The sequence below is a fragment of the Lissotriton helveticus genome, chromosome 3_1 (genome assembly GCF_964261635.1).
Source record: "Lissotriton helveticus chromosome 3_1, aLisHel1.1, whole genome shotgun sequence".
Classification (NCBI taxonomy): Eukaryota; Metazoa; Chordata; class Amphibia; order Caudata; family Salamandridae; genus Lissotriton; species Lissotriton helveticus.
The window spans coordinates 625,113,278-625,382,082 of record NC_136061.1 but is presented as its reverse complement, the minus strand read 5'-3'; the positions used below and the strand labels follow the sequence as shown (position 1 = coordinate 625,382,082).

The window sequence follows — 268,805 nt, the reverse complement described above, 5'->3', positions numbered from 1 at the left end:
CTGGAGCCGTCTAAGCCATCAAGCACCCCCAACAGCAAGCACTTCGGGTCATGGGGGACCTCCCACCCCAGGGCCCGTGTGAGCTCGAGTTCCACCCCCTGCCAGAACGGCGCCAAGGCCGGGCACTTCCACACCATATGTTAGAAGTCCGCTGGAATAGAGGCGCAGCGCGCCCATGCAGGGGAAGCTCTCATGCCGGCTCGGAAGAGACGTGCTGGAGTGAGGTAGGGGGTGTGGAGGTAGTAAAGCTGGACCAGGCGTAGCTTAGAGGATGAAGTCAGGGTTTCGGGTGCCATAGGGCGTCCCGCCAGTCCGTTTCTTCTAGAGGACCCACCCACCCCTCCCATCGCTCCCGAAGCCTGTCAAGAGATGTAGGGCTGTTGTTCACCAGAGCCCGGTATATACGGGACACTCCCCCCGCACCAGGTTCCCCATCATCACCTGGGCCTCCAGGGGGCTGAATTCCGGGAGAGATGTGGGTGTTGGAAGGTGCGTGTGGAGAGCGTGTCGAGTTGTAGGTATTATAGAACTGGGAATGGAGAAGGGTGTGTCTGTGTTGTAAGTCAGCAAAGGATCGCATGTGGTCCCCCACCCACACGTCCCCAAGCAGCGAGACCCCCACCAGGTCCCAGCGGCGGAAGCCCCCCAAGGACGAGACCTCCCTCAGCCAGGCACCTTTCCATAACGGCGTTTGTCTAGTTAGCCTCCGGTCCCATCGCACGTGACGGAGGGCAGTACTCCAGGCCGTGAGCACTGTCCTGGTGACTGGGGGCAAGGCCTGCGGCACTGGGCAGTTGTATAGGAACCCCTGGATCTGTGGAAAGTCCATGGTATTGAGCTCCACCCAGTAAGCTGGGTCGGACCAGACACCCGCAAACCAGTTGTGAATCATGATAAGTCGCGTGGCCATTTAATAGAGGTGGAGATTAGTAACTCCCATACCTCCGTTGAAGCGGGGGAATACGACAGTGAGACAGGGACATTCGCGAACGCCCGCCTCCCCACAGAAACCTGGTGAGTGTGCCGTCCAGTTCCTGGAACCAGCTACTTGAAAGGTGGACCGTGGTATTCTGTAAAATGTAAAGAAAGCGGGGAGAACCATAATTTTAAAAAGCGCGCTCCTGCCCAGCAGGTTAAGGGGGAGGAACTGCCAGTTCTTAAGGTCGGCCTTCATCCGAGCGACCAGGGGAGGAACGTTTAGGGCCCATTCAAGCTCCGGCAGGAGAGTGACCCACACACCCAGATATTTGAAGAATTGCCTCCGGAGGGGAATCACCGCCTGCCAATCAAAACACTCCCGTGAGCGGTGTAGAGGGACCAAGGTTGATTTCTCCGGGTTGAGTCGGAGCCCCGAAACCTGCTCAAACGCCGAGAGGGCCTCCAGGCATCTAGGGCCGGAGTGGTCCGGATCCGCCAGGTAGAGCAGAACGTCATCTGCATAGAGAGCAATCTTATCAACCTGGCTCAGGTCCTAGGCCCAACCCTGGATGAGAGGGTCCTGCTTGATCAGCGCCGCCAGGGGCTCCATCACCAGTGCAAATAAAAGCGGTGGGAGCGGGCAGCCCTGACGGGTGCCTCTCCGGATCGGAAATGGTTCGGAAAGCCCACTATTAATGAGGACACGGGCTCTAGGGATATTATAAAGAACCCTGATCAGGCGGCGTACGAGAAGACCAAAGCCCATCCTCTCCATAACATCCCCCAGATACCCCCAGTCCACCGTGTCAAAAGCTTTCTCAAAGTCGACGAGAAGAAGCGCCTCATACGGGGACAGCCGATGCTGGTGGGCCATTGCCAAGTGGAGGCGGCGAATACAGTGATGGGTGCCCCCGGCAGCCATAAACCTGCATTGATCAGGATGGACCAAATCCTGCAGGAGGGGCCGGAGTCGCTGAGCTATCACAGTAGCGAAGATCTTGATGTCTGTGTTGATCAGCGAGATCACCGCACCAAACCGCGACACGCTGCCCCGCTATGAGGACGGTGATGCGCCTGGGGCCGTCCACCAGACGCTCAGACCCCAGGGGGAAGGCACACTGCGGGCCAGGCGGCCGGTCCAAGCCCCGCAGCACCCCCTCCCAGCCTCAGGGTCACAAAGCAACCGAAGGCCACTCCAGACCCCTCCCTGGGATCCGCTGGTCTGTGAACTTCAGCTCCGCGTTCCCAAGATGGCAGAGGGGACGGACAGCCTCCACTTCCCAAGGGAGGAGAAAGTTCTCAGGTGCTGCTCCCCTCGGATCCACGATGGCCTACTGAGCATCTGTTGCTTCCTGCAAGATGGCCCCCCCAGAGGGCGGCTCGCCCACAAGGACAACACCGAAGCTGAGGGGCTGGAAGGCCCCCTCGCGGGGACGCGTTAGCACGATCCAGGCAGCCCAGAGCAGTCCCAGGGCAAACAGCCAAGCGTGGGCCCCCAGCCACCACTCACCCCGCCGGGGGCCCCCACACCACCGTCCCCACACAAACAGGCAGGTCCAATCTTCAGGTCGGCACTCCCGTGCTGATGCAGCCCAGCTCCCGCGCCGATGCAGCCCAGCTCCCGCACCGCTCCTTGCAGCACCCTCAGCGGGTGTCTCGCAGCGCCGGGCCGGCCGCAGGACCGACAGCCCCAGCCGCCGCTGTCCTCTGCACAGGTTGCCGCTGCACCACCGGGGGTGTGGCCACACCGCCCTCAGCTCCGAGCCAGCCCGTCAGCCTCCCACGGCCCTCCCGGGGTTGGCGCGCCACCCAGGGATCTCGGGCGCCTTCACAGTTCGCCGGTCCTTAGCCGCCGCCGGCTCAGTCCATTCACCCCCGCGGCCCCAGGACGGGAGGGCGATCGTTTGGATGTGTCGCCCCGCCCGCCGGATTCACAGGCTGCGGTGAGGAGAGCACCAGGGCGCGATCTTAAGGGCCCAGGGCCAAGCAACATGGGGGCCGCCATTTTAAGAGACCAGGCCGCAGGCAGCAAGGGACTCCATGGAGGGAAGGGAGACCCAGAGCGGCTCCCCCAAGACACCAGGGGGCAGCAGGCAGCACGGGGAGCAGCGGCAGGTAGGTGGGGGAGCTAGATGCAGGCTGGTAGCGGCGGATGCGAGGCGGATGACGGAGGGGGTCCAGAGCACTCTGAGAGCGACCGCCATCTTGACGCCTCAAGCCGCTCCTCAAAACTTAGCATGATTAAGAAGTAATTTCTAACAAAGCAAGCAAGTGGAGTCACCAGTTCTGCTTTGACTACTTACAATCAGGTCTCAAGGTTCAATGATATGTTTTTATTGAAGCAAAATAAAATGGTAGGGTATAGGGAGCAATGGTTTTTCATGTATCAACATTTACCCCCTTTTTTGACAACCTAGATTTTTCAATGGCGTTCACTTTGTAAATTAGTACAAGGCTGCTCTTCACTCACTGTAAAAACAACTATGATCTAATTGAACTGAGTGATTCCAGTATTCACTAATGTCACACTGTTGTTGATGCTAATGTATAGGAACAGTACCACTAGGTTGCTTACTAGGTTTAAGCCATACACACAGAGTACAGGAACAAAAAGCCACAACTTTGTAATCTGTAAGATCCTGCGGGCAGTATTCAGCCTTTTATTTGGAATTGGTTGTTGTGGACTAAGAAATGACAAATTCAACTAAGTGACAAAGATTGAATTGAAATTAGGGCAAGAGCTAACTTGGGCATCAGAACCATGCATGAAATAGAAACTCTGTTGAAAATCCTCTGTTTGTGGCATGTGTAGATGTAGATACACATAGTCTGCATACTTTCCAGCCATCTAGTGTTGGGCTAGAACATATATAACTTGTTTTTCTCCGAAGAAGTCTTTTGAGTCACGAGGTATAGTGACTCATATTATTGATAACATGAATGGGTTATTGGTTCCATTGTTTGTTAGATTTTTTCTGCTGTCTGGTTTAGATGTGCATCACTAAAGCTCAGAGTTGGCGCTGTTTGGTGCTCATCATTGAGGCTTTTCATTTTCATTTCTTCCACTCCCATTAGCAAGAGGCAATTACATTTTTTCCATGAATGCACAATGTTGCAGAGACAAGATAAGGATACACCCAACATCTTCGGAGAGAACGCTGAAGGGGAAGCAGCTGTTGCCCCTTCCGCTGACCAGCCATATTCTTTCAGTCTAGAGCCAAGTTCACAATCAGGCCCCAAAGTCAAGAATTCCAGCCTCCACCATGCCAACGTCAGAAGGCATCAACTGTGAGTATGGTTCCACTTCGATCCTGGTATCCGGTTGAACACCACTCCTTCATGGATTGGAAACTAAGCCCACTTTTCAGCCAGTAGCCTTCTGGTCCGCCACTGCCTCCCAGCAGGGCCGGCAATGTCATAAGTTTTTGGAGTCGACTCTGCCTCTGTCCCAGGTGCTGAAACAAACACCCAAGACCTGGTCTTCTCTGGTGCCGATGGCTTCCCTAATGCCATCAGGTTCCTCAGTGCAGACGGGCTCTTTGGAGCCGAAACACCACTTGATGGCAAGACCTGCTTTGAAGCCGAAACAGTTATTAGAATCCAGCCGACCATCTATTGCTCATTCCTCGTGGACTTTGAGGAACAGTACCTTCCAGTTCTGCAGTGCCTCCAGGAGGAGTTGGAAACCAGGCTGAAAAGACTGTTTATCCACCCACAAGTGGGCAATATTTTGGCTAAACCACTGCCAAAGGAGACTTTGCCTCACAAAAGGAAGCTTAGTTTTGAGGAGCAACTCGCTATGCAGCCACCACTACCTCCTAAGCTGGAAAAACATCAAGATAGGGACACCAGTCCTCCACTTGCCCCTATGTACCTCTTCCCCCTCTGCCTCCACCACGTAAGCCACCTTTGTCAGAGGGTTCCCCACACTCATCCTATAGGGAGGGTAGTCCTCTACATCCTCTGGACACTTATGATGCTCCATTTGATTCTAAGCTCCATCATGATCTCTTGGACAATTATGATATTGTTGCCCCCAGTGACACGGATCCAGACTTGTACCCAGCCAAACCCTCCACTACGGACGCCACCATCCCTTATCATGAGGTTATTCACAGTGCAGCCAATTTTCACAAGGTAGGTGTCCACGCTGTTACTGAGGAGGATGACTTCCTTAGCAAAGCACTTACCAACATCCAGCATTCTGTTCAATGTCTCCCCATGATTGAAGGGACACTTTTAAGAACCCTGTGAAAGTAAGAGTGGTCGCTCAAAGGGTGGATAAAAAGTACAAGCCCTCCCCCTTACATATGGAGTCAGCTCCCAAAACACTTGTTGATTGCGCATACTGCATGTAAATGAGCTAATGCTCAAGGTACTGGAAATGCCTCTCTGCCAGATAAGGAGTAAAAAGATTGACACTGCAGAGAAAAGGGTGGCCACTCAATCTGCCACCCACTGGCATATCACCAACGGGGTTAGCTTATTCTCTTATTCTCCAGGTATGACAGGGCCCAATGGGATGAGATGGGGGATTTGATCCAACACCTTCCGGATCAGAATAGACGGCGGGAACAAGAATTAGTCGCAGAGTCAGCTTATTTCCGGCATCACCATCAGGTGTGCTCTGGACGTGGCTGATACCGCTGCCAGATGTTTTAATTCAAGCATCCTCATTTGCTGTCCTGCCTGGCTCCGTGTCTATGGCTTTAAGCCATAAATCCATTAGCATCTGAGCAACCTGCCTTTTGATGGGGAACAACTCTTTGGACCTCAGGTTGATCAGATGCTAGAAAATACACACCTAATGCAGTGGGGAATCTTCAGCCCCCATTGCCACATAGGTCCTTTCATAGGAGCCAGTTCCGTGGTGGCACCAAAGCAACCTCCCCAGATGGTTCCACCTCCAATCAGAGGCAGAAGCAGCATCAGCAACCCTCCCGAGGGTACTCCTGGGGTGCTTATAGAACGAATAACACCAAAGGGTTTGGTGTTTTTGAGTAACAAGCTACTTTCTGAAAAATGTCTCAACGCGTCATCAGGAGTACATAGGGCTACTTAAATACAATTGCAACAGCAGGGTCAAAGTGAGTGCTACTTTTTCTTTTTTAAATTTGCTTGCATGGCCATCTTCTTCCACTTCTGTGCTGCATCTCCATTCTCACCCGCTGTGTGGGAAAACAATCTAACAATTGAGCTGATGCCCATGCGTGTTACCAGTCATAGGAGTCACTGTACTTATACTTTTTAGAAGAAAAACAAGTTGGACACGTCTACGCCCAACAGTAGACGGTTGGAGAGCATGCAGACCATGTCAATCCCCAGCACTACATGCCACAAACAGATGCTTACATGGTAACATTTTCCATTTATAGAACCCCACTCGTGTTAGGCTGAAAAATATTAGGAACAATTACTTGGATTCCTTTTGGAACTAATGCATTGGCAGGGGTAACCTGAGACATCTGATGCTGCCCAGCGTTTCCTGGCTATAGTCCTGTAGGTTCTGATGCCCCAAGAAAGACTGCCCATATTCTACCTCAGGACCTCCACAAGTACATCTTGTTGGAACATTTCCACGTGGTCATTCTCCAGGACATAATTCCTTTGCTGCACCAAGGTGACTTTATGACCACCCAGAAGGATGCTTATTTTCACATTTCGATCCAACTTGCGCAGATGCTACCTCAGGTTCATGATAAATGCGCAGCACTTCTAGTTCAAAGTTCTGTCTTTTGGAGGTAACTACAGCCCCTGGAGACTTAACAAAATGGTTTGCAGTGATAGCTGCACATCTCCAGAGGTGCTGCGTCCACATCTTCATGCACCTCGACTACTGACTGGTAAGCAAGCAGTCAGCAGTGCTTGACCCACACCCAGAATACCTTCTGTCTTTTACATGATCTCGGTTTGACCATCAATGTGGGCAAGCCCCACCTCCAACCCCTTCAGATACAGCCCTTCCTAGGAACAATTCTCAATACAGTCACTGAGTGGCTTATCCAATCCTCAGCACAGGTTCAAGCCTTACAGCTTCTGGATCATCAGTTTGAGAAGGTCTATGTTAAAAGTAACAAAAGGGCAGTTCCCTGGGTAGGACCACAGCCGAACGAGCTGCATTCCAACACGTTCATGCCCGGCCTGACTGCCTGAGATCTTCCAATGCGGCATGGTTGATGATGCCAACTGAAACCCGGGCTGCAGAGTGTGGCAGATTTCCTGGGAAGCCTTTAGCTGGACAACCGTCCTAGTTTAGAAACAAGGGGTGCATACTACATCATCTTCAACCATTTGTTTTTAAAGATGATGTATTGTTTTAATTCATTGGTGTGAACAGGAGGAAATGCATTAATAAGTAGGGCACAAGCATTGAAATTGTTGGTATGAAATATGGTTTCTATTCTATATGATGAACAATGAGATTCTGTCCTGCAATAACATCATCATCCTAAGAAAATAGTCATTAAATTGGAGTATTTCGTGATATAACTTAAAGAAATGACTGGTGAAAATAATTTTGGTTGTGGATAAAGACATTCTATAACTTTATCTAACAATGAATTCAAGATTTGTCCCTTCTTAGTTTGCTTAACTGAAAAGGCAGTTCTCAATGTATCCGGTCAGCTACCACTCGTGGAATAATTTGAGAAAAATCAAGATCAACCAGGACTACCATCCTTCACCTCCTCTATTAGCTAGGCTATTGTTTGACATGAAAGAGTCAAGCTTAAAACATCTTGCGTTTCAGAGGGCACACTTTGAAACAATGGAGGCATGGGTGGGATCATCAATGAAAAGAGAAGAAGGGTTTTGATTTCTACTGCATGATTTCAGAAGCAAAACAACCCCCTCTCTATACAGTCCCTCGTGCATGCTGCTGATTCTGAGCAACAGATGTTGCATAGTAGTAGTGTAAGAAGTTGCAAGATACTGGTGCAAGACCTCCTGTTTAACAAAACTTCTCTGGAAGGGTCATTTCGGATCGCAGCGTATCTCAAATCGGAGCTGGTACAGTTGAAACATTTCAGCAAATTCTGACATTTTAGGAATATGAAGATTAATTTATCCTCATTACAGATGAATCTCCAGAGGGTTACACTGCTCTCCTTCAAGAGTTAACATCAGAGAGTTAGAGAGCTAGACAACTGGGCACGACAAGTCATTACACATGAATGTCTTTCAGCTAAAATTGATCTATCTGCTGCAGTCGTCATCTTTCTCAGGATAAAACTGCAGATTGTAAAGATTCAGATGGGCTATGGCACAAAGATGTTAGACACAAAGATTCAGGTTAGTACAAGGTTGCATGTTCTTTCTCTGTAGGCAGAGTGGGAGAACCAGCATGGCGTCTCCACACCTATGGGCTATCTCCTGGTCTTTCAAATAACTAAGCAGATTAGCTCAGCAAGAAAAGTGCTGTCAGCGAGAGTTAGAAGACATCTGACTAGAGCTCGCCTTTTTACTAGAAAGAAACTCCCTCTCTGGTCCGTCAAAATGCAAATTCTTCTACTGGCAACGATCACTCAAAGAGAGGCGTTTGAATGAATTAGGAATATCTGTTTTTAAAACTTTTCCACTGATTGCTGCAATGTAGAAAGAGAGAAATGCTAAATAAGGCTTGTGCACCAGGTTAGTCTTGGGCACTTTTAGTACGCCTAAGATTTCCATGCTGTTCAACTCACCAAGATTCAGTGCATGATGTCGATTCATCAAAATGCCAGGGGTAGCAGAAGTGACATCAAATACCATGTGACCCTTGCCTAATGTCACAGGAACTGACATCACAATGGCTTGGACCTGGTGGCATCACAGGAAGTGACATCACCTGCCTTTTGATCCACCATGATTATGTCACCGGAAGTGACATCGCAATGCATTTGACCTGATCACATCACAGGAAGTGACATCACGTGACCTTTAGACTCCATGAAATCAAAGGGAGCAACTGCATGACTTTTGTCTTGGTGATATTACAGGAAGTGATGCATCTAGCTTTTGGTAACTTACGCACAGGTGGCTTTGGTTAATCACACACAGAGGCTGGAAAATCTCTACAGATACAAAATAACTACCCTATAAACAGACATTCTTCAAATCTTACTGAAAATGCAGCTACATACATTGTTTCAGGTAATATCTTCAGATATACAATTAAGATAAAGTAGCATTGATTAAGAACCTTTGAAATAGTGTACAACAATGGAAAATACACTAGTCAAGTTAATCAACCATTATCAATCCCAAATAACTTATAAAATGGGATTATTGATAGGCCTATAATGTTCAAAACAAGTTTACTTTATCATTTGTTTTAGAAACTAAGAGTAACATAATTAAATCTGAATTGTATTGTAGATAACAGTGCTTTTTATTGCAGGTGAAGTCCTCCCCGCAACTTTTCTTTCCATGATATGGTGTACATACTTCTAAACCTGTGGAGCCATTGATCCTTTCCAGGTTTACTATTATTAATTTCTTCTACAGAAAACATGCACATCACTGATACAGTACTTGTGTTGACCAACAATATCTTTGTTCTGCATTAGCAAAGGCATGAATGCTTGCTTTGCAAATGAAGATGTCCGCATTTTAAAATGACTCCATTAATCGCTGCTCCTGAAGAAAAACTTTTCACATTTTCGAAATCCATCACACACACACACACATACAGAGACAATGAAACATACGTGTGTAAATCAGTGTATAGAAAATGTTACAGAAGGCAAAGGAAACTACAAGGTGTAGGATTCACATGTCATCCATATTGGTAGGCACTTTTTAAAAGTGCTTAGTCTGGAGAGGCACAAACTCAGGATTTAGAAAATAACACAGTGGTTAACATTGATTTTAATAATAAGAATATATTTCTAGCCAAACAAACCTTTCTTAGCAACATCAGGATAGAAAGACTGTGAAAAAAACATAACTTTCTAACTTGTACCATGCATCTTTCATGCAGCTCTTTGACGGCAGTTCATAACTCACTGTGCTAGATTACAAATCTAACTTATGAACTGCACAGTAACAACAGAATCTCAGTGACAAAAGCAGTAAACCACTGAGCTAGCCACATAAAACACTGTTCTTTGATATACACAGTACACGTAATTTGCAGCAGGCATATTAACCCTCTGCGCTACCTTAGACAAGTAAAAACTGCCACTAGACATAACTTCCATCTCTCTCCAGCAGGTACATTCATAAATCACCAAAGTTATCTTGACACTTTCATTGTTGTCCGAAAACTGCTGAATATACAGGGAACTTTGCAGTGCTTTTGAAACTGCTGCACTTCTACCAAAACCGGCCCCACTAACAAAACTTGTCCCTTACCCTTCCAGCCTCCAGAGGAAACGCCCGACCATTGCCCGATGCCCGGTACGGCCATTCCGGCCTTAGTGGTGTTCAAAACAGACAATGTCTTGTTTGCCAGTCCACCAGCACTCACTGACCAGCGTGCACAAGCTGTGGCTACATGGATGTAGTGTTCGACACATAACAATGGCAATTTATGTGTTATTCTTATTACTTAAACAATGGCCAGACCACTAGAAGGATTGAACCTGAAATGAGTGTTCTTTAACAATCATTTCTGATGTTTTGCAGGAGATTTGAAAATCTTATGTCAACTCAATAAACAGATAATCCTATCTTACTTTACTTGTTGCTTCTGTTAGAGTTTTGCCCATGGCCCGTAGCTCACAGAAGTCACAAGTGGCACCACCACAAGGGGAATCAGAGAGTGAAGGCTCTAATCGAGTCAATGTGATGACTCAGTCAGTCTCTCTCTCACACAACCTCACCTGCCCCGTGACCTGCCCGAGGTCCGACCGTACAACTCAGTTAGAGAGTGACAATTAGATGAAGCAAGTCACTTATGGCCCGGTCCTGAACTTGCGTTGATTATAGTCAGCCACTCTATTGACACCCAGCATCCATGCAGCAGGCATGCTTTGACTCAACTCCAACTCGGATACCATGCCGCTACAGTGAGATTTTGCTGCCATGTGGGGCTGGCCAATAATTTTTGCCAGAGCCGATGATGATTGGTAGCGCTTTTGCGCTACCTGATTGATGGCCCTGGGGCCCGGTCGGTGGTCGCAAACATGGTGGTATACATACCACAGCAGGCACCATGTCCTCAGCTATGGTATGGTGCAGCAGGTGAATGCTTCCACTTACACACACATGTGCTGCTAGCTGCAGCACGGGTAGTTAGTCACTGTCCAATCATGCCCTGCCATGCTTGCACGCTTCGTGCTCATTCGCTCAGCTTCCTGGCCCTGGCACGCAGCTAATACATACAATGTATCAAATCAAGGACTGCCCTGGCCGGCCTGTGGTCACCACAGCACTGAGTGAGACAAGTTCTTTCCCTCACCCAGGCCCAGCTTGCAGGTAATCATGCTAGGAGATAGGGCAGTTGACGCCCGGGGTGAAACTACAGTTTGCTGCCCAGTGCTGGGGGGGAGGGGTGCTGGTGAACGAACACGACGAGTGGGGTGGTTTCAGGCAACAGATAAAGAGTGGGGGATGGTGACAAGCGAGAATACAGAAAAACAACTTACCTTGCCCTCATGGTTCGCCGCCCCTCCCCCGCAAGTGATGCCCAGGGCGGATTGCCCCCCCGCCCCTCCCCTCTCCCTTGCCATGCCACTGGTAGGCAGACCTTCAGCACAGCAGTGCAATCAAGCACTTATTACACTGCAGCTGATTTTATACCACCAGTGCTCTTGCCAGGGCTGACAAACAGCCAGGGGTCGCAAGCAAGGTGGCAGGGGTCACAACAGGTGGCTTAGGTGTCACAGTTCCGACCCCTTGTGCCCCCTAATTTACGTCCATGGTTCAGTGTACTTTCTGCTCTATTGTCAACGGAGAAAGAGCAAATGATCAAATAAGTCCCAGCCACATTGTAGCTGACAGCATGGCATTTCCTCACTGAGTGGGGTAATCTTCTAATGTTCTGCGTGGATGCTTGCATGACGCAAAGCAATGCACACTATTATCAATGTTTTTACCTACTTTAGTTCGGAATCCAGTTTCTCCTTCAGTGCAATAATGACAGTTGCCCTGCCCTATTTAGGTTGGGGGAAAAGGGATGGGGGCGGTCACTGGATTTACCTCCCATGGCATGGACATTGTCTAATAGTTATCATGTAAAGGTAGAAAACTCCTTGGGCCTCATTTATGAGAAATGAAGCACCGGGAATTTTTACTAATCCCAAAAACAAAGAAACCAGTGCAACGGATTCCCTGTGTAACTACATTCGGAACCCAGAGTAACCAAATTTCAGCAATCATTAAGCGCCATTGGCCTTTGGTCATTTCTACAGGAATTACACAAGAACAGCCCCTCTTTTCTTATAAAAGAGGCAAAAACCTTCGTGACCATTTAGTTAGGGCTGCTGTACCACGCGTTGAGACACCTAACCTTACTTCTATGTGGGGTCTCAACAAAGTGGTTGGCCACTATAAATGTGGCGGATGCCTGATGTGTACGACAAGTACGAACACTAAGCAGTTTGTTCATGAGAATATCACATATGACATACGTGACTTTTCGAATTGCAATACAACTAATGTTGTTTATGCAATTTGGTGTCCGTGTGACCGGATTTATATCGGTCAGACGACGCAAAAAATCAAAGTCAGGCTAGGACAACATAAGAGCAGAATACGTTGTCAAACAGAAAATGCCCCTCTTGTAGCTCACTATTTAGAAATGAACCATGCTCCCAGCGGGATGCGCTGGCAAGTGATAGAGGTTGTACATATCTCTGCAAGGGGAGGTAGTATTGCTAATATGTTGAATAAAAATGAATGTCGCTGGATATTGCGTTGTGATAGTGTCAACAAGGGACTTAATTCTATGGAGGAATGTCACTCTAGTTTGAAAAAATGTAAGAGTCTATAGTTTTAATCTGTGTTCTGTCCTGATAGCTCTGGATTGTATACATTTTAATATAGTCGATACTGATCTAAGATTGCAGAATAATTATTGATGGGCTTCTTGTCTAGTTGTAACAACTACTAGAGCAACTGCTAACTGTATTTTTTGCCCAGTTGCATCAACCCTCTTTAGGAACTATGTGGCACCTCTGAAGTTCTAGCTTCACTATACATTCCTATACAATCGCATAATCGCTTAATGTAATATTGCTGTTTATTGTAATAATTATCCTTAGGAAGCGTGTAATGTTTTGGACTGTTCAACCTTTGTTTATATGGCTTTTTAACATTTGTTAATCGCTATGTAGGTCAGAAATTAATGATGTAATAGAATTGTAAATTGTAAATAACTACGGACATTGTAACTGTTGATGTAACTGTTGATGTAAGTTTGCAGAATATCATTCGCTTTTGCCCGTCATATGTTGCATGTTTTTAACAAAGTATATGTTCTGGCTTTTTCCAAATAACTTTCCTCTATTTTCGGATTCTATTTAATTATTTATTATTCTTTCCAAACCGGCTTTGACTCTTTTTGGTTTAATCTCCTTGGGCTAGCGCTATGTGGACACACAATAGAGACGCCCGGATTAGTGGTTACTATTCCAATAGGGCGGTACCCTTTCCACAAGGTAGTCCCCTTTCTGTGTCAGTAGATTGCTGTATTTAGTTCCGGCTTCCGCCCATTGCGGTTGGAAGGGAAAGCACACATATCCGGAACAAGCTACGTGCCTCAAATTCTATGTCAGGACAGGAGGCTCCGATTATGCTTTCTCATTTCTTTAATGAAATGCTCAGCAGCCAATAAAACAACCAAAAACTACATTTCCCATGAACACCAGGGAATGACCATAGAGACTACAGTATAAAGGGTCCCAACATTAGTCCTTCCTCCTCTTTCTTTGCTGCTCTGCAGCCAGTTAAGTGCTTTATGACTTTTTACCTTATCTTGCTTACTGTGAATCTGTATTACTGTATTGGCTTACTGTATTGCTGGCTTCATAGCTTGTGTAGCGCGTCTGGTTGTAGCGCGTTGTATTGCCACGTCGTTGAATCGTCTCCGCGTGTGCTAATTCTTTTGCTGTCAGTGCGCAGCGGTCTTTGTGCACGGAGCGTGTGCCTCACCTCCGTTTCTTCAGTCCGGGCGCATATCTGCTGCTCGCGGAGTCTGGTGGAGCGGGAGCAGGGGTTTCCGTCTTCTTAGGAGAGCGCGAGCGCTCTCGAGACGGTCATTTCGTGGCAGGCAGAGGTCGCGCATGCGCACCGCTTTCTTTCCGGTTTGGGAGTTTCCCTCAGCGCCGGTTGAGTGACGACGGTGTTTTTCATCGTCCTGCCCACAGCCTGTCTCGAAATTGTTAACCCCGTGTGACACTGGAGTCTGGGGAAGGCTTCGGTTGTTAATTGGCATAGGCTCTGCCTAGAGTGTTTCCGAGCTGCGCAGGCTTTTGCTCCCTCCACACTTGAACTTTTTCAGCGTCAGGTTTGTGCCTGCTTCTTGCTTCAGCCTGCTGTGGGGTCTGACACTCCCCCTTGACTTGTGTTTTGCCACTCCGTATTTGCTGTAATCATCTTGTGGGCTCTAATTTTCTACGCTGGTGTAGAATGGCTGAATTTTATGACGATGAGGATGATTACTATTATGGGGATGAAGATGAAGGCTCCCTGGAGCATGATTTGGTGGAACAATTGGATAAAGGTGTCCAGAAGTCGGTTAATAAAGCACTGGTACGTGCAATTACTCCTCTGCAGCGTCATTTGAATTTGTATGCCCAGCAGCAAGGCTGGCTGCCTCCTTCTAAAAAATCCACGAAATCCCGTGCCAATCCCCATAAATCGGATTTCCAGAGACTGGCCAAGTCCTTGGCGTCTGCGCCTTCCAGTACTTCTGTTCCTCACGATACTGACTCGGACAATGTGCAGTCCTCCACATCTTCGGACCATGCTTCTCCCCCACCTAAGAAGCGTGTCCGTAAGGAACATTTTGTGGACGCGCCTGAGCGTCCTTCGGTGCTCACTTTTGAGCCGGCAGATATTTTGCATCCCAACTCGTCTTCATGGTTGCCTTCGCCTGCTGTGGCAGCCTACATTCAGGCTCATATTCGGCAGCCTTTTGAAGCCTCAGTCCGTGCGCGACTCTGCTCGGAATGTCCACGACCAGACCTCGCGGACCATTTGGCCGAAACACCGGAGGTCGACCCTATGATGGTCACGTATTTGAAAAAATATTCTAAGGACCCGAAAAAGGGTCTTGACCGTTCGTGGCGGTCTTGTCAGGACAAAATGTTAGACATGCTTGGACCGCTTACTAAGATCCTTGATTTGGGCTTTCAAGCAAAGGAGGCCTCTGCTCTTGTGAACCCAGACGTACTAATCGAATGGGCACAAAGAGCAATCTGCCAGTTGGGTAATGCCAATTGCGCAGTGTCTGCTGAACGTCGTAGGTCGATTCTTTTGAAGCTGGATCCAAAGCTGTCCGAACTTGCAACATCGGAGTCTGGTCCTGATGCGCAGGGTCTCTTATTTGGGCAACCCTTCTTAAAGGAACTTACTAAGTTTGTCTCAACTTTCAGTGGCATTGACAAAGCGCAGGCATCACTGCGCCGGGCTATGCGTCCGGTTTTTGCAAGGGCCGGACGTGGACGCTCGTTCGGCCGTGGCCACACTCAACAGTCCAACCGGGGTAACCCCTCGCACCGTGGTGGAACGCAAGACTCCGGTTACTCCACAAGAGCACATTTCTATCCTTCCCGCAAGGGGAAAGGCCAGTATGGAAAAGGTCGCTCCGGAGGACAGCAAGGACACTACCAGGATTCCAACTCAGCAGGTGAGCCTGATTCATGCTGGAGATGTGATGTTGGGGGGTCGGATACAGTTTTTCCTAGAAAACTGGCGCTTGATCTCCAACGATGCATGGGTGCTAGAAACAGTACAAGGTTTCAGGATAGAGTTCTCTCACCCGGTGCATCAGACCCGTCCTCCCCCATGTTTATGTTTTTCCCTTCAAGATCAGGTTTGTCTCTCCGAGGAGATAAATGTGCTTCTAAAAAAGGGGGCGATTGTTCCAACCGTCCGTCATCCGACGGGGTTTGCCAGCTCAGTCTTTCTGGTCGAGAAGAAGGGAGGCGGATCTCGTCTGGTTCTCAACCTGAAAGACTTCAACAGTGGGGTGGTTTACCGGCACTTCAAAATGGAGGGCATCCATCTCTTGAGGGATCTCCTGCGCGAGGGGGACTGGATGGTGCGTTTGGATCTCAAGGACACGTATCTGTCGATACCAATCTTCAAGCCTCATCGTCGGTTTCTCCAGTTTCATTGGCGAGGGATTTGGTACGAGTATCAATTCCTCCCGTTCGGCCTTTCGTCAGCACCGTGGTGCTTCACGAAACTGCTGAGGCCAGTTGTGGAACACTTGCGGGCTCGGGGGGTCAGACTGATTATTTATTTGGACGATATCCTCCTTATGGCGGATTGTCCGACTTGGCTTCTGCTGCATCTGCAGTGGTCCATCGGTCTTTTGCAGTCTCTCGGGTTTCTGATCAATATTCCGAAATCAGTTTTGACTCCCACTCAGTCTATAGATTTCCTGGGTTTCCAGATAGACTCCATCTCTTGCCAGCTCCTCTTGCCCAGACAAAAGATTCGCTACATCAAGAGGGAGTTGACGTCTATTATTTCCAGACAGAATGTGTCACTGAGATCGTTGGCACGAGTTGTCGGTCTGTTGGCCTCTTCCATTCAGGCGATCTTTCCGGGTCCCCTCCATTACAGAGCGATGCAACGTCTGAAGATTCAGCATCTCCGGAAAGGTACTCAGATCAAATTCCTCTGTCAGAGGACGTGAAGTGGGAGATGCAGTGGTGGTTGGACCACATGGAGGCCTGGAATGGTCGAGCTCTATTCGGACAGTCGCCGGAACTGATAGTGGAATCCGATGCCAGTCAATGGGGTTGGGGAGCCCGTTGCGGTCCTGTCTCGACGGGAGGTCGTTGGTCCCCTCAGGAGTTGTCTCTCCACATAAACTGTCTGGAACTCCTAGCGGGTTCGTTTGCGATCATGTGTTTTTCTCCGCGTCAAACCAGTTGCTGCATACTTCTCCGGATGGACAACGTGTCCGCAGTCCGCTATGTCAACAAACTGGGCGGGACTCGGTCCAAGGTGTTGGCGGAGATAGCCAAAGACTTTTGGCATTTTTGTCTGCAGCAGAAGATCACTGTTATTGCGGAGTATCTTCCGGGTTGCAACAATCAAGTTGCGGATTGGCACTCCAGACATCTTCGGGACTTCAGCGACTGGAGGTTGCATCCTCGAGTGTTCCTTTCCATTCTTCGGCGTTGGGGTCAGTGTCGCATAGACCTGTTTGCCTCTCGCCTCAACACACAACTACCGATGTTTTACAGTTGGAGACCGGATCCGCTAGCTCTAGCCACGGATGCTTTTCTTCAGCATTGGCCGTCGACTCTGTGCTATGCGTTTCCCCCATTCATGATGCTTCCCAGTGTTCTGGCTTACACCAAACGGTTTCGTGTGGAACTGATTCTGATATCTCCGTTCTGGAGGGCTCAAGCGTGGTTCCCGGTTCTCCTGGAGATATGTTGCGAGCCACCTCTCCTACTTCCCCAGAAGTGGAATCTTTTGTTGGATCCTCTAGAAGATCCGCATCCCCTGATTCTATCCGGATCTCTCCAGTTGCTGGCGTGCCGAATCTCGGGGATCGCTGGACAATCTCAGGCCTTTCGAGCGACGCTTCCAAATTCATTAGTGAAGCTTGGTCTCCCAATACTCACAAGCGATACAAAGGTGCTTGGAAGCGGTGGTGCGATTGGTGTGCTCAACGGGAAGCTGATCCCGTTTCAGCGGATGTCTGTTTGATCATTAATTTTTTGGCGTCTCTGGCTTCTTCAGGTCTAGCTTATCGGACGGTCAACAATTTTCGTTCCGCTATTTCAGCTGGCCACGTCCAAATTGATGGTAAACCAGCTGGGGAACACCCCTTCGTTTCTAAATTGCTTAAGGGTATTCGCCTCTCGAACCCTCCCACTTCTAGGTATGTTTCGCTATGGGATGTTTCCATTGTCCTGCGTTTCTTGGAGGCCTGGCCTTCCAATTCGTCTTTGTCCCGTAAACAACTGTCTGCAAAGTTGACCATGTTGCTGTGTCTTCTTTCTTGTAAGCGTGTTTCGGATGTCCGCGCTTTAGATCTTGCGGGTCGCAGTTTCACGCCTGAAGGTGTTTCTTTTCGCCTGTCCAGACGGACTAAGTGTAATACTTCGCTCATTACTTATCCGTCTTTTCCCGCACATCCCAATCTTTGTGTTGTGCAATGCCTGAAAGATTATGAGGTGAGTACTGCTTCTTTACGCTCTGACATGCAGGGTCAATTGTTAATTGCATTACAGAAACCATTTCGCCCTGTCGCTCCAGCTACTTTGGCGCGCTGGGTGCGGTGGCTTATGTCCGAAGCGGGCATTGATGTATCTGTGTTTGGTGCACATTCTGCTCGTGGAGCAATGGCCTCTAAAGCCTTTTCCATGGGGGTCACTCTTGTTGACATTATGAAGGCCGCAGATTGGTCTTCTGATTCAGTTTTCAAATCTTTTTATTATAAACCGATTGATAATGTTGCTTCTGTGGTGGTGAACCAGCTTTAAACAAGCATAATCGGAGCCTCCTGTCCTGACATAGAATTCAAAATTTGCGAACATACGTGACAAGAATTTTCAATTCTATTAAGGACAAGGAGGCGAGGATTATCCCACCCATTGTTTTGATGTGCATTGTTATATTCTGCAATCTATTTGATAATACTGTGACATATGTTCATTGTTCTTTCCCCCCCCCCCCCCGGATTGCTTTTGACTCTCTTGCATTATTTGGATGTTACGGCTCTGTATCTCTTTCAGGTTCAAACCCAAAGTAGAGTTTGCCGCCTTCCTTCTGCAGTTCATCTTGCTCCTACTTCGCGGACCCGGAGTTCTTCTACGGCCTGCTTCCAGATCCTTTGGATTTCTGCGGCGTGTTTGGAGTTGCTTTTATTGTTCTATATTGGATTTTATTTTGACCTTGAACTGTTTCCACAACAAAGAAAGAGGAGGAAGGACTAATGTTGGGACCCTTTATACTGTAGTCTCTATGGTCATTCCCTGGTGTTCATGGGAAATGTAGTTTTTGGTTGTTTTATTGGCTGCTGAGCATTTCATTAAAGAAATGAGAAAGCATAATCCTCGCCTCCTTGTCCTTAATAGAATTGAAAATTCTTGTCACGTATGTTCGCAAATTTTGAATTCGTGACGGCCGGTAAGATAATGTTGCATTTTGTCTGTTTGCCGTAGTATTAATTTCGGCACTAATTTTTGATGTTTTTCGTGGTAATAATCTAGGCAAATCTTTTGATGTGTAACTCCTGTTTGATACTGTATGCAAACTCACTCTCCTGAGTGGTGAGCGCAGCACTCTGTCTGTCGTATTAGTTTCGAAAAATTCCCGGCACTCTTTAAGTGTGCAACCTTTTGAAGCGATATGCAAGATGATTCTCTTGAGGTACGAGCGTAGTTCTCCTTTTTATGTTTCTCCCGATTATTCACAAACTTTATCGTTTGAAGGCTGCTAAATATTAACTATTGGCTTTCTTAGTTTAAAACTCCCCTTCCCTCTCTTTCCTTCCCCGTTTTTAAATTTTTAATTTCAGGGTTTCAATAAAATTGTTGCTGTTGTGCCAATATATTGACTACCTGTTACTAAAGGACAAGGGAACCCACTAAGTAAGCAAGGACCTGGGGTGTCAGTTAAGCAAAGGACAATGGTCCTTGACAGGGAAGAATAGTGCTTACAATGATTATAGGCCACAATATGCACTATAATGAACAGATAGTCCAGCCGGACTATAGAATTTATTCAATAGTAAAATACTTTAAATCCAACAAACAACAATAAGGCAGTAGGACACAGTCCTGTATCCACAGTGCTGCACAAACAGTACAAAATACACTTAACTAGGGTATTTCAGGCATTAACAGAAACAGGAGCAAAAAGGTGACTTAATAGTATAATTGCTTCACATATGTGGAAAACACATGATTTTTGGCACATCATAGTGAACTGGTGTTTAAACACATATTTAGTCGACGGCGTTTCGATCCAATCTTAAAGTATTTTACTATTGAATAAATTCTATAGTCCGGCTGGACTATCTGTTCATTATAGTGCATATTGTGGCCTATAATCATTGTAAGCACTATTCTTCCCTGTCAAGGACCATTGTCCTTTGCTTAATATATTGACTACGGCAGACATTAACCCCGAAAAGGAAACATAGGTTGTTCAGGGTTACCGAATGCTATGTTTAATCCGAGTGTATCAGTCATCTGTGTATGACGACCAATGCCATGAGATTAGCTGGACTTGGCACATGTAATACTATAGTAGATAGATTGAAGGAGATCATAGAATGGAAGTAATTGACTTAGTAAATTAGTCAGTTGCAATTCTTAAAGTATGGTTTTATTTTTTATTTTTTCAGCCAAAGTATTGGGTACTAAACTGGCAGAAAATTCGCTGCTATTGCTCCAAGCAAGTTTTTAAAAAAAATCCCACTGATCAAGTGTGTCTTTTCATTTTTGAAGTAAGTTCTGCTTTTTTCGAGTTATTTTGTACAGTGCTAAACCGGTTCTGTACAGATCTTTTAACTTTGTTCTCTTTCGCTTTAGCTCTTCAAAGTTATATGCGGATGACCATAAATTAATGATTGGTCCTCTTCACTTCTCTGACAGGTGACGTTGCCTGTTTTGAATTTGGCTGTGGTGGTTGTTTCTCTAGGTCACTTTAGATTTCGTCGGACGTTTTCACTGGGTGTTCTTTTCTATTTATCTAGCTTTCACTTTTTACTTTTTCCCTGGCTCACTTGCTTTCTGTCTAAACTCCTTTTGGAATAAGCCATGTTGAACGAATAACGTATATGAACTGTCACAATTCTGAAACCATGTTTTTATTGTATAGATACTCAACGCTCAAGCAAATTCTCTGTCCTGAAGATGACCGCTTAAAACAAGCAGCGGTCGAAACGCCGTCGACGCTTCTGTGTGACCCAAATTTATTAAGGACATTGTGTTTACGTCTATGTTGTTCCTTTTTTATTATGTAAAGATTTTATGTGCCACTTGTCTGGTTTTTGTTATATGTCTCTTTATGTACACCAGCATTATTTGTCTTGAGCGCCGTTGTTTTTAATGATTTTAAATCATACATTTTTTGTGATACTGATTACGTTGTTCCATAGGCTTTTCCTTTTTATCCTATTTTTCTCCTTCTATTTTTTCTGAGTTAGACCACGTACAGTTTGGAAGGTGGTTTTGCTTTCCCTGAACCTATTGTTTGATGTTATAATTGATGGTTCCGGGGTTTTGGGACAGCCCCTGTGGTTGTTAGCAATCTGGGGAGAAGCGGTAAGCATTTACTTAGGGCCTGATTTAGAACTCGGCGGACGGGTTACTCCGTCACATATCCCGCCTGCCGAAATATAAATCCCATTACAACCTATGGGATTTATATTTCAGTGGATGGGATATCCGTCAGCGTTGTGATGGAGTAACACGTCCGCCGAGTTCTAAATCAGACACGTTGGGGCAGATCTACAAGAAACTAACGCAGCGCGGTGCCGCAAGTCATTTTGCTGTGTTAGTTTCGAATCACAGGGATGCAACATATTTACAACAATTTGTCGCATCTCGGTGTTTCCCCCTGCGCTGGAGCACAAACTGCTGCGATGCGCTGGTGCAGGCACCCTTGCACCATGGTGCAAGGATGCCCGAGTCGTGGGGAGATTATTTTTGTGCAGGAAGGGGTACCTTCCTGCACAAAAACAATCAATTGAGGTGATTTCCTCTTCCAATGTGTGCTGTAGAATGCAGCTCACATTGAAAGAGGAAAAAAGAGGAGAAAGGAAAAAATTTCTCCTTGTTGCACCTCACTACACCACCCCTAGGGTGGCATAGCATTCTGACTCAGTTCCAGATTTACGATTTTTCGTAAATATGGAAATGCATCAGTGGACATGGGTGTTGCGTGGGAACACCCACAGCAACACCCATATCACGCACCTAACACGCACAGTGTTGCGTGAACAGGGGCGATATTTACAAGCACAGGTTAAGTCACGCAGGGTGACTTTACCTGTGCTTGTAAATATCACTCAGCAGGCTGCGCCACCGGTGCGTCACACAACGTGATGCCACGGTGGCACAAGGGGCTTGTAAATCTGCCCCTTAGTATTGAGAGCAGAGATGTTGTGAGAATTCTTACAGTTTTGCCTGTTTCTAATGGCATTTTCAAAGGGTTCACTCACGCCTAACTACCAGTCCCTTACTATCACTCATTGATCTTGAGGTTTACTAACTATGCTGAGTCTTGTCCTGAAAGCACCTAGTTCCCAAAGTTACAAAGCTCAGCGAGCTGTTCTGATTCCTAAGAACGACCCTTGTCATCTCCTAACATGTTTGACTGGCACCACCAACATTGAAAAGGTGGTCTCATGGAAGATAGACCAACTCCACCCTCTTTTCAATCAAACATACCCTTTGCACCCACCAAATATCTGTGTAGCTGTAGTCCCCTTTCTGCCAATGTGCCTTACAGCTGCATGCAGCACATAGCACACATTAAAAATAAATACCCCCAGCCTCTCTTACCAATCTATCTTGCATCTTCCATCCAAGTTTTGTACCGTGAATTTTAAGACATTTTATGGATATGCCATCTACCAACTAGCTGCCTTTTAGTAAGATATGTAAGTACAATATGTAAGTACAATATCAATGTTTTTAACGAAATATGAATCATACTGATATTTCGTCCTACTTTTCAGACGCAATACTTTGATATGTTCTCCAAGCCACATGCAAATTAAGCCCTTGGTCACCACTTCAACTTGTTCTTTCTAACCATTTCTTGCTTAGACTGTTTAATTCTATTTTTTCTCGAGTGATATTCTCATTTCTGATTGGATGTAATACGTTGCATTTCATTTGACATCACTTTACTATTAGAAATAAGAATACTTCATTTTAAATTATACAGTATACATTTAATTTGTTAACAGAAATTTGTGTCAAATATAGCTAATAATGTTATGCTTAAATTCTTGGCATATTTCCAATTATGATTGTTGTCTCAATACACAATATGCATCATACCATCAATAATAGTATTTCGGTTTTCCTATTAGGGGCTACGTTGGGTTCCTCCTATTTCTGAGGGAAAATCAAGACCCAAGAAACTAAAAGAAGCAAGTTATGCACCCCCATGTAATGAACTGCTTTCTTATAATGCATACCGAATGTATGGAATAAACCTAGGCATAGAGATGTACTGTACTTGCTGTGCTTGAATTTTTCATCAAATTTCTTTTTGACTTTTCGATCCGGGCACTTCACACTAGCATTGGCACTGAGATAGACGTTTCTTCCCGCTCCATGGTGGATTTTATACCCCATGCAACACCCTTCCTTAAACATACACGTGGCTCATATGAATGGAACATAATATATAGAGGATAGTGTGGATTTTCCCCCACTTCACCTAGCTGCAATGTACACCAGCGACCATTAATGGTTCGGGCTGGATGAATATCCCGTGTTTACACTTCACTCAATTACGTTGAGGACTAATTGGGCATCCATTTCTCTCTGGTCCTGGTGAGGCCTTAAAAATTTCAATGGCTGAAACGCGTTGATCATTTCCCTTCTTGTGGGAGTAAATCCACAGATGGAAATGATGAATTAACCAATTTTTGATGGGATATTTTATTAGGAGATATAAAGAAATCCCTAAGTGTCTCTAGATATAATCTTTTGATTCACACCTAAACCTCTATAATAGAACTAATCGAAACATCATTACATTTGTTAAATCCGTTGTGAAAGATATGGGTGGGAGAAGCCAAAATTGGCCTTGATTTTGTTTTGTGTTAATGATTGTTTGCGTATATTCATGACGTTTTGTTGTAATATTTTGTTAAATTAAAAATAAAGCAAAAGAAAATAAAGAGGGCCAACAATTGGGCTTGAAAATGTATGATTTTATGTTTTTTGCTTAATTTCGCCATAAGTAATTAAGTTGGCACCTTAAACACATATGTTGTGTTTGGGGTAGCAAACAATGCTAAGTCCTTGTGCAAGCTCCCCTGCAACAGCTTTCCTGTCCATCTTGCCACAGTCCGCTACCCTCTGCTGCCAGTCTACCTGCTGCCCTCTGTTTGTGCCTCCTCTGCTAATTTCTTGCTCTGTTTTCTCATCGTTTTCTGCCCTCTGGTTTGCCTTACCTGCTCATTTTCTGCCCTCTGTTTTGCCCTCTTCTGCACTGTTTTGCCTTTTCTGCTTGTTTTTATGCCCTCACGTTTGCCTTTTCTGTTTTGCCCTCCACCTCTGTTTTGCCTTTTCTGCTCATTGTTATGCCCTCTGTTTTGCCTTTTTCTACTATTTTCTTCCCTCCTACCGCCTCCCAGCACCCCTCCTTCCCCCCAGGACCTATTTAATGGAGTCCATAGTACAACCCCATTGAGCAGGTACTTGTGCCAGCTCCCCCTGTGACAGTTCTCCTGGCCAGTCCGCTACCCCCTGCTGCCTGTCTGCCTGCTGCCCTTTATTTGTGTCTCCTCTGCTCATTTCTTTCTCTGTTCTACATTTTCTGCCAATTTTTCTGCCCTGCGTTTGCCTGTTTCTGCTCGTTTTTCTGGCCTCTGTTTTGCCCTCTTCTGCTCTGTTTTGACGTTTCTGCTAAATTTTCTGCCTTCTGATTTGCCTTTTCTGTTTGTTTTATGTCCTCTGTTTTCCCTTTTATGCCCCCTGTTTGGCCTTTTCTGCTTGTTTTTCTGCCGTTTTGCGCTCTTCTGCTCTGTTTTGCATTTTCTGCTCATTCTTCTGCCCCTTGTTTTGCCTCTTTGCTAGTTTTTAAGCCCGTTTTTGCCTTTTCTGCTTGCTCATTTTTCTGCCCTCTGTTTTGCATTTTCTGCTCGTTTATTCCCTCTCCCCACCAATTCCTCAAGAGCTGGCTTTTCGGTGGAGAACTCAGACCCCAACAGCCAGATACCCTCAGGGGTGACAGTGCAGCGCTCTACAAATGCTGATTGATTGATAGATTCAAGCTCACCCACTTTCTTACGGGTATGAAATACTGAAAGGCATGCAAGTAAATGAGCTGCTTTCAACTATATTTATGATGATGCATGGAAGGGCTTGTGTAGACATGCCAAGTGTGTGGCTCCTTTGTATAAATCTGAGTCAAAGGTCTGCTCATAGAGGAGCTAGTGTGGAACCAGTGGTACAAAGTGAGGCTTTGCTGGGTAGTTGACCACAGGACCTTCAAACAGCAGGCCATGCCTTCCTATATAATGACATGCTATCTTCTAATTAGTGCCAAAAGTGTAAAAATAGTTATGTAAATAGATATCCCTCTGTGGCTGCAGTTCAACTAAGCAGGGAATTCTGAAAGAAACCTGAGTAATCAGATTGCTTTATACTACATTTAAAATGATGCATTTGGGCGGAGTAGCGCAGACCTGCAAAGTGTATGACTCCACTGTATGAAATGAAACAGAGAAAGGTGTTATAGCCTAGTGACTCTCGCCAGGCTGGGCTCATGCATTTACTTTTAATCTATTGTTGCAGGGTTTCTGTACTCACACAGAACTGTGCACAGAGGAGTGGAACCTCGGCAAATTAGGATGTCCCAAAACTTACCTTAGCAACCAACTCACCCCTTACCGAGCTAGCTACAGTGTCTCATTGGACATATCAAACACCCAATGTTTAGACAAACCAGAACATGAACTTACAGTACCTCAGGGTACGTGGGACTCATGAACACTCTTTCGTTATATTATCATTACAAACCAGATCATGGAGTAAAGAAGACACATGTGCATCTGAAATGTTTATTTACTAATGCCGTCTTCTCAGGCGCAGTATCTTTGATAATACAAGTATACTTATTATCAGTAGCAAAATTATCAGCATAGTTACTAAGACATAAAAAGCGAATGGTGACAGCATGTTAACATGCTGTAATGAATAAGAGTTAACAACACTTATATCTCACCCTCCCTAACACATATATTATATTATTATCTAAGAAGGTCTCTTTGGGTTGTTTTAGGGCGGGCCCATACCTTAGTGTCCTAGCATGAAGGAATCACATCAGCATACACCAGCTCTCTCTGCATGTGCACCGCATCAAGTGTGTTAACAATTCTCGTGCAAAGCAATATCAATCCCGCCTCAAGCCCAAGTTGGCAAAGGCTGCACTTGTGTTATGACTATGAAGGCGTGGAGATCAGACCTCATAACAATTCCATATCGTGTTGCTCCTGAAACTTCAGCACTCTCCGTGCAGACATGGTTTATTAAACAAGACTGATATCAGAGCAATAACATATTATTCTCACATACACCACGGCAAACCACTAGGTTGAAAGCTAAGTCAACAATTAAGGGTCGTGTGCAGAAGTTGCAAGAAAGGAAAAATGGCGTTTAAATCTGAAATGTACCTATGCTAACTTAACACGATATAAGGATATATAGGAGCTATACAACACCCCCCCATGATCCGAGAACGGACTAAATAAGGTAACAGAAGTGCCATCACATGAGAGCAGAATCCATTTATAAACGAGCATGAATAAAAATTCAATAATAAAAACTAATGCTAAAAAATAGCCCACAAATATAATGTGGCTCAAGCCAATAGGCAAGCAAAAATAAAATGTCTTGACCAAAAGTCAATAAAATCAAGGAAATGCTATCAATCAGCATGCCAATTTGAGGCAGTGTCTATGATAAGACTGTATATGAAAAGTAAGCTGCAACAGCCTCCAGGAGGAAGTCACTGTCCTCATCCGAAAACAGTTCAGCCATCCAATTTAAAAGATGAAAGGAACATACGTGATCTTCCAGCACCGGATCCTCTATAACCATCAGAGGACAGCTCGGTGGGTTTTCAAGAAAACTTCGTTCCAAGAAACTTTGCGCTGCCGACAACACATCCCAGGGACCCATTAGTCCATGTGCCACCGCCAAGGCCATAATCCTTTCGTCAGAACAAACCAACTCGTGAGCAATGATAGGACTCATCAGTTGATCAAAATCGACGTCAGCAGATATTGGTCCGCAGAGACACAAATCAATGGCCCAAAGGAAATCACAGGTCAGGCAGCGAAATACAGGCTGGACACAGGTGAAATAGGAGAACCGAAAAGATAATCCAAAAGCCGTGCTTAGAGTCGCCAACGGCAGTGTGCCATAATAATCAAGCATGCGGTTGCGAAACCGCGTCAGTAGTAGCTGTGCGTGGACTTGCACAGGAAGGGCATCCATATTTAAAAAGGCAGAAAACCACCAATGCGCCAGCCGCTAAAGCAAGTAAAAACGGGAACCCTCCAAATAAGGATGAAAAAATAGAATGGAAGAAAGCAGGGATGACTCCAAAAATCTTCTCAAAGGAAGTCACGAGACCACCGCTAACAACTTTAAAAAAATGTGCTAGGCCCGTTGTGGAGGATGCGTTAAAGATAGAACGGACCATGGCTCCGAAATGCAAGGGCAAATCAGTGTTTAAAAGAGCCTGAACCTCCGTGCGGGTGTTAGCAATGTGAAGCACGAAAGTTTCACGGGCCGAGCTCAAGGCCACCTCTTTCTGGGACAATAGAGCTCTTATTCTAGCCATGCCGCTGAATTCTGCTCCCAAGGTCGGTATCTGTGGCCAAATGGAAGACTCCCTATGTTCACGTGTGGGAGGATAAAGAACATTTCTGCAGCAAATAACTCGCTCACTAACTGTTACTATGAAAGCTATACCTTTAATTAAACCACAACAGTTTTCATTATTGAGCATTAAATAACTACCATTCTCTAACAATTTAAACATGGGGATGATAGCAGGAACTGGCGTGCCCTGTAAAACGCAAGCCATATTCGGGCGGTCCTTGTTACATGAACCGTGTAACTGTATGTGTCTGCACATTAAAGAATGATCTGGCGTCTCAGTACACTCATCCCCTGTTAGATAAACCTCTTGGTCATCCTTGAAACATCTGTATGTGTATGGGAGTGACCAGACCTCATGAAGAAAACCGCTACCTAAGGGTTCAAAACGACCTATTGGCACATATTTCATACAATTTGAAAACTTATATAAAGCAAAAGGCAGTGTTATTAAACCGTGGATAAGCCACGTAGCAGCAGTGGATTCTGCCACAGAAAAAGGTAAAGATTCCAACCTTTCAATATGTAGCATAGAAAAGGAAGCATCACGCATTGAAAGCAAGCGTTGTTTGTCTGTCAAATTAAACGGTGCAAATAAAGAAGAAACGTTCATGTATCCCCAGGGAACTTTACCCATTTTCAGAGTCTGAAGTGTCCATGCAAACTGCATGATCGAACGTAATTGATTTTGACCATGGTATAATACAGATACTTCATCATGTACAATATCAACAACAGACGACACAATATTATCTAATGTGTAAATTCTAGAGGAAAGCACGTTAATGCTATTGTCAACAACTGCAAGCACTTTCTCAAGATTCGCCTGATCAATAGCCCTAAGGCGTGAAGCAGCCTCAATCTGTGAGAGTTTCCAAATTTCATTGTAAACACCATATAACCACCTTTTCGACCTGCCACTAGCTGGGCCCTTAATGAAATCATTCAAATCCACGTCTGCATTCAGTTTGGAAAGGTGATACTTAACCGCAGGTAAAGTTGAATGTTTCAGCCAAGCTTGACACAACTTGCCAACAGAGTAAGAGGTGACAGTATGACTCAAATCAAAACGGGGATCAGATCTAACAGTCTTAAAACCGTCAGTTATATTTAAAAATCTTTTTTGGCAAGAATCAGCACTACGGTGCCAAAGCAGCCAACCCTTGGGATTCATACTGGAAATGTTAAAGGAGGAATTCAGAAGCAGAGCCTGTATTTCTCTAATGGACAATTTAGTAAAATTACTCCAATTCTCATATTCCTCCAACTCCGGGAAAGACGGGGTGTTCAACCTTTTAGATGTAGCCAATCCAAAGCATGTGGTCTGGGAAATGGTTTCATTTAAAAACCACATATGATTTGGGATGAGACATGCACGGTGCAAAGCCTCAGTGCCTTGTACCTGCCAGGCCCTTGAGCCCCAAACTGATTTAAGGTCTATGGTATCCTTCCATAACTCATACCCTCCAGTAACTAATTGATCCAGGAAGGCTTTTGAATATAACAATTTTGTATTTGTAAGTCGAACCTTGGACTGTGGCTGTTTGTGAAATTTAAAATAAAAGGACTCGGGATTGGACTGATTAAAGTCAGTGAAATAAGTATACTTTTTAAGAAACGTTTCTGAACTCCCTTGTGTTGGTGCTGGGCAATGTTCCCACTGAGTAAAATTAACCGCATCCCTTCGGGAAGATGTCTTGTGTAAGAAGTGATTGCCATAATGTTGGTAACAGAACAATTCACCATAATTAGCAGATTCTAAATATAAATCCTCAGCATCAAAAGCAGCATAATATTTCAAATCAGAAAACAAACTCTCCACAGCATTAACATCCCAATCATCAGAACGAATGTTTTGTTTCACCACATCCCCCATATTAACTCTTAGTACATTAGGGACATTAACGACTTCCGTTGGGCCATGAATCTGAAAACGAACTGCATCCCACGCGATTCCATCCAGAACAGGCCACGCTGTGATGTTAACCAAAGTCAAGTCTCTTTTTAATCTATGTGTAGAATGTGAAGAGGAAAGTGGGGCCAAAGTTCCATTTAAATGAGTAATGCAAGTTCTCTCCTCGACATAGTGTCCATTCATAATCCGGAAAAAATAAAACACAAAACCAATTGACATAAAAAGGTACAGTGAAAAAAGGACCAGCCAAATGTATATCCAAGGAGGTATCAAAAAATGTTTTTTAAACAGGCTAGCATATACTGCAATTTTAGAGGGTTTTTTCGAGGCAAGGGAAGCAGAGTCAAATGAAAATCTGGATTCCGTGGCTAAACGAGCTTGCAGGTCAGGCATGGACAAATCAGTGGGGTATGTATAGTCTGTCTCATCAAGGTTAGTTCCTGGTAAATTATTCAATAATGGACTGGAAACAGCAGGTAATTCGATGGCCACCTCAGGTTCATTATTAGAAGCAGTGGGCATAATTGAATTTCTCACAATGGAAGGACAGGAAACAGCCGGTGTCATGCTAAGAAGAATCGGCCACTCTGTGTATCTTGACATTGTCAATAGAAATAAACCTGTTTTCCTTACGACCTGGAAGTGGTGGTAAAATGACTGTTCTTGTGCCCTTCACTCCAAGCACTGGGACCGGAGCTCGATAGGAGGGACCAAACTCTTTCTTGTTGTCGATCTTCTCTCGAACCAGTTCTCCAACTTGGGGTAGCCAGCCAACTACCGGGATCTGCAACGCATCATCCGATGTGGAGGGCAAATGTTCCCTTGCAAGAGTGTCTCTCGTCTTTTGTAGATTCTGTAAAACATTGCAATGTTCATCTGCGTCAAAGGAAGTGGCGCGAACCACCGAGTCTAGACCGTCAAGGTCAGGGACGAACATCTTGATGCCAAAGAGCATTTCGTATGGGGTCCGCCCACCCAGAGACCTTCTAGGGAGATTATTAAGAGCACGCTGCACGCCATAGAGGTGAGCCAGCCAGTTTCTGCCAGTGCCTATAACTCGGGCTGTCAAAGATTGCTTTAAATCACGGTTCATTCGTTCAACTACACTATTACCCTCGGGTCTGTAGGGTGACGAAAACTTGACTTGGACCCCCATCGAAGTCATGGCATCCTTATACGCCTTAGAGGCGAAAGCCGGACCCTGATCCGAATGGAAGGTACCACAGGCAAAAATCCCTATAAAGATACGCAAATCTCTGATGACAGTCCGGGAATCAGCGCTGCGATGTGGCCATAACCACACAAAGCGTGTGCATGAGTCAACTGCTACTAAGATGTATTTATACGCAGTATCAGATGAAAATGGACCGCAGTGATCTAAATAAACACAGCCTAGTGGTTTATTAGAAATGTACAACTGAGTCTGAGGCGGACGCGTAGCAGTCGAAGGTTTAATCTGCTGGCATATGTCACAAAGAAGGACATAATCACGCGTCTGTTTGTACAGTCCCCGCCACCAGAAACGTTGTTGTAGTTGCGTTACAGTGGCTGAGACGCCTGCATGCGCAGACGCCACACCTTCATGAGCCGCTGTAATCAAGTCTGTTCTGCGATCCGTGTTGGGAATCAGCCGTTCCCCAACATCAGGAATTGTCACAAAAGGAACCTTTTCGGGACTTAAGTGGTATTTATACTTCGAAGGGAATCCCGAAGGATGTTTACTTCCCCTCTCAGAGGCAGCAATCGCTGCCAAGATGTCGCTATCAATCTTGGTTTTAGACCTAGTAACTGCTGCAACTAAGTATGTAGATACTGCTGATTTCGCCGCTTCATCAGCAAGCGAGTTGCCAACAGCGTGAACTCCCACGCGCTGATGACCGAGAGTATGAATCACATAAACGAGTGGCAACATAGCCTTAAGCTCTGCCACTCGAACCCAGATCATTTTATGTTTTATTGTGCTACCCTTGGAATCATGAAAATCATTTTGAATCCAAAAGAACAAGTTTTCATTGTAAGACTGGACACAGTAGTAAGAATCACTTACAATTAGAGTAGTAACACTTGGATCTGCGTACTCCAAAGCTAGTAAGAGAGCACGAAGCTCTGCCAATTGTGCGGTGCAATCGCCCAGGGGCAACGTGTGTACCTCCCTGGAAATGAACTCATCATTCAACATAGCACCGACCACAATGGCGCATGCGGAAACGTAGGCATGTTTAGAGCCATGCGCAACCTGCGCCGACCCATCAGTGTAAATGATGCAATGGAAGTCTTCCAAAGGTCGCATCGCCAGAGGAGCAGGATGAACGAATTCATACTGCAAGTACTCCTGCGACCGTAAGGAAGCGTCAAAAATAAACATGACATCTGCGGATGACAATGACGCAGCCCACTGAATCCACCGAGGGTGCAAAGCCTTTGAATTTGGTACACTGGCTTTCGTGACTGCCTCTAAATGAGGACAGGGTGTTACCACTAGCATGCGCTTCCCCTGTGACAGAGCACGTTCTTTTAGAATTGCCATCTGTACAGCAGTTAAAACCCTTTCCACTGTGGGAAACCGCATCTCAGCCGAAGTGTACAAGTGTGACTTGTAAGCAATAGGTACCGTGTCACCTTCATTAAAAGTGAGGTACGTGAAACCCACCGTCCCAGGAATTATTCTTATGACCAGGTTGGTGTGGTTATCACGAGTCAGTAAATATTTAGAAGCGAGCAGATCAGCCTGCAAGGATTGCAAAATGGCTGAATGCTCAGGCAGCCAGCATGATTTTGAGAAAGTTGGTTGTATCAAAGCATACAAAGGCTTGATACGCTGGGCATATTCCGGAATGTAAGTTCTGCCGAAATTCAAAAAGCCCAGTAAAGACTGTAATTTTTTCAGTGTCGTTGGTGCGCGCAATTGTGCGCACTTCTCTAAGAAGTGAGGAGCCAAACCTCTACCTTCATTGTTGAGCTCATAGCCCAAAAACAACACTGTGTGTTCAGCAATGTGCGATTTTGCAAAGTTGAATTTGTAACCCATGTCTGCGAAGTTGCAAACAAGAGAATTTACACGACACAGATGCTCCCAAATATCGTCGTCTGTGAGATATATGTCATCCACATACGAAAAAGCATCAGGGTCTAGTGCCTCCAGAATAGAGACAATTCGAGCGGTAAATATACCAGGACTATTCTTGTAGCCCATTGGAAGACGCCGGAATTGCTTTTGGACTCCAGCGCTTGTAAAACTGGTCCATTGGGAGCTAAAGCTGTCCAATCTGTGGGCATAAAAACCATTGGATATGTCAAGCGTTGTCTTGAAACGCTTACGCACGAGACTATCCACTAGGGCAGAGCCGTGGGTATTCTGTACTGCACAGTTACGGCAATGCGAGTTTAAATGCCGGTAATCCAAAACCAAACGATATGATCCGTCAGGTTTATTCACAGTAAAAAGGGGATTATTCATCGGTGACACACACGTTTCAATAACTCCCTGATATTCCAATTGTTCAAGGATTTCCGCGACGGAAGATTTTGCTTCACGCCGAATGGGATATTGAGGTTGAGGCTGCGGCTGAGACCGCAACGGAATTTCGTGGCAAGGCGACAATTTATCCCAACCACATTGGTTACGGTACAGAGCCGGCGCGAGAGCCCGAGCCCACTCTTCTGCAAAATGCTGCGCATGCTCTTTCGAGACAGTGTTCGCGAAACTGGGTAGGATCACCTCCTCCCCTCGCGGCGCCGCGAGCACAAAAGGTGGGGGCCAGTCAGCCTCCGAAAGCAAAATATCATATGTAGAAGACAGATTCTCCCAAAATACACCTTTAACGGTACGCTGTATGTCACCTTCAATTAACAGGACAATTTCATATAGTCTTTCAGGGGGAGCAAGTCTCGTATCCGCTGTTTCTATCACAACGTAGACATCAGTCGCTGTCACCCTCAGTAGTGGACGCAGCGCCTCTCTGACTATGGTTATCTCCGCCGCGCTGTCCAGCAAGGTCAGAGCCCACGTCAGATTCCGAAGCCGCGTTCTCACTATCTGTGGCATATCGATGCGCTGTTAAGGCTGCGACTTTCTTTTTCGCAAACTGCGGACGCCTAGGCGTAGAATCCTCCTGCTTCACTGCGCCGTCCGTCTGGCGGGACTGACCACGTCCTTGTTGGCCACCACGTCCACGTCCACCCCCTCCTCCTCCACCGGTCTTCGGGGCCGATGTGTCCTGAAAGGAACGAGGAGAGCGTTGATCAGAACCCTGAAAACGATCAGGCGATTTAATCATCGCGCGGTCGCGCAAATCATAAACTTTTTCGGGTGGCGCAGGAGATTGTATCGCAGGAAAAGTACCCTGAGTCTGCATTGTCTGCTTCCCCTGTGTCTGTTTTTTAGGCCAATTTTGTTTCTTGGACTTTGGCTGGGCATCTGTCACTGCAGATTGCCCCTGTGGTTGTTTTTTCTCCTTCACTGGAAAATATTTCAGACCTCTACTTGTGCGGCCAATCGTTTTATAAGCGGCCACCACAATCTTTGCTAACTGGCGGGGTTTGTCGGCATCGGGCAGAGCAGCCAAAGCATTCGACACCTGAAAGTTAACTGCATCTCCTTTAACATTGGAGAGAATGAGATCACTTACAATCTCAAAAGAACCACACAGGCGCATACCCAATTCAACCGCTGCCTCTGGACCGTGATCATTCTGAACACGTCTAACGATTTCAGGCAGGGCAGTCATAGACGGGGTGCCGAAGCACCGTGTATAAACTGCCGCAAATGTTTTTCCCCAGCTATCACAGTCAGCAAGTTCAGGAGTAATATCCTTCGGGAGAGTAATCGTCAACATTCTATGTTTATCAGCAGGAGTAGAATTCGGAAAAACCGCTTCCAGTTGATCAAACTTCTCTGCTAGCCAGAATGGGAAGTCATCGTTGTCAACAGGACGCGCACCAAAAACCGAATTTACCATCACTGGATTGAGACGCATTCCGCCTCGTTCCATGGGAGCGGCCGCACCCCCCTGGGGACCACCAGGAAGATGTCGACCGATGTATTGCACTAAAGCACGAATCACGGAAATGGAAACTACATGCAGCCTGCGAATTTCTGCCAGGGTACAAGCCCCGTGATTCGGGTGCGGGGTAAAGCCACCCAACGCAGGCCAATTAGTACCTGGAATTGAGAGTGGACCTAACCTCGCACGGGACAAAGAGTGGGGGAGGGCGCCATCAAACCAAACTCGATGCTGCCAATGATCAATAGGTATTTCCAATGCCCTGTATGGCGTATATTCAGCCGGGACATCCGAGGCGGTGTAGGAGTGGAACAAACCAGAATTAGCGTCCACAGCCGGAAACGTAACCCAAGAGTAAAACAACTCGTAAGGAAACGCCGGATCTGCACTTACCACGAAAATCACAGCCATCCCATCTACTGGGACCTGGTACGTCTGAAGATGGTTGCGTACCGCTACGCGACTATGCTGCGCAATAGCCACCGCTGCCGCCATTACAGAATTGGAAACAAGAAAACACAAAGAATACTTTGTAGCACAACTGGGTAGTAATTCAAAGAAACCGTTTAAGTAAGAATCAAGCTTGAATAAAGACCTATTTTAAAAAATAGGTAGGTTTCACCAACACCCCGTTTTCCGGAAACGGACGTGAAGGGGTTAAGGCATGAACGATAAACTACTCGAGTGTCATGATATAAGACCACCGAAACCGTTGGGCGCCATGTTGCAGGGTTTCTGTACTCACACAGAACTGTGCACAGAGGAGTGGAACCTCGGCAAATTAGGATGTCCCAAAACTTACCTTAGCAACCAACTCACCCCTTACCGAGCTAGCTACAGTGTCTCATTGGACATATCAAACACCCAATGTTTAGACAAACCAGAACATGAACTTACAGTACCTCAGGGTACGTGGGACTCATGAACACTCTTTCGTTATATTATCATTACAAACCAGATCATGGAGTAAAGAAGACACATGTGCATCTGAAATGTTTATTTACTAATGCCGTCTTCTCAGGCGCAGTATCTTTGATAATACAAGTATACTTATTATCAGTAGCAAAATTATCAGCATAGTTACTAAGACATAAAAAGCGAATGGTGACAGCATGTTAACATGCTGTAATGAATAAGAGTTAACAACACTTATATCTCACCCTCCCTAACACATGTATTATATTATTATCTAAGAAGGTCTCTTTGGGTTGTTTTAGGGCGGGCCCATACCTTAGTGTCCTAGCATGAAGGAATCACATCAGCATACACCAGCTCTCTCTGCATGTGCACCGCATCAAGTGTGTTAACAATTCTCGTGCAAAGCAATATCAATCCCGCCTCAAGCCCAAGTTGGCAAAGGCTGCACTTGTGTTATGACTATGAAGGCGTGGAGATCAGACCTCATAACAATTCCATATTGTGTTGCTCCTGAAACTTCAGCACTCTCCGTGCAGACATGGTTTATTAAACAAGACTGATATCAGAGCAATAACATATTATTCTCACATACACCACGGCAAACCACTAGGTTGAAAGCTAAGTCAACAATTAAGGGTCGTGTGCAGAAGTTGCAAGAAAGGAAAAATGGCGTTTAAATCTGAAATGTACCTATGCTAACTTAACACGATATAAGGATATATAGGAGCTATACAACACTATTGTCTTGGGAGAGTTAATCAACTTCATTAGGAAAGCCTTAAGTGAAGGATATTCATATCGTTCGCCGAAGGGAGCAATTCTACCTGTCAAATAATTAAGAGAGAAGCCTCTGGTAAGGAAACAAAGTGAATAACTATCTCCTGGATCTGGTCGTCAGCTCCGATCTATCTTGTTATAAATCATTTTTTTTAAATTTCCGGGTTTGCCATATTTCTCCAACATTCAGTTGGTAACAGATGTGTTTAGCATGACATCTGGGTTTTCCCTCTGCTTATGGTAAGACCTCATCGCAGTCTATTTCTACGGCAAAAGCCCGCTGTGTTCACAGGTATCAAACTAAGATCACTTCACTAATTTACGAAATGTTTGTTACCCCAACCCATTGTATTGCCTTCCTGCTTCTTAAAGCCACAATCACCCATTTTTTTTTTCAATATAACCTTAGGACTGAAAGCAATAGCCACAATCTTGTCCTTCCCCTGACGCTCATTTCCCATCTGCCCCATCTGTGCTCCCTCTTGTGCAGAGCATCTTCAGTTCGTCTGTGCAGGTCACGTTACAGATCCCGGTTTCTATCTCCACATCTCTTCTTCTTCATCAGGTGCACTGGCTGGCCAGACCTTTGACCCCACGCCCTTTCTTCGCTCTCTGCTGTGTTCACCATTCGCTTCCTCTGCACCTTCCATATATCAACCAAGCATTTGTAAAGTGCACACTGTCTGGGCGCGAGATCCTCCCCGTACAAGCTTGTGTTTGATGTAATAGGATGGATGCCATTCTTTCAACCCGCTCTGCGGCACTCTTCTTTTCTTGAAATGCTACTTGAAGCACAAATGTTCTTCATGAGATTTTTCCTTTACTGCAAAGAGTGGGTGGTGGTGGGGTTGGGACTGGTGGTGGTGGTGGTGGGGGAAGGGGGGAAGGAGGGGGGGGAGAGAGGGGTTAGTATTGCAAGGTCCAATAGTGATTTTTGGAGCAAAAAAATATACAGCTAAAATGTGGGGAGTAAATGATTGTCCTGAAATTTGCACTTGGATCGAGATACTAACGTGGGTAAAAATACCACACCTTTTCACTGCCCACATTTTGACAGGTAAAACCGGACACAGTTTAAGGAGAAATCCTGCAATGTTAGTTTTGCAGTTCCCAACAGAGGAAAGCATGTTTTATCACCCCTCCTTGTGAGTTGTATAACTCGCACTAGGTAGGTGAAAACTGCACTTCAGCTGTATTTACTGAGTGAGGTATTACCTTCTCACATACCATGGGCCTCATGAGTCGCACCTTGTTTCAGAGTTGATTATATTTTTTTAAGTACTTGAAATGTTTTGTTTGTATAGCAAGCGGATATTTTATTTACATGTGCTACAAACACCGACATACTGCAGCATTCTTTTCCCCCCACTTTCCAGTGCCCAATTAAGAGTCTCACTCTGGTCATGTTAGAATAGGCCTTCAGTTTTGAGTCCTAGAAAAAACATAAACACTTTTAAATAATTATCAGCAGCAAGTAAGAAGAAGCCCTCTGACATCTGACAGTCTATAACATTGAAAAAAATATCACTTGCCTGACAAATATCCAATCTTCTCTTTATTTTTCATTTTAAAAGGGAATTCCTTCCAAGACATCAGGTAGTGCCACAGCATCCCTTGCACCCCTAATTCCAGCTTCTTATTTCCTATGTAACCAATACTTTTACTATTTTTTCCTCTCAAACTATTGTGAGGGTGATCTGCGGCTGCCTCCCTTCCATCACATCATCTATCTGAAGGGCTTCAGAGACTCCCTTACCTTTCCCGGAGGGTAGCATCAGCAACATACTTAAGTAAATTCTTCTCCACCAGTTTTTCTAAGGTGGACTGATATCATTCTCTCAAACTTCTGAGGTAAATTCATTTGCTTCCTTTTTATCTGCTCTGCTTTCTGAGATTGATAAGACTCCATAATGTTTAATACATTTCAAGCAAATTCTCAAATAACTGCTCCCCCACCAGGGTTTCTCCAATGCCTTTCCCTTCAGTGAAAAGGCCCTCTGTTAATTTTGGTCGATCTAGAGCAACTTTCTCAATTAACTCTGTCCCTTCAAGCGTTTTATCACTGTTATTCCCCAAAATGGAAACGGTCTCTCTGCTCTCTGATACATCTGTAACCAACTTCTCAGATAAGCGCTCCTTCGCTGGGTTTTCTTCAGTGTCCTTGTGAAGACTATAAAAAGACTCTGTACCCTCCAGGGCAACTCCAACAAAATGTTCAGTTAAATCTTTCCTGTTGGAGATTTCTTGGATGTCCTTTGATGTACCAGAGGGATCTTCTTTACCTTCTGAGGAAACCCCCTTCATCTTCTTCCCACTTCTCCTCTGGCCTTGGAAAGAGGGCAGTGTCACACTGGGCTCCAGGAGATTCAGCACAGACAGTTTCTGTATGATCAGGTCAAGGAAACTACTGAGGGGCGAGGGGAATCAAAAACAAAGAACGAAAGGTGGAGAAGGAGAGTGTTAAGAGAGACGGATATGTGGGTGTGCCAGACCTAGAAGAGGAGGTTTACAAAGATGTGTGAGGTTCTTCTCACTTATACAGCAAAAAAATATGTCATACATTAAGGCACAAAGTTACTGCATTAAAAGCCCGATTTTCTTTCGTAAATAAAAAGGATCTTACCTGGTGAGGGTGAATGTGTGCTCATGATCCACTTGTCATCTCACCTTCTTGCTATTAACGTATAGGGTTCCTGAGCTATTCTTGTGGTTGCACGTTCCTCTGTTTCTCAGCTTTCTTACTTTTACATTCCTTCAACCAAAAGGGTTTTGAAGGGTCCCTTCACTTGTCATTGTGCATAGCTTGAGGACATTTCCATGCAGGAGACCTCACAGCTGTATATTTCAGGGTTTGTGGATATGTTTCCCTACTAGTCTCACTACACTGCAGACATTGGGCAGCACAACAACTCCCTATTGATGGAAACATGTGTGTCTTTGCACAATACAAGGGTGCTAAACGTCATCTGGTACAATTAGGACTCTGTCATTTTGCAACAGTCAGTGCAATTCTCTGTCAGTTCTGAGATCACAGTCTCTCTTTTAACCACCTGTTTTCTACAAGTAAAAGCTGCACACAAGTTTTGCATTGTATTGGGACATACTGTATTTATTTATTCAATTTATATTTTTCTATATAAATTCTCACCCAGGAATAGCTATCAGTTTGCTTTAGTTTTCTAATAACTTTGGAAACAGAGGTCACGTCTTAGAAGCAATATGCTTCCTTACGCGGCTCAAAAAATTGTCATGGAGTTGTCACATAACATTCATATGTACATTCATGCGTAAATCATCATAAACTTCCTTCAAGAGAAGCGTTGAGGTCTATTAAATAAAGAAATGAAGAGCTAGCACAAAAGCCGATGGTAGGACAAAAAAGTGGTAGAAACCAAAACGGTTTTTGGGGATCGAGTGAATCATGTGATTAATGTTATGATAGAGTAAACCAGAGGGATAGTTCAGGGCTGGAAGGCACATGCGATTCAGAGCATAAAGAGAAAGTTGGTTCAACGTCCTTTGCTGAAAGCCCACATTTTATTGTTATGTAAATTAAGACACCCCTAGGATCCAAGTATATGGACTAATATAAACTTGGGGGCTGGATGGAAGGGTGCGTTGATGCCACAAAAGGGCAGGGGAATTCAGAAACTTAGGTATACACATACAGCCCCTACGTCTGCCATTACCCCGAGAGGGCGCTTCACCTAAAGTGTTCTGTCATCAATATTGATATCCACAGGAGGTAAAGAAAGCCACCAATACTGGAGAACTTTGGTTACTGGTAAGCCACAGTATCTTCTCCGTCATTGGGTCTTTCATAATCGTGTGCTTCTGAATGATAATAACACGTAGTATAAACAAATTGGAACACAGGAGTGAGGCTCATCTTAATGAAATATGATTTGGAGCACCGCCTGTCCCACTCTAACCTTTCTAATCTGTCATGATTTGGCTGCAACAGCCATCAGTGGTATAAGGTAATAGTGCGGTGTAAAGAACAGTATTAGGCTAGCATGTTAGATAAATGAAGTGCATTACACTGTAATCACCTTCAGATGGTAAACCCTACTCTGTTACAACACAAGTTGCTGGGTGAGTGTGGACCCTTCTGTTACTAAAGGATGTGCAGTGAATCAGGAGACTGATCTGGGTGTGAAGGTAAAAGTATCTGCTGATTTACATTATTTATTAGAAAAAAGGACTATCAGGCATTGCATTTAAATTATGGTACCCAGGTATCTGCTCTTTTTAAGGCTCAGTTCGTTTTTTACAGATCTAGGAGAGATCCCAGAACTTCTTCATAGCACATGCATCCATTCACATAATCATACTCATCACATGTTGAGTAATTACTCTTTATCTCGAAGCACAGTACTCCCACAATATTTGTCACATGGGTAAAGAAATAAACAGGAAGTTCCTATATCATACATGTGGAGGCTGTCTTGTGTATATACCCATAAGACATCAATGTGTATGCATCGCCAAATTGGTTCATATATGATGTGCTTGCAATTCTCTTGATTTATCTAATAGAAGTAACAAGTACAAGGACCCACTGGTGAATTGTGTGTATCAGCAGAAGTTGCCACTGTTTCTGGAGTGGAATGGACTATAGCTCTGCTTAGTATCTTGCTGTAGGCATTCGCCTAGACCATGGCATACACGATGTTATCCATCTACCATCTAGAGATGCTGCCTTCAACCTTTCACCGAGGCTGAGTAACATCACACCAGTATTATAGCATCTAGGTTGTGAAAACACTTCTCCGCAATTGATGTAGAAGTGGGAAAAATAATTTGGTGAGTAACTGGATTATTTCCTATTGTGTGCAATGGTATAGTTCAGTAGACTCTTGTCTACAGGGAGGGGTGTGTAAAGAGTGCAAATAGGAACCATTAAGTCTGGATTCGGCATCAGAAATTGAATGAATATTGGGGGGTTTCACTGAAGACAAGTTAGGATAAGAACCCATGCTGAGCATTCAGGTAATATATTTGGGGCCAACAACCTCACAACTGTTGATAGTGCATCGTGGCTGCAAACAACAAAGAAGCATGCCATTCGTATGTATAGAAATGAAAATCCAGGCCATGGGATATAGTTCTATACAGCAGTCAAGCAGCCAAAACGCAGCTGACCATCAAACCACAATAGTTCACAAAGAGCCAGGGAGTGTGGTTTATCATGCACAGCCTAGTAAACACGTCATCCAGGCAGATCCGGGTCTGATGGGGATTCGCTGTCTGAGGTCTGTATGGACGCCTTCCTGTTGGACATCCATGAACCCCTGGAGGTGGAAGGTGACGTGAAAGTTTGTTGACTAAGGAGGAGACGTGGGGAGGGAGGATGCATGGGCAGAAGAATGTCCCTCTTAAGGGGAGATAGGTCGGAGTCACAGGAAGATCCTACTGCAATAACAATCGGCTTGCAAAAGGAATCCCAACAGCTACAACAGCTATCCCAGGATGCAGCAAGAGTCCTGAATACAGGGCTTTGGAATGATGCAAAATCAAACCACACATACAAAGTGCCCGGCAGATTATCAAAATTGACCCACAATTGATTGTAAGGTCAAGTAAAGGAATTTGGAAATTACAGCAAGTAAGTGAACATGAATATTGCAGGAAGGGAGCATGGATACTTGGATGAATCAGCATCTGTTAACAACATTAGGGAACAGGCATTAGGTTGGCACCCCTCTCCTAGTACTTCAGCAATTATGGAAGATTCAGAATACGAGGACCAGACAGTTCTTCAGTATGCCCATTTGGACTCACACCAAACTACCCTTCATTTCCCTACACTGACAACCTGTGGCCAGACGCATATCTTCAAAGCAATGTGCATTAAAAATCAAGAAATACATGAAATTAGAGCACTCTTCAACACAAGCTCTATACCTACCCCCGAACAAAATCACTACATTACAGAGTTATTCCTCTTTAGATCAAACCATTCTTCAAAAAGTCAGAAACAGTAGGAAGCTCCTCCTACGTCCATATGGTCAAGCCCTGTGACTGGATTCTTGCAATATTAAGAAGAAGTGACAATCACCTGGAATTCTTGAGGGGACTAAAAACTTGACTCTTCCAGTACCCACCATCCAGTGATACAGATGAGCAATTACGTCACTAAGAAGAATCAATATAAATGAAAGCATGCATGGCAAGCAGTGTGGACCTGTCACTAGCCTGAGTAGTCTTGGGCACAGGGCACAATGCAAATTCTGGGGGGCGAGGGGGGATGGACTACTGGCAGAGGCAGGAACCTTATCCCTGGTTTAATCGGTCCTGATCACCTAGTTCTGGGATAGTTATAGAAAATGTCTCAAGCTTTTGCCACTGTGTGGTTGATCATGGCGAGTGTATAATCATTCAAACTGTATGACAATGATGAGTCTCTTTTCTTTGCGAAAATCACCAACGAGATATTGGAAAAAACATAAATAAATGCATGCATTCTCGCACTCTCTGCAAACACCTCACACTTATGGGCACTAAAATTAATCATACCATGAAGCGTGTCTAGACCCCACACACCTCATTCAAGATCTTCAAAACAGGACAAACTCCATCCAGCATTCTATCAACCATGCACTCTGAAAGGGCGCCTCGAACCCAATGCAAATAAGAGCACCTTTGTGGCTTTATCTGATAGATAGATAGATAGATAGATAGATAGATAGATAGATAGATAGATAGATATTCTCTACAATACAGTTGCCAGGCTGTGATAAACCCTGCATTGGACTGTCCTGCTAATAGCAGTCGATCACCTGTATTGAGATTCAAGTAGAGCAGTGTACTGTCAGCACCGCTATGAAGGGAACTTGGGGCCATATTATCAAGCAAGGGCGCTACATTATCACCGCTTTTATCGGCAGGAAACTGCTGCTAAAGCGGCGATAGTGAGCTTGATAATAGGCCCTTGTGAATTCCCATAGAAGCCCAGGTTCTGGTGTTAACCTGGGCTTCTATGGGAATTCACAAGGGCATATTGTCAAGCCCATTATCGCCGATAAAAGCGGTGATAATGTAGCGCCCTTTCTTGATATGGCCCTTAATTTCTACACTTCTACTAAATGCAAGTCCCACACTTTCTCCTCCAGTGTTACCCACTGCATCATGTCTGCTTCCATGACTTAGACGAAAGGATACATTTTGGGCACTCAGCGGTGGCAGACTTAGCACTGATGGCGGCTGCGTGAGGCGTAAGGTGCTGCCCGATCCAGAAGGGTGAAAGTATAGGTGGGCCTTGGGGGTGAACAGATGCCCAAGCTTTGTGGGCATGTAGAGGGCGGGCAGGCAGACATCATCTGAAAAGAGAGAGACAGAGTTAGCCACCAAGGAGAGAAAAGCAGGGAGAACAAGAGTAGGCGAACAAAGAGAGGCTGTAAATGCAGGGACAGTGGAGGAGGGAGATCTACAACTCAGGAGAGGAGAGGTAAAAAGGAGGCACAGAGCATCTGTGAATGAAAGAGGAACAGCCCTGGGGAAATACCGAATATCAAGAAATGTGGAATGAAGTGAGGAAAAAAGATACAGGGGAGGCAGCAAGAGAAGGTCAAGAATGGCATTCTCTGCCGAGAAGAGAGACAGGAAGAACATATATACATTGGGTGAGAGTAGGAAGCGTGTGAACTGTAGTGAGAGAAAGAGAGCGAGAGAGAGAGATACTTAAGAGCAGGAGGAGGGCAAGGACTGGAGGCACATCAAAGGGGGCAGTGAAACCATGCGTAGAGCAGTGAGAGCAGGAACTCTGGAGTAGGCCATGAGTGCAGACAGAAGGCAGGGAGCAAGGGTTGTGAGACTGGAAAAGGAGAGCTAAGTTGTATTCTCTCAACCCCTTCCAGAGTGGTGAATGCAGGTGTGACTCTGAAGCTCAGTCATCCTGTGGATGCAGCTGTGTGACTCTGAAGCTCAGTCATCCTGTGGATGCAGCTGTGTGACTCTGTGGATGCAGCTGTGTGACTCTGAAGCTCAGTCATCCTGTGGATGCAGCTGTGTGACTCTGGATGCAGCTATGTGAGTCTCAATCTCAGTCATCCTGTGGTTGCAGCTGTGTGAGTCTGAAGCTCAGTCATCCTGTGGATGCAGCTGTGTGACTCTGGATGCAGCTATGTGAGTCTCAATCTCAGTCATCCTGTGGTTGCAGCTGTGTGAGTCTGAAGCTCAGTCATCCTGTGGGTGTAGCTGTGTGTGTGACTAAGCCCATCCACACTGGTGGGTGCACCTGCGCGTGTGTGAACAGTGCCTATTTACGCTAGTGGGACAGCTGTGATTGAACTAAACTCATTCACATAAGAGTGGTACGTCAGGGTGTATTGATAAATCAAATTCGATCTGAGGGTGCAGTTGTGTCTGACTGAAACCTTATCACAAACTGAGTGCGGATCAGGAGTGGGCACGCGTGTGTCTGACCTAACCCCACTCCCGTTGGTGAGCGCCCTTGTATGTGACTAAAGCCCATTCATACTGTTGGGGGGGAATTGTGAGAGATCAGAACCCATTAATAAGCGTATTTCCGCTCAGTACCTTGAGAGCCCATGTCCTGCTCGGGAGGCGCCTGGATCCGGCGCTGGCTGCTCAGCTGACGCTCCAGGCTCTCGCTGGAGGCCGAGCGCAGCTTCTCCAGGGCGTTCTGTTTATTCTTCTGCATGACGTCCTGCAGATACTTCATCCGCTGCCAGACCTAGGACAGAGAAGAAACACCACAGCCAGGATCAATCTTTCTGCTTATAGACTAGTTATGCTTCAATTACTTACCGGTAATTGCATTACTCTGAGTCCTACTCCCTCGCTTCCCTTACTTACGAAATTGAGGCATCCCTGCCTCACCAGACACCCGTACCCACGTGATTTGTCACGTGGGGACTATATATAGCCCCCAGCCCCCTCATACCTCCTGTAATACCACACAGATCGAAACCATACCAAAAGGTTGGCCTGGACCATCAGGGAGGGAGGGAGGGATGTAAGTAAGGGAAGCGAGGGAGTAGGACTCAGAGTAATGCAATTACCGGTAAGTAATTGAAGCATTACCTCATCGTTCCTCCCTCGCTTCCCTTCCTTACGAAATTGAGATGTACAAAGCCAAACAGGACAACCAAAGAAGGTATGCAAAAAACAGGTTTATTAAAAAACACAGAAGACCAGGGGAAAAATCACTATTCAGGAATCATAGTGGAAAGAACCCTGTGTCCAAACACATCCGCACAGTCAACCTCCTGGCCAATCCTGTAATGAGAGGCAAAGGTCAGCGGGGAAGCCCAGGTGGCAGCCCGGCAGATCTCCGAAATGGAAGCCCCTTGGACCTCCGCACAGGAAGCAGCCATGGAGCGAGTGGAACAACCCTGAACCCCCAAAGGAGAAAGGTGCCTCCCCTCTTTGTACGCCAAAGAAATCAGAGAACGAACCCAACGACTCAAGGAAGGAGTAGAAGGACGCAAACCCCTATTCACAGGACCAAAATTAACAAAAAGGGAATCTGAGAGACGGAAAGGAGCGACCCGCTCCAAATAGACCAGGAGAGCCCTCCTAACATCCAAGGAGTGAAGCCGCACCTCAGACTCCGAGGACGGGGAACCAAAAAAGGAAGGGAGAACCAACTCCTGATCCCTGTGGAATTGAGAGTCCACCTTAGGACGAAAGGAAAGAATAGGTCGCAACACGATTCTGTCATCAAAAACCCGACAAAAAGGGTGTTTGGAAGAAAGAGCACCCAGTTCACACAGGCGGCGAGCAGATGTAATGGCCACCAAAAAGAAAGTCTTGAAGGACAACAGGCGCAGATCCACAGAAACCAACGGCTCAAAGGGAGACGACATCAAAGCGTCCAAGACCAGAGAAAGATCCCAGGTTGGAAAATGCCGCCGAGGGGCAGGAAGAACGTTATTCAAACCCTTAAAAAGGCGACTGACCAACCCCTCAGAATCCGAGAGATTGCCCCAAGAGCTCCTAAAGGCCCGAATCGCCGCCCACTGCAAACGAAGGGAAGACACCTTCAAGCCCAAGGAAGCACCCTCCTGAAGAAACAGCATCACCTCAAACAAAGAAGAGGAAGAGGGGTCCAAACCCCTGACAAGACACCACCGACTGAAAGAACGCCAGTGCCGTAGGTAAGACTTGTTGGTCGAAGCGCGTCTAGCCGCCTGCAGAGTAGAGGTCAAACCAGCCGGAACCCCTCGTCGCAGAAGACCTAGGCGTTCAACCTCCAAGCCGCCAAGCGCATCCGGCCCAGAACATCCTGTTGAAACGCCGGGAAGACCAAAGGGGGAGGAGACAGAGGCAGCAACCACTCCACCTCCGACCTCAACTCCACCAGGAGAGGAAACCAGGAGGCACGAGGCCACGCCGGAGCCACCAGAATCACAGAAGCCCCCGAGGACCGGACCCTCAGCAGGAAGCGGAGAAGAAGGGGGAAAGGAGGAAACGCATACAGAAGCCCGCGGGGCCAAGGGCAAGAGAGAGCATCCACCGCCCAGGCCGACCCCTCCCGACAGCGGGAGACAAACCGGGACACCAAGGCATTTCCCACATCCGCAAAGAGGTCCACCACCGGAACACCCCAACGCAACGTCAGAGCCACAAACAACTCCCGACGAAGGCAGAAATCCACAGACGACGGAATGGCCCTGCTGAGGGCATCCGCCCGGGAATTGGACACCCCCCGAATATGGATCGCCGAGAGAGCCAACAGATGAGATTCCGCCCAAACAAACAACCGCCCCGCCACTAGGGCCAGAGAAGAGGACCTCGTCCCCCCCTGCCTGTTGACGTAAGCCATGGCCGTGACGTTGTCCGTCCTGACCAGGACCACGGAACCCTGCAGAAACTGGGAGAAGGCCAACAGAGCCAAACGGACAGCCTCCAACTCCCTCCAGTTCGATGACATCCTGCTCTGAGCGGGAGACCAGAAGCCCCTGGACTGATGAACCCCCAGCCATGCCCCCCAACCCGAGAGGCTGGCATCGGTCGTCACCACAACCGGAGCCGGAGGAGAGAGAGAGACACCCTTCAGCAAATGACCCCGAACCAGCCACCAACCCAGAGAAGATCTGATCTGAGGGGAAACCGGGATTGGAGAAGAGAGGGGAAGGCAATGGGGAGACCAATGCGCCAGAACATGAGCCAACAGCGTGTGTAAATGAAATCTGGCCCAAGGAACCAGAAACACCGTGGCAGCCATATCCCCCTGAACCTGCAGCCAACGTGCCGCCACCTGTACTGGACCTGACAGCAGAGACAGGATGTGAGACTGAATCTTGACCACCCGAGCCTTGGGCAGAGTGACCACTCCCAAATCTGTCCGAAACCTGGCCCCAATGAAGAGACGATCCTGGGAAGGAACAAGGAACGACTTGCCCAGATTGACAAGAAAGCCGTGCCCCCTCAAAACGGCCAGCACCAAGTCTGTGTGATCGACAGTCAACTGGAAAGAGGGAGCATGAACCAGCCAGTCGTCCAGATAAGGATGTAAAAATATCCCCTGACAGTGGACCAGGGCCACCAAGGGGGCCAAGAGCTTGGTGAAGACCCGAGGGGCGGACTTCAGCCCGAATGGCAAAACCGCAAACTGGAAGTGGAAGCCGCCAACCGCAAAGCGAAGAAACTGCTGATGAGTCCGAGCCACAGGAACGTGAAGGTAGGCGTCCTGCAAATCGATAGACGTCATGAAGTCCCGGACCCCCACCAACGGAATGATGGACTGCAAAGTCACCATCTTGAAGTGAACGGTCCGAACCCAACCATTCACCCTCTTCAGGTCCAGAACCGGCCGGAATCCCCCTGACACCTTCTGGACCAGAAACAAAATGGAATAACATCCCAGACCTCGCTGCGCCAGCGGGACCGGAACGATCGCCTTCTTTGACAGAAGATCCCGAACCCCTTCCAGTAGAGCCTCCCGCTTGGACGGAGACTTGGGGATAGGAGTAAGGATGGTGCCCCAGCCGGGCGGAACGGCGACAAAGTCGATAAGATAGCCTCTCCTGACAATAGTCAATGCCCAGCGATCCCTCACATCCAGCTGCCAAGTGTCCAGGAAAGACATCAGCCTCCCGCCCACAGGACCTGAGGGCGAAACACAGTCGACGTCAGGACTTCCTCTTGAAGGTATCCGCCGGAAGCTTGGGACCAGGCAAGGCCGAAGATTTCCTGGGCCTGAAATGGCGTTGACGAGCAGAAAAGTTCCTGGAGGACTGGCGGGAAGACTGAAAAGATGCAGAGGAGGAAGGAGCAGGATTCCAAAAACGGCGAGAACCAGAGGCAGACGCCTTGCCCTTGTAAGGCAGAGCATGCTTACGGTCCTTGAATGCCTTAGTGACCATACTATCCAGCTGGTCACCAAAGAGCAATTTGCCATCAAAGGGAATCTTAAGGAGTGAGGACTTCTCCGAAGAATCAGCCTTCCAGTCACGCATCCACAAGTTCCGACGAGCCAAAACCAAGGAGCCAGAGGCCATGGCCGCAGAGCGAAGAACATCCGAAGAGACGTCAGCCAAGCGCTTAGCCTGCTGCTCCATGTGGACAAGCAAGCCAGAGCAGTCCGACTCCTCCTGAACAGCCGTGGCCAGCTTGCCAAAGTCAGACACCAAAGACTGCGCCGCATACGCAGAGTAGATGCCAGCACGTAAAGACAAATTCCCAGCAGAAAAGGCCTTCTTCAGCGCACCATCCACCTTCTTATCCGTGGCATCCGAAGGCGAACAATCCTCAGGATTAATAGAAGTGCGCCCAATAAGAGTGGCCAACATGGCATCCACCTTCACAGAGTGAGGAAGAAAGACCTCCCCCTCCTCCAGGGAATAAAGCTTTTGTAAAAAGCGAGGAACAGAGGAGCGCTCAAGGTCCCGCCATTCCCCCGAAATCAAGTCTTTGATGCGGCCATGAAAGGGCATAGTGAGTTTAGGAGGCTTAACATATTGGGGAAAAATGTCCTCGGACCCCATGGGAGCAGCAAAAGGAGAAAACCCCAAGTTCTCCCTGATGTGCTGGAGAATAGCAGGCACCTCCTCCCTACGCACAAACTTCCCCGAAGATGTAGAAGGCATGGCAGAGTCCGAAGAGTCCTCAGAGGGAGAGTCCACCGGACCCCCCGCAACACGAGAAGACCTGCGCCGTGGCTTAGCACCCCTCGCCTCCAAAGCACGAGACACAGCAGCCTCAATCATGGACTGCACCTCAGAAGCAGACAGGAGGGCAGAAGAATCCACCGGACCCTGGGACCTGGTCCTACGAGCCGGGACAGGCACCTCATCATCCTCATCAGAGGAGGACAAAACCCTCAAGCGCTTCGAAGTCCGTTTAGCCATAGTGAAACTGACAGGGCAGAAAGCCGAGGCAAGCCCTTAAATAAAGTGTAACACAGCCCCAGCCGGGAGAAAACCAATAGAAACAAAGGATACACGAGGCAACCAATAAAGAAGCCTCGCAGACAATGAAACCAATCATCAAAAACATAAAAATGTATAAAAAACGACCTCAAACGAGGCCCCTACCGCAAGGGAGCATCGGAAACAGCCAGCCGAGAAGCTACAGCACATCCGCCAGCCGCCGCCTCCATTCCGGCCATCCGAACCGGAACCACAGCCCCAGCCACTCAGGGCCGGTGACTCCGTCACCCGGAACCCGACCGCCCAGCCGCCGAGAAGTGCACCGCAAAAACATCAACGCGGTGGGGAAGGCTCGCATACACCAGGACGGCGCCGCCAGACCCAGGAAGGCGATAGCAAGTGAGGGAGAAGCCCTCAAGAAAGAGAAAATGACCGCAGCTCCGCAGAACGGCCAGCGCGTGGGACGCGCGTCTCACAGTGGTGAGACAGAAAAAAACAGGAGGTATGAGGGGGCTGGGGGCTATATATAGTCCCCACGTGACAAATCACGTGGGTACGGGTGTCTGGTGAGGCAGGGATGCCTCAATTTCGTAAGTAAGGGAACCGAGGGAGGGACGATGAGGTAATGGACCTGTAATGTGGGCTTCAAAATGCCGCGGGGACGTGACACCACCCAGAGCTCAAAGGTAAGCGGGGTTTGTTCAGCCAATCCCGGTACAGGAAGCTGCTAATAGGCCTGGAACTCAAGATTCAAAACAAGGCCTGTCCTGTGAGCAAAGGGTATTTATAATTATTTCTCATCGTTTTATCCTCTTTCTTTACCTTCTGCATTCACGCATAAAAACAGGAAAATTTCATTAATGATTGTTTTTGTGCAGGAAGGTATTGCCTTCTGCACAAAAACAATCATCATCGCAGTGCAGGCACCCTTGCAAAATGATGCAAGGGTGCATGCACTGGCAGGGGAAGCACAGGGATACGTCGTATTGTTAATACAACGCATCCCTGTGCTTTGAAAATGACGCAGCATGGCGCAGCTTAATGGCTTTCAGTGCCGCGCTGTGTCATTTTCTTGTAGATGAGGCCCATAGAGTCTTCAGATCTTCAAGGATAGTTCCAGAGGAAGAACATGATATAGCAAATCATAAAACTGAAAAGGGCATTCTGCAGGACCCAAAATTAGAAGAGAAGATTTGAATACCACAAAGGGAATGCAAAGGGCAAAACAACAAACGTGCAGGAATCCTAAGTCTGGGTGCAGACCGGACAGCCTGAAGCAAACACTTACAACCCCCAATATTGCCCTTTGATGATCAAAATGTTACTCATTTATGTTGACTCAGCACTGTTGACCGAGATTTGTTCTCTGAGTGTGTCCCATCTAAGGAGCCATCTTAGAATCGGGCTTGAATGTCTGTCTTTTTATTATGGCACACCTGTTCAGGCAGGCTAACCTGAGCCATGAACTCTAAACATGGAAGTACGAGTTGCGAGACCCACAATTGCCTCTGCCACAACCACGAGCTCCCATCTGGTGAGTAAAAGACGAGGAGCAGGTTTGGGTCCTAGCACCACATCCTCCATTTTGGAGAAGGCCATTGGTTAATATATGATTATTAAAGGGAGGCAATCATTTTGGGAGACTTGTGCACGACCCCACACCACTGGAAACCTGCACACCTACCCACAATCGTGCCCATGTGGGTGAGACAGACAACGCTCGTGAAGAGAATCCGTAGTGGTGAATAGACTCTTCCCCATGACTCTTCTCCTTCTCCACCAAACCATGACAGTAACTTCTGAGGTGACATCTGCCACCAAGATCTACAGAGCCATTAGCTATCTGACAATCATGTTACTTCCTGCAACATCACACCCTTCTCTGCTGCCTAAGCTCTACACAGCCCTCTGCCCAGGTTTAGACCTAGTATATGAGGAAAGCTTGCACAGCTACTAAAAATGCTGTATGTATTGTGTGCTGTCTATGAGAGCATGCACTGTTGTTACTTCTGTTGCCCTTGTTCTGTGAGCGAAAGAACATTCAGCTGCCATCATCTGCCATGCACCTCTCCATTGCGTTATGCGGATTTGCACTGCTTCTGTTTACGCTGTAGCTGTGTTGTGTGCAACCACCAATAGCATCTTTTCACTATACAACTGAGAACTGCCATTGCCAATCCATGTTATATAACTGTCTACCATTGCCTTCATTTATGCAAATTAGCTTATGGGGGGGGAAAAGCAGACGAAATGGAATGAACAACCCATCAGACAGGGAATATAAAAACAAAAAAGGTGGGGTCTTCTTTACGGATAACCTTTGGGAAGAACCAGCAGGACCATGAACTATCCATTGTCTTCTTGTGGCGCCTGGAGAAAAGACTTGGTAATTGTTGCAGCAGAGGTTCTGGTCCAATAATAGTGCAAAGATGGAAGCAGATGTCTCCAAAGATCAGGAATGAAATACCTGTAGAATACCTTCTTTGTATATGTTCTAAATCGGCTGGGTACATTCTAAAGATAAAGATGCATGGTGCTAGCACAGCACGTGTAGGTTACTCCATAACCGTGCGTGTCTTCAAGTTTCATCATAGTAAATGAGGATGTATAAAGAGAAACTTCACCTGATATGTTTAATCTTTTATGGTCATTTGCACGTATGGCTTTTTCAAGAATAAAAGTAACAGAAAGTATATACGTCTCTATGAAGTACCAATAAACTAAAATGCGGGAAAAGCACTCTTCTGTGAAACATTACAAATTTGAAGAGCGCATTCAGCGATATGTAAGACATCTACTTTATCACAGTTACACCTACTATCTTGAGAAGCACCTGTTTATCAATAATAGTGAAAAAATGAAGAAACAATTATGCAATCGTTGTGAATTAGCTGCACTTTGGCTAGAGTTTTCTATAATAAGATATGCTCAGTATCAACAAACGCAAATGTAGGTACCTACCAGTTCAACTAGAAGTAAATGTACGTCCAGTCCATCTACAAAGAAATTTCACATGAGAACTAAGTATTGGAAGGAACGGAGGAGGCCCATTATAGTAGCAGCATTAGAGGGCACAAGTTGGAAAAGAATTACTACATTGGGATTCTCGTTTGTGAACTGTAAACACAGTAGTGTCCTTCGTGAAAATTTGTAGTGAATCTGATTACTTTCCTTGCTTTGGAATTTTTCTTGGTGTTCCGAACTTGAGTTCTGTCTTGTAGTGTATCCTTCTCCTGTGGTCAGAGACCTGGGAGTTAAATTTGATGTTGAGCTTACCTTTGAATCTCATATAAAATCTCTATCCAGTCCCTGTTTCCTGACTCTTAGATCTCTGAGAAAATGCATTTTATTCTGGTGGATGAGCAGAAGACCATTGTGCAAGCCTTGATCACTTCCAAACTGGACCATTCCAATAGCTTATATCTCGGACTCCCTTCCTTTCTTATACATCGTCTACGCATCATTCAAAACACTGCTGCCAGACTGATCCTTAAACTTCCTCTCTGCCGTCCCATTTCTAATCACCTTCGCCAACTTCAACTGGCTGCCGATTGGTAAAAGGATTCAGTTCAAGGCCGTCACTTTTGCTTTCAAGATTTTTAACTGCAGGGGTCCTCTTTATCTGAGGCATCGGTTCAAACTTCTAATAATCTTGAGCTGTTTCAAAACACTTGTATTGTTAAATCAAGTAGACGTGATCGTTCCTTAGTCTATCTGACAGCCAGTCTGTGGAATGCCTTACCTGTGGCTTTGAGAAGCTGTCCATCCAAAATGGTCTTTAGGAAAAAAATGTAACATTTCTCTTTAACTCTGTAATAATCTCCTCCTGAGCTGGTCTCTGCCCCAGAACTCAGTGGCCACTCTTACCGTTAGCTCCGTGACACCTTTTTAGGTAGCTGTGCTCTCTATAAAATGTATTGTACTGTATCCGGTGGCAAGGAATCCTCAGTGACTTTATTTAAGTCCCTTTGATCCTGAAACCTCTTGGCTGATTCTTCATCTTTCTCTTCCAATACCGTTGATTGTTCACTGTAATCTCTTTTATGCACAGCAATTCTCCTTTGCCTATGTTTTAAGTTTTTTTGGTGATAGCTCATTGCTAGCGGAACTGAGTTAACTGCTGCAGGTTTTCTGTGTAAATTAATGCTAAGGCGATGTCTTTTAAATATATATTTACTGATCTAAAAATTCCACCTGCTCTATGAATGTGTGGCATGTGAGCTGCTGGATATTGTAATCATTCTGGCTTTGCTGATATTTCCCTTAAGATGGCTTTCTGTGCCTTGCCAAATATGGAGAATGTGATCTATGCAACACCCCCATGAGGTTTATATTCAGAAGACCTGTCATTCCATAACTAGTTTCTTTTGATGTGGCCCAAAAACTAATTTGGGTACGGTATTGCATACCCGGCTCCCATTACCGCGTAAATAGACTGTATAAGTGAAGTTAAAAAACATATTTGGATACTTTCTTTAAGCCTTTCTAGAAGTATTTTATTTGTCACTGTTTAGTGTGCAGAACCCGTGGAGAAAACCTACTGGACAGCATTATTCCACTTTGATTTCTGATAGAGGTATATAAGTGGAATACATCTATAACAGTCAATATATAGTCATCCTACCAATAGAAGTTTTTTAATTTTCATAGTACAACCATTGTGTCCTTAGTATGTGAACTGAGCCCCCTGTCAAAGGGTTTATTTATTTATTTATACAATTTTATTGCAATTGGATATTAACATGTTTGGCTACACAAAAGCAAATATAATTAATAAGACATCCTACTGGTAGAAAATCTCCTTCATGTACCTTTGGCAGTAAGTAGAGGGTAGACAATGTAGGGTGTTCAGTAGGCATATGTCTTTTTTAATCCTTCCTAAATAGGTAAAGCTTTTTCCACTGGTCTAGTCTGATACCTGTTGACATTTCAGATACGAGGTTCTTGTCTAGATAGATTTCTTTAGAATGCATACGTGTTCTATAGTAGCTGATCACGTTCAAAGATCAAGACATCTGGTTTTATAGTTTCTGTAGTTTTTTGTATGAACAAAAGTCTCTTTGGAGCGCACGTTAGAAAATCAGGATGTATAAAGCGAAACTTCATCCAAAAAGTGAATCACCCTCTATGGCCAATCGCACAAAGGGTAATACAACCGAGAACAATGGTGTCACCCCCGGAGAGTAGGATGATTCTGGGAAATGAGCATGTTCCACTGTCTCAGCATGGGTTTGATCATTGTGTGTCTAGAATTCTGAGCTTTATTTGACTCCCATGTATAAAGATCAAGCAAGTAGAAGTGAGTAGGCATCTCTATTATCAGAATATAATCAACCACAATTCAACACTTCCCAAAACACACCCTATATCCAACCCACTCCCAACAGACTAGACTCACATCCATTGGAAGAGCTTTTCGAAGCAACAAAGATCGACTGACATCCTTTTCGTGTGTCCTCAGCCTGCGTGACCTGAAAATAAACACAGAGTTAAATATTACCAGAGTGTATGGCTGAAGGGAGCACCAGAGATGCAACAGAAAGAGGGAGGACATTTTAGTGGCCACAAATACTTTAGTAAGGTGGGTACTTTACTGGTGGGTAAGGATGCAACTTCTGAGAAGCCATTAGGAGAACACTAGCAGCTGAAAAATCCAAGAAAGTAAGGCAGTACTGAATGGCCCTGAAAAGGAAAGGAGGGCCAAAGGTGTCTCAGGAAGAAGACAGCATCAGAACAGACTTAAGAACGGTGAAGGATTCAGAGGTCCTGCAGAGTATCGTAACAATAGAGAGAGGCCAAAATAGAAAGGGAGAATCAGAACCTTAAGGATGAAGGGATAACTAAATAGGATTTAAGAAGGGAGGGTGCATCAGAGCAGTCCTAAGGAATTTGGGAACATTTCAGGTGAGCACTCGTAGGGTAGTCATCAGGACCAATGTCCTCACCTGGCTGTCTCTCCTGTTGGTTTGCTCTGCTCTGTTTCCACTAGTGGTACTGGAGGTTCTTCAACCCAGTCTCTCTTGCTAGCATCACCATTCGGACTAATGCCATCAGCTCGAATCTGGGATAAACTCTGCAAGAGCTCTGTAAAAACAGTTTGGTAACTTTTGGAGGATGCGCAGACTAGTGCCATAGACAGACTTTGCAAAAGAGAGATCAGAAAACACTAAACAGTAGTCATTGGTGACTTTCTTGTCTGGGTTACCACTCTGGTATTAGCTACAGGAGTTACGACTGGAACCTTACTTAAAACTATCTTAATTGTTTACCAATTCTAAATCCTAAATATAGGTCTAACACTACAGTTGATAACCACATAAGTAGGCAGATTGCTTGATTTATCAAAGAGTATAGCCTGTTTTTCCCAGTTTACAATTTATGTCTTTGTGGGATGGATGCAAGTCGAGCACAACAGTGATAGAGATTGTGCATTTACTAGCACTGTCGAGACATTATAAAAAACATAATATTCCTGTACAAAGTTGTATTATTAAAATTGATGGTGATTCCATCTGTTTCCCTATCTTGACCTAGAAAACTCGCTCACATTGGTTCTCCACCTATTCAAGCAACACTTCATTCATGTATAATCCACTGGATGATGGAGGTCAACTGGTAATCACCCTTGTCCTAGTAGCATCCCCTCCATTCTCCTCCATACTCCACCTGCCTACCCACATCTTTGTACAATGCTTTGGTGTCATCTAAATAACTTTGTGTTATATAAAACCCAAACATAGACCATTCCCTAGTGGCCCTGCATAATTTCTGCTTTTCACTCTCTTGTTTATTTATGAAAAAAGAAAAACATTCACAAAGGCAATGTAGTAGATTTAAATGTACGAAAATATAGGCAGAACTTCAGACAACTGATCCCTAAGCTATATCGTGCGGCTCAGAAGAGGGGCACTGAAAATTGCCCTCTGTTTAAAATCAGAGCAGCATTAAACATTTCCCATATCTGTTCATATTATGATCTAGAAGGGATTGAAGCATGCCACTCTATCTCTCTGCCTGCTCTGAGAACTAAGGTCCTGATTTAGAGTTCTGATAGATATCCCGTCCACCGTAATACAAGTGCCATAGGATATCATGCATTTGTAATACAGCGGGCAGGATATCTGTCACGCATGTGACCGAGTAACCCGTCCGCCCGCCGAACTCTAAATCTGGCCCTAAGTAAGAAAGATCCTTGCTTAACTTAGTACTGTAATCTCTCTAGGACTTCTTCCAAAGTTATGCAATATGGCAATGGGGGTAGATCCTCAACAAATACTTAAAAGCTAGAACATCTCAGGCCTACCTATCAATTATTTTCATACTTTGTCGTTCATGTAAGAGGTACCCACTGTCTTTCCATGCTCTGGCAAAGCATTATCAAGAAAGGACATTTTGCTTCCCCTTACTTCATTGGCAGAACTGCCACAACCTTCAGCCTCACAGCTATGGCACAAACTGCCATTTCCACAAATCTAATTTCTAAACTTTTAAGGAAAAGGAGGAAAAGCTGGAAATGGCATGATATGAGCCGGCCTACATAGAGATGGAGTGGTAAGTTGGTTCACCTGACCGTGGAAACAAATAAAGCCACAGTGGAATGTCTGAAAACAGAGCAATGATCTTCATAAACAGCTCGTGATTCTTTGTGGTGACTCCAAGCTATGTATGCTCAACCCTGATCCGAGACAAAAAAGGATAGTCTTGAGTAGAGGAAAAAGCCTACATTATACCAGACTTCCGGTCTCTTTCACCTTAGACAAATATATCAAATCCTATGTGGCTGTGTCACACATGTTCAGACCTAAGCAGGTCTGAGGACAACTACTAGGAGAAGGTCATAACATGAACTTCAACAGACTGAAAGTGATAACAGCAGAAGCCCCTATGACTTTCTGACCAATATAAGGCTCCTCGGATCTAGAACTATCCAGTGTCAATTTCAGGCCACCTATGACTAGACACTTACATCACGATTGAAGGGAAATTACAGTAAGGATGTATGCACTTACAGGAGGAACATACTTAAATTATGGCTAGGAACAGCAACCCAGGAGCGCTGCTATCCCCATCCATCCATTTTCCACCATTAGTTCATCCTTGAGATGCTATTAGGGTCTGTGGCTACCACTTAGGGAAATAAACAGGGCCTGTTGGAAGGACCATCCATCTCAAGATAATAATGCAATTTTTGCCATAGTTATTTCGAGGGCCTCCTCTACGTACAGCAACTCTAATGCCTCCTCTAGCTAAGCTCCCAAGGCACTACAGCTTCAGGACTATTACTGTTTAGTTCTGTTCGAGCTACTACAAGAGCAACCTCTACTCAACATACCCCTATGGCCTCATATACCTAAGCAACCACTTGTGCCTCCCCATTCCTAGTCTGGGCTTGCATTAGGAGCCCCGGATCCTGGAACACACTCTGATTTATTGGGTTTGGTTTCTGGCCGCTTCCTCGCTCCAACATTCTTCCAGCCCCTTAACCTCTCCTCTGTACACTAAAGGCACATTATCTTCATCAGTGTGTCACTGTTAGTTTATGAAAAAAACACTACTGACTGTATGACATCAGTGTGGATATGACTTTACATCCATGGGAATGTCTATCCCCTGTGCGACTGTTAAATTTGTCAGGGCAAGATTGTCAGATCCTGTACGTGTATGACAGCATGACAGTCAAACCTGGTCACCGCGTGACTGCCTATTCTTGTCGTTGTGTCACTTTCCATCATTGTTTGATAGTGACCATGTGACAGGCTAACCCTATCACCTTGTGATGGCGAGTCCTTGTCATGGTGCGACTGAAGGTATTCTACCAGAATATTGTGTTTAAAAATTGTAGCCAAAATATCACCTATCACAATATCTTGAAGGCAAAGATGCCCGGTTAAGTATGAGTTTACTATTCTTAATCGTTTCGCAAAAAGCAGATTCAATAGCTGTTTGTTAATATTAATCAAACAGGAGACATTTTGAGATTTCCCGGCAAATGTTTATGAATTAAGAAATGGAGTTCTCAAAGGAACAGCATACCTGCATTTCTGTATTCACATTCATGTATTTTTATATTATACTACCCATTATAGGGAGAAGTGCTGCTTTTAAAAACAGAATTCTGTCAGGGGTGCTTTCAGTGGTCTCCTGAACTACTGGCTTCTCCTCCTATGACAAGTAGTGATGACCCCCAAAGTGTTAGTATCTGATCAATTGTTTGCAAGCTTTCTCAAAGGCATATTATTGCAACTTAAAAATATATATCTTTCCGGCTCGTAAAAGGAGGTTTGTACTTAGCAAAACATTTTTTTTGTTAAATCTTTTTATTTACCAGTGCTCAGTACTTCATAACATGACTTGTACATAATTAACAATGGCAGAATGGCTACATACTCAATTACAGTTGATTGTCATTCAGATACATAGATCTCATTTCTACTCCTGAGTCACTCTGCTTGTGTTGCACTCCCTCCCCGCCCTCAGTAGCCTAATATCCCAGATATGTCTGCCAGGTGGCAAAACATTCTTATGCTGTTGCAAAGCCTATATTTTTTGCGATTCACAGGCTTTGCAACCACAAACACGTTTTGTACATATAACCCATAGTGTGCTACGTTACTATGCACAATGGGCTCGACCTGAAAACGTTATTGTGATATCACTAGCATAGATGCACAGCAATAGCTGTGTTTTTTTTGCTCCAAGCTGTCAATATGCACTTATGCAGCTGTAGCGTTTTAAAAGCGTTTTTTCATTCATTCATTGGCCTGGCAGCATTGATTGACAATATAGAGGAACACTCAAACAAATGCCTAATTTCTGTTTTTAAAAATAAATATGGATACAGAAACAGAGCATTTTCCATCCGCACTGATGCATAGAAATCAGTAAAAATGGAAAACTGGTAGCCTTTTTCTAATTACTGCTGATGGTATTTTGATATTGTATTTTGAAATATTTCTCTCAGTAGTCATACATGTTTATTTTTTGCCCTTGTGTATATCCAAACGTATTTTCAGTTTTGTGAAAAAAAGAGTCTAATGTGTTTCCAGGTTCTTTTAACGAATATGACTGCACTGCCACGTGGATTCCAGATTTTAGAATAAAAGGCAAACCTGTGTTTCACAACAATAAACTTCTCTGAAAAGGATAGCATTGTATTTTTAACACTTGTGGAAATCTCACTGGTTGCAATCTGTCTGCATTGCATTTGGCCTGTGAGTCATGGCTGGCAGCATAGAGAGATACTCAAAATAGACCTACTAAACACAGACAGGTACATACATTGGGACGGACCCATTCACAAAAGCAGTCTAGAGTATGTAAATTAGTACTCCTCGAGTGCTCCTTTGTGTGCTTTTACATGCCTTTGTGGAATGGCCCTAAAACATCAAAAATTAGACTATCCGCTGAATAGTCATTGCACTTTTACAAACAGGGAATTGGAAGTCACGGGCCGATTTACAAATGCATGTAAGAGTATGGAAAAGAGTACCACTGTATTCCTAAATTAATTTGTGAATATGCCTCATCGTTTGCTGTGTGTATAATCTTGAACATTTAAAATGGAGTCTGCATTGTAATACTTTGATGTATCATTCTGCCAGCATTCCACTAAGAGTATGCTTCAACACTTCTTTCTCCTGACTCCCAGGGGCGGCTGGTGACATTTGAAAGTGGTGAGGCGTAAACTAATTTGCAGATTGCACCGCAGCGATCGAGCGCAGCGATCGAGCGCAGCGAGCGAGCCCGAACCACCTTGCATCCATCCATACATCATTCATGCATCCACCCACCCACCCTGCATCCATACATCATTCATTCATGCACCCACCAATCCATCCATCCACCCATCCATCCATCATGCATCCACCCATCATGCATTGCATCCATGCATGCATCCATCCATACATCATTCATGCATCCATCCACCCATCCATCCATCATGCATCCACCCATCATGCATGCATCCATGCATCCATCCATCCATCCATCCATCCATCATTCATGCATCCACCCATCCATCCACCCATCCTGCATCCATACATCATTCATTCATGCATCCACCCATCCACCCACCCATCCATCCTGCATCCATCATTCATGCATTCATCCACCCAGCATGCATGCATCCATCCATGCACCCATCCACCCACCCATCCACCGAACAATCATTAATGCACCCACCCTGCATCCATCCATCATTCATGTATTTTTATGACCATATAAAAATAAATTATGGACTCTAACAAGCCTTTAGGATCGATGTTGAAGGATGTGCCAGTTTACATATTACATCACCCCTACCTTTTTATGCTGGAAACCTTCTACCGCCCATGTATTTGCCATCCTGTAAGCCCTAGGTATGTACTATACAAATTCACATACAAACATACACCAACATGCATGCAATAATAAATGCATATATCATGCTATTCCGCCTCTACCGTTTGTTAACATTTTGAAATTTTATAACCTTAGTTCAAAGAGTACATTATATTTGTGGTGACAAAGTTGTTAACTCATTTTCTGGAAAATGTTTATAAAAATCTGTTGAAGGCTGTTGTTGCAACTATCAAAATAGAAATTCTGAGAATTTTTACATTTCCAAAACCCCATGCCGTGAAATAAACGGGTGACCTGAAATAGACGCACACATTTCTGCAGCAGATGCTTTAACACACTGAACTATCTCAAGCCATTTGTGCAAGCTAGTTTACTGGAACACCGAAAAACACACACTCTTACCTTGCTGCCGGTCCGCGCCACCTCTGGGCTCTGCTCCCCACACGTCACAGGCTCACAGCGCCCCTGGCCAATCCTGGCGCCAGGGGCACAGGTACCCTCTCGCCCGCAGCACGCCCATTAGGGCTCCTGATGGGCATGTGCAACACCGCCAAAACACAAGTGCGCATGCGTGGGCACGGGTAAAAATTCACCCTCCGTCCCCACGCATGCGTACTTGTGTTGCCGCCTGTACAATCATGTCAATGAATCAACATGACGCCCGCCCGGCGGTCTGACGTCATGTTGATTCATTGACATGATTGTCATGAGGGAGCTGCGGGCGGCGTCGGGCAGGGGGGGCTACGCCCCCACGCCCCAATGGACGAACCGCGCCTGCTGACTCCTGAAACTTACCTTCAATCGAGAAATACAGCGTGACACATTCTAAACATGGATTTACCAGCCGCGGTTGGTAGTGGGATGACCTGCAGGGCGGTGACGTGGGGAGAGGGAGGGGCAGGGTGGGGGTAGTAATGTATGTATTACGGAGTTTTACAAGTAAGTAAACATAAATAAATAAAACGAATTTCGTTGCGCGCACTGCATCGCATTTGGTGATGCAGTGCACGCAACAAAATTCGTTTTATTTATTTATATGTTTACTTACCTATAAAACTCCACAATCCATACATTACCACCCCCACCCTGCCCTCCCCCTACCCCCCTACCAACGTCACCACCCTGCAGGTCATCCCACTACCGACCGCGGCTGCTTTAAGAGTCTGTGTTCACACCTTCAATCTGTTAATGGACTGTGAAACCTGGAACTCTTCGGTGTTGCCCGAATTGACACAACTTGTTTAGGGAAAAAAAAAAAAAACATGCCAAGTGAGAGGTAGAATGGTGCCTAGCATTGTGCTTAATTTGTAAAAAAAAGATAATTGCCAGGGCTGTCGTCAGGAGGCCTCTGTAGCTTGCACCACCCATTCCCTCGGCCATCGCTGCCTGTAACAGTACAAACACACCTAGGAACATCAGACTCAAGTGTGGCACTTGACACTATTCCAGCCCCCCAAAGCTATAAGAATGACTTGAGTGGCCGGTGTTAGTCATTTTAATGTATTTGAAATTAATAAGCAACTATTGTTGTGCTTATTTCTAAAAACAAAACACAAACAGCGCCACAATGTGACCAGGTGTTGGCAATAAAGTGCCGTGTGGAGCACTGGAAACCACCAGCGCAAATTAGGCACTGACTAGCAGAACCTAGGAGGGCAAGAGGTGAATACCTGGGGAAGTTCAGGAGGGCAGGGCGTACAGGCGGACGGCCCTGGGGAATTTTGAAATGCTGAGTTTAGCTGTTTCTTGTCGCAGATTCATAACTGGATCCCAAGAGAGGAAGTAGGGCTCATATGGGATGAGAGGGGCCCGACTCCCTGGGGGAGGGGAAAGCCGCTACAGTATCTGGAACAAGGGAGTGGATTCACTTCCTGTAGGATAACAGAATGTATATACAATGGGCTAACAGGAGGCAACCTAGTAACTTGTTATATAGGGGACTATGGTACCTGTGAAAAGAAACAGTGCAATACCTGCGTCTTCTGGGATACTTGTGGATGGAGTGAATGTGTCCAGCAGCATCTGAAGATCTCTCCTGTCAAAGAGAGATTAGTTTATTAACACAAAACATACTTGCACCACTTAGGAACGAATACAGGTGATAGAGAACAGAATGTGCGGGAGGTACCCCAGCACTGAGGGGCAGATCACCAAGGAAGGACCAAGGCGTGAATTAGAGATGAAGCCATGAGCGAAGAGCAGATACACCCAGGAATGAGGGGGACATGCATTCAGAGGTGTTGGGCCCAAATGTGAGAGGGGGTAGAAACACAGGTCTGGCGAGCAAACACACTCTTGCGCTGAGCAGGGTTGGAGCTGTGAGTCATCTGCGGCGTACCACAAGGATCATCACTCACCCCCAACCTCTTCAACGTCTACATGAGCCCCCTCGCAGCCATCGCACGCCAACACAACCTCAACATCATCTCCTACGCCGACGACACCCAGCTGATCCTCTCCCTCACCAACGACCCCGCCACCGCCAGAACCAACCTACACGAAGGGATGAAAGACGTAGCCGAGTGGATGAAGAACAGCCGCCTGAAACTGAACTCAGACAAGACGGAAGTCCTCATCCTGGGATCATCGCCCTCCGCCTGGGATGACTCCTGGTGGCCCCCTGCCCTGGGCACCACTCCCAAACCAATGGACCACGCACGTAACCTGGGCTTCATCCTGGACTCCTCCCTCACGATGACCAGACAAGTCAACGCCGTCTCATCATCGTGCTTCAACACCCTGCGCATGCTCCGAAAGATCTTCCGGTGGATCCCCACCGAAACCAGGAAGACGGTCACCCAGGCACTCGTCACCAGCCGACTGGACTACGGAAACACCCTCTACGCCGGAACCACAGCCAAACTTCAGAAAAGACTCCAACGCATCCAGAACGCCTCAGCACGACTCATCCTGGACATCCCCCGACACAGCAAAGAAGTACACAACCTCAAATATGGACCTATATTCCTTTTAACATTGAATAAATCTTTAAAGTGTTAGAAGCGGATGCCAAAGAGGAAAGCTTCACAATATTATGAAAACATATATATTTATTGATTTTTTAGAAAAATATTTCATTAAAAAGACTTATATGCATCTGTACAACTCATCATTTTATCGTCAGTAAGAAATACATCACTTTTACATACATATTTTTTCTCCACAAAAAACGATGAGATTTTAAAGCTGAAAGTGTGCCCTCTAATGACAGCTATTCTTACCACTCATACATGCATACTTGTAAATCAGTCATACCATTCCTATTTGTAAGAAAAACAACCTATCAACACAAACTCAAATACTAATTTAAACACAACATAAAACAAACATAAGTGACAGCTCTAAGGTGTACTAAGTGGAGAACTCAAAGAACCAGATGATAAAGTTCTGCTGGTGTAGGTGGAGTTAACCAGTATATATCCACAACAGGTAGATGTTAGGCCGACGTACGTTTCGGTGAGTGTCACCTTCCTCAGGGCCAAGGACAGTGTGTGCAAAAAACATAAATATTTATAATATTAAAAAAGGAAAGTTGGAGGGCAAAATACAATTTTCTATGATTTAGGTGCTGCAAGTAACAGTTTGGGTTGGTAATTCCTTTAGGGTATGAACTCAGTTTCAAGATTGGACATCCCTTTAAGAGTATTAATTGCGGTTCCTATCGGGTGAAAGAGTCAGGAGACTGTTGCATATACGAGGTGATTTCTGATGGTTTGTGTTTTCTGAGGTGTTATTTTCTATGGTATTACTTTTTATGACAGTTTGTTTATCTGTTTCAAATATGCCGGCGCCGAGACTGGGGGTTCCGGGATTTCGGCCCAACAACGAGGATTCGTAGGAACAACAACAGAGGCTTTACAACTAGCCTGACTCTCACAGATCTATACTCTCGACCGGGGGTTCTAGGGACGTGTCCCAACTGCAACGGCGCCGGCATATTTGAAACAGATAAACAAACTGTCATAAAAAGTAATACCATAGAAAATAACACCTCAGAAAACACAAACCATCAGAAATCACCTCGTATATGCAACAGTCTCCTGACTCTTTCACCCGATAGGAACCGCAATTAATACTCTTAAAGGGATGTCCAATCTTGAAACTGAGTTCATACCCTAAAGGAATTACCAACCCAAACTGTTACTTGCAGCACCTAAATCATAGAAAATTGTATTTTGCCCTCCAACTTTCCTTTTTTAATATTATAAATATTTATGTTTTTTGCACACACTGTCCTTGGCCCTGAGGAAGGTGACACTCACCGAAACGTACGTCGGCCTAACATCTACCTGTTGTGGATATATACTGGTTAACTCCACCTACACCAGCAGAACTTTATCATCTGGTTCTTTGAGTTCTCCACTTAGTACACCTTAGAGCTGTCACTTATGTTTGTTTTATGTTGTGTTTAAATTAGTATTTGAGTTTGTGTTGATAGGTTGTTTTTCTTACAAATAGGAATGGTATGACTGATTTACAAGTATGCATGTATGAGTGGTAAGAATAGCTGTCATTAGAGGGCACACTTTCAGCTTTAAAATCTCATCGTTTTTTGTGGAGAAAAAATATGTATGTAAAAGTGATGTATTTCTTACTGACGATAAAATGATGAGTTGTACAGATGCATATAAGTCTTTTTAATGAAATATTTTTCTAAAAAATCAATAAATATATATGTTTTCATAATATTGTGAAGCTTTCCTCTTTGGCATCCGCTTCTAACACTTTAAAGATTTATTCAATGTTAAAAGGAATATAGGTCCATATTTGAGGTTGTGTACTTCTTTGCTTGGTTTGTTTCTCCCCCCTCTGGACCTCAAATCAATTGGGAGTACTCTTTCTTACCACATCCCCCGACACAGCCACATCTCCGGACACCTGAGAGACCTGCACTGGCTCTCCGTCAGCAAGAGGATCACGTTCAGACTCCTCACCCACGCACACAAGGCTCTCTACGACCTGGGCCCCAGGTACCTCAACAACCGCCTGACCTTCTACGCTCCCACCCGCCAGCTACGATCGACCAGCCTCGCCCTCGCCGCCGTTCCACGCATCCGCAGAACCACCACCGGAGGAAGATCCTTCTCCTACCTGGCAGCCAAGACATGGAACTCCCTCCCCATCCACCTTCGGCTGACCCAGGACCATCTCTCCTTCAGGAAGCAACTCAAGACCTGGCTTTTCGAGCAGTAGCGGACTCCTCTCCCCCAGCGCCTTGAGACCCCTCCGGGTGAGTAGCGCTCTATATAAATGTTATGACTGATTGATTGAGTGTGCCACAGTGGGTGTGAGTACAATGGACATTTCTGGTGAAGCAGAGGATAGTTGTTGGTGTTACTCACTCAGGAATATTTTGCAGTGATCGTAATTCTCCAACCATCTCCTGAAGAAGATGCTGGCCCTGCCAGAAAAAAACACAGACTCAGGCAAGAAAAATGTCAGTGCTCCTTTAGGTACTGCAATGTGCATCCGCATGTATAGTCACATTGTGATGACTTTATGGCGTGAAATTAGACTCAAGATGAGGATTTGTTTAACAACCACACTGCCACCCTAGATGATTTAACAGCTCCAACATTTTGTATCCTCTACTCTGACCTTCAGAGACCTAGACAGCGATCAGGAGAAGCTTTCTTTAGGACAGCATGCATTGAGGTATCCGAGATGAGGATTCGTACCTGGAAAAATAAGTTGGCAAAGAAGTGTCGCTCATCCCTTTGGTCCTGTGTCTCATAAGTCCTTCGACCATTAAGAGGAAACATACAGAGCTTCTCCACAGGAGTAAGGCTTAGGGGAGACAATAAGATGGTTCACTTTCTGAAACTGAAGAGGAGTCCCTCTAAGGCAAGAGGTTTGGATAACTGCCACACATCACACCTTTTACTTAGATAGAGGCAATAGCTATCAAGAAGCAATCAACTGTTCAGATAGTTTCTCTCTTTACTCGCAAAAGTTACAATCCCCTTGAGTAGACTTCTCCAATCAAATTCGGGTTCAATTCTGACACATGGCAGCCTTGTAACCTGTAAAAATGAGCCATGCTACAGAGAGGTCAGTGACGATGATGGACAAACATGAACAAGTGCTGTATTCAGAGAATCACAAATTAGTCTAATCTCACTTAACACTACGTATTCTATGGGATAGGTTTTCCATTTATAGTTTTGTGGGCAATTGCTACATTTCTAGATGTATAAGTGCTTGTTATGATAGCTCTGCTATGTAGATCTCAATCATACGGGGCACAGATTCGAGGTCAAACATAGGAATGGCAAGGTCAGTGAAGGCGTACCCTCTGATAGGAGCAATGCTTCATCGTGTACTTTGTCTACCACACTCTCTAAGTTATGGATTACAATATATTAATATGTTTCAAGTGTGCAGCAATGTCAACTGGCACTTGCCAGCTAAATCAATAGAATGTTATAATGCAATAAAAAAGACATGTTCAGTAAAAAAAGCATCAATGTCGGAGAAAAATGCTCTATATTTTGGCTGAGAGAAAAGAAAAGACTTGCCCCCTTTCTTTGGCTTGGCTGTTGCTTGGACAGTCACTACGTGTTATTTCTGTTTGTAATTGTTCTTTTGTACCTTTTCCAGTTGCTTTTACCTAACGTGTTTGGTTGACATTCCTGAATGATATGATGAGCAGTATTCAACTATTTTCACATGGTGTTTTGTGATGGTCACTTATCTGACCTTAAAACTTCATTATCAGATTCCCTCTTGTAAACCTCAGGGTACCTATTGCCTAGCGAGCGTTGAGAGTATGTACTCTTGGGACTTCCGAAGGGCTAACCTATCTATAAATCCACAGAGGTCTATTAAGACAGCTGAAGGCAAAAAGAATGCACGGGAAGAGGAGGGCAGTGAGGGTGGATGAGGTATCTGACTGGAGCATGGATGGGGAGGGATGGCACTTGCTCAGAATTCCATGCCTTTGCCATGCATGCCTGCCGCCTTTGTCTCAACTTCTTGCACTTACCGGCAATGTTGGTGCTATGGGGGTAGCATGGGAATAGCTGATAAATAATGAGATTCAGAAGACAGCTCACTGTTGAAGCGGAGAGACTTAGTGGACCCTTTAAGTCCACAGTTATTAAGATAACTGCTCCCTGACGAAGAAGAACCAAGACAATCACCTCAACGAGAGACATCCAAGGTGGAATCCACTTTTGAAGAATGCTGTGAGATACGAGAAACAATAAGTGGTGGAATGCAGTAACAGAGGAAGACGACATCCCATAAAGTGATGGGATTCAGCTGGAACCAATTTTATTAACATTAATCATAGTCGGTTGACAGTTGTCTTGGAACATAAATGAAAGTGAGGTCTGTGAGTTGCTTTCCTCATGTTCAGCATTTCATAGGCAGATGAGTTGATACAATAAATGGCCCAAAGTCTAGCTCAGGTACACATAGACAATGCTCAAGTTTACTGAGGTTTTACCATATTGTATCCTTTTTGTCTGCTGAGCTGTTACTTTAGTCTGACTCAACTAGTGACATTCATTAACCCTGGGAAGCATACCCTCCAATGTAGGCAGAATTGTGACCAGAACAGTATGGTGCAGTGTGTGTAAGGGCCTGTGTGTGTGGTAGACTAAGCACACCTGCTGATGTGAGTGGATATTGATAAAGGTTTATAAATGATTACGTTCAACAGCAATTACTAGTGATTTGGCAGCTCTCCTACCCTAGGTACAGATTTGTCTCTGGATGGGTAGCAACATTTTTATTTGACATACAGTATTTAGTCGTGTTTGCAGTGGGAGGAATGCAGGCTCATATGACAAGGTCATAAATCAAGCTACGCAGAGGAATAATGTTCTATTTACAGAAGTTGTATAGCTTAGGGAGTCAAGCCTGATCCGCTGTGACAAGAGTAAGACATCAGTTCAAAAACATGACCAGTTCTGACCAGTGCAAGGGGATCTCAGAGTCTTATCACTGCTGGAATTTAGATTATAAAAGAATCAGTGGCTCCTCCTCTAGTCAAGGAATCCTCACATACAAGTGACAAATCACTTAGGCGAGTTACGCATGTTATCCAAAACATTACATCAGGAACCTTTTTGGGACCTGGTACTGGCTTTCTTGCATCAGTTCTGTTGTCCGATCCAAACTGAAATCAGAGGAAAAGGTGTGCGAAGCCTAACGAGACTGCCTGGAAGTTTTCTGCAAATGGAACTTTCTGAAAGCGTATTCCTTGACAGCATTTTTCATGGTGGAATAAAACCTAGTGCAGCTGAGAATGACTTTACTATAGATAAGGGTTGTAAAGTCATCCTGGTGCCTTGGGCACCCCCATTTTTTGCTGACTAGTACTGGTGGTAACTGACTGACCCTGGGCTCTGCCTAACCAGGGCCAGGGCCAGTTCTATGCTGAAGAAAGACTTAGAATACAGTGAAAACACCTACATACACTAGGGTTCACTATGGGTTAGGGTACCCCTATGATTAGCACGACCCCCCCTATAAGGCCCTAGTACATATTAGGACAGAGGGGTTACAATTACCTTTAAGTCCCTAGTATATATTAGGGCACGGCAGTTTAGAGGTCAGCAGCCCTTTCTGCACTTGCTGTGTACACTGCTGAAGCCTGAGGTCAGTTTAAAAGCAGCCCTGTGTTGCAGGGCTGCTTTTAAAATGCAAATTGTGCCCAAATTGGACTTTGGTATTTGGGGCACTCAAAAACTAATAAACTACAATGTTGTGGCATATACGGGACTCTCCTCCAGGTGTCGCAGGGGTGGGGGTCAGTTGTTTATAAGGAGAGTCCTTATAAAATGGTTTTTATATGCCCTAATGTTAGTGAAATTGCACATTTCACTCCCCAAATTGTGGTAAAGTGCTTCCCAAAATCGGCTTTGGTGCTAGGAGCACTGTAGAGGGAGGTCTGCAATATTTAGACATATTCAGAACCCCTAAAGTCTCTCCTAGGTGTTCCAGGGGTGGGGAACATCCTGTAGATATAGGCAGGGTCCTCATAAAATATGTTTAATAGGCCCTGGTGTTAGAGAAATTGCCCAATTCATTTTCCTCATTGCAGATCCCCAGGCACATAGGTTAACCTGGCAAGAAGTTATTAAATACTAACTAACGTCAAGGATGTCATCAAAATATAATTCAAGAACTTGAATGGTATTGATGAATCTAACATTAAGCTATTGTTGAATTTATCCTAAAATGTACAGGCAAGAAGTTATATGACCTTCTTGTCTGTAAACCAAAATTCAGCCTTCCTATGGTCTGTCCTGATTGGTCAGAGTTAAGTGGATTAGCGAGGCTGCATTGATGAGGTGATAAGTAGCCTCTGGGGTTAGAGAGCCATTCTTGGAGGTCAGGGTTCTGCTACATAGGATTGCCAGACCAGAGGGAAGGGTCGTAAACAATAATCTTCAATAGAAGGAGGAGACAGGCAGGAGAAGCTAGTTTCATTTACACCCCTACTCTTTGGCCTAACGGCTAAGGCGCTCGACCTCGGACCTGGGGATCTGGGTTCGAGTCTCGGTAACGACGCCCAAAAAAAACCCCAAAAAAACCCCTGTGATTCTGGGCAAATCACTTAATCTCCCCGTGCCTAAAAACAAAAAAAAAAAGTGTGTCCTCATGTAACGTAACTGGTGCTATGTAAAGCGCTCTGATAACTGATTCGGTTCGGTTCTAGTTCGCGCTATAAAAAAAAAAAAAAAGGAAGGAATGAGCACATGCAAGGGGGAGGGACAATATCAAGACGAACCACCCTGAAGGTTGGCTTAGCCTGGTCTCGCCTCTCTGCTGAAAAATCAGCCATGTTGAATTTTGGAGAAATGGTGCTCTCTGGGAGACTATAGTGCCACACCTGGAAGGATATGGTCATACTCTGGAGTGTTGCCCTGCACCTCATTGGCCGGGAGTGCCCTCCTGTTTGACCCAGAGAACTTGGAACAAGCATCTGAGAGGGGCAGAGCCTCTCACATCTGCTGCTTGAAACAAGCAGAAGAAGAAGAGGCCATGCTGAGAAGTTTGATTTGCACCAACCTGGCCCTGCACTCTGACTGACTGCACGATCTGGAACTACAGCCCAGTGGGCCTACCTTGCTTCAGAAGGACTAAAGGGTGGACTCCTTGCAAGCTACAGGTTAACAGAACTCACCTGGACCATCACCACCAAGAATCCCCAGCCTGGAGTACTACCAGTGGATTTGTAAGGGTTTTGTCTAAGTGGATTGTGAGAATTGAAGTCCCAAACTTTAAAGGACCATCTTGGAGCTTCCAGACGCTTGGATTAAGTTTTGGACACTTTGGAACCTTCAATGGAATTTCAGGAAGAAGTTCCAGAAGTTTGAAGAACTTTGGAGCAACTTTGGAAAAAAGCTCCATAAGTAGACCGACTGATCTGGCCAGCCAACCCGCCGACCCTCAACCGCAAGATGGCCTGCCGTCCAGTTTCATTGAGCTGAAAAGCTCTATGAGGTCTGACTTCCAGAGTTTGCCTGGGTGTTGGCTGAAACCCAAGTCGGCGAACCCTCACCGAATCTGGCTTGGTGAAGTATATCGAGGGGCCCACGAGAAAAAGCTCTGTAAAATGTTCTACTTCCGAAAGTAGAGGAGGTGACCTGGACCAATCACGAGAGTCAAGCCGCTCACCTTCAACTGCGAGCCAGCCTGGATCTCTAGTCCATCCCGCTGAAAAGCTCTGGAGGTCAGACTTTCATAAGTTTGACCGGAAGCTCATCGCAAGGCAAGCCAGTGAACCCTCACCAAATCCGTACTGGCTGAGAGCTTCGATGGACCCTGGGAAGAAAAGCACCAGAAATGTTTCAAAGCCAGAAGGTTAAAACTCTGACCAAGACTTACCGCGAGGGGTAGCGGCACAGGGCTCCAGCGCGGTTGGCCTGAAACTTTGACTTTGCCTCGGTCTAGTGCGACCAGATGTCCCAATAGTCACAATAGCTTTCTATGTGTTATATAGTGATAAATCTTTAAATTGTCATATCTCCAGATTTTTGTCATTTTGGTATCATTTTAAAGATACAAATATTTCGATGCTATAAGATGTCTACAACACTACTGAGTCAAAAGTTGAGTTATGTTTAGAAAAATACAAAAGTAAGAGAAAATATGATTTCGTGGTATATGATGTTATGGTTTTTAGTGCCGTCCTGATTAACTTGCTGCCGGACCGGAGGTTGTCGGACAGCTGTGTAACTTGCATCGGATTACAATATTTACGAAAAGCTGCCGGCCTCAGGGTTGTAGGCATAAAGCTGTGTTTTGTTGGCAACTATCAATAAAACTCTTACGAACCCAAAAAAAAAAAGATACAAATATTTCAATTTGTATAAATGTTTTGTTGGATTTTTATTGTGTACTGCATCTTAATTATATACTGAATTGGTGTTTTTAAATGCTTTACATACCTGTCTTTGAAGTTAAGGCTACCTGCTTGCAGAAAAGCTACCATGGGTTGAGCATTGGAATAATTTTCAGAGACCTATTCTGAGCCCTAGACTGTGTTAGTGGTCTTATTTCCACCACTTATAATCTATTTTCCAACAATAATAATTTATCAGGCAATAATATTAGAATAGCCTAAGGTTAATTGTGCTGAGATTATAGTTGTCTAGAGGTTTTGAGTTGTTTAGTCCCATCCAGGCAATGTTTCAGCATACATTTTATGATTAGTTGTTAAAGCATGTGTTCAGCAGAAAATCACAAATTTGAAGAGCATGTTTCAAAGGTAATAGTGCGATTAATTTTAGGGGTGGGTGAAAAATGTCGCTCCACCGGCTGAGTTTGCGGTGTTTTTTCTCTCATGTGGCTCATCAATGTTAATTTACTGAGCGCAAGCAAGAAAAATCGTGTGCTAGACCTCCTGTCGGCGAGATTTCTCAAAACTGGTGGTTGCGGCAAGTTGCAACTGCTGGCGTTGAGAAATGTGCTGCTCACGTTGGGGAAGCTGCCACTCAAGTAGAATATCTACTCGAGTGGCAGAAACAAGCAGCAACTCTCTGGCCGTTCGCGATGATTCCATAGCAGCTGAGCTTCTCTCATGAGGGCTGATGTCCTTGCTCCTCTTTGCTTCTGATATAGTGCATGCCATTAGTGTTGTACATTTGAATTTGAACTTCTTTGTCATCTGGCACTAGAGTGGAAGCCTAGAGAGCTACGTGAATCGCTCTGATCTCAAGTACATTGTTGTGATAAAGGGATTCTCTTTGGGTCCTGGGACACAACATTCTTTGTGTGGGCTCCCTAGCCAATGAGTCACAAATCCACTACAGAAATTTCTTAGTGACTAGTGTGTACTACACAGTGCTGTTTGAGAAGATTGTCACATTTTATCCACCAAAGGGCTGAGGTACAATCTTGGACAAAGTTTTCCCTAAATTTGGCTTCCCTGGTTTTAGGGGCAACATTGTAGCACTTTCATGTGCAGGTGGGCTATGCCAGAAGAAAACGACATTTGTTAAATTTTTTTAAGTGACTGAATATAAATGATCAATTTGAATATCTTTTTTGTAGAAATTTCATTAGCTGTAGTAGATCTGTGATCATGCTCATGTTTCTTCGTCTTTGCACCCTTTCTTGTTAGCCTGGAGTATGTTGCTGATCTCTGTTCTCTAAGGAGGATCTTATCTGTGCTCCTGTTTTAAGTAGAATCTTTACTTCTAAACTTCAATGTCTAGAACTGTTGTTACAGTAAGGTCTTGTTTTTGGTGGCAAATACAAGGATATTACTCGCAAAGGTACATTCATAATTCTTTTTTCACCATCTGGTGTATAAGTGCCGATGACCTGGTTGTGTCTGGCTGGTTGTGTTTGGAGTGACCCTAAGCTTCAAGTCTAATGGTGCTAAAAGCCTCGGCCCAAATGACGACTGAGCCACTATGCACCAAACTGGCAGCCAAGAGTTTCATTAACTCTCTGTGCCTTACCCGGCACTGAGAATGGTGGCAAGCTTCTTCTACCAGCAGCAAGATCAAGGTTGATGTGGTAGTAGGCGAAGATCTCAGCAGGCTGCATCGGGTGCAGCAGAATGAGGTGAGATCACCGCCCCTTCCCAAGCCTGCCCCCACTGACCTGACCTGCTGAGGTCAATGCCTGCTTTAGAAGATAAGGGACAGACAGATAGTTCAGAACTGTGCTTCTACACTAGCCTGGCATACAGACTGTGTTGATGTGCCTTGAGGACTCTGGGCCTTATCTTCACGCAGTGTTGCCATGACAAAGTCTTGTCAGTGGAGGACGGGAAGAGTAGGTAATGCGAGTGTCCACCTAAGAGACACTATTGCTATATCATTAAAAGAACCTCATTTTTAGCCGAAGCAGTCAACTAGCCTTAGTATGTGGATGAAAGAAAATCAGAATAACGGCAAGCAAATGCGATACTAACAAGGCACATACGCAAAAACACCACTCTGGAGGATAAGTAATTCTGCTGAGTATAAAAATGCATGTGGGAGAATGAGCTGCTGTCCAACTCTGACAGAGCAGAAAATAGAAAAGATGATTCTTCATTTCGCTCTAAGCATTATATAAAGGTGCAAACCAACTACAATTTTAAAAAAAACTGAAAAAGAACGAAATACTTGCCTCTGTTTTTTGGGTAAATAATAATGTTTATAATTTAAACATTTTCAAATATAATGAATTCATAATGGTGAAACTCCAATGGGCTTGCAAGATTGCCAAACTTACAGCTGGAAAAGTGGGGGAAATGCAGAAGGCTGGTCAGAGATGTTTTGGGCAAACTATGTGTGGAGAAGTACAGATCATGACTCTCTCCATCAGATTATCCTTCCAATCAGAACCCTGGTCTTTAGAAATCTGAATGGATTCTTTAAGGACCCGGTTGAACCTTTCTACCATACCGTTACTTTCTGGATGGTAAAATGAACAACGCTTGTGTTTAACCCCTTTACTAGCTAAAAAATTCTCCATCTCTTTTGAAACCAACTGTACCCCGTTATCAGTAAGGATAGTTTCAGGAAACCCCTCCCTACTGAACACCTCACGTAAAAACTTGACTACATCTTTAGTCTCAATGTTTTGAGTGATTTTAATCTCTGGCCAACGAGAGAACATGTCTACCATGACCAAGACATACCGTTGAGAATTGTTCCCTGAAGAAATAGGACCTAGGATGTCCAAAGCGACATCTTGCCAACAACGTACAGGGGCATCCCTAATAACCATTGGTTGTGTTCTTGTTTTACACACCTTATCAGAGGAGTTGCATTCCATGCAATCACGAATCATACGTTCCACAAGAAGGTCAATACCCGGCCACCAGAAATGCAAACGTATCCTTTCTTTAGTTTTGGAAATGCCCTGATGACCTTGGGGAGCCAAGAGAAGAATTTTTTCCCTGATCAAAGAAGGTGGAATGAGCCTAGTACCTCTCCACAACAATCCATCCTTTAAAGATAACTCATCTTTGACGTTCCAATATCTCTTGGCACCATCGCTCAGATTCTTGAGACCTGGCCAACCATCACTCACCAACTTACAGACCTCTTGTAACTCAGGATCCGTACATATTGCATCCCTCCAATCACACTCCTGAACAACTCCTTCTACAACTTCACACACCTTAAACTCGTCAATCTCCCATGAATCCTCAGATGATTCATCAATCTGATTATTTTGCTCCACTACCAACCTAGAGAGACAATCAGCAACTTTATTGTTAATCCCCGGTAAGTACTTTACTTCAAATTCAAATTCTTGGAGAGCAATAACCCATTTACAGATACGTGAGGAAATGGCATCTAGTCCCTTCTTATAAAAAACCTCCTTCAGTGGTTTATGATCAGTGTGAACTACGAAGGCATTACCCCACAAGAACTTCTTCAACTTCTTAATGGCCCAATATATACAAAGCGCCTCCTTTTCAATCACTGAGTATGACAATTCTGGACCAACTAAAGACCTTGATAAGAACAAAATGGTAACTTCTTTTCCACCTCTCACTTGTTTAAGCACAGCACCTAACCCACGGGAACTGGCATCTGTGACCAAAATAGAACTATTGTCAACATCAAAGCTACGTAATGAGGGAGCCAGACTTAGATCTTGTTTAACAAGTTCATACTCCTTTTGACAAACCTGAGACCAAGAAAATTTCACACCTTTCTTTAACAAAGCCCTCATGCTGGAGGTTTTATTGGCGAAGTGTGGTATGAATTTATTATAATATTCCGCCATACCTAAAAAGGTGACCAACTCCTCCCTAGACTTTGGTGTAGGCAAGCTATGTATGGTCTTCACCAACTTGTCTTTAGGTTTAACACCATCAGGAGTTAAGCAATGACCTAGATAGTCAATTTCAGTTAAATTAAATCTACACTTATTTTCTCTCAAAGTCAAACCCCTGTCTTCAAATCGTTCCAAGACAGACCTAACTCTTAAATCATGCTCATTCTGTGATGAGCCAAAGACGAGTACATCATCCTGATAAATTTTAACTCCCTTAATACCTCTCAATACATCTTCCATCACTCGTTGAAAAACAGAAGCTGCAGATATTAAACCAAAAGGCAGGCGAGTAAACTTAAATGTTCCTAAAGGTGTGATGAAAGTAGTGAATCCCATGGAAGTCTCATCAATCCTCACCTGATGGTACGCAGCCCTCAAGTCAAGAGTGGAGAACATGCAGGCGTCCCCTAACTGAGTCAACATGGTGTTGATATTAGGAAGAGGATATCTATCTGCCACGACCTCCCTATTGAGAGCCCTGAGGTCCACACAAAAACGAATTTCGCCTGAGGGTTTACGAGCTAAAACAACTGGCGAAACCCATTCACTCGCTTCAGTTTTAACAATGATCCCATCATTTAAAAGTTTATCTAATTCTAACCGCATTGGCTCTTGCATGGCCAAGGGAACATTACGTACTTTACATGCCACAGGAATAGCATTTGTCTTCAAGACAATGTTGTGAACATACCCAGTAAGACAACCAAGTTTGTCACTAAAAACTCTCTCAAACAGCTTACGCCAATCAGGAAAAGACCCAACATCCTCACGCACAACAGAGTACTTCTGAACTGACGACCCAACATTCTTGCACACCTCAGGGGATTTTTGAATTGTGACCTTATTACAGCCAGAAGTAGATGGAGTCATAACCTTTAAGGAAGAAAGATTCTCCCCACAGTGGGTGACTATATCCCTTAACACAATGCAAGGGTCCTCCCCCGGAAATAAGGCAAGACGTAAATCAGCCTGATGAAACCAACTTAAAATGCTGTCACCCCTACATGAGATGTAGATTTTACCTGTAGTGAGTCGTCCTTTGTAGTCGATATGACCAATGAAGTAACCCACAATTTTTATGGGCTTTCTACCATAGGCCAATGGCCTTATGTCGGGTTTAAAAACTTTTACTTTACCAAACAGATTTTCATCAAAGAAAGTTTCAGGAATTAAAGTAATCTTTGCCCCGGAGTCAAATAACATTTTGACTTCACACTTATTAATGTAAATTACATCAATGGCACCCTTACATTTTTTTCCATCGGATAAGGATACCTCCCCACAGTCCAAATCAGGATCATAGTCATCATCAAATATAGAAATTTCCTCACAATGTAATTCATCAGAGTCAGAGTCTTTCTCAACCAATACCTCCTTAACTTGCTTTTTCTTTTTGATTATCTGAGACCTGCAAGCTTTAGAGAAATGTCCTACTTTACCACAATTATTGCATTTAGAAGACAAGGCAGGACATGACTTATCATTAGCTAAATGATCCAAGGCATTGCATCGGAAACACTTTAACTTTGGATTGGTAGAGACTCTTGAGAAATTATGAGAAGAAGAAGGCATACTGTACCCCTTCTTAGAGTTTTTAGAAGTTGATCTCGGGTCAGATCTCTCTGTATATTTATTCTTATTAACCACAAGAACCTTTTCCTCCGAGATCTCCTTCTGTTTTTTAAAAACGTTCACACATGCATCCGAGTGTTCTAGTCTTTTGGCTATAGCAATAACTTCGTCTAAGTTAGGATCATCTTTCTGCCACAGTTCGTCCTTAACTTTTTCCAGACAACACCCTAGCATGAATTGGTCACGCAGTCTTTCCTCTAAAGAACCATCGAATTTGCAAGTGGCAGCTAACTTTCGCAAAGCCGTGACATAAGTTTCAATTGACTCTTCCTCTTTCTGCATGCGTCTGCCAAAGTGGTACCTTTCTAAAATGGTACTGACTTTTGGTAGATAGTGCTTGTCTAGTTTTTTAAGGTTAATGTCGAATTCATTTAAATTGTTAGCCTCTTCAGTATCTAACTCGGGCAAATGCTCAAATACATCTTGCCCTTCAGAGCCTAAGCAGTGCATTAGAAGCGCAGACTTTCTCTCTGCAGAAAGAGAAGTGCCACATACTCTAGCATAATTTAAAAATACCTTTTTCCATTTAGACCAGCGAATAGGTGGATCCCCTGGTTTTGAAAGGAAGAAGGGTGCGGCCGTAACGTTTTGCATAACTTCAATAACAAAATGAATCAAATAAAATTAAACGAAATTGAGGAAATCCTAGCAGATTAATAAGGAAAGTGACTTAAATATTTGTAACTTAAGTACTAACTAAAAATATAACCTGTAAACAGAAAAGGTTATAACCACAGTAACAGTTGTGCAGGTAAATCACTCAAAGTAACTGTATACATAAAAGTAGCTGAGTGTGTCAGCGCAGAAAATCAGCTGCACACCTGAAAGAAGCTGAGTGTGTCAGCGAAAAAGAGATTTCTCAGGACTTAGATTACTGCACACTGGAAAGAAGCTGAGTGTGTCAGCGCTAATAAGACTTCTCAAAACATTTGTCCAGCAGAAACCTTTAGAGTTCCAAACACAGGAAGTCAAATCAGCATAAATCCGAATGAAAGCTGTAGAAATAAATGTCTTTACCTTTGGTTCGTCCAAATGGAGATATCATGAATTATTCACCCACTTAAGCGCCAAAAGGAATAAGCACTCGATAATGTGATTATTAAGAAGCAGAGAGAGCCTGAGAAGCGTTGCGCTGCTGAGGTAAAACACTCGATGATCCTGTTGTCAAGTAGAGTAAGCGTTGTCAAGCAGGGCTCACTGTGATGTCAGTGAAGCGCAACGCTTGAAACGCAGCGTTGTCTGAAGAGCCTGTGCGTCACAGTATGGCCAGAAGAGGCGTCAGTGACGAGCAGATGCAGGCGTCACACCGAAGAAACGGCAGAGGCTGGAGATGGAGCGTGCAAAGCGAGGAGGCGCGCTGATGATGCCGGTATTTATTTTTAAACACAGCGATGATGAAGCTTGAAGGCGCGCAGATGCTGCTGTGTTTATGTTTGAAATATCAAACACGGCAGCGCACAGGATGAATTAAAAGTATTTACTGACAGTTCAGTGACGAGGCATGAAGATGTATAGATGTTTTGTGCGCGGCGCTTTGTTTGTATTTGTGACAGGTGCATGCGGTGATTGATAATAAGCCCAAGTGTTTTCACAGACTCGGCAGGAAGGCAGCAAACGCCAGAAACACATCAATCCAGCATATAACACGTCAACTCCAGCACATTAATAGTTGTCTACATCCAGCTGAATAAAAAGAATAGTACGAACAGCAGGAATCACGCTCTGGCAGGCACAAGGTTTTAACGTTATAAGAGTCCAAGACAATCAGGAAATCAGCACTTAAGAATTAAGTAAAGTATGTTGAAAGCACAAAGTCAGTTATATCCTTCTGTGTAGATAGAAGAAGACAATCGTCTTTAAGTTATGAGAAGCATAGACTACTGTCTTTAAATTATGAGAAGAGTAGACAGTTAGTATCAAGCCTCAGGAGAATGTATTGAATATATTAAATTAAGAAAATTAACGTATGATGAATCCAAGTTATGTAAAGTTGCTAAGTCTCAGAGTCACTACATGAAGTACCTTGAGTTGAGGCTTGGTGTTGAGATCCTTTTCTTATTTTCCTGTTAAGAGAAAATTTTCCTTTTTCTTTTTTTTTTTTTTTTTGAAGAAAATTTTTTGTTTGTAATAAGGAATCTTCTTTCATCCCAGTCTCGTCGCCAATGTGGAGAAGTACTTCTCAATTGGAGGTTAGTTAAACAGGTTTCTTTATTCTCATCAAAGGAAGAAAGGATCTCATCCACAGCAGAGATAGGCAGGCAGCAACTGACACAGCCTTGTTCAGATTGGAACCATAACATGACTACATCATCAGATTCTATGAATAACATTCTAGTCAGAGTAAGTGTAGAAGCAAACATAGAGAAGGATACCACACTATGGTATTCTGGGGATTGATCAGATGTGGGAAATAATTCATTCTATGGCATTTACAACTGGGAAGGATGTTAAGTGGAGAAATATTTCACAGATGAAGGATGAATAGTTGAATTACACATTTTATGTTCTACCCTGAGCAAGGGATAATCAATCATGTAAAATGAGTTGTGACAAAGCTTTACTTTGTGCCAGTTTGATAGACCTTATACACATTAGCCCTAAGACAATACCTACTGATGGCATATTGAAAATTGTGATTAAGTTTGTACACTGTAGAAAATTAACAGCGAATAAAGTCACAGAGATTAAGGAGTTTAGGTGGTCCTGGTGCAATGACAGGGTGTGCTCACTAGGATGGTGAGATTGAGCCCTATTCCTCTATTCCTCTTTTAGAGGTAGCAGCAGTCGGAAAAGGTGTAGGTAAATGCACCTTTCTTAGAAGGCCAGGAAAGCAGATCACCATTCCATACCATTAGTGATGCATGGACAAAAAGACAAGTCTAGAAGAGTAGCTGAACGACTTTTTGGACTTAGGCCTATGTGTGACGCTGCTGACCTGGTAATCCATGGTTGTATTGGGCACATCTTCCAGTGCCATGCGGTGGGAAGGGTCAGGCATAGGAGAGGTGCTACTGTCTTGGCAGGGCGGACCTGATGGAGCAGGGAAAGGAGATGTAGATGCCTCTAGTACTTCTGGTGAGGGTTGCAGGAGCCTCTGTAGCTCTTGTAGACTTGTCAGCTGCAGGTCAATCCCTGAAAAAAATCAGTACATCAGACAGCATCACCGATTTTTAGGTTAATCATTGTATTTATTAAAATAATTTCAGGCAAACCTTTCATGCCACACAGTATTAACAAAAGGTGTAAAAAGCGACATACACACTCATGCTTTTTAAAAATAATGTTCAAGAGGTTTGGATACAGTCACCCAATTTATGTTGGCATCAGGTGGACCGGTTAAAGAGTATTTAATGAGGTGGTGAAGTGAGGTGTTGCATAGAAAGAGTGCCATAATGGGGTGGATGTCACTTTGTTCTCCCACCATGCCACCTGTGTGGGCGGTTGGCAGACTTCAGGCCATTTGAGACTGGCTCAGGTGCAAGTGCTACCAGACAGCAGAGCTACACTCACATGCCGGATACAGTCCTTTAGTGCCCTTGATTCCTCATTATTGCGTAATTAATAATGCCCATTGTGGTCAATATAAGGAGGGAAAATACTGAGGTTACGTGCTTGGGGGTAAGTGCAGGATGTGGGGTTGTTGTCAAAAGCTGCTCTGGATCTTTGGTGTCTCACTGTATATAGCTGGATATATCTTTTAGGTTCAACCTCGCTCTGAATTCATGTTATTCATTTTTCTTAGCTTCTTTGATATCGCCCCGAATAGCTTCCATTCTTCATTTCTTCATTCCTTAACCTTTGTCTGGGGCATAATTCCTTTCTTTTTTAACCTCCTTTAAGAAGACTGATATCCTATTGTTGGTGTCCTGATGTACCATACCAAGGAGGGAGTTCTCTTGGTGTGCCTGACACTGCTCATCTCATTACTGGGTTTAGACGACTATTCTGATACGAGCTGGTAAAATGGTAAAAGTTATACTGAATTGGATTTTTTTTTAATGACATACATATTTTTTTTAACAATAACTAAATAAAACTTTTAAAAAAATAGTTAAACAGTTAAGTTTTACTAACATTTACAAAGTAATGATTAAATATAGAAATTGTAGTGAGGGTGAGATGTTTTAATTATTTCAAGTAATAATATTTATATAGTAAAGTAATATATTTGACTTAATTATGTATTAAGCTTTTAATTAAATGAGTTAATGTGTTGTAACTTTTCTAGTCAGAAGTTAATCATATGTTTTAAAGTTAATTAAAGGGAGATGATCTCTGCCCCAATGGTAGAGACCACCACCTATGGGTGAAAGGTTATGCATAGTAACTTTACACTCATAAATCCTGGTGCAGGAGGATCCACCGGGGGGCGGACACATGTCCGTTTGCACCTAGGAGTAACTACATTTAAAAATGGCGAACATCAAAAAAGCAGTAAAATTACCCATAGGTGCAGTAGTAAATTGACACAGGTAAATCTACACGTGTAAACATGCCTTTCTAAATAGTCTCTGTGATAGTGTTTCAAGTATAAATGTATGGTTTGGTAGATCATATTTACTGAGTACTAAACATCTCATCATGGGTCTGGATGATCTTCCACTCACCCACTGGGTCATTAGCCCACATCTGGAAGAAAAAAGCAGCTAACTTTCAGTAACAGTATTTCTAATGTCTTTCTGGGGTTGTGTGGTGTCAGGGCTGTAATTACCGAATTCCTCAGCTGAAGGGTGTCACACACCCTTGGGAGCCATATGGGTCCCTGGGTGAAAGAGTTCATCATGGCCTGACAACAAGCTCAATAAGACAGATTAGTGGATGGAGATGGACACTCTGGTTGAGGATTCTGGAGAACTGGGATTCACTCAGCGGAAGAAGCAGACGCTGTTAAAAGACAGAAACGATGCTTTAAACAATCACTGAAGCAGTACTGTGTTTCTTGGTTTTTTTGTGCTTTGGCCATTTAGAGGACCTCTCCCTGCCTGAAGGAGTGAAGAGGAAACATTTGGGAGTCATATTACTGGCCAGAGCCAAGAACAACTTTGCCTCCCATTGCCCGAAGGCCTTCAGTGTATAGAGGCATCACATATAGATTTTGCGCGGATCTGACAAGAAATCCTGTTATGAAAACGTTGACAGAATTTACAAAATCCTACTGCACCAACCCAAGATATATGACACCATTGCAGTAAGCTTTCAAGAGAGCGTACACATGATTCACATGGATAATAATACTAATAGAAATAAATAAAGGAAATCAAGCTAATGGTTCTCTTGATCCTGAACTAACATCTCCGTTCATAAATTGACACTAAGGGGCATATTTAGAAGGAGTTCACGTGACCAGAACGTCACTTTTTGAGATGTTGGGTGGCGTTAAGTCCTTTGCCTTATTTACAAGGCGGCGTTAAGCCACTTAATGTGGCTTAACACCTCCTTGTAAATAATGCCCCTACTCATGCAGCACTTAGCGTGAAAGGAGCGTGCAATGGGTATTTCGGTGGGTGTTCCACTGCAACACCTATTGCTTTTTGACACTGCCCCATATTTACATGGTTAGGAGCAGCGCAAAAAATATCACCAGGAAGTACCTGGTCTTATGCAGGTGATACGAGGAGACATGTTCTATTTCTCCTTGTATTTTGATCTTTCCATGTGTGCTGCATTCTGCAGCACACATAGAAACAGCAAATCGCCTGTAAAGATTGTTTAAGTGCAGAAAGGTATTCCTTCCTGCACATAAACAAACACCCTTGCAACATGACGTAAGAGTGCCTCATGTCGGGATGTGCCATAGTTTTGCAAATACAGAACTTCCCTGTGTTTTGAAACTAAAGTGCAGCCTTACCAATTTTAGTGTAACACTGCGCTCCGCCAGTTTCTAGTAAATATGCCCCTAAGATTTTTTTTTTTTTAAGGTTAGCACTCAATCTTCAGATTTTAGACACAATTTTAAAAGTTGCTTCCACACACCTAGCCACCTCGCAGGTTCAACACATGGAGTAACAGTGCGAGGTTCATAAAACACTGGTCTAGTAATGTACATGTCCCTCACAAACATGATAGGGACAGCACTGACAGCAGTAGCACCAGACTTCCCCACACATTGGGTCAGATTTACAAGAAACTAAGGCAGCGTGGTGCCGCAAGTCATTTTGCTACGCCCCGCTGAGTTAGCGCAGGGATGCAACACATTTACAACAACATATTATGTTGCATGTCTGTGCTTCCCCCAGTGCTGGTGCACACATTGCTGCCATGTGTCGGTGCAGGCTCCCATGCACCATGGCGCAAACATGCCTGCGTCATGGGGAGATTGTTTTTGTGCAGGAATGGGCATCTTGAGTGGTGTAGCATTCTGACACATTTCCAGATTTACGATTGCTCGTAAATCTGGAAATGCATCAGTGGACATGGGTGTTGCGTCAGAACACCCACAGCAAAACCCATGTCACGCCCCTAACATGCAAATTGTTGCATGAAAAGGGGCAATATTTACAAGCACAGGTAAAGCCACGCAGGGTGGCTTTACGTGTGCTTGTAAATATCACGCAGCAGGTTGTGCAGCTGGTGCGTCATGCAAAGTGACGCACCGGCGGTGCAAGGGGCTTGTAAATTTGCCCTATTTTGTAAAAATCCCCTTTGGTATCGCTTTGTTCGCCCTAAGTTGGCAGGGTATGCCCAGACGTGGGTCCCTTGCTCACTTTGCCACTGGATTCAAGATAAACTGGCTGATGAGGGTTATGAACCCGAAACCGGTCCCAGGGTGCTTGTTTCTGGTCCAGGGAAGACATGGCTTGGCAGTTCGGGCTGGACTGTTCCCATGGGGCACAGGGGCAGACTGATTTGCATATAGCCATGTCTGAACTGGGGTGGTGGAGTGAGCTAAAGAATGGTGATGGATTAAGCCCATGTCAATTGACTGGGGGTGAGTGTTTGATTTGCTCAAACGCTCCGTCCATCATCCCCTTTGATATCGCTTTGTTCGCCCTAAGTTGGCAGGGTATACACAGACGTGGGTCTCTTGCTCACTTTGCCACTGGATTCAAGATATCCTGGCTGATGAGGATTATGAACCCGAAACCGGTCCCAGGATGCTGGTTTCCGGTCCAGGAAAGACATGGCTTGGCAGTTCGGGCTGGACTGTTCCCATGAGGCACAGGGTCAGACTGATTTGCATATGGCCATGTCCGAACTGGGGTGGTGGAGTGAGCTAAAGAATGGTGATGGATTAAGCCCAGATCAGTTGACTGGGGGTGACTGTTTGATTTGCTCAAACACTCCGTCCATCATCCTCTTTGGTATCGGTTTGTTCGCCCTAAGTGTGGCAGGGTATGCCCAGACGTGGGTCCCTTGCTCACTTTGCCACTGGATTCAAGATAGCCTGGCTGATGAGGGTTATGAACCCAAACCGGTCCCAGGATGCTTGTTTCCGGTCCAGGGAAGACATGGCTTGGCAGTTCGGGCTGGACTGTTCCCATAAGTCACAGGGTCAGACTGATTTACATATGGCCATGTCTGAACTGGGGTGGTGGAGTGAGCTAAAGAATGGTGATGGATTAAGCCCAGATCAGTTGACTGGGGGTGAGTGTTTGATTTTCTCAAACGCTCCGTCCATCATCCCCTTTGGTACCATTTTGTAAGTAGAGCACAAACAGCATCAGTGCAAGCATAGGATGCACATTCAACAAGTCAGTAAGGATATTGGCAGCACTCGCTTCTCTCACCTAGAGGTACAGAACGTACCAGTAGTGAAGTGTTCCTTCACACATTCATCATTAATAGGACACCAATAGCAATGCATGCTCCTCCCTCCTTGTACACAGAGTATGTGTATCATGGGCATCACAAGAGCAGACTTCTCTCACACTTGTACACATTTCACTGGCTTGCACAAAGCTGATAGCATGGGTAGTAGCAGTGAAGTGCATCTCACACAAACAGACCAGGTTCAGGAAGTGTCCCCACGGTGTTCTTCTCCGTCCACTCGGTGGCTTGTCTAAGTGTGGCGCAAGATACAACGTGAAAGGTGGGTCTCTCTACATTCTCAGCTCAACCTTGCCCCGTCCTTGGAGAGATCACATGTAGAAAGTAGGAGTGGAGTTCAGAATTCATACCCATTTAGTTCATGTCCTCTATCTAGATGAAAGAGAATTTGTTTGTAGAATGTAGCCTTCTGTTCCTCTCTCCTTTTACACATTTCTTCTGATCAGAATTCCTGTTCGCTATGAATACATCATTAAAAGTGCATAGCACCCAACTTGCCACATGCCATAAGGGCGATCTCAAACTAGTGTTATTTGATCGACCAATGGTGGTAAGAATGCTGAGGCATTCAATTTACATATGGGCTTACAAGTCTCAGCATGCTTAGTTCTGCTGGCCAAACTGACAGGCCAGTAGAGGCCCATATTGTGGTTGACATTACTTTCCACCTTCCCCCACATGCTTTACCCACCTGTGGCTTCTCTCACCAACTCATGTACACTCCAGGCCTGGGTCAGCTGCTCCCTGGAGCGAGGCACTTCTTCCTCCTGGAAGCGAAGATTGAGGTCCAGTGATGCCAGGGGAGAGTGGGTCCTGACCCCAGCACCAATGAGAGGAACATTCAAAGTGAGGGCATCAGACGCATCCTACAGAGGAGTTAAAGAAGGCAAGAGAAGCAATTAGGTGCTTTCCTGGGGCTGAGCTGGAACAATAAATCAAGGGGTTTCCCCTTGAGTCTGGAGAAGGAAACTGTAACAAAAGACATTTGCCTGGGAGTGATGTATTGGAGGTTGTGAGGTGGTGGGGTGGTTAAGTCAAGCAGACAACTGTCAAAACAATGCACTATCCTAGGGAGCAACATCCACAAGGTATGTATCTTGTTATTAACAGTTTCCATGTTCTTACAGAACACAAACTCTCTACTGTCCAATATTACTTTCGCTTATTTCATTGGGTCAGCCACAATCACATACATGGTCTCCCCTAGGATCCAAGGTCTATATCCTCATTTAATGAATTTAACTCAGTAACAAAGAGCTACCTTTTGAAAAACAGTATACAGAACATGTATACTTCTGACCTTAGTCAAGGCAAAGCTACTTGGTAAATCTGTTACATAGGTAGCACAAAAGGTGATGAATGAAATGCTTGAATTAATCTCAGCCACTGGCAATCACTCCAGATTCCAGTTCATCATGGTTAGTTTGGCTGTGCTATTACAGAAAGGGATCAGTCATGTGCACATCTGGCATGGCCAAGCCCCAAAAGAGGTGGCCCATCCCGGTGCCCTTTTAACAGTAATTCAAGCAACCTCAGACCGGTTTTAGTTTCGTTAGGTCTCATTAGTGAAGTGCAAATTGAGTCCTGTGACACTAGGGATACTTGGACCCACATCTGCTTGAATTACTGTCAGCCATTGGCTAGCACTCAAGGCTGCATTCTGGGCCATCACTTTTTAGCTGGCCTGTGCCATTACAGACAGGGATCAAGCATATGCAAATTAGCTTAGGTCCACTTCTAGTGGACAATGGGACTTTAGAGCCTCATTTACAATATTTTTCCATATGGCACTACAAGCCTTCCTGCTGCACTGCTCTATGGCAAAAGAAAAAGGCAGGAATGTGCCATATCTATCAGATATACCTCTTATCTTGCAGTGGTGCTCAATTGGCTGTCATACACCAACACAGGTACCCTGCACCATGTTTCTAGGGCGTCTGCATTGTAGGGGTGATTGTTTTTGTGCAGGTAGAGACACCTTCCTGCATAAAAACAATCAATGGAGGCGATTTCCTCTTTCAATGTGTGCTCACTCGCCCAATATATTTTTTTTTATTTAATTTTTTATTTATTAGTATTTCAAAAGTAATCAACATAGGACATACAATGTCCAACATTGAGGCTTATCTGCCCCTTACAACAGAACTGCAGTTCAACACTCCATATCCAATAGGGTACTTTTCACTACATACATATTATGTCACATGGAAAACCTCAGTGTTGTTCCAACTGTTCGTCCAATCCTGATAGATAATCCACGAGATAATGCCAATAGTCCTTAGGCCTTGCTCGTAGCGGAAGCTCTTCCTCATACAGTTTGATAGAGTCCTTACAATATACCATATCACTTACCCATTGTTTTATTTGTGGCGTCTTCTTACTACCCCAACATATTGCTATGTTACGTTTGGCCAGTAGCAGTGCCAGTACACAACATTTGCGTTTTCCCGCTTTAACATGTTGTAGTAAATTTAGAAGGCACGATCGTATAGTACAATGTATCTCAGTTCCCACCATCTTACCCAGCATTTCCGTAACCGCTACCCAAAATTGAGCCACCTCTCTACAATACCATGCCATATGTACAAAATCCGTATCTTCCAGGCCGAATTTGTGTAGGCGTTGAGGCGTGTGGTATGTGTGATGCAGGTATCTAATGTGTATGAGCCTTAGGTTCCCGTTTGGTGGTAGTATTTCAGTAATCGTGCCTGCTGCATTCCATTCTTCATCAGTTAGTGGTGCTTCTAAGCACAGATTCCATTTCCGGATCGCTTTACCCGCAGTATCTCCTATTTCAGTTTGCTATGCAGCGTACAGTCTAGACATGAGGTGTCTAGGGTTGGACGAAGTGATGAGCAGTTGCAGTGTCAGTAGAATGTCAGGTTCTGCTGGGTAGGTGGGATAGTGTGCCCTTAGTGCACACTGTAGTCTATAGTACGTAAATTTAAATAGCATGGATTGATTCTGTACATATGCCAGGTCTTCCAGTTTTTTAACTGTACCTTCCTGATATAGATCCCCCAGTGTGTCAAAGCCCACCTCTCTAAGTAGTTCCATACCCACCTTCTCTTGTGTAACTGAAAGTGCCGGGTGATGGTGCAGTGGCATTTCTGGTGTGTAAAGTGGTTGTTTGTTCGCTTTTTTTGCTATGATCTGCCACGCTGCTGAGGTAGCATCCCCTGTATTAATATCTTTCTTATGCAATGGCGGCCTTACGTGCGTCAAAACTGCATCTAGAGGTATAGGGAGGGCGTCCCCTTCTTCTACCGCTGCATGTGTGAGGAATGGGATGGGGTGATACCAAAAGTGTGCATATTGTGCTTGCGCGCATAGATAGTACAGTAGATAATCTGGGACTTTAAATCCCCCTTTTGCATACGGTAGTGTCAGAGTGTGGAAGTCTATCCTAGCCGTTTTTCCCGCCCAGATCAATTTTAGGGTTGCTGATTTCATCGCCTGTAATACAGGCTTCGGTGGTTTTATCGGGATATTATTAAATAGATAAAGTAGTTTTGGTAGTAGCACCATTTTAACTATTGCCAGCAAGTTCACAAAGGCTTTATAAAACTCCCCCGTGAACCCGTCCGGGCCGGGTGCTTTGCCATTCGGTAGTGCTTTTATTATCTCTGTCACCTCCTCTACTGTGACTGGTTGGGAAAGGTATTGCCTCTGAGCATCCGATAGCCAAGCCAGTGCAACTGTGTCACAGTATTGCGCTATTTCATCCGCCGGAGCGGTCTTGTCAGCTTTATACAGCTGTCCAAATGTATGCCGGAATGCCTTCAATATGCCTTTCGTGTCCACTCGCCCAATATATTTGGTTGAGTGAGGAGTATGGATGGTTAGAGGTTTAACTAGCGAAGATACTGCCTTTAAAATATGCCTGGATAAACAGTGACAACAAATGGCAGCAAGGGGAGCTGATCTGCTATTACAAGGAGCAAGCAAGAGTATTGGTGAAATGATGGGGTTATGTCCTCATTGATGACTCTGTGAAGAGAAGCAGCAGTAACTAGGACATTTGTACAGTGGAGACCACACCAAAGGCAGAATGATGTACAAAGAAGCACTGTGTTCAGAGGAAAGAGAAGCTATGGGTCTTACCCAGGGAATGCGAAGCTGGCCGGTTGCTACTATTCCTTCAGTCTCATGGTACAAGGCCAGGTCCAGAATTGTATCACCTACAAGTCCTGGAGAGGTGGGGACCTCAAGCTTCACCTCATCTGAGCTGCAGAGGGGAATGGAGAGGACAAAAGTAAAGACAAAGCAGGGAGTGTAGACCATGGTACAGGTGATGAATAAACGAGAGAGAAAGAGAAAGGAAATGAAATCAAAAGGCCTTTAAAGTAATACATGACTCTTAAAAGCCCTGCAAACTCCAAAGGAAGATTTATACAAAAATCTTGTACTAGGAAACATTATGCACCAGAAATAAATATGTATAGAAGTAGTAATATCTAAAAAAATTGGAAGATAGTCAGTATGTGTCTTCCAGGCTTATGCAGATATCGCTGCCCACAGTCTTGGATATATGTCTTATTGGAAAATTTCTATTGCACAGCCCAAATTCTGTAGTTAATTTAGTCAAAGGTTAATATGAGACAATCACCCATGCATGTTGTGTAGAAGTTGCCAAATCCTGGCTTAAATGCCCTGGATTTCCATCACATGTTTGGGTGATACTTATTAACAGACAGATTGTGTCTTGGACAAATGCATTCGGGTAAGACCCCTGATCAGCCAGGCTAGTTTGAATCCAGTGGCAAAGTGAGCTTTCCATCCATCATCTCCTTGTGTTTGCTTTGTGCACCCTAAGTTGGCAGGGTAGGAGGCTTGTTTCCGGTCTAGGGAAGACCTGGCCTGGCAGTTCGGGCTCAACTGTTCCCAGGAGGAACAAGATCAAGGCTGATTTACTGTTACATATGGCTGGGTCTGAAGAGGGCGGACGAAGTGAGCTAAAGAACGATGATGGATTCAACCCAAGGTCTGTGACTGGGGGTGAGTGTCTGAAGCGTTTCAGTGCTCCGCCCATCATCTCCTAGTATTTACAAAAATGTTTAGACATTCTCATTAATGTCAATCCACCAAAGTGACGTATTAGTACATAGGTCGCATGGCACTCAGGACTGTAATGCAAAGTGAAGTTGCCTGCAATTGGAGGTAGTCTTGTGAAGCTTTCTGTGTTTTTTTTAACTAAAGGCTCACCTTACCTACACATTTTCTCTCTTCTCCTGCAATCTCTGTCACTTTAGGTTTCTACATTGATTGTGACTTTGAAACACTATTGATTGTGTGACCTTGATTCTGTTTGGTGTGCAGTACTAGTCAATTTGTCTATGACACTTGCTCCTGGAGCAAGTTGTCTCTGTTTGATTTCTGCCCTTTTTGGAAGGAGAACTCTTGGTGCATCTTCGCTGCCATTTAGTGGTGTGGAATGTATTGACCACTGGGGGCCTATTTTGAGAATACCCCTGCACCAAAAACTCAGGACAATCAAGAAGAATGTGGTTACCTGCAATTGAAGGTAGTTTGGCAAAGTTTTAAGTTTTTTTCTTTTACTAATGGCTCACTTTACATTTTTCTTTTTTCCTGCAATCCCTGTTCCTTTCATTTTCTACGCTGTTTGTGACTGGGTGCATATTTTAGTTTTCTGACCTTGATTCTGTTTGGAGTATTGTTGTATGATATTGTGAACCTGATTCACAAAGGCAAACTTACACATTTGTGTAAGTTTATGATTGATTGCTATTCACAAAGGAATTTTACTATTAGTATCTTTATTACTGTGGAGTCTCCGCACATAAAAAAATTGCTCCAATACCTCATAGCATGGTTATAAAGTACAGACTAACTAAGGCGGATCTCTCCACAGACATTGTTGGGAGATTTTCAATTTTATTAATGATCCTGTTGATATTTTTGCAGTCACAGCATCATGGATTGAGGACACCTCAAATCCAACAAGGGTGTGAGCTAGCTATGATTTTTAGGGCTTCTCTAGGTCTCCCATTATCATCAACCTTTATAGTGGCCATCCCTCAAACTCTAGTCTTCAAACTCCCAATTTCTCCCATCCTCAACCCTGACCATGATAATCATGGTTTTGGGAGGCTTCAGCGACCAGGCTGATGATACCTCTGATGCTAACTAGATAAGGCTTGACCAGTATTAACCAGTACATTTCTATGCTCAACTTTATTCAATGTATAACAGAAGCTACTCGTGCTACAGGTCATGCCCTTAATCTGATCTTCTCACTACCTTGTTTGAGTCGGGCAGAGGTGTCTCCGCTGTTAAAAGCTTAGACCACCACCTGATCTCTTTTTAATTTAATGATCCCGCTCCCAAATCACTGTAAACAATGAGCACTGCTTATAACAGGATATGTAGATGCTGGAGTAACCTAAATGTAGAGCATCCTTTAGCTGGCATAACTCGTTTAACTGTGCTCAGTAATGACTTTAACATTGACACTAAACAATTGAATCACTTATACAACTGGCTTGCTCGTGTAGCTTACCACCTCCTTTGGGTAACTGAACCTACTATGGGCTCAGGGTCTCACTTGTAATCGTCCGGAGGTTCTCTTTGCCTGAATTACCGATTCCCAGGGGTATCAGTAGTTCCAAGGGTGGGAAACATTTAGGCCATTTTCCGGGCCACTAGTAATGAAGGCCTTAGCGGCTGGCCCACACCCTTGATTATAAGGGTTGGTCCCAAGCTGGTTTCCAAGCTAGACACAGCAATGGAACAGTCATAGTAGTACCCCTTGACAAACTATGCACCGTAAGGGGAAAGCTGTTAGAGCTTTCTACCGCGTTTGATACAACTGACCATGTCTTTCTGATTCTTGGCTTGGCAGAGTTCCACTGAGAGACCCTAGAATGGGTTTTATGTTTCCTCCAAGTCCAGACACAAGCAATTTACCTTCCCTTTTACAGTGAGCAGACATGTCAATAGACTGTGGCATCCCTCAGGAGTCAGCGCTCTATCCAATCATGTTCAAAATCTACTCTAAGCTTCTGGGAAGCCTTGATCCAGGACTTAAGATTATCCAGCCCTTACATATTCTGAGGTCACACAAATGATACTGAGGTTTGAACTCTGCTCCCCAGATGGAATCAACCAGCTTTGTAAATCATTGCCAGAACTGCAGACTTAAACTGAGATTCTGGTGTTGAATGTGACCCATAACTAAGGACTGAGAGACTCTGGCCTGCCTCCTTTATCATGCTAATTTTAGCTCTTTTGGTTAGTGGTATTGCTCTGTATCGAGGCATACCTCAGGCACCTCTATGGAAAATCCAGCTACTGCAGAACATGTATATGTTAACCTATATATCTCTGGAAATTTGACCACGTGGCAGAGGAAAAGAGAAGACAACATTGTCTCCACATCTGTCATCACATTTAATTCAAGGCAGTTGGCCTTTGCATTGGTTGCTATTAAGTCATTTCCTACGTTACAACATGAACCATTAGATCTGGCTCCAAAACCTATTGGTGGTTCTGCTCTTTAAGAAAGTTTGGTGCTGGTGGAAGAGCATTTGGAGTAGTGAATCCCAAACTGTGAATTGCTTTCCCTGACCATCTTAGAAAAATGATTGAATAGGCCTTGTTCAAGAAACACCTTGAGGCCAGCTGTTCTGCTAACTATTTTCCTGGTTGTGCTTCGGTCTTCCTTCATTCCCTGACGTTTGATGTTTCGAGTGCCAAGATGCCTATGGAATATGATGTGGTAGGGTAAAAAATAAATAAAAAATAAATAAAGCCATAAACTTGGCACCTTAATGGAGACCCATCTCAGGAGTGGGGCCTGTTTAACATCCTGTCAGGCCTCATTTGGCTTCCGCACTCCTATGCTGCCTTCTGAGACGGGAAGACACAGCAGACACATTTCTCCAAGCATACATCATATCCACATTTAGATTTCCGGAACTGCTCCCAAAGAGGTATGCTCACCGTACGTCAAACGTTGCTTCCCTGTGAGGGGATAAAGCACCTCTTCTCAGGATTCCAGCTGGTGTACCTCTGTTGGGGGTTCCCACACCTCGTGATAGGGCTCCAGGAGAGGTCTTTCTTGCAGCCAGAACAGTGCCTGAGCGATATTAAGCAACAACATATGAGATTCGCAAAAGCTCAAAATGGACCAAGAGAGGCTAAGCATGTGAACGGACCCTAGGATAGTGAGATCCACAAGGTTCAAAAGGCAGAATCTGCTGAAGGACTGGTAAAAACTGGTGAAAAGTGATTAATGGACATTACATTATGTATCTAGTCACAAACTAGACTCTATCTGGAGAGGAAACAGATACTGATAAGAAACATTTGGAACAATCTCCTCCTGTGTTCTCGGGCCTGATCTCTTTCAACTTGAAAAAGCAGCCTACCTTTCTCCTGGATGGTGATCTGCTTAGTGAGGGGAAGAGGCTTTGGAGGCTTTGGAAGAGGCATAGTTGTAAGCTGCACATGATGTGTCTGCTTCCCAAAAGTGAGGCGACATGAGAATCCTTTGCCTGAGCCAGCCTGAATAGGAGACACTGACGCACAGAGAAACCTGGGAGAGAAGAAAGGCGGAGAAAGGGAGCATCAACACCAACAGCAACACAGGACTATTCTAAACTGCAGCCTTCATATCAGTACACTCTGCACCACCCTCAGCAGCATTCCAAGTGTATGTGACAGCAGAGGGTGGAGGCGAACAGTGGAGGTTTCTGGGGAGCAAAGACAGGGGTGTGAGGGAAATGTGTGACAAGGCAAGAAAGGTGTGTGGGGAGGTGCTGGCATTTGAGGAAAAGGAAAGGAGGTCAGTAGGAAAATGATGAACAGAGGAGGAGAGATGAGGAGGTCTGTACAAATGGAGGTGTATAAGACGCAGGTGTGTGAGATGTGTGGGAACCGGTGTAAAAAGCAAGCAGGGAAATATATATACCGAGTGCTTAGTGATATGGGGCAGGCGATGAAGCTCCTTCCTGAGATCCTTAAATCCTTCTATTTAACTTGATCCATTCATGATTAGATATACAAAGGGTTTCAAAGTCTTTTATTGAGGGGGGAAATGGAAGGGTTTCTCCACCATAGCAAATCTGAATAAAGAGCCCCACAGAGTCCACATCAGTTAGTGTTGGTGTTACATTGTTAGTGTTACTTTGGACATCTGAAAAATCTAGATCTTCCAATACCTTTTAGTGATATAAATTAAACAGCAACAGCCTTAGTTAATATTTATCAAATCCCATAAGGTAGATGTTACCTCTCAAACTGGTTCTTCCTTAATGACTTTACTTTAAAGAATAGGCCCTATGACAGGGACATCAGGTCTCTGGGTTGAAGGTGCTCAGTGTTGACATTTCTATACAGTGTGTCTGATCTATCTCGGTATCAGTATTCACTTTAACAGTATGGAAAGTACTTGTGTATAAATTCCGTGTCTGGACCGGCGGCGAAGGGTAGGCGTACCAGCCCAGACACGGGAGCTAGAACCTTAGCTACAGAGGCTAGACTCACTGATGTTCACCCTGCCAGGCGCTGTTGATACAATTAAAAATTGACCCCTAGGCATGGAACAATTTATACACAGGTACTTTCCATACTGTTAAAGTGAATACTGATACCGAGATAGATCAGACACACTGTAGACAGCGAATACATAGGTCCTGATGAATCGCGGGTGACCTTACCCAATGCGAGAAACATGTCGACCATTATCTCCACTTTATAGTATAGTCTTGAGTAAGGAACACATTGTTGTCCAGAACTCCTAGACTAACTGTTGTTTTTAGTTAACGCATGGGACCAACAGAATAAAGTTCCTTCTGGCACCTCTGCGTTATTTTACATTCACTTCCCGTCTACCGTTACTTTGGCCCCTCACCCACACTTCACCTACGGGCAGTTGGAAAAAGATCTCCGCCAAAGAGCCCCTCTTTGAGGTGTTGCCCGTTGAGTATTGCACCGCCCACCCAACGAGGAGCATTGCCCATAATGAAGCATGACACCTGCAAGGGTGTGTGAGGCCATTATATCCAACAAAATGGATACCCACTGGATGGTTACCATTTAACCACCCCTCAATATCAACTTTCTTTGACCCCCTTTTTTTGCACCCCAGGAACAACCCAGTCCTCTTTTTGCTCAATACATCACTAAGGGCACACACTGCGGTTAGGACCTTCCACTTTTTCTAAGTGGTAATTCTGCCCTTTGATCCATCTAGATCTCCTATCCCTTTTTTTGAAAACAATGTGCAATGGTGACAGTGTCTTTATTTGTGTTCCACTATACTCATTTTCACCTTGGACAACGTTAAAAACGTACCTCTTCAACCACTTGAGGACCAACATAGCTGACAAACTACGCTCCTAGGACTATCCTTTCTGACTCTGGCAGGCAATGCCAGAGTAGGAGGTATCGTTAATGAAAGGTGTGCAAGGAATGTTCATTCAGTGGGAAGGCTATGTCAGCAGAAAGGATGGTCTGTTGGAGGAGTAAGTGACAAGGTGTCTGAAGAATGTGTGCGTTTAAGAGACTATAGAGACACAGAAAGAGCCCTTGCTGGTAGTGATTTTTTTATGTTTAACTAAAGATGTGTATGAGGTGGTGTTCTGACTCTTGAAATTCTAGTTGATTCTCACCTGTTTATCAGTGACTCTCCTGTCCAGGTTTTCTTATCCTCTGTCTGTAACTCTGTCTGTGCACCCGTCTCTTGAGTCTCAATAAAAATTGGGACATTACCACCCTATGTAGGAGAATAGACAAAGTAATTAGGATGAATCGCAAGGTAAAAAGTAAAGAAAAAGACAAGGATGGATAAAAGAAAAGGAGAGAGAGAGAGTGAGGTGATGACATGCAGAAAGAGCAAAGTGCCGATCAAAGAAAAATTGGTGGGGTAAAAGAAAGAAAAGAAGGGAAATAAGAGGGAATGAAAAAAAGAGAAGGAAGGTCAGAGGCGACAGAAAGGGAAACTAGGTAGAGAGACAAACTGAAGGAAAGAAAATATATAGACAGAAGATAGACAAAAAAGAGCTAACCCAAGACTGCAGAACGGCAGGCAAAAAACGACATCTGGTTCAGATTCAGCCCTGTTCTAACGTTGAGTCAGAGATGTAAGGGACTGCATTACAATTCAGAAAGTTGGGGACATTCCTTGGTTTTCACAGGTCTTTGTGTAGACTGTTTTGCTTATAATGCACTTTTTTCTTGACTTGATTACATTTTGGGGAATTCGTGGGTCAAAGCCTGCCTCCTGGTATATGGTCGTGGACCTTGGTCAGCGGACTCGATAATTCTCGCTTCGGTGCTTACTCTAATCAGGGGTTCCACTCGGCAACTCTGGGCATTAGCTTGCCTAATCTCCACAACGGCCCCACCAATTCCAGGGATGCCTGGCTCCACCTTGGGGACTCCCAGCAAGGGACCATCCCACAGGGAAAGCCAGGACGGGTTCCCCAGAGTTATACAGCGCCGGGACGCCCCATTGCTGGGGCAGCTGTGCGCTTTACAAGTATACTACATATACTACATAGTTTTCCTAATAGACAAATTTGAGCTCCAACTATCTGTGTCTAAGGAACTCATTTAGAGAACAGAAGGCAAGCGGGCAAGCCACTGGCAGCAGTGACATTCTGCCTCTGTTAGCACAGTGGTGGTTAGCTCACCATATTTCATGATTCCAGTGTGGTGGCCTATTTTGTAATGATGGCTTTGCCCGTATGTCATGACAGTCCAATCATCATTTATTCTGTTTTGCACCAGAGCATGGAAGATATTTCTAGGTTTCTTTCAAATCTGTGGTGGGAGATCATTTGGGAGCGGGTTATAGTACTCACTTATATTGTTCATGACACATGAGTAACATAACAGGCAAGATGTGAGCAGCCAAAACAAAGCAACATACAACATGGTCCTGTATGTGAAGAACATTCTTTTTGCCATGTATGTTAAAATGATGAGTCCTGCATGTCCATGATGATGCACCACAGTCTGAAAGATAGTCCACAGTAGGCAGAATGATGGTTCTCTGTGAATCCTGTGGTTGTGATGCACCCATTTCAATGCATGCTCACTCAGAGGTCTCTACAACCTCAAGCATGGCAAACTTCACCACTTTGTCAGGCTCTGTTGCTCTACACTTGCTCAGGGGGCCCAGCAATGTTGCATATCAGTGTTGCAAGTCACTGATGTACCCCATGGTCAAAAGGGAGACTCATTTGATTGATGACAACACTGTCTTAACCACTTGGCTGCTAAGGCACCTCTGGCCCCTCAATGTAATTTCCATTGAAATCAATGGAAACTCCATGACGAGTTACCCTTGTCATTAGCACTGAAGGGGTTAATTGTTGCTCTCGTTCGGTTGAACTCACCAAAATACATAGTTGATGATAGTGAAGCACCAGTGAACATCATGCCTTCAAGACAATTTTTCAGTTTCAATAACTGGGCAAAACTGTCACCACTTGTGTCAAGATCTTTGTATTCAGTGTGGCTAGACTCTACCTCCTTGCTTGACATACTCATGGTTGCAGCCCAGTCAGTAGGCATTCACAGTGAGGTAAATGTATGTGCTTCTTTTGTTTGGACCAAGACCCTACTCATTGTTGCACCATCGAGACACCAGACAATCAGGGGCTAAACCTTAAGTCCACTTCATATATCACCCATGAGATACCACAGACTGAGTTTCAGCATTATGTCTTCTGTAGCAGTCACCCTTAGTGAAGACATTATTGTTTATTTTAAGATGGTGCCAGTGCAGTACACCCATTTGAGGCCAGTATCCCACAGGCAGAAACACCATGGCATTGCTCTTAACAAATCAAAAGGCGCCACAATGCAACTGTTGCTTCATACTTTTACCCATTTCTTTGGGGCTAATGGTGTTTTGCTGATCCCAAAATAATTTGTGACTTTTGACTGAATTTCCTCTTTTGTGCCAGTAAAATTGCAGATAATAATAGTTTTCTAAGCACGTTAAACCTTTATCATTGTGCCTTTGGGGATACAGACGCCATGATCCAAAACTGCGGTCATCCAAGTACAAACTGCCCAGCAAATGGTTGAGTCACAGTCTGCTTTCCAATGAGTGAAAGACATTTCAATTGAACATAACACATGCGATATTTTGAAGCCACCTTGCAGGCAATATTGGCACTGTATTCACCCAAGCCATGCTTGATGGTTGTATTTCAGATTACCTACACTAACAGTGAAACTCCAAGCTTAAGAGAGACCATTGCACTTGTTTGAGGCTGCAAACTTTCCTTCGCTACCTCTGGAGGCTCTGGCTCAATGTCATGACAGATCACAACCCTTTCAGGTAAATCTTCAGTGATTCTACATCACACAAACCAGCCAGAATAAAAAACGGATGTTACAACTTCAAGGCCTTGAGTTTGATGAAGGGCAACTATGTAAACTTCTTCTATTGATACCCATGACCAGCTTCACCCATTGAGATTCACAATATGGGAAGGACTGGACTTTAAGTTACATTGATCAGGCCCTTCCTTCAGGCCAGTCACTTGAGTAAATCATAACACTTGTAAGAGAGGAAAAATGCTTCTAGATAATTATTGGTGTGCCCATCATCAAGCTACCAAGTTCAGTAGCTTGTGTTTCCTTTATTGTTCCTTCTGTCCTTGTTTAACATTCAAGCTGTTCTGACAAAGGCCTGCGGCTGAAGTTATTATTGTAGTAACACAGGAGGGCTGTGGTCTAAACAGTTCTTAGAACCAAAGACCATCTGAGAGAGGAAGCCTTTTTCAATCATATCAAGAGCATGGGGGAGGATCTAGTATTAGGGCAAACATTGTGCTAGGCTGCTCGCCTGGACTGTGGCCATCCCCATATGCATAATTCCTTGCTGTTCCCATTCGTGGAAGTCGGTCTCCCCACGACAACAAATGTCTCCCTTACCGTTGCAGGTTAGGAGTGGTACACCACAAAATGTCAGCAAACAAGGTTCTTGTTGCCTGTGAGTGACAAACAGGTAGCAATGGTCGTGTTTCAGTTATCGTGCAGATACTGGACTACCTCTCAACTGGGTACTCCTCAAATAAGACGCAAAGTGTCTGTTGTCAGGAAGGGTTTTCTCATCAACCACCCTACTCAGAAGACTTGCACAACCGTTAGTCCAGAGTTTTGGTAAAGGTCAGTGCACCCAAAAATCAGCCAGTCTTGCTGCGTTCCCTTCATTGTTCTCTTGGTTGTGCGTGTATGTGTGTGGTATTTGCATAGCAACAACCTAGCTCAAAGTAGGGGATGTGTGATTGTATAGAGCACCTCTACCAGTCAGAGTGCTTGCCTTTTTGCTGTATATTCCAGTGCCTAGTGCCAACAGGAGTTCCTGAAGAGAGTAGGAGTGCACAATCTTCACAGAATTTGAGAGCACATTCCTGTCAAATAAGAAGTCAAACCTAGATGATCAACCACACATTTGTCACAGTTCAAGTTTTATGTATACATACGTTTTATCTGAGCCAAGTGTGTGTGGAGCCATTGATCATACCTTAACTAAACTAATACACTTGATACTTTCAAGTAAAAATATACTCCTTTAAATACAGTACTCTGTGTCCAGTGGTTTATTCTTGAGCTGGAAAGAGCAGCATATTGACTCCAGTTGTTGCTTAGAGGCACAACAGCTGCTTAAGTTCAACATGGCTGTGAAAAAGGCAAAGGTACTATTGGATCTGGGCAGGAGCAAGGTAACCATCAATAGTGATGGAGGACATGGAAGACAATGCGACATCCCACTCCATGTATACCTTTAATACTTCTTCCTTCCCATGACCAGCTCTCTCCAGATTTTTACTCCTCTCTTAGTCACTCCAGTCAAGTAGTCCAACTCAATATGCCCAGCCCTCACTTGATTTCATATCGCTTTTGGCCTTAAACCTTCCATGATGTATTGGCCTTAGCCAGCCCATGGTCCCAGGCTTGATCTGAGCTTGACCTTCTGTTGCTACATACCTCCTATTGCAGCACCACCTTCATAGCCTCACCCGTCCTGTTGCCTCACTCCTGCTATGGTCTAACTTTAAAACTTTGCTTGTTGATCGCATGGCTTCATCCATCGTATGTCATAACTCCTACCTTGGCTCTAACCCCTTTGTGGTGTCATCCATTCTGTTGCAATGTCTTAGTAGTGGCTTGCATTTCCCAATGCCTCAGCCTCCTATTGCACACACGTCATCCGCCTCATAACTCCTGTGGCCTCACTGCTCCCACTTCTTTCACTCAATAATGGAGGTCCCCACTAGACCTTTACGTCGCATGGTACTGTTATGATTCTGGATTGGCACTATTGTGCACTCCTCTGATGGGTAAGGGCCTCTATTCCTGTATTCTTACTAGGAACCTAAACACACACAGTTTATAGTACTTAATATAATCATATGTGGTGAAGTAGAATGGGTTTCTTTTTTTCATAGTAATAATAATATAAGGATCATTCAATTCAATCTTTTCTTTTTTTGTCATCTTCTGTCATGAAATAGGGTGAAAAAAAGCTTGAATTGTATGATTCTTATAATATTATTTCTATGAAAAAACCCAGTGTACTTCCTCCCATATGATTATATTAAGTACTATAGTACTATAGTGTCAATAATGGCATCAGCTCCATTCGGTTATCCCTTCTTCAGGCGCGGCTTCACTCACTTCACTGATGGGGCTCTGGGAAGTTGCCCTGCTGTCGGCACTCCCTTGGCGGGGCTCCTCCATGTCCTCCTCAGACTCCACTCCTTCATGGTCAGACAAAGACATCCTTGGGCTGTTCTGTGTGAAGATTAGTTTATTTATGTAATGACATTTGCATAGAACTTTAAAACAAAGCAATCAAATAAAAATGCACAGAGGAAAACACAAAAAAGTTACATTTAAAATGTAAAATTGTAGTTATCTGAATTAACGGCGGGGAAGGTCATAACCAGGAGGGGAGCCTCAATACAACTGTCTTTTCATTTCCTATATACTTTTCATTACTACATACTTAACCTGTACGTGCTGTGCTACTAAATATTGAAAACCACAATATTGAGGTACAAAAATATTGAGGACAGAATATTGAGGTACAAAATATCAAAAGGTTAGCGCTTATAGGGAAATATAGATTTACTATTCCTAACTTCACATCTGCGTACCATGGACATCTATCTATCTATCTATCTATCACCAAGGTACGTATATGTGGAGTTAGGTATAGAGGGGCTTATTTACAAGTCCCTTGCAGCACTTTTGCACCTCCATGCGTGACTTTTTGTGACGCAACGGCGGCGTAAACAATGCGCCAGGTTGGGCCCTATTTACAAAGTGATGCATCTAGGCAGATGCATCACCTTGTAAATTCCTGCGCCACATTATACCTGCGCCAGGCATAATGTATGCAGGGTGGGCGTTCCCACGCCAGAAGGTCTTTTAGAGGTGATGCAGTGAAATCTACAAGATTTTACTACGCCACTTCCAGGCCGCCACCGCGTGAAAACCTTACGCCTGAAGCAGGCGTAAGGAGTGACACAATGCAATAAGAATAGGCCTCCCCATGTATTGCTGGAGTTGCGTCAGGCTTATGACACAACTCCAGTAATGCATGGTGTTTGCACCAACAGATACGTCAGATTTTCTGAAGCATTTGTCAAACCTTGTCAATCTGTATTATAAATATGAAATATCCATGGTGGCGTAAGGGTTTCTCTCGCAGGCGCAAGGAATCTACATAAGTGTGTATATTTTATTGTTTAATATTTTGTTCAGATTAATATGTGCCATCGATATGGGAACACACCACTTGCATGGTCTTTAATTCTACCCATACTTTCTTGAACATATTTGGCAACAATGTGGTTTATTTCATTCTGAAAGGCAGGAAAGGAGCATAGTTGCTGAGGTGTGGTGGGCCATATGGGCTCCGGTATGTTATGTTTTTTGGAACCACTGGGCAAGAACAGATGGTGAATACAATTTTGAATGAAAAGAATCTGTCTCTATTATCCTATGCTCTATTTATTGAAATTGGCTTGTGACTAAAATAAAGAGAAGAACCATCGAAGAAGATCAAGCCAGAGTGAAAGGTGTAAGGGCGTGGGCACGGAACCTTGGGGACCACGAGATGACCTTCTACCAAGCTTATGGGGTTGATGGTAGATGTGGATTATTTTCTCAGAGAGAGTGCAGAAGACTTGCCTGCTGTGTGACTATATCATCCCCTTAAAGACCGGGCAACATACTTCACTGAAGGATGCTTTTGTCCAGCACTGCTTCAATGGCCTTACCCTCTCAGCAGACGCAACGCCTCCTTCACTTTCTTGGTGCTGGTCTTTGACGCCTGCCTGCCGGGGAGCCCGAGGGGTCTCGACCATGAGCTCTGGCATCTCCCTGTGAATATCAGCAGACAGTTAGTGTAGCTACTGTTAAACTTCTTGAATTGCTACACCACTCTTCCCCAAACATCTTCATGTCCCAGAAAAATCCAGAATCCCAGAGCACCACTTACGTAGCGACAGCGGTCCTCCTGAGCGCTTCCACCCTCAGCCTCCATCTTCGGCCGACACCCTGCGCGCCCTGAAGGGACAAGTCAAGGTGTCAGAGGCAGTATGAGGTGCAAGGGGCAGCAACTATTCTTCACCCGCACCTGCCCATCACTGTGCTGTCTCCAAGGCCTTTGTGACAACCCCAAGGAGAGTGGAAGCTCCCGAGCAGCAACTCTACCTTTGCCTAGCCAGTACCCATGTGGATGTGGCACTACAGGCTGACAACAGCGATCAAGACATGGGTTACAAGCAGCAAACATGTATCCACACAAGCAATAGTCTCATGAATCTTCATTGCCCATTATGAAACACATCCACACTGGAGACGAGTTAGCAAACCTTGTATTATGGAACTGAGAACTGAACCGGGAAGTGCCAGGTTTTTTGTTTGCACAAGTGAATCCACAGCGTTTCTGGAGTTCAGCTTCCCGGGGTGTGTGCTGCTCTGAACTTGGAGGCAGAGCTCGCTGTCATCTACCACGTTACCTGAGGTCAAGAACCCAGCCAACCTGCAGCTTGGGAGGACTAACTTTTTGCCATTTTCCATTGGGCGTCTATGACCATGCAGTAAAGATTCTGCACAGCTGTGAACTTCCATGCCCTCTCAAATTGAAACATAACTAACAATTCTGTTGGCACAGGACTTGGGTTAACCTTTCCTGACCAGTTTAGAAAGGTAGAATCTTCAACAACAACTAAACATTGAGGGGCTTATATATGAGCCCTTGCGTCACTTTTACGCTGCCGATGCGTCACTTTTTGTGACGCACCAGCAGCGTAAAAAATTTGCCTTGTTGCACCATATTTACAAAGTGACGCATCTAGGTAGATGTGTCACTTTGTAAACCCCTGCGCCACATTATACCTGCGCCAGGTATAATGTATGCGTGGGACGTTCAGACGCAAGAAAGGGTCGTAGAAGTGACGCAGTGAAATCTATAAGATTTCACTGCGCCACTTTTAGGACGCAAATGCGACAGTATCTTATGCCTGTCTCATGGCAGGCGTAAGATTGACGCAGGCACATTTAACATGGGACTTGCCCATGTGTAATGACCCATTGCTGGAGTTGCGTCACTTTTGTGACACACTCCAGCAATGCATCATTTTTGCGCCTACAGATACGTCAGAAATACTGACGTATCTGTAACTCTTTGCGACATGATGCGTCATACTGTAAATATGATGCATCATTGGTGTTGCAAGAAGGCGCAATAAAAAGTGACGCATCGCTTTTTTCTCGTAGCGGTGCGTCTCTTTTCATAAATGAGGCCCTGAGGGTTTGACATTGTCATTTCAGGAACAAAAACGCAGTAACATGGATCCGTACAAAAAAATGTGTAAACATAAAAGTATCCATCACTAATGAATCTACGTTACCTTGAAGATATTCTGCAGTCATTATTGTTGCAGCCCTATAGTAAAACCTCACTACTGTTGTACCGCACCCAAATAAGTAGCACTTCATGGCAGTATGTCTGTAACAATAAAGTTCCAGGAGCTAACCCTAGTTTCTAGCTTCTCTGGCAATTGTCCAATGAGAGAGTCCGAACACTTATCAACACAAGTGTCTTCAAGTGAAGCAGAAGGGTGTTATGAGAACAGTCATTTAGTCTCTCCGAGACTAGAGTGATACTGTATTGTATTATATATTTCCCATTGAGAAGGGAGTTAGGCAGGGATGCGTACTGGCCCCTACGCTATTTTCCCTTGTTTTAAATGGCCTTGTTGATGACCTAATTAGTGTACAAAACAGTGACGCCCCTAACTTAGCTGGTGGTAAATTTCCTGCACTCATGTTTGCGGATGACACCCTGCTGCTCTCAAAAACATCTATGGGGATGCAGCGGGTGTTAGACCAATTTACCAAATTCTGTAGGGACAGGAATCTGGTAATTAACATAGACAAAACAAAGTACATGGTGTTTAATGGCACTGCAACTAATTGCCCCCGCCCGACAATGGATGGACGAGCCCTGGAAAGGGTAAATAATTTCACTTATCTAGGCCTGACCTTAAACGACAAAATGAGTTGGGAAACCCAAATGACTAAGGCTAATTTAATCCTTTCTCAGTCTATGGGGGGTATCCTTAAAGTGCAGAAATCTTGTGTCCATAAGCTAGTCAGCGTACCGCTGGAAATATATAAGGTTCAAACCAGATCATCCACCCTATACGGGGCGGAACTCTGGGGCCATTGTTCAGCGAACGAGATTAGCATAACAGAGAATAAATTTATTAGACAGCTGCTCTCCTTACCAACTAACACCCCTCTAGTTCCACTAAGGTTGGATATAAATCTGAGGCCTATTGCAGAAGTAATTGCCTCACGCCCGCTTCTCTATTGGCGTAGATTGTGGAGTGTCCCGGAGCTTGAGTGCTATAGAGAAGAATTAAAGATTGTGATGGCACGCCCGGGTGTAGGGAGGATAAAGTGGTTATCTTTTATAAGGGGGCAGGCGTCTAGGATCGGCATGGAGAATCTCTGGTCCAACCCGGAGGACACATGCAAATCCATCTCAAAGAGAACCCTGGCTGAGTCTATAAAATATTATAACTTAGAAGAGGTCCTTCGATCAGCCAGGCCTTCTAGTCTCACTGACAGCTTTTTGGATTCCAAGAATGTCTATAGTTTTGAGAAAGAATTAGACATTATAGAACCTGTCTTAGCAAAAAAACTGTTTTTACAGTTCAGATATGGTACACTACCCCTTCATTCCTACACTGATAAATGGAAATTGGGTTTAGCTCATCCTTGTCCAGGTTGCAATGACCCAAATGAATCCTTAATCCATGTGATCTTGTTTTGTCCTGCTTATTCTGTTATCAGAAAAAAATGGATCATACAGCTATGTGTGAATCTAGGAGTCAGGAACTACATAGATTATTTTAGAATTTTAAAAACTGATACTAATGCACTGATAGTTACTGCTATTGCTAAATTTTTGTTTTCGATGTGGTTAATTAGACGAAGACTGATTCGTTTGTAGTAACCTACTTACTGTAGGTAGACTGCTCTGTCTCAGTAACAACTAGTTCTTTATCGTGTTTTAAATTTTTCTACCTCATGTATTTTATTGTCTTAGTGCTTTTATCGTCATATTATAAACCGCACGCTAACTGACTTATTGCAAATATCCAAAATGAGATGTAACTGTGTATTAGTTGAGTTGTAAATGTATTTTTTCTATTTTCGATGTACTTTTATGGTTCATTAACAAACCGAAATAAAGTTAAAATGAATGAATGAATTATATAACACTGTATTATAATGGCATCTACACAATACGTATTACTCCAGACGAGGCTCCGAAGCACTGCTGTGGATAGGAAATATGCTACTCTGCTGCAGTGCCATAGATGGAAGACTGAGTGTCTTTCTAGAGTGCTACATATGCAGTGTATGATATTGGGCAGGAGGACCACAGATATGTTCTTATCGTGTTTTTATCAGTGCACCTATGCGTTAATGACCTTCTTTTGCATGGTAGTACTCCAGATGTTTGCATGAACTCTTTTTTTTTAAGGTACGGGGCTCTGCGCACTTTACTCCTGCTAATTAGGAGTAAAGTGCTGGGCTCTCCCTTAAAAACACACTGCAATTGGCAGACTCCTGATTTGCCCATTTAATTTACTTATATGTCCCTATTAAATGGTAATAGATGTACCCAGGACCTGTAAAATAAATGCTACTAGTGGGCTGCCACACTCATTGTGCCAACCACTACAGTAGCACTGTAAAACATGGCTCCAGACCTGCCCCTGCAGCCTTGCTGTGCAGTTTTAAAACTGCTGAATCGACCTGCCCAAATCACTCTTTTGACAAGCCTAAAACGTCTTTTTAACATTTTTACAAGTCACCTCTAAAGTAGGCCTTTCTGCTCAATAAGGCAGGATGCACGGTATTTAAAAGTAGGGCATATAGAAATTAATGTTACACATATTGTGACAGTGAAAGGGCACTTATAACACCGTATAATGCCAATTTCGGATTGAAAGCAGCTACAAATATAATTCAAGGACTCATTGCAATAGTTATTTAAAATCCAATTTATTGGGGCAATCACATTTTGACTATGTTGGAAAAGTTAGTTTTAGAAAAGTTACCCCTGGGTGCCTTTCCGACAGTATTCAACTGTCAGCTGACTGCTGTTGCCTCCCCTGTGGTGAGATGTGGATTGCTTCCAGACTGCAGACATAGGGCATGGGTGTTGGAAGGTGTTGACCATCCGCAGGCATGGTGGCCTAGGGGCTGTGCTCAAGGACTAGATACAGTTTAAAGAGGCCTACACAGTCACAAGTAGATAAACCTGAAACCAGGCTGACCCCTTCCTTTGTCCTCCAAGTCAGCCTGACTCCAAACCCAATAGGAGGAAGAGCTGCCCCAGAACTGGTTTGGAGTGACCAAAAGGGACGGTTTGTCTATTATCTTAGCCACAACTCTGAGTGTGCCCAGGAAGCTATAGAAAGGTTCTGCTACCTTGGATTTAGGTAGGGAGGGCCACTGTGGAATTGTTTACAGTAAAACATGCAGGAAGTGCTGTAAAAGTGGGTATGATCACCACTGTTAACTCTTACCTTATTGGACATGGTGTGGCCAGTGGTTACCCCTATCCACAGGCTGACACTGGGCAATAATGTTGCATCCCCAGTACCCTCCTCAGAACCCTCCTGAACCTGAGAAGAATCAGAAGAAGGACTGTGTTGCTGTCTGAAGAACCAAAAGAAAGACTGTGCCTTCTTGTCTTAAACCCATGACCCCAGACATTACTCCCAGGGTCAGTTGTCTGAACTCATATTTGAGCTATAGGACTACAAAAAGCCTCCAGAGGTCTTTTCCTGCTTTCCAGCTGGCCAGTCCCAAATGAACCTGACCTGGCCCCTCTGTTTACCTCTGTGGGAGTGAGTACTGACCCCCAAGTACTGTCCCCAAGGTCCTGGAATCTTGGCTTTGCTCAGAGTGTACTACTCCCTGCCTAAGTGAGAACTTCATGGGATTCGACGCAGACCATCAAGATCAACCACCTTCAAAGACGGCTTCATTGGACTTGACACCGACTACCTTCGTCAATGGCCTCACCGGATTCAACACCGAGCAGCACCTGTGCAACAGCTTCCCCAGACTCAATGCTAAGAAGCCTTTGAGACTTCGTACAGAGGCTCCCCGTTGTCGTCAACCCTTCCTCAGATCCAGTCCGCTCACTAAAGACGTTCTACCTCTATAAACATTCTTAAATGAGAAGGTAACTTTGCGACCGGGACGAACCTGGTCCTTGTATCCATCCTGTGTTCTATCACCGACTGCCTTAAATATTACCCTTGTCCCAGTTCAGCTTGACCAGCTACTTACAGTGTTTTTGCATGTTTAGGTTATTGTCCAGAGTTACTCCGAGTGATTTTGCTGAATCGATTATAAGAGGTTGGCAGTTGAACGCTGTAATTTGTTTAAGCCATTCGTGTATGGTGGCTGGTTGGTTAGGTGGGGTGATTAGTAAGAATTCAGTTTTGAGGGTGTTTAGTTTGAGGTGGTTTTCAGTCAACCATGACTGAATCTTTTGTAAAGTTAGATTGAGAGATTTGATGTCATCTGGAGAATTTATCTTTAAGTATAGTTGCGTGTCGTCTGCTTACATGTGAAAGTGGATATTTGCTGAGTCGAGAATCTCAGTGAGCGGCTCCATGAATAGGTTAAACAGTATAGGAGAGCGGAAGGAGCCCTGCGGGACTCCTAATGTGACTGGGATGGTCGTGGACAGAGATTGGTTGACCTTGAACCTTTGGGATCTATTCAGAAGGAAAGAGGTAAACCAATTTAGTACTGACCTCGATAAGCCCATTCTGTATTGTAAGAGATCTAGAAGATTATCATGTTTGCCGGTGTCAAAGGCTGAAGATAAGTCGAGCAGGATAAGTAGGCAGGTTTCATTCTGGTCTAGGATTCTTAGTGCGTCATCTACTATGTGGGTCATAGCCGATTCAGTACTATGTCCTGCCCGGAACCCAGAGTGGAATTTTTGAGCAGGTGGAAACTGGTGATGTGGTTGTCTAACTGGCTGAGAACACATTTTCCTAGGAGTTTAGCCAGAGTTGGGATGTTGGAAATTGGTTGGTAATTATTTAGGTCCGTGGGGTCAGCTGTTGTTTTTCTAGGAGGGTGGAAACTTGTCCTGAATTGAGAATTTCAGGAATAATTCCTTAGACTAAGGAGGCATTGATAATCTTTGTCCAAATTGGCAGTAACGCCGGTATGCGATCTTTGAGGTAGTTTGCAGGAAGGGGGTCTGAGAAGTGGTTGGAAGGAGTCAAGTACGTGAGTGCTTTTAGAATTGCTTCTTCGCTATAGGTTGTGGGTGGCCCAGGATGCGTTATTTTTGAGGTGAGCTTAGATGAGCCGGTGATTGGGGTTGATAGAATGTGGGATGACGAGTCCTTCATAGTGTTAGACTAAGCTAATGAGGCCTAAAGTAGGTCCGTTTTCAGGAGTTCTGTTTTTTTCGTGAAGAAGGAGGAAAATTCTTCGCAGCTGGGTGGCGTACCATGTCCAGCTTAGGGAGGGTGAGCTAAGCCACTAGATTGGGTTTTGACTAGTTCAAATAGTTTTTTGGGTCGGTTCTTGGCTTGATCTAGCTGATTTTGGAAAAAGTTTGCTTTTGAGTGTCTGATCTTTCTATAGTACGAGTTTCTGGTGGATCGGAGCAGTTTGAGATGATCCGTGGAAGGCGATGACCTCCAACGCCTTTTCAGCTAATCTTAGGGCTCGTCTGTCCTTGTTGAGTCTGCCGTCATACGAAGGTTTAGAATCTTTTTGGGAGATCCTCTTCAGTTACAATAACTAAATAAAATGCCGACTGTTCCCCAGCACACCAATAGAAGCAGCAGGCTGATAATAACTCCAGCCCTCACGTACATATGACACATTTTACTACTGTACTATCCAGAGTAATTTGCCTCTCGTTGCAGTAATGGCAAGAGTTCTGTATCCTAAAGATCTGAAGCAACCTAATAAACCAGCGTGGATAGAAACCACCCACAAGGCAGGCTAATAGATGGAAGACAAGATGCTTTCCCTGGAGGAATGACTAGGTATGCAATAATCTTCCAGCTGACAGCTGTGCTATTGGGAGGCCTGAGTTCCAATCGCTGCTTTTCCTTTTGACCACATCGTATGCTCCTGTGCAATCATTTTAGCCCACTTTGCCTTAGTTCCACTGTGCAACAACATTGTTAGTGTCTGTAAATTGTAAAAAATAACATATCATGCGTCTTATTGAAAGCGGGACATTTGCATTAATGGGACAGTCCTGTATCATTTGGCATGTGTTACAGTGCAGAAACATATGCAGTCAGGCAAGAATGAAAGCACATTCCAGAAAACGGCGGCAAGTTGGGTAAAGATGTAAAGTAAATTGTCTCGTGTTATTACCACTCCCAAGGTGGTACCACAGTCAATAGGTATTTCAGCTGAACTTGTGGTCGGGTCTGCTGTGGTTTGGCTGGGTATGGGGGGATCGTAAAAAAGGAGTAGGGAATGTATAACCTTGGCAGTTCTCCATCTTGGGGGTGGATGCTTACGGGATCATAATTGCACCTGATGCTGGAGTGTGGGGCTGTTGCTGTTGCTGTTGCTGTGATGGTTCCAGTTCTTATCATCAGGATGATGCAACTTTCAAAAATCACCTAAAGTCTGAGTGTCTATGGAGCCTCCTCACACAAAAAGAGTGACTAACAGTGCTTCACTCAGCTCCCGAGGAGGAAGGGGCGGGAAAAAAATCTGCATGCATTAATTAGCTGTCATGTTGGACGGACCAGGGTTATGACAGCCCAGGTCTCTGGAGACAATACAGGAGGTGGTTCGCCTTTGAAGATTTGGCTGGAAAGTCCCTGGCAGTGATGTCAGCTAGGGGCAGAGCTAAGGCCCCCACAGGGGATGCGAGCAGAGGCCTCTTGACAGCGCCATCTTGAATTGTCCCAGCATGCTGTGCAGGAGAGTTGGGACAGGGTGGAGGGGTCATGCGGCAGCCTAGGATTGGACTGGGGTGCCTGGCTTCTAGGGTTTTCCATCACCACTTAAATGCTCTTGCACAAAGGAGAGACAGAGTTGGACACTGGAATCGGACGGCAGCAGCAGCCATGGACAGCTTGAAGGGCAAGCCCTCTGGTGCCCTTATGGACTAAAGACTCTGCCTGCAGCTGAGCCCAGAACCAGTGGGTCTCTTCAGGACCAGTGAGTCTGGTTCCTCTACACCCCATAAAGACCAGCTGGGGAAAGATCTGTACTTCTGTGCCCAAACAAGAGGAGAGGAACACCAGATACTAGGAAAGGAAGACATTCTGGTGCAGGAAGACAGTGGAACCAGCTCACTGCAAAGCGTGCCACCTTAGGGGTCAAGAGGCAGGCTCCCCACCAGGAGCAAAATGAGCCCAGAATCAAGCAATTCGGCCCAACAGGAGCTGAGATATCGAATGGGAAAAGATTTGACCTTTGACCACCCAACTTGAGCGCGGCCAAGTACCCCTGAGTGGGCCAGTGCCCAGAGGTCGACGCAATGCTTATTAATAATTCATCCTCCGGGATGGGGGATGTATTGGGCCCCCTCCCCAGAGCTCTGTGTAGCTGGAGAAATCCATTCCCCAGGCCAGTTTATGCAAAGAAGGGGCCCAGAACCACCACATCACTGGGCCCTTGATGGCAAAAAGAAGGAGGAGGAGTGCTGTCACCGCCCACCCCACGCAAGAGGAGAAAGGGAAGGCCCCATATGGAGAACCTGGCAGGTGATCGCCTTCGCGGCACCCTTTCCCAACAATGGGGGTGAACTTTCACCTGCTATTCCTACCCATGTCTTGGGGGTGCGGGCGGCCACTACTAAGACAACTCTTGGCCCACATGGAGTAGGCAGGGAGAATACAGTTGCCGGCACCCGCCTCGGTAGAGAAGGAAGCCGTCGGAGCGGTCACAAGGTAAATGCAATTCAGAGTTCGCAGGTGGGACCGGGAACCCCCAACTAAAGAGCTCAAAAAGGAAAAAAAGTTGCGGAAGGCCAGCGGAACAAAGAAAAGCCACGGCTGGAGCCGCTCATCTAATATGCATGCTCCCCCTGTGGGGCTGAAGTTGCACAAACTTCTCTTCCTTGTGGTGGCCCCAGGATGGCAGAAGCACAACTGTTTCAAAGAAGAGTTGCGGCGACTGCAGGAGTACAGAACCCAGATGACCCTACATCTTCGGGGTCAAGGAAATTATGACACCGCCCGCTTTCAGCCTTACTTTCAAGCACAGTCCTTTATTTGTAAATGTATTGCTGACAGTGATTTTTAATAAAAGGTTGTAATGTTGTATTATTACTAATTATTAGAGATGAGATATGGTTACTGATGTCAGTGATAGAGAGGTGGGATATCGCATGTGGTATTTGGTCTTTTAAAGTGGTAACGTTGAGAAAGCCAATATGCCTGCTTTATTTAAAGTGACACCCATCTGTATTGTAATGTGCTTTATGGTATAGGTGGGGGTGGGAGTTATGAGATCTTTGGGGGTCAAATGTGATTTCTTAAGTATATGTAATGCAAGCTGATTCGCCTGATATTGCTGCCAGCCATTGTTCAGAGGAGCCATCCCCTTCCCCTGTGGTGTCTGCACCAGAAACTAAATCTAAATCCAAATGAAGAATTTTTCTCGTGCTTGCCCCTCCTCCTTGAGGCCGTACCACATCCTGCCCAGACACTGCAGAAACCTTTTACCTGACCCGTAGCCTAATCACCTGATATTCTGCCGGGGAGATGTCCTTGGTGATATGCAAATCATGGAGATGTCCTACATGCCCTTTGGTCTACTTACCTCTTGACCAGGATACAGAATTGCATCTAGTGCCTAGCCAGTGCAATCACCCCTCGGGTGAAAACTGGGCCTCTTCACAAGCTGTGAACCCTGTCTCTCTTCGAAAGCTGAAAGGGATCATCTGCATTGTTCCTTGAACATTTTTCTCAGTCAAAGTAATCTTTCCAAATTTTAGTAAATTTACGTAAAGCTCCAATCCTTTTTGCATACCTAAGTTCACTGTTTCTAACTCTCTTAATTTTTTGTAAACATTCATCTGCCGTTGGAATTATTTCTGTTTTCCAATACTTAAGAATAAGAGATCTGGCAATTGCAACAATGATGTACAAAAGCTTCACTAAGGAATCTTCCAAATTAAGCTCTGGATCAACCCCAAGTATAATCAAATTATTATAGTTAACAATCGTAAAATGTAAATATTGAGACAATATAAAAAACACATTTTCCCAGAAAACCTTAATTTTAGGACAAAAGGCAATAATATGTGACCAATTAGCCACATCCGGTTGAGTACATCTGAAACAATTAGATGATGCATTACTGTACATTTTGGACATCACTGCCGGTGTATAATATAATAGCCATTTGCTAAAGAAAAGCATACGTCTCCAGTTAGCCCCTCTAAGGACCGTGAAATTTAATTTATTTAGGGTTTTCCAGTTTATTTCCTTTAAATTGAAGCTTTCATGTTTCTGCCATTTTTTTATCGCTTTGGCACTCACATCCTCCTCCCTATTTTCCACCAAACTTTTCCTCCATGCTCCCACCCTCTTGAATACTGGGGACCAAAAGATATCGTTCGTTAAATTAGAGGTCTGACTTATTTGTGTAATATCAATATTGCTCAATAGCCTATACAGCGCTACATATGAGCCCATAAGAAGAAAATTACCACGTATTAACAATACCATCTCATCGGGAGTCAACCAGACTCCAAATTTAATAAAATTTGATAAGTTAACGAACCCATATCTCGCCCAAGTACGTGTGATATCAGAATCTAATCTGGTTCCTAATCCAAAAACAGCCTCTCTTAATGGAGTTACTAGGGACAGGAGAGAGAGTGAGTACCTTTTCAGCATAACATCTCGCTTTTTAAGAAACCAACAGAAAGTCTTGTATCTGACTAATTTGGGTGATTTAACAATTGCGAGAGGAGAAGGTATTTGGGATTCTTTGCAGATTAAATCAAAAAAGAAATTAATAAACAATACATCTCTAAGTGCTGGATATTCAAATCTCGAAAGATACTGCACTAAATATGCATAGTAATAATCTTTTAAATTTGGTAGGCCCAATCCACCATGTTCCTTATCTACGTATAGGGTTTCTATAGCTATTCTTGGAGTCTTTTTTGCCCAGATGAAGGTTGAAAAAAGAGATTCAATCTTTGAAAAGAAAAACCCAGGAAGGGAACAAGAGATGGTTGAAAACAAAAAGTTGAAAAGTGGAAGTATTGACATCTTAATTAATGCTACTCGGCCTAAAATAGACAAAGGAAGCGTATCCCATCTTAGGAACATAGCACGAACTTTCCTGATTAAGGGTTCGAAATTGAGCGTATATAGATCGCGTACTGAAGATGAAAAATAAACCCCTAGGTATCTTTTGGGTTTATCGGTTATGCATCTCCGAATATCTGAATGCAGATCCGGGTTGTTATTCCCGCTGATTATGATCTCAGTTTTCCGTTTATTAATACGATACCCCCCCAATGCTTCAAATTGTGAAAAAATGGAAAAGGCTTGCTCTTGCGACTGCATATCGGATTTCAACAGAAGCATAATATCATCTGCGTACAGTTTGATCTTATCCATACCAACTATCGGCGGAGAAATATTTTTATCTTTTCTTATTGCAGATGCTAGAGGCTCGATGAAAAAAGCAAAAAGAATGGGGGAGAGAGGGCAACCTTGTCTTGTTCCTCTTTGAACAGGAATAGACCCAACCATCAGTTTATTAATTAAAATATGGGCTTTTGCTCCCTGGTACAGATTTTTTATTAAAGTAATGACTTGAGAAGGTATACCAAATCGATATAAAATGAAAAAAAGAGTGTCCCAAACTACTAAATCAAAAGCTTTTTCTGCATCTAAAAGAAGAATTAAAGCCGATACCTTACGAGTTTCAAAAAAATCTAATGCTTCAACTAAATAATGTGTGTTAGTGAGCAGTTGACGGCCAGTGATAAATCCATTCTGATCTGTATGAATTAACTGTGACGCAACCTTATTAAAACGAATAGAAAGCAATTTTGTAATAATTTTGTAATCCGAATTTAATAAAGTTATAGGCCTATAGGAGTTTGGATCTTTTGCTTCTTTTCCTTTTTTCAAAAAGCTAACCACTGTACCATCATAGAAGGATGTCGGGATTGGTCCCCCCTGAAGCATTGAATGAACTAATAAAAGAAGTACTTCAGAAAGAGAGCAAAAAAATGTAATAAAAAATTCGGCTGAAAATCCATCTGGGCCGCAAGCCTTACCATGTGGCAAATTTTTAACTACCAACTCCAATTCTTTAATAGAAAAAAAAGAAGCCATGACTTCTTGATCCATATTGGAAAGTGATGGAAGAGAATATTTATCTAGAAATACATTTAAACTAGCTTGATCCAGAATATGGGAAGAAGAATAGATATTTTCGTAATGAGTTAACATAATTGCTCCTATTTCCACCTGATCTGAAGTGTCTACTCCGGTGGTAGGGGATTTTAAGGAGCGAATCAGGTTGGCTGCGGCTTGTTCCTTTACTTGCCATGCCCAAAATTTTCCGGTAACGTTGCTATGCTCATAGGATTTCTGCACTTGCCTATAAAAGATTTCCTCGTTTCTTGAGAAATAGTGAGCGCTCAATTCACGTTTCACTGCACTTAATAGGTTTTTTAAATCGACCGAGGGATTATGATATTTTTGATGTATTAAAGCCTGTATTTTTTGCTGTAGCTGGTTTTTTGTATCACGAAATATAGCTGCCTCCCTTGCATCCCTACTTATAATGATGCCCCGAACATACGCCTTCAAAGTGTCCCATATAGTATGAATTGGCGCTGTCCCCATATTTCGTTCTAGAAAATCCTTTATCTCTGCCTGGACAGACATAACCCAAGGTTCATCATTCAAATAGGATTTGTTGAAGACCCAACGTTTCACCACATTATTCCTTACATCTAGCTCAATTTCAAGGACAAGCATTGCGTGATCGGAGAAGCCATTATGTAAAAACTTATGATCTCGACTAGTAAGTATTGAGGAAATTAGAAAGAAATCTATACGAGAAAATGACTTGTGCCTCCCCGACCAGCATGTATATTCTCTTTTATAAGGGTTTGTTAACCGCCAACACTCAGCTAGATCTAAAGTCCTAATATTATTAAGAATAGTCTGATGAGATTTAGGTTTAGACTGCTTTTTTCTGCCCAAAGTTGAATCAATTTGTGGGTTCATCAATATATTAAAATCCCCTCCAATAACTAGATCTCCGTTAACCATAAGAAGGGACTGAAACATTTCTTCATATATTAAAGGGCAATCGTTAATGGGAGCATAGAAGTTCACAAAAGTAATGGGAGAAGGTCTATTCTTGATTATACATTTAGCCCAGCACCAACGGCCCTGTCTATCTGCTTCAGTGTGAATTATTTCTGCCTCTAATTTCTTACTAAAAAAAAGTGCAACCCCCCGCTGTGACTCTGAAAAGAAAGAGAAACCTCGATAGTCGGCCCATCCTTTAAACATAGAAAATGTATCTGCTTTAGAGATTGCGATATGAGTTTCTTGTATCATAATGACTGCAGGATTCTCTGTTAAAAGCCATGCCTCTATTGCCCTCATTTTCTTCTTATTATTGAGACCGTTTACATTAAAGGAAATGATTTTCAAACCCAACTTAGACATAGTGCAGACATATGATTTAAGTGCATATAGTTCATTCCAGGCCTTATTTCCCCAGACTCCTTAGAACCGTCTGCTTCGAGCTTAAAAAATATATTAATCATCAGACATAAAACATAAATAACATAATGAAACATCTCTCCACCAAGAACATTTTTTTTTCCTTTTTCCCCGCCCTCTCCTCCCCCCTCCCCCCGCCTGGTCTGTGGCGCCCTACTAACTCTCTATCCTCTCCCCCCACGCTTGCCACAGCACCCTTCCCTTGACCTTGGGGTGTAGTGGTAAAACACCCCTTGACCCCCAGACCCGTGCTCCTCCCTCCCCTCTCAAAACCAAGAGTATAGCCATAATGGCGTGTCAGAATGTAAGAGTAAGAGTTTAAGAGTAACAAACGAAAAATAAAGAATTAGACCGTTCCATCACTATTAAACATTTTGTATTTCATGTAGCAAATCCTGTGCTTCCTCAATATCGGATAGTAGATAGAATTTACCCTTAATCAGAACTCTAAGTTTAGATTGCTGTGCTATCATCGCTTGAGCCCCTTGAGCTTTAAAAAGTTGGAGCATCTTTACAAATTCTTTCCTACGTCTGGCCGCGATAGCTGACATATCTGTAAATATTCGGCATTTCACCGTAGCATTCACAGGAAATTGTCTTTGTTTGATAGCCCTAGACAATATTTGTTCCTTTACTCTAACATCTGCGAAATTTAATACAATAGTACGCGGAAGGGTAGAATTCGGAAATGGTTGAGCAGGAACCCGGTGGGCTCTTGTTATAGTGAGGTCTCTTTATATTCCGGTATCACCCCTTGTTGAAGAAAAGAGGTTACCCATGCCAATGTGTCCGACCCCTCAATTCCTTCCGGAACTCCTACGATACGTAGGTTGGACCTCCTATTATAGTTTTCCAACTCATCAAGTTTTAGTTCAAGAGCCCTTGTGGTTTTTATAGTCCCTTTAGTGTCTTTTTTAACTTCGACCATTTGATCCTCCAGTGTTGAAATCCGTTCTTCTGCTTCCACTAAGCGGGCTGGAAAAGTAGAGACTAATTCCTCTATTTTGTCCATTTTGTCCAGTCTCTGGTGGATTGCCGAAAGTTCTGCATTTTGCGACCTTTTTATTTCTCTAACTTCCTCCAGAATCAGGTTAAGCATATCTTTCACGGACATTCGCATCTCTCCCTCTCCCTCTGTTTCCGTATTCATCTCAAGCAGAGGCCCAAGGTGGTCTGCTACTCCCCCACCTGTCCCCCCTCCTGCCCCCATATCGGTGACTTGAAGTGGCACCGTTGCTGTACTTAATGTATCTTTTGTTTTATTATCAGAAGTATCGGTAGCTTGCTTTAAATCACTTGCAGTATTGGTAGGGGATGCCAAGTTTGAAGGAGACGCAGCTATGCTCGGATCCTTTGAAGTAATTGTACCATTCGATTGATTTTGTAATGCATCCAAGCTCATTGAATTCTTTGGGGGGACCAGGTTAGGTGAGAGAGGTGAGACTTTTTTTGCGAAAAGGGGGAACTGCTTAGCCACAGAAGGAATAGGTGGAGGCAGCAAAGGTGGATGAGATGAATCATGGGTATGAGATGCATCATCAAGGTGAGTTTCGGTCGAGTTATCTCCCATTTGCGACTGAGCCAAACTATCTGTTAACAAGTCCTCGACCTCAGAGTTATCAGATGAATGTGCTGAGTCATCATCCTTCAGGGAATTTCCTTCTGTTAATTTAGCTGCTGCCTCCTTTGCCAGTTGTCGCCGTTGTCTGGCTTTGAGACGAGCATTAAGTAGTTCCCCCATTATGCTCACACTGGAGGCTGGAGGCTTTCAAATAGGCTCTCGAATAGTAATTGAGTCTTTAATTAGTCTTGAAATTATTATGGAGAGCTAGGAGCAGGAAATCAGACAAAACACCCCTTTACTTCCTTACTTGGTTCAGTCCAGCACCACAGGCTACAGCACACGACCAATTACACCCAAAAAAAAAAGAGAAAAAAAAAAGGGGGGCTTACTGTTTTATGTGTCCGAGCCAATTAGTACCATCCAATATGCAGTGTGTTTCTGATAAAAATCCCAACTCGATTTTCACCAGACGAAGAATACACTGGTCGTTTCTCTACAGCTTGTTTTGCTTCTTTACTTTCAGAATACAAAGGAAGAAAGAGTACATGAAAGTCGGAACCACACGTTGCAGCTGGCCGTTTATGGCTTCTACAGCCACCTCTTCCGGCGCTTTAATTATCAGTTTGCTCCGTTAGACAATCTCTGCAGCCTCTGCAGCCTTAGTAAATACCTGCAGCAACGCAGGGAGATATTGTCATGTTAAACACTCATGTTAAACACACGAGATTTTTTAAAAAAAATGCTTGATGGGCTTGGTCCGCTTACTATCCGATAAAGTAGTGCTCTGCCGTCCCTGCAGTCAGTATTGCATTTTTGTCATCGGCTACAAACGCCGGTGTAGATGTGCTGCTCCTGATGTCTATCTGACCGTCGATTCTTAGTCAATCAATCAAGCAGCAGAGAATCCGAACGCCGGCGGGGTAGCAGGGAAGCAGCGCTCCACCGTCCCGCCGTTTCAGCCGATTATCTGCCCGCTAAGCGTCGAACTAAACTCCAAACGCTGATGGAGGTAGCTGCCTGTTCTTCATGTCCGCCGCCATCAGAAACAACCTCGTGGAGGGGAGGAGTCACAGCACGGCTCACAGGTGCTACGTGGAGGCGTGGAGCTCCACTGTAGCGAGTCCAGAGCAACAAAAATGTTCAATGCTGGACATTTGGGATCTGGGATATCATGCTTCTGATTAAATACAAATATTTTTTGTTTGATCTGTACCTATTGTAGGCGATTTCAATGTATTTTTAGTTCAGTATGTTTAGATTTACATATTGGATATTTGGTAATCATTATGTCATTGATTCTCTGCCAAGAACTCAATAAAAATATTTTTTTTAAAAATCTGCATTGTTCCTTCTGGACAACAAGTTACAGGGTGAAGTGTCGGGGTTAGACCACGAGTATTTGAGACCACTGTATTATTTTAGTTTCTGGTCAGCCTGTGCAGGTCTATTAATAACTACTCCCACTATGTAGCCACAGTCGTCAGCACATTGTGCCTTCCTGGCAGCAGTTCGATAACTGATTAGTTTACACTAATCTCTGAAACTCAGAAGGATGAATGTTCGGGAAAAAGACAAGATGAAAACCTTCCTTGTCTAGGCCTTATTGGCTCTGATCGCATTTCAGAAACCTGGGCCTCATGTACAAGAAAATCGTACAGCGCGACAAGCCATTTAGCTGCACCATGCTGCGTAATTTTCAAAGCACAGAGATGTGTAGTATTAACAACAATATGATGCATCCCTGTGCTTTCCCAGCGCTGGCAAACAATTGGCTGCCGTGCGCCATTGCAGGCACCCTCGTGTCATTTTACAAGGGTGCCTGCGCTACTGGGATGATTGGGGAGAGGGGAGACTTTCCTGCACAAAAACAATCATTAATGACATATGCCTCTTTCTTTGCGTGCTGGAGAATGCAACACGCATAAAAAGTGGCATTATTTCTCCTCGTTGCGCTATTCCTACGCCTCCCCTGGGGAGGTGTAGGATTTTGTAAATCTGGGAATGCATCAAGTTCCATGAAAGTTGCGTGGGAACAACCACAGCAACACCCAGGAAATGCCCCTTTCATGCAGAGTAAGGTGTGAAAGGGGTCCATATTTACATGACCATGTAAAGTCACGCAGGTTCACTTTACGTGGCCTTGTAAATATGGGCCAGTCCATTGTGCCACAGGTGCGTCAAAAAAAGTGACATACCAACGGCGCAATGGGCTTGTAAATAAGGCCCCTGGTTTCTAAACACGCTGAAAGTGTTTCTTGGCTGCCAGGTTGTAGCGCTCCTGAGGTTTGTGTAGCGCCTGGGGAGTGGTGGTACTTTGAAGCAGCTTTTTTACGGGTGTTTCTATCGAAATTTACTGAAGTCAAGGGAATTCAGGCGGATATCAGGAACTAATGGGAAAGTGATAAGCTCCTGCGCCTGCGCCTGCTCCAGTTCCAACTCTTGTTATAGCCAGTATTCTAACCAGTCTACTCTGGCCCGGTGGGGTTACAGCAGTGCCAGAGATCAACTGTGGAAGAGGTGGCTGACATGGCAGAAGCGGAGGGGTCTAGCCCTGGGTATGTACCGCGCAAACATGGCATTGAGAGCGCTCTGGGCGAAATAACCACAACGGACATGCAGGGGGCTGGAAAGTGTCCTGAGGATGCCAGTATCCAGGGCTTGATAAATCCCACGAGGCGGCCGGAGACAAGGGGGGCCAAAAATAAAGACAAAGAGAAAGAAAAGGAGGAGAAATTAAAAAGCACCAACAAAGAAAGGGATAAAGTTAAACAGAAGGAGCAGAGGGATAAAGAGCGGGATAAAGAGAGGGATAAGGAAAAAGAGAGAGACCGTGTTAAAGACAAGGCTAAAGACAAAACCAAAGATAAGGAGAATGATATAGATATTGGTTCCGATAACGTACAGACAATGGCTAAGATGGAATTACTGGTGAAAAAAGCCAAGCGGCTACAGACTATAAAAAATCTAAAATCTGCCGCTAGAACTAGTGGCCAGGCAAGTGATGATCAACCTCGGATTTCAACCATATTTGCCCCAGCAGCTAAAGGACAATCAGACAGCATTGACAGCAGTCCAAGCAATATGTCTAAAATACCTGGCAATCGGAGCAAATATGCTGTAGCCGCTAGTGGAAAAGCCATGACAGGACCAACAAACGTGGTGTGCAGGTCGACCGAACCTATGAGACTTCCAGAGGGCCAAACAGCCATAACACTGGTAGAACCCGCGCAGGATACCTGCCTAATCACTCCAACCTCCTTATCATCACTGCCCTCCTTGCCCTCAAGCTCGACCGGCACAGTCGCGGAGAAAAACGAACAGTCTCCAAGTCTCGATCTAAAACTTGACACCATAGTTTCACTCCGAGATAAGCCTTTATCTGAGTCAGAACTAGAATCAGAGACAGAGTCCGGACTATATGAGACGGGGATGTCTACCTCAAGTGAACCTTATTGATTGAGACAAGAACAGATAAATTCTAATAGTCCAGAACCCTCTGATTCTAACTCCAAAAAGGCGCATGACTCTCCAAAAGAGAATAGTGCAAGGAAAAAGCAAGATAAAAAGAAAAGAAGGCAACGGAGACATCATAAGCTGATGGATGAGGATACTACCGATCAAGCTAGTAATACAGAATGGATCGATTATCGCCATAGGAATTTATCAACACAAGGACAATTAATGTCCAATCCAAAAGAGAATTCAAAATACAATTCTCAAAGAGATATAAATACGATTGTACACAAATCATCTGATGAAGGGGATGGTCACAGTGAACCTTCACTGGGCGATGTATTTAACTCAATTAAGAAATTTCAAGATATTGTGAAATCCGACAATAAAAAACTCCAAGGTTCCATCAATAAGGTGGGCCAAACTTGTCTAGAAATTTCGGAAAGAATGGCATCTGTTGAGCTCAGGACAGAGAATCTTGAAAAGGATGTTTCTGTCCTCCAGAAACAAGGGAAAGAACAAGAAGGAATTGTGCGAGATTTAATGATGAAAGTGGAGGATCATAAAAACAGAGCACAGAGGAACAATTTACGCCTCTTGGGAATCCCGGAGGGAGCAGAGGGGAACGACCCCAGGGGTTATATGATCTCTCTGTTTAAAGAATCTTTCCCGGAATTAACTGCCTGGGACTGGGATAAAGAAGTTCAGCGGGCTCATCGTTTTCCCCTTACTCTAAATAAACGATCCCAATCAACAGAGAAATTCCCAAGAGCATTCTTGGTTTATTTTGGCAACTTTCTTCTACGAGAAGCTGTATTTGATCTGGCTCGTCCTACACACAAAAGAGAAAACAAAGGGTATAAGTTCTTCAGTCGACCTGACTTTGCCCATGCAACGGTCGAGAGAAGATGGCGGTTGCGACAACTCTTTACCCCTTTTGAGCAGCTGGGAGCCACGGTTTACTTACAGAATCCTGCCAGACTGAAGGTCATTTACAACGGAAATACCAGAACCTTTATTAGAGGAAATCACAGGAATCAGTGATGGCAAAGATAAACTTAAAAAAGGGGAAAAAAACATAACACATAGTGTGTAACTAAATGCTAATCAACAATACATAGGTGGCAAGAAGCGAAAAGATAATTTTGAGAAAGAGAGAGGGTGGTGGGCAATATAGCTAGCATAAATATATGTTAATTTTTTGTGCCAAAAGATTACAAGAAAAACGCATTGCTTAAAATTTGCATTTAATCCTGAACTCACAATAGTAATGGGGATCAGGACGCGGAGAGGCCAACTGCATCAATAACACGATGCCCACAACCTGGTTCCTACGGAACCTGGTTGCCTCACAAACAGGTGGAGGGAGGGTGGGGTGTGGGGGGGGTAATTGTAGATGGGTTTTAGGGGGAGGGGGGTGGCGGCAACCTAACAGGCAACAAATCAGTTCTGAATCTATGACTGACATAGACATAGTTGCGAAGAAAAAAAAATTGAAAAAATGGCCATTGCTCACTGTTAAAAAGTATAAATATCAAACATACAAAAAGAAAAACCTTAATACCTGTAAATGGCTAAACTAAAAATTTTGACTATCAATATATGTGGGCTTAATGATCTTAGAAAGCGACAAAAAATAACAATTGGCCTTCAATCAATCAAGGCAGATATTGTTTGTCTGCAGGAGACCCATATCGAGGGGTCCCAAAGAAACTTACTAAAAAATTTGGGTTATAGACTAGTTGTTGCAACAACTCAGGCAAATAAAACACGGGGGGCGGCTATTTTAGCTCGGGGTGGTGGTGTTCGTTTTACAAGATCAGCTGCAGATTCCTGTGGCAGATGGGCAATTACTGAGGGTCTATGTGCGGAAGGTAAAAAGATCACAATCTGCTCAGTCTATGGCTGTGTTTTTGATGACCCGGAACTACTACTGTTTTTATCTAATGAACTCGCTCTCTGGCCGGTACCCATGGTTATTTGCGGTGATTTTAATCTTAACCTCCCAACAAATTGGTCTTTTGATCATAACTTTAACTATCAAGGCAGGAAACCTAAAACTTTTAAAGCCCTGCAATCACTTTGTAAGACTCATGGGTTAGTAGATTGCTGGGAGACAAAACACCCTTATAACCCAGGCTATACTTTCTTTTCTCATCCTCATCAAAAACTAGCTAGACTGGATTATTTTTTTGTTTCACACACCATTGTATGTAGCTGTTCAATAGACCGGTTACCCAGGGTTCTTTCTGACCACTGAAAGGGCATTATTGCACAATGAAAAATACTGTTTACATATGGAGAATTGGATCCCAGAATTTTTAAAGAACAATATGGGTAGTGCCCCTTTGGATGTGGTCTGGGACGCATTTAAAGCAGGTATTAGGGGCGAAACCCTTAGATTTTCCATTAACAATAACAAAGAAGAAAAACAAAAACTGCTAAACTTACAGGAAAACCTAATAAGAAAGGAAGAAGCCCTCGCTAGAGCGGTGCAATGTGGAATTAATGTAGAAAGGGCGGTACAAGAGGTAGCGATTGGAAGGAATTTAATATCTGAAATATATACAATCAAAGCAATCAGTAAAGCGGTGGTAAACAGGGAAAAAACCTACAAACTAAGTGAGCGGGTGGGCCATCAATTAGCCATTTGTACCAGACAACAGAATTCAGAAAATGTGATCAAAGCAATTAGAGATCCCGTCTATGGACTAACTCATGACCCCAAAGAAATTAGAGAAGCATTTAAGCGGTATTACTCGGATCTCTATACCGAGATAGGTAACAGCCAAGTCAATATTGATGAATATCTAGAATTAACTACACGTCCCCGTTTATCTCAATCGGATCAAGATATTCTCTTGGCTACTCCGGATTGGATAGAAATTCTACTTTCTATAAATAGTCTTCCGTCGGGCAAAGCAACAGGCCTCGATGGTATCCCTACCGAATTTTATGCCAAATTTAGCAACAAACTGAAAGATATTCTTACTAACCTAATGATTCATATCTTTCAAGGTGGACGCCCTTCGGCATCTTGGTCCAGGGCGAAAATTATTGTCTTTGCCAAAAAAAATAAGGATCCTACGGAACTTGGGGCATATCGACCAATCACTTTAATTAACAACGACTCCAAAATATACTCTAAATTATTAGCCAGTAGATTGTCACCACTAATCCATAAAATTGTATCCGTCAGACAACACGGATTTGTCCCAGGGAGATCAACCACAGACCATATTCAGAGGGTAATCACACTTTTCGACATGGCAGAGGTGGCAGGAGACCCTATGGCCTTGATATTGCTTGATGCCGAAAAAGCATTCGATAGGGTCTCCTGGCAATATCTGTGGTCGGCCATGTCGAAAAGTGGGATTGGCAACCAGTTTATCAAAGCTGTTCAGGCGATGTATACCACTCCAGAGGCAGTGATAATGGTTAATGGGGATGTATCAGACACCATCAATGTGACTAGAGGCACGAGGCAGGGCTGCCCCTGCTCCCCACTACTATTTGCCATTTTTATAGATCCATTTATTTCTAGGCTAGAAACAAATCAACTAATACAACCTAGGAAAACAGCCAATGGTGAAACAAAGACCTTGGCTTTTGCAGATGATATTGCCATAGTTACTGCCGATCCAGAGGAAACATTTAAACAAATGGAAGAAGAAGCTAAAAAGTTTGGCGTTATATCAGGGTACAAATTGAACGAAAACAAAACTCAGATTGTAATCAATAGTAAAATCAATTTCTCAGACGACAGGGTGGTAGCGAATGGACTATATCTTGGCGTCAATATCACCTCTAATTTAAATAACTTAGTAAGCCTCAACTTGGACCCACTCCTTAAAAAGACAGAGAAAAGTCTTAAAAGCCTGCATAACTTACATCTAACAATTATTGGAAGATGTAATCTTATTAAAATGTTGTTCTTCCCAAAATTTCTGTATTTTTTTCGGACCATCTGTCTAAATTTCGACCCATCGATATTCAAAGATCTGGATAATATTTTTTCTCGTTTTATCTGGGGATATGGAAGAATTCGTAGAGCTGCGAAGTTTATGATCTTACCAAGGGAAAGAGGTGGTCTGGCACTTCCTAACTTTGAAATCTATTGGTGGGCAACAACCCTTAAATACAGTAGAGCTCTCTTAACCCCGAAGCAAGAGTCCAATCTAGATATGTTAGTTCCAACCCCACAGGAACTCATTTTAGGCAAAGAGACAAGTGATCATTTATGGAGGTTAACATATGACTGTCATTTCAAAAAGGTTCGCTTTAAAACACTTAAAGGTATTTATATTGTTTGGAATCACGTACGAAAACTCTTGGGGCTCGGTAGGTTCTCCCACTATACCCCTTTAGTTAGAAATTCTAATCTCCCTGAGATCTTTACAGATTTTTCTATGTCATGATGGGTAAGATCGGGAATTACACAGATTGGCTTGCTATATGATTGTACGGGCTTTCGCACATTTGAATCCATAAAAACTAAATTTGGCCTAGAATCGCATGACTTTTAAAAATATTTGCAAGTTAGGGACTTTATTGTTAAAAAGGGGGGTGGCAGTAGGGCCATGAATAAAATTCCAGCAATTGAAACAGTGATGCGCAATAATAGGGTTAAAATTGGCGAGATATATAAATATCTAGTTGTAAGTCTCCCAGATGACTTAGACAAGCATATCCGTCACTGGCAAAATAAATTAGACTTAACAGAACCTCTTACGCGAAAAGCACTAGGAATCTCAAATAGCTAATTAATGTCAACCAAACTTCAGGCCCAATTCTACAAGACATTTTTTCAACTTTACTATACACCAGCTAGAATATCTAAATGGAGTACCGGTAAAGGTACGTTATGTCCACGATGTGCGAAACCCGAAGCAGATCTGGTACACATGTTGGCCACATGTCAAACCCTAAGTACTATCAGACGAGATATATCTACGTTTTTGTCAGGAATATTTGATAGTAATATTGAGATCACCACTACTGAAATAATAATGGGGGTAGATAGGAACGCTAGGCCAGCCAACATGCAGGGATTGCTGTTTATCTCAATGCCGGTACGTAGAATCTGTTTAACATCTGCATGGTTGGATTCGTATCCGCCTTCATTCCAGCAATGGCGGGCACGATTACTTGCTACATATAGCTTGGAAATAGCCATATACAGACATAAGGGCCTTAAGGGGAAAAAAAGGGTTAGACTTATGGTATCCGGTCACACAATGGATCGAGAGAGCCGACTTGTAATGCTGATTAACTGCTTTTTGTTTGGCTTTTTTTGTAAAGAAGTCTCTTTGTATGGATTTGCATTCATTTGTTGTGTTCCTCGCTTATTGTTTTATTGTTTTTCGTAATGTCTTAATTAGAATATTTCTGTTTATATTCATTGCCTGTATGGGGGGGGGGGGGGTTGTTCCTTTTTAAAATAAAAAATAATATAAAAAAAAAAAAAGAAAGTGTTTCTTGGATGTAAATGCACACATCTTGCAAATAACAAACATTCTCACCTACAGAAATATACATATGTGCTCACATACACTAATATCTGCCTATCCATATACGAATTTGACACTTACCATTAGCCTTGTAAACAGACGTTCCCAGTTACCAATGCGCTGATACCGAACAATGCTATGGGACTGAAAGGGAAAAAATTACAAGGAAGAGAGAATGAGATACCCAATTACAAGTATCCTGCACCTAAGCCCCGAAGGCTCAGTGTTCTTCATATTTTTCACCCCCACTTTACCTTCCTTCCCTTCTCTCCACCCACTTCACAACCCATAATATATCTCGTCACACATCCCCTAAATCACGCTGGCTTTCATCAAGTATCTTTAGGCCTGATATACGTACAGGAAAGTAAGAAAAGTGTATGCAGATTACAGAGGCAGGTCTTACATTAGCTTTCCCAAAGGGGCACTTAAAAAAAAAAAGCAGCCAATGTCAATTAAAAGGTCGGTTTCTGCTTTAAAAAAATATATTCCCAGTTTGCGAGCACCTCAAGAGAACAATCATTGGCAATCTGGGAATTAAGGTTCATGCAAGAAGTATGTGGGCCACTCCCTGGTCGGTACCACTCACCCCTTCTTCCGAGGCTACCCAACTGGATTTTTGAAGGGTAAGCTATCCCATGATTTGCATATCAGATACCACCAACTTTGAGGTGTTGATATGTGATCAATGCTTTGTGAAAACATTTGTGGTCGCCAAGCATTGATACATTCCACTGCAACTTCCCTTTCATTCGTTCTCCCGTTTGCCATTATAAAACCCTTATAAGTGTCGGCAAGACTTTTAGGACTAGTAAAAGGAATACTGGACATAGCAAATAAGTATTTTGTGGTGGCTGCTGCAGGTAAGAGTGGTGCGGCCAGGTGAGGGGGGATTTCGAGACGACCACGAGGGAAAATTAAATAAATTTTCCTCATGGCTGTCTCTCGAAATTCCCCCTCACCAGGCCCCACCGCCCCACCGCTCTTACCTGCAGCGGCAGCGGCTGTTTTGTGTTCTCAAACCTGTGATTTTGCAAGTTGCCCTTTTTGACATGGTCACCCCAACTTTTTGCCTGGTGTTCAATGCAGTTTTGACAGAAAGTGCACTTGGTTCCTCCTATCCAGGTCCCCAGTGCCACATCTCTCTCCCTAAAAATATACAATTGTTCCCCCATTTAGCAAAACATTTAGCACCTCTGTAAGTATCTAGTAAATGGTACACCAGATTTCTAGGGCAAGGCAACTAAAGAGGGATCCCAAGGGCTGCAGCTTGTATTGTGCCACCCTAAGGGACTCCTCACATCAGGCTGCATGTCTTTGTACAAAGAAAAGTGAAAATATGACATGGCACAAGTCTCTGTGTGCCACGCCTACAGACAATGCATGCAATATAAATAAGTCACCCCTACAGTGGACCTTACAGCCGTAAGGCAGGGTGGACTATATTACTTGTGTGGACATATCTGAATGAGCAGATATGCCCCTGTGTTTGCTAGCCCAATTGTTGCGAGTACAAGTAATCAGAGAATCTGTTTTAAATACATGTGCAGGACACTGGTGTAAACTGAGTTGCCTAGCTACATGATGGCTTCACTGAATCCAAAGATGTTTGGTACCAAACATCTTGTATTAAAAAACCCACACTGATTCCAGTGATGGATTTATTGAAACATGCATTCAGAGGGCACCTTAGAGCTGCCTGCTGAAAACCTACCAACTAATAATGAGCTGGCTGCTTGGTCCTAACCAGCCTGCCAGCACAGACAAGTTTCTGACTCCCCCAGGGGTGAGAGTCCACGCTCCTAGGTTAGGAACAAAGCCTCCTCCGTTAGAGGATGTTTTACCCCCCTACAGCAGGAAGACCTGTAATTTAGCATTCCAAGGCAGGGAGCTTCAAAGAGCCCGCCGTCTTTGGTATGCAGATCTGGCTTCCCCCAGTGTTGATGTCCTCCTGCCCCCCGACCAAAGCCCATTTGGCACCTGGAAAGGCAGGAAAATTTGTAGTCAAAAAAGCGTGTTCACCCTCAGGCTAGTTCCACCAATAAGGTGGGCTACCCGATGTGGACACAAAATGTAAAAGTCTACTGCCTTTGTAATGGCAGAATTAGGAACTCTGGGACAGGGTTATGCCTACTTCTCACAGGAATTGATCCTATAGGGGACATAGTGACCCCAGGGGTAAGTAGCCCATTGGTTACTGCCCTATACTCCTCTGACACCCCTAAATCTAGTATTTAGGGTACCCCTGGCACTAGAAAATCAGATCCTGCTGACCTGAAAGACGGACATTGAAGAGTCACAAAAGCAAGAGCAGAAGACCAACAACTGAACTGGGGCCAACCCTGCTAGCCTGTCTGCTGCCCTCAACAACTGCTTTTCCATAGGCGATGGAAAAGGAATTTAGGTCTAGTGGGAGTATCCTTGCAATTTAGTATAGGTTATTTTCCCCCTTACTCCCTGACCTACGAATCATATATAGGGGGTACCTTCAATTGTTTGAAGCCCTCAACAACTGCACCACAGACGACTGATCCTGCAGCTGCCTGTGCCTCCAAAAGCCTGTGCGGACTTCCATCCTTCATCCAAGATCCAGGAACTCCTGTGGGGTAGCAGAGCTGATCCCCTGCATCCTGCAGGCACCCAAGAAGAGCTGCAGGGACTCCGGACCGCCAAAAACCTGACACCAGAAAGCACCACTGTATCTGTGCCCTCTAGCCTGAGTTGAAGTGGGTTAACAGTGCCAGCGTGGTGCCCAGACCCTCCAGATCCAAAGCCCACCGTTGGTTTGCCAACTGTGGACTTTCCAACATTGCCTGCAGACTCTTTGTATAGGCCCTTCTACCATGAGCATCTCCGGTGAACGAAACCTGATGCCTTGTGACACCTATGTATCTGGCTGCTCGAGGAGAAGAGGACAAAATGTGTCCCCACGTCCCCGAGTATCATGAGACCTGAGCCCCCTTGTTGGGTCAGCCAGACTGGTCCCCCAGTTCCAGCTTGCAGCCTCTTTTTGACCAGACCGATCCCCATTGACTTCAACAGGGCACCAGACACTATATTGCACCTCTGCAGCCAGCTGCCCCAGTGCAGCCCGAGGTGACTGTTGTATATTATTCCTACCTTTGTTTCCATGTTTTCCTTTATCAGCCTTATGTCATATATTCCAGAATGTTGGTGGCTCTGTCTCCTCCTGGGGATTCTAGGTTGAGGCAGTTTGTGCCTGGCCAGCTTGTGTTGAAGATGCCTGCTGTTTTGCTATTGCAATAAACCTGCTGTTATACACTGGAAGCCTCCGAGTAATCTACTACAATTTTGGCGACGAGGGTGTGTAAATTCGCCAGGGAAATATTACAATCTCTCTTCCTGTGGCAGTTTTACTGACAAGAGTTCGCTTCACAGTACTTCAAGAAGACAATACAATTTTCATGCTTTAATCTGCCCTTTCAAACAGTTTTGAGGTATGTTTTGTAGTTAACATCAGCCATTTTGTGGATGCTTTATTCATTTCTTTCTTCCCTCTGTTTTTTCTTGTACCTTCTGTTTTCCATTGACATTACTAAACATGGCACAACAAATTGTAGTTACGTTACCACCACAATTTCTACCCGAACCTGGCATTCCAGAAATACCTTGGGAGGATTGGTATATAATGTTCGATAACTACCTCGAGGCACTAGATGGACAAGAGTTTTCCGCAAAGAGGAAAAAGGCTATTCTTTTGAGTACTCTTGGCAAAGAAGGGCAGAGAGTTTTCAGATTTTTACCGATAGTCTTGAGAGCTAATGGTCAGGAAATGCCAGATGAATTTAAGGAGGCTGTTGCAAGGCTTGAAGTCAGATTCTCAAAGGAGGAGAATCTAGTTATGAACCGTTACAAATTTTATACTCAGCGCCAAAAGGTTTCAGAGTCCATAGATGACTTTGTGGCTCGACTCAGAGAGTTGTCTATTAAATGTAAGTTCGTTGCTATGAACTACAAACTTATAAGGGATCAGTTAATTGTTCAATGCTCAAGTAAAAAGATTCAGGAGAAACTATGGGCGGCGAAGAATCCTTCATTAAAAGATGCCATTGACTTAGCGAAAGTTATTGAAGAATCTAGCAAATGTATGAAGGTTCTAGATTCCCATAAATTGAGTCCTCAACAAGAAGTCTCTGATAGGAAAAGTGCTGAAGAGTGTGAGCATTGCGGAAGCGATAATATTGCTGTGGTTAAAAATAAACCCAGATTCCCAGTTAAATTTTTTTTTACTACTAATAAGGTTTGCAATAGATGCGGAAGCAATAGTCATTCTTCTGACGCAAGGTTTTGCTTCGCTGCAAAGAAGGAGTGCCTCAAATGTGGTAGAATTGGACATTTTTCTAAGATGTGTAAGTTTAAGCCTAAACAAAGAATTGCTACTGTGGATGACTACGAATGCGACATTGTAACTGAAGCTGAAAGACTTTTGGTGGTCGATGAGGTCGATGTGGTTGGTGAGGATCCAAGACAGAACAGACCAGAGGTTGTTTTCAAGATTGACTCTCATGAAGTGTCATTGATGGTGGACACAGGGCCGCGTCATACCATCATTCCTAAATCTATCTTTGACACTTTCTGGGAAGGGTTAAGCTTACAAGAGAGTGACATTTCTCCTAAGGGTTTTAACGGTCAAAAAATCGAAATTCTTGGTTTTCTTTGAGTCTAAAATTGTTTTTGGAAAGAGATCTACATTTGGTAAGGTGTATGTCTCTATTGATGGCCCTCCCATCCTTGGTTGGGTACATCAATACGATCTCTACATTGTTATCAACCCTAGAGCCAAAAATCAAATCATGGTTGTGGAAGATGATTCTATTGAAAGTATCCTAAACGAATTTAGCTCTGTGTTTAAAGATGAGCTTGGTGAACTGAGAGGTTACTCTCACCTCATTAGACTTAAGAAGAATAGCTTACCTGTGCAGCATCGTGTGAGAGGGGTTCCCATTTCTATTCGTGACGATGTGAAAGTGTTAATTGAGGAAATGCTTCAATGTGGAGTGATAGAACCCACGGAGGCATCAGCATGGGTTTCTCCAGTGGTTATTTCTAAAAAAGCTGATGGAAAATTGAGGTTCTGTGTTGACCTCAGGGCATTGAATAAGTGTGTCGTCGCTGACACATTTCCCTTGCCTAATATCTCTGAGATGGTGTCCACTCTTCAGGGAGCAAAATACTTTTCTAAGCTTGACCTGAAGAGTGCTTACCATCAGGTCAAGCTTCACGAGTCCTCAAAGCACCTCACCGTCTCTATTACTCCGGAGGGAATCTTCCAGTTCACTCGTCTTTCCTTTGGTTTGATATCGGCGGCGAGTGTGTTTCGAAGGTTAGTTACTGAAATGTTTAAGGGGTTAAAGAATGTAGTGTTCTTTCAGGACGACATCTTGATCTTTGGTGATTCAGTGGCCGATCATAATCATGTTCTAAAGAATGTTTTGCATAGGATTTGGGACACTGGACTTACCTTACGTAGGGGAAGTGCTCCTTTCTTGTCCAAGACATTGAATACTTGGGCCATGAAATATCGGCTAACGGGGTTAAACCGAAGAGAGATCTCCTTGAGGCAATACGTTCTGCCCCTTGTCCTGGTGATAAGGACCAATTAAGTTCATTCATGGGATTGATTGAATATTATTCGAAATTTGTGGAGAAATTTTCAGAAAAAACTTTACCACTGAGAGCTCTATTAAAAAAGGGTTGTAAATTTGTTTGAGGGCCCGAACTTGAAATGTGTTTTAACAACATCAAAGTTGCTATTTGCAGTGCAAAGGTCCTTGCACCTTTTGATACAAACAAAGTCTCCACTTTGTTGGTTGATGCAAGTGCAAGTTGCCTCGGCGCTGTTCTTTTACAAACACATAAGGATGGGGAGAGGCCTATTGCCTTTGCACCGCGCACTCTTTCTTAATGCGAACAGAATTACTCAGTCATTGAGAAAGAGGCCTTGGCGGCTGCTTGGGGTGTTCACCATTTTCGTACTTATTTGTGGGGTACGCGGTTTAACTTGAAGACTGACCATAAACCTCTTATCCGAATTCTTTCCCCTGGTGGCGCAGCCTGTAGTTCTCCAAGGTTGGCGAGGCTAGCCTCCAAGCTTCAAGAATACCATTTCGAGATATCTCACATTCAGGGTTGGAAAAATTTCCAAGCATATTGCTTGTCTAGACTTGCTGTGCCGTGAAAAATTCAGTCTAATGGAGGTTTTAGCCTTGAGGGCGTAGAGGAAAATATTGCATGGATTAATGATGTTCTTTTTCTTGGTGAGAGTTCTTTTTCACGTGTTGATTGGTTGGAAGCTATGTCTAGGGACAGTGTTTTGCAAGAAGTTATCCAGTTAATTAAATTGGGTTCGCGAAGGGAGAGTTGTGTGCATGTCTCTGTTCGTAGAAGTATGTTCCCTTTATCGCTTTAACATTTTGTTTCTGTTTTAGTTTTTTTTTTACTCGTTTGTTTTGTTTTGTTTTCTTGGTTCTAATTTTGTTTTGTTTTCAACGAGAGAATATGTGTTGTATATTATTCCTACCTTTGTTTCCATGTTTTCCTTTATCAGCCTTATGTCATATATTCCAGAATGTTGGTGGCTCTGTCTCCTCCTGGGGATTCTAGGTTGAGGCAGTTTGTGCCTGGCCAGCTTGTGTTGAAGATGCCTGCTGTTTTGCTATTGCAATAAACCTGCTGTTATACACTGGAATCCTCCGAGTAATCTACTACAGTGACCTGTTGGTGCTGCCTTGGACCCTGTCCCATACTCACCTTAAGTCCAGAAGATTGTAAATCACTCTGAATTACCTGTATGCAGTATATGTCTTTCCTCCTTCAGATAACATTACCGCTACAGAAATTGCACTGTGTGGATTTTTGAAAACTGTAAATATTTCTATCTTGAAATGTGACAAAATATATATAATGCTATTTTGTAAATTGGTTTGGATCTCCCTATTGATTTGTGTTATTATTTATTGACTGTGTGCATGCACCAGATGTCTAACACTCCTCTCTGATAAGCTTAAGGCTGCTCGAACACACTACTCCCTAAGAGAGCTCTTTGGGATTGCTAGAGCAAGCCGCTGATTAGTTATAAGGGATACTTGGACTCTTTACATAGTATACCGCTTTTTGGTATACTATATACAGAGTCAGCTTCCTACGCAGGCTTCATGATGTTAAAATCCTTTTGCACATGAGGCCTATTGTCCTGTACTCCACGTTCTCTCCCTCATTATATCCTTGTGCTCCAGAACCAGGTCACCATCCCATAGGATTGTTGTTCGCCATATCTTTTACCTCCACTGTCTTGTTGCATTCAGGCCCGAAACACTGACACCTTGCACCAGAGCAGTGCTCTCTCTGTCTTCTCTGCATCTAACCTCACTTTAATCCTCTCCTCTACCTCAGGACCCCAATGAACTGCTGGAAAAACCACTGGCGGCCACAACACCATGGCACCACACTAAAAACTAAAAATCAATGTTCTCCTTGTCTTACTCTGCAGTCCCCTCAACACTCAGCACACCCATGACACTGCATCAGGTTCAGTGTCCTCCACGCCCCTTTATCTCACCCCAGCCTTTCCTTCACTTAGGAACCATCCTAAGCCCCTCCCATGACTCCACTGAAGGATCAGAGTTCTCTCTGCCCTCAAATTAGTTGTAAAACCACCACTACCCCCAAAAAGTGATTGGTTGAATACTTTAATTCATCTCACTGATGATGTTCCACAAGACAAAATCAGTCTTGCGGTTGCTTGCCTTCTCTTTAGAGGATACCTCGGCTGTCACCTATAGATCAGGGTTCAGGATTGTTTAGTATATGTCTGGCATCTGTCTTTAACAGCACAGAGGAACTAACAAAAGGAATGGAATAGCATTCAGCCCAGAGCATTTACCAGAGGCAATTCATGCATTCAAGCCCTTGCTTTTTGTTCTGTTCAACCTTTATTGCAGCCTCCTGAGCATCCCCAGTACAGCTGGCACCACACCCCTCCAGCTGAAGCCTAACACTATGAGGAACTATAGAGAGACTCACCTGGGCCTCCAGGAGCTGCAGGCGCCTGAGCGCCACAGAGAGATAGTTCTGTTTCCTATAAACAAACATAGATATTCTTGTGAGAAGAAACTTTCCTGCTATCATGTTATATTTCTTGGTATCCTACCCCATCTCACCCTGCTCCCCTTACGTCAGCCCATATTTGATCCCATATGATTATCATTATTATTATTCTATAGCAAATGGGCGCATTCTTACCTCTCATTGTCCGAGTGCAGCTTCTCAAGGATCTTTTTTTTCTGTTCCCAAGGAGTAGAGTGAACCTGCACCAACCGCACCAGCTCCATACTGGGGACCGACAGATCTGATACGCTGCCATGAGCAATGGCCAACAGAAAACAAACAGGATATAAATAACAAGGCATCAGAAGATATAAAAACCGTGCCATTCACCAGAGGTCAACAACAACAAAGAGCTTACATCACAGGCCACCAAGTACAACGAAAAACAACGAAAGATCAATTGGAATGGAGGCAGCAACCAGGGATCAATAATAACAGGGAATGCCAGGCAGGAATAAAAAAGAACAAGATAAAGCAACAATGATCAGCATCAACAGGGGACACATTAATGGGGAAAGAGGGTGCACACCTCATGGGCAACAGGAGCAGGGGACAACAGGAACTACAAGTGTTGGGGGGAAATAATTTAGAATAAATAGGCAAAATCAGGTTATTCTACACTTGGTTACACAACTAGGGAAAACCTGAAATGGAGCAATCTGAGATCAACGACCCCAGAAGCAAATATCTTTGGGTCACAAAAATTGAATGCAACAACCAGAGATAAAAGAAAACGGGAGTAAAAAACAGAGATCGAAAACATTGGAGAACAATTATCAAGGGATCAGCAAGAAGAAAAGCTGGCACTTGTGGTCACCAGTGGTCACTCCCAGGGGTCAACATTAAACTACTATAGACAGGCAACACGAGGCAGAAACCAGAGAGCGACAGGAATATCTGGTGTCTCTTTGTCTTGCTAGAGAAATTTTCAGTTATACGTACCACTGTCCAACGACGTAATGCTGCCCCAGGAAGCTACAATTTGTTCAAATAAATTCTGTTAAAGTACCTACATTTCTCTTTGCACTGAAAGGGAAACACGATTAGGTTTCTGGAACACAACGACACGGATCACTTAAAAGAAAAACAATATCGCAATCTAAATATTTTCTGCTCTATGCTGCGCTTTAGTTCTGAGCATCCGCATTTCAATCTGTGGATGTTTTAAGTCATCAGCCAAATTAAAACTGCAGTCAGTTCCCTTCATCTCCCTAACGATGCGAAAGAGCCCACCCTGCCAATATCACGCTTTCCCTGGCCTTACAAGTGCTCTCCGTTACAGGGGCGGCTCTAGGCTCATGGTGGCCCTGGGCAGGGAGGGTAGGTAGGGGGCCCCGGAAGAGGGGGTCCGGGTGGGGCGGAGGCCAGTGAAGAGACGAGGGTCAGGGTGTTTGGAAGTGGAACAGAGCTGGAGTCCGCCAAATCCCTGTCAGGGGCGCCACGCAAATATGTATCCACCCTCAGAGGATTTTTATATTAAGGATATATATTGGCGTGGTGGCCCCTGGGGTTTGGTGGCCCTGTGCACCTGCCTAAGGCCGCCCCTGTCCGTTAAACCTACTGTGGTCTCCTATGCAGTACCAGTCATCGCTGATCTGAGGTCTACCGGCTATCTTTTCTGATCTTCAATCATACATACCTGCGAAAAAGCCGTCCAGAAGCAATGGAAAGACGGGTCGTCAGACTGCTTGGCAGTGAGTGTGCCATCAATTCATCTTTGAGGTCCAGCATCTGGGGACAAGCAGCAAGGACGAAGTAAGAGAAATCAGACTGTACAGCAAGAAGATCTGGTGATGATGATTTGGGGCGAGAGGTTCAACTCATGTATGATGGCTGCGGTCATGGTGGAAGGTTAGAAAAGAGGGGTGGTTAGGTGAGAGTTAAGTAGGGAGGCAGATGTAGGAGATGAGACTGGGTAGGGGAGGAGAATGGGTAGACTCAACAGTTGCTTAAACCCACACATCTTATCCCTCTTATACTAAGTACTCCTGCAGAGTATTCTACCTTTACTATGCGGTCATTACTTCGTATTACCACGCATATTTTAGTTCGCAGATGCCATTACTTAGCATGCATTTACTGAGCAAGCATTTTTAATGTATTTGTATATATATGCGAAGTAAAAGCATGCACACTACAATCATGAGTAGTGATGGTATTTGCGAAGTAAAAACTTCTAAGTAAATACCTGCGGAGTAACGGTATGCTAAGTAACATAATATATTCCTCCTGCAGTGCTCTCCTTTCTTTCTCCAATTAGTCCATCCCCCTACCAACCCTACCCCAATTTACTATAGGCCCTGTCCTGTTGCTAGAGGTTTATGTTTGAAAGGTTTTTCTTGACAACTGTATACCTTAAATGTGTAAATATTGACACAGTCTTGCATTTTATTGGTCACTAGTGGAGAATGACTGACAAGACATAGGCACAACATTATGATAGTGGCTAAGGATGCACTGGAAACTTGACTCTCAGAGAGCTTGAAGATGTGGACTCTAGCTCCATCCTGGTAAAAATGGGGTCTCTACATGGCAGGGGTTTGCACCCTGCCCAAGTTACATGAGTCACATGGACCTCGGTAAAGTACTTTGGATGTGTCAAAAAGTCAAAGAAGTTGCGATGCGCAGAGAAAGTGAGGCATCGCGAAGGCAGGTGATGCATTGTTCCTTATTGCTGTGCAGGTCGTACGCACTTTGGCGCTCGAGCAAGATTCATTGTGCAAAGGAGGTGAGGTGTCACTGTACCGCTTTGTTCGCCATAAGTTGGCAGGGTATGCTCAGACGTGAGTCCCTTGCTCACTTTGCCACTGGATTCAAGCAAGCCTGGCTGAAGACGGCTGAAATGGCAGAAACCGGTCCTAGGAAGCTTGATTCCAGTCCAGGGAAGGCATGGCTTGGCAGTTCGGGCTGGACTGTTCCCATGAGGCACAGGGTCAGACTGATTTGCATATGGCCATGTCTGAACTGGGGTGGCAGAGTGGGCTAAAGAACAGTGATGGATTAAACCCATATCTGTTGACTGGGTGTGAGTGTTTGATTGGTTCAGATGCACCGTCCATCACCACCCCCTTTTGTACCGCTTTGTTTGCCATAAGTTGGCAGGGTATGCTCAGACGTGAGTCCCTTGCTCACTTTGCCACTGGATTCAAGCAAGCCTGGCTGAAGACGGCTGAAATGCCAGAAACCGGTCCTAGGAAGCTTGATACCGGTCCAGGGAAGGCATGGCTTGGCAGTTCGGGCTGGACTGTTCCAAGGAGGCACAGGGTCAGACTGATTTGCATATGGCCATGTCTGAACTGGGGTGGCAGAGTGGGCTAAAGAACGGTGATGGGTTAAACCCAGATATGTTGACTGGGTGTGAGTGTTTGATTGGTTCAGATGCTCCATCCATCACCACCCCCTTTTGTACCGCTTTGTTCGCAGTAAGTTGGCAGGGTATGCTCAGACGTGAGTCCCTAGCTCACTTTGCCACTGGATTCAAGCAAGCCTGGCTAAAGACGGCTGAAATGCCAGAAACCGGTCCTAGGAAGCTTGATTCCAGTCCAGGATAGGCATGGCTTGGCAGTTCGGGCTGGACTGTTCCCATGAGGCACAGGGTCAGACTGATTTGCGTATGTCTGAACTGGGGTGGCAGAGTGGGCTAAAGAACGGTGATGGATTAAACCCAGATCTGTTGACTGGGTGTGAGTGTTTGATTGGTTCAGATGCTCCGTCCATCACCACCCCCTTTTGGACCGCATTTCCCAATACAACTTCTACTTGAGCCTCTGGAACCCTACAGGGCTTCAGAACCCCAAAGATAGTTGAAAAATAGATTGTTTTGTGTGTTATTATTTGTGTGTTCATAGATGTTCCGGAATATTACTTTGTTTCCATGTGAAATGACCTTGGAGAGTATGCTGTGTGCTTTGTGTGTGTTGTTTGCACATTTTTCATAAACATAGACAATGGTTGGTCCAAAGCAAAACTTCATAATCTCCCAGGGAGATGTTGTGTGTGTCAGGGAACCTTTAAGTGTAGTTTACCAAGCTGTGGGTAATTAAAGATACAAAAGCTGGATTTCTTATGGAATGCATATATAATATATGAAACCACATATTAGCATAGGGGTACACAGCCAATAATTAAGCGTCCTTGCACCATGCCAAATGCAAAGCTTTCCAAATACATATACTTTCAAAGCATTGAAACATATGATCATTATAAAGATTATTTAGCTGTTTTGAATTGTTTTTTGTATTTTCTCGACACTTTGCATTGTAAATAAATATTATCACGAAACAAAAAAATTCTAAAAGTACTTACAAAATGTTCTTTATTCATAGTTAATAACTTTTACTTTTGAAACTGCTGTCAAATTCTTAGTAAATATTTCTTAGGCTAAATGTTGTAATTTGTGCCATTGAATGCACTGTTAAATTTGTAATGGGAAAGCAACGCAATTGTACAAGTTGTTTTTTGAAAAGTAATTTTAGCAAACATTCTATTAGAAAATCGTTTGATCACATGCGGCTCATTGAGACTGTCCGCATGGGCATGTAGTTTGACATTATACGCATACTTTTGTAATGGTAATTGAAACTGAGAGATCAGCTTTGCCAATGGTTTGAGGTATATGTTGAATAGTAAATGAGACAAAATAGATTGCTGTGTGATTACACCTGAGATAGTTTTTTGTGATGGTGAAGATGAGCCAACATTGATTTGTTTTCTTTCATTTGACAAGAATGATTGCCACTATCACAGAGCCTTTTTTTATATAAGTAATTTTATTGGTATTTTGTTCAGTACAAAAATAGAAAACCTTGCGACACATAACAGATATGACGTTACACGGGCACGCTTAGTGGAGTATGCGTTTTAGAAATGTGTTTGCCCTTCGTTTCGGGTTCCGACGTCTAAACATTTAACATTTAACACGTAAGTTTCTCAGAACGGGCATGTAATCTCTGACGGGCGGACGACGTACAGACAGATAACAGAAATGTTTGGCGACCTTTTTTTGCTAGATCTCGCTCACCACTGCGTGTTGCTAGTGTATGATCCGGAATATCCTAGTGTATGATCCGGAATATCACTATCACAGAGCCTTATCAGAGATTCTGGCACATTTTTAAGGCACTGGAATAGTTATATGACCCACACTATTGCAGGCTAGAGCAGTGCATGAAATATGTTATGTTAAAGAGATTTGTAAAGCACTTGTATACCCGGAGGTGACATGGAACTGCCATTGCTCGAACACAACTAAGAAGCTGCCCTTAGTTATTAAGTGCCATGATTTCAATTCCTTTCTAAAGGAGAGCAAGTAGGGTAGGGCCCTAATGTGTGGTGGAAGAAGATCCCAGGTCTTGGCTGCGCCCGTAATAAAGCTTTTTCCTACACCTAATTCATTGTCTTAGATCTGGGGACCGCTGTTTTCTTGGCCCCTGAGGATCTGAGATGTCTAGTGGGTTCATACCAAATGAACGCCTTCCTCAGGAACTCAGGGCCGATGTCATGTAATGCCTTATAGGCTAAATACAGCGCTTTAAATGTAATGCCATTCCTGACTGGCAGCCAATGTAGTTTATGTATAGCCTTGGAGACTGAATGAAACTTAAGAATACCAAGAAGTAACCTGGCTGCCATATTTTGTAAAAACTGTAGTTTATTCAGATTCTCTTCTTGTATATTTAAGTATAGGCCATTGCAATAATCGAGTTTGGACAGGACTAAAGCTGTAATAACTGTCTTTCTAGCATCTGAAGGAAGGAAAGGAAGCATCTTTTTGATCATTCTCAAGGTGTGAAATGAGGATGAGACAAATGTGTTGACCTGATTTCCAAAATTCAGTTTATCGTCAAAGACCACTCCCTTCACAGAAGAGCAGGTCTATCACATGAGGACACCAACCCAGCGTCCCCCTTTGCTACTGAGAAGTGCTGATACTTTCCCAATAAATGTACTGCACCCAGCTTGTGAGGTGCTTACACTCTCTCTTTCAAATAAAAAAGTACATGTACCCAGTTTACCTGCCCCTGGTCACAAAGAGCAACCATGCCCTGAGAGTTTCACGTGTATGCCACGGTACCTGTCCGTCTCTCCTTTACAAAGGGGTGTAAGCACTCTCAGTATAAAACTGGTCCACCCTTCTCACATGCAGAAAGAGCCGAGGCAGCTGAGGCCTCAGGGCTGCACTAGCGCCACCATAACTCTTCTCCAGGGTAGATTCTGTCACAGCCAATATCTTAGTCTTACTGGGCTCCACTAAAAACTAGTCGAATCTCACTGACTCACTTATGGGTGCTCTCCTTTCCCCAGCAATGCTCTAGCTTTTCTTCCCGGCGTGGCCCTTGATTAGAGGAGGCCAACGAAGCCAAGAAGACAGCAGTCATTCCCCGGGCACCAGTCGTCTTACCCTCTGCCTACCCCTCCACTACAGGTTTTACAATACATTGTTTGTTCCCTTTATCTGATTGTAAGTGTTCAACAGGGCCTTACACCTTCAACAGGTTCCAGAAAGTAGACGTTATAATTGGTTCAGTGACTTAATATCGAGGGACATAATATAGAATGCCCAAAATATCGACTCCAAAATATCAAAGGACAAAATATAGAATCCCTATCTACAAACAGGTAAGTACTAAAATATCGAATCCAAAATATAGATTGTTAAAAATATAGTTAACTAAAATATCGATTTTTTAAAAATATTAAAAATCATATAAAATTAATTAAATATTAAAAACAATTAAATAAAACATACTTAAAATAATGTAAAAAATCTTACAATATAAAAATAATAAATGTAATGTAGAAAAAAGCAGAGAATTTGTTGGATAGCGAGAGGGTAAAAATTACTATTCCCACTCCAGTGAGTGCAATTGTAGGGAAAGTGTTGGATAGCGTAGGGGTAAATATTACTATTCCCACTCCAGTGAGTGCAATAGTAGGGAAAGAGTTGGATAGCGTAGGGGTAAAAATTACTATTCCCACTCCAAAGAGTGCAACAGTAGAGAAAGCGTTGGATAGCGGAGGGGTAAAAATTACTATTCCCACTCCAGTGAGTGCAACAGTAGGGAAAGCGTTGGATAGCGTAGGGGTAAAAATTACTATTCCCACTCCAGTGAGGGCAACGGTAGGGAAAGCGTTGGATAGCGTAGGGGTAAAAATTACTATTCCTACTCCAAAGAGTGCAACAGTAGGGAAAGCGTTGGATAGCGGGAGGGTAAAAATGACAATTCCCACTCCAGTGAGTGCAACAGTAGGGAAAACGTTGGATAGCATAGGGGTAAAAATTACTATTCCCAGTCCAAAGAGTGCAACAGTAGGGAAAGCGTAGTATAGCGGGGGGGGGGGGAGTAAAAATTACTATTCCTACTCGAGAGAGTGCAACAGTAGGGAAAGCGAAGGATAGCGGGAGGGTAAAAATTACGATTCCCACTCCAATAAGTGCAACAGTAGGGAAAGCGTTTGGTAGCGTAGGTGTAAAAATGACTATTTCCACTCCTGTGAGTGCCACAGTAGGGAAAGCGTTAGATAACGGAGGGGTAAAAATGACTATTCCCACTCTAGGGAGTGCAACAGTAGGGAAAGTAATGATTTAATATTAAAATAAAATGTAATTAATTATCAATACCAAATAAAAAAATTAATTAAAAATAATTACCAATTAATAAAAATTAATTACCAATTAAAAAAAGTAATTACTAATTAATAAAAATTAATTACCACTCAATAATTAATGATCAATTCATTATCAATACATATAAATAAAAATATTTTTTAACTTTATTACAATTAAATCACTTCCCACCCTATTGCCCTATAAACCCACAACGCGCTCCAAATAAAGGCAATTAACATAATTATCAATTAATCAATGAATACTTTTTTTTTACCAATTAACAAAAATTAATTACCAATTAATAAAAATTAATTACCAATTAAAAACTTAATTAGCAATCAATTAATTATCAATACATATAAATAAAAATTAATATTTAATTTACTATAATTAAATTACTTCCCACCCTATTCCCCTATAAACCCACAACCCGCTTCGGAATTAAATTACGCTAAAATTTAATTACATAACATTAATTACTTTAAAAAAATTAAACATACATTACAAAATTAATACATAATTTTAATACATATACTACCATACATAACACTAAAAATAATTCGATATTATGGAAATCGATATTTTAAATTCGTTATTATGGAATTCGATATTTCATATCCTAATTCGATATTCTGGGCTGCTTATAATTTAGTAATTCGATATTCTGGGCTGTCTATATTCTTGATTCGATATTTTGGGCAGTCTATATTTTGGAATCAATATTTAGGGTGTTCACCATTGGAGCTCAATGGGTCCGTCTCTACTATCTCCTGGCACTCAGTTAATATTGTCTCAATATGGTCCATAGTCTCATGGTAAATAGCGCCGAGAGACTTCTTATTTTGAGAGTTATCCATGCCCTGAGCCTTATCATGGATTTTCTTCTTGCCCATCTTACTCGGATTTCCCTAGTTGTTTGATTAGTAATAGTGACTCGCCACTACACTTCTATAAGAAAATGCTCAAAGACTCTGACTCGGCCCTCACTTCCACTGAGGCAGGAAGAGCGGACGGGGCCGAACCAAATAGTAAATGGAGATAACTATATATCTTCAAAACAGGTGATTAACCATAAAGTGAAGGGGTACAGTACCATTATCTGATTTAATCCGTTGGACCAGGGAAGATCGTCTTACAGCAGGGCCAAGGGAGGTGGCCCTGCCCCGCCTCCTCCTGCCGCTGACTGACAGAAATGTTGAAAGGAATTAAAGATAAGAATGAAAACCAGAGATTGGGTACAGAGTTCTAGACTTGAGGCAGAACACTGAGATTTCTCAGCTGCATCCATAGCCTTACCTCAGAAAGACTGGTCTGCAAAAGGGACACTGCACAAAGGAGACGTTCACAAAGTGGCTCAAAAATCTGCTGCTCCTCATCTTTCCACTGTGAGTCATCTTCACTCTAAAAAGTCCAAAGACATTTGTCAAGAACTGGTAAGATCATGGCAAGAGACACATGAGAGCCACCCAGCACAGAAGCTGCCCCTTCCCCTTCCAACTGCCAAGAGGAATGAGGATCCAGGTATAAGCTTTTAAGATAGAGTATTTCATGATAGACTTCAGCAAATGTGTAAGCTTCAGATCTTCCAGCCTGGAAGGTAAAGGGTGGATAGCTTCTACAAAATGTCGAGGAGGCGCATCACAATGAGATGAGTAATGCTCAGATGGGTAGCTTTCAAAACATTCCTTAGAAGTTGTAGGGAGGGAAACCTATGAATGGAAGTGCAAAGTCCTTCCAATGGGTGTACAATATAGATGACAACTAGAGGAGGCTTAATATGTATCCCATACAGAGGGGATTTAAGGCTGGGACCATCTGAAGGAGGACAGGTGGGCACCTCCTAGAGGCTGGGACTCGCCAAAGGAGTTAGGCATGCCTACTGTAAATCAATCTTCCAGACAAGGCCCTGCAGAGAAGGTCGTGTGGGAAACCCTCTAGAAGAGGTGTAGATTAAGACCCTCTGGAGGACGTTAGAGAACAGACCTTGATGGAAGGCTGCCAGGTCGAGTCCTTGCAGGTTAGATGCATGTTAAGAGCTTCAGAAGGATTCAAATGCTGGATATCTAGGTGAGAAGCACAGCGTAGGCCCTTCCAGAGGAGGCTGTATTTGGGTCTTTCGAGAGAACTTCCGGGGGTATATGGTGCGCCTTTATAAAACTGCAGGGCGTCACCTTATAGAGAAAATGCAGGATGAAAATGTAGACATACTAGCACAAGGTTGAGAACAATTATTTATTTTACAAAAACCCACTACAAGGTTTCTGTGCTCCTTGTTCGCTCTCCAGTCGTCCCTGTCAAGATCTGATTCTAGAATCCAGCTTCAAGGTACAGTAGCCTAGACAGCACCTGAACTGAGCTTATATAACATAATAGGGAACCTTCTAGAGGAACAGGGGTGGGGTGGGACTTACAAAAGATGTTGGAAAAAGTCAATCAAAAGGCATATGGTGGAGACCCTACTTAGGAGGTGTAGAATCTTGCAGAAGAGAAATATCCTTCTCCCCTGGGTTACAAGTGGAAGGTGAAGGAAACTGCAATAAAACTCTTTCAACTGGTTTCAGACACAGCATGAGTACCAGTACTCAGACAACAGAAGCCCCCCCACATTGAGAAAGTTGTGAAGTATTTCATAGTTATGCATGCATGCGTAAAATTGCATCATTACCTGTTGATCCATCTTCTTTGACTTTCTTCACAACCATCGAGACCTTTGCATGTCTGTTAAAAAATAAACATAATCATTAACCAGGGTGATTCTTAGTCATTTAAATTTGTGGGGTGTGAAATAGAGATTTAGCAACCATGAGTAGCATTACAATGGCAGTGAGATAGCATCTAAGCTAATGCTCTTGTATGGCTATGTGTTTGCATTTGTGTGACAACAAAGTTGTAGCTATATTATATGAGGTATTTACAATAGTGTGATTTCAACTCAAAAGAACTGCCAACCCCTAAAAACACATCACGTCAGCAGGAGCATCTGAAACTTTGGGTGCAATACATAAGGCAAAATTCAGCAAGGTATACGGTGGCGCATGTGTGTCTTTGTGTGTGTGGGTATTTCAGGGTGGTGGTAGTTATAGTTATGATTCTAAGAGGTAGGAATTCATCAGATTTTTGCTTGCTAATAACGTTGTCACTCTTTGATGAATCTTCACAAAACTTTGCAGACCTATTCTGTTTTCTGCATTGGTTCACAGTATACTGCAGTACAGGGCAATAATGAAACACAATATTATCTGTTAACAAAAGCCCTTGCAAAATGAAAAGGCAGTCATATTGTTTAGACCACATTTTGTCTTTGATCTGTGTTTTTAAGTGAATATAGCTTACTATGATTTTTCTAATTTATAGGAATAAATGAGGTAGTTCAGCAAAGTCTGTAGAGTTAGGGAAAAGTATTTTTATTGATTTACCACAGTACTTTCACAAAATTATCTAGGAAGTACTCCAACGCCCAATAAAATCTAAAAAATATGTATATCCGCCAAAATAAAATTAGATGCACCATATAGTGGCACTTAAAAGAGCCTTTGTGTTTATTAAATAAACATATTTATATCTGTTTGTCAAGCTAAATTTCTAGGTTTAAAATAAAGATATGGTTTCCATAGGTTAAAAAATGAACCCCAACAGGTCAAAACAATGTTGCATTGCCATATTTTATATTTAAATCAAAAACGGAAGACACTTTATCAACGCAATGGAATGCGAAGATAAAGTGTCAAACTTAGCAGCATTTACAGTATACAACTTCCACATTTGTCTCTGACAAATATGTGAGTACATAAAATATGTGTTCATAAACATGAAAAACACAAAAGGTGATGGGCATGGAGGAATGCTTGCAATTTGTATAAGCAATGGCAACCACTTGGGGTAGAATCCCAACCCATTGTTCTATTTCTCACCAAGCCACCTCAGTTTGGACCCAGCCATATGTGAATCAGTATTGACCCTGCTACTCATGGGAACAGTTTAAACCTGCCAGGCCCAGTCCTTCTTGGACTGGAACATAAGCAACCCAGGACTGGTTTTGCCCTAGATACAGCTTGGTTCTAGTGTCACAGTGGACACGAGATCCACATCAGGCCATTCCCACGCCACTTAGAGCGATGCATGAAACATTTAAAAGGTCTTGAGTTGCTTGTGTTCTGGTTCAGGGAGGACCTGGCCTGGATGCTCCAGCTAGAATGTTCTGATTGGAGCTGGGTCAAGACTGATTTGGATGTGGCTGACACCAAACTGAGGTGACATGGTGGGCAAAAGAACAATGGGTTGGCGAGCTACCCCAAGTTATTGCCAGTGGTTAGACTTATTGCAAGCATGGCTCCTATCACCTTTTGATTGTTCGATGTTCGGAAACATAGACATTAAGATGGAAAATGTCTCGGTTATCTCAATTTCCAATCTCACTCCAGGTAAGTGTCCTATATCATTGTCACACAGTGGATAACCATAGAGTGGTGATAGTCACTATTAATAACAGAGGAAAGTAAAAGGAGTAACTGATTCCATCTCAAACCTCTTTCACCAATCCTTGTGACTCCTTTCAGACCTAAATCATTTCCAATACCTTTTTTATTCAATCTAAATACTTTAACACCCTCTCTGAGAACAATAATTGTCCAGACGTTGCCTTTAGTCACAATGAATAAAAAAATCCATTAATGGACTTAGCCAATTACAAATTGGATATCCTTGAATTTCAAGAAAGCATTAATGAAATCCCTCATCAGATTAGTGTTTATTGCTGAAAAACACATTGAAAGAAGCAAGTAAATATTGATCCCCTTGAAAGAAAAAAAAATCAGGATAAATCAGAGTAGAGAAATCTAACTCTCCTATTTGCAGAAGTAAAAAAAAGTAACTTCATGCCTTCATGTGAAATTAATAACAATTTGCAAATATAGCCAATCCCTTTGGAACTACAGCAGCTGAATGTATATGAAAGCCATTTAATTCAAACAGTGCATCATTTTCAAACCATATTTAGAATGCAACCAAAATCTGGAAATTTTCATTCACATGAAATAGTACGTGCACTGAAAGAAAAAGTTGTTTTTTTCCCATTTCTCCCATTAGATTTCAACAAAAAGATAACCACTCTTTGAATTGAATGCAAAATAGATGAACATTTGATGGTTTTAGGCAATGGAGTAACTACAAAATAAAAATGTGTCAAGAACTAATTAGCATTAAAAGTTCAGAAAGCACTACATTACCTTGAGAAAAACAATTTATACTACAAAGATATTGGTAAGGCAAACTACATCTCTTCCTTTAGAAAAGCAAATGAAGCAGGACAATTTGAACAGATTACTGAAGAACAAGCTGAATAAATGTATGAACATTATAGTATACACCAACTGCACTCGAGATATGATTGGTGATGCTTTTGAACTATATCAGATGAAGAAAGCTTAGTAGCATTAGGGAAAAACAGTATGAATGAAAATTGATGTATAAAGCACAACAACTGCTACTAAGGAAGTGTCCTAGCACTTAGCTGACTACGAATGAGGACAGATAAAGTCTCATAAAACCAAAAAAGTCTTCAGATGAGCCTTATAAATAGATTCTTTAGAGGCTAACTGGAGATATTCCGGCAAAGAGTTCCAGCGGCTAGGTGCCAATAAGGAGAAGGAACTGCATCCAACTCTAGCTTTCTGCACCCTAGATATGCAAAACAAATTGTGATTAAGGGAGCATAGTGCCTTGGAAGTATATTTTAACTTTTTTCCTGAATGTGCTGAAGACTTATATAATGAAATACCAATGAGTGATCAAAAGTGATTTGAATTTGATTCTTAACTTGACGGGTAACCACTGCAGTTGTTTCAGACCGTGACGAATTGATTGCCTTTCAGCGATGTTTAATACAAGGATGGCAGATGCATTATGAATTGGCTGAAATCTATTTACCTGCTCTACAGGGACTCCTAGGTAAAGTACATTAGCATAATCCAATCTTGATGTAATTAATGCATGCACAATGTATATCCGTGTAGCCATTGAAAGATATTTTAAGGTCTTTATTCAAGAATTAGAAAGAGGAAAAGAAAGTGCTGGCAGTGGCGTGCATCTGCTGTTTGAATGATAAAGCAGTGCCCAGTTGAACCCCTAGATTTTTAGCAACTGTTGTAGGGACGGGACCTCACCCAAATCAATAGATCATATTCTCCTGGTGTCTAATGAAGATACATCCAGTTAGCAACTGCTGAGAGACATCCCTGGAAGCTACTGACCATTGTATCATCAACATGCTGGAATGTTATTCTAAATTGTGTGCCGTCTGTTAAGATATGATATTGAAACCCAAGCGTTCGACAATGGAGGTCAGAGGGGCCATACTGATTTTGAGCTTAATACCGATCCCTGCGGGACCCCACATCTCATTTTATTAAAACGGTGAGGGGAAAGATGATATAAAACCTGCCTGACGCCGGCCAGAGAGATAATATCTTAGCCAATTCGAGGCATTATCCACTATCCACTAAACCTGCCTTCTCCAGTCTCTGCAGGAGTATTTCGTGAGACACAGTATCAAAGGCAGCAAACAGATCAAGTAAGATTAAGAGATATTTTTTTTCTAAGCTCAAGAATACTTCTGATATACTCAGTGACTTCAAAGAGAGCTGACTCTGTGCTAAAACCAGAGTGGAAGCTGGATTGAGGAGGGTGAAGAATGATATTACTTTCAAAATGCCTGGTCATCTGGGAATTTACCAGTGTTGCCAGCATTTTCTCCAGTGCAGGGGGTAATGAAACAGTTCTATAGTTGCTTGAAATTAGAGGGTTTTGCATTAGTTCTTTTTCAAAAGTGGCACCACAAGCACCTTTATCCAGGTGGCTGGCACAGTACCCACAGTAGAAGTAAGATTTTATCCACATTTATTCCCCACTGGAAAAGGTGGACAATATGGTGATTGCCCAACCCAGATTTCAGCATGTTAGTACCAAGCTATCAGATTATATTCATAGGATCAATGATTTTAACAAGATATTCTTTATGTTTTCAGTCAACTATATGAAAGTGAACTTTCTGTCACTTCTTATGCTGGAGCACGTGTTATGCGATCTGGAACTGGCTCTCCTTATATAACAACACAGGATTTTGTTGAAAAGGTGTATGAAAAAATTACAAATCTAGAATATAACATAATCAAAATTATGGCATTTTCACAAGTAACAAATGAATATTGGTTTCGAAGATATTGAGAAATGTATACTCAGAAATGTAGGACCCCCTACTTGGTTTATTACTTTAAGCTGTGCTGAGTGAAGATTGGACGATTTGTATCTATTTCTTCTCGAAGCCAATGCTAATATTCCAGACATTAACTGCAAAACACTTGCAGAAATATGTTGTTTGGATCCTGCAATTGTTAACAGATATTTGAATCACACATTTCAAACTATGCCTCATTACCTGACCAACAAAAAAGAAAATTCCAGTTGGAGAAGTACTGGATTACTTTTGGTGAAAACAGTATCAAGGAAGAGGCACACCACACATTTGTATGCTTCTCTGAATCAAAGATGCACCTAAGTTTGGATATGACTCTGATGACTCAGTTCTACATTTTTTTTAACATTATGTCACTTTTGGCATCCCATAAAAAGAGAACAAGAAACTATTTGAGCACGTTTTACGCTTCCAATCACATAACAGTGGTAAATACTGCTTACGAAAATATTGGACCAAATCTAAATATTACCCAAAATGTTGCTTTGGATTCCCAATACCAATTCTACAGAAAGGAAAAGTAAACAACTTAATATGATCTGTAAAACACGTCGTTACCGGCAAATCACCAAAAAACACAAACAATCTTAGAAGACCACAACCATTATAACGGATCAATGACTGCTACCCTTTAAGTCTACATATGCAGGTTGCTTACATAGATATACAATTTGTTGCACATAACTCTACAGTGGTTTCACATTATGCTACTTCAAACATTACAAAGGCAGAAAAACAGATATGAAGGAAGCATGGGAAGAAATATCTGCAGAACAATCCTTAAGTAAAAGATAATACAGATATAGCCTACAAATGCCTTCTCACCATGAGGTTAGTACCTGTGAAGCATGTGACAGCTTAAGTTCCTCAAGATTATATTGTAAATCAGAAGTAATCATATGGCTTAGATTAGGCTTGTCTTCACCATGCCGAAAAGTTCTGAAAAGCCTACTTGAAATTGAATACCTTGCATATTTTAAACCCACAAAGACATTTGAAAACAAATATGTTGGATACATACTACCCACAGAGAAGACAATTCTTTGAAAAACAATGCCTCTTTGAAGTTGCTCAGTTCTACACATATAGCAACAATGTGATAGAAGATCTCAACAATGACCAATGTTAAGTAAAAGGTACAAATGGTTGTCTAATACATTATACTAAACCTACTCCATGGTAAACTTAAATTGTAGCACAGAGGAAACTAAAGACTTTTACTATTTAACACTTCTTCAACTATTAAAACAATGGCACAAAGAAGAAGAACTCAAAGGTCCCTTTCTATGAAGATGCATTTAAAGTTTATAAAAATGAAATTGCTTTAATTGAATTTCAAACATAATTATAAATGCTAAATCAAAATAGAAGAAAAAAGCAATATTAAAATGCTGAAATGCAGAAATACAATACTGTAGCGAGGTCGGGGTGGAAAGATGTACAAACTGGTGGATGCCTGTTCATAATTGCCCTCGTTCCCCACAGACCTATGACCCGAGGGCTGAGTGGGACAGCGTTTCGGAGCAGGAAGAGAAAAGAGACGGCGCCTTTAACTGGACCTTCCTGGAACAAGACGGGACTCCGCCCCTCTCTGACGTCGGTAACCCCGGACTGGACAAGAGGCAGGAAATCCTTTACAGTGGGTATGTTCACACCCCGGAGGTCGGAAGCGGAGAAGACGAGCAAGAGAAGAGGACCGGAGCTGCCGAAGAAGACGAGAGAACAGCGAGTGAAGGAGAGCCAGGAGGCCAACGACCCCGTGTTCCGCCGTGCCACACTCCCGAGGGAGGAGTGTGGCTTTCCCAGGTACGGAGGCGTTGGGCGGCCTGGGTGGGGAAGAAGAACACCCCTGTGTAGATATGTAGATAGCCCTGTGCGTGCCTTTCCCGTGTGTGTCCCGAGTCCCGCTTTCCCTCCATACCTGTCCTGTAAACCCTCACGAGTCTACCCTTCCTTAGCACGAGCACTGCTAGAGTAAAAGTTACACGGGTGTCCCCTCACTCACTTGGCCCCTGGAAATACGCCATCTCACGACCTGATTCTAACGGCTCCCTCTGTTGGTCTCCTTTTCCTTCGGTACCCCGGAGACCTGAAGTGGTCGAAGTAGACGCTTGCCAGGACAACCCGGACAACAGCAACCCGAAGACATCGCCACCACGAACAACCTGGAGTTCGCCAAGGAAAGACTGACCTTTAGGACAAAGCGCACCATAAAAATAAAGCCCAGTTTAAAGAAATATACTGGTGTACCGCCTCTCTCTGAACAGGAGCCCACTACCCGACCCCCTCCCACGCCCACAAATACTCCATCTACTAATAATACTTCTACTTCCAGGACTGCTGACCCACTTGGACAACCAATTATTGATACTGAGGCTGTGGTTGCCACAGAAGAGGTTCAATATGCAGTGGACCACGTCAAAAAGGATGTACATAATTTAAATAACTTAGTACCTCAATTAATTAGTGAACAACTAGAAATGTAAAAATACATAAAATACCTATATTACAATATATAAGTGGACAAGTAGGCAGAGACAGCCATTGCAGGTAAGAGTGTTAGGGCAGCGGGGCAGAGGGAGCAGGGGAGTCAACAGATGACGAGGGAAAATAAAATTGAACAAAAAGAAAACCACTTACCTTACGCTCGCCTCGTCGATGCGGTGAGAGCAGAGTAAGTGGTTTTTTTCTTCAATTTTATTTTCCCTCATCGTGGTCTGTTGACTTCCCACCTCCCCCCTCTTACCTGCATCGGCCATCACTGCAAGCAGACACAGGGAAACACCTTCCTATTAAATTACTGCTTAAGTGCATAAAGTTGCTAGCTCTAACTTATCTTGTGCAGTTACTGCTCCTACTGGCTTAGCAGCACATTACATCAAAGGAATTACCATATGTTGTCTACTCTTACCACCTGCTGAGCATGATAACAAACTGGAATACTAAAAATTAAATACTAATACATGCTAAGAACTTGGTAGAGTCCTTAAAAAATGAAGGTTTTGATTATAGATGAAGTTAGTATGGCTTGTAACTTAATGTTGGCATTTTGTTAATCTTTGTATGCAGGAGTTACTCAAAACCTCTTATGATCTACTGTTTGAAGGCAAACGTGATTGTCTTTGGGGATATCACAACTAACATTTGTAAAAATTCAACCTATTTTCAACAAACGTTTCCAAGACCGTTTCCAAGACGTTCCAAAGACTTGGGAAGTAAAGACATCGACTTTTGGTTGCGTTTCACATATACAGAATTAATACAAAATTTGAGGCAAGCTAAATACAAAAACATTATTTCCTAACCTTCATTCACCTGCTGAAGTTATGCATTCCCTTCTTTCTAAATCAAAATCTGCTGTTTGTTTAATGCCAACTGTAGAAGACTGTGCACAATTAAACACTGAAATGCTACACCTGAACAATAGAAATAATTCTACATCTTCCTTCTAAAGACAAAGCGGAGAATCTTGAACTAAACATACCTATAAGCAAAACTTTACTTACTAAATTACGAAAGATGGAAAAATAGGTTTCACATAACCCTGGACTGGAGAAAGATTTATGGCTATATAAATCTTGATGCAAAAAGAACACTTGATGGACAGAATGCAGAACAATGTCATACATTCACCCCAGTACAGAGATATGTGCCTAAATCCAACGTTTTTTTGCTCACCATGCCATTACAGTTTGAACCCAGCCATATGCAAATCAGTCTTGATCCTGTGCCTCATGGGAACAGTCCCGCCCGAACTGCTAGGCTAGGTTCTCCCTGAACTGGAGACAAGCATCCTAGGACCGGTTTCAGGGTTTCACCCCTCATCAGCCAGGATAGCTTGACTCCAGTGGCAAGTAGAGCACTGGACCCACGTCTGGGCATACCGTCCCACTTGGGGAGACAAAAGCAAAAAGAACAATTGATGGACAGAATGAAGAACAATGTCATACATTCACCCATTCTTTTGCTGTCTTTTGCTATATATATATCTTGAAGCTTCATTTTATGTCACAATTTAAATGTAGAAGAAGGACTAGTAAATGGATCCATGTGTAGTAGACTAGTAAATAGATCCATGTGTAGTAAACTTTGTTAAGTCTGGTAAAAAAAAGGCATTACATTTATTGCGGTTAAATTTGACCACATTAAACAGCAAAAACAAATCTCTGAATGTGCTTCAAGATTCTTATTTCTGAAAGAATTATATATTCGTAGAGTACAGTTTCCTCTTTATTTGGCTTAAGCAGTAATAATACACAAATCACAAGGACTAAGCTTAGATTATGCACTCCTCAACATTGGATCAACAGTATTCAAAAAGAGTATGGCCTACAATGCTCTAGCTCAAGTTAAGCAACTTACAGGACTGTATATTACAGATTTCAATGAGACAAGAAGGAATGCAGATAGTAGCAGTGTAACAGAAAATAATCTTTTGCAAAACAGATTCGCTTCTCATTTTGGTAAATATCCCATTTTGTTAAAACTTAAAATGGCTTTTAAAAGAAAACTACAATGACAAAGAATAATTGGAAGAACCTAAAAAAACAGAAAACACACTGAAATGACAGGACATCAGTTTCAAAATCAGAATGCTATAAATTACTACAGCTTTGTACTTGTTAATCTTCTTTTTTACCTACCATATGTAAAAGAAATTATCATCAGCATGCAGATGAGCATTTCTGCAAAATGTTGACAAATTGTCATGAAAACATTCTCTTAGACATCCAAATATTGCAATCTACAAGTGCCCTAAGATAACTATAACTCGCGCCCTCACCATTCACTGCAAATTATCCAACATATTGCATCACTCAAGACATCTTCTATGACATCATTGATAAATATCTCAGCATCGTTTGCAAAAAAATTATTGACGTGAAAATTGTGCATGGTTGGGGCGCAAATTATTGTTTCCTTAGGGCATGAGTTATAGACCCTTAAAAGAACTGCTCCTGTGGTCAATGAAAAAAAGAAAAACAGCACTCGGGACATCACATTATGCCAGTTTTATAGCATGCTGAATTTCAATTAGTTGGGATGAAAACTGCGGGTCTGTAAAATCGTTTTGCCCTCAGAGGGCTTCCTCTAGATTTTAGTAACATACTTGCCCTGCTCTATGTTTACAGTAAGATTGAAAAACTGCACTGGCAGCTTGCTGATGCTAGATGCAAAGTGTATATTCAGTTTGTTAGAGTTCAGTCTGTCAACGAACACTTCTGCTGATTGCTCAAGGTCCCGCCAATGAACAGTCACACAGCCACTTATATAATATATGTTAGAATAGTATAACTCATTAGTAGCACACCTAGTATACTAATTTAACTTTTGTAGTAGCTTAATATATATGTTAAACAATCATTAACTATTAGAAAACACTTACACTCACTGGATGATGTCAACTGTGATGTGGTCAGTGATGACATTTGAGACATCATCAGTGGTGTCACTGATCATGTCATGAGTGATGTAATATTTGAGGTCCTAAGCAGTGCATTGTGTGGGCATAAGTTACAGTTAGGGCTTGTAACTATAACTGCTAAATGTCTATGGTTTTGTGTGAGTAAATTCAGTACCTAACTATAAAGTCCTAGTAACCTTTGTTTTTTAATGAATTTCTAAGTTTTTTAAAAATTCTATTTCCTAACTATAATGTCCCTGTAACCTTTGTTTTTTTCTGTGAATTTTCTTTTTTTTAATGCTTTTATAGGTTGTACACAGGACCTCCCCTACTGCTAGGCCTGCTAGTAAACTTCCTGTATTGTTCTTAGTTTATAGTACATGTGAAAAAGAATGAATAAGTACTGAGAAAATGTGCCAAAAATAAAGGATAAAGTTGTAAAAATGTGGGAAACGCAATGAAAAAGTGCTCAAAATATTACACAAATAGCCAGGAGAAAGCATTGACAATGAGAGAAAAGGGTATAAGCAATATAATAACTAGAGTAGAAAAACCAAATGCAAAGCAGGGACAATAGGGGAAAAATATGAAGAAGGAAAATAAATTATTTTGGAAAAAACAATAATATAGCAGTGTTCATTTACACATAACTATTATTACTGTAATATTTCTTAGTTTAAAAATAATTTTAAATCTGCTGATTTTCTGCAGAACCGTAGATTGTCCCCGGGTTGTACTCTGTGTTTTTTTTGTGATCACGTGTTGTAAGGAGTCCACGGTTTTCAATCTGCAGATTCTCTGATTTCTTAAAAAAATAATTTTAGGAATATAGGAGCTTCGTCACATTACTACTGCGTCAAGATGGCGGAGTGAGGACGCAGGCGGGCGGCTGACCGGGAGCTCCTCTTCCCTCTGAAGCGAATTATCGAATACATGCACTGATACTGGTATTACCCCCGTAACCTTCTTTACCCCCCAAGCTGCAAGCATAAGGAGACGTCTTAAACTTCCGAATTAAAGCATATCGCTTACCGACGCTCACCGATGCTTTGGCTGTTGGGACTTTTCACGGACCGCTAGGGAATCGATCGGGCAAGTGATCCGCAGCTTGCTCGCCAACTCGGAGCTCGGCTGGTCTGGTCTCCGGCCCACGATCCGTGCAAGGTGGACATCCAAGATGTCTCCTAAGAATCCGCCCGCACCACCCGAAACACAAAACCTACCGTTGCTGCTGCCTCCGTTTCCTCAACGGGCGCGACAACTAGGACTACGGCTTCAGCAGCCCTCCCTTCCTCGTCAGGTGCGATGGAGACAGAAGCGCCGCTCCCCGACACTGAGACCTCTACAGCTTCAGCATCGGAGCCCTCGGGGGTAGCGGATGGTGCTAAGAGCAGCCCCTCTGCAGCGATAGCAGCTGGAGCAAAAGCCGCAAAAGCCGCGCACAAAGACACTGGAACTGCAGCAAGTATCGGTAAGCCAATATTACGCCCCCTACACTATCTGTCTCTAACACTTCATCTAAGAAACTCACTAAAAACACTGCTAAAACAAAAGTAAAATCCAGTGGCTTAACTGAAATCGCTAATGGAGGTGAGGGAGGTGAGGGAGGCGATGTAATTGACTGCTTAACTCTCCCAACAAGTTTAGCTACTGTATCCACAGCAGGCATAGCTGAAGCTGAAGTCACAGGAACTGAATCAAAATCTCAAGTCGATAACAAAGCTTCAACTCCAACCCAAACACTGCTTCGTACAAACTCAAACTCAGACCTAAACTCTAACTTATCGCTATCTACGGAACCAACTACTGAAGTAGCAATTATAGCAGAAAAGAGCTTAATGAATGATGGTGATTTAAAGGCAGGGACTCAAATGAGCTGATTATTATCAGTGTATCAGGGGGAACAACAGAAAAGCCAATGGCAGACAAACAAATAATCAACACGGCTACAATTGAGGACACAGTAACTAATGATACTGGACCATCAAATAAAGAGGTCGGCAGTGCTTCTGAGGAGTTGGAAGAAGTTAACGGAGACCTGGAGTCCCAAAATGAATATGAAGCAGAGACGGAAGAAGAGACGGCAGATCCGTCTGAAACTTCAACAAGATCCCTGGCGATCAGAAAGCGCAAACTGAAAACCAAACCCAAGACTAAAAGAGGGGGCAAAGCTAACACCACTCTAAACCGACTGATTACAAACAATAACTCGGCTGCCAAGAACATCTGTATTGATAAAAGCCCTCTTAGGAAATGGATAGAGGCAAAGGGGCTCGTAAAGAGCATAACATTAAGGCTATCCGGGACAAGCCCTACGGACCCCGACCCTACCTCAGGCCTTCTAGACTGTTCTGCTCCCCCGGAGAACAATGCTCCATGCGAACCCCTTAATGCAACATTAAATGAAACAACTGTGCAAGACCTGACACTTATGTCTTTTCTACAACTCAAATCAGTAACTCCACCAATTTGTGACTCACCAGGGTCTATTAACCTAAATGTACCAGCCATAGATGGAACGACTGACAAAAGTACTCCAATTCGAGATCCAGAAGAAGAAGATAAACAAGAGCCGAATTTCTCCCAATTGGACACTATACTTCAAATACTAACCAACCAACGTAAAGAGGCACAAGAGCATTACTTACAACTACGGGAGGATAATAACAAACTGCAAACCTCCTTATCGGAACTGACCTCTAACCTTAGCGGGGTATCACAAGACATTGAAGAACTGCAACACCAAGTAGTAGGTGTAGAGGAAGTAACGTCTCGTATGAATATAGCAGTAAGCCAACACGATGCTCAGTTAACGACCCTCCAACTCAAAGTTGAAGATTTGGAAAATCGACAGAGAAGATCTAATCTGAGACTTTTTGGGGTACCAGAAGGGTCAGAAGGCTCAGATCCCAGAGCCTTTCTTGTCGGTTTACTTCAGAAAGCCTTTCCAGACTTAGCCGACTGGGACTGGGACTCTCAAATCCAGCGGGCACACCGCTTACCCTTAGTACAAAAGAACAAAGAGAGCAAATTTCCACGTCCTTTTCTTCTTTATTTTGGTAACTTTTTATTGAGACAGGCTGTCTGGCAGAAAGCACGACCTAATGCCCCAATAACTATAGAAAATCTGACATTGTTCGTTCGATCTGACCTTAGTAAAGCCACTATGGGCAGACGCTGGGAACTGCGTAAACTGATCGACCCAATTAAATCTATGGGGGGGCAAGTGTATCTCCAGGAGCCTGCACGTCTAAAAGTCATCAAAAGTGTTTTGTTATTTTTCATGTTTTATGAGTTGAATTTACTAGGAACTGATAACTGTGCTGAAAATGGGCAGATCACAAGGGGCAAAGTTGCTCTGGTATGAAGGTTAGACAGAATCTGTGCGAACTAATTGCTAACGATTGTTATTGTGAATTTGTCTTCTGCCTTCATATCAATAAAGATTTTTCAAAAAAAAAAAAAAAGTCATCAAAAGTGGACACACATACTTCTTTAATGATACTAGAGAAGCTGAGCAATTTCTATCTGGCTTAAGTAAAAGCTAGACCTTACCTATTATACATATTGCAAGACTTTCGACTCTATCGATACCTCAGCTACTGAAAATAAGTCTTAGCGGGTGATGGGCTTTCTTTTTGCCTTTTTAGGAAAAGATATTCTTAAGTGATATTATTTAGAAAGAGGTGGGGAAGGTTGGAGAAAGGTTGGAGAAAAAGAAAAAAATAATTACAAAAAAAAATCTAAAGGGGGGAAAAAGAGGGGGGGGAAGCGAAAAAAAAGGGAGAAAAAAATATCACACTTCAGAGGTGGGGATGGTGGGATTCCCTTAGTCAGCCAGCTGCAGATGCTGCCCCTTCAACTGCAGCAGAAGATGAAGGGTGGTCCCTTCCCGTTGCGGGTGGGTGACAGGGGGGTGGGGGGAGGGGGTTCTTTGTTCTCCGCAGGGTGGAGGGTTGGTGGGGGGTAAAAAACTAGAAAAAAGTGATTACAATTTGAGGGGGAGACATGCTACTGAAGTAATAAGTAAATGTATATTTTTTGCGTGGCTTATTGAAAATTTCTACTTGGTGTTTCATTATGAGGGTTTCTTTTTTTTTTTTCTCTTCTCTTAAATGTATAAAATAAAATGTCTTGCTTGGAACGTTGCAGGGCTTAACAGTAAAAACAAAAGACGTCTTGTGTCGGAAGAGTTGAGGCTGTACAACCCTCATCTTATACTGTTAACTGAAACACATATAGCCGGCAAGGACAAAAATTACTTTCCCAACTAGGTTATGATATTGTCTGCTGCTCCACTTTTGGAGCTTCAATTAGAGGGGTGGCAATTCTTAAAGATAAACGATTCAATACAGAAACCTTACGAACCGCTCAGGATAAAGACGGCAGATGGGTTATCACCCAACTGAATATTGAAAATCACAAATATATAGTCTGCGCGATGTATGGTTCAAACCAAGATGAACCTAGGGTCTTTGATGGTTTAAATATAAAACTTTTAGATTGGGATGGGGAGCTCATTATAATGGGGGACCTTAACTGCATCATGGACTACCAACGAGATACTACCAGGTCTAGGAGTTTCCAATGGATGCGTAAAACTAGAGCCTCAATTCTAGACCTATGCCATACGCATAATATTAAAGACGCTTGGCGATACTTACATCCACACATCCCTGGCTACACATATTATTCCGCACCTCATAAACTCTGCTCCCAATTAGACATGGCTCTAGCTAATGCTAAGCTATTGAATATTAGCGCAATGGAAGTATGCCCTCGAATCTCCTCAGATCACAACCCTATTATGCTGACTTTTGATACTTCACATACTCGTACATGTCATAGACCATTTTCATTTCCCAGATACTTAATATCAGATTCTGTCTACATTTCACAATTAAAAAATCACCTTACTGAATTTATAGAAATCAATTGGAACTCTGCCTCATATAATACGGTTTGGGACACCTGCAAGGCAAGCATCAGAGGATTCATGCAGGGATACGTGCTTAAACAAAATTCTGAGCGCCGTAAACTTAGTGAATCCTTGATCTCCAATATCTCTGATCATGAAGCACAATTAGTCATAGCACTTCGGTTAAATTCACCTACAGTAACAGAGATAGGCCTTAAACTAAATCAACTAAAATCTGAAACTAAAACAAAGTTTATTCAAAAAAATATCGCCAACATACATAAATTTAAGATCGCGCAATACGAGGGAGGGAATAAAATTGGTAAAATCCTGGCATACAAAGTGGCTGAAGATAGAGTTAGTACCACAATTACAAACATCCGAGGCTCTGATAATAAGATATACGACCAACCACATGATATACTGGAACAATTTGTGGATTTTTATAGGACCTTATACACTCCCGAATCTATTCCAAACTAAACTATCATACAGAATTACTTAGACGTGACTTTAACAACCATACTTAATTCTTCGGAAATAGATTCGCTGTCTGAAAATATCACAGGGCAAGATATACGCCAAGCTATTGCCACCTTACCTATAGGAAAAGCTGCAGGGGAAGATACCATCCCTCTGGAAATATACAAAGTATGTTTAGAGGAACTTTTACCCTTACTATTGCAGGTCATACAATCCACTGGGGAGACTGGGAGGGCTCCCAAATCATGGAATAGAGCTAAAATAATCTTTTTCCTTAAAAAGGGCAAACCAAAGGAAGAGAGGGGATCATACAGACCCATATCTTTGATTAACACCGATGCAAAAATATTTGCAAAATTTTTAGCTACCAGATTAGCTCCTCACATGCCCAAAATTGTTAATCCGCAGCAACACGGATTTGTCACCGGGAGAGATACTACCACCCATGTTAACATGGCTATAACAGCGTTTGATGTCACTGAGATTGATTCCACCCCGCTCGGCATGATTTTGCTGGATGCCGAAAAGGCCTTTGATCGAGTGGGGTGGGATTATCTCTGGCACGTTATGACTAAAATGGGGTTCAGTGGACACTTTTTAAAGTGGATAAAGGCATTATACGATAACCCCTTAGCCCATGTTAGCTATGGGGGGCAGACCTCCACAGACTTTAAGATCTCTCGAGGTACCCGCCAAGGCTGCCCCCTATCACCCTTACTATTGCCCTTTCTCTCGAACCATTTCTATACTCTCTCCAGGCACAACATAGAATCGTCCCCTTCAAATCTAACGAACAAACATTGAAAATCACGGCATACGCCGATGATATCGCCATCTATTCTTCAGATATCATTAAGGCACTACAAGGGATTAATATCGAAGCTTGTAAATTTGGCAAAGTATCCGGCTATAAGCTAAACACAAACAAAACACAAATCATAGCCAATCACACACCAGCGGTAAAAATTCCCAAGATCTGTAAAACTGCCACTTACCTAGGAGACAGAATTACATCTAACATACAAGAAATAAACAATCTTAATTATAACGAACTAATCAAATCTACTACCATATTGCTCAAAAAATGGCACAGATTGCCGTTGAACCTAATTGGCAGAATTAACCTTATCAAAATGAAGGTACTACCTAAATTTTTATACCTCTTTCGTTCTATTCCATTAGCATTAAACAACTCTTTTTTTAAGCAACTAGACGGAATATTTAGCAGCTTTATTTGGGGATACAAAAAAGCCAGAAGATCGCTGAAACTCTTAAAAAACAGTATCGATAAGGGAGGCTTAAACTTCCCCGATGTTAAACTGTACTTTTGGTCCTCATTTTTTAGGCGCCTCCGGTCTCTACTACAAACTGAGAACACATTCTTTTTTCATTCTTTTATGTTAAAATCAAACTCAAAAATGTTTTTACTACGAGCAAACGACCCTAACTACTACAAGAGGGTGAAATTCAAGACCGCCAAAGATATTTTTAGGATATGGGTTAACATTCTATCTTACTGTAATACATCTTTTTACCATCCGAAACTACAGCTATGGGGCAATCCGGGCCTTCCGGGGATTTTCAACGATGGCATGGCCCTTAGATGGTCTGCTCACGGAATTAAGGTTTTGGGAGATTTGTATGGCGCGCAAGGGTTTTTAGACTACAATACACTTCAAACTCTGTATAATCTGACGGAAACAATGAGATTCAAATATTTACAAATACATGACTTCTTAATAAGGAAGAACCAAATCCACAACATTTTAGACTGTGATATCTGGAACTGTTTATATTCCACCAAAAACAAATCTTTGATAAGCGAGGCCTACAAACATCTTTGTGCTATTAAAACCGACGACTGTCAAAAATTAGCGGAAAAATGGAGTAGCAAAATTGGCTTAAACATAACTCCCAAACAAATATCATGCTCCTTATCTAATATTAATAATTCTGTACGATCGTCCAGTTTAAGGTTACAGCAGTTTCGAACAACATGTATGCTATATTACACACCGGAAAAGATCTCTAAGTGGTCTCTTAATAACATTCAAAGCGATCGTACCTAAAGAGAAATTATGACAGAAGGCAAGCCTCCAGCTGCTTCTCTAGAACCAGAGCAGGAAGGTGATTCACAAGAAAAAAGGTGCCTGGTTAAGAAAGGTGAGTGATGTTTGGGTCTGGTTTCCAGTCCCATCAGGAGAAAAAAAGGTGTGTATTTGGTATGTTCAATGTACGCTGTGTGGAAAACAGATTTCCAGAGGTACTCTCAAGAAGTATAGTTATGGCACATTATCGATGTGGAAGCATGTGAAGAACAACCATGAACGGGCTTATTTAACAATGGTGAGAGAGCAACTACTAAAACTGATGTTGGTCCATCAGCATCTGGTCTTGGACAACCCTGCAGGAACACTACTATTCCAGCAACCTGCAGTGAGCTAAAACCCATGGTTATTCACTGTGGCAAGTGCCAAGAGCTTGTTCTAAAGAAAACCGATGACATCATAACCATGTTAGAGAAGGTGAAGATTCATCATTGTTAATTTCTTTTTCTTTTTACTGTTCAAAAACAGTACTATTTTTCAGTATGCAACTGTTTTGCATACAATTAGAACCGATGACATCATAACCATGTTAGAGAAGGTGAAGATTCATCATTGTTAATTTTTTTTCTTTTTACTGTTCAAAAACAGTACTATTTTTCAGTATGCAACTGTTTTGCATACAATTTGCTTGTTTGTAGTTTTTTGCATTCAGTATAGTTCCTTTTTGTGAAATAAAAAAAGAAGAAAACGTTGATTCTGAAAACAAATATTTAAAAAAGATAAAATATAAAAAAGGTTCTTGTAAGAACCGGTAAATTATTATTATTAGGGTTTTGTAAAGCGCGTAGTAACCCGTAAGCATCCCAGCGCTAAGATCAGGACAGTCAAGAGGGTGACACAATGGGGAGGAATGAGAAATGGAGATCAGGGGAACAGATGAGTTTTCAGAAGTTTTCTGAACCGGAGGTAATCTGGTTCCATCCTTAGATTACGGGGGAGGGCATTCCACAGGTGGGCCGCGTTGACAGAAAAACGCCGTCCGCCAGTGCGTGCCCTCTTCACTCTGAGAATAGTAATAAGGTGTTCATGGTCAGAGCGAAGAGATCTTGTGGCTTTGTAGGGCCTGATGAATTTTTTGAGGATGGGGGGGCCTTTATCATGCAGGAGTTTATGGGACAGGCAGAGGGCCTTAAATTTGACTCGCTCTCTCACTGGGAGCCAGTGGAGATACTTCAGGGCTGGTTTGGCCGAGGATCTAGCCGGAGTGTTGGTCAGAATCCGGGCCGCGGCGTTCTGGATCCTTTGCAGTTTGTTGAGGGTTGCTTCGGGGGCACCCAGATAGATGGCATTGCTATGGTCCAGCCTTGAGAGGATGAGGCCTTGGATGAGCAGTTTCTGGGAGACAGGAGGGAGCAGGGGCAGAATCTTCCTGATAGACTTGAGGAGCCCGAAGCAGGTCCCAGCAATTTTTTTGGCTTGGGTCTTGAAGGACAGGTCGTTTTCAAGCCAGATTCCCAGGCTCTTAATCTCGGTCTTGGGGACTGGAGGTTCACCCAAACAGGGGGGGCCAGATGTTAGGGGGAAGGGAGAGCCCCTTTTGGCCAAGGAGTAGGATATCTGTCTTTGATCCGTTGAGTTTCAACGACGAGCTATTCATCCAACCCTGAATTTCGGAAAGGCAGCTATGGAGGTTAGATGGTTCCTGGTTGGGATGAGATAGAGACACCACTAATTGAGTGTCATCCGCGTAGCTGATGATTTTCACTCCGAACGGGATGACCACCTCCTCCAATGGGGACATGTAGACATTAAATAATGTCGGGCTTAATGATGAGCCCTGGGGCACTCCACATTGGAGGGGGGTTGTGGGGGAGCGGGTGTCGTTCTCCCAGACCTGGAAAGAGCGATGGTCTAGGAATGATGTGAACCAGGCCAGGGCAGTGCCCTCCACACCGATATTTTTGAGTCGCTGGATTAAGACCCGGTGGTTGACCGTGTCAAAGGCCGCACTGAGGTCCAGGAGGATCACTGCCACTGATCCTCCTGCGTCCAAAATGACTCTGGCCTCCTCCACTGCCGCAAGCAGGGCGATGTCCGTGCCTTGACCTGGGCGGAATCCGGTTTGCGAGTTTCTGAGCAATTTGTTAGACTCCAGAAACTGCGAGAGCTTTTTGTTGATTAGCTTTTCAGTGATTTTAGTGATTCCGGGGAGGAGGGAGATTGGCCTATAATTGGCCATGTCCAGGGGGTCCAGTGAAGGTTTTTAAGGAGTGCCTTGCAATGGCCGCTTTCCAGCTGGGGGGGACTTTTCCCTAGAGCAGTGAGGAGTTGATGAGGTCAGTTAAAGGAGGGGCGATCGTTGGGGCAACTTTTTTTAGAATGCGTAAGGGCACCGGGTCGCTAGGGGAGCCGCTTTTGATAGTAGCTAGCGTAGTTAAAACCTCTTCAATAGTTACCGGGCCGAGAGAGTTTAGTTGGGTGGTGGTTGGGTTCGAAATAGTGCAGTCCTCAATGAAATTGAGGTTGACAGGAGGTAGGGATGCGAGAATTTTCTGGATTTTCTCGTCAAAGAATTTGGCCAATTTGAGGCATTTCTCTTCAGAGGTGTTGGGGTCTGGAAGTTTCTCTGGTCGCGGATCTGGGACTTTGAGTAATTCTTTAAAAAAAGATGAAGGTTTCCCTGGCGGAGCAGGAGGAGTTTTTGATCCTTTCATCAAAGAATGTGCTTTTGGTAATGCGTAGGGCAAGTTTGTAGTTTTTTAAGGAGGTGCGGAAGGCGACTTTTTTACCTATGGATTTATCCTTCCTCCAAGAGCGCTCTGTTCTTTTGCACTCCTTACGTAAGAGGTTAAGGTCAGGGGTGTACTAGGGAGCCGGGTTCACTCTTTTGACTCGTTTTAGGGTGGTAGTTTTAGGGAGGAGATCGTCAAGTGAGTGGGTGAGCCAGGAGTTGAACTGGATGTCCGCCGTGACTGGGTCGGAGACCGGGGAGGGAGGAGTGGCCCTGAGTGCGGCAGCCCATTCTTCTGGCGAAAGTTTATGCCAGCGTCGATCAGTGACCCGGGTTTTAGCCGGTGGGGTAGGTGGGGCAAAGAGATGCCAGTATATGGGTATCAGGAAATGGTCTGTCCAGGGTAAGGGGAAGAGGAGTGTGGGTTTTGAGGTCAGAGATGTTGGTGAAAATAGGGTCCAGAAGGTGTCCCTTATCATGGGTGGGCTCTGAGTTCGCTAGTCGGATGCCAAAAGACGTGAGGTCAAGGAGAAGTTCGGAAGCAGTTATGTCCTTGGGGTCTAGTAGATGGAGGTTCAGGAATCCCAGGATTAGAAAATTGGGCGTGGTAGTTGCCATCTGGGTGACTGTGTCAACAAGAGCGCTTGAGAATTTAGCTGGGGCTCCCGGTGGGCGGTATATCAGTAGGCCAGAAAGGGAGGATACAGGAGATAGCTGTAAGGCAAAGTAGCAACTTTCGCAGTCGTCGATATTACCATCGTTGGTTCTGCAGGAGAATTGCTCTCTGAAGATTATTGCCAGGCCGCCTCCTCTGCCGAGAGGTCTATTCTGTGAGTGGATTTGGTAGCCAGGTGGTAGAGCATTGACAATGTCAGAGTCAGAGCAGGGGGTGAGCCAAGTTTCCGTGAGGAACCGAATATCGATGGCATGATCATGTACCAGGAGGTTAATTTCGTGAGAATGTTTAGGAAGGGACCTACAGTTAAGGAGGCCGAGCTGTAGGCCGTGGCATTCTACGACGGTAGGGGCCGGATTGCAGAGGTCACAGTTAGTAAAAGGTTTTTCTCCTGAATAGATATAGTTACACATGGAGTTTTTCGAGGGGTTGAGTGCAAGGAGCCTGTCTCTGATGTAGGTAGGTCGACCAGCGGGAGAGTCGGGCATAGTGACTGGGCCTAGGGCCGGCTGGGCCCGGACGGGCCCAGACGGGCTTGCCTTAGGCGCGCAGACGGCGCGTCCGCTGCGCCCGTCCGCTGCGCGTACGTGGGAAGCACATGTTCTTATGGGGGTATTCGGGGCGTGGCCTCGTACAGGTGGGCTTGGCCTGAGGTCAGGCTCGCTGATGGCGGCAAGTGGGGAAAAACCTGTCCTGCGGCAGCGTTTACCTGGGCTTCGCGGGGGTCAGGGATGCAAACAGAAGCCCCAGAATCGAGGTAGGAGTGGGCTGAATTAAAATATACACGTTACCACAGTTTTTAAAAAATCGGCTTTTGCGCGTTAAACTAAGCTCCCGGCTGTGCCTCAGGAGTGTCTGGATCTGGGGCGAGCTCGAAGTCAGCTCTGTTATGTAGTCGGGGGGGGGGGGCGTGGCCTCGTACAGGTGGGCGTGGCCTGAGGTCAGGCTCGCTGATGGCGGCAAGTGGGGAAAAACCTGTCCCGCGGCAGCGTTTACCTCGGCTGCGCGGGGGTCAGGGATGCAAACAGAAGCCCCAGAATCGAGGTAGAAGTGGGCTGAATTAAAATATACACGTTACCACAGTTTTTAAAAAATCGGCTTTTGCGTGTTAAACTAAGCTCCCGGCTGTGCCTCAGGAGTGTCTGGATCTGGGGGCGAGCTCAAAGTCAGCTCTGTTATGTAGTCGGGGGGGGGGGGCGTGGCCTCGTACAGGTGGGCGTGGCCTGAGGTCAGGCTCGCTGATGGCGGCAAGTGGGGAAAAACCTGTCCCGCGGCAGCCTTTACCTCGGCTGAGCGGGGGTCAGGGATGCAAACAGAAGCCCCAGAATCGAGGTAGGAGTGGGCTGAATTAAAATATACACGTTACCACAGTTTTTAAAAAATCGGCTTTTGCGCGTTAAACTAAGCTCCCGGCTGTGCCTCAGGAGTGTCTGGATCTAGGGGCGAGCTCGAAGTCAGCTCTGTTATGTAGTCGGGGGGGGCGTGGCCTCGTACAGGTGGGCGTGGCCTGAGGTCAGGCTCGCTGATGGCGGCAAGTGGGGAAAAACCTGTCCCGCGGCAGCGTTTACCTCGGCTGCGCGGGGGTCAGGGATGCAAACAGAAGCCCCAGAATCGAGGTAGGAGTGGGCTGAATTAAAATATACACGTTACCACAGTTTTAAAAAAATCGGCTTTTGCGCGTTAAACTAAGCTCCCGGCTGTGACTCAGGAGTGTCTGGATCTGGGGGCGAGCTCAAAGTCAGCTCTGTTATGTAGTCGGGGGGGGGGGCGTGGCCTCGTACAGGTGGGCGTGGCCTGAGGTCAGGCTCGCTAATGGCGGCAAGTGGGGAAAAACCTGTCCCGCGGCAGCGTTTACCTCGGCTGCGCGGGGGTCAGGGATGCAAACAGAAGCCCCAGAATCGAGGTAGGAGTGGGCTGAATTAAAATATACACGTTACCACAGTTTTTAAAAAATCGGCTTTTGCACGTTAAACTAAGCTCCCAGCTGTGCCTCAGGAGTGTCTGGATCTAAATATTTTCCATAAAGAGCTGTGTCTGTCTCCTTACTATTGTGTGCCTCTGTATTTCACTGTGTGCACTAGTGAGTAGATGGATGTATTAGTGTATAAATGAGTGTGTGTCTGGTTGCACCAGTGTATCTATGAGTGTATGGATGAGTGTATTAGTGTATGCATGAGCGTCTACTTGGGTGTGTTTGTGAATGTACTATTGTGTGCCTGGTTGTGTTAGTGTATGTAGAACTGTGTACCTGAGTGTGTCATTGTATGTATAAATCTGATCCTGGGTGTGTCAGTGTATGAGTGAGTATGTGTCTAGGTTTGTTAGTATATGAATTGGTCTGTCCCTGATTGTATTAGTGTATGCATTGGTGTCTACCTATATGTGCTAGTACAATTATCATTGTGTCTAGGTGTGCTACTGTATGAATGAGTGTGTGCCTGGTGTGTCAGTGGATATATCAGTGTGCGTTTCAGTGTGTTAGTGTATGTATGAGTATATGTGTGGGTGTGTTAGTCTATGTGAATGCCTCAGTGTATGCCTCGGTGTGTCAGTGCATGTATCAGTGTGTGACTGGGTGTGTTAGTCCATGTTTGTGTGTGCATATGTCTTTTCATGTAAGTGTCAGTGTGCACCTGGGTGTGTTAGTGTATGAATTGGTGTTTGTGTATGTTAGTGCATACAAGACTGTGTGCTTAGATGTGTCAATGTATGTATCTGTGTGTGCCTGGGTGTGTAAGTGTATGAATGGGTGTCTGGTGTGTTAGTGTAAGCATGTGGGAAATAGGTGTGGAAAGCAGCAGGCCTCTAATGTTTTTCTCACACACTCATTGGAACTCCTCGAGCTTGTTTCATTTGAAATAGATCAGTAGCATTCCCAACAACTTCTTTTGAATTAAGTGGATGGATACTGTAGTGCTCATATGTCTCCTGACTTCTCCTTACCCACTTTATTTTATTTGTAGTGCTTCATCATCAATACAACTTATATCTCCAATAATATCAACATTACTGTAAAAAAACATTATTTTCATTCAAGTATAATGAGGCTTTGTTAACTTTATTCACATCCACTAACTCTTGCCAGATTTCTTTTACTTTTGGTGACCACTCAATTCACTAGAAGTATCAGTGATTCATCTACATCTCTTTCAACACCCACAGTGTCAAAGGTTTCGGGAAAATCCAAAGGTAAATAGATAACTCTTCCTTTAAATCCTTTTTGTATTTCTGTTGGTGGTAGCTTCCCTGTTTCAGGTTCCATTCGAACTATTGCTTGAAATGGATGGACAGTTTGTATTAGAATTGATTCATACACATTTAATTGTTCAAGTTCTTCTGGAATTGGTACCAAGTCTAATCTATTATGAATTGCTTTAGCTGGCATTTTATTATCCTCTAACTTATCATAACAATACTAACAGATTGTTTGCTCTGTGCCTAAATCAAAGCATAGTTCTGCAAACAGATATGCACATTTCTGCCACTCATCTCTGTTATTTTGCTCAGTTTTAGAAAATAGAACTGCACAGCTTGGTTTTTGTAGTGAGTGCTGCAACAACAAATACAAACATACTCAGGTTTCTCAAGAGATAGCGCATTGAACTTGCCTATCTCTTTTTCCTAATTATTCAGTACTAATCTCTGGGGCCTGTTGCTCCACATCTCTAGTCACTACCTCCTCTTTTTCCCTATACTCTTCTTCAGGACCAAAGAAATACAACTGAATGTCTTCACAAACGTTCTCAACCTCCGCCCTAGTACCTTGTAATAAAGCTCTATTCATATCTCATGAGCATAAAGTTGGAGTTTTTACATCATAAAGTCTCCTGACAAAAATTTCGCATTTTAGAATGATGTACAGATAACATTCTAAAGTGATGAAAAGTACTTTTGCACACTTTCTTTGAAAGACATGCCAGTGAATGAACTTGTAATTTAGTGTATTTTCTAACTTTGCATGGATCTAATCCTTGCAGCATTATGATTTTCTGCTTCAAACTTCTCTATGAAAATTCTCTTAGGAACGTTTTTAATTCATAAATTGATTCCTGACGGACAGTACAAATACTGCTACACTTCCACTTGTACAAAGGAGCCTGTTTACGCCTTTTTTTTTTGCAGAGTTTTATATAGCGCGAACTAGACCCGAACCGAATCAGGTATCAGAGCGCTTTACATAGCACCAGTTACGTTACATGAGGACACACTTTCATTTTAGGCACTTCCTTGTACTTCTTCAGCTATCACCTGTTCTACATTTATAGGAACTATCTGTTCTTTTTCTATTGTAGTACCATATTTTACTTCATAGCAATAACCACTTGTGTCAACTGTGTGCACTGTGTTCTCTTGCAAATAGCTCTCATCATTAAAATATGGTTCTGGGCTAGAAGTGTGCATCCATTCATCTCTAAAAACTTTACAAAAATTACTTTTCCTTAATGTTGTTTTCCTCATGCATAGTACTGTTGTCTAGTATCTTCATTCTGTTCAATATTAGGATAAAATGTTTTCTCTTCACAGCAAATGCTTTGCCCACTATACTCTCAATATGTTGCTTTTATTTAACTATAGCATAGGTAGTAACAGCCACTTCAGTATGCCTATCCCATTGAGTTCCTCCCAGACCAATCTACCCTCAACCATTGCGTCTTCTGCTAGCGCATGAGCCACTGTAGCTGTTATGCCATGAAGTAGAGCTCAAGATCAGGCACTCCCAGACAACCCCCATTTAATGGACACTGAAGTACATAAATAGTTACTCGCTTACGTGCACCATCCCACACCAGGTCCGAGATTACCTCCTTAAGTCCCCGAAAAGGCCCTGTGGGGATCACAGGCACCACTGCAAAGAAATAAAGGAGCTGTGGTCGTATTAACATTTTCTCAATGAAGGCCCGGCCCATAGGCGACAAAGGCAGGCATGTCCAGAAACCCACGGAATGCTGCAAAGGCTCTACCATGATTGCCGTCAAGGAGGTCCTTGTGTGTGTGGTATATGTTCACTCCAAGGTAGCGGAATGTTTTGATCTGCCAAAGCAGCTGGTTGGATTCAGCACACTCCACCATCCGCAGGAGAAAATACTGAGCATACTCCAGCTCCCTCGAAGTCCTGCTATATCACCAAAAAGATCTAAAAGACCAAAAAGAGTGGGCAGTTCTTGTCCCGGGTTCTGTAAATAGACCAGAACATTGTCCGCATATAGTGAGACTGTGTGCCACTAGGGTCACATCGCTATGCCCCTGTCCAGGCCCCTTGCCTACAGGAAGACGGCCAGAGGTTCCTTGGCCAGTGCAGTGCAAAAATCACAAGGAAGAGGGAGCACCACTGCCAATGTCAAACTGACAACATATCATCATCCCATCTGCACTCCGGCTCGGGATGTCATGTATAAGAGCTTAATCCAACCCAGGAACTCGAGGACCATCCCCAAGGATTCCAGAATAAGAAATCAGTATGACCACCTGAGGTCTCAAAAGCTTTTTCGAAGTCCAAGGAGACCACAGGGTGCGGTGCTCTTGAGAACCCCTCAACTGCACCAATGATGAGGCACGTCAACGTATGTTTTGGAAGGTGGCCCTCGTAGATATCTGCCTGAGAGTTCATGACCTACCCAGTGGGAGATCGAATTGTCCCAACGATAGTCCTAGGGACCGCGGAACTCAGGAGCAAAGCCAATGTGCTGTCAGGTTTATCCTCATCTGCATGTTGCCGAGCCAGGGACGCCTTGCAGTCGATGTTTTTAAGGTGGCAAGTTTCCTCCCTATTTTGACCCCTAGGGTCTTGCCGCGTCGAACGATCCTCAACCACTGTAACCGCTTCCAGTTCAGTGGCATGGAGATATGCCTCTAATGCTAATACACTATGAAGGAGGGATGCCCGTTCCCCCCAGGAAGACTTATCGCAGTGTCTCCTCATGACCACCTTCCTGGCATCCTGCTCTATGCCCTTGAATCCTGCGGAGTCCTATTTTTCCTCAAAATAGTGATGTAGGTGTGCACTGATGGTATGTTTGTATGCTGTATCTAATAGGGCCTCCATCCGCAATCGCCAGGTCAGTATCGGCACCCTGTCCTCTCCCCCAGCTAAAGGTCACCTTATGTGGACTGTGGTTAGACAATGTCCTGCCCAGTGCCCAAGTCTTCTGAGCATTGTACATTAACTAGAACTCTGCATTACAAAAAATATAATCTATTCTGGTGTGTACCTAGTGTCCCAGAGCATATAAGCAGTAATCTGCATCTCTCAGGTGCCCCAATTGCCAAATATTGTGCTATTGTGGATGCCCATAATCTGAAGTATTTGGTTGCCTGTAGGCTCTATGTCCCAGGTAGGGAGGGTACCGATCTATTCATAGCGGTGCAATGCACGCAATCAAAATCCCCTCCCCAGAGACTAGGGGCCTAGAGCTGAGCACACCTGGGAAAAATGTGCACAGAAAGTCACCCTGAAGTGTATTGGGCACGTAGAACAAGATGAATGACAATGAGCGCCCATCTAATGCACCCTCCAATAATAAAAACGGCCGTCAGGGTCCACCACAGTTCAGTTTTGCACAAACTTAACCCTTCTTGCAAATGCTGAGTACCCAGTGCCAAACTACGGTCCACTCCATCGCCTGGATACTTTATTTAATTCAGTGGCTGTAAAGTGGGTCTCTTGCAGACATGCTATGTGTATGTGTCTCTGCCTGAGGTACACATATTTACTATGATGGTGTACAGGAGATGCCATACCCCTATTGTTCCTTGTCAGTGCGATGTAGGCGGCAGCCATAGAGCATGTGAAAAGCCCCTACAAGGAGGCGTGTTAATGCATTTCAGCAGCACCATAAACATATCCCCCCATCTATCCTCCCTCTGCCCCACCCAGTCCCAGCTAAAAACAGAACACAAAGCAAAACATTAACACCCACTCCCTTGGCTTGGACACAAACGGCATTGTATCACAATTTCCCCAACTTGGCATTTATGGCCATAGGTACAAAAGGATAAAGGTCCATATGTATCAAGCACTAATGCATTCGCAAACACCGAAATTCGCCGAATTTCGGCATTTGCGAACGCATTAGTGCTAAATGGTATGTATCAAAGAAATCTGGTGCAAAATAAGGAATCGCAAAATTTGCGATTCCTTTTTTTGCGATTCCATTTAAGGAATCGCAAATTTTGCAATTCCTTAAATGCAATGTAAGAAGCATAAAAAAAATGCAAATTGGCCCTAAGGAATCGCAAAATACCACCAACTTCAAGTTGGTGGTAATTTGCGAATTCCTTGAAAAATGTACTTTTTCAAATTTTTCAAAGTGCAATGTGAAGCACATACCTGCCCTTAAGGCATGTATGTGCGCCATTGGGCACCCATGCTTATTTCAGGGGTGCAACAGGGTGTCCTTTGGACACCCCTGCACCCTTGAAATTATTCTCAATTACGATTCTCAAATTGCGAATCGCAAATTGAGAATAACTTCCCATTCATTCCTATGGGCCTTTAGGCCCATAGAAATGAATGGGAAAGTATTACTTAATTGCGATTCGCAATTTGCTAATCGCAATTAAGGAATACTAAGAAATCGCAAAAAAATTGTGATTTTGTACATACATCCCTATTTGCGATTCTCAAATAGCGATTTCTAAAAAATCGCTATTTGAAAATGGCAAATCAGGTTATTGATACATATGGCCCAAAGTATTTCTTAATGGAGCGAATCGCAATTTCAGTTTGTTAAGAAATGCTAAATTGCCTTTCTGTATGTACAAAGGAAGAGAGAGATACGTAACAGGGATTCCTAATTGCGATTCCTAAGCACATGTACAAAGCATTTCCTAAACGCAAAATGGATATTTAGGAAATGCTATTACAATCAACTCCAAGTCAATGGTAAACCTGTGCAATTTAAAAAAAAAAAATGCACCCAATATGTATTTTTTTAAAGTGTCATGTAGCGAACATGCCCCTAGGGTATTTACTACTCAACTGTCGTTCAGCAAATAAACACGCGGCTGACATAGCAGACATCATACTAAACCAGGAAATAGATGTTACCATCTTAACTGAAACATGGCTATCGGACTCGTCCTCGCCATGTCTAGACCTGTTAGTCCCACCGAACTACCAGATTATGAGACAGGACAGAAATGGAGGAAGGGGTGGAGGTATCGCCTGCATTCACAGATCAAACATTTCCATCACAAAAATTCAAGCTGAACCATTAGAGTCTTGTGAATATATGGACATGTCACGTAAATCAGATGATAACCAAAACTGTAAACTTCACGCTCTTTACCACCCCCCCAGGTACAAAGACCAAATTCATAGACCAGCTAATAGATATCATTACCACCAACTCCAACCCGCAATCTAACGATATCTTCTTAGGAGATTTTAATATCCATTGGGAAGATCAGGAAGATAGTCAAACTAACATCGTTAAAACCTTCCTGGTTGAGCAATCGTTAGTCCAAGGATGTAATCTCCCCACCCACTCTAAAGGATCCACCCTAGATTGGATCATAGCTAAAGAGAAAGCGATAGAGAACATTGTAATCACACCATGTGACTGGTCCGATCACCATATAATCACATTCGAAATTCCCTTCAAGAAAACCAAATCTTCCTCACAAGCTGCTAAACCAAAAAAATGGATGAGGGACACTCGAGGAACTAATATGGAAAAAATACCTGCACGCTGTTCATTAGATTTACAAGTAACCAAAAGAAGATCAATGAGACTATCAGATTGCAAATGGCGACAACATCCTTCCTCACCTCACCTAACCCTACTAAGACAATCGAGGAAGGCTTACAATAAAAGCATTATTAAATCTAAAAAATACTTTTTCAGGAAAGAACTGGACAATGCAGTAAATAGACCCAGGAAACTTTTTGATCTTCTTAAAGAACAATCTAATAAATCTGCTAAAGTAGCACCAGCCATCAACATTAATAGCCTAAATAGTGAAGATTTCTCGACCTTCTTTACAGATAAAGCTGACTCTTTGGAGAGGAAATTAAAAAAAGCAGCCGAAGACATTGAAAGTACGATGGATTCGGAGGATGAAGAACTGGTTCAACAAGAAGTAAAGAAACCTAAAAACAATGCCAGATGGTCAGATTTTAAAGTGGTCAGTGAATTAGACATCTCAAAGATCATGTCGACCACTAAACCCAACAACCACTATAATGATCCCTTACCAGCAAAATGCTGGTCCTCCTTAAACCACCTGTTAATCCCATTTTGGACAAAGATCATAAATGCCTCATTGTCACAAGGACAAATCCCAGCCTGCCTTAAAACAGGACAAGTCATCCCTTTGCTAAAAAAAACCTTCAGAGAACCCCTCTGTTCCAAACAATTTCCAACCTGTAACTAACATCCCCATGTTAGCCAAAGTTCTGGAAAAATGTGTCCAACAACAATTGAGTCTACACATTTCTGAGTTCAACCTGCTAAATGTTTGTCAATCAGGCTTCCGTCCAAAACATAGCACATAAACTGCAATTTTGCACTGTTGGCTCTTGACCACAATGAAACCTGCCTACTAATCTTGCTGGACCTGTCATCCGCGTTCGACACGTTGAACCATGAAAAAATTATAAATCGGATGAAAAACAGAATGGGCCTAGAGAGTACAGTCCTCAATTGGTTCAGCTCCTTTCTTAAGAACAGATCACAAAAATGCATGGTCAACCAAATCCTTTCTGGCCCAACAAATAATACAATCGGTGTTCCACAGGGAACAACGCTCTCACCGGCGCTATTCAACCTATACGTTGAACCACTCACAGACATACTACAACAAGCATTTGCAATGCAATAGGTCTCGCATTAGGAAAGTTTGAGCTATTGGTATTGTAAATGGCAAAGTTTTTATTTATGTTTCTTTTTTTTTAAATAGCTAAATTAATAGCTCGTCATTTACAATGCCAATAGTTATAACTTTCGCAAATGTGATACCTATAGCATTTGTAATGCAATATGTTTTGTATTTACAAACCGCGAGAGGACAAAAAAAGCTCCGGACCACCGCCTCCTCCCAGGCCTTCAAAAGGGACCTCAAAGTTCTCCTCCTCCAGAGACACCTCCAAAAGTAATTCACGGCCTCTTGCTATTTGTGAGGAAGACTTCCCACTACTGATAATTTCTACTTTCCATGACCATGGAAGTGCCTTCCCAGTGTATGCCTGTGATTGGAGGGTCTGCCTTTTTGCAGTATTTTCCATGTACTGGTGTTCGGTGCCCTTTTGTAACATGCACACACCACTCTGCCCTTGCAACACACGGCTGCTACCTCTCACATGTCTTTGCCTTTGATACTTGCACAAGTGCCACCTTGCCCATGTAACGCTTGTTCCTGAGCCTGAGTGTCTAGCACTTATTGCAGGACTATACCTCTAATTATACTCTGTTTTCTCTTATAACTGCACACTTGTCACTTTCATTTCCTCTTGTGCACTTTTGACTACCTCATGTATTTTGGTTGCTCACAATTTTTACTCAAGTATTTTGTTTGCTCACGATTGTCACTATTACCTTTACTACCCATGTATTTTGGTTGCTCACAATTTTTACTCAAGTATTTTGTTTGCTCACGATTGTCACTATTACCTTTACTACCTCATGTATTTTTGGTTGCTCATAGTTTTTACTACCTCATGTATTTTGTTTGCTCACAATTGTCACTATTACCTTATGTAAGTAACGTATGTTTTTGCAACCTGTTCTTTTGTAATGTTTCTCATTATGTTTCATTTCTGTTCCTAATGTGAAGCGCTCTGACGCCTTCGGGTAAAGTCCGCGCTATATAAAAATGCATAAATACATAAATAAATAAATACCGCCTTCGGGTAAAGTCCGCGCTATATAAAAATGCATAAATACATAAATAAATAAATACCGCCTTCGGGTAAAGTCCACGCTATATAAAAATGCATAAATAAATAAATAAATAAATAAATACCGCAAATCAAACATCCGCGTCACTCTGCCGGCCTGCAACCAGGAAGTCAGGCAGGCCGGCGCGACAACCGGAAACAGGAAGTAGGAGGGCGGGAGCCTACCCCGCCTCCCACGGAAGAGCCGCGATTGTTTGGAGCACCGGAGCAGGCAGGAGCCTACCCTGCGCCCCGGTGCCGAAGGAGGGAAGAAGAGTCCTGCTGCCGGGCCCTGCAGCTGAGGAGAGCCGCCGCACGAAGGAAGCCGGTGAGTGGGTTGCTGAGCTGGGGGGGGGGGCATGTGTGTGCGCGCGCGCGCGCGTGCGGGGGCTGTGTATGTGTGTGTGCGTGCGTGTGTGTGTATGTGTCTTGGAGTGCGTGTGTGTGACTGTGGGGGAGGGGGTGTGTGTGTGAGCGAGTGTCTGTCTGCGCGCGCATGTGTACGGTGCGGGACGCGACGTGCGCGTTCACGCACACGAATCCAGGAGAAAAAGCTCGTACACCCTCTTGTCCTCCTTCCCCCCAGACTGATCGCTATACGTCTCCAGCTGGACACATGCATCCTTGCGGATGCATTGCCAGCGAGACCCAAAAAGCAAACATAGCTTTCCACATGTATGCGGATGACACTCAGTTGTACATCAAAGTCGCATCAACAGAAGAGATTAAGACCATGAACCATGCTCTATCAAGAACCCTCCAATGGCTAACCAATCACCTGAAACTAAACCCACAGAAAACCGAATTCCTACTGATTACACCACATAAAAGCAAACTAAATTCAACAGAATGGACCAACCTTATCACTGCTCTAAACTGTACTCCAAAGATTGTAGATTCCACCAAATCACTGGGAATTACCCTAGATAAAAACCTGAACATGTTAGCACATATTAATACAATGGCAAAAAATGCCAGGTTCCACTTGAGCTATTTGCGAAAACTTAAACCGTTCCTGAACAAAACAGATCTTAAAACCGCAGTTCAAGCGCTGGTCATATCAAGGATCGAATAAGGGTGCACTACCCTGGCTGGACTCCATAAGATCTCAACTGCCCCATTGAAAGCTTGTCTTAATGCCGCCACAAGGCTGATAGAAGGATTCGAAAAATTCGACCACATCTCCCCTCACTTGAAAATGCTAAACTGGCTGCCTTTCGAAGCAAGAATTCAATTCAAATTGGCATGCATCACTCATAATGCAATACACCACAAAACTCCAGGTTACCTGGACCAGAAACCTACGCCATCCGGAGGTAACCGACCTTCTAGGAGCAAATCAGACTTTCTTTTGAAACCGGCTCCCTTCTGCAAGAAAAAGACTTATGACCGAGCATTCTCAGGAGCAGCACCGAGAATTTGGAATGCACTCCCACTAAACATCAGAAGAATTACATCCATTGCAACCTTCAAAAAGGAAGCAAAATCGTACTATATGAGCAAATTTCTTCCATAAAGACTATATTGGAGGCCTGCTTTCTATAAACTGCCCAATTTTATTACTGAATGTATATATGTCTATATGCTAAACTGAAGTGTAAAACATTATGACGGATGAAACACTATTTTAAAGAGCTCTGCTACCCCACACTGGGTCATGCTAAAAGATGATCCTGTTTTTTTTTTGAAAACACATTTTTATTGGTAGATCACATAAAAAGGTCGCAGACCCTTGTACCCCAGAGGTAACTGCAGGACACCAGTATACATAAACCATAACGTAATCCATCATTTTGTTCATAGTCAAAGCATCGGGATCAATGCACACAACTCAACTTTCCCCTTCCCAACTCCCATCCCCCCCCCACCATCCCAGACTCCATCCCACCCGGAACCCTTTCCCCCCTGCACGGTACTCAACTTGTCCTGTCCTATATACACACACAGTCCAGACCAGAGCGGACTCAAGCCTCAAGATCAGGGTCTGGTTCCGCTGGTGGCTCCAACCAAATACCCCTATAGTCTGCCCATCTTTTCCAAATCTTGAAATGCTTGCTAGGGCAGCCCCGAGCCAGGAATAGGGGTTTCTCCATCCCCATACAGAAATCTAGGCCCCTCTTCCATGCTACGAGCGATGGGGCCTGCGGGTTCTTCCATGCCCTTGCAATGTCTCTCTTGGCCACAGTAAGGCCCAGCAAGAGCAGGTGTCTCTTGTATATGTTGCCTCTCACCCCCTCTAGCACATGCAGCAACCGCGGCGTGCGTGGGAGCACCCAACCCAGCGCCTCGTCCAACCCATTCCAGACGCCATGCCAGAATCTACTCAACCGTTCGCAACTCCACACAGTAGATGATCCTGTTTTTTAACTGTGCCATTGCAATTGTATTATTGAATGTATATATGTTTATATGCTAAACTTAAGTGTGAAACATTAATGACTGATGAAACGCTACTGTAAAGCACTCTGATACCCTACACTGGGTCATGTTCGCGCTATAGAAAACACTAAATAAATAAAATAAATAAATTATGCGCTTTACATGCGCACCACATTTTTTGGGGTGAATTAAGGGGGGGCTTAGACTCATAGACACCCTTGGTTTTGCATTTCCTAATCTGTGATTCCTATTAGGAAATTGCAAATTTGAAAATGCAATACCATTCAAACCTATCTGTAGGCCCATAGGAACGAATCGTTTAGCATTTCCTAAATTGCGATTTCCTAATAGCAATTACTTCTTTGTAAGAATCCCTATTAGGAAATTTCTATTTTTGTACATTCCATTTCTTAAATAGTGATTTCTTGGGATTTGCTATTTAGGAAATGCAAAATGGAAATTTCATACATATGGCCCATGTAACTAAAATGTGACTTTAATGCCAAACAGTCCTTGCGGAAGTCCTTGAGGGTGGAGCCAATAGGCATGTGAAGTAAGGTCTGATGGTACCCCAGACCCTTACATAGAGCATAAATGCTCCAGAGTTTTCCCACAGTTAAACATGACCTCCAATTGCTCACAAAATGACCACAGCACCATCTGCCTCTCTCCAGCACAAGTGCAAATCATTTCATGCACGAGTGTAGTAGGAGTCACTGGTCTGAAAATTCTCTACGAGGTAACCTCACCGCTTCAATGGTGGAGTCTCAGTCCAAGGACACTGAATCATCAGATGCACCACGCACAGATTCCTGGTCATTGTCTATTGCCAGCACTTGAAATCGTTTAACACCATGAAGCAAGACCTCTGCTACCACCTAAGCTCATTCTTTTGCAGCTTGGTCATAAGATAGACGTGATTAAGATCTGTGTGGGCGGCAGTTGAGTTTGGATCCCCCATCAGACCAGCCTTGTAGGTCATCTCCCTCCGTTACCAACTGGTCTTGAACTCCTTTCGTGCACCGCCATGTCTGGGGCAGAAAAGAAGTGAGTTGCGTCTGCGTCAACTACCCTGAGCCTCACAGTAAAGAGCAGGGCATATGGCAGTCCCAGGTTCTGCAGTTACACCTTCACAGCTCTAAACGTTTTGCGACATCTTTATACTCTGCCGTATAGTCAGTGATGGTGTTCCCATTATTGGTACAGGGGCCCTTTGCATGAAACACCAGCAAGATCAGATCTCTGTCCATGTATCTGAGCAGACACGGAATCACTGGGTATGGTGGTGCCCCCGGGACAGGCGAGCAGCCAAGGATGCATTGCACTCTTTCTTAGGGGAAAAACCCATAAATATGATTGGCCAAAATCATCTGTGATAGCCAATCTTTGATAAAGTGCTCCAAGTTGAGGCCTTCTGCTCTCTTGGGAAGCCCAGGAAGCGAATGTTGCTGTGCTTTGAACCCGTTCCGCATCCTCTGCTCTCCCCTTGAGGTCTCGCACTTCAGTCTTCCAGAGTTTTAGTTGCTCCCATTCAGCCACCAGGGAGAACCACATAGAGGTCAGGGAGGACTCCGCCTCAGCAACTCTCTACGCGAGCTTGGCGTGATATGCCAGCAGAATGCCAGTTTCCATCTGGATGGCCCGAGTTGAGCATCCACAGAACTTTTAGAGTCCTGAATGGCCTAGAACACCCTGTCGAACATTCCAGTGTGCTTTTCGAGAGTACTCTCTAGTTGACGGATGAGGTCCACCATTGCGGGGGAGGCAGCCAGCATAGCCATAATTGATTTCTGAGGGGGCGATGGCCTGGAGTACTTTGGCCTAATCATGCCCCATAGGCAGCCATCCACTGTGTCTAGGGGTCCAAGACGAGGAAGTACAGTCACTAGGCACGACGTCAAGGGTCCCGTATGGAAATCAAGCGGGTCGAGAGGGGAGACACCCAGCACCACACAGCACTCCCAGGCTGCAATTACCCACCGCCCCTACGCCCATCTTCAACACCAATTAAATAATATTCTTCAGGAGAGCTCATGGGAGGCCAGCCCACGCAGATTGGGCACTCAGTAAGTGTTAGTGCCAATACAGTTTACCCCAGTACCTCGCACTCAGAAGCAGCACTTCAATTGCCCACAAGAGGCACGGATGCATCTTGTTATGTGCAGGCAGTGCAGGCTGAAGACCTTCTCCATGACCACATCTCAATGTTCACTCTGGCCACGGGGCAGCCAGTCACTTCTCAGAACTGCCTGATGTGCGACTTCCCTCAAGCACCCGACGATGGGCCACACCCCGGGGCAATCACATCTCCGTCTTCAGGTTCACATGGGTAACATGCTTCTGCTGGACCCCCTGCCACTCTTATCATTCAGAGGGAGTCCTCAGTTCATACAGACATATGGCACAGTGCTTGTTAATGTCCTAGGGTCATAGCATAGCCAGACCATTGTGGTCCCCTCACCATTGGTCTCGTGGAAGGCATCGCGCCTAGGTGATATCTTCCTGGGCCCAAGGCAGCCCTCACCTGCTTAGAGCAATGACCACCCTGGTCCCCGACGGGACCAGTGCTGCAATCCCCCATTTCCAGTCCCAGTGCAGGTCACTGTTACCAGCCAGATCCCCCCTCTGACGCACCCCTCAAGAGCGCCGCACTATTCTACCACAGGCACCTCTGTCCCACTCGTCCAGCAGGCTGAGGCCGCTCCAGGCCTCAATCCCGGCTGACCTCCAAGACCGCAGTCCTTAACATGCATTCTCACACTGCAAGCGGTGGAGAGCCCATCTACTTATACCCAGCAAGGAAGTCCCATTTCACAGAGTATGGGCAGAGGCAGGTTTATGGGATCAGTGGTCCGCTCTCCTCCTGTGCCGCTCCACATGTATCAAGTCCTCTGCGCAGTCTATGGCAAAATGGCCGCACCACAACTAGGAAAGTAGCCGTCTGGCACCATCACAGCCATGGTCCTCCAGTAATGCCAGCACCTCTCCTGGTGTGTCATGGGATCCAGGCGATGAGCACCGTGGGCCCCCGGGCAGGTATTTAAAGCGGCCGGGGAAGGGCTCTGTAGGCACCCAGAGCCGAGCCAGACGTGAGTCTTGTGGTATTCGGGAGTAGGCCTTTCTTCCTGGTGCCTCTGACTGGTCACATAACGATCGCCAGCTCCAGCAGGCAGCTGCTTCGGTACCCCGCAGATATAAGTGCCGGACAGGGGTTCTTCCCCGCAGTTTACGGGGACTCGTGAGTTGGAGGTATGCAGGATGATGCAGGATGGGCTCGGATTTTATCGGAGCCTCACAAGAAGGCGACTGCCATCTTATCCATCCGAGAACTGTTCGTTCATGGTACAGGTGGTTGCACCCCCAGGTCCAAATTGACTCAGTCAATGCCCCAATTCTGACCGATGATGGCTGTGAGGAGACCAGGTGGCTGACCAGTAGACCGAAAACAACAATTTGAGTATCAATAGGGACCATTGGTGTATAAATGAGTGCAAATGAGAAGAGGTGTATGTTGCGAGTTGTAGTGTGAGGTGAAATGTTGAAATGCATTGGACGGGTTTTGAATTGACCTATGATGTTGCTTTGACTCTCGGATTCATAGAGTTGTTGGTCATTGTTTCTTTAATGCTCTTTGAGGGTGATTGAAGATCATGCTGTATAAAGTGCTTGTCGTGACTTGCACTGGAAAAAGATACCTTAGGTGTAACTCAGAAATTTTCAGATTGTTATATTGTCTGCTTAGCTAAGGTGTACTGTGAAGTGCTATCAGTAACACCAAGATAGGGACATATCTTTGTTTGTGGTGGTGTACTAATTAATGCACTGAAGTGGGCACAACCTCCGCAGGTCGAACCTCTGTTAATGCATGAGTGTTGTTCTGAGTAAAGCAGTTTTTGTATAGACTTCATTTCACATAGAAGCAGAAAAGTTGAAATTGTATGAGAGTGAGAGAAAACAGAGTTCAGGAGAGTTTGACAGCACACCGACTACAGGGGTGTAGAATTTATTAAAATATCTACTTGTCCATGGGGCAGAATGCTTCATAAATCTATTTGTCATGTAACAAAATCCACTTGTCCCTTTGGTGCCATGTTGTGCGGAACAAATTATGGCAGCAATCTCATTATATAAGAGCTCTTATATAGCCTCTCTGATTATGCAAGGGCTCATACCATAGCAGTGTTTGAATACTAGCAATCCCTTTATGTTGCTACGTTTTCGCAGATCTACATACTGGGACTGAAGGTAGTGGTAAACAATAGTTCCAGGGTTGGAATGTCCTTTTGAGTCTGTGCAAACCTACTAACTTACATGTTTTAAGGGTTTTCAACAACTCTTCTCTAATCTTTTCCAATACTGAGAAATGTTAGAAATTTACTCCTGACAATGGCAGATGTAAACCTTCTTCCAGAGTTGGGAAAAAAGTGGTTGGAGGGAAAATAAACTTGCAAACACTCAGGTGTTCGCATGAGCAAACCTACACATGCATATTTGCTCATGATAAAATGCAGTTCACAAATATTTTCTAGGAGTACTATTTCTTGCCCTACTGCTGTCAATTCTTGTGAATTCACGAAAACCATATAGCTGCCCTTAATGCAAGGACATATACCAAGGCTGTGTGCACTTTTGAGACTTTCTTTAATAATTGGGCCCCTAATTTGGTCTGGCGTTAACCATGACCTTTTGTGTTTATTAAAATTCACTCTCTGTATCAGCTGGCTTTTCGGTGAGTGACAGCCTTCTGCTCTTTCAAGAGGAGCATATCAGCACACAAAGTAGTTTTGTTCAGTGCCAGTAACTAATGTGGCAGTGTGTGCTTTTTTGAGACCAAAAACAAGTTTTTCTTTTGCCAATGTTTGTTATATTGGTGAGGGTCCGGCAGCTCTTACATCAATAAGGTTTTACAAAATTCATGTCAAAACAAATCACGCATTGCCAAAGCTAAAAAGCTGACTACCATTTCAGACCTACTGGCTTTGCCAATGCTTGTTTATTTTTGTTTCCCAAAATCATATTGAAACTGGTTAAACTGATTTTCTAATATGAATATTTTGTTGAAATACTAGCATGCATCAACACATTTTATAAAATTATGCTGAAAAGAAATGGTAACTGAAATTTTACAGTAGTTTAGCAAAAAAAAATGTCATACTTTCATTTTTTAGGAACATTTTATATTGAAAGCAAAGAATCATTATTCTTGCTTTCAAGCTTCTGCGAATAATTGCATCTAAACAGAGAGCATTCTGGGAGCATTATGCATAGCCTCATATTGCTTAACTTTGAAACCGTGTGTCCACATTGTTATACTGGAACCACTGTCAGTAGTGCAGTCAGAACTTAACATTTACTGAGAGCGCTCAGCCTAATAATAAAGGCTCTCAATGAATGAACCATAATTACAAGTTTGAACAGCATTAACATATGCACACAAATATTAACTTAACTGCAGGCAGTGCCCTTCCCTGGTCCTTAATGCGGTACTGCAAACTGGCAACCAAAGGGTTTGCGCTGCAGGGGGTTGGGCCTGCTTATCCAAGGACAAAATGCACATTAAAACTTGTTGCCCTTGACCCCAAACAATATGTCCTGGGCGTCGGGCTATAGGAATTCCACATCCCGAGCAGGGATAGGCTAGCAAAAGCCTAAGAGCCGAGATGTGATTGCCTGGATTGGAACACATACAGCAACACCCATGGATCGCCCCGTCAACGCAAAGTGCTGCGTGTGAATGGGCCGTATTTACAAGGAGAGGAAAAGTCACGCAGGGTGGCTTTTCCTGTCCTTCTAAATATGGAGGAGCCCCCTGCGCCATCAGTACGTCACAAAAAGTGACGTACTGGTGGCGTAGGGGGCTTGCAAATCTGCCCCTAGGTGTTTAACCTCTGAAAGACAGCGATGCCCTAGGTGAAGAGAATCCTGCCACTCCAAAGAAGCCTAAAGAAGAGTTACAGCCTGAGAGTAATGAAGAGGGTGCTCTCACAGACGAACTACTAAAGGTCCAGACTACCCCCATATAATGGGGCAACAGGAGCTGGAAATATGCCCAAAAAATCCAGCAGAAAGTGAACGAACGAACGCACTGTGCCAACCCCCATAGAAGTTAGTGCACCCTGAGCTGCACTGAGGCAGGAAGCACACATGCCATTGGTCGTAAGTGCCCCTTCATCCATGAACCAACCAAGTATGAGTCCCCTATCAGCCCCCAAACACTGAGCTCAGCTTGCTCCAAACATTCAGGTTGTCACAGGGTCCCAAAATTTCTTAGTTTGCAGAGATCTAATGGGAGGAACCACAGCGACCACCATACAGGGCACAGTTCCCAGGGCAGCCTCAGCATCTGGTGGATCAGTTCCTCAGAGAATAAACATTGCCCAACTAAAAACTGAACTTGAAGAGATTGTCAAGGGAAATGTGGGATTAATTTCCTAGGACACTAGATTGAGGACAAACTGATTTACTTGGGCAAAGAAGCTGTTAGAGTGGTACAGAAGTGTATGCAAATATGGATAAGCTAGCATATGAGTGTGGGTATGATGTGACCCAGAGAAAAAATTCGAGAAGTAATGCCCGAATGATGGCTGGTGACAGGGACTTGAGGACGTTAAGGCAAAAGGGCTTGAGAAGGCATGTGAAGGAACTGATCAAATGCATTAGAGAATGCAGTCATCTGGAGATGTTCAGAGAACTAACAATGAAGGAGAGGTTCAAGGTAAGACGGAGGAAGGAAACAACAGGGGAAGTGAAGGGAGAGGACACAGAAGTAGCAGTGAAGAAGTACCCCAACGGAAGTTCAGGGAGGGTGCTATTTACATGGTCCATGTTCCTGAGTCAACCTATATATATATTTTTTACAGAGTTTTATATAGCGCAAACTTGACCCGAAGGTATTGCGTATCAGAGCAATTTACATAGCGCCAGTTGCGTTACCTGAGGACACATTCATTTTTGTTAGGCACGGGGAGATTAAGTGATTTGCTACACAAAAGAGGGGGGACCAAGGAGCTTTTTATAAGGTCCAGTGTCCATGCTCCTTATACCAACGTCTATATCAACAAGAGGACACCGTTCCTATAGCAGGGTGCAAAAAGTCTGCCAGACGCTTGGATGGGGTAGGTGTAGAGGAGGCAGCACCTGGGCTAAATCCCTGTAATGCGCGGGCGTCCTGGGCATGTGCCAGCGGAGGGATTCCCTCAGCAGTGTGAGGTATTACTCAGGAACGGTTTACATCATGCAGCTGTAACCAGATTATTAGTATACAGGGAACTGCCCGCCCTGATCGTATTAGAGGGTATTATTCAGGAGCAGTTTACATCATGCAGCTGTAGCCAGATTATGGGTATACAGGGCACTGCCCGCCATGATCAAATTAGAGGGAATTTTAATTCCATTTTTTACGTGCCTCTTACATTTTATAGTTCTGGTCCTGAAGAAGCGCCAACGACCCTTAAGGCAACGCAGGCGCGAAACATGTTGACCTATGACCTCTAAAACTCAGGCATAGTATGCCGTTGGGGTTAGATTTTATTTAGCAGTTGAGTCTGCTAAGGGTAAACAATTGAGACATTCGCTGCATGTTTACCCTTTATTAACTTCTCTATTTCACTTACACGCACTTCCATCACCCTCATTGGACCCCCATCATACACATCCACATGCACCATCCGGCAGTCCTATAAAAGATCTCCGATAAAGAGACCCTTCGGGGGACCCGTAGGGAATTGCAGCGCAGGCCCTATGTGGAGCAACTGCCAGATGATGAAGCATGACACCCTTTGGGGTGTGTGAGGGCATCAGAAGACACATTGTGGTCTTTCATCTTCACCTAGGATCCCCCCTTTTTTCTTTCTTCCTGCTTCACTCCTCTTTTTTTTAAATGCACGGGTGACTTTTTGCACCCTCATGCATGGATGACTTTTTGCACCCTGCTATAGGAACAGTGTCCTCTTGTTGATATAGAGATTAGGTGATTTGCCCAGAATCACAGGATGTTCAGCATCATTGCCTAGACTCTAACCAGGTTTACCAGATTCGAGGTAGACCGACCTTGCCGTTAGGCAAACTCCTCTTCCCATTTCACAAATTCACTACCCAAATTAAGGGAGAACCCTGACAAATTGAACATTCTGATAGGATTGTGACTATCTCCAAGGTGCTATGGGAAGACTTGGATATGTTGTTCGAAGTGGCTGTCCCAACGGACATGTGGGCAGACTGTAAGAGGGTGGTAGACTGGCCGACACCGGAACCCCAGAGAGTAGCAAACGCAAATGTCTTGTCCCAGTAGTGAAGACCAGATACATACCTGCCAGCTTACAAATGAATGCAACTGTGTGCGGAAGGGCGGTGCCTTGGAGGGAGTGGGGCCTCATGCACAGAGCTACCTAAGAGGCACTCTGCCCCTTACCAGGCCCCCAGGCCCCTCCCAAAAAATTAAAACAAATTGTCATTGAGGTTGTCTCTGCAGGGGGTGTGGTGGGTGGGGGCCACCCCGGGTGTCATCTCTGAAGGGGGTGACAAAATGGCAAAAATATGTGTTTTAAACACATACTTTTGCCATTTTGTCAAGCCGGGGTGACCAGAAATTTTCTGCACCAGGCACCACCTGACCTTGCTACACCACTGTGTCTGCGATGTTCTGGTTTGTTTTCACACTTCTTAATGGACATCAGCTGGTTACTGCCTCCAAAAATCAGCGGAGAATCCACTGTTTAAAGTCTTTTTCCACTCATTTTCCTTGCCACCCTGTGATTTCGGCTCTTCACAGGTGACAGTGTGATGGGAGACAAAATCGTGTAACACATGGTGGCACTGTGGGAGTTGGCAGGTTTGCAGATACCATGCAGTAACATCCCAGTTCAAAACGAAAGTTCTAAAGGAAATGGATTGGCCCAAGATATACAGAACCCAACGGGAAGCCAATGAATCAATCACTCCATGCGCATTATGAGCGATTGATGCACGTATACAGGGAACATAGCGGCGGAAAACCGACCACAGACACTCCCAGCCCGCCTGGACCACACCAGAATTCAATTGTTGCACTCTGGTCTCATGTGCCCCTCCCTCCTCCTACCGGTTACTGGGATCTCGGCTGGTCTTTTTACCCAGTTTCAACCTTGGCTCAGGTTTGACCTACCTCTCGTCCATCCCCCTCAAAAGGCCAGTGCCCTCTCATGAGACGGCGGTGCCAACATGCACAGTGCACATTTCTACCTTTTGCCACTTGCCAGGACCTCCGTAGTTTCCCTGAGCTCCAGGAGCAGCGTTGGTTCGCCCTGTTTGTGGTGTCTGTTGCCGGGAGACATTGGAATGGGTAATGTGGAGATAAGTAAAACAATACCTCCCTCTAGAGGTGATGGTGCTAAGGCGCAGTTGCGAGCACACTCTTTATTTATTTTATTTATTTATTTATTTATATAGCGCGGACTTTACCCGAAGGTGTCCGAGCGCTTCACAATAGGAACAGAACTGATACAAGAGAACATTACAAGTGAACAAATTACAAAAGCAAAAGTTACATTACATGAGGCAAAAGTGACAATCGTGAGCAAACTTAATACAAGAGGTAGTAAACGGTGCGTTACAGGAGGAAAAACTGATGTGTGCAGGTTACAAAAAGCGTACAAAGTAAAAGTAGAGGTATAATACTGCAATAAATAGAGGACACTCAAACACAAGAGCAAACGTTACGTAGGCCATGATGGCACTTGTGCAAGTATCGAAAGCAAACAAAAAGTAAGAGGTAGCAAACAGTGTGTTACAAGAGAAAAGTGACGTGTGCATGTTACAAAAGAGCACCAAACACAGGTAATAGGATAGTACTGCAATAAATGGCAGTCTCTCAAACCACAAGAACACACTGGGAAGGCACTTCCATAGTCATAGAGAATAGAGATTTTCTACACTAAAAGGTCTTCCTTCAGATAATAGAGAGGGCATGAATTAACTTTGAAGTGTCTTTGAAGGAGGAGAACTTTGAGGTCAGTTTTGAAGGCCTGAGAGGAGGTGGTGGTCCGGAGCTGAGGCGGAAGTGAGTTCCGGGGGCCTCATTTATGAGCCCTTGCGTCACTTTTATGCCGCCGGTGCGTCACTTTTTGTGACGCACCAGTGGTGTAAAAAATGCGCCTTGTTGCACCATATTTACAAAGTGACGCATCTAGGTAGATGCGTCACTTTGTAAACCCCTGCGTCACATTATACCTGCGCTAGGTATAATGTATGCAAGGGGGGCGTATTGACGCAAGAAAGGGTCGTAGAAGTGACGCAGTGAAATCTATGAGATTTCACTGCGTCACTTCTAGGACGCCGTTGCGTAAAAATCTTGCGCCTGCCTCACAGCAGGCGTAAGACTGACGCAGGCCCTTTCACATGGGGCTTGCCCCTTGTGAAAGGACGCATTGCTGGAGTTGCGTCACTTTTGTGACACACTCCAGCAATGCGTCACTTTTGCGCTTACAGATACGTCAGAAATACTGACGTATCTGTAACTCCTTGCGCAATGATGCGTCATAATGTAAATATGACGCATCATTGGTGTCGCAAGGAGGGCGTAATGAAAAGTGACGCATCGCTGTTTTCACGCAGCGTTGCGTCACTTTTCATAAATGAGGCCCCAGATTCTCACTGCGTTGCCTGAAAAGGATTGGGCCATCGATCTTTCCTTCTTGAAAGTGGGAGGTTCAAGCAGTAGATTTTCCGCATTTCGTGATGGTCTAGAGCCTCCAGAGAGTTTCAGTTTATTAGCCAGATAGCGAGGAGAGGAGGAGTGCAAGTCTTCGTGGGTGATGCAGGCAGTCTTGTAGATATATCTTGCCTCGATGGGAAGCCAGCGGAGGGTGGATAACATGGGTGTGATGTGGTCGCTTCTTTTGGCCCCATAAATGAAACGAGCTGCTGAATGGAGAACAGACTTAAGGGGGGACAGGTGGGATTTGTGGAGGCCAGTAAGAAGGGAATTGCAGTAGTCCAGTCTGGAGAGGACCAGCGATTGGACCAGGGTTTTAAGGTCATGCTCTGGGAAGAAGCGACGAATCCCTCAAAGAAGGCGCAGTTGGTATCGAGCAGACTTTGCAATTGAATTAATGTGGGAGATTAGATTGAGTTTTGTGTCGAGTATGACACCAAGGGATTTTGCGCTGTCGACAATGATGGGTTTATTGTTCAGTAGATTCATCTGGTCCATCCATGATTGAACCGGGGGAGGAGAAAGTGAGGAGGAGAGGAGGAGGAATTCCGTTTTGGAGGGATTCAGAATCAGTTGATGTGTTGACATCCAGTTTTGAATGGAGTCCAGAGTAGAGCTTAGGACGGAGAGATCATGAGTGGAGGCAACCTTGAGGTAGTGGACCCCGGATTTACTTAGGAGATTTCCCAGTGGTTCCAAATAGAGATTGCACAATGTGGGTGCAAGTATAGAGCCTTGAGTAACACCTTGACCCACCGCCAAAGGAGATGAAAGACTGTCCGCTATTTTGCCCACCCCACAGGACAAGGTATGTATGTATGTATGGTCACAGCCCTCGCTTCCAGCCGCGCTCTCCCGCTGCAGCCGGGCTCTCAGCTAAGGCAGAGGCTTCATTCAGCTCGAGCTGACCCACTCAGCTTCCCGCCAGTGCCGCATGGCCATATCATGGGCTTTACCAGCCAGAATCATTGCAAGGGTAGGGTGACCAGATTTTCAGAAAAAAACGGGAGGGGCACAGACATAGAAACAGGATTAATTATCCAATTAGGTCTTAGGGCTTGTACAAATATATATTAAACTATATATATATTCACTGAAAAAACCATAGGTTATAGACCATATATAGTTAGGAATTAGCATTTAAAAACCTTATTTTACTCACACAAAACCATTGAAATTCCATGTATAGTTAGTTGCACTAACTATATATCGCGCACCCGCAATCCACTGCTGATCATGTCACATATTACATCATTCATGACATGGTCAGTGACATCACTGATGACATCACTGATGACATCTCAAATGACATCACTGATGACATCACTGATGACAACATCCAGTGACTGTATGTTTCTGTAAAGTTAAAATATGTCTTACATATTGAAGAATGAGTGGATGTATAAGTGTCTGGATGAAGGATTTAGTAGGTGCGTGACTGACTGTATGAGTGAGTGATTAAATGTGTCTCACTGAATGCATGGGTTAGTGACTAAACTGTCTTAATTTGTGCATCATTATGTCTGTTGTGATGTAAACTGCTGCATGTGTTGATCATTAGCTATACGAGAGGCTATATGTGTTATTAATTGGTTGCCCAAGTATTTCTATGGGAGATTGAGTTTGTGTGGGGGTGGCTGGAAGGTGTGTGACTCTGTGCATAGATGTGTGAGCAGTTTATTCACTAGGTGTATGAGTTCAAGAGTGCATGTGGAAACAGCTACATGGGCAGTTGACTGTGTGCATGAGTGTATTGATGAGTGAATGGATATCTCAATGCTACATGTCATAGTAAGTACATATGTAAAACACAGTACATGTGAGAGTTGGCATATATAAATAACTGTGCATGAGAGCCACTGAATGAGTGAGTGGTTGTATCGATCATTGTGAACTTGTATCAGGGATTGTATAAGAGAGTAAATATGTGTTAGTATATGTTTCAATAAGTAAGGTGTGTATAACTGTATAGTTGAAGAAATGGAGGTGAGATTGTTTCTTTGCATGACTGACTGGGTGTGTGAGTAACTCCATGGATGAGTGGCAGTGTGTGAGTGTCTGTATACACTGAGTGTATCTAAGGTTATATTAGAGTCTGAAGAGGTTTATCGTATTAGCACAAGAATGATGTCAAATGAGACGTCAATCAGTGATGTCATCAGTGATGTCATTTGAGATGTCATCAGTGATGTCATCAGTGATGTCACTGACCATGTCATGAATGATGTAATATGTGACATGATCAGCAGTGGATTGCGGGTGCGCGATATATAGTTAGTGCAACTAACTATATATGGAATTTCAATGGTTTTGTGTGAGTAAAATAAGGTTTTTTAAATGCTAATTCCTAACTATATATGGTCTATAACCTATGGTTTTTTCAGTGAATTTTCAAGGTTTTGTAAATGCTAATTCCTAACTATATATGGTCTATAACCTATGGTTTTTTCAGTGAATTTCAATGGTTTTTTAATAGCAAATATCATAAGCTGTCGAATGTCAAGTACGTGGTAAGTAAAAACATTTTCGTGTTTATGCACACTGATCTGCTTTGAATGCTGCCCCCGACCCCTCATTTCTATTAGGAGTACTCTCTCTTTGCAGATAGTGAAGGGTAGTTAACGCAGGCCTTTGCCCCCGTTGTAATCCGTCGTGCCTGCTTCTCTCTCCATTTGATTGATTGTTCTCTTTGGTTCATTCTCTATTTACAAACAAGCACAGAGTCGCAATACTCTGTTTAGTCTTTGCAGATAGCGAAAAATCGTGTAAAAAAACAAAAGGAATCGAGCAAAATCAGTAGGCCACTAATGGGATCTCTTTTTGACCTCCCTAAAATAGAAACATTAGGAACAACCTGTTGATAATACCAATGTGTATGTACATAAGCGGCGTTCATTTGTGTTCACAGTACCCCTTGTTGATTGTTTGAATCGACCATTGAATTGTTCGAAGTTGGTTCTCTTAAGAATCTTCTCTGCCTGCAAACGAGGAAGAATAGGAATATTCTCTCTCCCTTTGCAGATAGTGAAGGGTAGGTAACGCAAACCTTTAACACGTCGTGCCTATTTCGTTCCTCATTGATTTATTGTTTCCCCAAACATTGACTGTTTGGGAATTGGTTCTTTTTGGAGGTATTCCCTGTTTGCAAATATACGTAGGAAAATCTTTGCAAATAGTGAAAGGGTACGTAATGCGGACCTTTCTCCCCCGTTGTAATCTGTCATGCCTATCTACTCCCCACTGATTGATGCACCTGTTTCACCCGGACCATTTACTAGAGATACGTCATCTGGCCCGACCAGAGAGCACCCCTAGTGAAAAGGACATATGCAATAATAACGAAGTGATCACTGTATCCTGTTAACAGAAACTTTAGCATGAAACAACCTGGAAAGAAAAGAATAGGAAAACGAAAATCAGTAGGCCACTGATGAACATGAACTTTTATTAAACAACGAACAAAGAAACGATAACATAACGTAATGATAAAACCTATTAATGTCCTAGAAACAAGAAAACGTTAGAAATATGCCAGTGGTGAGAGACCAGAAAAACAGTAAGAGAAACCAAATCACCCCTCGCTGTCCCACCGCCTGCCACGCCAAAAAAATCAATAGACTAGGGAAAATGCAAGTCAGTAGAACATCCGCCCCCACTCTGGAAACTTCCAAGGTGGGGCAGGGTTGCGGCTACGCCCAGCCGGGAGCAGCCCATATAAGGCGGGTCCTGCTGCCACGCCTCGGCCAGGAGATCCTAACGTAGGGTGTAGCCGGAGGAGAGGCCGAGGCCAGCGGGACCCGGCCAGGGGATTGCCTTTACAATGCTGAAGAGTTGCAGGGGGGGGAATGTCTCCTCGACCCTCCCCTCTCTCTCCCAGTCCGGCCGCGGTGGCCCTTGAGAGTTTCAGGTAGTCCTGCCACATGCTCTTCCGGTCCGGCCACCAACGGTCGGGGGGCCGAGGCCGACGGGATCCGGCTGCAGCCGATAAACCAAGGAACCCGTTCATGGGGCCAGAGCCAGGGGCGTCCGGCCGACATCCACCGGAAGCCCGGCCCAAAGACGGACGGGACATTTTTTCTTTTCTCCTTCGTAATAGCAGCGGCAACACGCCAGGCACCACTTCTTTCTTCAAAAATGGCTTTGACAACACTGGGGGGGATGTCTTGCACATGCCTCCGACCCCCCCCCCCGTCCTCATCGCCACCGGCCATAACAAATGTCAAGCGGGGCGCCGTGGGGTGCACTGGGAGGGAGAGACGGTGCGAACAGGCCTCTCCCGCCTCCTCAGGTGAAGGCTTCCCAGCTGCACCCTCAGCGCTCCAGGCACCCCGAAAAGGGTTCGTCCACTGTGGCGATGCTGCAACGTCTCGCCCGGCAGGGTGGAGCCCGTCCGCTCATGTGACCACGTGATCGCCGGTAGTTGCCGAACTCTCAAAATGGCGATCGACCTGGCAAGAGCGGGCCCAGCATGAAGAAATGGCCCGGTCACTGGTTGACTCCACCACCGTAGTCCTCCACGACCTTGAAGATTCTACAGGAGCCGCGGGAGTCTCCGACCCCCGATGGGGAATGACTGCCATGATCGCCCGTGGAGTGACGAAACTGTATCCGCGGGACGTCGGCGCTCCCATGCTGGCGCCAGCCTCACTTTGAATTACTAGAATCCTGCAGACCTCAGTTCCGGTGAAAGCACAGTGTGACCCGGTAGGAAAAATTGTTGCACCCCCTCCCCTTTTGAAGTGATAGTTCAAACCACCGATCCTTTCCTTTGCCCTTTTAACGGAACTTTGGACTGCCTCCCCCTCTTTTACATTTTCTAGAGAAAACAAAACATTAACCACTACATTACCATAGCAGTTGACACCAGAACTGTTTTCAAATTGAAAACCAACAACATCTTCAACGGAATCCTTTTTGTTTCTGCTGTGACCCTGCTACAGCACAGGCATTGTCCCCAGCAGTAATTCTGCAATGCCGGTAAGAATAGCTGTGGTGCCTACTGGACTCACTCACCCCCGCGGCGCCCCACGCCGTTATTTGCTGGGCGGCAACTTACTAGACATCACTTTCGTGCCATCTAGATTTCAGCGCGTTCTGCTGCCTTGGAACTATTCGCACAACAGACTGCTACTGACGACCCACCCCCAGGCAACATCTTCTGAATTTTCATAATTTGAAAGAACTAGTAACATGTCCTCATCAGGAATTCAAAAGAAATTGCCACGGTCTCTTCGTTGTTTAAATGTTTTTACTGTTTTTGTTTTGTTGTATATATTTATATGTTATTAAAGTTTTATATTCCTACTACTTTGTTGGAGTGCTATATATTTTTAATGTGACACATAATTGTAAAAACTTTGATGTACAAAGAGTCATTCCTAGAATCTTCCGCTTCAGGCTCGGTCCCCTCCCCAATCACAATACAGGATGGTTTTCAGATAGTAGGAACACGTGTGGTGTGACGGATCTCATCGGGTGTGGGCCTTGATCTACTATAACTCCTTTGAAGAGGGGTGATTCTTTACAGCTGGAGCCATAAACTACATCTGCAGGGCTAGCTGATAGCCTGGACAATCGGACACAGTGGAAGAGGAGTGTCAGAGGGTGCGGTATTGAATAGGGCGAAAGGGAGGTGTCGGGCGGGCACAGAGTGTGATTCTCAGGGAAGAGCAGCGCAGATGGGGGGAGGTTTATTGCCCATGCATAAGACAGAGAGCGGGGGTGACCAGTGCCTGTGGAAGATGCTTGCGAGGGTGGGGAGCCATGCTACGAATCGACAGCGTGCAGAGAGTGGGTCTGGTCAAGGCATCTAAAATGGCTGCCGTGCACGACAAAAGTGTGGCATTTCAAAAAAGGCAAGATGGCGCAAACAATGTTTTTCAACACTTCCTCATTTCCTTCGAATCGAACGTTAACAGACGTTGGTGCATATTACCAAAGTTAAGCGATATTTATCGCTAACGATGCTTACCAACGAATTTTTTACCGCTAAGCATCGTCAGAAATTATCGAAGATAAACCTTGCTATTATCAAGGTTTATCGCAAATGCGATAAAAAACGGCCGCAATGCATGAATATCGCTAAAAAGTCCGCGATATTCATGCATTACCGAGCTAATGCTCTTAGCCATGTTATCCACCTCCCATTGGATAACATGGCTAAGAACTGCTCAGGGCAGGTGTTACTTTTTGGAGATATTCGCGCTTAGCGCGAATATCTCCAAAAGTTGGTAATAGGAGATATATATCTTGCATGTTGTAATGCAAATTATTGTGGTATATGGAACTCATACCATAATCTCTCAGGAAAGCAGAAACTGATCCTTTTGGGACCGCCTGAGAAGGCCTAGGGGGTGAGGGGTACTCTACTTTGCCCCCTTTTCACGTTCCGAACTATTTTATTTTACTCTCTTCTGTAATTACACAAAATAGCAGCGATAAGATGCATCAGAGACACACAGTGAGAGAAAGGAGGCCGGAGATGAAGAAGAGATGTCAAATACACATTGGAGATAATATAGTGGGAGAAGGGAAGTAAATATGAGTAAACTTACCATGTAACATAAAAATGTTGCACTCTATACTATAAGTCTCATTTTATACTACAATCACTTCGCTACAACCTCATAAATTAAAAATAAAAATGAATAATGTCTCAAACAATTTTTGATTTCTAAATATAAATTTATTCTTCAGAATTTTCTAAATTTGAAAGAACTAGTAACATGTCCTCATCAGCAATTTCCTCTTCAATCATCTCATCTGGAATCTCCTCATTAAAAGTCTGCAATGATGATTCTTGTAACTCTATGGTCTCCAAACATTCGATAAATTCGCCATCAACAAATTGATCAAAAAAATCATTCAAGTCATCTCCTCCTTGTGACAATATTTCATTATTGGTGCTGTCAATTTCAATCAATGTAGTGGAATCATTCAAGTCATCTCCTCCTTGTGACAATATTTCATTATTGGTGCTGTCAATTTCAATCAATGTAGTGGAATCATTCAAGTCATCTCCTCGTGACAATATTTCATTATTGGTGCTCTCAATTTCAATCAATGTAGTGGAATCATTCAAGTCATCTCCTCCTTGTGACAATATTTCATTATTGGTGCTGTCAATTTCAATCAATCTAATGAAATCATACAAGTCATCTCCTCCTTGTGACAATATTTCATTATTGGTGCTCTCAATTTCAATCAATGTAGTGGACAATGCAAAAGAAATTGCCACGGTCTCTTCATTGTGAGCCATTTTATTTTGAAATTGCTTGCTGTAAATTGCAGAAAAAAATAATCACTTTCATTTATCGTTTTTAGTAATACATAATATAAAACTAACTTTATCAAGTATTTAGTATAACAGAAGGACTGCAAATAAATAACAGAAAACATTTTTCAAATTATCTTCAAGTGTACAACATAGTTCCCCTTACAAATTAACAACTCACCTTTTTAAAAGTAGGAGAAGTGTTAGTACTGTGTAAATCAAACACCAGAAATTCACCACCAAAAATTCCTCACAAATGTACCTCAGACAGTAGTATCACAAAATGGCTGTGGTTTCCTCTCATTTGAGATATATACATAACCAATTAACTTTCATCACACACAAATACAAAACCAAAGTAACATTTTAATTGGTTCTAAATTTCAACACTTTCAAATGTATTTTCCCCATGCAATTTTCCATAGGACATTTACATACGTCTACAGCCTGAATGGCTGAACGGAATTACACCAAACTTGGCAAAATGGTACATCAAACCTAAGAGGTCAGGAAGGATCTACTATGCCCCCTTTTGGTCATTTGCCCCTTCGCTTTGGCCTCCTCTTGTCTCTCGATCCTACCGAGAGACAAGATGGCGGCCGCTACGGACTGTTTGTAATGTTGACAGACTCCGGAGAACCAATCAGCTTCGCAAAACTCCGTAACGCGAAAAGTACGCGAAGCGGAGCGCTGTTACAGATATATATCTTTTTTTGAACGTTAATTTCTCAAAATCCACTGGAGCACATATATTGAGACCTAGCAAAGGCACATCGGGCTACCAGTCCCTAATATTTTGCCAAGTTTCGTGCAAATCCATTCAGCCGTTCGATTATTGACATTTAGATACGTCTACAGCCTGAATGGCTGAACGGAATTACACCAAACTTGGCAAAATGGTACATCAAACCTAAGAGGTCAGGGAGGATCTACTATGCCCCCTTATGGTCATTTGCCCCTTCGCTTTGGCCTCCTCTTGTCTCTCGATCCTACCGAGAGACAAGATTGCGGCCGCTACGGACTGTTTGGAATGTTTACAGACGCCGGAGAACCAATCAGCTTCGCTTCACAAAGCTCCGTTGCACGAAAAGTACGCGAACTGGAGCGCTGCCCGGTCCGCTGTTACAGATATATATCTTTTTTTAAACGTTAATTTCTCAAAATCCACTGTAGCACATATATTGAGACCTACAAAAGGCACATCGGGCTACCAGTCCCTACAATTTTGCCAAGTTTCGTGCAAATCCATTCAGCCGTTCGGGCTAAAAGTGAGGCCAACCGCCCTATGGAAAACTCAATGTTAAAAACACGTTTTGGGACCCCCTTTTTTCTCGACCCCCCCTGGACGAACCCCCCCCAATTTTCAGGGGCTGCTCAGAAACAAAATGTGCCATTTTCCTGAAAATTTCAGCCAATTCCGTCCACAAACGCCAAAGTTATTAGACATAGAATTTTCAAAAATCCCATAGAGAAAAAATCCTAACTATATATACCTACTGGCGACCGCCAGTAGGTAATATATATATGACAACAATAGTGCTCCTGCAGAACAAAATTGAGCTGCACTCATGGAGGTGGGTGGAAGTTATTCGGCGTTTTACTTTCCTAACATATTTTGGTCTATCCCAGACCTTATTTATATATATATATATATATATATATATTCACTGAAAAAACCATAGGTTATAGACCATATATAGTTAGGAATTAGCATTTAAAAAACCTTATTTTACTCACACAAAACCATTGAAATTCCATATATAGTTAGTTGCACTAACTATATATCGCGCACCCGCAATCCACTGCTGATCATGTCACATATTACATCATTCATGACATGGTCAGTGACATCACTGATGACATCACTGATGACATCTCAAATGACATCACTGATGACATCACTGATGACATCTCAAATGACATCACTGATGAGATCACTGATGACGTCATCCAGTGACTGTATAATTCTGTAAAGTTAAAATATGTCTTACATATTGAAGAATGAATGGATGTATAAGTGTCTTGATGAAGGATTTAGTAGGGGCATGGCTGACTGTATGAGTGACTGATTAAATGTGTCTCACTGAGTGCATGGGTTAGTGACTAAACTGTCTTAATTTGTGCATCATTATGTCTGTTGTTCTGTAAACTGCTGCATGTGTTGATCATTAGCTATATGATTAACTGTATGGGTTATTGATTGGTTGCCCAAGCATTTGTATGGGAGACTGAGTGTGTGTGTGGGTGGCTGGGAGGTGTATCACTCTCTGCATAGATGTGTGAGCAGTTGATTGACTGGATGTATGGGTTCAAAAGTGCATGTGGAAACAGCTGTATGGGCGGTTGACTGTGTGCATGAGTGTATTGGTGAGTGAATGGATATCTCAGTGCTACATGTCAAAGTAAGTACATATGTAAAACACAGTACATGTGAGAGTTACCATATATAAATAACTGTGCATAAGAGCCAGTGAATGTGTGAGTGGCTGTATGGATCATTGTGAACTTGTATCCAGGATTGTATAAGTGAGTAAATATGTTTTAGTATATGTTTGAATAAGTAAGGTGTGTATAACTGTATAGTTGAGGAAATGGAGGTGTGATTGATTCTTTGCATGACTGACTAAGTGTCTGAGTAACTCCATGGATGAGTGACAGTCTATGAGTGTCTGTTTACACTGAGTGTATCTAAGGTTATATTAGAGTCTGAAGAGGTTTATCGTATTATCACATGAATGATGTCATCAGTGATGTGATCAGTAATGTCAAATGAGATGTCATCAGTGATGTCATCAGTGATGTCATTTGAGATGTCATCAGTGATGTCATCAGTGATGTCATTTGAGATGTCATCAGTGATGTCATTTGAGATGTCATCAGTGATGTCATCAGTGATGTCACTGACCATGTCATGAATGATGTAATATGTGACATGATCAGCAGTGGATTGCGGGTGCGCGATATATAGTTAGTGCAACTAACTATATATGGAATTTCAATGGTTTTGTGTGAGTAAAATAAGGTTTTTTAAATGCTAATTCCTAACTATATATGGTCTATAACCTATGGTTTTTTCAGTGAATTTTCAAGGTTTTGTAAATGCTAATTCCTAACTATATATAGTCTATAACCTATGGTTTTTTCAGTGAATTTTCAAGGTTTTGTAAATGCTAATTCCTAACTATATATGGTCTATAACCTATGGTTTTTTCAGTGAATTTTCAAGGTTTTGTAAATGCTAATTCCTAACTATATATGGTCCATAACCTATGGTTTTTTCTGTGAATTTCATTGGTTTTTTAACAGCTAATATCTGTAGCTGTAAAATGTATTCTTCTTTAAATCCAAAAATATATTTAATATGTTTATGAATAATTTTTTTTTTTAATATTTTTTTTTCTTCGTTCCCGCTTCGCAAATCGGGAAGCTTCCCGTTAGCTGACCTTGATGCCGCGAAATAGACCGCGAGCCGGTAAACGTTTCTTTACCGCAAGTGCCGCGTTACAAAACAACATCGTGACGCCTCCCGTCCGCATGACGTTTCACGTTGTCGCGTGATACGTCATATGACGTACTACGTTAGCGAACTGGTACGCGAAGCGAGTCGCAAAGCGCAGGTTTCTGGAAGCAAACCGGGAGGACCTGCAAAGCGCTTAACGTAAACACAGCAAGTCATGTGACTTGGTAATAACACTTTTCATTGGTTCATTTCACTTTTGGTTTCCTAATGATGTAAGACTAGGTCATATAATCTAAAATGAACACTTTTGATTGGTTGAGAACTCTTGTTTTTCCCAAATGATGAAAATCCCTCCTTCTTTCCTCACTCTGACTTTCATCATTGTGAGAGAAAGACCCTTTGTGATCACTGAGCAATGGCTTCTTTAGTAGCTTCAGCTGGTGCTTCCCCACCACCTCCACCACATCCAAGGAAGAGTGGACCACCTGCTCAAGTTATAATTCAACAAGAAGAAGAAGAAGAGGAACAGGAGGACGAGCACGAAGAGAGGCAGTTTTTGCCTGAGCAGCCCAGGACGTCTCACCGGAAAGAAAACTTCATTTGGCAATTTTTTAAAATTCCCAAAGGTCAGAAAAAAGTAAATGCAAGATACGTAACTTGCCTTATATGTCAAGATAGACTGTCCAGAGGGACCGACAAAAAATACAGTTTCGGAAACTACACAATGCATCGCCATATGACTAGGTGGCATCCTAACAACTACAGTGCTGCACAGTTTCGGAACGACCTAGATAATCTCCCTATTATGGCCAGAAGATCTGTTGTACCGGAAGTAACGGGACCAGAGGGCAGGGAGATGGTGCCAAATATACAAATGAGATTTGGTGATGTAAAACACATCTGCGTATTTTGCGATGGATTCATTTCCTACGGAGAAAAAAGCATCACTCTGATCAACAGAGCTATTGACTATCATATGCAAGTTTGTACGAAACGCCCAAAATAATAAATACTTCTTTTTTTTGTTTTGTTGCTCCTGTTGAGCCCTTTACAATGAATCGTTTTCATTGCCCCCTCCAAGAAAAACCCCAAAAAATATAAAACTGTTCCGAAAAATTCAAAAACAGTAAAAAAATGTTCAGAAAAATAAAAAAAAAAGTTCTTTTCAGAACTACCTCCCCGTTATTAAAAAATTGGTACAATATTTGGAACTGTGCCAACCTCTATTTCTCTTAGTTCGCTTCCCAGTTCGCTCGCCGGTACGCGAACCGGAAGCGAACCAAAAACAGTAAGTATAAGGGAAGGAAACAGACACTTATGTTAAAAGAAAGACAGCTATAGGGGAGTAAACTAGAGATACTATTACCCGTAATCCACTGCTGATGATGTCACATATTACATCATTCATGACATGCTCAGTGACATCATCAGCAGAGGATTGCGGGTTTTTTGGCAACATGCCTTATCCACGGTTTAATAACGCTGCCTTTTGCTTTATATAAGTTTTCAAATTGTATGAAATATATACCAATAGGTCGTTATGAACCTTTAGGTAGTGCTTTTCTTCATGAGGTCTGGTCGCTTCCATACACATACAGATGTTTCAAAGATGATCAAGAAGTTTATCTGAATGGAGAGGAATGCACTGAGACGCCAGATCATTCACTAATGTGTAGGCACATACAGTTACACGGTTCATGCAACAAACACCGACCAAATATGGCTTGCGTGTTGCAAGGCACGCCAGTTCCTGCTATCATCCCCACGTTCAAGTTGTTGGAAAATGGTAGTTATTTGATGCTCAATAATGAAGATTGTTCTGAGTTAATTAAAAGTATTCCTTTTATCGTAACAGTAAGTGAACGGGTTATTTGCTGCAGAAATGTTCTATTTCCTCCCACACATGAACATAGGGAGTTTTCAATCTGGCCACAAATACCAACCTTGGGACACGTTTCAACGGCATGGCAAGAATAAGAGCTCTTTTGTCTCAGAGAGAGGTGGCCTTGAGTTCGGCCCGTGAAACTTTCGTACTTCACATAGCGAACACCCGTACAGAGGTGCACACCCTTTTCAATTAAGATTTGCCTTTCAATTTCAGCAACATGTTTCCGACTATCTTTAACGCATCCTCCACAAAGTCCCTGGCGCACTTTTTTAAAGTTGTTACCAGTGGTCTCGTGACTTCATTTGAGAAAATCTTTGGAGTCATCCCTGCTTCCTTTCATTCTATTTTCTCCACTCTGGTTCGTGGATTGGCATTTTTACTTGCATTACCAGCGGACGCTCTTGTGCTTTTTTACATTTTTAAATATGGATGTCCCTCCTATGCAACCTCCCACCCTGCAGCTGCTGACACTGTTCCGCAATCGCATGCTAGAATATTATGGCACAATGCCGTTGGCGATATTAAGCACGGCATATGGATTATCTTTTCGATTCTCCTACTTCACCTGTGTCCAGCCTGTATTTCACTGCCTGACCTGTGATTTCGATTGGGCCATTGATTTGTGTCTCTGCGGACCGGTTTCTCCTGACGTCGACTTTAATCAGCTGATGACTCCTATCATTACTCACGAGTTGGTTTGTCCTGGCGAAAGGATTATGGCTGTGGCATTGATGCATGGACTACTTGGTCCCTGGAATTTACTGGCGGCAGCACAGTCTTTCTTGGAACAGAGCTTTCTTGAAAACCCACCGAGCTGTCCTCTGATGGTGATAGAGGATCCGGTGCTGGGAGAGCACGTATGTTCTTTTCCGCTTTTAAATTGGATGGCTGAACTGTTTTCGGATGAAGACGGTGACTTCCTATTGGAGGCTGTTGCAGCTTATTTTGCATACACAGTTATGTCATAGACCTTTTTCATGTTTGATATGCTGAGTACTAGCATTTCATTGACAATTCATTGACTTATTTGTCAAGTTTTTATTATTTACCTTGCCTATTGGCTTAAGACTCGATAAAGTACTTGGCTGTTTTATTTTTCTTTAGCATTAAATTTTCCTAGTTTTTAATGCTTTACCTTGCGGACCGTCCACATATAAACTTGCAATCTGCTCTCATGAGATGGCACTTCTATTATCTTATTCAGTTCGTTTCCGGATCATGGGGAGGTGTCATCTAGGTCCTGGATATCTTTACACCGTGTTAAGTTAGCATGGGCTCATTACCGGTTTAAACGCCATTTTTCCTTTTTTGCAACTTCTGCACACGACACTTAGTTGTTGCTTTAGCTTTCCACCTAGTAGTTCATCGTGGTTTACATGAGAATAATATGTTATTGCTCTACTATCTGCTTTGCTTGTTAAACTATATCTGTACAGCGAGTGCTAAAGTTTCAAGAACAACACGATACAGAATTGTTATGAGGTCTGATCTCCACGACTTCATACTCATAACATAAGTGCAACTTCTGCCAATTCTGGGCATGAGGCGGGTTTTATATTGCTTTGCCGAACACACATACACAACAGTTGATGCGGTTCACATGAAGAGAGAGCTGGTGTATGCTGATGTGATTCCTTCAAATCTAAGACACTAAAGTATGGGCACGCCCTAAACCAACACAAAGAGACCTTCTTAGCAAATAATATAATATGTGTATTAGGGAGGGTGAGATATAAGCAGCCGCGGGCCGTGGAGGGAGTTACGATGGTGCAGGGAGGCGGGGAGGGGGAGAAGCAGGGTGGAGCCCTCTCTACCTTGCCCCTCCCCCTCCCCGCCTCCCTGCCCCACCGTAACTCCCTCCACGGCCCGCGGCTGCTTATAAGTGTTGCTAACTCTTATTCATTTACAGCATGTTAACATACTGTCACCATTCGCTTTTTATGTACTAGTAACTATGCTGGTAATTTTGCTACTGATAATATGTGTACTTGTATTCTCCACCCTGCCCCTCCCCCTCCCCGCCTCCCTGCCTCACCGTAACTCCCTCCACGGCCCGCGGCTGCTTATAAGTGTTGCTAACTCTTATTCATTTACAGCATGTTAACATACTATCACCATTCACTTTTTATGTACTAGTAACTATGCTGGTAATTTTGCTACTGATAATATGTGTACTTTTATTATCTAAGGTACTACGCCTGAGAAGACGGCATTAGTAAATAAACATTTCAAATACACATCTGTTCTTCTTAACTCCATGTTCTGGTTTCTAAGAAATCTATAACGACCGACTGTTCATGAGTTCCACGTATCCTGAGGTACTATAAGTTCATATTCTGGATTGTCTAAACATTGAGAGTTTGTTATATCCAATGTGACACTGTACCTAGCTTGCTAAGGAGTTTTTCATTACTAACGTGAGTTTTGGGACACCCTAATTCACTGAGGTTCCAATCCTCTGTCCACAGTTCTGTGTGAGAACAGAAACCCTGCGACAGGGGCACCCCCAACCCTTGCTGGAGCTTCATCACACTTGCGATACAACTCCAGCAATGCATTCGCCGAGGTTCCAATCCTCTGTCCACAGTTCTGTGTGAGAACAGAAACCCTGCGACAGGGGCACCCCCGACCCTTGCTGGAGCTTCATCACACTTGCGATACAACTCCAGCAATGCGCCACCTTTACGGCACAGATACATCACGCATCTGTGCTGTTTTTGCCCCATGATGCGCCGCATTGTAAATGCAGCACACCATAGGTGACGGAACAGCGGCACAGAATGACTAACACATCCCTGGTGATGCGCCAGTCATCATAAATGTATCCCTATGCTTCTTATCTTGTTAGAGATGAACCGCCATATGTATCATCAAAGTTTTTTGCATTTCCTAAATAGCGAACTTTAAGGAATAAATAGCGATTCTTTACCATTCCTAGTTTGCGATGAGCTATTTGCTAATTAGCCGAATGTAGCCCAATGAAGCCCAATGTAGCCCAATGTAGCCCAAAGATGGCCGCCAGACACACAAAAAAACAAATGTAGCCCAAATATCAGCCAGATGTAGCCCAACTATAGCCCAGTGACAGAATGACCAATCAGCTTCGCAAACCTCCGTTACGCGAAGCGGAGCGCTGTTACAGATATATATCTTTTTTTGAACGTTAATTTCTCAAAATCCACTGGAGCACATATATTGAGACCTAGCAAAGGCACATCGGGCTACCAGTCCCTAATATTTTGCCAAGTTTCGTGCAAATCCATTCAGCCGTTCGATTATTATTATTATTTTTTTTTTTGCCCCGCGGGGCCCTTTTAAAACCTCCACATCAAACCTAGGGGGTCAGCGAGGATCTACTATGCCCCCTTATAGTTATTTCCCCCTTTGTTTTGACCTCCTCTTGTCTCTCGATCCTACCGAGAGACAAGATGGCGGCCGCTACGGACTGTTTGGAATGTTGACAGACGCCGGAGAACCAATCAGCTTCGCTTCACAAAGCTCCGTTGCGCGACAAGTACGCGTCCTGGGCCGCTGCCCAGTCCGCTGTTACAGATATATATCTTTTTTTAAACGTTAATTTCTCAAAATCCACTGGAGCACATATATTGAGACCTACAAAAGGCACATCGGGCTACCAGTCCCTACAATTTTGCCAAGTTTCGTGCAAATCCATTCAGCCGTTCGGGCTAAAAGTGAGGCCAACCGCCCTATGGAAATTAACATGGGAAAAACGCGTTTTGGGACCCCCCTTTTTTCTCGGCCCCCCCTTGACGAACCCCCCCGAAAGTTTCAGGGGCTGCTCAGAAACAAAATGTGCCATTTTCCTGAAAATTTCAGCCAATTCCGTCCACAAACGCCAAAGTTATTAGACATAGAATTTTCAAAAAACCCATAGAGAAAAAATCCTAACTATATATACCTACTGGCGACCGCCAGTAGGTAATATATATATATATATATTTGTGTTCTTTAAAAATATATATTTTCACGTTACTTCCCGTTCTGCGAAGAGCTCGGGGGTCCGGCTGCTGGTGGGCCTGACCTTGCCCTATGGCCTCTGCAGCCCTGATTCACACCTCATTAAATCCTGCTGTGCTGCTTAAATGAGGTGCAGCACAGCAGGAGAGATTAAAGAAGTGAACTTCTGTCCCCGTTTCTAAGAGGGCCGGTTGAAATGTGAGCCTGCATAACACTGATATTTACGTACAGGTTCACCCAACCCTCCCTTAAAAACCGGGACATTTCTTTAAATAACCCAGGCACTGCCCAAAAACTGAGACATTGCTTCAATTTGTAGAAAAGTGTCGGGACACCGGGACCCTGCTCCAAAAACTGGGACCATTCAGGGAAATCCGGGACGTCTGGTCACCTATGCAAAGGGGGAGTGGCCCAGCCGAAAATCACAGCTGAGAAGCACAGGATTGTGCAGGGTGCTAACCGGATCTCTGTTATGATGGGTCGTGAAAGAACGACAGGACATGAATTAGATACGACAAGAAGATTTACTGGTTAAATACAACCTGGAGTCAGACCACTTCGAGGAGCCAGCAGCAACTGACTCAAATCTAATGTTGTCAGCCTTACATTCTGAATAAGAATACAAACAGGTAAGATTCCAACATAACACATCCTCTCCCTTTACATTAAAGAAAAAACAATAAAAACAAAGTAAACCAAAGAACAATCTAAAATAGGATAATACCTCTAACAAAATGAAACAGAACACACCAACAACAGGATACCATTCATCTTGTGACATATTCTTTCAAATAAGAAACAGAACACACCAACAACCGGATACCATTCATCTTGTGACATATTCCTTCAAATAAGAAGGTGGTTTTGGATTCCAACATCCCCTTTTACACTGGATCTGCCCTCATTTTCTGGTAAAACACTTTGTGTTCCAAACAACTGGTCCGAAACCAAACCTTGTTCCCCAGAAAATCCTTCATCATTTTCACCCTTAACATACTCCCCTCCTTTATGATACAAAGCTACTCTATGCAAGTTCCACCTCTCACAACCTTCAATGACCACAAAATGCTTTCCTACCCTCTCTATACGAAAAGGTCCCTTAAATTTGCTCAAACCACCCATCACTCTTCCATATCTTATTTTGACCCAATCACCTATCCTGAATATGGTAAAAACATTTTCATGGATATGCTCTCCACCCAAAAGTATACAATCTTTTAACCAAGCTGGGACCAACCTAGTGCCTGGCTGGCATTCCCTCATGAGTTGAAAAGGACATTTGTGAGTAACACTAAGTATGGTAGTACGATATGGCCATACCATGTCATCCACAAGTCTATTGGCAGATTGTCCATTCCACACAGCAAGTTGAATCATGCCTTTTACTAGTCTGTTGGCCCTCTCCACAATTCCATTACCCATGGGATTGTAAAGAGAGGTGCAACACTGTGTGATCCCACATTTCTAAAAAAAACACAACGCATTTCATTGGAAGTCAATTGCGTCCCATTATCAGTTAGTAAAGTGTGAGGAACACCTTCCTCATCAAAGATCCTCTCCAAAACAGCAATAGTAGACCTGGTCGTCACATCTCTAATGAATTTAACTATCAATCATCTCAAATGAATACCCACTATAACTGCAGTAAACCTCATATCACTAGACAGTTCAGACAAAGGGCCTATGAAATCAAAACATATAGTGCTCCAAGGTTTCCCTGGATCATCGTTCTGACCTGTAGCACCCTGACTGCCCACCGTCAATCTTCTTTCACTCTCTTTACAAAAATCACAACTTTCTACCCACTTTTTTACCTGGTCATCCATCCCAGGCCACCAGAATTCTTCTTTAATTCTCCTGCTGGTCATCCCCTGCCTTAAATGTCCCTCATGAGCTATACCAAATTTGTGATACCTCAAACCAAAAGGCGGCACAAAACGATAGCCTCTCATAATGAAATCCTATCCACTCACCGACAATTCACCCAACACTTTCCAAAATGGCCTAGCTGCTACAGACACAGTACTTTCCCTCAGAGCTCCCTTTTTGATCATCACAATTACTTCTTTTAACACAGAGTCCAAATTATTTTCCTCCTCCCATTGCGACCTAGTAAATGCACCCTGATCACAATCCAACGCATCATGAACCAATGCAAGAGGCTCTTCTAGATCCAAACTCTTCACGGCGGTCTCACAGTTTACCAGCTCAAAGACATGCATGACAAACCGTCTGCTTGTGAATTCTTCCACTCATATATAAACTCCACATCATAAAGGTATTCTTGTAATCTGGCTGCAAATCTAGCCAATCGTGCAGACCCTTTGCCAGCACCACCCGCAGATAAGATTTTGATCAAAGGTTTATGATCTGTTCTCAAAACAAATGTCATGCCCCACAAGCACACCCGAAAATATTCTGCACCTCTTTTACGAATGACAGGATATGCGATTTGGATTTTTCCCTTGCTTAGGGTAAAACATCTGGGGTCAATTTTATGAGCCAAAAATCCAATATCTTTATAATAGATAACAAATTTCAATAAAGGTAGATGGGTGATCTCTGAAATTAGTCAGCAGGGGGAATCATTTTATATCGATAATGTTTGTGCTCCGAATGGGGGACAACAAGGTTTTTGGTAAGAGCTCTTGTCAAATAAGGCCTTTATCCCTGATGACTCTCTGATTCTTTGCAGAGAGGATTTCAATGTTCCTATGGATTGTACAATTGGCAGATCCTCTATATGTACCTTTAGGCCTCCTAAGGCTCTCAGAGCGATTAAACACCTATGCTCCAGGTTCAATTTAAAAGGTGCATGGAGACTTCAACACCCAGGTATACTAGACTTTACATTTTTCTTTCCACCACACTCTCCCACTCCAGAATTGACTACACACTGATTTCTGGTTCTCACACTCAACACATCGACTTCACTAGTATAGAGCCCAGGCTTGTCTCGGACAATTCCTGTGTTACTTTATTGTTTACATGGGGAGCCCCTTCAACCAAATGTAATCTCTGGAGACTAAATGATAAGATAACAAATAGCGCACATGAGGCAAAAATCTGCAACAAAATTAATAAAAACATTCCTAGATTCAAACCCAACGACTGATACCTCCCCTTATACCTGATGGAAAGCATTGAAAGTGACTGTCAGAGGCACACTTACTAGCATTAGATCCTTCATGAATAAACAAACAAATCACTGAATAAATTAGAAAAAGAAATAAAATAAAATCACTGCAACTTCATTTCAGAAAAGATGTGACTAATACACAGCTACTGGGTAAGAGGGCAGGTGGCTGGGTTCAAAAACAAAAAAGTATCCGCATGTGTAAAGGTAATAGCGCAGGCAAGATGTTGACTGCCTATTTAAAATTTAAGGAAAATAAGTCCTCAATTACGAGTATAAGGGATTTGGATGGTACAATTCAAACAAAGTCTGAACATATAACAGACATTTTTTAGAACGTCTGATAATAAACAGTGTACTGAATTCCTAAATAGACTAGAACTAATGACTATCACTGAATAGGAGAGGAAGTCTCTTGTTCTGCCTTTTTCCTATGAGGAAATTTGCTCATTTATAAAATTAATAAAAACCTCCAAGACCCCGGATCCCGACTGACGCACTGCATACCTTCATACATTTTTTTGGTCTGATTTGGAAGTCCCTCTGTTAGACTTGCACCATTCATTCTCCTCCTCAGGTGAAAATACTGGTATTCTGGCTGAAGCCGTTACCTCCATCATCGCAAAAGGATCTATCTCTCCTGAAACATTATAGACCAATACTGTTGACTAATATAGATTGTAAAATCTATGCTGAAGCCCTAGCCACATGCCTGGATAAATTAATTCAAAAATTAATTCACCCCACTCAGGTGGGATTAATTACAAATAGTCCCCCTTGCAACAACACTTGACTGTTTTGCCACGTTATTGAGAAAGCATCTTAGCTAACCTACCCCATGGTAGCGATAGCTCTTGGTGCGGAAAAGGCATTTGACTATGTTTCTTGGCACAGTCTCAAAGCTGTCCTTACTAAATGTGACCTGGGAGAAAATGAGAACAAAATGGTGAAGTCTCTATATACCTTGTAGAAAGTGACCTATTAAAGTACACCATCTACACCTCCCCATTTTTATTATTCTCAGCTAGGGAAGTTAATAAAATTTATTCTTTCCCCTAGCCAGGGAATTTTTTTAAATCATCACGCATATTTCATGATCCCACGCACTACACATATACACCAATCACTAAATTAAATGCTCCCGCATCTACGTAGGTAATAGCACGCCCTGTCCCGTAGAGGGGCGGGAAGACCCCAATGATGAAGCACGACACAGAATCAGGTTTCAGTGTGTGAGGGGTATTTTACAATTCTTTGAACGTTGCCCCTCCTACAAATAAGAGAAGGTCTGTTGTTTTTTCAGACACCATCATTTAAAACACCCTAAGTAAGATTAAGCACACATTTATACACATATATATATGTATATGTAGATAATGGTAGAATCCCTCTGTTGAATTACGATACCAAGAGGAGGACGATTCTACTTTTTCCCCTCTTCACTCTCCCTTTGATATTTTTGTGTCTCTATATACCCACTTTAGAGCAAGAGTCAGGCCTAATAGTACAATCTCAGAATACTTTGATCTAAAATAGAGTACAAGACAAGGTTGCCTGCTCTTGCCATCCCCTTTTTTTTAGTAATTAGACCCTTTCCACAAGCCATAGAGATAATAACAGGATGCAGCAGTTTCATTTGGTACCCTTACGATTAAAGCAGTTGTATATGCAAATGATATACTAATTTTCACTGAGCACTCTGTATCATCCATACAGGCCCTGTCAGAAACTATCAACACCTATTCCTGTGTATCATAGTGTACAGTAAATAAATATACATCTGATCAGAAGTATTGGCTTTGAATATGCTAGGAAGTAGAGAAGTCATAGTTTCCTCTGGCCTATACTGGCAAACTAAATATATAAAGTTACCTTAGTACTGAATTTAATGATGATCTGAAGGAATCCCTTAAACACAACTAAGTAATTTTGCTATGGACCCTTCAAAGTCCCTAGTAATCTGGTCCCCAGAATTTTCCTCATGGTGATAGAGAATGGACATTCTTAAAATGATGATTACTCCCATGATAACTGTGTGATCACTATTATTCTGATTCCGCTTTCAAAAGATTTCTGTGATCAATTAGACAATAGTTTTAACAAATTTCTTTGGTAAGAGAAAAGACCACGAATCTCTTTGAAAAAATGAAGATTGTCCACAAATTTAGGAGGTGTTATACTGGCGGGTTTATCACTATATCCCAACCCCTTTCTCTTCAAACAGAGTTCTAAATTGCTAAACCTATCTGATTAATACCAACCAATATGGTTGGAAGTAGAACGCAAATTAAAAAAAAACTCCCACTTAATCTCTTTTCTAACTTTCTCTAATGCACATCCTCCACATTCTGCAAATATGTTTCACCAATCAAAAAAACAGATCTATCTATTCACTAAAATTCAGTCACAGTGTTTAAATACTCTAATTTGGCTTCCATTTCTAGTAATAATTGCATCAAAATAGTTGGTTTATTTATGTTCTGGCTGATTTGGAAACTAGGTGGTATATTTACCCTGAAACAACTTTGAAATTGGTACTTTCCAGAGACCTTTGCAAATTTACATTCTAAACACCAGTTACACAACATGGAATTTTATCGATTTCCTAAATTGAAAACAGCCATTTCTAAAAATAACACATAATTTCCTGCTATTTTAGACCTGATAGCCTTATATAGTCGTAGTGGTAATTTTGTCTCCCTGGTTTACTCCCCCCTTCTCCTCAAGACCTCTATGTTAATGATACCGATTCAAGGGGAGCTTGGCTGAACAACATGGTGGATGTCCTAGGTGTGAGCTTGCTATGTTGGAATCTAACCTGTGTGTATTCTTATTCAGAATGTAAGGCTGACAACATTCGATTTGAATGCTGGCTCGTCGATGTGGTCTGACGCCAGGTTGTGTATCACCAGTTAAACTTCCTGTTGTATCTAATTCATGTCCTATGGTTCTTTGACAAACCATCATAACATTTTGGCGACGATCTTCAATACAATCCGAGGGAAACACAACCTGGTGGTTGTGGTCTGATATTGTCCTGGAGTCTCCATGAAGAAGACATAATGTTTCAGCGAAGTGTCCTTGCTGCTGGATTTTTCGCCTCGTCTGAGAAGGTGATGATCTGATATGATACTTGATGAAAAGCACTGGTCAATTTTACTGTATGGTGTTTTGGCCTGGAAGTACCGTTGGAGTCTTGTGCCTTGGTTTGTGATGATAGAATAGTTCCGTTTGTTTATGTCAGCAGTCTCCACGTCACTGAAATGCATGGGCTTGTCTTCAGTCCTCGTCGCTGGGTGATGCTGCTTCGTTTGTACGCTGCAACGTCTACGTGCTACCATTTTGCATTTTTAGCAACTCCCTTTTACTCGAATCTCCGCATCCACTAATCATTATGTTCAAGCTTTGGCCGATTTAGTGCTTGTAAGTATCTAAAACGGTGATCGGCACACCTGTCAAGGACAACCGCTTGTTGGCTATAGTCTGTGCAAGCTCATCTACGGTGACCTGCAAACCATATGGTAATATCAGATTTTGGTTAACACTTACCTTCAAACTTTGTCTGCCCGGCAGAATAATTTTGGATTTCACTAGTGAGTTCACTACGTTTAGACAACTTGGGGGCATCATGTCCTTGCAAAACAATATAATGATGCCGCCTATGTTTTAAGCGCCTCCCGGCGCACCGACAAGAGCATGGGAGAATTGGGTGCAAATATTGGATAATTAAATTACCGATTTATATGGCCATAACATTTCACCAGCAAGGAAGAAGGCATTCTTGCTTGGTGCTTTAGGCAGTAAAGGCCAACGCATTTTTAAATATCTACCTGTAGCTCTTTGTCCAAATGATCAACCGATAGATGATGTCTATAAAGAAGCAATAAAAAGACAAGAAACTAGATTTGCTAAAAAGGTTAATCTAGTAATGGTGAGATATACATTTTATAATCAACCTCAAGCGGAAAATGAATCAATAGATGAGTTTGTCACAAGGTTGCGTGAACTATTTGTGAAATGTCATTTTAGTGTAATGACTGAGGAACTGATTTGGGACCAGTTAATAGTGCAATGTCGAGAGAGACATGGCAAAAGTCAATGAGGAATCTCAAAAGTGCATGAAGGAGTTGGGGAAGAGGGAAAAAACCAAATATTGAAGTTACCAATTTAGAATGTTCTTTCAAGGAAGAAGAAGGGGAAGTCAACATAGTTTCAAAGAAAATACCTAAGGGAGTGTTTGGTACAGCGTTTAAGGGCAAAGGGAGAGAATGTATGCAATGTGGGAGTCAGTATCATACAGCAGATTCTAAGCGATGCGTTGCCCTAGATCAGGTTTGCGGGAAATGTGGGCACAAGGGGCATTATGCACACATGTGCAAACAAGGATCTACCGCTGACAAAAACAAACCAAAGGTTAATGTGGTCCAACAGTGTGACTATGAACAAATGAGTTAAACCAAGAAGATACACAGTTCCCCAAAGAAAGGGGGGGTTTATTGGGAGTAAGAGAACCAAGCAAAAATACCGATCCAGTCCTCCCATTCTATGTCAGGTGTATCCCCTTCAGCTAAAAATTAGGGTGGAGGAGAAATAGTTTGAGAAGCAGCCATGACAAAACGAAGAAAAACTGTATACAAAATTAGTGAAGTAATGAATGTCAAATTTGCACAAAAAAAAAATAAAGGAAAAGAAAAAAATAGATGTATAAATCACTGTGATGTGTTGAGTTTGCCGTGACCATGTTTTTCAAACGGGTGCGTCGCAACCACCATGTCCTCACTCTCTTTTGCGCTGCCTTCTAGTATACGATTGACAGCGTTGGTTCCCCTGACATTGCCTCTATGTACCTAGAGGTGGCATGACAGGGGCTCTGGGATACCATATTCCGGTGTTTACTTCAGTGCTCACTACATGGCCTGTGAGCATACTTCGGCGACCTTTTGTAGTATACGTTACACAGTGTCTCATTTCTCCCATTCCTCCAGGGTACCTACCACCAAGGTGCCATAACACGGGAGAAGACAGTTGAAGCCCGCTAGGGACCTTAGTAGGGTGAGAACCACGTACATTGTTGCATGTTCTATTTTAATTTTCGTTTATTTTCCCTTTTTTTTGGAGTTAACTACATTGACCCAGCCTCAGTGGTTATAATTTCTTTTAGTATTCTGTTTTTAACCAAACCACCTCTAGCTAAGAACAACCCTAAATTTACTGTACTTAGCCTGTGTGTTGTAACAGTAACCAATTACCTGTGACCTAGAGTTTTGCGGACATTGACCAGAGTATTACCCCCTATTTTCTGTCATCCCTCTCTAGGTCTCACTAGGACATAGCAGGACCCTGTGGCCTGCCCCTAAGTTTCCAGTGGAAGGTAGTAATGCCCCTACCACTTTGTGTAGCACAGTTTATACTTTCTAGGTCCTGATGAATTGAGATAAGAGCATGAAACATGTCGACCACTAGGTAGTATATACACTACTGGATCATTGCACCAGTGTGTAATTCTTCCCCTCACTGTTTTTACTAAGGTAGTTAACCACACCATAAAAATGCTTCGTGGATTACCTAACCTTTTTTAACTATCACCCACTTTGCACGTCTACACTTCACCTGAAACCCTCATACCCACATGCACCAACTGGCAGGAACAAAAGATCTCCGATAAAGAGCCCCTTTATGGGTGCCCGTCAGACATTGCATCGCCAGTCTGACGAGGAGCAAAACCCAGATGATGAAGCATGACACCTTGCTGGGTGTGTGAGGGTTTTAGTTCCGAAAGGGGAATTTCCCCTTCTCCTCATTTGCTTGGTTCTCTTACTCCCAAAGAAACCCCCCCTTTCTTTGGGGAACTGTGTATCTTCTTGGTTTAACTTAGTATCAGGGCTTATACACTGGACCCCGTTAAAAATAGCCCTCCTTGGTTCCCTTTTTTGTCGATATATGAACAAATGAGCATAGATGTATGTATGTATGTATGTATTGGTGTATTTGTATAGCGCAATGACTGTCACCCAACGGGTATCCTGGCGCTTAGACTTTGATGATACATACACGGTGTTATCAAGCAGCTACGCAGCTTACATAATTCTTGGGAAAAGATGCGTTTTCAAAGCTTTCTTAAAGGAGGTAAGATCTCCCATGCCTCGTAAGCATAGTGGTAGGGAATTCCACAGTCTCGCTGCGGTAAACCTGAAAGAGCGACCTCCCATCCGGGAGCGCAGGATCCTGGGAACTACCACCAGGCAAGCTGAGGCCGAACGGAGAGATCTGGAAGGTACATACCAAGAAAACAATTCTTGCAAAGAGGAAGGGCCCTGTCCATGAAGGGCCTTGTGTACCAGACAAAGGGCTTTGAAGTCAATCCGCTGCTAAATTGGCAGCCAATGAAGATCTCTAAGTGCGATGGTAGAAGAGTCAGATCGTCGGCGCGATAGGGCCAATTTGGCGGCAAAGTTCTGCACACGCTGCAGTTTTCCCACCAGGGACATAGGTGCCCCCAGAAGTAGTGAGTTACAGTAGTCAAGCCTACTTAAGATAATACTCCGCACTACCTCTGGTCTACACTGGGCAGGGAGCATGGGTAATATCTTCCGCAGCATCCGCAACAGTGTCATACAAGTGGCCACCGTTTTATTGACCGACACATCTAGCTGCAGGCTGGGGTCAACCATCACCCCCAGGTTACGAACTGATTCGTTCGGCAGACTGGTACCCTGAAAGGACAAAAGCCAAAAATTCGATGGAAGAGGCCTAGGGGTGCGATCCATTGAACAATGTAGCACCTCTGTTTTAGAACTATAAAATTGTAAAGAGTTATGGCTCAACCATTCCGCCGTGGTGGACATACAGCGGTGAAAGGTCTCCTGTGACACAGCCTCCCTGCCCTCAAACGAGAAGACAAGTTGGGTGTCATCTGCGTAATTGGTGACCGCTATACCAAAGGTCTTTATCAGTTTAAAGATAAAATATTAGTGGTGACGAGACCGTGAATGGAGTAACTTCAGGAGGTCAAGAGGATGCATAGAGATTTACGAGGCCGACTGCTGTATTTAATGTATGTGGACAGGAGGTAGAACTCATGGTCGATTCAGGGTCCATGTTCACCCTAATTCCTGAATCGTTGTTCAAGAAATTGTGGGAAAATGTCTCTTTGGAATCCATAAACATCAATACAGTTGGCTACCAAGGTCAATCCATAGACATTGTGGGGTACATGGCTGGTTCCATATGTTTCGGTACATGAAGTACCGAAAGTAAAGTCTACATTGCTAAAGAAGGTCCAATACTTGGTCGGATGGACCAATATAACCTTAACATTGTAATAAATCCAAGGTCATCTTGTCAGGTCTTGATGGTGGATGAGGTTCAGCCAAAGGACATTTTCCGCCAAGAGCACAGAGTTTTTGAAGACAGGCTGGGGTGTGTAACGGGTTATACTCATTTTTTTTAAAACACATTTTTATTGATTTTCGTGCAAACATCTTACAACCAGGCATCAAATATAAATCTCCAACGTCATGGTTCGTATCAGGACAACCTCTTCAGTAGCCCACAACATCCATGCCCTATCAATCCTCCCGTCCCCCACCCCCTCTACCCCCTCCCCCCCTTGTCAGTGTGCCCCCCACAGTCTCCCCTACAGTGCAGCATAAACCTTCGTGTGGTTGCGCGCGGCTCCTCCTTGAACCCTCCTATTCCTGGCCCCCCGACCAGTTGAGGACCCAAAATTGCGCAGGACATTGCATGGTGCCCAGGCCATCCCTCGCACCCTCTTGGCATAGGCAGTCAAACCCTCGCATGCTGTAGGTTGCGCAGGCCTAGCAGTCCACAACCCCGGCCAGTACCCCCACAATCTCCGCCCTAGTCTCCCCTGCCTGGCTCGTCGGCACACCCATCTCCTCTCCCTCATGATCTTCCGACAGTGATTGAAGGTCCGCCACCAGCGCACCCCACGCCCTGGCCGCATCTAGCGCCTTATCATTAGCAGCACGTCTGGCTAGTTGTAGTCTAGGAGACCCTTCACTAGTCGCCCATTGCTGGAAACACCCCCGCCATCTCAGGAAGCTGGGGCCCCCCCTAGATTTCCAGTGCAGCGGGAGCTCCCTCTTGGCCAGGATTAACCCCAAGTCGATGAATTTACTTGTAATTTTTGTGGCTGGAGTGTGTGGGAACCAGAGTAAGAGGCAAGCCCCCATGCTCGCGTCAACTTGGCGGCCTGTAACCTCATTTAGGCAAGACATAACATCAGCCCAGTATGTACCAAGCCCCGCGCATGACCAGAACATATGACCAAAGTCAGCACCCTCTGCGTTACATCGAGGACACACCGAATGCGCCCCACCAAAGACCCGCTGGATTTTGACCGGCGTCCAATACGCCCTGTGCAGGGTAAAGTATTGGACCATCTGGAACCGAACATTACGCGTGTCCTTCCAGGCCCTACGCACAAGCTGAGGCCATGTCGTCTCCGGTATCTGCTGACCGAGATCTCCCTCCCAGTGCTCCCGCAACCTATCGAGAGGAGGCGGTCCATCCAACGCCAGTCTCCTGTACAGGCAGGTGACAGCCTTGAAGGTGCCAGCGGCCATCGTGACGTACTGGCAACCCAGCGACATGGGGGGGTTACGCCAGGCCCATCCTCCAGCGTTTCTGAATCCCGGACACCAGAGCCGCATGGAGCAAGAAGTCACCCCTCGGTAGATCGAAGGCCTCTTGTAGGTCGTGAAACGGCAGCAAAGTACCATCTCTATACAAGTCCCCTATCATGTGGACCCCGCGGTCCTCCCAAGCGGCCAGTGCCGACCAGTCCCCGCCATGCGGGAGGGCAGTACACATGCCCAAAGGGATCTCCGGGGCATATGGGGTAGGAAAGCCCGCCCGCTTCTGGCTGCGTAGCCAGCATTGGCGAAGGGTACGCTCCTCCAGAGTCAGCTGGTCCAGCCGGAGCCCCTGCTGGGGCACAATGAAGGACAGGACATGTCGCTGAATAACTATACCCTGTGGGCCGTCTGGGCCCCTGAACTCCCGCGCCGCCACCTGCGTGAGCCACTGTAGCTGTGCCGCCAAATAGTACCATTCAAAATCCGGCACCGCCAGGCCTCCTTCCTTCCGCGATCTATGCAGAATGTTCAAAGCCACACGCCTCCTGCCAGAGCCCCAGATGAACCCTATCACCATCGACCGCAGCATCCGGAAGAAGGAAAGCGGAATCCACACCGGTAGTGTGCGAAAAAAATAAAGCAGGCGCGGGAGGACCACCATCTTCAGCAGCGCTATCCGTCCGGCCACAGACAGTGGAAGAGTACGCCAAAACCCCAAACTGCCTCTAATGCCTCTCAGCGCTCTGCCCACATTCCCCTCATACAAGAGTGAGTGAGTGTGGTAAATGTAGACCCCGAGGTACGGTAGACATTCCGATTCCCAGCGCAATCCCTCAAGCTCCGCAGGCGGAGCACAACGAGGGGTCAAGGGGAATAAGCAGGTCTTGGACCAGTTAACACGTAACCCCGACAAGTCACCAAACTCTCGGAGCATGGGCCGTGCACCCTGCACCGAAGTCTCTGTGTCAGCCAAGTACAGCAGAAGGTCGTCGGCATACAAGGAGATATAGTGCGGAACGCCGCGCAGGAACACCCCCTCATAAAATCGTCCCTGCCGAGCCCTCGCTGCCAGAGGCTCAATCGCCAAAGCAAAGAGGAGCGGGGACAAAGAGCAACCCTGTCGGGTGCCTCTTTCCACCGAGCATGCCGCAGATATTGAGCAGCCCGTGCGGACCCTGGTGGTAGCAGAGTCATACAGCAGCTGCGTCCAGCGGACGAAACCGTCCCCCAACCCGAACCGACGAAGCACGCAAAACAGATACGACCACTCCACGCTATCAAACGCCTTTTCGATATCCACCGATAACACGGCCGCGCCCGAGGGGCCTTCCCCCTCAACTTCCATGACCCGTATCAGTCGCCTTATACACGTCGAGGTGTTCCGCGTGGGGATGAAGCCCGACTGGTCTGGGTGTACCAGAGTGCACATATGCACAGACAGCCGCGCGGCCAAGATCCTGCTCAGCACCTTATAGTCCACAGTGAGCATCGAGAGCGGGCGATAAGCCGCTCTTGCGGTAGGAAGCCCGCCCTTCTTCAGTAACGGCACTATGATCGCCTCCCTTGCCGACGACGGCAACCTGCCCAGTTCCCACGCTTCTCCATACACCTGATGCAACTGAGGTGCTAGGAGGTCAACGTAGGAGGCGTAGAACTCCACCGGCAGTCCGTCACCACCTGGCGTCTTCTTACTGGCCATGTGTTTAATCGCCGCTCTAATCTCCCCCAGGGATACAGCAGCACCCAGCGCATTCCCCTGGTCCAACTGCGGTAACTGTGCCTCATCCAAGGAGGCATCCAACTCGGCCGGGAGGACCGACAGTCTGCTCCGATAGAGCTCCGAGTAGTAAGCCAGGAACTGATCGTTAATCTCCTTTTGTGAATAAACCAAGTCCCCCGCAGGAGTGGCCAGCGACAGTATCGGTGTACCCCTAGATTGGGGGTTGGCCAGCCATGCTAACAGCGAACCGACCCGGTCCCTCTCAGCATGCGCCCGCACCATGTGCTCGCGATAATCATGGCAGCGAAGCCTCTCAACTTGGGTGGCTACCCGCTCCTGAGCTGTCAGCACTTCCTCCCTACCGCTCCCATCCACATGACTAGCCTTCTCCGCCTGCCGCAGTGAGGCCTCCTCCCGCTCTATATCATCTAGCAATGTCTTACGTATCTCCGCTGAGGACGAGAGGCACGCGCCTCGTACCACCACTTTAAAGGCGTCCCACTCAATCGCCCTAGTAGTCGCGGACCCTGCGTTCTCCTGAAAATAACGCTCAATGCACTCCCGCATCTCTGCGTTAAACACCGGGTCTTCCAGCGCCAACGGGTTCAGCCGCCACGTGGGGACCAGCTGCCGCTGCCTGGCCCAAAGGACCGTGAGCAAACAAGGGTTGTGATCCGAGATGGTCCTCGCTAGATATTCGCTGCTGTGCGTGAGTTCCTGGGCCCGAGGTGTACAAAGAACAGTGTCAAGGCGCACGTGGAGGTCATGAGGCGTGGAATAAAATGAGTAGTCCCTGTCATCGGGGTGATGCGTCCGCCAGGCGTCTAAGAGGCCCCACTTTTCTTGCCAGTGCTTCCGCGCCTTGGCCACCCTGCGCACCACTGATTGCTCCAGCGGAGGATGAGAACGATCCATCTCCACGTCCACCACCGAATTAAAGTCCCCCCCCATAAACACCGTGCCCACCAGCAGAGTCGCCAACCTCCTCGACAGCGCCGAGAAGAACGCGGCCTGATCAAAGTTTGGTACATAGACACTGCAAAGCGTAACGTCCCGGCCATCCAGACGCCCTAGTACCGCCACAAACCTCCCATCTGAATCCACCACCGTAGTCATGGGCTGGAAGGGGACACCTGCGTGCACCCAGATCAATGCCCCCCTTGCATGAGCGGAATAGACAGTATAGAAGAGTTGCCCCCTCCATCACCGCTGCAGCGCTTGCCCTTCTGCTAGAGTTAAGTGCGTTTCCTGCAAAAAAGCCACCTGGACCACCCTGCGGACCAAATATGCATGCACCTTATATCGCTTCCTCATGGAGTTGAGCCCCCGCACATTCCAGGTAACACATTTCAGTTCAAGTCTAGCCGCCATCTATAGGCCTGTAGCTGAGTCCAGTCCTATACAACCCTAGCGGCACACTGACAATCCCCTGCAACATGTAACAGGCCCACCCAACCCCCAACCCACCCACCCCCAGAACAGGCGCCAAACAGTTGTTACCCATCCAAACCGTACCCCCGTCAACGAGGGAAACTCTGGGAACTACCAGAGAGAGACTCACAAGTTATGTGAGATAGAGGGGGTGACTCCAGACCAGCCAGGCCGGACAGCAAGAGACCCACCACACCGTGAGAGGCCGATCCCGACTAAAGAAGGCTCACCCTCCCAGCAGCGCCTCAGCCCAATTGAGTTCACAGTTCACCAGGGCCCTCACGCACCCCGGCAATACCCCGGCAAGACAGGAGAGAGCGTCCCTCCCAGCGCCCCAAAGAATGGTTCCCCATCGTCCCCCACAATGTAAACCCCGCAGGCTGAGCATGCCCCCTTACTGTACTGCGCTCAGCTTCCCGAGTATCATTCGTCCATTAGTCCATCGGCCGTCTGTGGGGTAACCTGAGGTAGCTCCCCAGGGTCCTTCTCCGAGCCCCCATCCGAACCTCCTGAGTCCGCCTCATCAAAGCCCAACCGGGAGCTCGAGACCATCAACGGGGCCTCCGTCGTCACTCCAGATATGACCGACACCGCCTGCAGGGCGGCCTGCCTCTCCAACTCCGTCTGTGATGCCGACGGGGACCTCCTGTTCTGCACGCGTCTCCGGTTGCGCCTACTCCTGCGTGGCTTCGGTCGGTCCTCCATCGCCACCGCCCAGGTACCAGCGCCATCCTTGCCCGCTCGGTACCGTTCCAGCCATTGCCAAGCGTCCTCCGGTGTGTCGCAGAACGTTGCCACTCCATCCACCAGCACTTTCAGGCGCGCCGGGAACAGTAAGGAGTACTGCACTCCATCGCGGAGGGCCCTCTTGACCGCTAAGAAGGAGAAACGACACCGTTGGACCTCCTGGGAGTAGTTGGAGGAAAAGAGACACAGACGCGTTGTCCACCTTATAGGGGCCAGCCGACCTAGCTTGCCGCAGGATGATGTCCCGGTCCCTGAAATGCAGCAGTCGAGCTATCACTGGCCGGGGAGGGCGGCCCGGGGCAGGAGGTCGGGCCGGCACCCTGTGAGCCCTCTCCAGGGATGTATGACGTTACAACGCATACTTTTACCACGCCTACCATTACCACGCATTTTTTACAACGCAGGATCCACTACAACGCATACCATTACCACGCATGTATTTACAACGCATATACCTTTACAACGCATACAATTACAACGTAAGTATTGGTAAGTATATAATATTTTTAAATATTTATTTTAATTAAAATTAATATAATGTAATTTAATTTAATTTAATTTAATTAAATTTAATTTAATGTAATGTAATTTAATTTAATTAATTTAATTTAATTTAATCAATTTAATTTAATGTAATTTAAATTTAATTATATTTAATTTTTACCCTGTACCCTTTTACCCAAAAACCCCAAACTGACCCTGAACCCAAAAAATACCCCTTTTACCCAAAAACCCAAAACTGACCCTGAACCCTAAAAATACCCCTTTACCCAAAAACCCAAAACTGACCCTGAACGCTAAAAATACCCCTTTACCCAAAACTGACCCTGAACCCTAAAAATACCCCTTTACCCAAAAACTGAAAACTGACCCTGAACCCTAAAAATACCCCTTTACCCAAAAACTGAAAACTGACCCTAAACCCTAAAAATACCCCTTTACCCAAAAACTGAAAACTGACCCTAAACCCTAAAAATACCCCTTTACCCAAAAACTGAAAACTGACCCTGAACCCTAAAAATACCCCTTTACCCAAAAACCCAAAACTGACCCTGAACCCTAAAAATACCCCTTTACCCAAAAACCCAAAACTGACCCTGAACCCTAAAAATACCCCTTTACCCAAAAACCCAAAACTGACCCTGAACCCTAAAAATACCCCTTTACCCAAAAACCCAAAACTGACCCTGAACCCTAAAAATACCCCTTTACCAAAAAACCCAAATAATATTTTTAATAAAATAATATACTTACCAATACTTACGTTGTAATGGTATGCGTTGTAAAAGTACCTGCGTTGTAAATACATGCGTGGTAATGGTATGCGTTGTAATGGATCCTGCGTTGTAAAAAATGCATGGTAATGGTAGGTCGTGGTAAAAGTTGCGTTGTAAAGGTTGTATACCCTCTCCAGTGTGTAGAAGTGCGTCAGGCCCTCGGGGACCACCACATCCCGCAACCAGTTTTCCAGATAGGAGACCATGTCGCTCCCTTCGATATTTTCGGGCAAACCCACCACTCGGATGTTATTGCGCCTATTGCGCCCTTCTGCATCAGCCGCTCTCCGTTCCAGGTGTTGCACCCTGCGCATTAAGTCCTCCAGTGTGGCGTCCGCCGCTTTCTGGGCCGGTTCTAGCGTCTCCAGCGCCAGCTCCGCAGATTTGACTCGATCAGCGAGCTTGTCGTGGTCCGCCTTCAGGAGGCCTAGGCCTGTGGAAACCTGCGCAATGTCCTGACGCAGCGCTTCTCTAGTGTCCCCAATGGCTTTTAGGATCTGATCCATTTGTTGCTGTTGTAGCCCCGCAGTCTGGCTGTCCGTTGGGTGCTGCCTGTGAACCTCAGGGGAGTCCTCCGCCGGGTCGGCCGGCACTGTGCCCGCTCCCTTCCGTGGCTTTCCCATGGCTCAACACTGGGTCTCGCCAGTCGAGCCTGGCGGCAAGAGTCAGTCTCGCAGCGTGCCCCGGGCTATAATGGGAACCACGTCCCCGTGGGTCCGGCCAAGCAAGGAGCCAGGACTGCGCGTACAAGAAAGTCTCTGGGTGGCGCTGCAGGTCCACAGGCACTCGTCGTACCAAAGGGGGCACCGCCCGCCAAGTCCAACGGCCGTCGGCGAGGCCCACCAGCGAAGCGGAACCGTTCTCGGTTCCTCGACGGGCACAGGGAGATCCGGCCGGCAGAACCCACACCCGGGGGGGGCCAGTACGACCCCAGGCCCCTCACCCGTGCACGCAGGGGGCCGCTGTGGTAAAGTCATGTCCGCGGGCCAGCCCGCTACTATGGGGCGCCCAGAGGCCTTCCTGAATCCAGGGCCCTGTGGCGCAGATACCAAGGCGCCACCACCTGAGTCCGCACCGGGTCAGAAATGGGCCCCCTCGGCCCGGTCACGTTCAATCTGTAAGCCCGCCAGCCATCAGTCCCGCAGCTCGACGGCAGTGACCCCAGCAGGCCGAGCGCCTCTCACCGCTCCCAGCTCCTCAGCGGCTCTGCTCCCCGGCCGGGACCCACGGCTCCGGTGATCCAGCCAGCCGGCCGTAAGGGAGAGCCACTCCCCTCAGCGACAGCGCCCGCCGGGGCCGCTTCAGGCAACGTCCCCCTCCGGGATCACGCCGCGCCGCCGCCTGGGCACGATGACGCCACCACACCTTCTCACCGGGTTCCTTCGCTCCCGGTCAGCGCCCAGTTGCCACTTTAAGTACGCGGGCACTAGTGCAGGGCGCCTGCGTCTACCCCCACCAGGGGGCCATCTCCAGGCCGGCGCCAACTGCCGCTCGTCCGCGGGGGACCAGGTCTCCAGGCGGCACCTCAGCAATTGAGGCCGGGGATCCGAGGGTCACAGTAGGCCTCTAGCAAGATGGCTGACCGCCGTGGACGGGGCTTCTCGTAAACCTCCGGAGTTGAGGCAGCTGAGGGTCCCTCCTTGCGCACAACCGCTGCCGAGGTGCCCCGTGCCTCCTAGGGACCACGCTGGGTCGGCGGCGCCGCCGGGGAAGGTCTCGGACAGGATAAGTACCAAGATCGGCCCGGAGCTCGGGGCTCAGGCGACCATGCTCGGCGGAGTCCAAGCCACGCCCCGTAACGGGTTATACTCATAGAATCATTCTTAAGCGTGATACTATCCCAATGCAACATAAGCTCAGGAGTGTGCCGATCTCTGTGAGAGATGGGCTCAAAGATCTGTTGCAAGCCAAGTTTAAGGAGGGAGTTATAGAACCAGTGGAAGCTTCGTCATGGATTTCTCCGGTGGTCATAATGCAAAAGTCTGATGGCCGCCGGAGATTTAGCATCGGCTTGAGATCACTTAATCATGATATAGTGACTGACACGTTTCCTCTTCCGAATATCGATGAGCTTTTGCAATCGATTGGTTGTGGGAAGTACTTCTCCAAGTTTGATCTGAGAAGTGCTTACCACCAGATCAAATTGCACCCTGATTCTAAATCATTGACTGCTTTCATCACCTCTAAGGGCATCTACCAATTTACTTTTAGTCTCAGTAGACAGTAGAACAGCACAACACTATTTTAAGACATTTGTTAAGGAAGCTTTGGAATATTTGGGATATTTCATATCTAGTGAAGGATAGCACATCTTTTTGGAGGTGGTAAGATCTGCTCCTTGTCCCAAAGATAAAGACCAATTAAGATCTTTTTTAGGTTGCGTAGAAAATTGTTCTAAATTTGTAAAAGGTTTTGCCGATAAAACTGAAAATGTAAGGAAGCTTTTACACGAGGGCAACAAATATACTTGGGAGGAGGAACAAGAAGTTTCTTTCAAGAACATCAAAGATGAAATATGTAATGCAGGTATTCTAACTTACTTTAATACCAAATGTAAGTCATTTTAACTGTCAATGGTAGTGCCACAGGAATTGCTGTTGTTTCATCACAGAAGCAAAATGGAGTTCAATCAATCAATCAATCAATCAATCAAGACATTTGTAAAGCGCATTACTCACCCTAGAGGGTCTCAAGGCGCTGGGAGGTGTGGGGGGTACTGCTGCTGCTCGAATTGCCAGGTCTAGAGTAGTCTTCAGAAGGTTAGCAGGTCCTGGGTCTGCTGTAGGAGGGTGGGGAGGGTGTTCCAGGTCTTGGCGACGAGGTGGGAGAACGATCTACCGCCGGAGGTTGCTCTTCGGATGCGGGGGACGGTGGCGAGGGCGAGGTTGGCAGAGCGGAGCTGGCGGTTGGTGGTATAGAAGGTGAGTCGTCCGTTGAGATATGCTGGTCCTCTGTTTTGGAGTGCCTTGTGTGCGTGGGTGAGGAGCTTGAAGGTGATCCTCTTGTTGAAGGAAACCCAGTGCAGGTCTCTCAGGTAGGGTGTGATGTGGCTGCGGCGAGGGGTGTCGAGGATCAGGCAGTCAGAGGCGTTCAGAATGCGTTGTAGTCATTTCAGGCGTTTGGCAGAGGCTCCGACGTTGAGGGCGTTTCCGTAGTCCAACCCTACTGCTGACGAGGGCCTGGGTGACGTTCTTCTTGTTTCGGTGGGGATCCGCCTCTAGATCTTGCTGAGTTGAAAAGACTGTGGCTTTTGCTTCGCATACCCTCACGTAAGCTGAGAGGAACTATTTTGTGATCGAACGGGAGGCTCGAGCTGCAGTGTGAGGTGCAGAATATTTTTGTGTGTGTTTGTGGGGCATGAGATTTGTTTGGAGAACAGATCATAAACCTTTGATCAAAATCTTATCTGCGGGTGGTGCTGGCAAAGGGTCTGCACGATTGGCCAGATTTACAGCCAGATTACAAGAATAGCTTTATGATGTGGAGTTTATATATAGAATTCACAAGCAGACTGTTTGTCATGAATGTCTTTGAGCTGGTAAACTGTGAGACCTGGAGCATAGGTGTTTAATCGCTCTGAGAGCCTTAGGATGCCTAAAGGTACATATAGAGGATCTGTCAATTGTACAATTCATAGGGAAATTTAAATCCTCGCCGCAAAGAATCAGAGAGTCATCAGGGATAAAGGCCATATTTGACGAGAGCTCTTACCAAAATCCTTGTTGGCCCCCATTCGGAGCATAAACATTGATGATACAAAAGGATTCCCCCTACTGACTAATTTCAGAGATCATCCATCTACCTTTATTCAATTTTGTTATCTATTATAAAGATATTGGATTGTTGGCTCCTAAAATTGACCCCAGATTTTTTACCCTAAGCAGGGGAAAAATCCAAATCGCATATCCAGTCATTCGTAAAAGAGGTTGTTTCCCTCTCTTGGAGCTTAGTCTCTTGGAGCAGAACAATATCCCGCTTTAATTTATAGCGATAGTCAGATATTTTGCGCCATTTGACGGGGTGATTGAGTCCTTTCATGTTATTTGAGAGTATATTGAGACTGTTTTTAGTGAGCATCATGTTCACGTAATATGGGTACTGAAGGAGTTGTTTGGAACAAGGGCTCTAAAGTGGGTATCTGATACCACCAGATGATGAAGGTTCCTCCAAATATTAGAGAGGGGGCAGGCTGTATAGATGAACTAATGATACCAGATCATAAAATAATAAACCACTGCATAAAAAGGCAAGCAGTAGGACAGAAGAGAAAAGGAAAAACGTAAGGGATCAAAAATCCAGAGGTTACATTGATAACCACAAGAAATTGTCATATTAAACGTGCATGTGCAGCCAGTAAAGTTAGCACAGTTCTGCATATTCTTATAGCACCTGCTCTGAATGCATAAAGTAAATGAATCAAAGCGACACAAAATGAGACTGATAATGCAGTTAAGAGAGTAGTTGAAATATTGGTATGAGAGTGGAATAAACATTGTCGAAATCAAATATTATAAGACCGTATAAGGAGCATCTGAGTGACTGAAGAAATCGAAGTTGTGTCTTTGCTCAGAAAAGCTTTAGGGTTTGAAAAAGAAGTATCGATATCAGAGTCAACAAGATTAAACAGGAACTTTTTCAGTTCTGTATTGGACATGAAGATACACGTGGAACCATTTAATAAGACTCAATATTTTTTTTCTCTTAATAGATTTGAGGTTTTTAATGTTTACATTACACAACAATCCTAGTATTTTCCCATTGACCATTTTCACCGTCCCATATATCGCCGGCCCAGTTTGGCCAACCCTTTACAATGCCTGATGCTGAACACTTTGAGCTTTCCATAGTGTGTTGACATGTCTATGATAGTGCTCTGTCTAGGATCGGAACCATTTGTGATGTTCTGTAGTAGTATATTACTTTGGGCCCGGCACCTACCCCTGCCGCCACCCATTACCACAATATCTTGTCAAATTTCTTGGGGCAACCTCGATCCCTTTCAATTATTTTTTCCAGAGCCACACATGAGTTCATGCCCCATTATCATATCGTATGGCATATTGTACATCCCCATTTTTGAATAATGTCTCATTTTGCCACCATAGATCTCAGGTTTATGAGCAGCATATTCCCAATATTATCAGAGGGTGTTTGGCTCTAGGGTGCAGTCTGTGGCTTCCTGTAGGCTTTGATTCACCTTTTACATGTATTGTCTGGGTTTGGGGCATTTGCCTTGCTGGAGCAAATTTGATCTGCTATTGAAAACACTTATATTAAGAACGTGCACAAGTTTACGTTTAAAAAAAAACATGTTCAAATGAAAAATTTCTAGTAGGTAACCATACTTAAATGTTGTAGAACTGCACGTAAATAAAGTGCTGAATCAAATTAGCCTACTTGCTGATGCCATGTTAAATGGAAAATAATGTATTAACACAGAAATGCCTGTTTTTCACATTGAATAGTTGTTTGTGCAAGATGTTTTCCTCCCCTTTACTGCAGATGTTGCAACTTTAGAAGTCTCCATTTAGCTACACAGATACTAATTTTGAATTAGACAACTGACAGTGAGGTTCTCACCGGTAGGATACCAAAATGTGAGGAAGAATGATTAATGGGAAGAAGTTTTGGGCCAAAAGAAAACTATGATGTAACCTTTCAAGGACCAAAGTCTGATAGTTTATTATACTCAGGGGTGAGCATGGGGGGTGAATTGGCCAAACTAGTTAGAGACTTTGGCTTTTCTCTTGTGTTTTATGCCGACGACACTCAAATCATAGTTTCAATATCTTCAGTTATTGAGGTGCCGTCGGCAATGTTTCATAGTTGTCTCGATCGCATCATACAATGGCTGCACGCCAACTATTTGAAACTAAATACACAGAAGACCGAAATCATGGAGTTTGGTAATGGCCCTCCAATTTGGAATACAGCCTGGTGGCCAACGGGGACAGGAGAGTGTCCGTCACCAGTGGACAAGATGAGAATTCTGGGTGTGGTCTGGGACACAGAGCTTAATTTCTCTGCTCAGATTAATCAAGTTACTTCAGCCTGTTATTTTACACTAAAGATCCTACGGAAGATCCTACCATTTCTTCCAATTGAGCTGAGGAAAACTGTAGAGGTTGCTCTTGTATTGTCTCGCATCGATTATTGTAATGCCTTCTATTTAGGGGTTGACACACAGCAGTTTACTAAGCTGCAATCCCTTCAGAATACTGCTGCCGGGACATTACTCAACATTCCTAAATTCAATCACATCTCTGGGGCAATTAGGAGTCTTCATTGGCTCCCTGTTAAGCAGCGTATTAAATTTAAGGCTCTTTGCCTGGTCCACAAAACCCTGTATGGTGGCGGTCCTTTGGCGTACCACAACTTATGGTAGTGTCAAGGGCGTTCACTACAAACTGCCAATCAGGCCTTTGTTAAAATCCCAAAATGGAGGAAGGCCAGATGGGGTGGTAGATACCTCTTATACTTGGCTCCCAAACTCTGGAATAGGCTGCCTTTGGATATCAGATCTCAATCAGTTCTTTCCAAATTACTAAGGCCTATTAAAAACCTGGCTCTTCCAGGTCTAGCAGTGGTTCTTATACCTGTGGACTTACCCTTCTTTCAGTTTTTCTCCAGTGCCAAGACGCCTCGGCAATCGAGCGCTATATAAAACCTCTACTTACTTAGTTACTTAAGAGTCTGCTGACATTCTATTGGTGGTTGACTGCATCTCAATCCTCTGTTAGGCAGCTCCTGAAGGTTTTCTCCTCATTCTTCAATCTACGCATCTTTGATCATGACAAAGTCAGTTTGGGGCAGAAGGAGCAACAGATCTTCAGCAGTGTTTTTGCCGTTCTCCTTAGAAGAGCATCCATCATCTTGGATAGAGCCTGTTATTTGCATTTAGTCTACTTCATCTTGTATTGGCTGCATTCTTAGCCAGCCAAATTGAGCATATATAAGATCACAACATGTTCAGTAGCCGTTACAGTAGGCATACTTTGCCCTTTATTTTTGGATCTGGTTTGCAAGCGTGGCCAGGTTTGTGTGCTTTTTCTTTGGAGGGCTATGTTCTTGCTTCTTCAGTGTCAAGAGAGCACCAACTAACCTGAGTGTGAACTAATCTTTTGAATAAACATAGACCACCTTCTATGGAATTGTTTATGGCAACTGGAGATGCACCCTTGATAAAATAGTTGTTGAGGTATGGAAATTCCAGATTACATAAGTTCCGAAGATGAGGCTGCTACTGCTGCCACACAATTTTTTGAGTATTCTTAGGGTTCATTTGAAATCCAAAGGAATCACTTTGAAATGATAATGGCAACAAGCCTCCTTGAGCCTTAGAAATATGCTATACTTGCAATGAATGGATATGTGCAAATCTAAAGATGCCCTAAATTCTCCTTTCATCAACAAGCTAGAAGGCTTAAACAGAGTAACCCTGTAGAGCGACTGTTTTGTCAGGAAGACATTGCGCTGCTATAAGATGGTTATCCATTCTCCTAACGTTTTATGTGTGTTGAGAAAAACCTGGAATAGAAGCTTGCATTCGATAATTTACTGGGAGTTTTTCAATGGGTCCTTTGCATAGGAAAATACAGATATTTGCTTTCAATAAGTGCAGATGTGTGTGTTTCATTTGGACGTCAGTGTATTGTAGTTGCATTTATACAGTGCTTACTACCCCTGACAAGGCATCGCAGTGCTTTTTCGGGCCAGAAGCAAACTACTCCATAACCCAAAAAGGATTAGTGGTGAATTAGTATTGTGAAATATGAAATTAATTTGAGCAGTGGATATGTTAATCTGTTATTTGGATTGAAATGGATAGTGAAGGGATAGATGAGGGAAGGGTTTGCATTTATATAGCACTTGCTATCCCTGATGAGGAGTTGAAACTGATAATTAGTTCCATTGCCTTTTGTGTGAGGTACTTTAAGCCCACTCCTGCCAGAAAGCCAATACCTTTACATCTATGGATCTAGTGGTCTGGGGACAGAAGTAGTGGCAGCTGGTGCAGGGGGCAGTCAATGATGACAGCCTAGCTCTTGCAATACGGATAGATCTCGTCCTCTGTGTCTAGTCTGTGATTAGGTTAGGATGCCACTGGTATAGCAGTGCTTTAGAAGCTTGTTGTTGTTACAGACCATGCAGTATTATAAATTCTGTAGTTGGTAAGGTTGGCATGAAATGTCTGATAACCTCGAAGATATACCTGGCTTCTTACCCTGCGTCTCAAAAGGGCTCGGAACATTAGTGCTGCAGGACATCTAGTTTTGTCCGTCTTTATGTTTTAGAGATCATCATTGCTGAGTTGTCCAAACAACTCGCCAGTTAAGTGATTCTGTATTCAGCCCTGAAGAAAAAAGATTTAAACCAGCCATATTGTCCCAATTCAGCAGCCCCTGTGAGCTAACAGGAATCCAGATTTGCCACAACCATTGTTGAGCACATCATAGCTGTTAATGTCCTTTCCATTTCACAGCGAAGTGCTCTGACTTTCTGTTTTTAACTTCTGGCAAGAGAACAATATTTGATGCAATATTGATCCATAGTTAGTGATCGTATCTTCCTAGAATGGCCACAGCGCTAGCTGCTCTGACTGATGGGGTGCCCAAGATGACACTCTCCCCAAATGCATCCATCCTCTGAGCTTCCTTGTCTGGGGGCTGTACAGGGAGTACTTGGTTTTGTTGACCTTCTCTAGGCTGCCTCTCTTAACTGCTGAGTCTGCCGTGGGGGTGACTATATAGTCATGCTAAAGTGTTGTCTCGTGTGCTGTATTTTTTGTGTAGTTTCAGGATGACCAGGGTTTTTGCTCCTGGAGTTTGCTTTAATTTTATTAGTTCTTACCAAACATGTTCTGTATTTGGTATGGATTTAACATATTTTCTGAGCCGGCTCCCTAAAATCGCATAAGAGGTAATCTATTTACTTGCTCATTTCTGGTAACTTGAAGTTCTTAGAAGCCATTTCTAACAGAACATGGAGCCTGATGACGTAATCTGGTGGGCAGGCTACCCATGGAGCCGTGATCAGTTCTGTCATCAGAATTATGTATGCATCTCACTTTTGATAACAGCAGATCTCTCTGACAGCCAGGGTCCTGGGCTAGTAGCTCTTGATTCTGCCGGTGATAGGAGCGCTCTTGCAGGCAGTCTTACTTTCTCAAGGTCTAGGGCCCTATGGTAGCTTTCTCATTCCACACCATTTGAGTACTGCTCTTCATCTGATGTGTCCATCTGAATTCAACTGGGTGGTGGGTCAACTGGTAATACTGAGAGTTATAGGAACCAATGACATTTTATCTGTTGGTTGCGCGCCCTGGCTGAGGCTGGGGTGCCTATGGAGGTCGTATATTAAGGGGGACCGACGGAGGTCAGTATGAAGTCTGGGAAGACCATTCAGGAAGCGTGCCAATCATGTGTTGGAGATTTCCTAGTAGATCTACTGGGACCTCCGCCCAATGTAAGTTCACTACAGTCCGCATCGCGGATACTGCTTCATAAGGGCCCAAATGGCCCTATTTTCTTGCCTTCTTTTAAATCTTGGGGAATTAGGGTGAAATTGTTATACTTGTGGATCCTGGGTGACTCCTCTTCTTAATCAGTCTCCAGCAATTTCGCCAGAGGCTGAAGCAATCTTGTTCCTTGACAGCTATTCTGGTAAGATTGTGGCTGTAGGTGGCTCTTTTCCTGCCTTTGTTGACACCGCTGACATGGGTCATAGATGGGGCAGTCAATGGAACGTGTATGGAATGTAGTACAGACATAAGTGGGGCACTGACCAAGAGGCTAGGCACAAGCTTCTTCATCACGTGATCGATGGGAATAGGCTACAGTGTCAATGTCTTCATTCTGGTTCACAGTAAGGTTATCAGAGGTTGTGAAGATCATATACAATTACTTTCCCTTCCTTAACTGAGGAGAAGCTGGTGGTGGTTTTTCTACAATGAAAGTTTTCTTTTCTTCCCATCTTAATGATGGGAAGGAGAGGTAGATCTGTGTGACTTTCAGAGCCTTTTGTGAATCTTTTCCAGTGGCTCATAATAGGTGGAGATAGATGATGTGCTTTCAGATGTCTTAGTGGTCACAAAATTGCACTTCTTCCTCCTGAGCACGAAGAGCACTTTCAAGAGACACATTTTCCAAAGAACAAGTTACTTACCGATAATTATGATTTTTCTGATGGATTCTCTGACTACAGATTCCTCACCTTTTAAATATCCTCAAGTGTCAGACAGGATCTGCAGAACTTAAACACCACTGCTCCTGCAGGCTGATAGATGGCGCTGTGCATATAAGGGCCAATCCTGTGCATGAACATCATTGATGTTTCTTGTCTCTTCACATTCCATGCCCTCAGATGTAGCACATAGAATCGAATGTACTTTGAATTATTCCAGATTTACACTCGATTCACGCATAGTCTTCTTCACCCATCTAGCTATTGTTGTCGTAGAGACAGCTTTATGAGGTTTCACATAAGATATTTACAACTGATCTATTCCTGCACTCCTGATTTTACTTACTCTCGCCTCATATTCTCTAATGCATTTCTCTACACTCAACTTTGGATGGCTGTCAAATCTAGGATAAAAAAACATTTCTGTCATTGTTTTAGTTCTTCGTTTTATCTAAAAAATGGTATAACCTACCTGAAACATCCAAAGCCTTGAATGAATGAGTATATTTATAAATCGCAACATTCACTCCAAAGAGTATCTTGGCACTAGCGGATTCAAGAGGTTTGTGGTATAAAGCAGCGGGGGGTCAAGTTAAAAAGAGAAGATCAGATAAGAGAGAGTCCCATGTTGTCAGGTGCAGTGAAAATCCATGTTTTTCAGCAATTTCCTGAACAGAAGTTCTGATTGTGCCAATCTCAACTGGAGTGGCAAAGTATTCCTGGCTTTAGTTCCTAATACAGCAATGGTTTTTCCCCATTTAGTTTTCAAACAATAGCTGGGGGCGGCTAGAAATTTACCTGAAGATGACCGTAAAAGGCGTTGGAATAGGAGGTATTCTGGACCTAAGATATGTCGGCCCTGTTGCCTTTATGACTTTATATGTGATTATTAAAACTATAAACAGGATCCTTTTGTGAATTGGCAACCAGTGCAGGCATTGAGTGCTGCCGCAGAAAGGGATCCCCTGTGAAGCCGTAGTACCAACCTGGCTGCTGCATTCTGGACCACCTGTAGTTTTTTAAAAACATTATATAACACAAGAACTCCTTGGGTCTAAATTTATGATGTGTGTTCGAAGTGACAGATTATGTTAAAGTATCAACTCCGCCTAAGGGGGAGAATTCCCTTTAGGACGATTACCTTCACTCATCATAGTTGACATGCTTTATCATTTGGGAAATCTCCTCTCAGTGGAAAAACCTAGGGGCATATTATCAAGTAAGGGCGTTACATTATCGCCACTTTTATCGGCAGGAAACTGCCGATAAAGCGGCGATAATGGGCTTGATAATATGCTCATGTTAACATGGGCTTCGATTGGAATTCGTAGAGCATATTATCAAGCCCATTATCGCCACTTTATCGGCAGTTTCCTGCCGATAAAAGCGGCAATAATGTAACGCCCTTACTTGATAATATGCCCTCTAGTTCCACTGAGGGCTACAACCCCCTCACTGTGAGGGAGGAGCTCAGGGATGTTTTGAAGTAGAAGCTGCTACACTTTCTGGGATCCTAAAGTCCCGTGGTGAATGAGGTAAAGTGCAAAAATCAAAGGACAAAGTAAAGAGAAAATGTGAATTAAAACTACCTAGTGAATAGCAATTGGATCTAACTTTATTGGCTTGCTCCCACTGGTATTGATAAAAAGCAGTGCAAACAGCAGTATGGAAATTAGACTGCTGGGGTTGGACACACGGTCAACATGTTTCAGCCCCTCTGATCATAAAAAGAATCCGAGCTTTCGTCAGGACCATAGAAATATACAAAGCTGCTGCTAAAGTGAACAGAACCACAAAAGTGTGAAAAATAATACTGTGATACTAGACCAATTTTCCTGTGTATTCTTCTGTAATACTGGAAATACCCAAGAGAACAAAAAAATAGGCATCTATCAGGTCAATAACGCATAATCTGTGAACAACAGCACACCAAATAGATTTAGAAAGGATCTTTATATGTATCCTATACATCACCAATTAAAAAGGTGGAAATTAACTCGCCCAATCTGATGGATATATGTAGCCTCACCTCAACCTGGTGACAGCTCAGGGAAGAGGGCCCCGCTCTACAAAGGAAAAGTATATAGTTCTGTGTCATGTGTCTGACTCATCAAATGCCCACAGATTTATACATAAGGAAACATAGGAAAACAAGTACTGCTCAAGTACTGAAACAAATCATTACATTCAATGCGAACACTCTTCAAAATATGATGGCATAGAAGAGTTTTTGTATTTGAAAAAACTCTCTCTTCATTATTCCCTAGTAGGCAAACTAATGGTGAACTAAACAAAAGTCCAGAATGGCTCACTCAAGAAGTCATGACTCCTAGCTCGAGCACGAAGTACGACCATCTTTATCAGTGCCCACAGTGGAGCCAATATATGTGCCACAGGTATCACTATACCGATTTGCTTTTATTGATTTAAAACGTCAAGCTTGTCTTGTTCAATGTCAAGTAAATAATTAAACTGAATATTCCTAGTCGTGGAGTCAACACACTTGCAAGATGATATATACAGTTTAGACACCAAGACAGTATTGTAGATCAAAGCAGAGCGTACTCACCTATCCGTCGGTACCTCGTGGCAGACTGAGGCTGTGACCGGAGGTACTGAACGGAAGGCGCCATTCCTTTTTAAAGTGTTTGTAAGCTGCTGCTCAGTACCTGCAGCTGGTAGAAGACCCCCAGGTGGCTCATGAGGGTGCCTGATCAAAAAGAAGATTAGGCATGTGTGTGCGTGCGCGTTCTGCTAACTCTGATCACTTGCGAGGTCATTTATTCGCTCGCAATCCATGCATTGGAAAATTATACCAAGTACAATCCCAATGGATTGTATCAAAGCCATATGTCAAGGGTAATCAGTTTAGTAAAGATTATTAAAATGTAAACCCACAAGGACCTTCTCTTGGCTGACAAACCACTACATATCATGAGAGCGCCTGTGTGTCCTATCAGACACTGATCTATAGGCTCATGTGCAGAACTTGCGCATTTGTCGTAAAAGGTTCTCGCGAACCATTAGTACAATCAATTTATTACATATAGTCAAACCCAAACCCATTTTTAAACCTATTTGGCGTGTTGTTATTCACAGATTATGAGTTATTGACCTGACAGATGCCTATTTTTTTGTTCTCTTAGGTATTTCCAGTATTACGGAAGAATTTACCTGGAAAATTGGTCTAGTATCACAGTATTATTTTCCGCACTTTTGTGGTTCTGTTCACTTTAGCAGCAGCTTTGTATATTTCTTTTTTTTTTTTAAAACCTTTATTGGGTCATCATACAGTGCACGGCTCTTCGCCTACAACCCGGAGGCCGGCAGCATACGTACCACAGTTAAAAAGAAAACACAGCTTTTTGGCCAACAACCTCGGGGGCAGGCAGCGTAGTAATCAAATGCGTTAGCGGAGTCAGTGATATGATGTCTAGCCGCTCATTGCAACATGGAACAGTAGGTATTTCAGTATCGACATCTTACATTATCAACGTTTAAAATTGCCGATTGCAGCAGTTCGTATATGCGACCGTTGTCACCACCGCCCATACCTTCTCTGTGTCCCAGTGTAGGCATACTTTGTCTCCTACAATTACCCTTCACAGAATGTCCCTGGCTCTATGTGATGACTAGCCGGGTGCTAGCTACTCTGTCTGGAGGTCGACATCCCTCATTCTTAGCCAGTCCGCAAATGGGGGCCATATATCTTTGGGTCTAGACCTTTCCGGCATCTGTTCCCAATATCCCTCAAGTTGATTTTTACAGTATGCAACTGCCTTTACCCAGGCCGCTGCTGCCGGGGGTTGTCTCTTCCGCCAGTGTATGGCCACCTGTCTCTTTGCCATCAGCAGCAGCATTGTCGTGAGTTTCCGTCGCTTCACTGGGATATCTCCCACATATCCCAGCAGCGCCAGGCTAATCGTCCTCTCAACAGTGGTGCCTATTATGTTTTCAATATGAGTGAGGACCTCCTCCCAGTATCGTGAGACCTCCGAACATCCCCAAGCCATGTGTGTGAAGTTAGCGTTGTGAACATTGCACCTCCAGCACCTGTCATCGTCACTCAGTCCCATACGGCGCATCTGAGTGGGTGTGCGGTATAAGCGATGTAGATAGTTAAAATGTATGAGCCTGAGCCTATAGTTGGGCGACAAATACTTCAGTTGGGTACAGCAATAAGACCACTGTTCTTCCGTAATGTCCAGGTGTGCCTCCACATTCCAAGCTTCTCGTGATCTAGGATTTATGAGTGGGTTTTCCTTCTGTGTGATACCATATATACGTGTGACTAGCTTGTGGGGCGAGGCGTTAGCCAGAACATTCTCTAGTGCCGGTAGCGAAGTCGGCTCATTGGGGAAGTCACCATAAGTGGCTCTGCACCCAGCTCTCAGCTGGTAGTAAAGCAAGGTATCGGATGCCATAGGGGCCCCCGTGCTGCACATCTCCTGTAGCGTCAGGAATGTCCCCGCCGGGTACAGGTCCCCCCCTTTGTGTAAGTTGTGCGACTGCGCTCTTTTCGCTATCGCCTCATCCATCAGCGGTGTCAGCAATGGATTACCCCTCAAGGGCATCGACGGGGCATATAGTTTGTCAATGTGTGCTCTCTTTGCCAACTTCCCCCAAGCCCACCGTACACTTTCGGCGGTGTCAACGTCTTGTCGTGGGTGTTTGTAAGGTTGAAAAACTGCCGTGTTTAAGGGGGTAGGAGAAACTCTATCTATTTCAATCGCTACATGCGGTTGATAGGGAACCGGGTGTTATGTTATGTTATGTTATTCAAAATTTATCAAGCGCATGGGCACCCAGGGGTTTCATGGCGCTACAGGTGAGAAAGATGGTAAACAGTACCCTAACCGTGCGCTTGCTTGAATAACCAGGTCTTCAGTGCACCCCTGAATTCCGCCAACTTAGTGCAGCTCCGGAGTGACAGGGGGAAAGAGTTCCAGATCTTAGGTGCCAAATAAGCGAATCGGCATCCGCCTAGTCGTTTCTTTTTGTAAAGAGGCAGGGTAAGAAGAGACAGGTGGGCAGAGCGGAGATTGCGGGTCGGTTCGTATTTGTTTATCAGATGATTAATGAACCTGGGACTTTTACCATGAAGAGCTTTAAAGGTCAGGCAGCCCACCTTGAAGGTAACCCGATGGACAAGGGGAAGCAAATGAAGAGTGGCTAGCAATGGTTTCGCCAAACTCCTACCATTGCATTTAAATATTAATCTGGCCGCCTGATTTTGTACGATCTGTAGGCGTTTAGAGAGGGCCAGGGGAAGGCCTAAATAGATAGAATTCGAGAAATCTAAACGGGAGAGAACCAAGGCAATTACCACCTGGATAAGGGCAGAGTGTGTGAGCAGATGAGCAATTTTCTTGATCTTTCGTAACTGGAAGAAGCTGGAAGAAATCACCGTTCCCACCTGACTTTTCAGTGAGAGGTCGGCGCTAAGGGTGACCCCGAGACTCTTCACCGACAGAGAAGGAGACGGGGGCGATCCCATTGAGGACGGCCAAAAATGAGGTCCCCAGCTGGTTGCGCTATTGCCTGGGAGTACCAGCTCCGTCTTTCCAGGGTTAAGTTTTAGATGGTTCTGATCCATCCACCCTTGAATGTGCCGCATAGTAATCTGGAATTCCTCGACAGAATCCATTGAGTTTAGCGGGAATACCAACTGCAGGTCATCCGCGTAATTGTAAATTGTGACCTTCCTGTTTTTCAAGGAGTGCAGCAGCGGTTTAAGATACAGATTAAATAGGAGGTGGGACAATGATGAACCCTGCGGGACGCCGCAGGTAGTTGAGAGTTTGGGCGCCGTAAAATTCTCAAGCTTGACTGCCTGGGTTGCCAGTAATGTAGGTACTGTGCTTGCGCGCTGTAAGCATAGAGCTCGAAGTCTGGAGCCCCCAGGCCACCCTGTGATAAGGGTAAAGTCAGTACCTGCCAGGAGACTCGAGGCTGCTTATTCGCCCATATTAGAGCCAGCACCGCAGTGCATAAGCGTTTGAAAAAATGCAGGTTCAGAGGGATGGGCAGGTTTGCAAAAAGATATAACAGCTTGGGAAGAATTATCATCTTTGCAATGGCGATACGTCCCGTCAGAGACAACGGAAGGTTTTTCCATCTCGCCACCTTGCCCTCTATCCAGTCTATTGCCCTGCCATAGTTTAGTGTCCACAGTTCTTGTAGTGAGCGGCTCAGCTGAATGCCCAGATATCGCACCTCCTCAGTTGCCCACCTTATAGGAAATTCGGAGGTAATCGGAGCTGTGTCGTCAGTCAGTGGGAACATAGTGGATTTGGTCCAGTTAATCTGTATGCCTGTCAGGCCACCGTATCTAATGAACTCATGCATTATCGCGTCAAAGTTGTCACGAGGGTTATTGAGATAGACAGTTATGTCGTCTGCGTATAGGGAGATGAGGATTCCACGCGTAGTGAACCCTATACTTTTATCGGCATGTTGCTGTCGTAATTTAGCTGCCAGGGGTTCCGTCGCGATAGCAAATAGTAGGGGAGACAGTGGGCATCCCTGCCTCGTGCCTCTTGTTATGTGGATAGGTTCAGATGTGCGACCGTTCACTCGGATCCTGGCAGTGGGTTCAGTGTACAATAACTGAATCTGTTTTAGGAATAGAGGGCTGAAGCCCAGCCATTGCAGCAGGGTGAACAGGAAGCTCCACTCCAGGGAATCAAGCGCCTTCGTGGCGTCCAGCAGAGCAGCTGTTGCCTGCACGTGAAGGGCCAAATAGTGGAGCACACCAAAAAAGGTTCTCAGGTTATGCGCTGTGGATCTTCCCGAGACAAATCCCGACTGATCTGTCAGCGCGATTTGCGGTAGCATAGGTGTCAGCCGGTCCGCAAGCAGTTTAGCGTAAATCTTAGCATTGAGATTAATGAGGGACAACGGGCGGTAAGAGTCGGTCCTAGTGGGATCTTTATCTGGCTTCAGAATCGTGATAATTATAGCTTCGCGCACAGTGGGCGGTAATCTACCAACCTCAAGCGCCTCTTGGTACATGCGATGCAGCCCGGGAGCCAGTATCTCAGCATATTCCTTATAAAAGGCAGCCGTAAGCCCGTCCGCTCCCGGAGCCTTGTCCCTTGGCATAGCGCTTATTACCTTTCTTATATCTTCTATCGAGAACGGTAGCTCCATGTATTGCCGTGCTCCGTCATTAAACCATGCAAGGCATATCTCATCTAGATATTTGATCAGATCGGCCTGTGTCGGGGATACTTTAGAGGTGTAAAGCTCTGAATAGTAGTCAGCAAATTCGTTCAGTATGTCCGGTGGCGTACGCACCGTCCCACCATCTATCGTCTGTATCTCTGCTATATAAGAGGTGTCTCTGGGCGCTCGAAGTAAATTAGCAAGGGTCCTGCCAGGTCTATCACCTTCACCATATCTCCTTGCTTGCGTGTGCTTATGTATGTAGACTACCTCCCTTTCTGCCTCAGTTTGATATTCAGTTAGTTTGGATCTAATGTGTGCTAGAGTGGCATGTGTTGGTCTGTCTACCTGTCGCCTTTCTAGATCCTGCAGCTCTCTCTCCAATCTCTGTAGGGTGTTTCGTATATCTCGCAGTACCCCAGTTTTCAAGGCTATGCAATCTCCCATCACAACAGCCTTAAAGGCCTCCCATAGCACTCCAGGGGAGTCCACGAGCCCTCATTCAGAGTGAAATATTAGTCAATTTTGGTTCTGAGGCCTTCACAGAAAACCTGATCTCGCAAAGCTTCGGACGGGAACCTCCATGTATAAGGCTGAGTGTACACCGGGGGTACCTTAATGTTTATCTGTACAGGGGCGTGATCCGACAGAGTGCGGGCAAGATGTGAGGTCTCAGTCACCCATGCATGTAGGTCTCTTGTAAGCAACCAATAGTCTAACCGTGACCAAGCACTTCTGTGGTGTGTTATACAAGTGCCCTCCCTGCGCGTCGGGTGTGCTATTCTCCATGCATCTACCAGAAGGAGGTCATCTATTATTTCATGCAGCAATTCTGCTGCTTTAGGGTGGTGCGCTCTTGAGGCCCCCTGCCTGTCCAGATGCGCGGACAGGGGAATATTGAAGTCCCCGCCCCACAGGATCGCCATAGGGCCCAACCTCCAAAGTTCATGCCACAACGTGCTATAAACATTAGGGCTGTTGGTGTTAAACATTAGGGCTGTTGGTGTTGGGTCCATATATGTTCACTAGGGCTATAGTCGTATTATACAGTGCTCCCACTAGTATTATGTATCTGCCCTCTGTGTCTGTAATCGTGGAATGTGTTCGCCAGTGTAGGCCCTTTCTTATCATTATCGCCACCCCTCTGGAGTAGCTAGAGTACCCAGCCGCGACAATCACCTCCCATCTCTTGTTCCTCAAAGCGGCTGTGTCTGTAATGTAATGTATGTATACTTGTAAAGCGCACTGTTACCTCGTTACGTGGTGTCCTGGCGCTGTATACCGCTGGGGAACCCGTCCTGGCTTTCCCTGTGAGAGGGCACCCCAAGGTGAAGCCAGGCATCCCCGGCGTTGCTGGGGCCATTGTGGAGATTAAGCAAGCTATTGCCCAGAGTTGCAGAGTGGGACCCATGGTTAGCGTAGGCACCTAAGGGAGAATTATCGAGTCCGCGGACATTGACCCAAGACCCTGCCGCGTCGGGAATTGAACCCTGGTCCCGACCGACCTCTGCTTCAGGGTCTGCCGCTTCTAACCGGTGAGCCACACTTCTCCACTGTACCGAGTAGATGTGTTTCCTGTAAGAAACAAATATCTATGCCATGCCTTGTTAAGTATGAGTGTGTGAGCCTAATTTTCTGGCGGTCGTTAAGGCCTCTAACATTCCACGTGAGACATTTCAATGTGTTTATAGTAATTACATTCGTGTGTTCCGCCATTACTCAGGCCATGTACTAACATCTGTAGGCGGCATCCGCCAACGCTTCAAGTGTCGTGCGGATAGGTCAAACAACATTCCAAGAGTGTCGCAAATACCATACAGCAAGCATGTCGCATATCTCGTAAACCTGACAACCTCATCAGTCCATCGTATTGGCATGCATGGTGACCCAGAAAATAACAACAGTGCAAACAGCAACAACAGTCTTCCCATCCCCCCACCTCCCACACCAACCCCCCAACCAGGTTGTGCATCGTTGCCCTCCCCGCCCCAGAACGTATCCCATCTTGCAGTGAAAGAACAATCACCAGGGATCAGTTCAACTAGTGTCATAACTGCGGGAATCATCCTAGAGGGTACGCAGGGTGACCACCTACTTGCCCTGTGCTTGTGACAGGGTGACCAAGCGCAACTAAGAGCATCGCCTCTCCAGGACCCAGCCAAGCCATGCCGTACATCATGTCAAGCGAGTAGTCCAGTCCTCCTCTTCCTACAAAGATGTCTCTCTCCCCTCCGCTGTGGAACGACCTCAGTCATCATGCTTCAGATAATCGGTGCAGGGGGCGTGTACATCATTCAACATCACTTAGCCGGTCCGGAGTAACTGGCTCCCCCTGATTTGTCTTTTGTTTTTGTTCTTTCACCAGGTGCTTAGCGTAATGAAGTGCGGCTTTCGCATCAACGAAGAACGTTGGCTTCCCTGGGCCCTGTACTCTTAATTTTGCCGGATATATTAACGCATATTTCGTGCCCGTTTGTTGAAATATCTTTTTTGCGGGTATGAATTCTCTACGGGCTGCCTGCACTTGGAGAGTAAAATCCGGGTACATTTCTATGTGATTGCCATTGTATTGTGTCTTGCCTTTTTCTCTGGATAGTCGCACTATAGCATCCCTGTCTCTATAGGTCAGGATCCGGGCCACTATCGGTCTCGGCGGGGCTCCCGGTTTAGGCCTAGGTCCCAGTGATCTGTGCGACCTTTCTACTAAGAACATTGAGGACAGGCCGTCGCCAAATAGACACTTCAACATGGTCTCCATGTATCGCTCCATGTTCGGAATGTCTGTGGATTCTGCCACGCCCGTGACGCGTATGTTATTTCGGCGCGATCTCGCTTCCAAATCCTCCTTTTTTTGTTGAGTTACTTCAAAGACCTTGTCCATGCCACGCACCTTCTTTTCCAGTTCTGTCTGGCCCTCCTCCGTTTCAGTCACTATAGTTTCCAGCACACTCACCCTGCCTTCTTGTTTGTCCATGCGCCTTGTAATACCATCCATTCGGGCGGCCAGGGTGTCCATCTTAGCATCGATTGCCTGCAGGCTTGTTTTCAGGTCCTGGAACATGTGGCGAATGTCCTCGGCTAGGTACTGTTGTGTGCTCTCTCCTCCAGTATCCGGCTCAGATTGGTCCTGATTCGGAGCTTTCTGTTTCGTTTTATCAAACGTGAGTTTCGGTTGTCTCGTGTCTGGCTTCCCCATGTAATCCCAGGCAGCAGATCCAGGCGTCGGCCAGGCCCCGTCTAGGCGTGTCTCGCACTGCGACTAACTATACGCAGTTATCCAGCCCGGTCAGGGCTATGCCACTCGTCCAAGCTGCGCTTTGCAGCAGCCCAAGTGTCTCCTTCCTGCAGAGTCACCACCCGGCTCACACCATTCGCAAGGCCAACATTCACCGCATCAGCAGCCGATCCCCAGGCTATGTACGTTTTTCTCTATCTGTCTCTTATTTTATTTTCAGCAATGTTTCCCCCACAGTCTCCTGCAGCTGTCTTTGGGTCACGCCGGTGTCCACGTGACCGCAAAGCCAAGCCTCGGCCCAAGGCCTGGGTCGCTTAATATGTCTCCGCCCTGAGGCGCGGCGTACCGCAGGTCGCTGTGTCTCCCTTTTCGATTAGAGCCGCCAGAAGGTATCTGGTGTCCCTGGCAGGGCTCGGGAGGGTTCCCGCTTCCGCTTCCAGCAACCAGCGGGTGTATTACAGTTCGGCAGTTCGGGCCGGTCCGTTCCCAAAATGGCGGTCCAATTGCGGTGCTCCTCGCAGGAGAGACAGCCTTTTCTGTGACCTGACACTCTAATGGTGCAGCACTAGGCGTCTTGTCAGGATGACATGGGCCCGGATTATCCCCTCTCAGCACTCACCGTCCCACACTCGTTGCCGGTCCCGTGCAGCTGAGCTCGGCAGGGGCTCCACCCGTCTCTCCGTCTCTCCCCGTGGCGGCCGTGCCGTCTCTGCCTGATCCGAGATTCCGGCCGCAAGGCCCTAAGCGGCAGCACTCACCCCGCCCTGTGGTAGCTGGGAGGGGTCGCACTCCGGCCGGTAGCTATTGCCGCTCCCCAGGGGTCCGCGGCGGTCTGCGCCAGCTTCTATCTCGTCTGCGGCTCCGTGCTCCTCTCCCTCCGCCGGGCGGAAATCCAGTCCCCAGCACGACTCCTTGCGCAGGCCGCGCCCCCTCAGCCAGTTATCGGGCAGCGGAGCTGTTAACTTTCATTCCGCGTTCCTGGATCCGCCGGAGAGTCGACCGGAGGATCGTTCAGGTAGGCAGGCTTCCTCCGGGTCCGAGATGCAGCATCTATTATTCGGATAAGTGTCGGATTAATAGCTTGGTCGGCGGAGCCGCCGAGTAAAGCCGCCATTCCGCTCGATGGTCAGACCACGCCCCACAGCTTTGTATATTTCTATGGTCCTGACAAAAGCCCAGATACTTTTTATGATCAGAGGGGCTGAAACATGTTGCCCGTGTGTACAACTCCAGCAGTCTAATTTCTAAGCATGGGCGGATTTTGCGAATTGGCAATCCGCGAACTTGCGTATTTACGGATTCGCAATCCGCAAAATCCGCGAACTCTCGCGAATTTGCAGATTTTTTTTTTTGTGTTCGCAAGGGTTTCTGCCAGTTAGCGAGGGTTGTGTACCAGTTCGCAATTGCGAACTTACTTGTCGGCTCGCAACGGCCGCGACTATGTTGTTTCTACGTCTGGTTCATCATCACAGGTTCACAGCACCCTCTGTTTCACCACTGCCACCCTCTGGTACACCCATGCCACCCTCTGGTACATCACTGCCACCCTCTGGTTGGTTTATCACTGTAGATTATGGGGGTGAAAAAAAGCAAGCACACCTGCCCTGCTTCAACTGACATGAATTAATTTGGGGTTGATTAATGTGTCACTGAATTTAAACTTCCAGTCTGGCTGGCACCTGCTTCCTTATCTGTAATTTGCTTTCTGTTGCAGTGCAATTTTTTTTCACAGGACCTTTGTGGCCTACTTGTAGCTATTCTCTGAGCCTGCTGTGAGGGTCAGAGCAGGGTCATAGAATAGTTGCAAGTAGGCAACTGAACTCTGAAGGGGCCCCTCAGGAAGCACTACAGGGAATGGTTACTAATGATAAGATAGAACTTTTGCACCTGCTGAGTGCTTTCAGTTTTGTCTGTAATTGCTTTCTGTTGCCGTGTAATTTTTTTAACAGGACCTTTGTTGTATACTTGTAGCTATTCTCTAAGCCTGCTGTGAGGGTCAGAGCAGGGTCATAGAATAGTTGCAAGTAGGCAAATGAACTCTGAAGGGGCCCCTCAGGAAGCACTACAGGGAAAGGTTACTAATGATAAGATTGAACTTTTGCACCTGCTGAGTGCTTTCAGTTTTGCAAAAATCCAAATATCCAGCAGCATCCACAAAAAAGTAACCCTTCCAGGTCAAGATCCAAATCAAAGTGACCAGCACATGAAGAAAGCACTGGGAGGAGCCTGCTGGACAGGAACAGGAAGTTGGAGACTGTGGGGCACTTCCTTCCTCCCACCCCCCACCCCCAAAATGGACTCCTTGCAAAGAAAAAGTGCAGGCAAATGTCAACCTGAGGAGTTATTCTGATAAAAATCATAATTTTCAAGGTTTATGCTGCCTGCTGGTGGATTTCTTGTGCGAAATTGCAAATTTTGCAATCTCGCAATTGCGAGATTGTCGTTGCCCACCGCATCTACGTGTTCGCAAGTGTTTACTCCCGCGAAATTGTATAGTATTCTAGTTGGCAAGTGCGACCAAGCAAAAAATCCGCTTCGCACGGATTTTACGAATTTTCGGCAAGTTCGCGAGAGTTCGCAGAGTGCGAATTTGCCGAAAATCCGCAAAATCCGCGAGCGGAACGGATTTTACGCCCATGCTTACTAATTTCCATACTGCTGTTTGCACTGCTTTTTATCCCTACCAGTGGGAGCAAGCCAATAAAGTTAGATCCAATTGCTATTCACTAAGTAGTTTTAAATCACATTTTCTCTGTACTTTGTGCTGCAATTCTTGCAAGGGAGTTGATACTTTAACATAAGTTGTCACTTCGAACACACATCATAAATTTAGACCCAAGGAGTTCTTGTGTTATATAATGTTGCAAGCAGGGGACTCTCTCCATGCAGGTCTTTAAATCTAGTCCCTTGGACCTTCCACTCTCTGATTTTGTTGTTACTTTGTTTTTTCAAAACAGCCTTGTTTACTCTTGCATACAGGCTATTCCAGTAGTCCAAACGAGACAAAACCAGTGCAACAGCTACTGTCTTCCTAGCATCCATAGGGAGTAAGTCTAGGAACTTTCAAAATATCTTTATTGTATGGAAGCACATACCTACCACTGCATGTGCTTGCCTGTGGAAAGATAAAGTGGGATCAAACTTAATTCCCAGGTTCCGTACAGTGTCCGCAGTATTTGGTGGTGGAACCATATTTGCAGGCCACCACTGACTAGGCATGAAGGGATTGGATTTCCCAAACAGCATAATTTCTGTTTTTTGACTGTTACATTTCAGATGATTCAGATTCATCCAGTTCATGACTGCCGTTAGACAGTGATGATATTTCTCTTCTGCAACGGTGGAATTTTTGTCTAAGGTAAGAATTATCTGTGTGTCATCTGCCTATGTAAAAGCTTTGACACCAAAAGAGTTAATTAAAACAAGCAATGGGGTTATATATAGAGGTTAAATAACGTCGGGCTTAATGATGAGCCATGCGGCACCCCTGCTGATAGCTGTTTTTCTGTGGACCTGTGACATCCAAGGGTAACTATGTTACGTCTGTTTTCTAAAAAAGATGAAAAACAGGCGAGCGCATTGTTGGTAACGCCCCTCGTCGCAAGCCTATCTCTCAAAATATCATGAGAGACAGTGTCAAAGGCGGCCGATAAATCCAACAGAATCAGTACTCCATCCTTGCCCTGGTCAAGGGCAAACTTTAGGGTTTCCGTGGTATGGAGCAGCACGGATTTTGTTGAGTGTCCAGGTCTGAATCCAGTTTAGGATGTAAAATATTTTCTTTCTGCAAAAAATCATTTAGTTGCGTATTAGCCAACTTCTTCACAATGTTATCAGCCATGGTAACAGTGAAATTGGTCTGAGATTGGGGAGAGTGGTGCGGTCTGCGATTTTCTTTATTTGCAGGGGTTTACCGCTGCAATCTTCCAATTGTCTGGTACGCAAGGGGACTCAAGTGAAGAGTTGATTAATTGATGTATAGTCGGATTTATAATGTCCACAAGAGCATGTAGTACTCTTGGAGGGCATGGGTCCTAGGGAGAACTTGATTTGCAGGCGAGAATAGCTTGCCTAGACTGTTCATACTGATCTCTTGAAAACAAGGGAATCCTCCTGTAGTCCTTAAGGGTATTAGTCAAGGGAATGGTCTCATTAAAATCTTTCATCAGGTCAATGATCTTTTCCTCAAAAAATTCTGCAATTTGATCGCATAATCCTTGTGATGGTTGGATTTCCTGGTCTAATATTTTTGGGTTCATGTAGGATTTCACAATATTAAAAATTAATTTCTGATTTGCCGCTGCCTGATTAATTTGGTAAGAGTCTTCACATCAGAAACCCTTTTAAATGAGATCAAACACAATAATGTAGCCAACTTCCAAGTTAGAAGTTTTAACATCAAATACTTGTTGCTTTGCCAACTTTCAAACAATTTCCATAGAATTATATCTTTACCCTGGAGGTTTCTTTAAACAAATACCTGTCTTAATTCTACAAACCAACTTTCCTTTTACTATTGATAGACCTTCAACCAGAGAATGACCAGCTGCTATTGCCGACCTATAACAATTATCAGTTCTGTAACTGAAACCTACCTTGTACAGGCCCGCTAAAAAATTGGCAATCATAATTTCATCTGCCTCAACGGGATCTAAATACTTTTCCATGCACCAGTGTTACCAAACCTTTCAAGCGCTTCCATATCTCTGCCTAGTCCCTGGAGCCCATGATTCATACAATAACTCTGAAAACTCTCCTGATAATTCTAAGAATCTTCGAGATTTCCTGATATGCTCCAAACTAGAAGGTTGAGCATCCCTGACTCTACTAGAGGATGTTCCCTTACGTCTTCATAATCTAAAAGACCCTTCTCTGCTTTTATCAAATATGGATCTTTTACAGCTAACTCCATCACCGATGAGTACCAAGCCTGTGTTATCCATAAAGGAGTCACTAGAACAAGCTTGCATCTCTGTCTCCTTATCTGTATTTGAACCCTCTGTATAATAGAGAAAGGTGGGAATGAATAACCCTTCATATCTCGCCAATTCAGACTGAATGCATGCACCTGGATCCAGTCTCCAACTCATATACTTCTCCAAATCGTTGGTCAGTCTTGACGCAAACAAACCTGCTTCCAAAAGGACCCAACTTTTTCTGTACTAATTCAGAAATCCTTAAATCAAATCCAGCCTCCAATCGCTGAAATTCCTCAAATATCGGGAATTCCAGTCTGCAACCAAATTCGGCTTCCCTTGTAGGTACTGTGCAGTTACATGTACTTTCCATTCCATGCAAAACTTCCAAAAATCCTTGGTTAACTCTGACAATTTCTACCACCTGCTCCCTCCTAGCTTGTTTATATATGTCAACGCTGATATACTGTCTATCTTCAACTGCATTGAAGATCCATGTATCTGGTTCCTGAAACTGAGAACTGCAAATTCCCCACTTTCATCTCCAAGCAATATATATGATGCTCGCTTTCACATCCATTACATCTTCCATCTGTTTCCTGAGAGTCCAATCTTTCACCCCAACCTAAATTGCTTGCATCGGTCTCCACTACAAAATCTGGACATGTGTCAGAAATTGCACGACCATTCCATGCTTATAGATTTTCAAACCACCAAATGTATTCCTCCTTCGCTTCTACATCCAACTTCACTTTGTCTCCATGCCAGAGACCTATACTTAGACCCAAATTCTTGACCCTTTGCAAAGCTGTGTAATGTAGGGTCCCAGAAAAACTGCCTGTATTGATGATGACAAGAGACCAATTACTCTCGCCAACTGTCTCAAGCTGACCTCGTCTTTCCTTAACATAAACGTCCCCTCTCGCTTTATCAAACTTATCTTTCTCTCTGGTTAATCCAAATGTTTCAACACTGTGTCCCACTAAAAAACACAAAACTTCCAATCTCTGAGCTGGTTCTAATACTGACTTCTTCATGTTTATCACAAATCCTAGATGTCTCAATAATCCCTGCACCATCACAATGTGTTCTTTTAGAATAAAAAATTTTTGATCCATTATCAAAATGTCAACCGTACCGCTCTTTCTCTTAACTAACCAACAACAGGTCTCAAAACCTTTGAGAAACACCAAGAGTCCAAGGAGACACCAAACGGTAGACATGTGAACTGGAACAACTGGCCTTTCCATCTGAACTGAAGATATAGGGCTAGATGTAGGCAATCTGAAAATACAGATTCTAAAATACCGAATTTTACCGATTCGGTATTTCAGAATCGGTATTTGGGATGTAGATAATAATTCGGTAAAAAAATACCGAATCGGTAAGATTCGGTATTTACCGAATCGGTAATTACCGATTCGGTATTTGCCATTCATTCCTATGGGCCTGGAGGCCCATAGGAATGAATGTCAATTACCGAATCGGTAAATACCGAAAAAGTCAAGGGTGGCAGGGTGTCACTTTGACACCCTGTTGCACCCCTGATTAGTGCGTGTGTGCCATGTGGCACACATACATGCACATAAATGCACATATTTGCATTTACATAGGAATTCGTTATTTAACACCAACTAATAGTTGGTGGTAAATAACGAATCCTTAAAGCCCTGAAGCACTGTTTACAGTGTTACCTACATTTCAAAATACAGATTCGGTAATTTTACCAATTCAGTAAAATTACAGATTCGGTAAATTTACCGATTCGGTAAAATTACCGAATCTGTATTTTGAAATGTCCTACATCTCAGTATCCAAATACCGGTCGGTAACGGCCGAAAATCTGTATTTTCGGCCATTACCGACCGGTATTTGGATACCTACATCTAGCCCCTAGTTGCCTTTCCTCTGCCATAGTAATTGAAAAATATGCGCCCTTCAATCTATTTTTGCCTTCCAATCCTTCTCCTTCAAAATATCCCTTAACAGATGACTTGTCTCTAACTTGTAATGTCTGTAGACCGCTAAAAAACACGATTCCTCTAGATCACTTTGTTGTTAGAATGTTCCACCTCCAGGCAGCTTCAAGTCTGCATGCTATGATATCACAGACTATTGAAGTGGCCAGGTGAGGGAAAGGGTGTTGGGGAAGGAACTGAGGGGAGGTAGACCTGAAAAGAAAAACAATAGCAGATTACTCTTAATGATTCTCCTTACTACCTTAACAGTAGTATCATAAATCCACCCTCAGATGTTTACCTGAACCTCCTTGGCAGTGGATGTTATGCTGGAATATTGATATAATCTTTTTGTTGTCTTGTGCTATTTTTCCCCTATAAAGTAATAATACCCTTTAGTTATATAACCACTCTACAGACATGTCTGATGTAAATGTATCTAATATCATTCACTCTAGCACCTACCAGGTCGTATGTTTGCGATGACGTGGACCTTTAGGATAACACTGGAATAAACAGGATACATTGAAAATTAGGTCTCTACCAGCGTTTTTCTTTATATAGTTTCAGGTCTTATGTTCTTTCTTTCAGACATATATACATCCCAATAGTGCAGGACCTGCCTTGCATCTTCTATATGGAAGTGTTTCCAAAAATAATGCTTTAAAAAAACACAGCCTTATCTGAACAGTTTTTCTCTTTAGCAAGAGCTCTTACCGCCTGAGTTTGGGCCCATCTCTAAGTCTTTAAAAGTCACCAGAAATCCACTCACAGATACTGCTTTCTCTGAGTGCAGCACAATTCCCTGCCAACAGCTTCTCAATTTTACTGCTGCTCAAACGACCAGGAAGCTGGGAACGCCCTTGGATGATGTGGTCGAAGAAGAGCAGCCTTGCACCTTCCAGATCGGCTGACGGAGCAATAGAGAGCACGCAGCCAAGGGTAAGGCTCAGTTTTATAGTCACAAGCCACACCCAACATGGCCGCCGCATGCAGATCATTGAATTCGGTACAGTCATGCACTGCTGCGTGGCAGTACAGCAAAACCAGGAATGAATAAATGATATTTAAAAAAAGAAAAGCAATGAGTGTGTGTATACTGGTACCGTTCTATGTGAAAGACCAAGACACGTGGTTTTTAAAAGATTTATTTCCCCGAGCGCCGGGAAACGCGACTCTCTCTCAGCGCTGATTGCGGCACCTCAAAATGGCTGCTGCACGTTCCCACAATCCCCTGGGCGCACGCTCTAACCACTAGAGCGTGTCACCACATATCTACCCCTTTTGGCATTACACAACAATTTAACATAACAACGAAAGCTTGGTGGGAAAGCCCAAAAGACTACAGGGTCAGTCGGGGGTGGAGGGGTGAGTTCATACAGGCTTACTTGGTTTCCATGTCATAGTCCTCAAATCTCTTGGGTGCTTGGATCAGCCTGCCCAGCTGTGTACGTGTTATCATCGGGCTGCCTCCTGTTCGCCGGTCACTGACTGTAGTTTTGCGTCATGGTCCCTTTTGGACTTGCCCATGATGAGGATATCATCCTGGAAGTACTGCACGCCTTCTGCCTTTTGAAATAATTTGTGCATAAGTTTTTGGAACACCGCAGCGGCGGATGCTAACCCAAACAGCATCCTTAGGAATTTATAGCATCCAAAAGGCATAATGAACGATGTTAGGTGATTGCACAATGGGTGCAGGGCGATTTGGTGGTACACGGATGTGAGGTCCACCGTGGAGAACCACTTTACCCCTTTGGTTTTTGCCAACATCTCGTTTATTTGGGGTAGCGGGAACTTATCAACTGTAATGTTCTTGTTAAGTTCCCTCAAATCTACGCACAACCACACCTTTCCGTTGGGTTTCTGTGCGGCCACTAGCGGTTCGAGCCATTCAGCGCTTTCTATGGCTTCTATGATTCCATTTTTCTCCAATCTTTGGAGCTCTTCCTGTACTGCTTCCCTGCTCCTGAAGGGAACGCTGCGGACTTTATGGCTCAGTTGTTGCGCTCCCGCCTTCAGGCATATTTTGTGAGAGAATTTCGTCATCCGACCGAACGTCCCATTGAAGACCTCACGATACTCCTTCTTCCACGCTTCTTCTTCATATGCCTGTACTGCGTCCGTCATCATCACCTGGTTGGTTCCTCCTGGGTTGAGTTGGATCCCCATAGCTCCTTGGTCCATCCATCCTAGGACCGAAGGTCCTTTCTCAGCGACATAGAGCTTCCCTTCGACTGTTCTTCCTCTAAACTCGAATTTGACGGTGCAATACCCCACCATGGGTATGGGCTCCCCGATGAACGTGAACGGGTGTATGTCTGTTGGAAGTAATTCCCTGCTCATCCGTGGCTCAAAGTCTCTCTCCCACACTGTCCGCTGGATGATGGTATATGGGGAGCCTGAATTCGCTACCACGTTGATCGGCACTCCACCTATTTCCATTTGTAACGCTGGTTTTCTGGACCTAGGGCAGTTCACTCCAAGAATTTGGCCATCTACACACAAGACTTCATCCTCTTCCTCTTCACCTTCAGGTGCGTCTTCCTCTCTATCCATCTCTTGGGCTGCATACTTCACCTCTGACCTCCTGAGCTTCTGCCTGCACACTTTTTCATAGTGCCCCATTATCCCACAGAATGAGCATTTAGCTCTAAACGCCTGGCATCCCTTGTCGTTGCCGGAATGCGTCTGGCTACCGAAATTGTAGCAGTTATTTCTGCTTTCTCCCTGCGGCCTTTGTGTTCTCGTGGGTCTCTGAGGGTATTTCTTCTGAAATCTGGTGTTCGACTGTGTAGGCTGCTGGGTTACTTCTTGTTTGCCTCTGTCTGTTACTTTGCATACTGGAGTTGTGTTGGTGCTCTCCCTTTTCGCTGCTTCTGCACACATCTTCGAAAGTTCCACCTTTTTCACGAGTGCAACGATTTTCTTGAGAGGAGCGTCTCCGTTTACCCACAGTTTCTCTTGGATTGCCGTATTTGCCGTGTGCATAATGATCTGATCTCTGATGAGCTCGTCGTGCAGTGTGCTGAATTTGTAGGTCACCGCCAACTTCTGCAAAGCCGCTACGTACTCAACTATTGATTCGCCGCTACTTTGTTTTCTTTGGAAAAAGTTGCCCCTGTCTATTGCTATGCACACGACCGGGCGGTAGTGTGAGTCCAAATCCTCTAACGCGTGTTGGAAATCATCTGTGTCGTTCGGGGGGCCGGTTTCCTATACTAGGTTGTCGTATACTCTAATGCCCTTGGGGCCTAGGTTATGTAGCAGTATTCTTTTCCTCTTCGCCATGGAGAATTTGCCTTCTCCCTCGTCTTCTAAAGCGGACAGGTAGTTCAGGAAGTATCTCTTCCAGTCCTCCCATGGCATCGCTGGCTCTCCCCTTTTGGGCAAGAATGGGACCAGGTTGGTGAGGGATGACGTTGGCGCGCACATTCTCCCCCCTACGTGCTGGGTCGGACCTTGCAGTGTGGCAGCTCCTGGTGGACTCCCCAGGGCTTGTCTCTCCTCTGTTCTGCTTGCCTGCACGTGTGCAGGGCTCCCTTCCCTGTCTTGGGGTGAGCCTCGGAGCTCCAGCGCTGTGCCCTGTGGGGGTGGGGCTTGGGTGTCAAGATTCCCGCCGGTGGGCTCACGTGGGTGCCTTTTGGCCCATCTATGCAGTGAGTGGCCTTGTACTCACTGTGAGCGGTGGTATTTTCTCCAGGCTTGGCTGCCTTTGTGTGTGCCACTTTATGAGCCCAGTGCCTCTGCAGCTGGTTACTGCCAGATTTGCGGCCGGAGTGTGTCAGTCAATCTTGTTCCTGGGCATGTGGTTGGCCTCTAGGTGTCTGTAGTCAACTCACTTTGCCTTCGTGGTCCTTTCCAGCACCTGCGCGTAGCCTGCGCTCCCTGGGGAAGCAACCACTGCTGCGCCGTGTTCGGGGACGTCTGGAACTGTCTCCTGTGCCTCGTGGCAATGTGCACTCCTCTGCCACGCTCGGGGTCCTAGTGTGGAGTTGGATGCGGTCCTGTGCCTCACAGGGGGGCGGTGTAGGGATCCTCAGCCTCGTCGTCAATTTATACTGGTACAGGTCTATGTGAAATACCAGGACACGTTGTGGTTTTTAAAAGATTTATTTCCCCGAGCGCCGGGAAACGTGACTCTCTCTCAGCGCTGATCTCTCATTGGAAATACAGTTACTAAAGAAAACCAGCACAGTTTCTCATTGAAAAGGGACTCTGCCACCAATATTTATTCTTAGCAAAGGGAGCATGAATCTTGCCACATTTCTGACAGGGACATAAAAGGCAAAAAGACACAGATGGAGTTGATGTCCTATAGTCGCCAGTGGGAATCATGACACTCCATCCCTTTTCTCTCTCTCCACTACAAAAAGAGTACTTACAAACCCTTTTTGTGTCTTGGATACCTTTATAATTGCTTTCTTTTGTAACATTTCCTGAAAAATATTTTCCCTTGGTTCTTTTTCTTGAAAAGGTTCTGTTTGAAATTCTATTAACCCTTTCATGGTTTCCAGAACCCATAAATCTTCTGTTATTTCTTCCCTTTTCATAAAGAAAAACCTTAACATCCCTCCAGTATTTCTCTGGATAAAACCAATTGCTCTCTTTGTACTCATCTTGTTGTCCTGGTTGTGTTCCTGTTTGGAACAATGACCTTCCTCGATCTCCTCTGTTCCTTTCTTCTCTACCTCGTTGTTGGTAGAAACTCCCTGAGTAAGATGATCCTGTTCCTCTATAAAAACCTCTTCTTTGGACATTTCCTCCATGATAATATGGGCCCCTAAAATATGAACGACTGAAAGTTTGGTCCCGCCTTCCAGCCCTGCCATTTAAAATTCCCATCTCCAAACACTGTCCTCATAGAGACATGGGCCATGTCAAGCGCAGTGAATAACTGCACATGCTTTCCCAAAGACTTAACTAGTCCTTCTCCAAACAAGAATCCTTTTGACTCCTCACTCTACTCCTTTTTTGCAAAATCACCCAATTTGGGGCTAATCACTTATTAAATAGGATCTAGTTTCTTTGAAAAAGAGCCCCACTGTTACACGTCTTCTGACACTCCATTCAGAATAATCTAGATTCGAACATGAGCAGAATTCAAATGACTCACAGCATGGCAGAATTCAAATGACTAAGCACTTGTCCTACCTGTAAATTGGGTAAAAACATAAAAACGTTCACTCACACAATATTCAGGCTATCAATTTACATAAAGACAGTCTTTTGTTTACATTTCAATTCACCAGAACACTCTATTCCATATACAAAAACCCATATGCAATAAGTATACTCATCTGCTCAGAAGCAGCAAAGAAACGAGGATGAGCCTGGAATGTTGGGGAATTATGTTAGAAGTTCTTTTTATTTATGAATTCATTTTGTTGTATTTGAAGCTTTTAAAGTGCTGCTCTGAAGTGGGTAAAAAATGGTTATGCATAATGCTAGCCTCTTACCTTGCCATAAAATGATGGCGTCATTCTGCTAATGTACAACTTGGGACCTTTTTAGATGTTAAAGAGGCTACTCCACTAAATAGGAAGGTGGGATGGCAGTGAGGGGTCGGTGTTTTGATACATTATCCACCAGAAAGAGCATTACCAAAGGTAAGTGACTTCATACCACAGATTCCTCACCTTTAGAAACGATAACAAAGAAGTGCCTCCCAAAAGGTGGACAGTCTGTGGAATGGATTCCAATCAAAAAGTCCTGCAGAACCAGAAAGATGGTCTGTAGCTTCAGTCGCTTCCAGAGGCGTAGAGACTTCTGGCATCTGGCCCAAGACCTCTTTCCGCCCTGCTTGTTGCGGTACCACATGGCATTAGTGATGTCCATGAGAACCTGTACCAACCATCCCATAATACACCAAGAAGGCTTTTAGGTCCAAGCGGAAAGCCCACAGTTCCAAAAAGTTGATATGAAGTCAACTTATAGGCTCAAGAATAGACTACTGCAACGCGCTGTATGCGGGCCTGAAAAAGAGCCTACTGCAGCGCCTGCAGGTAGTCCAAAGCGCCGGGACACCCGATCTGGGTAGCCGTGCGCTCAAGAAATACAGTTCTAACATAACATAACAAAATGCCGCCGCCAGGTTTGTCCTGGATCTTCCTAAGCGCTCCTCAGCCACAGCGGCTAGAAAGCTGCTACATTGGCTCCCTGTTGAGGCACGGATCCATTTCAAGATTGTATGCATGACATACAAGGCTCTGGCCAGAAATAGTCCCTCTGGTCTAGGTTCTATCCTGTCCCGCTATTCCCCTACTAGGAATCTACGGTCCTCCGGCAGACTCCTGTTAGCGACCCCCCGTTTCAGGAGAGCAAAATGGGGTGGCAGGGCCTTTTCACCTTGGCCCCTATGTGGTGGAATGCCCTCCCCCTGGAAATAAGATCACTGCCCACCCTTCAGGCTTTTAAAAGAGCCCTGAAAACTCACCTTTTTACGCAAGCGTACCTGTAGCGTTGTAGTGAATTTCTTTCTGTATTATTCTGTTAGGCGCCTTGATACCTTCGGGTTACTGTCTGCGCATTATACATTTTTTATTCATAACTTTTTGCTTATCTCTACCTCCCATAGGTACCTCTGGCTTTAAACAAGTACTTAAGTATTTGTCACCACCATGAACTCTGGGTGAAAACGTAGCCCGCTGCTGGGCAGGTGGGTGTCTGTTAGCCATCACTGCAGAACCTGAGCAGTATCTGGTGAGGCCAGGAGACCAATAAGCACCTGAACCATTCTGAATAAAACCCAGCACTGAACCCGAAAACTTAGGCTAATATATTAAGTATCCTTGACTCACTATAATGAGAGAAGTGCCTGGAACACCAACATGTCTTGTGTTGCCTCAGTAAATTGAATCCTCTGCAAGGGATTCAAAAGCGACGCTAGCTCGGTGATGGTGGACACCAACTGTCATAACTTTGGGCATCGTATGGAGGTAATCTGTGACTGACTGCGGTGAGCTCGTGTTCAGAAGATGGGCAGGGACCACTGCCATCAATTTTGTGAACACCTGAGGGGCATAGCTAAGGCTGACGGGTAGCATGGCAAACCAAAAGTGTTCTTGGAACATCTTGAACCAAAGGTAATACCATGAGACAGGAGGATGGTATCTGAAAATATGTGTCTTGCAAGTCCAAGGGCACCACTTACTAACCACGAGGAATTGAGAGTAGGGCATTGCCCCTTCGAACAAATTGTATGATTTAAGGGATCGCCATGATGAATCCTGCCTCCCAAACGACCTGATGTGGGCCATTTTTGATAAGCTATAGAGGCTCAGTAAATGTTGCAGCAGGGGAGGAGGAGCTGGACTCCTTCCCTGCTGCAACATTAGGTTAGCCCCTTGGCATCACCTCTGAATGGTCTGAATTAATGGATAAGTTGTTTTGTGGGTGTCAGTAACCCCAAAGAACATTTAGTGGCATGGCTGTCTTTGAATCTTTCTAGCGATCAGTTCCCTGAGGAGTCTGGACCCATCAAAAGGCATATCTATTAATGAAACTTGCATATCATTAGAAAATCTGGTCTACCTCAACCTTAGAAGGCTATTGTCATGCCTTCTAAGCATGACAATAGCCCTGCCAATGCAATACCAGGCCTGCACAGATTATACACCTCACTGCATCGTGTTTAGCATGTATTGTCTGAGCCAGAAAAGCTCTGAATTCCTGCAGACTGGCGGTCAGATGCTGCTGGCCAAGTCTCACAGAGCATGCATGTACCTGCTCAGTAAAAAAAAAACACTTTTATGGACCGAAGGGCCAAGCTTGTAGAAAAAATCTTTTTTTACCAAAAGTGTCAGTCCTTTTGGATTTCTGATCTGTAGGATTGGTCAGGAAAGGAATTAATACTGACTTTTAAGTTGAGGCCTGCAGAATGAGGCTCTCAGGTGTAGGGTGCTTCATTGCTAAGTCCATAAACTCAGATGCATGTCTATGTCTCTGGGATTCTTGTTGGCTGACTGGAGGCCAGGTATAAAGCTTCGAACCCACAGCCATCAAAGCATCAGCAAGGGCATTATTAAATGGTAACAAGGGCTCTGATGAAGTTGCCCCAGTCGGAGAATTTCTGTAAGAACATTTTTCAATGGAGGGCAGCTTTAGATCTAGCACCTCTGCTGCCTTCTGAACGACTGCTGCAAACAAGGCACTTTCTTCAGGTGATGGTGCACATGGCGAGATAAGCTCTCTTTCAAGAGAAATGTCTTAGCCCATTGGCATTTTGTAAATCTAAGTATAGTGCATCATCAGCATAATGAGGGGAGTGTAACCCATTACCCTCTGCCTCATCATTAGTGTCCTGAGGGACGCTATGTGGTTTTTGTGTAGGGAACAACAAGGTCAGCTGGCAGCACAAGCTAACCTCATCTACTAACCTTTTAAAACGCACTTATTTGTTTGAGCTTTATTTCTTGCACTCTCGCCGAATTTTTAATACTGTTTGGGGCTGATTTGGGGGGCTCATACTCTGTTACCATACTTTGGGACCTACCTTCCTCCTTTGTTGGGCACAAGGGGCGGCAGATTGTGACCATTATCAGCGGAGCTTTACTGAATGTCTTAGGGCCTCCAGCGTATGCTCCCCGGTCCACCACAGTGTTTGCTGATTGAGTGGAGGGAGCGCCATGCTACAGTTTCACCCACTTCCGTGGGACAGTCTTGGCCGTCATCTTTGTGTAAGAGACGGTCTAGTCTCTAGCTCCACCTATCAAAAATGGTGGTCTGGATGCGGAAGCGCAGCGGACACGTGCAGCGGACGCACACAGCTGGGGCACGGGCGGCGTGCCGGTGGCGCACCAAAGGCAAGCCCGTCTGTGCCCGTCCGCGCTCGTGACGCGATCAGCGCCAGCCACCCTGCCCGTTCAGAACCAGGTAGGAGGTATTCAGCTAGACAACTACTAGATATATATATCCCAAAACCGAGTGCGCTCACTCCTTGGATGTGGACATAATCAGGGGTCCACTGACATGCCTTAAATGTAAGACCCAGCTTTCCTTTTGGGTTAAGGAGAAGAGAGTAGAGGAGGTCAAGGGAGATGGCCCTCAGAGCCTCATTAAGGGCGGTTTGATAAACACACGCTCTTTAGGCCTTCATGCCCTAGAGGTCAGGGAGCTGATTATGGACAATGACCTGGATTTCTTGGGTATAACGGAATCCTGGCTAAAATAAGACTCAAACCCGGACATTGCAGTCGCTTTGCCGCCAGATTTCACAATATGTAAGGTGGACAGGAAAAGTGGGAGAGGGGGAGGGATAGCAATACTCCATAAGAAGACTTTGCCTGGAAAGTTATTTCACTTCCAGGTATCAGTGGAGTCGAACATATGGGCTTCAGCTGTAACATTACACACACCTTCTCCTTTTCAGGGGTATTGGTGTACCGCCCTCCAGGCAGCAGCAAGGCCTTCTTGGATTCCCTTGGTGATGCGCTCAGTGAGGCTATGCGAAGGTATGCCAACTTTACGCTCCATGGTGACGTTAATCTTCACCTGGAACTTAGCGACAGCCCAGGGGTTTCATCCTTTGTGGAGACGATACAGCTGCTGGGCATGGAACAATTGGTCCAGGGCCCAACCCATAGGGCAGGGCATACGCTGGATGTAGTTTGCTCCAACCTCAGCACACTCCAGATAGGAAAGCCATCCCCACAGATCTGGTCCGACCACAGTTTCATTCCACTATACCCATCCCGGTCCCAGGGAAGGGGCATAGAGAAGGGAAGTTAGTGACAGGACCCCCTAGGAAAGAGTCTGCTTATAAACAACGCGCTGTATACAGTGGCGCAAGATAAGGTTCCTACCCTCACAGGTGTTCCAGGTGAGGACTCCAGCAGGTTCCACGACTGGATGTCGTCAATAGGGGAGGAATTGCTTCCAGCTGGACGCCCAACTGGTTCAAGTAAAAGAAAACCCCATAGAGACCCCTGGTTCTCGAAAGAACTAGAAGAACTCCACCTGCAATCCAAGCAGTTGGAATGCAGATGGAGAAAGGGTTATGAGGAATCTGATTGCCTGATTTTCAAAAAATTTAGGAAAAAATATCATGCAGCCATTAAATCAGCAAAAAAGTCTTACTTTTATGCTCAAATCACCAGGGCAAATTACAACCCAAGGGGGACATGCTGAATATCCCCCTCTCAAAAGTTATGCGAAGACATCGCAATTTACTTTGAAGAAAAAATTAAGGCCATTCAAAAGAACTTTGTGACCCTCGACCACCTGGGGCCTTTGGAGGCACAGGGAACCCCGAATGGGGAGGGTAGTGCAGACCTCCAAGCTTTTGAACTGGCCACTCTCTCCCAAACTAAGGAAGCAATCCTGACCTGTAAATCCGGCTCCCCTTTGGACGCTTGTCCACCGTTGCTCTTACATCATATAGTTGACATCGTTGGCCCGGTGATAAATGAGATTGTTAATTCGTCCCTAGCCACAGGGAGAGTCCCAGACGAATGGAAATTCGCCATAGTAACACCTTTAAAGAAGAAATCAAACGTTGACCCATCAGAGCTTACAAATTATAGACCCATATCCCTGTTACCCATCTTGGGTAAAATTACAGAGAACATTTTTCACAAGGAGCTCTCTAATTACCTAGAGGCAACACAGGCTTTTCATCCCCGCCAATCTGGTTTCCGACCAAAATACTCTACTGAGTCGGCATTACTGGAAATATCAGACACCATTAAATTAATCTTGGACGAGGGCAAGAGGGCAGTGCTGATCCTCTTAGACCTGTCAGCAGCGATTGATTCGATCTCACATATAATCTTGCTTAACAGATTAAGATCGTGTGGCATATCAGATCAGGCCTTGGCATGGATTACATCTTTTTTGACAAACAGGACACAATCAATCACGCTGAGACCATTCATGTCACCTGTACAAGTTATCACCACAGGGGTGCCGCAAGGGGCTTCATTGAGTCCTCTGCTGTTTAATGTATATATGGCCCCTCTTGTCACTCTGATCTCTAATTATGGGATTGAGATCACGTCATACGCCGACGATACCCAACTGATCCTTTCCCTGGATAAGACCTCTACTAATGTAGAGGCAAAATTTAAAGCCTGTCTGACGGCTGGGTTGCAATGGATGAAGGAAAATCATCTTTGTTGCAACACTAGCAGGACAGAAATGTTACAGATAGGGAAAGATAATGCCTTCTTTACAAAGGATTGGTGGCCAGACGATACCACAGCACCGCCATCAATGGTAGAAATGGTAAAAAACCTAGGCGTGTGGTTTGACTCTGCCCTTTCCTTCAAGCCCCACGTCTTGAAACTGACCGGGACCTGTTTTGGGTTCATAAAAACCTTGAGAAAATTTTTCAATTTGATTCCCCTAGTAACCAAAAAAACGGTAGCAGTGGCCCTCATATCATCCAGACTGGATTACTGTAGCGCTGCGGCCAGACTGGTTTTAAGATTACCACGCAGGGCGTCGGCCTCGGCTGCACTGGAGACCCTTCACTGGCTTCCGGTCTGTAAAAGGGTCCTGTTCAAACTCCTATTGACAACTTTTAGAGCCCATCGTCATCTAGGCGCAGGATATCTTTCAGCAAGATTTAGGCCTTATATCACGGCAAGAGCGCTAAGGTCAACCACGGCCAACCTGCTAAGTGTTCCAGCATTTCGGCTAGTTACCAGAGGCGGAAGATCAGCGACCGTTTTGGGAGCTAAAGCCTGGAACAGCATGCCCAATGAGCTCAGAACCATGGAACATGAGGGGCAGTACAGAAAACAGCTAAAGACGTGGATCTTTGGTCTACCACTGGCTTGTTGCCAAAAGCTTATTTAGACTCTTGTCACCCACCCAACCTGTTGTTGATAGCTCCAGGAGACTCCGTTAGGAGTGGCAGTTAGCTCTTTATAAATTCCCTTTTCATTTCATTTCTGAGTCAAAAAGTGAATTTGCCTCTGCTGTTAGTTGTGTCACAGGAACGGCCAGTATCCTTTTTTGTGATTTTGTAGTACGACATTTGTGGAGAAGTGTGGCTCAATGGTTAGAGCGGCAGACCCTGATGCAGAGGTCTAGCCCGGGACCAGGGTTCAATTCCCCGCCTCGGCGGGTCTTGGGCTCAAAATTCCACGGACCTGATAATTCTCGCCTCGGTGCCTATTCCAATCATGGAGTCCCACTCTGCAACTCTGGGCAATAGCTTGCTTAATCTCCACAACGGCCCCCACAACGCTAAGGATGCCTGGCCTCCACCTTGGAGGTGCCCAGGAGTGGACACCTCACAGGGAAAGCCAGGATGGGTTCCACAGCGGTATTCGTACAAGCGCCTTGAGACCCTTGCGGGTGAGTAGTGCGCCATACAAGTATCAATTTACATTTACATTTTACATTTGTCAGGAGTGGACTGAAGTTGATTCAAGGTACATCACATGCATCTGCATGAGTCCACTATGGAAGTTGGTACTTGATATAGTAGAAAATAGATTCCTAGGCAACTGAACACACTCTATAGTGTTAAGTTCAGTGTAACAAAACCAAAACATGTGCAATATTATTTTTAATTATTTAATCTTCACAATTACAAATTCATAATGGTCATTTTTATTATTAAAAGCACCAACTGGGTCGAATATTTTCAAAACATCATATCACTTCATAAAAATACATACAAAATATACATAAAACACAATGTGCGTCGCAGTAGTTATTTCTTCGACGCGCGTTTCGGCATAAAGGACGCCTTCGTCAGGAATTGCCACAAATTTCTCTGAAAAAAGATAAAAATATATACTAAATATCGACAATTGATATACCATTATTAATTTCTAAACATTTTCATGGAGCTACTCTGATCACATTTGAAATTGTTACAAATATGTTTCATACTCTCTTTATACATATTAGTGCCATATTGTTTTACAAGTATATCGTTAGAATCACATAGTGAAGTATGGTAAATGCAAAAGTGAATGCCGCACCTTTGCCACCATTCTGGAGGTGGCCTACATTAGCTCAGAGTCAGTCCCGCAGCTCAGGACATGCGCTGGCTCAGCATGGGCGAAGACCGGGCGAAGACGGGCCCATCTTAGCCCGGAGGAGGCTGGGCTGGGCCCTCCCACCTGGTTCTGCTTTTCAGGCAAGTGCGAGCCTTAAGGATTTTGCTTTTCGGATAATGTGAAAGACATTGTATGCCCTGGATATTGGAAAATTTTGAATACGAGCAAGATATTAATATTTATTACAAACGAAGAGAGGTCCTATTGGCATAAGTCTATTGCATATCTTGGCATTACATATTGCATGAGTATTAGTTGGACTGTCGCTAAAAACATTGGCGGATAATCTTGGCAAAGAAAGGAGGATTTAGATGCTGTAACATTAGATTAGGCGAGGGGAATAAGAAGGGGAAAAGAAAGATTACAGCAAGAAATTCTTTGAAAACCTCCTAGTAAACCTATAACATACAAATTTGACTTTGCTTAATTATCTTACTGGGGCTGTTGGTGTTATTGAGAAACAGATCACTTCAGTAGAAGAAACGTTAAATATGGACTTGTTGGGGTCAATATCTAATGATAAAGTTCTATCCCTGGCTGATAGGGGAGAGACGAAAATCATATCTCGGGTAACATGAACGACAAGCTACCCAAAAACGGTTGTATTCAGATTATTTCTGATAATATTTCTACTAGTGACATGGAAACTGAAACTTTACCTCCCTCTAAAAGACCTTGTAACCCATTGAGAACAGTGAGTCCTGATATCTCCTTGTGTGGTACGTACACGAACCCCTCTGAAGTTAATATGCCCACAAATAACAGCAGGGGAAATAAATTAAAACCCAGACCCAAAAAGGCACAGAAAGTACACCTAGAATTAAAAAAAAAATGTAACGTACCTTTTAGTGGGATCGGGAATTTGTCTAACCTAGTAACAGAGTTAACAAGGTTTGTTAAACAGTCTATTACCACCTTGACTGATAGGCTGGATAAGATTGAAGTAGGCATGGCAAGTTCTTGAAAATCAGAACTTGGTTATACAGAAGGGTAATACACATAACATGGGCTTATCCAGTACTTCCCCAAAGCCCCTGAGTGAGAGTGAATGATATACCATTAGCACCAATATTACAAACTGGGCAAAGGACAAGGGCAAAGGGACTGGGACATATTCAAAAGCACTAGTAAACACGCATAGTACCTCACTAATCAGGTGAGAAGCGACTAGTGAAAAAGCGATAGGAGGGTTGGGAAAACACTTGGATGAGAGACAAGTGTGCGACTTACCATCAAGAACACGCCCGACACTGTTTAGTCTAATGGAAAGTTCAACTAGCCTACATAACTTAAACCTACCCCCTGCTGCCACTCCTTCACTGTAATCCTGGCCAATGTTCCGGTTGCCTCACCAGGGAAAAATGAAACATGGGTCACATTTTGGAACAAAGCCATATATTGCCTAGGGAGTAAAACAGGTTTGACCAGAGCTATGTTTAATGAATTTAAAATGGTGAGGAGGATTGGCTGGGTTGGAAATAGTAGGAAACCTTTCCAGGGTGATTTTGTCGTTCTCTCATTTGGAACACCATCACTGGTAAGGAAAATCCTACAAAGAGCTGGGGACAAAAATATCTTCCATACTAGTAATAATGTTCTCCCTCTGGGTTTCTTTTACTAGCTCAAGTACACCATACGGAAAAATGGAAATTACCCTGTTATACAGTCCTCTGACCTCCAACCTATAACATTGAGGTGTTGAATAGATTTGGGCACTTTCAATCACTGAATGAGAATGAATGACTATCCACCCGACAAAATCAGGGAGTGATAAGTAGGGGTTTCGATACCCAGAGTACCTGTGAACCTTGTTAGATTAAATTCAATAATGTATTAAGAACTGACTTGAGGGAAATCCAACTAAAAGGTGAATAAGTGTCTTGGCCTGGCTCTATAATCAGTGACGATACAGAAAAGGGGGTGGTGATGAACAGAGTGTCTGAATTAAGTAGACCACTCTTACCCAGTCCAAAGATCAGGGCTTGATCCATCACCGTTATTTATCTCACTGCCCCATCCCAGCTCAGAACCTGGCTATATGCAAATTAGTCTGTCCCTGGCCCAGTGCATCATGGGAACAGGGCAGACCAAACTACCAAGCCAATTCTTCACCAGAAAGGAGACAAGCTACCGGGGACCGGTTTCTGGCATTTCAGCCTCTTCGGCCCGGCTTGCTTGAATCCTGATGGAGCAGTGAGAAAGGGACTCATGTCTGAGTATACCCTGCCACACCTATAGTGGCCAAAAACGATACAGAAAAGGGGGTGGTGATGAACAGAGTGTCTGAATTAAGCAGACCACTCTTACCCAGTCCAAAGATCAGGGCTTGATCCATCACCGTTATTTATCTCACTGCCCCATCCCAGCTCAGAACCTGGCTATATGCAAATTAGTCTGTTCCTGGCCCAGTGCATCATGGGAACAGGGCAGACCAAACTACCAAGCCAATTCTTCACCAGAAAGGAGACAAGCTACCGGGGACCGGTTTCTGGCATTTCAGCCTCTTCGGCCCGGCTTGCTTGAATCCTGATGGAGCAGTGAGAAAGGGACTCATGTCTGAGTATACCCTGCCACACCTATAGTGGCCAAAAACGATACAGAAAAGGGGGTGGTGATGAACAGAGTGTCTGAATTAAGCAGACCACTCTTACCCAGTCCAAAGATCAGGGCTTGATCCATCACCGTTATTTATCTCACTGCCCCATCCCAGCTCAGAACCTGGCTATATGCAAATTAGTCTGTTCCTGGCCCAGTGCATCATGGGAACAGGGCAGACCAAACTACCAAGCCAATTCTTCACCAGAAAGGAGACAAGCTACCGGGGACCGGTTTCTGGCATTTCAGCCTCTTCGGCCCGGCTTGCTTGAATCCTGATGGAGCAGTGAGAAAGGGACTCATGTCTGAGTATACCCTGCCACACCTATAGTGGCCAAAAACGATACAGAAAAGGGGGTGGTGATGAACAGAGTGTCTGAATTAAGCAGACCACTCTTACCCAGTCCAAAGATCAGGGCTTGATCCATCACCGTTATTTATCTCACTGCCCCATCCCAGCTCAGAACCTGGCTATATGCAAATTAGTCTGTCCCTGGCCCAGTGCATCATGGGAACAGGGCAGACCAAACTACCAAGCCAATTCTTCACCAGAAAGGAGACAAGCTACCGGGGACCGGTTTCTGGCATTTCAGCCTCTTCGGCCCGGCTTGCTTGAATCCTGATGGAGCAGTGAGAAAGGGACTCATGTCTGAGTATACCCTGCCACACCTATAGTGGCCAAAAACGATACAGAAAAGGGGGTGGTGATGAACAGAGTGTCTGAATTAAGCAGACCACTCTTACCCAGTCCAAAGATCAGGGCTTGATCCATCACCGTTATTTATCTCACTGCTCCATCCCAGCTCAGAACCTGGCTATATGCAAATTAGTCTGTCCCTGGCCCAGTGCATCATGGGAACAGGGCAGACCAAACTACCAAGCCAATTCTTCACCAGAAAGGAGACAAGCTACCGGGGACCGGTTTCTGGCATTTCAGCCTCTTCGGCCCGGCTTGCTTGAATCCTGATGGAGCAGTGAGAAAGGGACTCATGTCTGAGTATACCCTGCCACACCTATAGTGGCCAAAAACGATACAGAAAAGGGGGTGGTGATGAACAGAGTGTCTGAATTAAGCAGACCACTCTTACCCAGTCCAAAGATCAGGGCTTGATCCATCACCGTTATTTATCTCACTGCCCCATCCCAGCTCAGAACCTGGCTATATGCAAATTAGTCTGTCCCTGGCCCAGTGCATCATGGGAACAGGGCAGACCAAACTACCAAGCCAATTCTTCACCAGAAAGGAGACAAGCTACCAAGGACCGGTTTCTGGCATTTCAGCCTCTTCGGCCCGGCTTGCTTGAATCCTGATGGAGCAGTGAGAAAGGGACTCATGTCTGAGTATACCCTGCCACACCTATAGTGGCCAAAAACGATACAGAAAAGGGGGTGGTGATGAACAGAGTGTCTGAATTAAGCAGACCACTCTTACCCAGTCCAAAGATCAGGGCTTGATCCATCACCGTTATTTATCTCACTGCCCCATCCCAGCTCAGAACCTGGGATGGTGCAATGAGCTAAAAAACGGTGTTGGATCTAGCCCTGATCTCTTGACTGGGTGAGAGTACTCTGCTTAATTCAGAGACTCTGTCCATCACCACCCCTTGTTGTAAATAATTTTGTCCACCCTAAGCGTGGAAG

At 44.4% G+C, this 268,805-nt stretch overlaps 1 protein-coding gene across 1 annotated transcript; it reads right to left on the bottom strand.

Moving 5' to 3' along the window:
- Positions 1-37,784: 37,784 nt before the first annotated feature.
- Positions 37,785-189,239, bottom strand: LOC144824682 (uncharacterized). The gene is made up of 23 exons (XM_078683716.1): positions 189,115-189,239; positions 145,797-145,849; positions 144,428-144,532; positions 137,162-137,253; positions 135,658-135,771; positions 135,439-135,493; positions 127,477-127,539; positions 103,047-103,114; positions 102,826-102,928; positions 101,216-101,332; positions 96,187-96,290; positions 93,943-94,109; positions 93,515-93,650; positions 89,657-89,780; positions 86,244-86,418; positions 80,721-80,917; positions 66,250-66,308; positions 62,881-62,942; positions 55,513-55,651; positions 54,966-55,038; positions 44,769-44,925; positions 43,392-43,549; positions 37,785-38,609 (listed from the first exon to the last, which is right to left on the bottom strand). The coding sequence occupies exons 2-23, from the start codon at positions 145,806-145,808 to the stop codon at positions 38,142-38,144; spliced, it is 2,748 nt and encodes a 915-aa protein (XP_078539842.1). The 5' UTR covers positions 145,809-145,849; positions 189,115-189,239; the 3' UTR covers positions 37,785-38,141.
- Positions 189,240-268,805: the final 79,566 nt, after the last annotated feature.

What these genes read in the sequence shown, in the direction of transcription:
- LOC144824682 (XM_078683716.1), bottom strand. An exon ending in ATACAACCATGGATTACCAG is followed by an intron (nt 66,309 to 80,720) that starts GTCAGCAGCGTC and finishes TTTTTCTGGCAG; the next exon opens with GGCCAGCATCTTCTTCAGGA. An exon ending in CACCGCTGAGTGCCCAAAAT is followed by an intron (nt 38,610 to 43,391) that starts GTATCCTTTCGT and finishes CTGATCATACAG; the next exon opens with AAACTGTCTGTGCTGAATCT.